The sequence below is a fragment of the Megalops cyprinoides genome, chromosome 22 (assembly GCF_013368585.1).
Source record: "Megalops cyprinoides isolate fMegCyp1 chromosome 22, fMegCyp1.pri, whole genome shotgun sequence".
NCBI lineage: Eukaryota > Metazoa > Chordata > Actinopteri > Elopiformes > Megalopidae > Megalops > Megalops cyprinoides.
Genome location: NC_050604.1, coordinates 25,573,236 through 25,852,336, shown reverse-complemented (window position 1 = coordinate 25,852,336; position 279,101 = coordinate 25,573,236). Strand labels below are relative to the sequence as shown.

Genomic DNA, 279,101 nt, shown 5'->3' with positions numbered 1-279,101 from the left:
GTTCCGACTACACCCTCTCGGGTGTACACCCAGAGCTCATTAGCTATCACAGTGTCATCTTTCACGGTTTGCCGCTTTTTGGCTGGGAGTGTAACTTGGAATTCCCCTGTTTTAAGCAGCATATCAAATAACCGAGTGACAACATGCCCTTACCTTTTGTTTCCACCCTTACGCTCTCCAGCCTGACCTGCAGCTTTCACCCATTTTACCAGAGCCATGACACACTATAGACTCACCTTAACATGCTTTATTCTTTGCCTTGAATTCAGAGCTGCTGAAAACAATCTTAAAAGTATCCCCACTATGAGCAATCCATCCATCAACATGTCTGTTGGTGATTGGCTGAGATAGTGAAGTGGGTATTACCCTGCAACTTGGGTAGATTCAGGAGGATGTGCTGTTTCAAGATGCTGTGATGTCACAGCTCAGGCATTCATAGCAGAACTCCACGACTGACCACTGTTCCAAACAGCATCACATGCTTCACCAGGAAATTCTATGGTTCAACATTCTATGGTTCAATCACAGGTTTCAGGTGTCTTACATTTCTGTTCTGCACATGCCACACTCAGCTCGCACGGCCCTTTCCGACAGCCTGTAGAATTACCAGTCTGTGCGAAGCTCTCTATATGAGTGCCTATTATCCATAGACCAGACAAAACATCTTACTTTCTGGGAGAGGGATTGGACTGAAATATTTATCATTTTTAAAAGATATTATTAGGGAATTCTGCAGAGGTTTTGTAATTTTTTTCTTTTGCTTTTCATGAACATATTGCTGCAATAATATCCATTATCCTTCCTCTTACCACTGGCTGGCAGATCATTTCACAATAGACCACTAATGGATCACTAAGGAAAGACAAACATCCCCAGCAATGGATATAAAAAAGAGATATCAGTTGCTATGGAAAGAGCTGTCAGGATGTTGCCTGGAATACAGGTACTCTGTGACACCATCAGACTAGTTTTTCTGCTCACTCCTCACTCTTTTTTCCAAAGCTGTGATTCTGTTTTCAAGTTCAAGTCATGCAAAGCCTCTTCAAGGTACACTTCATTTTAAGCATGAGTGCTTGGGGCATGTCTCTGCCTGTAGACTCACACTACTGTACCGTATTTAACATGAACAGTTGTGTCAATCTTCTCATTTGCTGTTTCCCCTTTGCCCTCCACTGCTGTACACCTTTTCTCTGAAATTAACGCCCCCATCCCTCGCTTCTGTCTGTATGTACTCCTCTGCGGTCAGGTCATGGGGGGGTCAAAGTGACCCGTTTAAGCTCTGCTCATTAAAACACCTGCGCGTCTGTCGGTCCGCTGCTGCCGTTTCCACTGTGGAACACCACACTCCTACTCCTCACCCCTGCGCAACGTGTGGGTTTAGTAAAACACACAGCAAGAGTCCATGCACAAACAAACAACACGCTTTCACAATAACCAAGAGCCCTACTCTGGTACAAACATCTGGTTAGCTACAACGCCTCCATCTATATGGCTAATGAGCACCCATCTTGCAGGCTAAAGAAACCCAGTGGCATCCCAGAACAATTAATTTAGAACAGAGACTTCTAACTGAGCAATCAACAATACTATAGAAAATACAGCATTCAATTCAGTTCAGTTATATTGGTTTAGGTGTTTCTTTTATCTGACAATTCTGGCAACAAATTATATATTTTTTGTAAAGAATGTTGCTAATTACTTTTTGAAAGGATCATGTTGAGGAGTCATTACACACTTAAAGTGTGCTCTGATTTCGAGGCACTTGGCTTTTGAATACATCCGCAAACCTGGCAACAATTGTATATTACCTATACAGAATTTAAAACACAGTGGGTATTAAAACAAAACAAAAAATGGCTACCTCCAAAGACAATAAAAAGTTGTACGTCCATCAGTTTACAAGAAAAGCGCTGTCCGGACTTACTGACTTCACATATTGATCATGATTTACAAGAAAACTCCTCTAAAACGTCATTCCTGATCCTGCTTTCGCGCGTTTATGAAGCTTTACCTCAAAAAAAAAAAAAGGAAATCGTACTTAGCACTGCAATGCTATTCTTCGTGACTCGTTACGACCTTCAATTGCGTGACGTAAAACGAATAATAAATTAAATTTAGGAAAACGATGACATGTGACCCTCTGTGTAGAAAAAAAGCTTCGTTTTAGACCTTTTCAAATACAAACCCTCCATATTTAAAGTCCTCTCCTGCGTTTCTGATATCACCATTGTATCTAAATATGCGCATGGAACTTCGTGGCATCGAGTGTCTTTATCTTTGTTTACCTCTTTATTTAAAAACAAATTTGCATGTATTCACAAAATGTATGTGTTTTCTGTTTTACGTACCATCGTATATTAAATTATGGGACCACTGGCTGCTACACAATGATAAACCCATGAGGATTATGAAGGCACGCCCTGGTAAAAGGGCAGTTTGGGTGACAGCAGCCCAAAAGGCTCGTTCTGTGCGCTGTTTTTACAGCAGTTGGCTTTGAATTGCAAATATAACCAATATTTGCATAGTGGATTTGCAAACGTACTTTTTATTTTGTCTAGGTTATTTCCCCTATAACATACATTAGATCCATTGAACACTTTATCATGACAGCTGGACAACTGACTATGCTCCGACTTTTCCCTTTTCAGCGACCTGTGTTCTTTTCTCGCACTGTGCAAGACCCCGTTTGAGCATTTTAAGGCTTCAGAAAGCGACATAACGGTTCAGGATGAGTATTCTAGCGTTTTAATGGACTTATACCAAAATACATTTACAAAATACATTGTTTCATTTCGTTGCTGCGGTGCGCTGTCATGACTGTAATGAAAGTTCCCATTTGAAACACAAGAAGCAAAATATGTTGCTCTTCGGTCACGAATAGTTCATTCTGTTCTTATTTAGTTGAGAACCTGATAATCTATTTCATTTCAGATTAGAGCATCTGAAAATTGGTAGCTATGTGCAAGTTTAGCATATAATACCCATAAAATTGCTAAATATTCAAAATAATTTCCTACTATTAATATAAATCTGGAGAGTAACAAAGATATTTTATTTGTAGCCAGTATAGCCCAGTAGGAGACACCAGAACACACACACACACACACACACACACACACACACAATGTGTTGAATATACATAAATACTACCACGCCTTATACAAACATTAACTCCTTGGCAGATTGCCGTTATTTCGAATAAACAAAAACATTTGCAACCTGAATGCTTTAAAATTTGTATGATTACAGAGCTACAATCAGGTTTTGAACAGTTTATGGAATTGTCTTGTTTTATATATAAAACTTGATGATATACTTACAGAAGCAAAACAGAAAGAGCCATGTTATTACATCCATCACTAGCCAATATTCTGTAATTTAAAAGCCGACAATCAAAAGAGAGCGCTTCTCATGAGTCTGGGGCATGTCTGGAAATTTGGTTAGGTCAGGCTGCCAAGGGGGGTTGGACCAACGGCTTTCTTTTTTCTATTCTCATTGTATGATCTCTCTCTGTTTATGTGGCATTATCTGATTGTGATAGGTACACATAATAATTAATACATTTCTGTGGCATAAATCGCAGAAGCGCTAAGATTCTACCTTTAACGTGGAGATATGATTAAAACAGAAAAAAAACAAGCAAGGGAAAAAACAAAACAAACAAACAAAAAAAAACGATCTCTTCGTTCTGGTTTTTCCCGTTTCCCTAGTCCCTACCAGTTTTTTTTCCTCTCGAATCTGTTCACTCTTGTTTACGTGGTCCATAGAAGACAGTCTGAGAGATGATAATTAAGACTTTTTCGGTGAGCATTCGTAACATTTAAAGGAGCGGTGTTGTGAGGAGAGAGTCCTCCAATAGTACTACTATTCTGGCCTGTTCGTCAGACACGTGTTGCTTCATTGTCGAATAAGAAAATGGGTAGCTATGTGCAAGTTCAGCATATAAAACCCATAAAAATGACTAAAAATTCAAAACGGTTTGCTACTATTAATATCAACCTGGAGTGTAACAAAGATATTTTACTTGTTGCCATTATAGCCCAGTAGGAGACACCAGAACACACACACACACACACACACACACACCCGTGTAGAAGCCCACAGTGTAGAATAATAAACTTCCTTATTAAACAGGTTTAAATCATTCGAGGGGTTTACTCCCCAGAGTGAAGCAGGCTCCTTGGACACTGAATTCTCTAGATCACCAGAATGAACCCATTTCCACAGTACAGCTCCCCACAGTCTAACTCTCCCTCCCCAGGGTCGGTAGCTCTACTACAGTCATGAGCACTGTTACAGGTGGTTCCCTGATAGAATGGGTGCAGTTGCATTAGAAATACAGGGCAACTGGTAACTTGTTTTCTTTCACACAAGACTCCTGGCTCTGTCTTTTTAATCACTCATTGAGTCCCAAGCAGTGTCAGTGAGTGAATACAGGTGTTAGTAATTAATCCTGTTATTAACTGCCTTATTTCCCGAGGGAGGAAGTGGTCACCTGCTTTCCCACACGTTCACAGTCACTGTCTGACAATCATATGAGGGCTTCTCTCTGTCTAAACTACTTTTCTTATCAGTATGTTGTGGTAAACAGTCTTAAATCAAGATATGTTATCTTTTTCTGAGTTGTACAGTTTGTCACCTTCCTGATATCTTCTCAAAACTGGGCAGGTTAGTTTAAATGTGAAAAAAAAGACAGAGCTAGTCACTGCCCATCAGCTGCGGTCTCCTCGGAAATGCACGTCTTGCTGTCCGTGTTTAAGGATTGCAGCCACTTTTCTCGAGCTAAAGAGATCTCAAACCACGACCCTTATTCACCTCATTCAAGTGTAGCTTGATGAACAGAATGTTGAGGGATCCTCTGTGACATCACAGTATGAATACATTAATACCATGGTCATTGTCTCCACCAGATGGCGTACATTAACAGTTGTGTACGCCTTAGGAGTTTGTGGAACTCATGTAAAATAATTTATTTTTCTGCTGCTGCTGACAAATTAGTGTCTCACTGCATGTACATAGAAATCAGCATTCTTACCATCACTTTTAAAGCAAGCTTGCAGTGGTCTGAATTTCTAGAGTATCATCTTTTTCAGCAGTTGCTAACACAAGAGATGAAACTTACAATGCTATGTACGACACATAGGGGAAGCACTGAAAAGATCAAAGATCAAAGCCATAGCTACTATTTACTACTATCAACTCAAAGACAGATCAATATGAGGTACTCAGTTATTGCTTTGGAGACAATGATAGCTGGATGTTCTCTCATGTGAAAAAATTCACAGCCCTGAAGCTCTCTAACTGCATATCCACAAGATGGCAGCATTATAAACCTTTTCACCAACTGACCTAAGGAGGGGGTGTAACTAATGGCTGATAAATGCAAATGTCCTTTGTACCGGGACAGATTAGACACATAGATTTAGCTAAAACAGATAAATAGATGAACAGAAAGAACACATTAACGTGGATAATTTATTGAATAATTTTAGAACTCAGATTTATTATTAATGACAAATTAATAGTTATTATATAATACGTTCATAGATAATTTGCTGTACAAAACGGACAACATAGAAGATATATTCATGTGCTACACAATACTTATATTAATTTGACTTGGCTTCGTGTGTTCATCTGGTCTTATTGCAGCATCTTGTTGTTCACACTGGCTTCTAACAGTTACCCCAATGTAACTGCATCCCACTTCATTCTCGCTCTTGTCCTCCCTCTTCTCAAACAATTCATTGGATGATTCTGTGAGAAAAGAAACATTTTCAAATTTATTCAATCAGATAGAGGACAGAGTGACAGACAAAGGAGGGGGAAGATGGAGGAATGACAGTGAAAGACGGGATGAAAAAGTGTCCTGAAACTAAAAAAAAGTTCAATGTGTCATAATTTGTCATGTTTTACATGAATTCAAGAGACAGTTCACTGAATCTTAAGCGGTTATGTCATTCAGTTGATCCATTTCAGCCCCTCAAAGGATCTCTCTCAGGCTACATGAGTGAGTGAATTAGGGCGGGTGTTACTATGGCATAACCAATGCTTCAGATTACATCCCACTTCTACACACAGATCAAGCTGTATTTGCACTGGTGACAGATTTTGTAAATTAAGAGCTGTCAGTGTTGATTTGATGTTAGTTTCCATGGCCTTATCAGTACATTTGAGAAACCATCAGTATGTCTATGAAAATGATAGTCCTTTTGAATACAGGAAGTGTGAGTGCACACACACGCACACACACACATCAGGACTGTGATACACACACACAGGAAAGTGTCACGCACACACTCACACATCAAAGACTGTGACACACACACGCAAGCACACAGCCATCCCCACCCCCAGAACTGCTACCACACAGACACAATTCTCTGCAACTCTGTGTATGTGTAAATTCTGCTGCTATTACTGCTGTCTTGCTGCTACTACTACTGTCTTACTGGCTCTGCTTTTATTTATTTATTTGTTGTATTTATTTGTTTATCTGTCTTATTTTACTACATTGGGAGAAGCCATGCGAAATTTCATTGTACCTGAGTATAATGACAATAAAGACCATTCTATTCTATTCTATTCTTTTGTATTTTTTGCTTTGTGTGACAGTATAATTTATTCTACAATATTTTCCCTCTTCACACAGAGGGGACACACAGGTGTGAATGTTATGTTGTACAAATTAGTTCAAAATTTTATTTCAAAGTTAAAATTAGTTCAAAGTTAAATTGTCTCTGACCTGTGAGGAGATGTAAGATTATAATAATTTCTGATCAGACATGGTTCAGAATCAGAGATCTTATTATCATAGTTACAAAGAAGCTCCACACCTCTGGCGCCACGTTACAGTTGGAGCTGAGAGCAACTGATTAAGGCAGGCAACAGCCATCAATTGTAGAATACAACCGGGAGTGGGCAATTGGCAACCACCACAGACAAAGGGACCTTTAGCATCAAAAGATTCTGATTTGCATTGGGAGCATAGGTTGATGTTGCAGCAGTGTAACCCTATTGTCTGTTGCCATTTGTTTCATGGTATAAAAGCCTGATCATGGTAACAATTCTCTGAGTTAAAGCTTTGCAGGCAGAAATGCTGCCGGATTCCATCTCCACCAAATAAAGCTTTTCTCCAAGCGTGCTTTTGGTCCGGTTTGTTTACTTTCAAAATTAGAAGAAAATCTAACAGAGAGAATTTGGGCGTTCGGTTGGCCGATTTACAGACGACAAAAGGGCTCTGCAAATATGGGAACACCATCTGAAAATGAGACACACTCACACGCATCACCATGATGAATTACACCCAATATATATTTTGCCATAAAGTCCTGATTGACCAATTACTAGGCACTAGACGAAATATTGCTATTTCGAATTTTGCGTAAATTGGAAGCTGACAAAATGTTCCGTGGCCCCGAGAACACACCAAAAAATCAAACTGTTATCTGACTTAAATGAAAGTCGGTGGGAATGTAATTTATATCTTTCCGAAAATACTGAATCAGAATGGAACTCGAATGTTTTTGGAATAGGATTTTTACTTGCTTTGCTTGTTCCGTTCATTGCTACTCAGCAGTGCTATAAAAAAATAAAATGTAATTTGTAAATTGATTAATTGCAAACCATTGTTCCTATTCTTTCACTGATATGCCATGGGTAAAAAGAATTTTCGTACATCGTTTTAATATTGTTGCATGTTGACAAACAAAAATATTGTAAATGTTCCATTCTACATCACTGAAAGCTTTCACATGGTCACTGAGGCTAGGTGTTAGATACTGTCTCCTGTCCTGATTGCCTGTTTCTGGTTTTGATCCTTGTTTTTCCCCTTGGACTGCCTACCTGCTATTTTGACCCTGCCTGTTTTTGGACTGCCGACTTGTTTGACGATTCTGCTTATAAACGCCTGGAATTGGAGCACTTGTGGTCCGCGTCTGAGTCCGTGCCTGAGTCCTGACAGATACAGAAGGGGTTAAAGCCAAACAGAAAGTGTCCTATCAGTATATCACTGACAAAATCTCATCTGTTTAATGAGGTTTTAATTTGTCTCTTTGTGCACAGGTATTTATGCATTCATGGAACTGTTTCCTTTACATAAAGAGCCATAAAAAGCACATTTGACAAAATGTGGTCAAATACAATCATTTGGATAAACAAAACAAAATAATGTTTGCTATAGGAAAAGCCAATAGTTGACAAAAATTTGCTTCATGCACACACTTTACATAAGTTAAATATTTAACTTGGGTAGAGAGGGAGGACCAGCTTACGTAAAAAGTTATACTGTGGTTAAAAGCACTTTAAAATATGAAAGTTTTACCTATAGACAGAGGATCGCCTCTGGAAGCAGTGGTGTACACACACACACACACACAGACATAAACCAACAGCATGAGATCTGACAGATTTTGTGATGCTGATCAACTTGTGTATTTGTAAACATATAGCCTTTCCCTGCTGGACAAAAAGACATATTGTCTCAGTTATGTCAGTTATGGTGAATGACACAAAGCAGTTGTACCTGTTGATGGTGTAAAATTTGGGCCATTTTGCTGCATCCTCCTCTTCCTCACACCTTTCCTCCTCCTCCTCCATATGAGACACACACAGCACAGCAGAAACACAGCCAGCGCCGCCCACAGAGCTAGTAGAGATTTATTGACTGGTGCTGGGGGTGTAGGAGCTGTGACAGACAGACAGACAGAGAAAGGCTGAACAGACTCTACATTGTCAGAAGTGCAAGAAGGGGTTTGCAAAGGTCTGCTTCTCTCTTTTTGGCGGGTGAAGTTCCTGAGTTTTCTGACAATGTTTTCTGCTGTAAATGGACTGTTCACTTTTCAACACTGTGTGAAGCAGAGAAATGCAGAACTAAGCATGCTGGGCAGCGAACTGACACCCACTGCTGTGGAACCCAAATTATCAGCTATTATCAGTTATCAGCACACAGTCAGTGTGTCATACTCACCTACATGAGGACAGAGTTCAGTCATGCTGAGTTTGGTTAATGAGTGATGGACTGGGTTTGCAGCCACACAGCTGTAGGTGGAGTTGTACTCTTCTATCTCCAGAGGGAGAGACAGGTTGGTGTTGAGATCAGGGCTGCTGGTGTGGTTCAGTGTCTCCCCCCCTCTCTGCCAGGACAGGGTGACCTCCCTCCCGTTCTCCACAGAGCACAGCACTGAGCAGCTCTTACTGACTGAGTGACTCTGAGTGATGTTGCTAATGACAGGTGTGGAGGCTGGAGCTGTGATTTAAGGAGGTTGGGACATTAAATCAGGATGGGTCAGACACTACAGAATTACAGTAAAATTCAACTTAAGAACAGACAGAATGAACTATTACATGTATAAAAGTGAAGGCTGTGCCTTTTATATGTGTTTTCAGATTCCTCATAGATTGTACACTGACAGGCAGACGCCATGTAAGAGCTTTGTGATATCTTGTGTTCCTACAGTAACTGTGAACACCACTATATACAGAGAGGGGCTCAGAAGACAAACAAGGATGGAGAGAGAAAAAACTGACAGATGAGAGAGGACAGTGGGGTAGAAAGGGATAGGACCAGATAAAGAGAAAGGTAAAGCAAAGTAAGTAATGATAACTTGATGAAAAAAGGACAATTTGGGAAAATTTTTAAGTACCTTAAGTAATTTACAAATATTAGTAATTTAAAACAATAAAACACAAATAACTCACTGTAGACTTTTAGCTGGACCAAGAACTTAGACAGAGTTCTATTGTAGTGCCTCATCAGTAGTTGGTAAACTCCAGAGTCGTTTGTGTTGAGGTTGCTGATGGTGAGAGATCCAGTCTGTCTGTCCACCTGCAGTCTGTCTTTGAATCTCTCAGTGTAGCCTGTTGTAATCTCTCCTCTAAAGTGCTGAGCTATTGGTGCAAATGAACTTCCAGTTTTAAATGTCCAAGATAATTCAGAGTTTGTCTGTAGTTCAGAAAGATGAGAGTGCAGAGTGACAGACTCTCCCTCGCTCCCTCTCACTGTCTTCACTTCAGTCTGTACAGGACTTGGCAGATTTGAAACACAGTAACACAGATAAATACATTTACACAGGAACACACACATTCAGTGACATATATTTACTGATATGCATACAGTAACTCAGACAATTACTGACACATTCACACAGTCTTTTACAGACTCATTCACAATTGAATGCAATTCACACATTTATAAAGTAACCCTACAGGTTAAAAATATGAATAAATTTTACTCAAAATTTGAGTGAGATCAAATTTGGTTACATTTTACAGTAACATGCTGTAGCGAAAGGCAAGAGCAGTCACCCCACCCGGACTCGAACCCGGGTCTACAGGGTACCAAACATGCGACTTTGACCACGACGCCAAAAAGCCTGGCTCGTTGGTATGGCAGTCAGAGCACATACTCAACCGTAGTGACAGCAGTCCATCACACTGCCCTCCCCTTCGAGAAGCACACCCATGCGCTTCACGCACCATGGCGTCCCTCACGCATTCTCTTACCATACTTCTCCCATCCTGGGGTGCCCCACTCACCAGTGCTTCACCCATCTCTGGGGTCCTTCACACCAGGGTCAACCTAACCTAGGGGTCCCTCATACGGATCACACACCGGGCACGCCTCCGATGGCCTCGTGGCAAGCCATCCCACTTCTGACACCATTTGTAGCGAAGGGCGAGAGCAGTCACCCCACCGGGTCTACGGGGTGCCAAACATGCGACTTTGACCGTGACGCCAAAGAGCCTGGCTCGTTGGTATGGCAGTCAGAGCACATACTCAACCGTAGTGACGGCACTCCGTCACACATGCATTTACAAAATGAATTGTGAAATAGATGTGGCTCCCTAGTAGTCAGAAAGTGCTGTAAAACTGGGGTCCCCCTGTGACTTCATAAATCTGAATACCTGTTCAGACTTAACCCTCTCAGGAACCAGTAACAGAATAATTTCCTGCCTAGACTTTATTAGCTATCAGTGTCATCTTATCATGGTTTGGCGCATTTTGGCTTGAGTGTAATGTAAATGAGTTATAACATGCCATTACCTTTAGTTTCCAATCCTTAAGCTCTCCAGCCTGACCTGCAGCTTTCACCCATTTTACCAGAGCCATGACACACTATAGACTCACCTTAACATGCTTTATTCTTTGCCTTGAATTCAGAGCTGCTGAAAACAATATTAAAAGTATCCCCACTATGAGTAATTCATTGATCAACATCTCTGTTGGTGATTGGCTGAGATAGAAAAATGGGCATTACCCTGCAACTTGTGTAGATTCAGGAGGATGTGCTGTTTCAAGATGCTGTGATGTCACAGCTCAGGCATTCATAGCAGAACTCCATGACTGACCACTGTTCCAAACAGCATCACATGCTTCACCAGGAGATTCTATGGTTCAACATTCTATGGTTCAATCACAGGTTTCAGGTGTCTTACATTTCTGTTCTGCACATGCCACACTCAGCTCGCATGGTCCTTTCCGACAGCCTGTAGAATTACCAGTCTGTGCGAAGCTCTCTATATGAGTGCCTATTATCTATAGACCACACAAAACATCTTTCTTTCTGGGAGAAGGATTGGACTGAAATATTTATCATTTTTAAAAGATATTATTAGGGAATTCTGCAGAGGTTTTGTAATTTTTTTCTTTTGCTTTCCATGAACATATTCCTACAATAATATCCATTATCCTTCCTCTTACCACTGGCTGGCAGATCATTTCACAATAGACCACTAATGGATCACTAAGGAAAGACAAACATCCCCAGCAATGGATATATAAAAGATATCAGTTGCTATGGAAAGAGCTGTCAGGATGTTGCCTGGAATACAGGTACTCTGTGACACCATCAGACTAGTTTTTCTGCTCACTCCTCACTCTTTTTTCCAAAGCTGTGATTGTGTTTTCAAGTTCAAGTCATGCAAAGCCTCTTCAAGGTACACTTCATTTTAAGCATGAGTGCTTGGGGCATGTCTCTGCCTGTAGACTCACACTACTGTACCGTATTTAACATGAACAGTTGTGTCAATCTTCTCATTTGCTGTTTCCCCTTTGCCCTCCACTGCTGTACACCTTTTCTCTGAAATTAACGCCCCCATCCCTCGCTTCTGTCTGTATGTACTCCTCTGCGGTCAGGTCATGGGGGGGTCAAAGTGACCCGTTTAAGCTCTGCTCATTAAAACACCTGCGCGTCTGTCGGTCCGCTGCTGCCGTTTCCACTGTGGAACACCACACTCCTACTCCTCACCCCTGCGCAACGTGTGGGTTTAGTAAAACACACAGCAAGAGTCCATGCACAAACAAACAACACGCTTTCACAATAACCAAGAGCCCTACTCTGGTACAAACATCTGGTTAGCTACAACGCCTCCATCTATATGGCTAATGAGCACCCATCTTGCAGGCTAAAGTGGCCAGTGGCATCCCAGAACAATTAATTTAGAACAGAGACTTCTAACTGAGCAATCAACAATACTATAGAAAATACAGCATTCAATTCAGTTCAGTTATATTGGTTTAGATGTTTCTTTTATCTGACAATTCTGGCAACAAATTATATATTTTTTGTAAAGAATGTTGCTAATTACTTTTTGAAAGCATCATGTTGAGGAGTCATTACACACTTAAGGTGTGCTCTGATTTCGAGGCACTCGGCTTTTGAACACATCCGCGAACCTGACAACAAATGTATATTACCTCTACAGAATTTAAAATATAGTGGGTATTAAAACAAAACAAAAAATGGCTACCTCCAAAGACAATAAAAAGTTGTACGTCCATCAGTTTACAAGAAAAGCGCTGACCGGATTTACTGACTTCACATATTGATCATGATTTACAAGAAAACTCCTCTAAAACGTCATTCCTGATCCTGCTTTCGCGCGTTTATGAAGCTTTACCTCAAAAAAAAAAAGGAAATCGTACTTAGCACTGCAATGTTATTCTTCGTGACTCGTTACGACCTTCAATTGCGTGACGTAAAACGAATAAAAAATTAAATTTAGGAAAACGATGACGTGTGACCCTCTGTGTAGAAAAAAAGCTTCGTTTTAGACCTTTTCAAATACAAACCCTCCATATTTAAAGTCCTCTCCTGCGTTTCTGATATCACCATTGTATCTAAATATGCGCATGGAACTTCGTGGCATCGAGTGTCTTTATCTTTGTTTACCTCTTTATTTAAAAACAAATTTGCATGTATTCACAAAATGTATGTGTTTTCTGTTTTACGTACCATCGTATATTAAATTATGGGACCACTGGCTGCTACACAATGATAACCCCATGAGGATTATGAAGGCACGCCCTGGTAAAAGGGCAGTTTGGGTGACAGCAGCCTTTTGTTCGTTCTGTGCGCTGTTTTTACAGCAGTTGGCTTTGAATTGCAAATATAACCAATATTTGCATACTGGATTTGCAAACGTACTTTTTATTTTGTCTAGGTTATTTCCCCTATAACATACATTAGATCCATTGAACACTTTATCATGACAGCTGGACAACTGACTATGCTCCGACTTTTCCCTTTTCAGCGACCTGTGTTCTTTTCTCGCACTGTGCAAGACCCCGTTTGAGCATTTTAAGGCTTCAGAAAGCGACATAACGGTTCAGGATGAGTATTCTAGCGTTTTAATGGACTTATACCAAAATACATTTACAAAATACATTATTTCATTTCGTTGCTGCGGTGCGCTGTCATGACTGTAATGAAAGTTCCCATTTGAAACACAAAAAGCAAAAGATGTTGCTCTTCGGTCACGAATAGTTCATTCTGTTCTTATTTAGTTGAGAACCTGATAATCTATTTCATTTCAGATTAGAGCATCTGAAAATGGGTAGCTATGTGCAAGTTTAGCATATAATACCCATAAAATTGCTAAATATTCAAAATAATTTCCTACTATTAATATAAATCTGGAGAGTAACAAAGATATTTTATTTGTAGCCAGTATAGCCCAGTAGGAGACACCAGAACACACACACACACACACACACAATGTGTTGAATATACATAAATACTACCACGCCTTATACAAACATTAACTCCTTGGCAGATTGCCGTTATTTCGAATAAACAAAAACATTTACAACCTGAATGCTTTAAAAATTGTATGATTACAGAGCTACAATCAGGTTTTGAACAGTTTATGGAATTATCTTGTTTTATATATAAAACTTGATGATATACTTACGGAAGCAAAACAGAAAGAGCCATGTTATTACATCCATCACTAGCCAATATTCTGTAATTTAAAAGCCGACAATCAAAAGAGAGCGCTTCTCATGAGTCTGGGGCATGTCTGGAAATTTGGTTAGGTCAGGCTGCCAAGGGGGGTTGGACCAACGGCTTTCTTTTTTCTATTCTCATTGTATGATCTCTCTCTGTTTATGTGGCATTATCTGATTGTGATAGGTACACATAATAATTAATACATTTCTGTGGCATAAATCGCAGAAGCGCTAAGATTCTACCTTTAACGTGGAGATATGATTAAAACAGAAAAAAACAAGCAAGGGAAAAAACAAAACAAACAAACAAACAAAAAAAACGATCTCTTCGTTCTGGTTTTTCCCGTTTCCCTAGTCCCTACCAGTTTTTTTTTCCTCGCGAATCTGTTCACTCTTGTTTACGTGGTCCATAGAAGACAGTCTGAGAGATGATATTTTAGACTTTTTCGGTGAGCATTCGTAACATTTAGAGGAGCGGTGTTGTGAGGAGAGAGTCCTCCAATAGTACTACTATTCTGGCCTGTTCGTCAGACACGTGTTGCTTCATTGTCGAATAAGAAAATGGGTAGCTATGTGCAAGTTCAGCATATAATACCCATAAAAATGGCTAAATATTCAAAATGGTTTGCTACTATTAATATCAATCTGGAGTGTAACAAAGATATTTTATTTGTTGCCAGTACACACACACACACACGCACACACACCCGTGTAGAAGCCCACGGTGTAGAATAATAAACTTCCTTATTAAACAGGCTTAAATCATTCGAGGGGTTTACTCCCCAGAGTGAAGCAGGCTCCTTTGACACTGAATTCTCTAGATCACCAGAATGAACCCATTTCCACAGTACAGCTCCCCACAGTCTAACTCTCCCTCCTCGGGGTCGGTAGCTCTACTACAGTCATGAGCACTGTTACAGGTGGCTCCCTGGTAGAATGGGTGCAGTTGCATTAGAAATACAGGGCAACTGGTAACTTGTTTTCTTTCACACAAGACTCCTGGCTCTGTCTTTTTAATCACTCATTCAGAGTTCCAAGCAGTGTCAGTGAGTGAATACAGGTGTAGGTAATTAATCCTGTTATTAACTGCCTTATTTCCCGAGGGAGGAAGTGGTCACCTGCTTTCCCACACGTTCACAGTCACTGTCCTTGAGAGTCTAATCTAACAATCATATGAGGGCTTCTCTCTGTCTAAACTACTTTTTTTTATCAGTATGTTGTGGTAAACAGTCTTAAATCAAGATATGTTATCTTTTTCTGAGTTGTACAGTTTGTCACCTTCCTGATATCTTCTCAAAACTGGACAGGTTAGTTTAAATGTGAAAAAAGACAGAGCTAGTTTGTAATCACATTGGCTGTCACTGCCCGTCAACAGCGGTCTCCTCGGAAATGCACGTTTTGCTGTCCGTGTTTAAGGATTGCAGCCACTTTTCTCGAGTTAAAAAGATAACCTCAAACCACGACCCTTATTCACCTTATTCATGTGTAGCTTTATGCACAGAATGTTGAGTGATCTGTGACATCACACTATGAATACATTAATACCATGGTCATTGTCTCCACCAGATGGTGTACGCTGACAGTTGTGTACACAACTGTTTTAGGAGGTTGTGAAACCCATGCAAAATCATTTATTTTTCTGCTTCTGCTGACAAAGTGGTGTCTCTCTGCATATGCGTAAAAATCAGCATTCTTGCTGTCACTTTCATAGCAAGCTTGCAGTGGTTTTAGTTCATAGAATATCACCTTTTTTCAGGAATCGCTGACACAAAATATGAAATCTACAATGCCATCTATGACATATAGGGGAAGCACTGAAATGATCAAAGATCAAAGTCACAGCAACACCATACTGAGGCCAAACTACTTCTTTTTCCCAAGTGTTCTTTGTGAACTAAAAGACAGATCAGTTTGAGGTACTTCACATTGGATAAAATGACACAAAGCTGGACGTTCTCTCGTATTAAAAAAATTCACACACCTTCCACAAGATGGCAGCATTACACACGTAATCACCCTCCACTTCACTTACTGATCCAAGGAGGTGTAACTAATGGATGCTCAATGCAAATTTCCTTTTCTCTGGGACAGATTAGACACATAGAAATAAATAAAACAGATGTATGAATCAATGGAAAGAACACAAAAATGCACAATGTATTAAATAATTTAAGATTCATATTTATTGTTACTGAAAAAAAAAACAAATTCATAGTTCATTTGCTGAACACAACTGAAAACCTAGAAGACATATTTATCTTTAACACAGTACTCATATTTATTTGCTTCATTTGTGCTTCTGGTCTTCTCTGTTCTTCTCTGCTCACACTGGCGTCTGGGGTTATATTCTGCACCCCAATTTATCTGCACCCCACTTCAGTCTCACTCTCATCCTCCTTCTTCTCAAAGAGTTTATTAAATAATTCATTTGCTGATTCTGTGAAAAAGAGAATAAATGCCCATTCATTCATCACAGACAGAAGACAGAGTGAGAGAAAGGTGGGAGTAGAGGGAAGATGAAGGGATGACAGAGAAAGAGAAGAGGAGGGCAAAGCCAGAGGTGTAGCATAAATGAGAGGATGGAAAAAAGACAATACTCTCCATAAACCTGCATGTGAGGGTGATTCAACAGTTGTTGAAGCAGCAGTGTGGCAGAATGGTTCAGTTTGAAGGTTGCTGGTTCAAATCCCCACCAGTGCACTGCTGTTGTACTTTTGGGCAAGGGATTCAAACTAAAGTTGCCTCAGTTAATGTCCAGTTATAAATATATATATAAAATATATAAATGGATAGAATTGTAAGTGGATTTCATGGATAAGAGCATCTGCTAAATGGCAATAATGTAATTCAGTTCAATCCACCTCAGCACCTCAACCATACAGGAGCTTTCACAGGTCACATGAGTGAGAATGTTGCTATGGCATGACCAGTGCTTCAGATTACATCCCACCTCTAGTCAGGCAGGAAGGGAGGAGCACATCCATGTGATTTACACAAAACTTGTGTTAAGTCATATAAAAAGAGACATGCAGAAAATGGTGTGATATATACCTCTGCTGATTTCTCTGTTTGATGAAGAAAACTGCAAAGATTGCTGGGTACACAAAAAGGGCTGCTCCAGGAATCACAGGAAAATACTTCACAGGGATCTCATCTATGTCTGAAAACACACACACACACACACACACACACACGCACACACACAAACACAGAGACTATGTATTGCACACCCAAACACCAACAGTTCATGTGAAATCAGTTCTATTTCTTAAAACGCATAAAGCTGTTATTTCTACATATCTAAGTTAATTGAAATATCAGTACCTAGATCAGGAACAACATAAATCATTTCTGCAGTGTAAACTGTGCAATATGTTCATGAATAAGTGAAACAAATTGAATGCTAATTTTTGGTGGACTTACTGAATCCTGATGTGGTTATTTAGTGTAATTTAGTGACATCATCTCTGTCAGCCTCCTGTACTATAAAGTTATGTGTTATCAAACAGGCCTGTAGTGCGCTATAGTTACACATGCAGAGTCTACGAGGGTGTAAAATATCAAACCTGAAGCAAGATATTAGATAGGCTGTACCTGGGCTCTCAGTGCAGTTTTCGGTTATGTCCAGCAGGTGGCGCTGTGAGCTGACTGGGTTCTTCACCTCACAGTAGTATGTATGTTTGGGACCTCCAATCTCCAGAGGGAGAGACAGGGGGGTGTTGAGATCAGGGCTGCTGGTGTGGTTCAGTGTCTCCCCCTCTCTCTGCCAGGACAGGGTGACCTCTCTCCCGTTCTCCACAGAGCACAGCACTGAGCAGTTCAGTCTCCTCACTGCTGTTACTGTCACTGTGGGAGTGGGCACTCGCTCTGAGAGGGAGAGAGTGAGAGAGAGAGAGAGAGAGAGAGAGAGAAAGAAACAGGACTGTCTGAATGCTGGACACACTTTTAAGCTGAACATCTGCACAAATACTGACACACAGACTCACAAACTCATAAACAGAACCTATTGTAGACGTCCAGATGGAATATTGAGTGTTTCTGTCCACCTCTATTCTCCACTTTATATTCCCCAGAATCCTCTGCTCTCAGACGTGTGATGGTGAAGAGTCCAGTCTCACTGTCCCACTGCAGTCTGCCTTTGAACTGCTCTATAAGCTCTGTGTCACTGCTTCCTTTTAACACCATGGCTACAGCTCCAAGATCTTTATGTAACAGGAAGCCAGTGCTGAACACCGGAGCAGGAAATGTGAACGATTTTCCCATAATGCCTTTCACCTGCTGTGTCTCTGCTGCAGTCTGGGCTGTAGATGGACAGAGTCCTGAAACGGAGGGAGGAGAAGAGAAGATTAAATACTGCAGTTTCCAGAGTGATGAAGATTAAGCCCAATCTCAGCCATTAGTTTCCGGTCCGAAATCACAAAGCATATAAAGCATATTTTTGATTTTGTGCAATAGTGGTAAAAAACAAATGAGAAACCAAATTAAATAATTCATCATATTTCCTACTTAGAATGTTCTGTTCAGATTTGTATTGTTTTCTTATGCATTGAAATAGGCAAAGACAAATGTCTTGAGTTAAAGAGTTGAGTTGTTAATGTCAAAAATCCATAAAAATATCAGTTATGATTGTCTTGATTGTATGCGTTGCCAAACACTTAAAATATATAATAACAGAATTTTACTTTTGTCACAAGGACATATTCCTGTCACTCAAGCTAACATTCAAAGTAAATATACATTTAAAATCAATTTAGAGTGAATATTATTTAGCTATGAAAAAGACAAGCACAGACACTCTAACAGACTACTGTACTATAAATGACATGAATGAAAATCCTTACCCATAAAGCACATCATCAGTAGAAGAGTTTTAAAGATCTGTTTGTTCATTGTAATGCATGTCGTTCTGTACAGAAGTGCAGTCTGGCATTAAAAGCATGTCAGGGCTGAGTGGAGAGAGAGGGACACACCAGAGACAGCGCTATGGTGGGGGCGGGGCATGGGTGACCCAGCAAAAAAACTTAGAACTAGGCTGTTAGTGTCAATTTGTGGGTGCACCTTCCTTTCTCATTTCTCGAAATTAGTAAAGGGAACTACACAAAGCGGAGAAGAGAAAAAACAGAAAAGGGACTGAAAGATGTTGCTTGTGATGCAGTGTTAGTAATGTAATTTAAGAAGTTCCAGGGTCTGTACTCACAGTTTTTTCAGAAGGTGAATGAGTCTCTGCCACCCGATTAAACTCAGATTACACAAGACACCAGGCACCAGGCATGTAAACCTGACAGTTCTTCCCATGATGCCTTTCACCTGTTTACGCTCACGCTGGACTTTGCATGTGCATGTGTGCTGTGATGAATCGAAGAAACAGCAATAGTGACAGCATTTAAGATGCATCATATTTCTTTCATCTACCCAGCTAAGCAATTCCAATATTGTGAGAGAAATATCCATTGTGAGAGAAATTGAGACAGGTTGGTTTCAAAGAAGAAGAGAGCTGATCCTGTCACTTAAAATTCTGTCTATATTTCCTGTGTAACAGAAAGAGTCTAACTGGTCACAAACCACACAAACTAACTATGCCCCTGTGGCTCTGGGCTGTTAGAGCCTGTGGCTTTTCAGGGGAAGTGAGTTACAGATATGTCATTGCTCTGTGTCTCTGTTGCTGTACATGTGTTCCTCACACTGGGGTATTAGTTTCTTTACTTTCATTAATTAATGATGCTCTTTGGTGTGTTTACCTCTTTGTTACAGCTTAATGATTACACACTAAATGTAATCTAAAAGGTGTTTTTTCACATTTGTGAGAAAGTAATCACACCTAAAGGCTTACTTCACTTGCAAATTCCAGACAGTAAGTTGCAGACTTTCTGACGAAGTGTTAAATGCGTAGTTAATACAAAGCAGGTCTGTAACAGAAACAGTAAAACAAATAAAAAAAAAAGTCAAACAACCACTGTATTCTGCTGCGTGAACGACTGAAAACCACATTTCCCTGTCGAACAGAAAGTTACATTTACACAACCATATAGCCGACTGTCATGGCCGTCAGTCACAGTCAAATGTAACTGTACATTTACATTTATTCATTTAGCAGACGCTTTTATCCAAAGCGACTTACATAGGCTACAGTTCTTTACAATATTATCCATTTATACAGCTGGATATTTACTGAGGCAATTGTGGGTTAAGTACCTTGCCCAAGGGTACAGCAGCAGTGTCCCAGCAGGGATCGAACCGGCAACCTTTCGGTTACGAGTCCTGCTCCTTAACCACTATGCTACACTGCCGCCCCGCTACACATCTACCTTCTTTCATTTGTTACGCTGATAAGCGTCCACTCTACAATGCACCTGTAAGCTTTATTCACATGTCACCCATGAAAAGGACTGTGCACACGTTCGATTTTGGGAGTTTTCCGAAGAAACAGGGAAATGCACGCAGAAAAAGCGGGATCATGCGCATCTCCTGTCCCGCTTCTGAAGCAGTTTCGGAGAGGTCCGGCGAAGATGCCGCCGGTGTTTTCTCCAGCGCGCACTTACTGGTCTAAACCAGGGCTTTCAGACTCCGCCTCAGGTCAACTACATCTGCCTTTACTCGCCGTTTAATGAAGCAAACCAGCCTTATACGATAACTTGAAGTAACCGTGGGGATTTAACCTAAGTATAAATATTCTTTAAAAGGTAAATGTTCTTTTAAAAGAGACCGTCAAAGTAAACAACCATGAAGGTATGGAACCTGTGGAGAATCTGGATGTTGCTCGTCTGTTTTTTGGCAGGTAAGTGCCTTCAAAAATTCAGCAAGTGAACAGGGATGTTAAAAGGGTGATAAACGCGTTAAAAAGAAAAAGTGTGAGAAAATGCATCCCATGTGCATTAAGTAAACAGGAGTGGAGTGAATAATGAACAGAAAGGTGGTGACGGTAAGTGTCGCTGAGAGTGGGAGAAACTGAGTGTGCATTTCACAGACGATGCTTTTGATTATGTTGATGGCTACATTCCTAATATTTCGGTAAGCGGGCAGAATATTGAAATGGCAGCCATGAAAACAATGTTTCGGCGGTGAGCACCTTAAAGGAGGCAGAACGGTAAATAAGAGCCGTGGCTGATTTCACCTGATTTTTAGTTTTTAGTTATAAATTGTAAATCTGTATTTTGGAAATTTTTTGAACATTCCTCATGTACAAATCAATTCAGGTGTTTACACAGAAATGAGAAAGGTAGGTAAGTGCAGAAATTACAGGGAAATCATTTTACTCATTCTGTTGTTTATTCCATAGCAATTAAGATGTTAACAGGAAACCCAAAACATGTGCCTTCTGTGTGAAATCTTTTGGCTGGTCATACCATTTGCAATTTGCACTCTACACTACTACAGTAATAATGCACCTGCTCATCCCTCTTTTGCATGATTTTAACCCCATGGTGGCTTCTCCTCCCTCTGTTTCAGGACTCTGTCCATCTACAGCCCAGACTGCAGCAGAGACACAGCAGGTGAAAGGCATTGTGGGAGAATCTGCCACATTTCCTGCTCCAGTGTTCAGCACTGGCTCCCTGTCATACAGGAACCTGTTGAATAAGGATGTTGGTAATATAGCCATGGTGGTTGAAGGAAGCAGTGACACAAAGCTTAAAGACCAGTTCAGAGGCAGACTGCAGTGGGACAGTGAGACTGGACTCTTCACCATCACACAGCTGAGAGCAGAGGATTCTGGGGAATATAAAGTGGACAGTAAAGATGGACAGAAGAAACTTGTTACATTCCAGCTGCAAGTCTATGGTAGGTTCTGTTTATGAGTTTGTGAGTCTGTGTGTCAGTATTTGTGCAGATGTTCAGCTTAAAAGTGTGTCCAGCATTCAGACAGTCCTCTCTTTCTCTCTCTCTCTTTCTCTCTCTCTCTCTCTGTCTCTCTCTTTCTCTCTCTCTCTCTCTTAGAGCGAGTGCCCACTCCCACAGTGACAGTAACAGCAGTGAGGAGACTCAACTGCTCAGTGCTGTGCTCTGTGGAGAACGGGAGAGGGGTCACCCTGTCCTGGCAGAGAGAGGGGGTGACACTGTCCCACACCAGCAGCCCTGATCTCAACACCCCCCTGTCTCTCCCTCTGGAGATAGGAGGTCCCAAACATACATACTACTGTGAGGTGAAGAACCCAGTCAGCTCACAGCACCACCTGCTGGACATACCAGAAAACTGCACTGAGAGCTCAGGTACAGTCTACAGTACCCAGTTAGAAAAGGGTCGAAACAGCAGTAGTAGAGTAGAGCAGAGGGGGCTTAGGAGAGCAGGCTTGGGTTCCTTTCATATTGTGGAATACAACTGTGTACTTGTCATGAATGCAAAGAATACATATACAGATCTCTTAAAGGGTAATGCTTGTTTTGTGAAATGCATAAATGTAGGTTTTCTTTCTGTTCTGGTCTAGAAAATAGGCAAGTGAAGCGTGAAGCAAAATAGTACTTCAGGGGTTTAGGAAAAAAAACAGCGCAGCCGTCAGAGAGTATATTTGGGGAGTTGTGGGGGAATGCATTTTATTTGTTAATTTTGAAGAAGCTGGTTGATGCTTTTCAAGTAAAAAATGGGGGGGGGGGGTGCAGTTTACAGGAAAAAAATGATGATGATGATGATGATGATATCAGTCATAACTAGACTTCCATTAGGAAGGTAGGGCTAATAGCTGTCAGCTGGTTAAACACAGACAATACAACCACAGACATTTAACCTGTTTGAAATGAGCTGATGGAATACTGATCTGTTTTAGAACATGGTAACTCGACACTGTTGTGTTGTGGATCCTCAATTAAACATCCAAGCATTTGACAAGAATACAGCACATTAATAAAAGATTTGTTCTGGGGTCAGGTGAGGCCTCTTCTTTGCATCCAGTAACTAACAAAATTCCATGAAATGTGTAATCACATTTTGACTTCGGTCTCCAGCCAGATTCCTGATGAAATGACAAGATGGGTATCATTTTTTCCTGACAACTGAAAACAATTTCAGCTCCACTGAGTTTAACTCACTGTAACTGTACCCTCCCTACTGATATAAGTAAATAATGTGTCTTAAAGGACCTTCACCTACAGTCAGAAACAGCAGTATCTGCACTGAGATGTCCTCTGAATACAGCATTGAGGAGTTCATTGCTGTATGGTTTAGCCCAGTGATAAATTGGTTGGGATGTCTTGTAGAAACTAAGACAACAAACTGGAAAATTTTGTGAAATGTTGAACACTTCTGTAAGAGACACAGGTGGCTGCCCAGTCCAGTCTCATTGGTGTCCTTTAACTTTCTTAATTCAAACAAAATGTATTATTTGTGTTATGGACACAGCATTTTCCAGTTAGGTTAGTAGCCACTGGACTCATAAGGTTATGTGAGCCAGAAAAACGGTCACAGTTTATATCGGGCATGGCTTTATAAGGGCTTCGTTTTTGAGGCTGGTCAGAATCTAACCCTAACCCTAATATTCATAGCCAGAATAAATGTTCACACCTTGAACTCTTTCAGCATGAGCAGAATCCTTCAGCTGGGGCAGGTGGGAACTGCCGAGTCCCCGATGTCACCTTCTGTCCCTCTTCCGCAGGTGAGACACAGGAGGACGACACTGCCAGACACAGGAGTTACATCATCCCTATAGCTGCAGGCTGCTCATTGGCTGCCATCTTAGCTGTGACTGGACTCACACTGTATGTGAAGAAAAGAATCCGAAATACAGAAGGCGAGTATTTGTCTATGTGCCTCTATGAAATGCTCCCAAATCATCCAACTTTATTTTGCTTTCCATTTCTGTGTTGCAGGGATGTTTTCCTATGATAATCAAACCAGGAGGAAATTAGCCTGCAGATTAACTGCTGACTCGTTTTTCTGATCCACTCTAACTTTCGTCTCTCTATAGAACCTCAGAGGCCACGTCCAAGCAGTAATGGAGAGGAAGAGGAGGAGGAAGAGTCCTGCTTTAAAGACAAACAGTTCACCACTGTCATCTTCAAGCTTAAGAGCTTATGAGCAATGTGCTAAAGAATGACACGTTTTATTACAGATAGTATCGAGATAGTAATAAAAATGTTTTCATATTGTGGATTTACTGAAATATTGAGGTGGAACTTAAAACAGAGGGGAATCTGCCATAGACTAAGTATTTGTTTTACAAACTGTGTTTAACTCAGAACAGTGTTGTTGTTAGTGTTAACTTGCAGAAGCTATGCGTTAGCACCACCCCATGCAAAGCCTGACTCAGATTCAGTCAGAGGGGGGGGAAGTTAAAGAAGAGACAGACAGCACATCAGAATCTGACTGATCTGAGGTCAGTTAGATACCTTAATGCCTTTATGTTTTATTTTATTACTTTCCTCCCTTCTTCATGCAAGAAAATGATCACTGCCGAGGTACCTCATGATCACTGCCGGGGTACCTCATGATCACTGCTGAGGCACCTCATGATCACTGCTGAGGCACCTCATGATCACTGCCGAGCTACCTCATAATCACTGGCGGAGTGATAAAGCTTTACCTGTACATAAAAAGGTGAAACAGTTGCACCTGAACAATTATGATATACATTTGAATGTCATAATACCCTTTAAATCTCTTTACATGTTATGTTGCTACTTCAATATTGTGCAATAAAATGGAATGGTTGCAATGTTGTGATTTATTTACAAGGGAACTTGCATTTGATACAATGTGTTCAAGACAATCCAGGATTTTTGTTATGTAGAATTTTTGAATTTGTCAGTGACAGTAAGTAAACAGGATTTCCCCCAAGTACCTTAAACTATTTTTTTGTTCAGTCACTGTAATGGCTTGAATATATAAGAGCTAAAATCATGGAAGGCAAATACATTACAGTGCTTACTGAGCTACAGCTGCCAGTATGGGTGTGGCATCTACCAAAGGTAGGTACATTGATGATGTCTGTCTTTTCTCTGGCATCTTAAATCCTACAGGGAGAGGACAGAGAGAGACTGACGTTAAAACACTCAGAGATCAGATACAGAGACTGGAGGAAGCAGCCCTGCAAGCAGAACTCACTGACCCTCCGACTCCCCCACTGAGAGAAGGGCTCCTGTAGTAACAACGTTTCACCACTAGAGGGACTAGAGGCTAAAAGGCCAGCATTGCCATTGCAATCATCTAACTTTGCATGATGTACATGCCTTACGTAAAAATGATCAAATTCACCCACGGCACATTCTCTTTATCCAATCAGTAAAACTCGGTGAGCGTGGCAGCCAACATGCCTTTCTGTTTATGGTCTCCGTATGTTAGGCTGCACCGTTTTAGGCTGATCTTCAGTGTTGGAATAAGTACATTGTTTTCTGTCTATATCTGCTCTATTGATGAGTCCTGACCTGTGAAAACACCAGTCTGATTCTGCTTCCCATTAGCATATCAGAGGAAGCGTCTGTATGTTTGAGGAGTTAGTACCCATTGAGATATTCTCTCAGAATATTAAAAAGGTGAAGTCTTGTTCTTCTGCTTTCTGCTGTCATTCTGCAGTATCATTGGTTGCGTGTTCCCACTTCTCTTTGCCCAGAGGGGAGAGACAGAGGCCCAGAGGCTTGTGAAAGTTGTGTTGCGGTTGAAAGCTGCTAAAATTAGGAAACTCTCTCTGACCTGTGTGTGATGGTCAAGAGTCCTTCTTACTTCTCCGCTGCAGTCTGCCTCTGAACTGCTCTATAAGGTCTTTGTAACTGCCTCATTTAAGTACTATAGCTACAGTCCTAGATCTTTATATGACAGGACAGCAGTGCTGAACACCGGAGCAGGAAATGTTACAGACTCTCCCACAATGCCTTTCACCTGCTGTGTCTGTTGGGCAATCTGGGCTGAGGACGGACAGAGTCCTGTAAAAGCTAAAGATCGCTTTGCAGATTGCTGGATTTTGACACGTTATTCTTAAGAGTGGTAAGTGGAACCGCTTGGGTCACCTGTGATTAAGACCAGAGTGCAACGAGGAGGCCAGGTGCAATCTCAGGTAGAATGTGGTGCTTTCATCCCTCTTAGCCGGTACAGGATTAACAGAGAGAGAAGCTTCTGTCTCTCTGATGTTGTTTCTAATTCCTGTGTCGGAGAGAGCGGTTCCCTCTTCACTGACCTCAGACACACCTCTGTTTCTGCTCAGGCGGCTGTGATGAGGAGGACTGTCTGCTATGTTGGGGCCTGTGGCTTCTCACAGGAAGTGACAGAAGCATCACTGCTCTTCCTGTGTACGGTAGCACACGCAGCATGTCCTTAATGCTCTGCTGGCCAGGCCTCTCGCTTTCATCAGTTATACTCCAGATGATTATATGAATTATAATGCCGTTTTTTTCCGTTTTTCACTTTTGGTTCCGTATCCTTGCCAGTCACGTGCTGACGCACCGAGAGTAGATAAAATAAAATGCTTCATAAATAATTAATTAGTTATTTCCAAGTGTTACTCTTAGCTCCTGCCATACGTTGAGAAAATGGCCGATAAATGCAGGCGATGAAAGCAGTAGTGTTATCATAGCGCTGTAATTTGATTCATTTATTAATATGAATTAGTACGGATGATTTCTAGTCTTTATGAACTTGGGAGCAATAAAAAAGAATGATCTGGCATACTTCGTTAACAATCGCAATAACAAAATAAGATGCAGCGCTATATTCTTTTATTTATTCATTATGGTTAATGTTGCGCTAATTCCAAATTTCCTCCAGATATGGGTGATGGAGGTGGGAAGTTTGAAATTAGGGAGTTTGCCTATTAATTGGGGGAAACTACACAGACCGTGACCGATCAATAAAGAAGATTTTTGCAATCCTCGATGCTGGTGAGAATTGACTGCTGCAACACACATATGATAACTACAAGTAACAACCAGGTTACTTTTAGAAACATTAATATTGTAGCGGGGGATCAGTATTCCGTGTCTTCAGCTTGTCTGTGTCGTTGCTTTTCCCTTATGAACCTTCCTACTGTGTCCTGGGGATTCTGGGTGTGTTCAAATACCTCCCCCTGTTAATAGGCGTGGCGTACATCACCCACCCCGTACAGAATATTACCCTACCACATCGTACCGCTCCTGTGGAGTTATGGTGGTGTTTTTATGGTGTAAAAAGTTACTGAAGATGCCGTACTCTGTGCTTTTTTGTTTGAGTCGTATATCTGTTGTATTGCCATACAATCAGTTAGTTGATTGTTAGGGTTTAATTGTGGGGATAAGCAGCCTGGAATGATGGATTTTGAAATACGAATTTAGTATTCCTAATTCTGTTGCAAGAGTAGCTTAGTTACGAGTTTGAGGTCGCGTTAAACACATCAACACAATCTTCTAATAGCTGCAGATACACTGCCCTGCTTTTACCCCAGTGATAGGTTTGAAAATGTTGCCTTTTATGTATGAACACGTTTCTGAGAGAATGCGATAACATGACAGCATGCGGCATGAAGAGATACTGGACATTCTTCCTTTGCTGTTTGGCAGGTAAGAGACTTTCTAAACACAGTAAGCCCTGAGGCAGGTATTCAAAAAGAGCCGGGGAAAGGTTGGACTGATAAAATAGGACACGAATCTCAAACAGGACAGTCGTTTGGCTTTTTATAAAGCTGGAGTGGGGAGGCAGGAGGAAGAACTGAAAGACAAAGCGATGAGTCTCAGAACAAAGGAGTTTCATACGCATGGCGCTGGAAGCTTCTCTTACATAGACTGTTGTGATAGTTATTGTTTTTTTTTTCCTTCTTGGAAATGTAATGGAAAGCAAATAATTCAGGTTACTTAAACAACCTTTATCATTAATATTTTACTCCTGAGTATTCCTTAGATTGTACAGGTTTGATCTCCACTTTATATACTAAATGTTTAAGGAAGTATTAAACTGTGGATATAAAAGTGGTGATCAGAAAATATTTTGATGGGCGAAAAAGTATCTGAAAGTTGTCAGAGATGAGCTGTAGGTGTGTGTGTGTGTGTGTGCGCGCGCGTGCGTATATGCGCGGGTAATGATGGCTTACCGTTAAAGATGAATGGGCGAAATCGATTGTGTGATGGGTCAGTCCAGGTAGAGTCTGAAGAGGTGCGTCTTCAGACCTCGTCTGAAGGAATGGGGTGGGGTCCGTAGGGACAGGGAGTTCGTTTCACCACTGGGGAACAATGTAGGTGAAACGCCGATGCCTAGCAGAACGAGTACCTCCTGCCTTGACCGTGCAAGGAGCGAGGCGTCCAGTTGCTGCTGAGTGCAGGGGTCGGGCTGGTGTGTCGGGTTGGAGGTAGGTAGGGGCTGTCCTGTTGATTGCAGAGAAGGCGAAGGTCAGGGTCTTGAATCTGACCCTGGCAGCGACAGGAAGCCATTGGAGGGATTTAAGCAGGGGAGTAACATGGGAGAATTTGGGGAGGTTGAAGATTAGTTGGGCAGCTGCGTTCTGGATGAGCTGCAGAGGCTGGGAGGCCTGCGAGGATTATGATGTTAAGAGGAAACTCAAAACATGTGCCTTCCGTGTGAAATATTTTGGCTGGTCATACCATTTGCAATTTGCACTCTGTTATCTAAAGCAATAATGCACCTGCTCATCCCTCTTTTGCATGATTTTAACCCCATGGTGGCTTCTCCTCCCTCTTTTTCAGGACTCTGTCCATCTCCAGCCCAGACTGCAGCAGAGACACAGCAGGTGAAAGGAATTGTGGGAGAATCTTTCACATTTCCTGCTCCGGTGTTCAGCACTGGGTCCCTGTTACGTAAGGATCTTGGAAATGTAGCCATGGTGGTTAAAGGAAGCAGTGACACAGAGCTTATAGAGCAGTTCAGAGGCAGACTGCAGTGGAACAGTACAGCTGGACTCTTCACCATCACACAACTGAGAGCAGAGGATTCTGGGGAATATAAAGTGAAGAATAAAGGTGGACAGAAACCCTCAATGTTCCATCTGGATGTCTACAGTAGGTTCTATTTATGAGTTTGTGAGTCTGTGAGCAGATGTACAGCTTAAAAGCGTCCCCTCTCTCTCTCTCTCTCTCTCTCTCTCTCTCTCTCATGAGTTTGTGAGCCTGTGTGTCAGTATTTGTGCAGATGTTCATCTTAAAAACGTGTCCAGCATTCAGACAGTCCTGTTTCTCTCTCTCTCTCAGAGCGAGTGCCCACTCCCACAGTGACAGTAACAGCAGTGAGGAGACTGAACTGCTCAGTGCTGTGCTCTGTGGAGAACGGGAGGGAGGTCACCCTGTCCTGGCAGAGAGAGGGGGTGACACTGAACCACACCAGCAGCCCTGATTCCAACACCAACCTGTCTCTCCCTCTGGTGATAGGAGAATATGACCATACCTTCTACTGTGAGGTGAAGAACCCAGTTAGTAACCAGAATCTGCAACTCAACACTGAGGAGCTCTGTTCAGGTAAATGGAAATCATCAAACTCTACACATCTGATACGAGACACTGTAAGTAAAGTGTCTTTGTGACCAAGTTTGGATTGAAACAGCACAACTGGATTACTAAACTAAGTAACTGACAAGAACCTCTGTTGTCTACCCACTTTCAGACCCACTTAATTTGAGTAATGCTAACTGCAGGTGTAGTTAAAGAATGTGTTTTAAGGGATCTGTACTTTCCTCTCTCTTCTGCAGGCCAGACACAGGAAGACAACACTACAAGAGACAAGAATTACACTATCCTCATAATTGTAGTGCTCCTGTGGACTGCCATTGTGGCTGTGTTTTTTTTAAAGATATTACATGGACAATGGACAAAATATACATTGACAAAAAATCTATGCATGTAAGTCTTGACAAAAATACACCGATAAACAGTCAATCACTATAAACAAAGGACCATATTTACTATAATCCACAATCATAAATACACACACACACTCACCCACACAAACAGACACTATACAGTCATATACACATACAGTCACTTATTCTTTGAAGTAAAAATTACAGACAGTGTGTGGATCTTTATGTGCCTGCTTTGATTGCCTGCTTGTGATCATATAATTTTCACAGTTTACAGACAAATATGTCCTACTCTCCTGCCAGAGCACGTCTCTCCACTACCTCTGGTCACTTTATTGTCCCCTCTTTGAAGGGTTGCTCATTATGTCTCCCTTGCCTCCCAAGTGGTGGAATGTGTTCCCCACTACTGTCAGAATTGCAAGGTCACTGGCAACTTTCCATTGCAGGCATAACCCCATCTATTCAGAACACACCTGGGCTTTTTTGTACCTCTTCCTCCTAATGCTAATGTATGCAATTAGCTGCAAAACTGATTGTGAAGAGCACAAAAGATAAAAGCCTGGTGGCACTTAAAACTTTTGCAGTGGCATAAGATCAGTTGTTAATACATTGTGATGATGCAAACCTGTGACATTTAAGGATGTATGAAATAAGTTTTAGGCTGCATGGTAAGGTTAAAGTTGTACTTCCTATTCCTATTTCCTTCCCATTGTGGCAGTAGCACTACATGACAAGGATGGCTCTAATGTCACTCTGGAGAAGAACATCTGCCAAATGACTAAATTTAATGTAAATGTATAGACAATGGAAGTGCTACAGAAACCAGGCAATTTTCAAATAATGTTACCTTTTCATCTGGATCAAATTCTTTCTTTTTCTGTTGTCCATTATTAAAACACAGAAGTGAACAGAGGGAACTATGAATCCAGATCAAGTCAGAAGGAAATGAATTTGGACATTTATTGTCTCATTTACTCTAATTTCCATTTCTTCTCAGAACCTCAGAGACCAGAAACAACCAGGGATGGACATAGAAAGAGACCTGCCTTAAAGATCAACCACATGTCTGCAATGGTAGCAGGGACTGCATTTACTTTGAATAACACTGACCTTAAACACATTTTCCTTATCTTCAGACCTTCTTTTGCACTACTATGACAGAATATGACATGTTATGTAATTCCTCCTGCTACTGGCACATACCACTGACACTTATGATTTGGTATCACCTCTGCTGCTAGCCTAACCTTCTTGTATGCACTTTTGTAAGCCGCCGTGGAGAAGAGCATCTGCTAAATGACATGTTGATATGTATGTAAAGGATATGTAAATGAAAGATGATTTTATTACTATTTAATGGCATATTTCTATTGCTAGCAATGACATTATGGTGAGAAGAAAGAGAGGAAGAGAGAGATTGAGAAGAATGACCACAATGTGGCCCTGGCTGTGGGGAGACCCAGGCAGAGCAGAGGAGTCAGCGAGGCTGGGTGATTCCCACTGTCAAGGGTTAGGGCCCTAGTTTTTTTGTTTTTTTCCTTTCTTTTTCTTTTCATGTGCCCTTTTAAATCAGAAAGATATCGATTACAGTATTGAACTTAAGAATGATTTTGTTACAAGCAATAAGAACATTGTGATCAAAATGTTTTTATAAAAGATGAATCCTGAGATAGAACACTGCCACCTGAAAGTATTCCAGCTGCCAAGTATTTGTTTTTCACAAGTTCTTTTTTATCAGATGCCTTGGGTTGACTACTTTAAATGGATTAAAAGACAGATTCTAACACAAACAAAATCATTTTAATGTGCAATGTTTTTAAGGACTCTTTTATGAAATAAAATAATAAAAGTATAACCTGCACGAATTATTTGAATGTCACCATATGGGCTACAACACCATGGGGCACTCAATGGTCCTTATTCATCAAAATGTTCGTAGACATGATCGTATTTTGTTTTTGGTAAGAGTGCATATGAAAAATTCACGTTGGATTCTTGAAACGTGCATAAACACCCAATTTTGTTCTTACTGTCGTATAATGATGAATTCCACCTGTTCTTAAATCAGATGTGTGTTGTCTCTGACTAGCAAATGTAAACACCCCTAAAATTCCATATTAGGACATTCTAACTTCTGAGTTGCGTGTATAGCAATGCTGTCGAAAGGAAAAGTAAAACATTTTCTTTGATTCGGAGTCATAAACAATTCCAACAGAGGTGATAGAGCAGTATGAGCAGTATGGTGTCCAGGACATCAGTAAATCACTGGTCGAAAATAAGCATGACTTCAAGGACTCCCAACATCTGAATCAATTTTAGATTAAAAAGTTTGTCCTTTCTTTGCCAAATTTGAATCTGACACATAGAAAGTATGTGAGAGTAGACTTTACAGATGTAACCCGGGGGTAAAAAGGTGCATATCTTTATTCGAAGACACTTAGTTATTTCAGTGCCAGTCTGAATAGCCCAGTTCTCTAGATTGATTCGGGCATAGGGTACTCTCTTTGCGGTTCATCTGATAGCGAACAAATGACATCTCTCATGGCTGTATTGTGATGGACACAGCAGGTCAGCGTCATCTTGCACATCCTCTCCATTGTGTAGAACAGAGTGCCTTCTGCTGTGTCTAATGCCTTTCGCCGATAGGGGGTTCCCTCACCGAGCGAATCTCATCCATCATCTTTGTGCTGGAAGTCACACTGGGTAAGATCGTCTGCTAAATCCAGGTAATGTAAAGAGCGAGTGTGTGCATACGGTTTCATGCAACCTCCCGTGGTGTCTGGTGGCCAGCAGTGTCACTGGTCTGGGTTTCAGCCCTTAACTGTGTAAATACAGAAAAGGTCTGATGAGGTTTACTTGTTTCTTTTGGTGAGATTTTCTTATTCCCAGATAATGATAGTGTGCGGGGTTTCTTTTATCTTAGTTTGCTTCCCTAAACTGACGCACCATGCTAAGTTCAGTATTCACTTATTGTTTCAGAGTCAACCTTGCAGCACATAGCTTCTGTCACAGTATATACAGATTTGTAGTTATAATATAGGCTGAGGGAGAACTCTTGAACCAGGGAGGACCCAGAGGGGATGTAAAGCATCTTAGTCTTAGCCAGCTTAAGCTTTAGGCAGTGGGCCACCATCTACTGTGAAATATCCTGAGAAATAAGCTGAAATGCACTGCTGAGATGCACACAGAGACTTGTGTGTCAAATGGTAGAAAAGACAGGAAATGTTGAACTTTGTCAGTATGATGCAAGCGATATGAAAAGGCATGGGAGGAGATGACAGAAGCAAGAGATTGTATGTACAGAGAGAACGAGAGGGGGCTGTGTACAGAGCCTTACACATACTACATCTGTAGACAGGCTGTGGAGTCAGTAATGGAGAATAGGTCAGTCTCTGTAGAATGACCAGCACTGAAGCCAGACTGAAAGGGGTCAAGAATATTATTCTTCTGGAAGAAAAGAGGACAGTTGATTAGCCACTGTATGTTCAAGTGTTTAGGAGAGGAAGTGAAAGAGAGAGACTGGTCAGTAGTTCTGCACAGCAGATGGGTCCAGAGTGCTTTTCTTCAGCAAGGGTGTGACTTGCACCTTTGTAAAGACTGCAGGCACACAGCCTTTGGAGAGTGACAAATTCGTCAGAGTGGAGATGAATGGTATAAGGCCGGGGCCAATGATCTGCAGGACAGGTGAAGGAATGTCATCCAGGGCACAGGTTGGTGTGATGTCAGGAGCTGAACAACATATCAGCATCTGAAAGTGTAGAGAATTAAGAGAGATGGGGAGGGAGGAAAGTAGAAAACAGGGTTAGGTACTGAGTTTTGAATTTTGGATTCATAAAATGAGACCTTAGTAGAAATCACGCTTGAAGAGAAGGCAGAGAGGAGTGATTGATTGTTCAGCAGATTGGTAGAGGAGCTGGATTTTCTTCATTTCTGTTTATTGGCATGAAGCTTGTCCCTGTTCTCACAGAGCCAATCCATGAGCCAAGGACAAGGCAGAGTGGGCCACATGGAGTAGGTTGCAGAGGCCTGGTAGAGCCTTAAGAATCAAAACCCTTCACTGGGCAAATTAATGTGTTTTTTTTACCACAAAAGGTCATGCATTTGGCTAAATTTTCATATTTTCAGATGAAATGCAGAGCCTCTGTGGTTATACATACTTTTTTTTCTCTCCTCATAGACAGCAGAGAAACAGGAGCATCACAGAATGTACTGTGCTCACAGTATATGATTGTATAACAGTTGCCTTCCTCAGTAGCATTAGTAAATCTGCTCAACAGCAGCTGAAAAAATTCATCATTCATTCAGAGGAGTGACAAAACCATTCCAGGAATGTGTATGAATTATGTATGAAATTATGAGCTGCACCTGTAACATGGTCTATTTCTGAACTATATGTCAGTGGCAATAATTAAGAGGCTTTTCCCCAAGTACTTTAAACTGTTTTTTTGTAGAGTCACTGTAGTGGCTTCTATATACAGCGGCTAAAATCACAGAAGGCAAATACATTACAGTGCTCACTGAGATGCAGCTGCTATGATGGGCATGACATCTACAAAAAGGTAGATATGATGATGCTCTCTCTCTTTTCTCTGGCATCTTAAATCCTACAGGGAGAGGACAGAGAGAGACTGACGTTAAAACGCTCAGAGATCAGATACAGAGAATGGAGGAAGCAGCCCTGCAAGCAGAACTCACTGACCCTCTGACTCCCCCACTGAGAGAAGGGCCCTGTAGTAACAGTGTTTCACCACTAGAGGGACTAGAGGCTAAAAGGCCAGCATTGCCATTGCAATCATCTAACTTTGCATGATGTACATGCCTTACGTAAAAATGATCAAATTCACCCACGTCACATTCTCTTTATCCAATCAGTAAAACTCGGTGAGCGTGGCACCCAACATGCCTTTCTGTTTATGGTCTCCGTATGTTAGGCTGCACCGTTTTAGGCTGATCTTCAGTGTTGGAATAAGTACATTGTTTTCTGTGTATATCTGCTCTATTGATGAGTCCTGACCTGACAAACACCAGTCTGATTCTGCTTCCCATTAGCATATCTGTATATCAGAGGAACCGTCTGTATGTTTGAGGAGTTATCTTAAGTACCCATTGAGATATTCTCTCAGAATATTAAAAAGGTGAAGTCTTGTTCTTCTGCTTTCTGCTGTCATTCTGCAGTGTCATTGGTTGCGTGTTCCCACTTCTCTTTGCCCAGAGGGGAGAGACAGAGGCCCAGAGGCTTGTGAAAGTTGCGTTGCGGTTGAAAGCTGCTAAAATTAAGAAACTCTCTCTGACCTGTGTGTGATGGTCAAGAGTCTAGTCTGACTTCTCCACTGCAATCTGCCTCTGAACTGCTCTATAAGGTCTTTGTAGCTGCCTCGTTTAAGTACTATAGCTACAGTCCTAGATCTTCATATGACAGGACAGCAGTGCTGAACACCGGAGCAGGAAATGTTACAGACTCTCCCACAATGCCTTTCACCTGCTGTGTCTGTTGTGCAATCTGGGCTGAGGACGGACAGTGTCCTGTAAAAGCTAAAGATTGCTTTGCAGATTGCTGGATTTTGACACGTTATTCTTAAGAGTGGTAAGTGGAACCGCTTGGGTCACCTGTGATTAAGACCACAGTACAACAAGGAGGACAGGTGCAATCTCAGGTAGGATGTGGTGCTTTCGTCCCTCTTAGCCGGTACAGGATTAACAGAGAGAGAAGCTTCTGTCTCTCTGATGCTGTTTCCAATTCCTGTGTCGGAGAGAGCGGTTCCCTCTTCACTGACCTCAGACACACCTCTGTTTCTGCTCAGGCGGCTGTGATGAGGAGGACTGTCTGCTATGTTGGGGCCTGTGGCTTCTCACAGGAAGTGACAGAAGCATCACTGCTCTTCCTGTGTACGGTAGCACACGCAGCATGTCCTTAATGCTCTGCTGGCCAGGCCTCTCGCTTTCATCAGTTATACTCCAGATGATTATATGAATTATAATGCTGTTTTTTCCGTTTTTCACCTTTGGTTCCATATCCTTGCCAGTCACGTGCTGACGCACTGAGAGTAGATAAAATACTGCTTCATGTATAATTAATTAGTTATTTCCAAGTGTTACTCTTAGCTCCTGCCATACGTTGAGAAAATGCCCGATAAATGCAGGCGATGAAAGCAGTAGTGTTATCATAGCGCTGTAATTTGATTCATTTATTAATATGAATTAGTACGGATGATTTCTAGTCTTTATGAATTTGGGAGCAATAAAAAAGAATGATCTGGCATACTTCCGTTAACAATCGCAATAACAAAATAAGCGCTATATTCTTTTATTTATTCATTATGGTTAATGTTGCGCTAATTCCAAATTTCCTCCAGATATGGGTGATGGAAGTGGGAAGTTTGAAACTAGGGAGTTTGCCTAATAATTGGGGGAAACTACACCTGACTGACCAATCAATAAAGAAGATGTTTGCAATCCTCGATGCTGGTGAGAATTGACTGCTGCAACACACATGTGATAATTACAAGTAACAGCCAGGTTACTTTTAGAAACGTTAATATTGTAGCGGGGGATCAGTATTCCGTGTCTTCAGCTTGTCTGTGTCGTTGCTTTCCCCCCATGAACCTTCCTACTGTGTCCTGGGGATTCTGGGTGTGTTTAAATACCTCCCCCTGTTAATAGGCGTGGCGTACACCATCCTGTGCTGGTCAAATCCCTTACAGATTTTTACTGTAACACGAAGTAACGCTCATTATGGTGGTGTCGACGAAGTTAGTGAAGATGCCGTACTCTGTGCTTTTTTGTTTGGGTCGTACATCTGTTGTATTGCCATACAATCAGTTAGCTGATTGTTAGGGTTTAATTGTGGGGATAAGCAGCCTGGAATGGAGGATTTTGAAATACGAATTTAGTAATCCTAATTCTGTTGCAAGAGTCGCTTCCTTCAGCCGCATCTTAGTTACGAGTTTGAGGTCGCGTCAACACAATCCTCTAATAACTGCGGATATACTACCCTGCTTTTACCCCAGTGATAGGTTTGAAAATGTTGCCTTTTATGTATGAACACGTTTCTGAGAGAATGCGATAACATGACAGCATGCGGCATGAAGAGATACTGGACATTCTTCCTTTGCTGTTTGGCAGGTAAGAGACTTTCTAAACACAGTAAGCCCTGAGGCAGGTATTCAAAAAGAGCCGGGGAAAGGTTGGACTGGTAAAATAGGACACGAATCTCAAACAGGACAGTCGTTTGGCTTTTTATAAAGCTGGAGTGGGGAGACAGGAGGAAGAACTGAAAGACAAAGCGATGAGTCTCAGAACAAAGGAGTTTCATACGCATGGCGCTGGAAGCTTCTCTTACATAGACTGTTCTGATAGTTATTGTTTTTTTCTTCTTCTTGGAAATGTAATGGAAAGCAAATAATTCAGTTTACTTAAACAACCTTTATCATTAATATTTTACTCCTGAGTATTCCTTAGATTGTACAGGCTTGATCTCCACTTTATATACTAAATGTTTAAGGAAGTATTAAACTGTGGATATAAAAGTGGTGATCAGAAAATATTTTGATGGGCGAAAAAGTACCTGAAAGTTGTCAGAGATGAGCTGTAGGTGTGTGTGTGTGTGTGTGTGTGTGTGTGCGCGCGCGCGCGCGTATATGCGCGGGTAATGAGGGCTTACCGTTAAAGATGAATGTTGATTTAAGATAATGTTGACGATGTTTATTATTTGGTTACTATGCAATGTAGTAACCAATAATGGTGTCATAGTTAATTTATTCTTTCACTCACACTCATCTGCAACAGAGGGAATTACAGTTATACCCGATGTTCCCCTCTCAAATATTAATAATTTCACATTCATGAGGTTGCAGTGTAGCCTTCCATGGTTCCATCTTATTCCACCCCCCACATTTTGTTTGAAGAAAACATGAAATATTGTTTTCACAGCACCATGCAAATAAGTTGCCATATGAATTTGACCTTGAGGAGGCAGAGACATTCACAGAAAGTCAGCAACTTTTACATCAAGATGAATTTTCATACTTATGGCTGTATCTATCTGTATATGGTTCGCTGGTTTGATTTAACAATTCATGAATATATTTATATATCTTTGCTTTCATGCACAAAGTTGCCTTGTCCCCAGTGTTACCTCTGTAACATGATGTGGATTGATGTATTTATAACAATTAATCTCAATGATGGTCAAGGGAATTAACATCAAGAAATGGAAGAGAAAGCCATGATAAAATTAAATGTTAATTTACAACAAAACCTCCCAAAACAAAGCAAATCCAAGGCCACAGAAAAAAGTTTTATTTAAAAATGCATGCTTGGTGTCTCATTTTAAGCTCTTAATATCGTAGTTATAGAAGAAAGAACATAAATACAAATGAGAGATACAAAATGGTGGCAGCGAAAGGAACACACTCTCAGAGAGGCGAAGGAGACTGATGGAAAATGGCACTGGAACATTTATCCTTACATGGACTGTCGGGGTGACAGTTCTGTTTTATTGGAACATAATGGAAAGCACTAGGGCTGCCCCCAACCAAAGACTTTCCTAGTCGAATAGTAGTAAGTCGACTAGTCAAGTACCCTTGGGCAAGGTACTTGACCCACAGTTGCCTTAGTAAATATCCAGCTGTATAAATGGATAACATTGTAAAGAACTGTAACATATATATAAGTCGCTTTGGATAAAAGCGTCTGCTAATGAATAAATGTAAATGTAAAATTAGTCGACTAGTCGTCGTACGTTTTACGATATTAATTTAATTATTTAAATATATATTTTTGGGGCATCAGAAAATTGTTTGAGTTCCAGGGCTGAGAAAGAATGTTATAAGTAGCATTGTTAACACTGTGCTACGTTACAGAGAAATACAAAATCGTAATAATGAGCCTTTAAAATATAAATTTTACAAGTGCACACACGAAGTGAGCCGCCTGTTAATGACAATGCTAACGGCAAAAGCGGTTGTGATTCTGAATGTGTCGGAACAACCAGCAAGGAGACTGAACATTTTGTTAATTTATTTCAACACAGTATAACATCACACAACTTATGAACTCGTAACACCAACATGATAACTTATAAAACAAATGATAAATAAAAAAACAGCCTTTTGTTAAAGTTTTAAGTGTTTGTTTAGTGTCGGCTGCGAAGATGTAGCGTGCGCGTTATGTTACATGGTTCGTTATCTTTTTATTAGCGTTATTAAGCTTCTCATAGTTTTCAGTTAGCATTTGCTATATTTTTAATTGTTAAATCACTGTTTCCTCAAAGCTAAAATTAGCAAGAATTTTTCCAATCTAGTGTTCTAATCGCCATGGTTTTAGCATATGCGCTAAACGACAAATCACACCAGTGTGACCGTACACACAAAAGGTTTTAAACATGCAGTGAGCGGGGTAATTTATGGAGTTTGAGTTTTTTTTTTTCCTGCGACTAACCTACCAATGAAAACTTGGTCGACTAAGACTCTTCTCGTCAGCTAACAGTTTGGTCGACTATTAGGGGGCAGCCCTAATTTAAAGCACTACATAAATTGTACTATAACCATTTGCATGTGGTTCAAATGTATTATATATTTCATACCTCAGTATTCATTGTTTTCAGATTTCTTCTCTACACTAACATTTCACAGTGAAGGAGTGAATAAAATGGCATATGGCCATTCTCAGTAATAAAAAAATCACATTTAAAGTACCTCCAGTCTCCTAGCAAGTTGCTACCAGCAACCCGCCCTGATGTAAGCAGCAGACAGTAGCCCACCTGCGCTTCATAATTACCTGCTTTCAAATCCAGATTAAGGACTTTCAGTTGGGCTTCCTGTCACTATTTTTAGGTTAAATTTTTTTAAAGACACTATTCAATTTATGTAGTCAGAGTAAAACACTCCCCCTGGCAGAAGTAGAGATGGAGGGGGGAGTAGGTGCAGAGAGAGGGAGGGAAAGATGGAGCAGTAGAGGGTATAAAGAAAGGGGGAAACAGTGATGAAATAGGTGTAGGGAGATGGAGGAGAGATGCTGTACTTTTGCATTCCGTGATGGTGAACAGTCCGTTTTCAGGCTACATTATTGTCGTTTAGCGGACGCTCTTATCTCTATGCCACACTGCTGCCCTATCACGCACACAGCCTATGCAGAGACTGAACGTCATCGTCGGGTACGGACCACATCACGGTCTCTCTCCATCACCTTAAATGGACTTGTTTTGCCAGCTGGTCTGAGCGCGATGATCCTCCCTCAGATGCATGTGATGTGACGTGATGAGGCCTGAAGCTCCACCCTGCAGGCTGACATGTAACACATGCTGAGCTGTATCCTGGTCCTCATCCTGTTAGATAAATATTTAGATTGAGGGAGAGAGACAGACGGAGCGGGAGGGGAAGGGCTGAGTTTTAATAAGCCCTGTTTTGCCATCGGATAAGGATAATCAAGCATCTTTGTTTATGCAATAATGGAGCCGTCACACCCTCTGCCTACGGATGGAATGTCTGCCGCCCCTCTAATGACCAGAGAGCGTGATCAATGGTATCAGAGCTCACTGAACCACTGTAGCCTCTCTGTCTGCACCATCTTTATCGAGGGCCTTTGACACCCACACCACATCCTGACACTGATATTCTTGTGTTTTTGGCTTTGGTGAGGGGCTTTTGCAGCCCTAGAACAAAGACAGAGAGAAGCAGGAAGAGTCATGGCCTGCTAGACAGATAAAATGTAAAATACAGAACCTGCACTGCCACAGGGAGTGGTTAGCCCATGAGTTCATCCCTGTGTTTGCTTAATATTTGTTTCTGATTTGGATACACAATAACGTACCTCACCTGATATTCTAGCCTCTTTACCTGCTCCTTTCAGTTCATATTTTATTAATATTCCCCCACATGCACACAAAGAAACACAGTCCTGGATCAGGAAGCCAGTCCTTTCCCTCCCTCTGCCATTCTCCGTGTACCCTTTATCTCTACAGACCTTCACTTCCTCTCATAATTCACATGCAGCTTGTCATAATGACAGTGTTCCTGTTTCTGTTGTATTTGATAACGAGCTGAATACTAAACGTTTCCCGCAAGGACACAGAATCTGTGAGCATTATGTGAACATATAGAGCTAATATAAGCTTCATGGACAGAGAGGCAGAATGATGATCCTGTGTACTATGCTGAGCTCATATGGAGAGAGTTTTCAGGTGCTGAGCTGCTTCTAGGCACTGCTGAAGCTGCAGGCAGCTAGGCTTTAATTCTTTGCAGTAAACAGGAAATCCTTGTGCGTCTCTCTCTCTCCCTCTCTCATGTGGTCAGGAGCAGTCTGTCACAAGGCGGTTATTCTGTCCACATGCAGAAACCGCGCTGCAGTGACACAGCTGTGGGTGAGAGCCATTTATCTGGGTCATTCCATTCTCAGTGTCATGTGACCTCATAGATTTTCCATCTCATATTTTTCCAAAAAAAGGGGCCTCCCAAGTTCAGAAATGCCAGCCGTTTATTTTTTTAAGGAATTCCCCTTCAAGCTGGAAGATGAGGCTGTTTGCCGGACTGAAATTTGCATGGCCTGGGGTCACACTCAACATTCTCCACCATTATGAAAATTGAGTTTTAGCGTTTATTAGCTGCCAAAATCGACAGAAATGGAAATATGAAGGGACTGAAGGAAAATGTAAAGCCCGTAGAGTTTTCGTGTGGCTTGATTGGTAGTAGTCACGGCTGATGATCCGGTACTTTCCCCATGCGTCAGGCCCTGTGGAGGTCATGTGAAGCTGAATAAAGGGAAGAGGATAAGTCATAAAAATGATGATGGTTCTTCTACCAAAAGCTCATCAATCCTTTTTAGACCCTGATTTCCCCTAGTTGCAGTTGCAAAAGAATAGGAAAGAATAAGAAACCTCAGATTAGATCATTTTGGAAAATTCTATGCCAAGGAAGATATTTATAAGCAAACCAGAAGCACCCATATACATGTTATCCTGGAATCCTCCAGCTAGGTCATTGTGTGTGCAGTTGACCCTCAGATTGTCTTTACAGTCGGTACATTGTCCTTCACTGTTGAGTGAAAGAAAAAAACGTGATGATCCTGACTGTTATTAATGCAAACACAAAACTGTTTAGGTCACCACAAAATACATGCATACCTGGGATTGCCAGCAACAGCAATTGTCAACACAGATGAGCATGCTGCAATAATGACCTTGAATTTTTGAAATCTCTTATATAAATATATATAAACGTCTAGTTTATTTGACAACGTGAGGTGGAGGACTGGAAATACAGAGAGTACAGAGAGGGAAGATCTCTCTCTGACATGATCATAACAAGCTCTTCCTAATGGATTTTGCTCAGATTTGCTAAATAATGTAACAGCATCATGTCTTTCACCTATTTTATCATTCCAACTTCTGTATTTTTCCAAAGGTAGTTATTTAAAAAACCTTTATTCAAATCCATTTAAAGATACTCTAAATCGTTAAACTGGTTCAAAACTTGAAACATGGAAAATTGTCTCTGAGTATTGAGTCCTCATTTTATGTTTGTATTAAGATCCAGAATATAGACACTCACAGTTACATAACCCCCCCCCCCCCAGTGCAGGCTGCCAGCTCTGTGTAAGGGAGAGGAGGAGGCTCATCCCGATGCTCCTCACTTTGCGCTCCTAATGGGTCCTGCAGGGTGTGTCAGGAAGTGCAGGCTGCAGGACTGTCTGCCCTCCAGTCCTCTGGGGGGCGCTGTGAGGCTGTGTTCAGCTTAACTCTGTGAGTCCAGTAGCAACTTAAACACCAGCTGAAGTGTGTTATAGCATTAGTCTCTGATGTGGGTTTCAATGAAACCCCAGGGGAATATTTTGCCTGTTTTTATCTGTTTCAATTTGAAAGAATTTTTGGAAATTACCAAGGCAACATACGCCTATGCAGTATGCTACATTGCTGGGAAGTTCTAAATATTTTTGTTTTTTAATGTCATTCTTGAGACTGGCCATGATGAAAACAAAAAAACATTAACTCTAAATTATAGTGTTAATGTACTTTCTCTTTTCCTTTCTCCTTTGCAGGACTCTGTCCATCTACAGCCCAGACTGCAGCAGATACACAGCAGGTGAAAGGCATTGTGGGAGAATCTGCCACATTTCCTGCTCCGGTGTTCAGCACTGGCTCCCTGTCATACAGGGACCTGTTGAATAAGGATTTTGGTAATATAGCCATGGTGGTTAAAGGAAGCAGTTACACAGAGCTTATAGATCAGTTCAGAGACAGACTGCAGTGGAACAGTACAACTGGACTCTTCACCATCACACAGCTGAGAGCAGAGGATTCTGGGGAATATAAAGTGGACAGTAAAGATGGACAGAAGAAACTTGTTACATTCCAGCTGCAAGTCTATGGTAGGTTATATATCTGTGTGTGTGTGTGTGTGTGTGTGTGTGTGTGTGTGTGTGTGCGTGTGTGCGTGTGTGTGTGTGTGTGTGCCTCATTTTTGTGGACAGAAACACTCAATATTCCATTTGGACGTCTACTGTAGGTTCTGTTTATGAGTTTGTGAGCATGTGTGTCAGTGTGTGTGCAGATGTACAGCTTAAAAGCGTGTCCAGCATTCAGACAGTCCTGATTCTCTCTCTCTCTCTCTCTCTCCCGCTCTCTCTCTCTCTCTCTCTCTCTCTCTCAGAGCGAGTGTCCACTCCCACAGTGACAGTAACAGCAGTGAGGAGACTGAACTGCTCAGTGCTGTGCTCTGTGGAGAACGGGAGAGAGGTCACCCTGTCCTGGCAGAGAGAGGGGGTGACACTGTCCCACACCAGCAGCCCTGATCTCAACACCAACCTGTCTCTCCCTCTGGAGATTGGAGGTCCCAAACATACATACTACTGTGAGGTGAAGAACCCAGTCAGCTCACAGCGCCACCTGCTGGACATACCAGAAAACTGCACTAGCTCAGGTACAGTCTACCTAATATCTTGCTTCAGTTTTGATATTTTACACATTTATACACAACAGTACACAAGAGAACTGCATTACATCATACTTTAAAAGCATACACACACACCCCTTCTCTCTCGCTTCACTCTCCCCATGTCTGGAGTGACACAGGGTTTGTGTGATGAGTCCTTTTGACTAAGTTTGGGTTGAAACAGCAGTGACTAAAAACAAGCTTTTGAGAACAGCCTTTGTTCTTCCCTACACTTCCTTCATATTTGGGTATACATCTGTGCTATTGAAGTGCAAAGGCAGGTCTTCTATGCCTCCAAGTTTGTGTTGTCAGGTCTCCTACAGGGTAATATTTGCATGATGAAATTTATTTTCTATTTTCTTTGGATGCTGTTCTCTTCCAGAAATTAGTTGAGTGATGCAAAATAATGCATTATGGGTGTTATAGAAAAACAGAGCAATGAAACATGTGGGTCATCATGTTTTCATTTCAGTCTCCAACCAGATATTCAATGAAGCTGCAAGATGATCCTCTGTTTCTCTGCCAGCTGAAAGCAGCCTCTGTAGGCAAGCCTGTGTCAGACCTAGTGAATTTAGTAACTGTAGGAGCGGTACTTTCCTGCAGTAAAGGATGAGATTTACTGGCACTGTCCTTCTGTCTCCTTTCCGCAGGTGAGACACAGGAGGACGACACTGCCAGACACAGGAGTTACATCATCCCTATAGCTGCAGGCTGCTCATTGGCCGGCATCTTGGCTGTGGCTGGACTCACACTGCATGTGAAGAGAGGAAGACGCCAACATACAGAAGGCAGGTATTTATCCATGTTTCTGTATGAAAGGCTAATATCAGTATATCAGTGTATTTGTATTCCAGTCCATCCGTTAGCATATTGCTTTGATAAATAAAAATAGTGTGAAGTCAGCAAGACCCAGTGTTCAGTTATAAACATACATGCACAGGTAGGTACACGCTTTCAACCCCACACACATAATCAAAGCCACTGTGTATCTCAGCACAGGGAAAATAAAAATACCACATACACAGACCACAAAGAGACTTATATGTTCATTAAGAGTAATTAGAGGTGTGAGTTGTGATCTCAGCAGTATGATTAGAGTAATCCGGTGTTATTAAGAGATCAGACAGGCAGTGAACAGGGTGGTATCATAACACCTTTCAAAATAATGCACAGAACACTCTTTCATAAAACGGTGGAAATGAGGCCAGGTGGTAAAGTAAAATCAATACCTGTAAAATGAACACTTAGGTCTTTGGTCAGAAGCCATGTGAACACCCACCTGTTCTGTCAACACACTGAAACCATTAACACTGTTCATTAACTCCAGTGTTACACACACAATAGACCTGTTGGTGGTAAAATGGAGCTTTTGGTGTGCCATTTGTACAACAGTCAAGTGACAAAGCAGAAGTGTCTGCAGTGAAATGGATTTGAATTAATCATTGCCATCAGGAGTTCGGTAGGCCAAACACCTGGAGAGCCATGCAAGATGTCCAGTGTTGCTTTGAGAGGCTACATGAAGCTACTCAGCCTTGAGTCTTTCCTTAATTTTGACTTAACATATTTAAATGGTAGTAAATGTTATTATACACATCTCAGCATATATGTTAGTAGTCACTGAAGTCATATTTTGTGAGTAAAATAAAAAAAATAAAAATTGTCATACTTTATATCAGGCATATCTTAAGACCTTCATAAGGCATATTAACTTTGTAAGTGTAGTATTTCTATTTCATAAAGATGTTATTAGCAGCTGTATATTCCACATGTCTTCATGTGTCGAGTTTAATGTTTTACACAAAGTGCTATAACACTGTGGCAGCCATCATAAAGTACTCCAGGTGTTTGTGAAAGCATCAGGTAGTCAGGCAATACCCATGAGGACACACACGGCAGAATGTACTGCAGGAAGAAGACATTCATACGTTTGTTACTTGTGTGACTGCATGAGTCGAAGTAAATAAGTGTGAGGGTGGCATAGCTCACCTACACAGCCGAAAACAATGGATACTAAACACAGATGATGGGTAACCACACAAGCTCAGAAAAACAGGTTACGTAGCTGTGGCATCGGATCACACAGAACCTGTAGACAATACACGGGAGTCCAGCCCCCCTAAACACACAGCCACGCAGATCAAAGATCACATCACAGTCGCAACCGTAACACTATATACAATGCCAGTGTCAGTTTAATGCATTTATTTTTATATGAAAGTAGTAATTCTGTCAGTTAATCTGTGTGTGTGTAACTTTGTATGTCAGTCACACACAGTGGTACTGACTCCATTCTGTCTGTTTCCATAGATACAGGCTCATCTGACGTTCAGTACGCAGTGATAAATCACAGTAACCAGACAGAGACACAGGTTAGTAATCGACTGATGGACAGACAGACACTCTTACTGACACACTGACAGTAAGCGCCACTGACATTAGCTCCCGGTATTGTATCGCGTTAGTTAGGCTTTTATATGAAGACACAGTGTTGGGAATCTGGAAAATAACACTCCAGCTGGTATTAATTTCAGATCTGCCGCTGATGTTACACGTTGAAGGTTGCAAACATGTTCATTTCAAACACTACACAGGCTCATTCTTTTTGCTAATGTGCGACTACAGAAATGGACAATAAGATACAAACATGACTGTAAATATTGTGAGAGTTCCGAGGCGGGATCACAGGCTGGCAATGTTTTCCTGGTGTGTAAAGCAGTTTCTCCTGTATTACAGATCTGCTGGGTACCCTGTATGTACAGCACACAGTCGGTTCTGTTCAGCCGTTTCTCTCCCCTGCAGCCAGTTAAAAGAATGCTTTAAAGAGGTTGCGTATAATAGGGCTATTTTTGCTCGAGATAAAGGCCCAGTGTTCAATTGCAGGAAGCAGCTCATTTCTCAAAGGGGAAGAGACTCTCATTACTGCCTCTGGGAAATTTACAGTATCTGTGAACAATCCTCACAACAGAAAAATGCAGTTGTTTGTCTTTCTCTTTCCCGCCCTCCCCTCCCCCTCCCTCCCTCCCTCGCTTGTTTTCCTCCCCTCTCCCTGACCCTAACCCTGAACCCCCCCCCTCTTCCTGCACCAACAGCAACGGAATCTACCAGAACTGGATACCAGTGCACAAAACTCAAAACTAACCACTGTGTATGACGAACTCCGACCCCGAGAGGAGACACCTGCGACTGGGCGGGGCTGAGAGAGAACAGAAAGAGAGAAAGAGAAAGAGAGAGCGATAGACCAGAGACTGAAGGACAGAAAGAGGGGAGCTATGTCCGCTGGTACAGGTCTCTGTTCATCCTGCGTTACAGGTGTGTGGGAGAACTCACCTGCAGCCCCAAGCCTCACTCTACAGGTCAAAGACACCAGCGTTCTCTCCTGAAAGAGGAACTGAAGGATTTAAATAACTCTCACATTGTGTTAACAAGGGACAAAATCTGTTGTGGAAACAGCCTATGGGACAGGTTAATTACCTTTGGGACTGATTTAGTGTGTGGCTTCATAGATACTGGACCTGTGGGAAATGTTTGAATAGAGCATGTAGGGAATAGGACCATAGGTGTTCACCTATTTCACCGTACAACACTTCAATCAAATATTTAAAACCTCTAAAACCAAAAATGTATGAAGTTTGTTCCATAAATTATTAAAATTTCAAGTGAAGGTTGTTCTATGTGAAGTAAACTGGTTGTATTTTGAATTTGGTCAGTTTTGCTTTGTCTTTTCTTAAAATAAACCGCACAGATATGCACTGCACTGTGTGAGCGGGAATGAAAAGTTCAGTCATTTACTGCCCACCCTGTTCGTACCCCGTGCTTTTCCCCGTTTCTCTCCCTGTTTGAAACGCCCAATTACGTCCTTACATGAGCAGCTCCTACTGTTGCCACAGCCCTCAATATCAGTGCAGGAGGGCACAGCCAATCACACGCTCTCCTCCCAGACATGTGATGCCATGCCTGCATCTTTACACACCGCGGTCCCCGTGCTAAGCTTGTGTAGGCATATGCAGGAGGAAGACAACTCAGGCTCAACCTTACACAGGCAGACCTGCAGCTCCCCCATTGACCAGAGGGGTCACCGATGAGCAATGATATACAGGATATACAGGAACATGGTACTGTAAATAATTAATTTGCATTCCTACTGCGATCTTTTGCTTATGAGGTAGTTAGCCAAACCTGATTGATGCACTAACTGTAAGTCACTTCTGCGAAATACCATATCCCTACATCCCTGACAAATCCAGGCTGATTTGTTCCAGTGCTACAGGCTCCCAGACATCACCAGCTGATGACACAGCTGGGATAAACCCTAGGCTATAGCGGTCAACCATGCACTTGAAACAGGATTTTACTGGTTGAGCCTCTTTGTAGCTCCCTGCTATACACCTTATTCTTAGTGAACATGCAGACTTGTCACAGTAATATAACACAGTAAAATGTATTTTATAAAAGCCTTCATATAGGAATTCCACAAACACATACATTACAACAGACACACAGAGGTTCTGCATAAACTGAATTCTGAATAAAATCAGGATAGAGGTCAGACAGAGGCCACTCAGGGTCACTCCAAATAATGACATCAAACAGACATGATACCTGGTCTGTACTCCAGTGGAGCATAAAATCTGTGTACTATGCCTTTAATTCTTAGAGCTGAAAGACAGGTGCATGTAGCACTGTGGTCGACAGGTGTTTGCCTTGTTATATTGCAGGTTTTGTTTGATGTAGACCATCTTTGTGAGCCAATTCACAACAGTATGTAACTCCGCCCCACCACCTGCTGCATATTATTTCAGGTAAACAACTGATAAAAGCCAACGTTTATTGAACCCTGTGAGTACAGGTGAGTGACGGTTACAGCAGGAAAAGGCTTCAACAGGAACATGTGACATGGAGCAAAATAGCAGTTATTGACTTAAGTTTAGAATTTGTACCCTTTAATACATTTTTCATGGTAACTCAGAGTGATGGGGACTAAAGCAATGGTGTTACAGTCGTAGTGACAAAGAGGGCTTTATTTGGGACACAGCAATAAGCTTTTTACGCCATCTAGTGGCTGCATCAGACAACCAGAGAGTGCTGTTAGAAGTTAACATTTTTGTTGAGGTATTTCCTGAGTGAAAACTTGCTGACAATATTTCTGCAAAACATTATCATCAATATTATCTGTTTCATATTTGTAAAGTATTTAGTGCAATGTTGCATAAACTCAAAACATGTCTCAATATCCTCCTGAATCACAATTTTGGAAGAGATAAAACAGGGCGATGTTTGGTGTGAAAAGTCTTTTTCCTAAAAGACGCAGAGGGCTTATCCCATGCTGCAAAGCGTCACGGAGCCGCTGGACTCCTGCACCCAGACCCCGGGGTGGAGAGGCCCGGTGAACGCAGCGTGGAAGGTGTGCAGGAGGGTGGCGGTACCGGAGGACACGCTGTAGAAGGACAGGGCGCCGGCTGGCCGGTCCAGGTACACCCCCACTCTGCGGATCCTGCGTGCGGGAGGCCGAATGACAGTCCTGATGTTGCTGTGCCAGGCCGAGCACTTCTCACCAATACTCAGACTCCAGGAGGCGCCGTTCCATCCCAGGACGCACTCCTCCCCCTGCCCCTTCCTGCTGATCTCCCTATAAGCCACGCCCACCTGGACCTCCGTCCCGCTCCACTCCACCTCCCAGTAGGAGCGTCCCCCCGACAGGCCCTCCCTGCACAGCACCTGCGGCCAATCGAATCGCTCCGGGTGATCGGGGTATGGCTGCTCCTGTTTCGATCGTGTCACCTTCCTGTCCCCCTCCAGCAGGCGCAGCTCCCTGGCGGCTGTGTTTGGGTCGAGGGTGAGGTGACAGGCATCTGTGGGGAAGAGGGAGGTGTGGCACTGAGGCTGGAACCCTGTGTGTGAGCCTTTTTTCCTCAAAGGGGAAGGACATTAATCAGTGCAACACAGCCAGTGCTGACAGCCTGACTGATGCAGGTGCTGATGGAACATTCTGCAATGACCCATCTCTTTTTATTCCTGATCTGCTCTCCTGCTCTTAAAGACATGGAAGAATAACCCAAATCACGCATACTCAGACACACACACACATTCACACACACTCATGTGTTGCACGCTTGAATAAAAACGATGACCTAAACAAGTTTCTTCCGTGACAGCATAGAAGTACACATCACGCCGACATTTCATCTCGCTCTGTTCTCTCCCTTACTTTCAGTTTCGTTTTCTACACGTCACAGTCTTTGCTAAAGCAGTGTTATCCATCCACTTCTACTGCCACCCAGTGCTAAACAAATGCAACAGCATGAATAATACTGCAAGACAAAGTCTACAAAATCCTGGAGGGGACACAAAAAGTACAATTATGGGGGGTGTACCACACATGCACAATGAAACATACACATTCACATATACTCAAAGACACACACATATACACTCACATACTGTGTACTGTACACACACGCACACACTCATACACAATAAAACATACACATTCATGCTCAAAGACTCACATTTCCACAGGCCTGGTCTGTTCCTGTCCTCTCCACAGTTCTCCACCCTGTAGGAAGAGCACAGGGACAGGCTGTGACTGAGTTCGTTCCGATGGGGACAGCTTCAGGGTGAGGTGTACGGCGTACAGGCAGTGGCAGAGCTGCCAGTAAATCAGTAATAGTTAGCAAACAACATGTCCAAGGACCAATTCAAGCACCTCTTTCCAGGACGACACAAAGAGATTTGTCACACGGCCCCTAGGTTCAGAGTCCACAGTTCTGACCACTACCCCACACGCTGCATCACTGACTCAATGATTGCTCTGTACTCACTGCAGTTTAAAGCTGCGGCCCTCCAGTCCAGCAGAGAGCGCTCTCTCTCCTGAGTCCCCTGGGTGATTGTAGCTCAGATCCAGCTCCCTCAGGTGAAAGGGGTTCAAGCGCAGAGCTGCAGCCAGAGAAGCACAGCCCTCCTCTGTGACTCGGCAGCCTGACAGCCTGTGGAGAGAGGGAGACATTTGAGGATATACTTTGAAAAACTGAGGAATGAGCTGTGTAGTGTTTTCCCTCAGAGAGAGATGAGCTCTGAAATGTTGAAGAAGGGAAGGGGCTACATAACCAGACAGGAAATACAACCGTGTTGTGTGTAAATTGATTTAGGCCTTTTGGTGTCGTTACTGTTATTTTACAGCTCCTCACCCCAGCCTCTGCAGTTTACAGCGCGGGTCCTCCAGTCCAGCAGAGAGCGCTCTCACTCCGCAGTCCTGCAGATCGTTGTCCCTCAGCTCCAGCTCCCTCAGGTCAGAGCTGGGTGAACGCAGGACTGAGGCCAGGTCAGCACAGCAGCCCTCTGTCAGGTCACACTCCCTCAGCCTGTGGAGAGAAGCAGAGACAGGATTTCTGCCAACTCTACACACACACACAGCCTTCTGTGAGCTTACACTCAGATCTCACTGTTCACACTCTCACCCTGGGAAAAAAGAATGACTGTGTGTGTGTGTAGACTGATTTCTTCACTCCAGTCTTTATACAGTATACACAGTATGACACAGTATATACAGGTCACATATCAGTATGTATCTACCCCAAACGTATGTAGAATACAGTTATAAAATCACAGGGCATAATATACTGTACTTACAAGTGCAATCAGAGATCAAAGACCCCCAACTGCCAAGTCAATATTGACCCCTAGTAGCCAAATGCTGTTACTGAACCTCATAATGATGATGGCCGAACAGAAAAACACCCATCAAAAGGCAATAACCCTCAGACTGAAAGCAAAAGGTAGAGCAGTGTTGGGTGTCAGGCTCACCCCAGCGTCTCCAGCTCAGAAAGCTGATTCAGGGCTCCGGCACAGAGCTGTTTCACTCCTGCATCTCCCAGGCTGTTGCAGCTGAGATCCAGCTCTTTCAGCCGAGCATCGGCAGACTGCAGAGCAGAGGCCAGCAGGTCACAGGTCAGCCCTGTCAGCTTACAGCAAACCAGTCTGCAGAGAAAACCGAGACCACACAAACACGGGCACTGCATGAGCCTGCTGTCCTACATGCTATTTTCACATATTAGCTGTTTGTAGCTATCCCTTATAAGGGGTTCTTTCTGTGGGTCTCCCTGGGATCTGCTCACCTCAGGGAGCGCAGTTTGTGCTGTGGCTTCTGCAGCTCCATGCAGAACAGCTTCACTCCAGAATCCTCCAGGTCATTGAAGCTGAGGTCCAGATCTCGCAGGTGAGAGTTTGGAGAATGGAGAGCCGAGAGAACAGGCCCGCAGGACTCTGCAGTGAGATTACAGCGGTACAGACTGCAGGAGGAGACAGAAGGCTTGTTACATTACATTTCACACATGTATGAACCTCCTGAACGGAAAAAGCTGAACGGAAACAGGCACTGATATCAGCCTATTCCCACCCAAGACATCACTGGTAACCCATTAACTCCATCAGCTGGACAGAATAAGTACTACAACATTAAAAACCTTTGCTCAAGGCTGCATTTTAATATTTCTCCTATAGATGTCACTGTGCCTGCTGCAGACCACTATGTCAACACTGATCTAGGTCTTAATGAAGTTCTATACCCAGCGCCTAGAATAACCTAAAATATTTTAGTATATGATGCTACATTAACAGACAGTAAAAACAAAGCTATGTAAAAATTATTTATGTAATTTGAACCTTTGTGATGGAGACTGGTAAAAGCATAAATAATTATGGTGTTGGCTTCAGTCTGTGTGATGCGAGCTCTCTCAGCTCATGATCAAACTCACTGCGCTTTCTCGCAGTATTTAACCACTGGCAGCAGCCTGTGGCGACCAGCTGGGGTGGTGTTATACATCTTCAAATCCAAAAGCTCCAGCTTCTCCTCTGACATAAGCAGCACATAGGCCAGCGCTGAGCACTGATCTGGGGTCAGCTTTTGCTCAGAGAGACTGTTTGATTCCAGGTATCTTTGGATATCCTCCACCAAAGAACGGTCTTGCAGCTCGCTAAGGCAGTGGAATAGATTGATAGTCCTCTCTGGTGAGGGGTTCTTCCTGATCTTATCCTTGATGTATCTGACCGTTTCCTTGATGCTCTGTGAGCTGCTTCCTGTCTGTGTCAGTAGCCCCTTCAGAAGATCTTGATTGGAGTCCAGAGAGATGCCGAGGAGGAAACGGAGAAAAAGGTCCAGGTGCCCAGTGTGACTCTGCAAGGCCTGGTCCACTGCACTCCTGTGCAGCTCAGCTAAGGGGGCGCTGGCCACCTCACCCGTCCACTCTTCCGTTTCCTCCACCTGCTCGTAACTTTGAGAGAAGTCCTCTTCTTCCTCTGATGAAGGCTCGTGTTCAGCCTGGTCCTCCTCCTGGTGCAGTGGGTTTACATTCTGTGCTGCACAGAGCTGAAATGCGTACAAAGCGGCAAAATATTCCTGAACGCTCAGGTGCACGAAGCAGTACATCCTCTTCTGACACAACCCAGAGTGCTCTTTGGGGATTTCTGTGCACACTCCAAAACACACCAGAGCTTCATGTATGTCAGCATCATTAATATCACATTTCCTCAGGTCATCCCAGTCAAATATCAGATTGTTCTTTTCCAGGTTTTGAAAAGCCAGCTTCCCTAATTTATGAATGATTTTCATATCCAAGTCAGAGATTTCTTTTGAATTCTTCTGAAACTTCTGGTCCCTTATATGTGTTTGAGTCAACAGAAAGTGGGTGTACATTTCGGTGAGAGTCTTAGGGATTTCTTTCTGCTCTGGTTTGCCCAACATTCTCTCAAGAACAGTGGCTGAAATCCAGCAGAAGACTGGTATGTGACACATGATGTAGAGACTCCTGGATGACTTCACGTGTGAGATAATTCTGTTGGCCAGTTTCTCATCACTGAATCTCTTCAGGAAGTACTCCTCCTTCTGTTGGTCTTTAAAACCCCGCACCTCTGTCATCCTGTGGATGCACTCAGGGGGGATCTGATTGGCTGCTGCTGGTCGGGTGGTGATCCAGAGGAGGGCAGAGGGAAGCAGATTCCCCTTGATGAGGTTTGTCAGCAACACGTCCACCGATGTTGACTCCGTTACATCATAGCAGCTCCCATTGCTTTGGAAGTCTAAGGGGAGTCGACACTCGTCCAGACCATCAAAGATGAACAGAACCGTCCTGTTGTTCAAGTCGATGCTCTCGCGGCCCTTCATCTCTGGGTGGTAGTGCTGAATGAGCCCCAGCAGGCTGAACCTCTCCTTCATCAGATTGAGCTCTCGGAACGGGAGAGGAAATATCAGGCTAATGTCCTCGTTCGCTTTACCTTCAGCCCAATCAAGAATGAACTTCTGCACAGAGACCGTTTTGCCAATGCCAGCAAATCCCTTCATCAGCACTGCTCTGACTCTCAGCTCCTGGCCTGGCAGGGCATTGAAAATGTCATTGTATCCAATCTCAGTCTCCTGCGTGGCTGATGTCTTTGATAAGGCCTCAATCTGTCTCACCTCGTGTTCAGTGTTGACCTCCTCACTCTCTCCCTCTGTGATGTAGATGTCTGTAAAGATGTGTGTTAGCTGAATTCGGTTCCCCCACCTGGCAATGCCCTCAGATATGCCTTCATATTTATTCTTGAACTTTGTTTGAAGGTCCTTTTTAGTTATCTGGAGGAGTTCATCTGGAATGCATAGACAAAATTTTAAATATTTAGTGGCAGGGATAGACAAAGACTCCTATCTTTGTAGATGACAAATGTATAGTATCTCTTGCAAGCATAAGGTGACTGTAACCCATGTAAGTCTCTCTGGATGGGAGTGTCTACTAAATGAGAATAATGTAACATAGGAGGACTCTTATTTCTCATGTGTTACGATATGATAGATGTCCTGTTTCCCCCTGTCTCCTGATCTGATGATGTGTGCCATGGTTTTTCCTTTTCCCTAATGCTAAACAAATGTTGTGTTGATCTTATCAGTCACACTGCCAAAGAAGGTCTTCATACCAATTTATGGCACTATACAGAGCATTTTGAACTTTTAGGAACATATATGGGGAGCCATGAGCCATGAATGAGGGGGATTAAGATCTTTTCGGGGACAGCTAGCAAAGACTTGTCTTCCATACTCTTTTTTTTTATTTTTACAGAAGTAGGGACACAGCACTATGTCACATGTTGTAAGTAACCTCTGTGTAACATGTGTATCTGGGTACTGATGCAGTACTAGTGTTTCTAACAGAATATACACACTTAACCAGTACTCTGTAACTATTCTGACATTCTGGTGACTGGTGACTACATTTTGCAAGTGTATTGCTGCTTGTTGCTGGTGATATAAGCATGCCTTTGAGAAATTTTAAGAATACACGCTGTTGGTACAAGGGAATGTGCATTTTGTAAGGTATGCAGCGCAGACAAAAAACACACAAAAACTGCTTATGTGCTTTTGAATACTGCATGTACTTAATGAACATTTTAACCTAACATAAACCTCACTGTGTGCCAATGAGGCGATTCTGTGCCATCTTACCAGCCACACTGCCCTCCCTGTCAGTGGTGTCCCCTCCAGATGGTCCAGCACGGCGTAGTTCACTGTCAGTGGTGTCCCCTCCAGATGGTCCAGCACGGTGTGGTTCCCTATCAGTGGTGCCCCCTTGGATTGGTCCTGCAGGAGGTGGGGGGGTCACTCTGGGCCTTGGACCCCCCATGGACAGTTCTACAGAGGGAGGGGACAACAAGAGCGTCAGGGGAGAGAGAAAAAAAAGCTGTCTGTCTGCAAGGGTCACATCCACCTACAGAATCGGAGAGACAGCCTTACCTCTCCCCACTCTCTCAGAGACAGAGAAACAGGCTTACTGCTCCTCACTCTCTCTCTCAGAGACAGAGAAACAGGCTTACCGCTCCTCACTCTCTCTCTCAGAGACAGAGAAACAGGCTTACTGCTCCCCACTCTCTCTCAGAGACAGAGACAGAGAGACAGCCTTACCTCTCCCCATTTTCCTGGCCAGTGTCAGAGCCTCATTGTTCAGGTTCATCTCCCTCAGGATGTGCAGTGTGACCGTCAGAGCACTGTCGGCAGGATAGTGCTCCAACATGGTGTTCACAGTGTCAGTCCTGTCTGCTCTTTCCAGGTGTTTCCATAGAATGGGCTTATATCCCGGCACACCTTGACGCAGGTGGGACTGGAACCGCTTCAGATCATTGCTGCTGATGTTGTCCAGACAGTCTAGGGGCAGAGAGGGGACATCTTTCCCCTGGGTCCCCTGGAAAATAACCACCCTGAGCTTAGAGTCCTTTCAGTTATACTTTCCCTATTAATGAATAAGCATTCCTATTTATACACATTGACCCATGAAAATATAATACACGTGTACACATGTTGACAGGTAGCCAACACATCAAAAGTTCTGGATTATGGTGGTATCATCTTGGAGCAGAATGACTAACTAAGGGTTCTCTGCTTCACGTAAAGGTTTTTCATTCAGAACAAAACTAAAAGTAGTTAAAAAAAAACCCTAAAATAGTGGGAAAATGGACAAGGCTGTAGTGGGGTCAACATTTACAGATGCACAAATGAAGATGTCAAACACTGTACACAGGAAACCATTCCATTAAAATACAACAGGGATGGCTCTTTGAGATGATAAAACTCCTTTTACAGACAAAACCCTCAATACAAAACATTTTAAAGACACATTGAACTGATTTCAAGTTCCCATGAGAGTTATACAAAAGGAAATAACTGTTAGGTCAACTGCTAATGATTTTTCAGAGGCCCTAGATGCAGATCCAGAGGCCAGTACAGACTGCACACAGCACAGTGTCCAGAAATGAGTGCATCCTTTTTGTAAAACTCTAAGGCTTGAATAGATCCCATCCAGACTACAGCTCTGCCCCACAAGTACCACTCAGGAGGAGCAAGCCACAGTGCAGAGGAAGTCTGGGGACCACAGGGAAGACCGGAGTCATTACTGATCACAGTGTTTGACAAACTGAAGTAAAAACCATGAAGTGCACCCACCTGCATCTGCTCGTGGTCTCTGTGGACTGGAGAGAGTAAGAGAGCCTGCACAGAGTGAAGGGAAAGAGTCATTCGACTGGGGCGCGTATTCCAGTTACATCATACCGCACCAGACCGCACTGAACAGGGAGCTGTGAGACCCGCAGACAGAGACTGATTAAGGTGAGAATGCTGCATGTTCACTTTGACTACATACCGGAGTACAGGAGAGGCTGAATGTGGAAAAAATGCATATGAGCTTTTCCACATTTTAGCTTTACCCTCTCCCTCATTCTATGATGTGTGTGGAAAGATGAGGAAGAAAAAAAACAGGCTCACCTGGTTCTCTTCTCCACCTCGATTATCTCTGAGATCTGGAGAAATCTCCTGCGCAGGGAGAGAGATGGTTTATGCCACATTTACATGTCAGTTCATATTCCGTTTGTGTGTCTGATCTTGCCAACCCAGGAAAATGTGTTTTAAACACAAATGAAACCCACATAGGAGGGACCATAACCTTATGAAACTGTGACTATTGAAAACAGACATGCTCACACACGTCAGGCAGTGTCCAGGACAGCCCTGCGCAGACTGAACCTATACCGACAGTGCAGTCCTGTTTTGTTGGTAAAACGGGTGTGGCAGGTGTCCTTAGCCACAACACTCACCCCGTCCCTCGGGAACAGGCACCCACAGCAACTCATCACCCTGCTTCTGGGACGCCCCTAAAAGCTGCTGGAGTGAGGAGACCACGGCCCCCTCAACATGCTGAAGAAACTGCAGAAAACCACAGGTCAAAGGTCACTGCCTCCCAAACGCAACATCGGGGCCACTACCCAGAGATATTTCACCACTCCTACCTGGTCTCGTTAAAGAGTACTGTTTTCTACTGGAGTTACTGAACTGAAACTTGCTGGTGGTAAGCAGAAGAATGCTGTGCATGAGCATTGTGGGTAATTTGTCCATGACCATGTTCTCAAACAAGATCCCTGTCTGTAATGGTCCCTCGGTGGTGGAAAACTCCCCACGGGCGTGAGGACAGCGGGATCACTGGCCATCTTCCGACGCAGACTGAAGACCCACCTCTTCAGACTGCATCTCGGTTCCACTTCTATCCCCACCCCGTAACACTGGCTACTTCTTGCATTTGATGTTAATTTTATGTGGAATATATGGTGTATTATGAATTTGTATTCTGGGGAGTGTTGTATCATACTACACTTGGTTTTTGTCAGTGTGCACAAATTAACTTTTGGCAGGACCTGAATAGTGATATAACATACATGGTATATTACACTTACTTGTTCTCCTTGTCTATCAGTGATGTCCATGTGCTTTTGTTTCCAGTCCCCATGTGTTCCAGCCCTGCCCTGCTCTCCGCCCTGTCCCCGCCCACCTGATTTCCAGATCACGTCCACCTGCCTGCCTGCCCACATGCATCCCATCTTCTCGGCAGCCCAGCCCTTTATATTCCCTGCTTGTCTCTGTCTTGTTGCCATTTCATCTCAGTGTTTTCTCTGTTACATACCTGCCTTGTTACCCGTATTATTGATCCTGTGTTGACTTCTGCCTGACTTCCTACCTCGTCCTTGCCTGCTGTCCTGCCCTGGTTGCCTGATCTGCCTGCCTGCCCGGTTTTGACCCAGCCTGCTCCTGTCTTTGATCCCTGCTCCTTGTTTGTTTCTGCCTCGGACTGCCTTCCTGGTTTTGACCCTGCCTGTTATGCCACCACGACCTTGCCCTGCGATTTACCTAATAAACCTCTTGGAACCTGTACTCTCCTGGTCTGTGTTTGAGTCCGTGCCTGTGTCTTGACATTCCCACTCCTGGTCCTGGATAGGCCATGTGTGTGCTGGGTGTCAGTCTAACTGAGCTCCACCCAGTAGCTGGATTAGTTATTTGATCTCATCTGAACATTTGTGCTTGACATTTACCCAGAGTCATCTTACAGGTTCCCAGTGACAAATATCTGAGGTATGTTTGTGCTTATAAAAAGATAAAAAGCAAAGTTTATCTTAAAGTAAAACACACACTTATATCTACTGCTGAACAGCTGCATCACTTGATTCTGCTTTTGTTTAACTTCTCTATAATCTCTGAGTTAAATGAAGTAATTTTGCTTATTTATTATTATATAATCTTTACCAACATAACAGTGTTGTATGTACCTAAATTTAAAGTCACCTATCACTTGTCTTCTTTAGTGTTCTCATACATACAGTTCTTGTTGAGAGCTGAGTCACTTGATTTGCCTATTGAACTGAAACCAAAACTAGAGCAGGTCCAACATATATAGCAAAGTATATAAAAGTTACATAACTTACAACAACCTGCATAACATACTCCTGTCCTTTAGTCTTTATTCAAACCAAAACTAACAAAACTGTACATTTGCTTGAGTGTCCACAGAGCATAGGCCCCTGCACTGCTCCAGTTAGACAGCCAGCAGAGTGAAAATGCCGATTCATCTTTTCTCAGAGGGTGAAGATTCTGGGTTTGCCTGGTTTTTCAAGCTGAGCTGGTTTAGTAGTTCAGTTTGTAGCTCTATTTCATTTTTATTTCCGGCAAAACTTACCAGATCTCTGACTTTCCTCCTCCGGTGCTGAGGTGCCTTCCAAGTAGGCAAACAGACTTTGAACGTAATATTTCTAATTTACACACACACCCGCGCAAGGAGTGGGTGGGGCCATGCCAAGGTAGGATGTACATTCTGAGGACTCTTAATCCGATGGGCCATTCAGCAGCCAATAAAGAGGAGCCCTCAGCACTGAGTAGAGGAAGCTTGTAATCAGCGTTTTTATTTCTCTTGTGACACCCCTCTGACATCACATGCCAGCTGGCATGACTCCTGTAAACCGCCATTCTCTGTTATCACCTGCACGAAACGGAACTAAGAAATGATGATGTCACATGGTTCTTACTTTCGGGGCATGTTTGTTAGACACTTGACTGAGTTCTTTAAAATGAATAAGAATCCAAGAACTTCTCTACTTCCTTTACTGCAATATCTGTCAATGGAGGACTCCCTTAGTGAAAAATAAAGCATGAATGCTTAAATCTGAGGGCGATATTCATTGTTGACTCCTGACCCCTGACCTCCAATCTGGAAAGTTAGGCCTGTTCAGCATGTTGTGCATACAGCTAGACTTGGCAGGATACAATGCTCATGGTTGAAACTAAATTGAAACTAAGTATTCAACTCGCTCACTATCTTGGGAAGTGCTGAAGTTCCTCTTAACTCCTTGCCTCTCCTACTGTAGCAGTTTAAAAACAACCAGGATTAATCTGAATGCTCAACATGCACTATATTAGTGCACTTAGATGGCATGAAATTAACCCTAACCCTAATTTTTTAATATACTTTTATATTTGCATGCATGACTCATTTGACCCTGCCTGGGTTCCCTTTATGAGTCAGAGATTAACCCTTTATACCTGCAGTAGTACGCTGCTGACGACAGTGAAAGTCAGGAAGTCACTACACGGTCTGACACAGAACACAGTCTAAACATATTACATCATTGCTCTTTTGCAGACACTCTTATCTAGAGCAACTTACATAGGTTACAATTTTTTTTTGTTATCCATTCATACACCTAGATCTTTATTGAGGGAATTCTAGATTAAGCGCTTTGCCCAACAACAGAAATTAACCAGCAACCTTTCAGTTACAAGCCCTGCTTGGTTTGTGGTGCGTGGTATGGTGTGTAAGTACCTGCAAGTTGGCTGTGCTCAGTCAATCCTTCTACGCGTACACAACAGTCCCAGACCAACTTGGCAGGGTGCTGCTGCACATTTCAGCAAGAAACTGAAATATCATGAGCCTCACATTGAAACGTTTACATCTGCAGCTGAGCTGTTATCAGCCCTGTGCAGAACACAGAGACACAGACACACACACATTAACTGTACTGGGCAAAGCACACACACACACACACACACACACACACACGTCACGGGTGGGATCTTGCGTTGTGTTCAATTAGATGTTACGGGGGTCAGCGAGCGAGCGAGTGTGGAACCTGGGTTCTCACTGCTCACTGCCGACCCCCTACGGCCAGCGTCGTTGCCAGCTGAGGTAAAGGCGAATTGCCCCCAGCCTATTAGCAACAACGCTAGTTAACCAGGTCTTCAGGGAGTGACACTACCGCTGCAACCGCTTGGCTACCAGCTATTTATTACCAGCTTGTTATTTTTAGTCAACTTAAAGATGACTAGTTATTCTGTTTGTTTTAAGTTTTTTTTGTTTGTTTCAATATATTTGTTTAACAATGTTTCATGTTTAATAAATACTATGACAAAAATGTCGTGTGTTCTCAAAATGTCATAATATCATATATTCTCGTTATTTGTGTTATTAATAATAGTGGTATTACCAATGCTGCATTACAGCAACTTTCACGAAACGCCATGTAACAGACGTTGAAAGGGTAATTGATCTGCGGTGAAGAGGAAACTGCATGGAGGAACAGTTTCTATTAATGTGAATCTTGAGTCTGTAATTGTTGAGTTGATTACTACAAATCAACAAATAATGTAATAGTATTTATGCACTGTATCAGCTGTATCATACATCTGTCATTCAACACATTTCACAACGTAAACGTCACAGAACAGAGTAGTGTTTATACAGAAAAGGGGGAAACATTTAAATCTTTAAAATCTTATTTAATCAAAATGTAATTTGTCTTATTTAATCAAAATGTAATTTGTGCACACTGACAACGGCACCATATACAAAGCATCACTTTAAGCACGCAGTTAGTCGGCTTGTTGGCTGATGATGTTTTAAAATGAAAGAAGTTGTAAGCACAATAGCGATGACAATAATAATAATGCAACAACACGATCTTACAAATGCATAAGGCAAGCAACATTGCTAGGCTACCGACTATGCTCATTTTCCCCAAATTAACCGATAGAAACAATGGAGACTATCCTTCATGTCTAGCCAGCAACTACATGACACATGACATGGATAGTCAAGCTATATATATAAAAAATAAGCACAAAAACTCTTCACCTCCGATTAAAAACATTGAAAATATGAGCTATTGCGAGACAAACCGACAGTCTCAAGCCTCAGAACACGGCTAACCAATAAAAAACACGGGAAATACACGTCATGATACGTCGCTTCCACCTCCACTGACAGGACATGTCTCACCAGTGGAGCCTGCACCCACACCCTTCTCACACGTCCTACCCTCCTCTGCTCCGTGGAGAAGAGGAAATCAGAAGACGGGAAGAGAGCAGCACCTCATGAGCAAGCCGGACCCCAAGACCCAGTCTGAGAGGCCCGGTGAGACCGCTTAACACACACACACACACACAACGCAGAGATATTTTGTGAAGATAGGAAGCCTGTGAGGATAGGAAGGAAGTTAGTAGCAACCAAGAGGCTCGAATTAGAGCGAGGTAGACCATCTGTCACTGTGGTTTTTGCAGTAATGTGAACATACAGTCTGTGTCTAGGATCTCTGTTCTGAAAGGAGACTGATATAAAGTACATAACTTCTAGTCTGATTAAAAAAGTTGTTTAAAAGTTTTTAAAAGTTTCGCATACTGGTCTTGACATGAGCAGTGCTAAGGTTCATGCAACGGAATGAACTCCGTTTTATTCATCACATAAACCTGTTCGTGCAGAAGCGCCCCCTAGCCCGTTCTGCGTGTACGAAATCTTCTTATTCTTAAAACACAATCCAAAACAGCAACTCAAATTTCTTAGAACTAGTATAACTATGTGCATACCAATTTTCAGCGGTCCACGTGCAACCGTTCGCCAGAAATCTCATACTGCTTACGCTGTCTTTCCCCAGTGTTTACAAGTGGAGCACGCCACCTCCGAATGATTAGCCATTTAAACATGTTTAGGATACAATATGATTTAGGATTTTGTCATAGAAAATTCATTTACCCTCAAAGCAGCTACACAACACCGTTGAACAGTTTCCCTTTTGTCAGTAAAGTTGTTTATTTGCTTGCTCACGACTTCGTGAAAAATATGCATTCATTTCCATCGTAACCGGAACGCAATATTCTCGACCTCTTAGCGACCACAAAATGTAAAGTTTTCAGATAACTAGTGTTATAGTGTAGTAGTACAAATCGTTTGAAAATGAACTTGAAGTTGGATCTGCACAAAGGGTTTGTTAAACATCACGTATCTTATTGTTTTAATTTAAAACTGTTTGCGTTTGCTTTCGCTAGAGACTGTACAATCTCTGGTTTGCTTGAAATGTGCCAGATTAACTGAAAAATTTGTAAAGCTTTCCACGTTCGTCACCATCGCAGGAAATGCAGCGTTTTATTCGTTGTTTGGAGTCGTGTTAGTTCTCCACCACATACTCAGTGTTCACAGTTAACAATACGTGCACGGCTTCCTCCGGTGACGAGCGGACGTCCTCGTGGCAGCCAGTCTGTCCCGGGTGCCTGCTGGTTCCCTCGGCCCCCACCAGAGGGACTCTCTTCTGTGTGCGTCGTTGCCTGATTGTTCACATCTGTTTGTAATTAGTCTTCGAGCGTTTGGTGTATTTAAACCCCCGTCTGTTGTATTGTTCCCTGCTCGGTCCTGAGCTTGCCTGCATGCTGTGCCTTCCTGTGCGAATGCCTTGCTTGTTCAGTAAAGCTTCTTTCTGTTTGCAAACCTTCTGTGTGTGGGTTTTTTTGTAATGACCTCTGCATCTGGGTCCCTCCCGCTCACCCGTTACGACTGGATATGAACGCTACAGCTAGCAGAAGAATGGCCGTACAGTGCAATGCAGCACGAACCGGTCCGCCGTTGAGCGGGAAAGACAGAAAATGACACTGCCTATTTAGCATAGTATGCGAGAACACGGACAGCGCTTAAATAAAATCAGTATTTTAATTATTTTGCTCTTTTCTGATGTTATAGTAGCTCTGTGTTGGACACACAGGTTAGCCGTAGGAAGCCGTCAGTGGGGGAAGAAGTAAACAAAAACAAAAGTGAACTAAGCCCGATAATTCCTAGTTCGACAACCATTCAATTAATTTTTTTACTAGTCGGATGTTGTTTTTTACTAGTTCTACGCTGTCTTGAACGCAGCATTACTTGCTAGCTTGCTAGTGGCATTCCAGCTAACATCACAGGCTTGCTCAGACAGCCTGGGACAGTGGCATCTTGTGGTTAGTCATATACGCAAGACTTCATTAGCGATAAATCAGGCTAGCTGCTTTTGTTCCTAAGGACAAAATTAATTTCTAACAGCCAAATTTAGGCGTTTTTATAGCGGTTAATCTTCATTGCTGTCAGCGAAATAGCTTGCGCCATCCTCTTGAGGATAACATTTTTGATGAATGAGTTTTCTATGTCTGTGGAGGGTCAGTTTAATTGTATGTATTTTTGTATTTTCAAATTACAAATTACTTGTATTTTAATTAAATACATTTTCTCACACCAGTATTTTGTATTTTATTTTGACACATTTGATGAGCAAGTATTTGTAATTTGTAACAAGATACTTGTTGATGTATTTGTGCCCATCTCAGCCTGACAGACACTGTACCTTCACTTCTCAGAGCCCTGTTCATCAGGACATGTTTCATGCAGAATATGCTCCACAGTTACCCAAAAGGAAGAGTTATGGGGCACACTTTGTATCATTCATTCATTCCTGGCATTTAGCAGACGCTCTTATCCAGAGCGACTTACATCAACGTTACTCATTTATACAGCTAGATATTTACTGAGGCAATTGTGGGTTGAATACCTTGCCTAAGGATACAACAGCAGTGCCCCAGCTGGGAATCAAACTAGCAACCTTTCGGTCACAAGTCCTGCTCCTCAACCACTATGCTACACTGCTGCCCTAGGAATTTGTAAATTCCTAATAATGTAGGAAGTGAATGTGGCTCGGTAATGTTTGATTGTTCATGTTAAAGTAACCCTGCCTGTAAGAGGACTTTCATCCAGTTTTCAATGAATACTTGTAGCGTTCTTTCCCTGTCTTTTTTTTTAAGTTGCACAGAATGCTTGACTACATCATCCATCTGTTCACCGACTTCAATTCATTAATTTCAGCAGTGAGCAGGAGGGAGTGTAGAGTGTGCAGTCTCCCTAGTGGTGAAATATCTCTGGGTAGTGGCCCCGATGTTGTGTTTGGGAGGCAGTGAGCTTTGACCTGTGGTTTTCTGCAGTTTCTTCAGCATGCTGAGGGGGCCGTGGTCTCCTCACTCCAGTGGCTTTTAGGGGCGTCCCAGAAGCAGGGCGATGAGTTGCTGTGGGTGCCTGTTCCCGAGGGACGGGGTAAGTGTTTCGGCTAAGGACAACTGCCACACCCGTTTAGCCGACAAAACAGGACTGTATAGTGCTCAGTCTGCACAGGGCTGTCTGACTAACCCATTCCCTCATGTCAACCTAGCAAGGAAGATGTAATACCCATTACTGATGCTAGTGATCACTGGCTCTTGGGCCAAAAGTAATGCTATAATGTTGGTCCATGGTGTAGCCCCGTCCTTAGGTAAAATGTCTGCATTACACTGAATGTTTGAAATATACAGAACACAATTTAGTGAGCATTTGGAAATACAGTTACATTATATGTATATATTGATTGTTTATAAATTATTCATGAATTTATTACAGTAAAATTCTGAATGTGAAACTTTGAATGTTACTTCTGTTCTGAACGTATTTCCTGTGTTTTTGCTCTTTGAGGCCTCAATAAAATGTGGAATTAAGAGCCATTAATGAACCCGACCCTCCTTCCCCTCCACAGCGAGATCTCCCAGATACTGAGGAATGCAGTGACGGAGTGGAGAAACAGGTGAGCTACTGCGTTATGTTTTTACTCTGTGGTGTAATCATGGGATAAACTGGAAAGATGGGAGATGCCTTTGAGGGAAATTTGCAGCCTTTGCACATGTTGCTACCTTAAGAATGATTTCACAAAACAGTAAAGAGCACAAAATGTACCCAGAATACTGTCTGAATGAAACTTCTCCCCCTTTTGCCAACAGACACACACACACACACACTACCACACACATTCACACTACCACACACACACTACCACACACACTCACTCACACACACACACACTACCACACACACACACACACACACACACACACACACACACTACCACACACACACACTACCACACACACAAACACACTACCACACACACACTCACACACACACACACACACACTCACATGCACTTTGTTAGGTATTGCTCTACCTACAATGAGAATACATACACTGTGTCCAGCTGCTGTTGGACTTTCATGAGATAGCCATAACGGGAACAAAATAAAATATACTCTGAAACATGTATGGGCCATAACCGTCTCTGCCCTTGCTCAACAGAATCTCTCAGGTCGCAAAGATCAAAGAGGTAGAGAAGAGAACCAGGTGAGCCTGTTTTTTTTCTTACCCATCCTTCCACATACATCATAGAATGAGGGACAGGGTAAAGCTAAAATGTGGAAAAGCCCATATGCATTTTTTCCACATTCAGCCTCTCCTGTACTCAGGTACGTAGTCAAAATGAACATGCAGCATTCTCACCTTAATCAGTCTCTGTCTGCGGGTCTCACAGCTCCCTGTTCAGTGCGGTCTGGTGTGGTATGATGTAACTGGAATACGCGCCCCAGTCGAATGACTCTTTCCCTTCACTCTGTGCAGGCTCTCTTACTCTCTCCAGTCCACAGAGACCAGGAGCAGATGCAGGTGGGTGCACTTCATGGTTTTTACTTCAGTTCGTCAAACACTGTGATCAGTAATGACTCCAGTCTTCCCTGTGGTCCCCAGACTTCCTCTGCACTGTGGCTTGCTCCTCCTGAGTGGTACTTGTGGGGCAGAGCTGTAGTCTGGATGGGATCTTTTCAAGGCTTAGAGTTTTCCAAAAAGGATGCACTCATTTCTGGACGCTGTGCTGTGTGCAGTCTGTACTGGCCTCTGGATCTGCATCTAGGGCCTCTGAAAAATCATCAGCAGTTGACCTAACAGTTATTTCCTTTTGTATAACTCTCATGGGAACTTGAAATCAGTTCAATTTGTCTTTAAAATGTTTTGTATTGAGGGTTTTGTCTGTAAAAGGAGTTTTATCATCTCAAAGAGCCATCCCTGTTGTATTTTAATGGGATGGTTTCCTGTGTACAGTGTTTGACATCTTCATTTGTGCATCTGTAAATGTTGACCCCACTACAGCCTTGTCCATTTTCCCACTATTTTAGGGTTTTTTTAACTACCTTTAGTTTTGTTCTGAATGAAAAACCTTTACGTGAAGCAGAGAACCCTTAGTTAGTCATTCTGCTCCAAGATGATACCACCATAATCCAGAACTTTTGATGTGTTGGCTACCTGTCAACATGTGTACACGTGTATTATATTTTCATGGGTCAACGTGTATAAATAGGAATGCTTATTCATTAATAGGGAAAGTATAACTGAAAGGACTCTAAGCTCAGGGTGGTTATTTTCCAGGGGACCCAGGGGAAAGATGTCCCCTCTCTGCCCTTGGACTGTCTGGACAACATCAGCAGCGATGATCTGAAGCGGTTCCAGTCCCACCTGCGTCAAGGTGTGCCGGGATATAAGCCCATTCTATGGAAACACCTGGAAAGAGCAGACAGGACTGACACTGTGAACGCCATGTTGGAACACTATCCTGCCGACAGTGCTCTGACGGTCACACTGCACATCCTGAGGGAGATGAGCCTGAACAATGAGGCTCTGACACTGGCTAGGAAAATGGGGAGAGGTAAGGCTGTCTTTCTGTCTCTGCCTCTGAGAGAGAGAGTGGGGAGACGTAAGGCTGTCTCTCTGTCTCTGAGAGAGAGAGAGTGGGGAGAGGTAAGGCTGTCTCTCTGTCTCTGTCCCTGAGAGAAAGAATGGTGTAAGAAAAAAATGAGGATGGGTAAGAAGAATTCGTGTTAATGTAAAAGTCTTTAATTCAATAAAAAGCAGTAGCAAAGCACGTGAAAAGCACTGACTTTGGGTTCAGCGGTGTTGGAGCGAACCCTGATCGTTCAAACCCATTCCAATATATACAGTTTCGGTTCTGCTCTTGATGTAAATGAGCTAGACCTGTCGCCTGTATGACAGTGATATCAGATTGCTGTGTTTGAGTAAGTCAGGATACCATTTGTTTGAGAAGGGTCTTGATTGCCCACTGCCGGTCCCATTCTATAACTGATTACAGTCTCGTTTGACCCCATTGTTAGGGTGTCAGCAGAGGTGTTGACCATCCTGTCAGTGTCTCCATGATAATCAAGTCATTTGGGGGGACATGGCTGTTCACGTTCTAGGGCAGAATTTCTTAAGAGGAGCGGTAAAGCTGTCTCTCCGATTCTGTAGGTGGATGTGACCCCTGCAGACAGACAGCTTTTTTTCTCTCTCCCCTGACGCTCTTGTTGTCCCCTCCCTCTGTAGAGCTGCCCATAGGGGGTCCAAGGCCCAGAGTGACCCCCCCACCTCCTGCAGGACCAATCCAAGGGGGCACCGCTGACATTAAACCACCCCCCGCAGGACCGACCCAAAGGGGCACCACTGACAGCAGACCACAGCCAATGGTGGCATGTAGTAGCCCTGGTGAGACTGAGACCACATAAATCACATGGCTATACAGAGGTTTTTACAAATTGCTTTGTCCAGTACTTGACTGTGTAGCACATTTATTTTGATTCATTGTGATACAGGAAACCAGCTCTAGACACATTTGTCCAGGACAACTTGAAAAGCCTCACACAGAACATAAACTGTACCCCTCATACAGCCACAGAATACAACTCCCATCAAGAGATGCAAATAGCCGGCAAGTCCACTCATACAATGTGACGTGCACTTTATGACATAGATACTTTGTTACACTAGTGAATTGTGATCCGTATATATTGTGTCATGCAGTCATTGTGACAGGTGTACATTGTGAGGTGCATGAATTGTGATACAAGAACATTGTGACATGGACACATTTTGACATGTCTACATTGTGAAACCAGCTGACTTGGACAAAAAATGTAAATGTAATGTTAATGTATCCTAGCTGCTTCAGAGTTGTGGAGTCATAGCTGGTTTTTGTTGTTGTTTCAGATGTGACAGCCAGGACAGTCCAGGAGAAAATTCGATCCAAGCTGAGGATGAGGTTCCAACGCATATTTGAAGGGATTCCTAAGAAGGGACAGTCGAATCTGCTCATCAAAGTGTACACAGAAGTCTTCATCACTGAGGGTGCAGGTGGACAGCTAAACGTTGAGCATGAGGTGTGGAACGTGGAGGCAGACTACATAAGAACAGACACGCAGGACATGCCTGTCAAATGCAATGACATTTTCAAGCTCTTACCTGGACGAGAGGACTCCATCCAATGTGTTTTGACTAAGGGGATAGCTGGCATTGGCAAAACAGTCTCTGTGCAGAAGTTCATTCTCGATTGGGCTGAAGGTAAAGCGAACGAGGACATTAGCCTGATATTTCCTCTCCCGTTCCGAGAGCTCAATCTGATGAAGGAGAGGTTCAGCCTGCTGGGGCTCATTCAGCACTACCACCCAGAGATGAAGGGCTGCGAGAGCATCGACTTGAACAACAGGACGGTTCTGTTCATCTTTGATGGTCTGGACGAGTGTCGACTCCCCTTAGACTTCCAAAGCAATGGGAGCTGCTATGATGTAACGGAATCAACATCAGTGGACGTGCTGCTGACAAACCTCATCAAGGGGAATCTGCTTCCCTCTGCCCTCCTCTGGATCACCACCCGACCAGCAGCAGCCAATAAGATCCCCCCTGAGTGCGTCCACAGGATGACAGAGGTGCGAGGTTTTAAAGACCAACAGAAGGAGGAGTACTTCCTGAAGAGATTCAGTGATGAGAAACTGGCCAACAGAATTATCTCACACGTGAAGTCATCCAGGAGTCTCTACATCATGTGTCACATACCAGTCTTCTGCTGGATTTCAGCCACTGTTCTTGAGAGAATGTTGGACAAACCAGAGCAGAAAGAAATCCCTAAGACTCTCACCGAAATGTACACCCACTTCCTGTTGATTCAGACAGCTATAAAGAACCAAAAGTACAAGGGAGATTATAATAAAAACCCAAAAGAAATTCGGCAGCAAGATAAAGAAATTATTGTTAACCTTGGGAAGCTGGCTTTTCAACAGCTACAAAAGAATAATCTCATATTTTATGAGGAAGACTTGAGCGAGGCTGGCATTGATGTCAGTAAAACGTCAGAGTACTCTGGGTTATGCACAGAAATCTTCAAAGAAGAGTTTGGAATGTACGAGGAGAAGATGTACTGCTTTGTGCACCTGACTATTCAGGAGTACCTGGCTGCTTTGTCTGTGCACCTCTTCTATACAAACAACCAGGAAAATCCATTAAATCTGGACACATCGGATGTGTCATTGATCAATGAAGATGGCAGCATAAAGTTATCTGTGGTGCACAGGAGTGCAGTGGACCAGGCCTTGCAGAGTCACACTGGGCACCTGGACCTTTTTCTCCGTTTCCTCCTCGGCATCTCTCTGGACTCCAATCAAGCTCTTCTTAAGGGGCTACTGACACAGACAGGAAACAGCTCACAGAACATCAAGGAAACGGTAAGATACATCAAGAATAAGATCAGTAAGAGTCCCTCACCAGAGAGGACCATCAATCTATTCCACTGTCTGAATGAACTGGATGACCACTCTCTGGTGGAGGATATCCAGAGCTACCTGGAGTCAAACAGTCTCTCTGAGCAAAAGCTGACTCCAGATCAGTGCTCAGCGCTGGCCTACGTGCTGCTTATGTCAGAGGAGGAGCTGAAAGTGCTTGATTTGAGGATGTACAACTCCACTTCTGCTGGATATCGCAGACTTCTTCCGGTTCTCAAGCACAGTAGGAAGGCACTGTAAGTACCGCTGCCCTCACTGCGTGGCTTAAACGATGTACACAAAGTCCATCGGGGTATGAAGGAGCTCTCTCACACCAACACACACCAACAACACACCACACGGCAAATACAGTATACGGCTTTGACATTTATATGCCTGTATTTCAGACCAAAAAAATGTCAATTTTAGCCGATCTATACGGTTGGAAAAAGCCCAGAAAGTCAATACAGGTATGAGTGTGACGGCCCCTGTCACCCGGCCGTTGTCATGACAGTGCTGTCCAACACAGAGATCTTTTCAGAATGATATTGTGCTGTGTGGTGTCATTCATGTCGTTCACTATTCAACAGGACAGTGGGGTGGGTTGCTGAGGACTCGGATGTTCGCAGATGTTTGCCTTGGCTTTGTCAATTCCTTACCCAAGCTTTGCATCTGGGTAGCTAACAATCATCCATCTGGTTTTAGCTAGCGACCTAAAACCTACCAGACATTGGGACTCCACTGGTCAAACAGATGGTTAGCTATATACAAACCACTGTATATCGATACAGTCATCTGTCTTTTGAAGAAAAAAAAAAAGTCCGTGGTTATCTACAGCAGACATAGCAAACTAAGTGAAATAGGAAGCCAAAAGTGTACAAAATTAGCATTTGTTTGGAAGTGTTAAAAAGAATTGGAGTCAATGGGGAAGTCCAGCTTGTGTTTTCAGTGGGCAAGCTTCTGTTATAAAAAAATATCACCTATTTTGTTTCTCTCAATGGGCAAAAGTCACCCCTCACTCCATCCCAGTGGGAATGTGGTGTGGTGTCACTGTTTGTGACTAACAGCTGTTGATTGGTGCCTCTTATTTGGTCACTTTTGACTGGTTACTAGCAACGGGGGTTTGTTTGTTGGTGACAGTTGATTGTCGACTGTTGATTTACCGGTTGTGATTGTTGACTGTTCGATTGGTCAGTTGTGACAGGTGACTGATGATGGGGGGATTGATGATTGGCTCGTAACAGATCTCTCGTCCACAGGCTGCAGTACTGTGACCTCACTCCAGCCATCTGTGACCTGGTTAGGTTGGTCTTGCAGTCTCCCAACTCCCTCCTGAGAGAGCTGGACCTCAGCTGTAACAGTAAGCTGGGGGACAAAGGTGCCAAGCTGCTCTGTGCTGGACTGCTGACTCCTCAGTGTAGGCTGCTCAATCTGGGGTAAGTCTATGGAGAGAAATGCTCTTTCTTTACTCTCTTTGTAAAGGCTCCAGGCTGATTTTGTCAGTTCTCCTATGATCTTGAGCTGCAGTGGTCTTGATTTTTGGTCTGCCTTTAACGTTTCTCAGTCCAGTCACACGCTTGTTGCGAGCTTGTAGGTGCTCTCGTTCCCTCCGCAGGCTCGGAGATTGCAACCTCACACAGAGCTGCTGTGCTGATCTGGCCTCAGTCCTGCGCTTGCCCCACTCAGAGCTGAGAGAGCTGGACCTGAGGGGAAATGACCTGCTGGACTCTGGAGTGAGAGCGCTCTCTGCTGGACTGGAGGACCCACGCTGTAAACTGCAGAGGCTGGGGTGAGCAATGACCAGTGGAGGAACAGCACAGGACTCACAATCATGTGACCTGTTTTGGTAATTTTGGTAGTCTTCTGTTTCTCTCTCCACAGTTAAAAACTTAATCAGACTGATATGTGCCAGCGCTTTACATGAAGATCAACACGACCGTAGCACATCACCTTGCAACACTATATATATCAAGACTACTTTTCCTTGGAGTTTTTGGCTGTTCCCTCAGAGTGATGAGATTGAGGAGAGCATGTTGCTTTTTCTCCACAGGCTGTCAGGCTGCCAAATCACAGAAGAAGGGTGTGACGTCCTGGCTTCCGCCCTGTGCTCAAACCCTTTGTTTCTGAGAGAGCTGGATCTGAGCTACAACCACCCGGGGGACAGAGGAGTGAGAGCGCTCTCTGCTGTACGGGAGGACCCCAGCTGTAAACTGGAGACGCTGAAGTGAGCAAATTACATGTGAATGTCAGTCATTACTCCCTCTGCTCCCCCTCTCTTCCTCTCCCTCTTCATCCTTCTCTCTCTCACTCTCTCTCTCCCTCTCTTCCTCTCTCTCTCTGTCTGTCTCTTCTCTCACTCTCCCTCTCTCCCTCTCTCTCTCTCTCTGTCTCTGTCTGTGTCTCTGTCACTCTCTCTATCTCTCTCTCTCTCTCTCTCTGTCTCTGTCTGTGTCTGTGTCTCTCTCTCTCTCTCTCTCCCTCTCCTCCCTTTCTCTCTCTTTCTGTCTCTGTGTCTCTGTCTATCTCTCTCTCTCTCTCTCTCGCTCTCTCTGTCTGTCTCTCTCTCTCTCGCTCTCTCTTTCTGTCTCTGTCTCTCTATCTCTATCTCTCTCTCTCTATCTCTATCTCTATCTCTATCTCTATCTCTCTCTCTCTCTCTCTCTCTCTCTATCTCTCTCTCTCTCTCTCTCTCTCTCTCAATACATATCTTGTATTTTGTCCCTCATCATTGTGTGCTGTGTTTTCCCCTGCAGTGTGGAGCATGGTGGAGAGTTCAGGCTTAAACCAGGGCTGCACAAATGTAAGTTTCCCGCTAAGATCAGACCTTGGAATTGTACACATCCTGTCCCCGTACTGTCGCTATACTTACTGTATGCACTTTTGTAAGTCACTTTGGATAAAAGCGTCTGCTAAATAAATAAATGTAAACGTAAGATTTGGGCCGATCCTGTCTGCAGCATGAAGAGTGTAACAGATGCCCGTCGCTCTGGGTGATATGCATTCTGGTGCTTCATCAGTTGCTGCCTTCGTCTCTGTCCTCTTACCTCCTCTTTTTCGTATGCGTGCTCTCCTCTCTTTCCCTCTCTCTGTCCTGCCCTCTCTTTCTTCTCTTTATTACATCACCCCATCTCTTTCTCTCCCTCCGTCTCTCTCACTTTCTCTATCCGGTGGATATTTAATGGGCGTGTTTTAGACTTTGCCTGTGGACACCTCTGTATGACGCGGCTGTTTCTGTCGGCTCTCCCTGCCCGCAGACGGCTGTCGGCCCACGCTGGACGCCGCGACCGCCAACCCGGGCGTTTCCGTCTCCGCCGACGGCGGGAGGATGTACCAGAAGGTGGCGCTGCAGAGGACCGGCGACCCGGCCAGGTTCGAGGACGCCGCTCAGGTGCTGTGCGCGGAGAGCGTGACCGGCCGCTGTTACTGGGAGGCGGAGTGGGAGGGGGGCTTTGCGGACGTGGGCGTGGCCTACAGCGGGATCCCCAGGAAGGGCATCGACAGCGGTCTCGGGCTCAACGACCAGTCCTGGAACCTGCGCTCCGACCCGCAGGTGTTTGTGGCCTGGCACAACGGCAAGAGCACCAGCATCGCCGTCCCGGCCTCCCGCCGCGTCGGGGCGTACCTGGACTGGCCGGCCGGCACTCTGGCCTTCTACAAGATCACCCCCAAAGGGCCTGTCCACCTGCACACCTTCCACACCACCTTCACCCGGCCGCTCTACCCGGCCTTCGGCGTCAGCCAGGACTTCCCCCTGTCATTGTGGCAGCTGCGCTAGCGGCCCGCGTCCACAGAGGAGGGGCTTACAGGATGCGCTCCCCCCCTCCTTCCGGTGCCAAAAGTCAAGTGGATGCACGTGATACTGATGAAGCGGGGAAATACAGCTTGCATTCGCATTCCGCGTTTGCTATTCAGGGCCGCCCCTGTTTTTGACCCGTGATTTTAGGGTGTCCTCCTCAGCTCAGTGATCAGCCAAAGGCAAGGGAAAACAGCAAAGAGATGCAGACACGTATGAGCTCACTACCAATATAAACCAATATGGAGAAAGGGCCTGGCCCTGAGCCATTTGCTTTAGGATCACCTGGCTGACTGATCAGCCCAGCAAAGATGGTGTGAAAGCGTTTTTTTAGGGTGAAGTGGCCCTGTGGAATAACTCTCATTCAGATCACCCCACTGTACTTTCCCCTCATGCATCTACGTCTATGATCGATCCTCGTCTCTTCCACTGACATACATCTTCAGTCTCTCAGTCTCTCAGGGCATGACAGCAGCAGGTCTTTGACATTGACAGTTGATGCTCTTAACAGAAGGTCAAGGACCTTCTCCTGATCACTCACAGTTCACAGTTTTGCCATCATTGCATTATGCATATCATCACATTGGAATAATTAGCATCTGCCAGTTTAAACATGCAACTGCTACAGTCATAGCAATGAGACAGAAACATGTAAAATGTTTTTCACCTCTTTAAAATGTTTTCATTTGTTTTTATTCATTTTTGAAGCCATATGGTTTATATGAACAAATAAAGACACATGAACCTTACATCCACGTGTGAGTTACGTTCACTGATAAATTTATAGGGCTTTGTGCCTTTTTTTCAGCTGCGGCCCCCAAACGTATCGAATGAAGGACACATTTTTGAATTTATCACTGAACCTCTGTAAGCCAGGTCTCCTACAGAGTATAAAAGGAATTAAAAACCTTCCATGTGAGTATTTTATCCACGCAGTAAAAAATAATCAACCAATGATCCTCTGAGAAGAAAATGTGAAGGAAATCATTTATGGTGATTTATGAGCATAATACTCTTGAAGTGAGTCACTTCTGAGTTTGTACTGCTGGTAATTTGTAAGGTAATATGTCATTGATGAGCCTTTGAATTTGCTGTGGCATTATGGGAACTGTAGTTCTAGCTTCAATGGGCATGTCTGAGTAGAGAATGTATGAGGCTGTTTTCAATGCAGTGCTGAATGTATGTAGCTAAAACACTTCCCTTGTTGCCTTGCAGTGCATTAGGACACATATTTCATATTCTGTTATTTATTTTCTTCTAAAAATTTTCTTTCCTTTGCACCCTGTAGAGACGTTCTTGTTTATCACTGAGAATTGCTTTGAATGTCATTTACCCTGTCGTTATCATGTGATTGCAGGTATGGTTGTTGTTGGTGATGTCACACATTAATCACTCTATTAAGAGAGATTCTTTATTCTTCTACATAGAAGTAATCTTTTGGGCTTCACTGTTGGTACATATTGTTTCATTATAAATGTATACAGAGCAAAATATTCTACAATTATGACTTTGGACTAAGAGGGATGCAGGCTTGCTTGCTTGCACTGAGGATGCCTTGAAATTCACTGTCAGTGTGAGATGACTGCAGAGTGTCCAGTGAAGTCCCCCGAAAGGTGTGTCTGGTATCGGTTTGTGGCACGGCCCTGTTTCCACTACACACGAGCAGAACCCTGGGACGGTTCTGAAGACCTGCAGAGAGAACGAGAGAGGCATCACATGTAGAGATCATCAGCAATCAATATCAAATGAATAATAAAAAATATATTTTTAAAAATATAAAAGAAAAATTATGGTATATTTCATGAAACTGATTCTCTTTGGTACAAGAAAGGAAAGATGACAAACGTTTTTACTACTAGTTCAGCCACTGCGGGTTAGTAATGGGAAGGTTTGTCATATGCGGCTTGTCTGGGGTAGGTGGCTTAGAGAGTGGGGGTGCTTGGTTTTGTTAGAACTGAGATGTTTTATGGAACCGACTGAAGGAGAAGTTTTGGGGGAGAAGTCTTAAGGTGGGGAGGGACTTTTCCTGGGGTGATGGTTTTGCTTTTTTCTTTGTCAAAGAAGGAGTCAGAAGGTGTTTTAGGAGTGTCAGTGTCTGGTGGAGGATGTTTTGAGTGAGCATAGGGGGAGGAAGAAGATGGGTGTGGTGTGTTTTTTTTTGCGCGGGGGTAGTGCGGAGTGACTTGCCCAGAGTAGAGCGCGCACTGCAGATTGCTGTAGGTTCCGATGGACTCCAGGTAGAAGCGCCTCTCTCTACCCACCCCCCTCACCGCCACCACCTTGAAGCTCTCGTAGGGCGGAACCAGGACGCGGCCTCTGCGCGAGCTGCAGGGCGTGAGCTCCACCCCGTGGCAGGTCCTGACAGTCAGGTCGAAGGTCCTGGAGGAGTACCTGGGGTAGCCCAGGAAAAAGCGGCCGATGCGGACCCGATCCCCCCGCCTGGGCTGCAGCTCCCAACCCCCCCTCCTGCCACTCACTGTGCGACAGACGGGACCCTGCTGCTCCCTCAGGACCCGCACCGCGTCCGTCAGCAGGAAGTGCAGCGACTTGTAGGGGAAGTACCTCCTGTAGACGGAGGGGTCGGGCCCCAGGGCCTGGGTGTCGGTGTCGAATGTGTTGGGGAAGGTCCGGTTCCAGCTCGTGTAGAGCGCTAGCGCTTTGCTGTGGTACTCGTTGAGGCCCGGGACGGTTTTATTGCAGCCCTCTGCCTGGGTCCAACTGTCCTGGAATGAGCCGTCAGCCTTCAGTTCGGCCCGCAAGAGACCGTCGGAACCAGTGACATCCCCCATTATTCGGTCTGTGCAGGACCGATATTGATCGTCCACAGCGCTGAAAGCCATGTCCACTTGTTTGTTGTCACCCAGGCACTGGCAGAGACAGCTATCAGTCACTATAATCATACAGGCACTGGCAGAGACAGCTATCAGTCACTATAATCATACAGGCACTGGCAGAGACAGCTATCAGTCACTATAATCATACAGGCACTGGCAGAAACAGCTATCAGTCACTATAATCAGACAAATTATTTACGAGATTTTCTCTCATTTTGAGGGAGAAAATATTATCATTAAACAGTAAATACATACAATGATAAAGATCAAGAAAGTTTTTGAAAACTAAACCAACTCACAGTATCAGCCATGGCTCCACTTATTGTAGCCACAAGCAGCAGGTCTATGATGAAGAATCCCATCCTGGCGGCAGGTGAGTTCTTTACCTTGAGTCCAAAACCATCAGAAATCCATCAACACAGGCACAGAAGAGACCAGATTGAAGAGCAAATGCGAGGATGTCATGTAGATAGCGTTGTGAATTTGTGTTTGTGTGTGTGCAGCAGTGTACCTTTAGAGGACAATGCCAAACCTGTGAAAATGATGTTTGTGTATATGTGTGTGCAAGGGCACAGGCATAGAGGTGAAAGCTGTAACCATAAATGATCTGTGTAATTCCCAATGAATTAATGTGAAGCAAAAGAGACGGATACAGTGCAGAAATGGGGCGAAGTGTTACCTCTTCTCTCCGAGTCTGTGGGCAGTGAGGGGCGAGGAGGTGACTCTGTTTGGGGTCACATGTCCACACAGGGCCCTTACCAGTCCCTCCCCCCTGTCCTCTCACTGACATCAGCATGTCCTTGCTCTCCAAAGAAAAATCGATCCCTGACAACGAGAAATGTGTGTGTGCGCGCGCATGTGTGTGTGTGTGTGTATATGTGTGCGCATATGTGTGTGTGTGTGTGTGTGTGTGTGTATGTGTGTATGTGTGTATGTGTGTGTGTGTGTGTGTGTGTGTGTGTGTGTGTGTGTGTGTATGTGTGTGTGTGTGTGTGTGTGTGTGTGGGTTCATCCTTGAACTCTGTCTCTTGCCCCAACAGAAAGGGCAGTGTCCTCAGGTTCAGCGGCGTGTGCAGCAGCGTTCAGCTGTGTGTTTGCGTGTTTGGGCACTACCGCTGTCCGTGGTTGCGTGTCTGTCGCCTGTACAGATCTTCCCGTACAAAAATGATATTGAATTCTATTCATAATATGTTGTTCAGCCAATCATATATTCCAAAAACATTTAGAATAAGGCAAAGCTGAAATATATTGCAATATACCAAAACAGCAATAATTTCCAATGCATTGATTGAGTTAAAAATGGATATTTGTGCATCTTTTATTTTTTAACATTCCCACTGCAAAGCACATAGTGTTCTTCCTGTCTGTGTATGATGAATTAAACATACCACTTTTGCTTCTTTCACAACATAAATCACCCAACAAATTACATAATACAGTAATGAACAGTAATCTGTACAATATAACTATTTATGCCTGTTTATCAAACAGGTGAATGGGACCTCTGAACCAAAACCAGCAATCCCAGCCCCAATCTCAACCCTAAGTTCAGCCTGAACCTACATCTTCATCTGACTCAAAACTCAGAAGGAACATCATAGCCTTCTGCCATACTGAAAGGACAGGTAGTGGAGCAGTCAGGCTTGGTTTTGGCTTTATTATTTTTCATGAATGATAAACCAAACCACACTGATGACAGATGCTCTTATCCAGGATGACTTATAGGTTATGATTTTATCCATTCATGCAGCCTGGTTTTTATTGAGGCAATGTTTGGGTTAAGTGTCTTGCCCAAGGGTACAGAAGCAGTGCCCCAACAGGGAATCAAACCAGCAACCACCCAGTTACAAACCCTGCTCTTTACCATTATGCCTTCCCCTGATCATCTAATACTGTTCATCACTGGATATACAGACAGTCCCAAAGCACTGAAGGTTTGCAATATATTAAGGTTTTTTGATCCTGCTGTAAGAGCAATAGCGATATAAATCTATAAGATTTCTTACACTTTCACAACAATTTCACCATCACAAGAAAAACAATCTTATGAAAGCAACAGTGCATTCATTAAACTACCTGGAGGCATGACTGCTGGATTAGATTGTTATAGAAGTATTCAATATGCAACCTTAAAAATGACATTACATTACAGCCATTTAGCAGATGCTTTTATCCAGAGCAACTTACACAGGTTACAATTTTTATATGTAATGCATCTATCCAGCTGGGTATTTACTGAGGCAATTGTAGGTTAAGTACTTTGCCCAGGGGTACCGCAGCAGTTCCCCAGCGGGGAATCGAACTGGCAACCTTTTGATTACAAGTCCTTAACTACTATGCTACACTGCCTCTGATTTATTTTAAATACTTTACACTTATGTATTTGAAATACTTTATTTTTTTACCATTAAAAGAAAGGATTTGACATAGTTTCCCGCCAGCCTTAAAGCTGTGTGAAAATGACATACAGGACTGCAATCAGACAGAGCAGAAGGATCACGCAGCCCAGGACGATGGCGTATCGCCTGAAGGGGGCGCTGTAGAAGCCGGTCTGCCTCAGGAACGCAGCCAGGTCTAGCTCCGGGTCTTTGATGTCGCTGACCAAGCTGGCCGTGACGCGGAAAGTGCGTTTGCGGTCAAACCCCTGCGAACGGTCCAGGTGCTCTGTGACGTAGATTTTACTGATGCCGTTACCGGGCAGCAGTGCGAGGATGATGCGGTCCTTGTTGGACGCGTGAGAGATCTGCGGCCGGTCGTAGTCCTCTCTCACGTAATCGGGCAGGTCCTGGGCCCCTGGGTGCTTCTCCGGGTTCAGGTTTCCCACCACGAAGTACTTCTGGCCCTCGCCGGGCAGCAGGGAGGGCAGGATTTTCTCAAAGTTGCCAAAATGGTGGAAACCGAAGTCCCCCCTCCTGGGCTCGCAGCCCGACACCATGTTGTCCTGCCGGTCCAACTCCACGCACTCGTTGGCCAACCAGAAGAGCAGCTTGAGGCCGTGCCTGGGACTGGGCTGGCCGAAGCCGGACTCCCTCAGATCCTGCACCGTGTTCAGTTTAGTTTTCCTGATCGAGTTCCCCATTATGAAGCTGGGAGACGGACAGACAGGCTGAGTTATGGGTTACACACTGGCAGAGTGTGTTACACATACCGTGTCCCCTGCTGTGGAAGATACACCTGTTTTTCACCTGAAATGACCCTGTCATATTCACCAACAGCATAATCACTGCAATGGTTGTTTATTAAGTTATTATTATTATTATTATTATTATTATTATTATTACAAAGCCTGTTTATTAAGTGCTCTTCCACCAGGAACAGGTGAAACCATTCGAAGAACAGCGTCAGCGTATTCTCAATAGTGCAGCCAGAACTGGTTTATTCTGTTTCTCCAGGAGTGAGAGACACCTGCAGGTTGTGCTGACTGCCAGTCTTTGTTCTACACTCCAGCCAGTGTTTATAAAAGGCAAGTACAGTATAACCCTGTAGTTAACTGAAACATCAGTTGAAACATACTCCTCTGCACATTGTGGGAAAAAAAAAAGTGCAATCTGAAAATAAACACAGGCTCTGGAATAACAGAGTTATCGCCACTGTTTGCATAGCTGGTTATAGCTATATGAGTCGGGCCTTCTGGGGGAGCAGAGAGAGGGGGAAAGACCAGAGGAAGGGGGAGGGACAGGGAGAGAGAAAAGGAATGACACGGATGGAAATGAACGAAAATGCGTCCTAGAGAAGCCCAAGACCCTGACTGAGTGAAATACCAGCACTTCAGAAAGCCGATGAGGAGGTACAGTTCTCTGTATTTTATAACAGTGAGATATTTTCTTGCCAGCTGAACTTCACACTTTCTGAACTTGTCTCGTCCGCTTTGTCTCCATGAGCTGGCATAGCTAGGTAGGGAGCGGCATTTTTACACGGACTCTATCAATTAACAAAGACCATGGAATATTAGGAAACATCTGCGATCCCCCAGTGTATAGACATTTACCTGCACTGGTCTATCATTGTATATAAGTGCAAATGCACCTACCTGCTCCCCGAATGTTGTACTCAAATGACAGCGTGCTGTGCAGATTAAGACTTCTACCAGGAAGTAGAGTGCAGATTTCATGATATCAGGTGGACTGGCCACAAGTGAGGTCCATATCAGCTGTTCTGTTGTACAGATAAGAGCACGCCCGGATCAAAGGTAACCCCTTTAGATGAACAATTGGGTCATAAAACCCTTTAGATAGTCCAAATATTAAGATTAAATGTGACGTGTGCATTTTAGTATTTACACTGAAACTCTTTTCATGATTTACCCTAAATGCCACAGGTACGCCTGCTGAAGGTCATTAGTTTCCCACAGCGCACACTACGCTACAGCTGTAAAAGTGGACTGCATTCTACCCCATCAGTGTGACCCTGAATATTCACAAAATGAGGGACAAGGAGTGACAGCTGATTTTAAAAAAGGAATCATGTGATTCTGCAGGAATCATGTGATTCTGCTGTGTTTACAATTAATGCAAAATAAGGGCCAAACACCAAAAATCCACCTGATATAAAGAGCATCCTCATATTTATGTGTGTGTGCGTGTGCGTCTGTATGATGAAAGAACTGTAGACAAAAACTGTAATTTTTTTTACCTTTCAGGTCCTGCTGCCTGCTGCTTCTCCAATCTTCCTCCAGAGGGCCCTTCTGCCTGTCTGTGCCTTGCCTAATTTAATTAAGCGTTTTCACCTGCGCGTAGTTAGTCTAGCCATGTGTTTTATATGAAACACAATATAAGCCCTGACTGTTTCTTTGCTCAGTCTTGAGCTGCCCTGCCTTGTGTGCTTTCCTTTGTGTGCTTGTGTGCACTAAGTTTGGCTGGTTCTGGTCATGAGTAAAGATTCTTTGTCTTTTATGACCGGTCTGTGTTTTCGTGTGATCTCTGCAACTGGACTCCTCCTGCTCAACTGTTAGATAAAGTTGCTCCCGTAAAGAGCTGTGCACATCATTGGTTGGAGGTCTTTGCTAAGGAATGGTCTGGTACGATGGCTGCTTGCTCTGTCTGAAATGCAAAAGCAGAACTCCAGACTGAGCCCTTAGAGTGCTCCTGCTGCCTGCTCAAACACAGAGTCCAGGTAGAGAGTGCCACCATGCAATTATTTACAAGCCAAGAAAGAGAGAAATCTCTTTTTAAAATGGAAAAAAAACATTTTATTTTGTGCCATTTTGAAAGTACGCTCTTGATAATGTTTGCGTTATTTTTACAGCGTTAGTTAGATATTCAAAATGTCATACCAGTACACCATTTCAACTTCACCTGAAAGGAAGAGAGGAAGAAGGAGAGCGAAAGACATCATATCTAAGTCCTGTATTCACATCTTATGAGTGTGTAACCTGTTAAATCACATGTTTTTTCTTTCAAATTGCCCCTTATTAAAACAGACACAGGAAAATATATAAAAGACAAATATTCAGTAATTAATTTCTAAGCAAATACTCCTTTTTATGAAATACACTTAACACCAACTAAATCGGGAAGGAAAGAAGATAGAAGCCCATCTCAAAGTCTAGCTGTAGGAGCAGGGGTAATAAGCCAAAGGTTTCTGGTTTGATCGACCAGGCAATGAATTACCACTGCTTACCTGTTCAGTGCTGCCAACCTTTCTGCCCAAAAATAGCAATGACAGCGAATGCAATGAGAGCAATGATAATAAAAGCGACACAGATCCCTAAAGTCTCACAGAAATCTCTCTCTTGTCGGGGCGGGACCGCTTGCCAGCCGCTGATATGGCCGCTCTGAAGCCTGACGTTGCTCCGGGCCCCGGGTTGAAAAGTGTCCAGGGTAACATCTGAGCTTTGCAAAGCTCGGATCAGATCAGGGCTGATGCGATAGGTGTGCTCCTGGCTGAAGTTCGGCGACCAGTGTTCGTGTTCGGTGATGTACACCTCCACAATGTCATTCGAGTTCCGCCTCATCCTGAGTATGATGCGGTCTGTGTTGGAGGCGTAGTGGGACCTGTCGTAATCCTGCCTCACGCTGTAGGGTAACTCTGTTGCCCTGGGATTGTTCAGATTCCCCACCTCATAGTATTCCTCATTGGTATGGCTTACGTCAGGAAGAATGCTCTCGAAGTTGCCATAGCGATGGAACCCATAGGAACTTCTGCTGAAACAGGCCCACATGTTTCCATTGTAATCAATGCCAATGCGGCTTTTGGCCAGCCAGAGGAGGAGCTTGAGGCCGTGCCTCGGGTTGGACTGGCCGTACTTGGTGCGCTTCAGGTCATCCACATTGTACAGAGTTTTAATTGAAAAGGCAGGTGCAAAGGAGAGCGCCAGAAGAAGGCAACAGGAGAGGACATGACTCACCATGGTGGCCCTGTGAACAGACATGGAGACCACTTTCACATTTATTCATTGATATTCCATGACAGCAATATCAATAATAGTAATGATAATAATAATAAGGGATAAAATAATGATTATGATGAAGAAGATCATTACGGTTATTCGATTTTTATTCATGTTAATATCCCCATTGCCATCATCATGATCATAGTCATTTTTGTTATTATTAGCAGTTGTAGTAGTTGTAGGAAAGTTTCTCCACCGAGGTCTCCATTCAGTCTCACTTTCAATATCGAATATGAGGACATTTTTTAAAAAAAGTATTTACATAGCGTAATGACTTGAGAAGGTAACACTTACTTGTCATGCAAAATGAAGGATAAAGCACATAGTTAGATTAAACCTTGCACTAAATTTAGATGCTACCACCACTCACACATGTCCCCAGCTGCACTGACACAGAAACGGAAACAGTTTAGAGACTTTTTTTTCAGTCATGTTGTCTTCGATATCCTCTCCATTCATTTACCCATTTTAAAATTTTTTTTGCCATACATTGTGACTATCATTACCTTCACCTAAAATAAATAGTTGTTAGATGTTTCTTAAAGGATTTAGAACATTTTTATAATGTGTTGCTTAATGTTAATGATACATTATACATTAATTTAATGATGTGTAATGATTGTATAATGTAATGTGACAACTAAGCTACCAAAAACCCAACCCTTTCGATAGTGGTCCCTCAAAGCCAAGGGGACAGAGCACCGTGGATCTTGAACAGATGATTTCCATTAGCAGCACTGTGAAATTTCATTTGTGTGACTCTAGATGGCGCTGTGACGTTAAATATGCAGATACCTCGCCGCAGTTGTGTCCTTTGACTATTGTAATTGAGTCTGTGTAACCTGAAACGTGACGCATGAAAGGTGAGGATGGAATTGTTTCATGGAGGTCTTGTTGTGTACACAAATCCAGGAAATAATAATTTACAAAAGTGTGCTAATGATTACTTATAAAAGAGTAATACTGATTGTAGATGGCCTTTTCTCTTCAGATATCAGCAAGACGTGGCTTTAAAACATATTTGTTTTTCTTTTTGAAAATGTGTCCTATATACGCCTATAGCTTCACATAACCTACATCTAACAGTAGCCTAAAGCCTACTGACTGCAAAACTTGGGCTTATATGTAGGCCTAAGCTAATTTACACCAATACCATGACTAAGGTTTCATACAATAAATATCCTGCACATCAATATCCTGCTTACATTTTACATGGTTAACAATTCTATTATCACCGGTTACCTGGATAATTCCTGCCTTTCTGAAACGCCTCTGCTAAAGAACTTTCCCTCAATGAAGTGGGGGTATCTGCCTGCATTTTCTCCACCTCTCGTCGTTTCTCCTGTAACTGGTCATGCTCTTTTGGGTGGCAATTTAAACGTTTCATGAGATTTGTGGTATTGCCACAATATCTGACCGTTTTGTCACATATGCTACATTTCGAATCATTGCTATTTACCATGTCAAAATAACTCCACACGAGGCTGCGTTTACATTCTGCAACCGGCACTGGGGCTGAGCGACTGGGTCTGTTTCTGTGTGTGCCTTATTACAGACGTTGTTGGGCGCTGAGTGAGAAAGCGGAAGGAAAGTAGTTGTTGAAAGTTGAAAGTAGTTCCTATCCAAACTAACCATTCAAAAAAATGAGCAAAAATACTATGAAATTAAATTAATGAAATCAGACGTTTAAAGCATTACCTGTAATTGATGAGGATCGATCCTTAAAACTGAAACATCAGGATCGAAATATCGATATTTTGGTATCGATCCGCCCATCCCTAACACACACACACACACACACATATTCCCTTTCAAGCATGCACAAACACCACCCTCAGCCCTCTCGTCGCCCCCTTGTATCTGCACGGACGCTGCTGCTTTCGGGTAAGGCGCGTGCTCTCCTTCCCCGGCTCTCACAGGTAAGGCGCGTGCTCTCTTTCCCCGGCTCTCACAGGTAAGGCGCGTGCTCTCCTTCCCCGGCTCTCACAGGTAAGGCGCGTGCTCTCCTTCCCCGGCTCTCACAGGTAAGGCGCGTGCTCTCCTTCCCCGGCTCTCACAGGTAAGGCGCGTGCTCTCCTTCCCCGGCTCTCACAGGTAAGGCGCGTGCTCTCCTTCCCCGGCTCTCACAGGTAAGGCGCGTGCTCTCCTTCCCCGGCTCTCACAGGTAAGGCGCGTGCTCTCTTTCCCCGGCTCTCACAGACAGTCTTGACCGTGTTTGAGCGAGTTTTTCTTTTCCAAGTAAACGAATCTTTGAGAGGGAAATCGAAACTGAAATTGTGGGAGAAATGTGCGCTCTCAGTCTTAGTGTTAGTCGGCTGATTACAGCACGCCGTAATCCCATAGTATCAGAGAGAGATGCTGAAGTTTCGAATACCGCGAAAACAAGAATACGTTACTTTTTCCTCAATGTAAAAAAAATGCAGTTTCACCCGCCAGGTTGTCCCTTTCATTTTGACACGGAATTAGCATTTTAACAGTGCTACTCGCTTTTTAAAAGGAGAGAGGCGCAGAAAACGGCCGAAGAAAAAAAACAGATGCAAAGAAGAGAGCGCGTGGCATGGGACGCTGCAATGCCTTCTCGTGGGTGACATTAGTGATAATAAGGTCCGCTGAAATATTCAAAACCGCAGAAACTGCGGCAATACTGTTTTATCAATACTGACTCACGAAAGAATTTAAAGTAAACATATAATATAACGGTAGAACTCATTTAAGCTTGATGTAAACTGCTGTGCTGCGTCTGACAGTATTAATTTACGTATTCCTCAACAGTCATATTAATGGAGCACATCAATAGACGCACGCACACACACGCATATATCAGTGCATACCTGTGTGAATTGAGCTGACTGTCCGTAGAAGTAGTTTGCACTGAGCTGTTCCTCTGTCTCTCAGTCGTGGAAGAACTTACACTGAACAAGGAAGGAAGAGGCTTTGGTTTAACTGCGTTGATTGAGTAACTGCACTGGAAAAGTTTGTCTAGCAAGTTTTGGTTTCTGTACTGCTCACTTAACCTGTGCCAGCTTAATGCGTAAACTAGCATAGATATCAATCTTAGTCATTGAGAGTGAACAGTTATACTTACCTTTATGTATAACCCTCACATGTATCCCACACATACAAGCTGTTTTTTTTTCTACTGTATATTTATCAGCAATTTGATTTGATATGATTAAAATCTCATATCCCAGGACAGTAAACAGAACATTGTCAGTATATATTGAACCTTGTCGTTGATATTGATTTGCCTCTATGAACTTGAATATGAACTTGAAACTCACTACAGAGAGTTTGAATGTCCCCGAGCTGTTGTGTTTTTGTTTTTCCCTGTCCATGTGCTTTTGTTTTCCTTGTACTCTAGCCCTGCCCCGCTCTCCGCCCACCTGATTGTCTCCACCTGCCTGCCTGCACTCCTGCTTCCCATCACCTAATCAGCCCAGCCCTATATCTACCCTGCTTGTCTCTGTGTTGTTTGCCAGGTTGTTTCAGTGTTTCTGCCTGTCTCGGTTCCCGCCTGTTTCCCTGTTTTGATTTTGCTGGTTTTTGCCTTGCCTGTTCCTCGACATCGTCTCTGCCTGCCCTTCTGTCCTGATTGCCTGATCTGCCTGCCTTCACGGTTTGACCCTGCCTGTTGCTGTTTTGATCCTTGGACTGCCTACCTGCTATTTTGACCCTGCCTGTTTTTGGACTGCCTGCTTGTTTGACGATTCTGTTAATAAACGCCTGGAATTGGAGCACTCGTGGTCCGCGTCTGAGTCCGTGCCCGAGTCCTGACATTGAAGTTCATATCGTAAATGTATTTGTGGTGTGTGTGTGTGTGTGTGTGTGTGTGTGTGTGTGTGTGTGTGTGTGTGTGTGTGTGTTCTGATGTGTCTCACTGGCATGGCTGAGTGAATGAAAGTGTGTGGCAGTGTAAAGCAGGAAGTCTATGTCGCAAAGATCCCACTTTATCCTTCTGTGGCATGGGGCTGGGTGTGGCCACAGTGCTGGGTAGCGGTTAGACGCTACCCCCACAAGAAAGGGCCGAAAACCGGCCAACCGCTGTTCTGTTCTCTTTCATAGAATGGAAAGGTTATGAAACCGAGAGCAAGGAAGAGACAAATCGGCAGATTTGAACAGAAAATATCCCAATCCTGGCCAACGGAAAGCAAGTCCTCCCACAGTGTACTGAAGGACGAGTCTCTAACTGACCTGGTCATCCGCTTGAGGCAGGAAAGCCCAACCAGCACCTGCATCCCTCTGAGCCACAGGAGAACCTGGGCTGATTAACCATGCCCCTCAGCTGTGCACACCTGCACCAGGTAACCCTAATCCATGAAACATTCCCTCACTATAATAACTAACCCACAGAGCTTTCCCTCACTATAATGCATGTGAATATCATATTCTGCATGATCTGATAAAAAATTACCTACTTGTCATTTATATTTTATGATTTAATCAGTTCTATTAACTCGGTCCACTTCACCAGATTAACATGAACAGCATTCAGGATAGGAGCCAAACGAATCTGTGACAGTGATGTTTAATGGTAATACATTATCAGCAAGCACATTTTCACACATACTCACAACTCTCAGGGTTTGTTTGATTGCATTACATACAGAATGCTAATTGTTATTAATCATTATCTAATCACTTTTTTTTCCCCACACACTCATGTCTTAAATGTTGAGAACCGGATACTTTGTGAACAATATTTTAAAAAGACAGAACTGAATGTGTTAAATAATACTGGAAGCATGAGTAATAATCATGTTGAAGAAAGAGGAAAAGTTCTTCCAAAATTTTCATGCAGTGAGGAGCACTAGTTACTACCTGTAGCCAGACGGTTGTGAGTCAAACTCCCAGGGAACAGAGAATAAGTGCCTTTCTGCTCAAGGACAGTGGCAGTACCTTGACCTGGGAATCAAACTAGCAACCTTCTGGTTGCAAGCTCGGCTCCTTAATGGTGCTCTGTAGCAAAAGGTATTGCCAGGGTAAGGTGGGGTCCCAGGTTTGAGCAGGTAGATGAACTAGGCGGCAGCTCGCTCACAGACCCAACTAATCTTGGTGGAGCAGGGCTGGTCATTCCAGCACCAGGAGTTATGGCGGTAGTAGTATTCACAGCTGCTGACCGCACAGTGCTCACGCCCCTGTGCGTTATTCGGTTCTCCTGGTTTCCAGAACCTGGAAGCAGAACCCATGAGAGGAGGATGAGACTGGCGTTTCATCTCACACCTGGCATTCAGAGGGGACACAGGAAGCATCTCTCACCCTGCCTGTAGGCTCCGGCCATCGACCCACTTCCACGTCCCCTCCTTCTCGTTGTCAGTCAGGCCAGTCCAAAAAGTCCTGCTCAAAGTTTTCAGGAACTCCTGAAATACAGCAAAAACAGGTCAAACGAGAGAAGACACAATTTCTGGTGAAGCTTTTGCTGTTCCACTCTGCGCTCTCTCTCTCTCTCTCTCTCTCTCTCTGTCTCTCTGTCTCTCTGTCTCTCTGTCTCTCTGTCTCTGTGTCTCTCTCTCTCTCTCTCTCTCTCACCTGTTCCTCTCTGCTCTCTATGATAACCAGGTCAGCCCCTCTGTTCTTGCAGTCTTGTCTGCCCTCATCCCAGGTTTTATGCTCATTGGAGATGTAATAACAATTACACCTGAACCCCTTCCAGTCCTGGGGGCAGGTCCCTAGAACACAGTGAAGAAAGCTTAGTTTTAGCACGCACACACACACACAAAGGAGAATGTACATATTTAAATAATAAAGACACACTTCCAAAAACACAAATGGACAAAGACTCTTCAGATCTGTGGCCAGTTCAGTCTTTGGTGTTCAGTGTTGTTTGATGTTTAGTGTTTATTTTTATGTAAAACCAAGGGGGAAGAGATGACAGTTCAACTCCTGGCTTCAGAGAACTGACTTGGAATAAAACGCAGTCTTACTGGTCTCAGCAAAACCAAACAGCATAACAAAACACCCGAGCACTCACGGTTGTAAGCCCCAGATAAATTCTGTATACCGATGTCCCCGTAAAGGGCAATTTCCACACTCTGAAACCAAACTGCTTCACAATAGGCACAATAATAGATACAACATTCTCCATCAAGTTAATTTTCCCCACTGTTGGTTTATATTTCCTCAAATTCAGTCCGTTTTATATCGAGCACAATTTGCGTTCCTCTCACAAGGTGATCTCCTTCGTACATCTGCAGATTACACAGATAATCCCCAGAACAGCAATATTGTCTCTGTCTGCAACCTGATTTTCTGTTTAGCCTACACATCTGGAACATCTGCCTATACGTCACATGCATTTGGTGATGGCATAGACAGAGGATAAGCTTTTGAGTAACTGTTGTTCAGTCTGTCCCGAAAAATTAGCCCTGTAACTCCAACAGCATGACTGGAACGTCATTCGTGGGTTGAATAGGTGATTGTAGGTTCCAACAACCTACAAATTACTTACCATTAATTAAATATGTTACCTTTGATTATTTGTTCGAAAGGCAATTAAAAGACGGGGCTAATGTCACAGGCAAGCAAACATGTGCATACAGACACGTACACACACACAGACCTAAATTCAGTATCATTCTGCAAATGATGCTACTCACCCAATTGTAGTTGCAGATTGTTTTTCTCTCTTTCTAACTGGTCTCTCTTTGCAGTGCAGGTGCTGTAGCTGGTCTCTAACTGGTATCTCTTTGTAGTGCAGGTGCTGTAGCTGGTCTCCAACTGGTCTCTCTTTGCAGTACAGTTGCTGAGTCTGGTCTCCAACTGGTCTCTCTCTTTGGTGCAGTTGGTCTGGAGAAGATAACTGTGTAGAGACAAACTGTTCCCTTTCTTCTCTAAATCTCCAATGACGTTGTTATCTGCAGAGTGGACAGAGATACAGCACTTTACTGAATCACACTCAGTGCAGCAATAATTATAACCCTGAAGTAAACTTTATCATTTCAATATGGGCATGAAAGGGCAACAATCTTGTTCATAGTCATCTTATGTGGACCTCACATCCATTCTGCTAACTTCTAATATCAATCACAATGCCTTACATTCTGAGCCACTGGCATAAACATCGACGGTGCAACCGGTGCAGCACCCCAGGGGCCCAGAAGCTGTCAGGGGCCCATGTAGGAAGGCAATTTTTGCTGCCTTAATATTGTAGATGGGCCCTCTCACGCACTGACCGTTTCACGCAGTCTTCAAAGTAACCATTCAACAATATCATTAAAATTACTTGTGATTGTATAGTAGCAATTGTCTGCTTTGCAATTGTCTGGAGTGGTTGTGTATCTGTGTGTGTGTGTGTGTGTGTGTGTGTGTGTGTCTGTGTGTGTGTGTGTGTGTGTGTGCGCACGAGTGTTTGCACCGGGGCCAATCACAGTTATGTTACGCTACAGACCAAGACCATCTACAGCCTAATGACTGGCATCTGTACAACCTGTCATAGAAGGATCTCTGAGAGCTTTAACATGGACAGGTGGCTTTCACCTGGATGGAACAGCAGGGGGTTTATAAATACAGTCACAGTGGGTGAGGACTGGGTGCCCTGTTTGGCCTGGAGTGAGTAATATGTGCCCAGGACAGGCGGGTCATGGGGTCAGAGCGTTTCTGTGAAGACTCTGATTTACCAGTGCACCCCTTTACCAGGACATGATAAACACGGGTTTATCCACAATGCATCTCTTCACACACACCATGCCATGCAGAGAAGCAATGGGTATTTTTTGCAAGCTTTAGAGCACCCATAACCGTATAGAAACAGGATGGGCTCAGTAATTAGAAGCTGAACCAGTTAGCCTGCAGACACAGATGAGCACCACAGCACTTTGGAGTAACAGTGTGAGGGAAAGTCAGGAGCTCGATGTCGTGTCTCATCCTAAAGACAAGACATAGGACTGTATTTTGATGTTTGACCAAAGAGAAGAGCGCCCCCTCTTGGTTGAGTAAGACCATTGGCGGTGGTAATCTGATTTTTCCATCTGAGGCCGTATTTTAGTGTCTCTCTCTTGCTTTAATGTGAGCTGGATGAGAGTAAAGCTATTGACTAACACACTCACAGTGGACGCACAGGGCTATGATGGCAGTCAGCAGGAGAGCAGACAGCAGCCCCAGAACCACTGCAGCGCGTCTGTGGAAACCTGGGTTTCTGCCTGCTGATCTCATATCTGTGGGGGAGAAGAAGAGGTGCAAGTGAAAGCACTCACACACACACACACACACACACACACACACACACGCGCACACACACACACATGCACGCACGCACACACACAGTAATGGGTTTGTGAAAGAAAGAGTAGGGTGTTCCCTAAAGGCTAAAAATGAAATTAATCGCATTACCTTTGGTTACCACTCTAAGCTTAACATTTTACCACTCAACAGTTAACATTTTTACAAACAAATATGATGAGAAACACTAGAGAAGACTTAATATTTCCCCTTTTAAGCAGGTTTGGTAACCATATTTGATATATGCTATTCACTCGTACAATTCCAATTTACACATTTTATAATCTTGTAATTACACTGTAATAGAAATGCCATTCCAAAGCATGTGCATTTTGTACCTAATATAAAACACAATAAAAAGAAACTAATATAAAACAAAAAAATTACTAACTAAATTACTAATTACATATAAAACATTAGTTTGTGATTCATGAAACTACTCAGATATTACGAATAATCCAAGTCCATCTCCATAAATTGCCCGTAACTGAAGCTATACCCCAACCTCAAACTTAAACTCACACTCCAGCTCTGATATTGAACTAACCAATAACTTCAGCTTTACCAAGTCTTTAGCACTTTATGTTATGACATGTGGAAATAGGTAAGCTTGTCTCTGATGAAAACTGGTACTTGTTAGAAATACTTCTCCCTGGAAACACAACATGCTTTTGATAAGTTCTGTTTATTTTTACTTCACAAAATGGCCTCCTGGCGTGATCTCCCTGAGGAAGAAACATTTATTATACATGCTCTATAATTTCACTCGCAAATTTCTCTTTAAAATCTCTGTTCTGCCTTTTCCTCTTTCCATCAGCTGTCTCATCCCTCCCTCTTTCTCCCTCCCCTTCCTCTCTCGCTGTGACTCTGTGCCCTCCAGGTCTCCGCAGACCCCCTGAGGAACTGATACGATCTCCCACAACCACATGGAAACAGAAACAGCAGCCATTTCGGCTCTCCGTGAGCCCACTTCTGCTCTGTGACTGTGAGTGAACACACAGATGCCGAAAATCCATGGCAAACGATGTTAAATGCAAACCCTTTCATGTTTGAACAGCCCACTCATGAAATTAAAGCCTCTGTGCTCATTTGGATGTCTTTACTGTGAATTGTGGTGCATAAGTTGCTCCCCAGGATGAGTTTCTCTTCCTCTAATTTGAGGCCACAATTTCAGCGTGCAACGCCACCTGGATGAAGTCTGGCATAAAGTTCTGGATTTGCAGTGATTCACGGGAGTCTGATCCCTTTAGGGGTGGTGTTCGTCTTCACTGAGTGAGTTGACAGTAATCGAAATCCATGAGGTGGAAGATCTGGGGAGAGACCACCCAAATCTGTGCACTCCCTGCCCCCAATCTCAGCCTCACCCCCATCCTGCATTCATATAGTAATAAAGGAGAGGCCATGCCTAGCAATGACACAGCAGCACATCCAATACATAAAAACACAAATAATATATAAATACATCATTTTACATTTGGAAAAGCACATTTAGGCAACTTTTTTAAATGCACATGCTCTCAATGATTAGAATAACTCTGAGATGTTTGAATTGATGAAATACTGTTTATACTGTTTAAAATCGGTTAGTCAACATATCACTGCTTATTTGTTTAGCTGTACATTGCTTTAAAAGTTAACTTATTATAGACAGGTTGGAAATGAAAAACATTCACATTCATTGCCTTAGTAAAACAATTTTTTTATTTAACAAAACATGGAGTTCAGAATTGGTATTTTCTCCTGGTTTACAAAATTATGTGTTAAAAGTGAATCATGCATTATGAAAGAGCAACAGTTTAACATTATAAGGTAATAAAAATGTGTGACACCAAAAAGCATACAATTACCCTCTGAAAAATCATTTACACTAACAAAAAATCCTTTCAATAGCAATTTAAAGCCATTTAAATACAACTTTGAACAGGTATTAGCATTTCTTAAATCACGATCTTTCTGTATTAGCAACTCAGTGTTTCATCATCAGAATCAGAAGAGTAATATATGAAATAACTAAAAAACCCAGAACTGTAAACTCAGATTAACAGCATGTAAGAGAAGCAGGATATCAGATATATTGCAGGAGCAGTAAGAAGAAGCCTGAGGAATATCAGAATACAGCTCAGCTGAATACGATACGCCGTGTTTGTGGGCTGATAGCACATTGTTTGAGTGAAATGGTGTTCAAGTAAACAGATTGAGTCAGGCGCACATTTGCCATCTGTGAAGAAGCTGGCCAATGTTTTTCACATGAAAAGGTTTTCTTTTAAAAACACAAGAAAGGACACAGTACAGAAAGGTGCCTAATTTACAACAGGACAGGAAAAATGTCAGTAGGGAGGATTGCGTCTTTGCAGTACCTCTATACACATCCTCACCTTTGTGCGTTTTTACTCGAGTGAGGTCGGCAAGCACACCTGGGCGTGTGTGTGATTGATCTCCTACCTGTGTGTAATGCTGCTGGACTCTGGTGTTGGGTGTGGTGAGCCAGGCTGGGCTTGCTGCCTTTGATGGTGTCCACATTGTCATAGATGTGCTCTGACTCCATTCTGTCCTAACCTGTCTGTGACAGACTGCTACAGTCTCCCAGCTGCGTGGTGCTATAAGCACATCGGCTCAGTCATTAGCGCTCTGCGGTAGAAACCAAAAGTGTGTTCATGTGTGTGTATGTGTGAGTGCAGTAAAAAGAGGAAGAAAGAAAGAGAGAGAGAGAGAGAGAGTTACTGACAGGTTGTGGTTTCACAGATCCAGTTTTGCATGTTGTTGCATGGGAGGTCGTTCCAGGCATTCATCTGGTTGTCTTTACTCTCAAGACAAGCGCAGTCTTCTCCAGAGTTAGCATTATTAGGCTCGCCAGATTTCCAGAACCTAGAGAAACAGTCAGAGATTCAAACTGCACACAGCGTGCACACACATGCACAGAACTGAACACACTGCCGCATCGTGGGCACAGTTAGCAAACAAGTGAAAAACAGAGAGAGAAGTAGTCAAATGATGAAGTTTCACAATGAGAATCTTTTTAATGCTACACATACACACATATGGCCTGATGAACTCTGAAGCTAGGTGCTGTATGGGTTACAGATAGTGTGCTTTGATTTTGGAGAGCTAGTGGTGAACATATGTGCAGGTCATTGTGTTTTTTTTTTTTTCTTTTTTTTCACTTTCTTCTGCACACCAAATTGTATGTGACAGCTTATGGCCGCTGTTGTACAAGTTATAAAAATCTCTCACTTGCTGCCCCCTACTCTCTATCCTTTTCATTCTCCCTTCTCTGTGAGCTAGCTTGGTGAGAGCAGGTACCATTTTCCCTCTTTTTGCAATGCAAACACCAACTGAACATCAGTCTTGCCCCGGCGTAATAACTTCTCCACACCACACATGCTCAAGCCAATGAGACTACTTTTCTCACTACAACTCCCATGGTGCACCAGGAGGCAGGCACCGAATGGAGGATAACTGACATGCTCACACTCTCTCACCCCGCGCTCAGCGTTGCGCCGTCCACCCATTTCCAGGTCCTCTCTGTCTCTGCGTCAGTCAGCCCAATCCAGAACTTTCTCTTAAAAGCTTCCAGAAACTCCTGAAACACAGCAAACGTGCTTCACGCAAAGCAGAAGCCCTCTTCTCTTTCTTCCTCTCTCTCTCTCACACACACTTAATCCTCTGCCTGTATTTTAAGTACAGCTCAATTCAATTTGATTTATTGGCAAGATATACATACAGATATATAATATATGTGTTAAATAATATATAAAATAGTATATATTATATATTCATATGCTGTATATAATGCAAATAATACACATTGGCAAAGCATGTGTTGACATTACAAATAAATGGGATGATAAAATGACACAAATGAAGACAATGAATGCTTACATTAGAATTACTGCCAGTAAAAATGATAATGGTGCATAATAATATCCATGGTTGAATGAATTGATCTTTATTTTGTTACCTGTTCCTCTTTGGTCTCTATGATAACCAGGTCAGCCCCTCTGTCTCGGCAGTATTGTTGGCTCTCGGTCCAGTTTTTCTGCTCTCTGGAAATGTAGTAACATTTGAAGCTGAAATTCATCCACCCTGGAGGGCAGGTTTTCCCTACAACATAGATAGTAGCAGCTTAGTCTTAGTATTGGCACACACAGACGCACACACACACAAACACTGAAACATGCACACAAATACACACATGCAACATAACCATACACACATACATACAGGCACACATGCACACACACACACACACACACAGATGTAAAGTCAGTAAATCATTCTGAAAGGGATACTGCTCACCCAACTGGAGCTGCAGACTGTTTTTCTCTTTTTCTAACTGGTCTCTCTGTGCAGTACAGTTGCTGAGTCTGGTCTCTAACTGGTCTCTCTCTTTGGTGCAGTTAGTCTGGAGAAGATAACTGTGTAGAGACAAACTTTTCCCATTCTTCTCTAAATCTCCAATGATGTTGTTATCTGCAGAGTGGACAGAGATACAGCACTTTACTGAATCACACTCGGTGCAGCAATAATTATAATCCTGAAGTAAATTTTAACATTTCAGTTTAGTGATAATATTTAAGAAGGCAACATTCATGTTTAGAATGGTCTTATTTACAGCTGATAACCAGTTTGCTAATTGCTGATATCTGTCACAATGCCTTACATTCTGAGCTGTTGGTGCCCCAAGACCATGACAGCACCAGTCATAGAAGGATCTCTGAAAGCTTTAACATGGACAGGTAGCTTTCACCTGGATGGAACAGCAGGGGGTTTATAAACAGTCACAGTGGGTGAGGACTGGGTGCCCTGTTTGGCCTGGAGTGAGTAATATGTGCCCAGGACAGGCGGGTCACGGGGTCAGAGCGTTTCTGTGAAGACTCTGATTTACAAGTGCACCCCTTTGTCAGGACACCGCTCTATTGCAGGGTTCATACCCACAAGCAAAGCCAACCAAAGAAACACTGGACATTTCCTCTAGCATTAGTATGTTTTTGGCCTGGGCTTTGAATCCATACCCTTCTGGGAGCAGGGGTAGAACAGTTGGGAGTTGGGAGTTTCCACCATTTCACTGAGTCTGCTCTAAAACAGGGTAAAAGTAGTGACTAACACACTCACAGTGGACGCACAGGGCTATGATGGCAGTCAGCAGGAGAGCAGACAGCAGCCCCAGAACCACTGCAGCGCGTCTGTGGAAACCAGGGTTTCTGCCTGCTGAAGGAGAGGTGCAAGTAAAACACACACACACCCTGAAGGAGGGAGAGAGATGCAGGGATGGAAAAGTGGGTTTCCTCTGAAAGCACACACAGAGGGTCATGAGGAAATGCAACCCAGTGGCTCAAACCCATTGGGAAGCGAAAGAGCCGTAGCCTTCTCTCCCTCTTCTCTCTTCTCTCACACACCTGGGAGCACCACAGTCGGCCAGACGCAGCTTTCTCCATCCAGTCTCACCATCACCATCATTTACTATAAACAACAATGCTTACAACCAATAAACACCCCCGCAATATAGGTCAATATTTTCCATTGTATACATATGTCATTTATATATGCCTAAGTATGTGTGCCTGTATGTACATCTGCAACTATAGTATATACTGCATTCCTGTGTTGGCAGGGATTGATCTGGAAGCCGTTTCAGGCCGTATGAACACTCACAAACAGTGAAGACGCACACACAAGCAAAGCATATCACTCGCAAAAAATGAAATTTATTCCAAGAAACACAAGGGTCATAATATATAATAATAACATATAATAACATAAATATATACATGCATCAGGCTTTTTCCAGAAAAAAAAAAAATTAAAATACGGCTGATTGAGAAGTGCAATGACAGAAAGGACTGAAGCTTTTTGAGAGTTGTGTGCTTGAACTCCTACCTGTGTGTAACGCTGTTGGACTCTGGTGCTGGGAGTGGTGAGCCAGGCTGCGCTCGCCGCCTTTGATGGTGTCCACGTTGGCGTAGATGTGCTCTGGCTCCATGGCTGTGAGAAAGGTGTGCAGACGTGATCAGGCTGTATGTGTCTCTGTTTCTGGTCCTCTGTGCTGTGTCTTTTATTTATGTCAGTTTTCGTGGTTGTGGTTGACATATATACGTGTGTGTGTGTGTTTGTGTGATAGTGGGAGGGAGCAAGTGAGCACATGGAGAAACTGCAGAAATGATGGCTCTGTTGAATTCCGAGATTTTCATGTATAAAATCTAACCCTTTAATGTCACTGCAGAGCACTTTTTAAAAAATCCAGTGGTTGAGTGAAGTGGAAGGTGGTTGAAGAATCCAGCGCAGTGATTGTGCCCTCGGAGTTCATTTGCTGGCAGGACCCAGTGATCGGTTAGCAAGTGTGTGAAGCTGCCACCCTGCACCTACAGATTCCGGAATATCCCCGTCATTGTGACAGGGGTTCCATTCTGGAACCTTCTCCACTCACCCTCAGAGTGTGAATCCTACATGTTTTTAGTCAGCATTTCAAGTCTCCCACAGAAGATCCCTATATCCCTAAAAAAGTTTCAAGCTCCTCCTGGGATGTCCACCTTCCCAGGGTGCAGTGCGTGCCCGTTCCTCAGAGTAGCCCCGACTGACAAAGAATCGGGCCTGAACCCCGGGAGCAATGTGCTCCCCACCAAACCGACAGACGTACACATCGAACCCGGCTACTTCCTGTCCATCTGGGCGTGTCTCTTTAGTGAAGCTCACAGCCCATTGGTAGGTTTTGTACTTCGTGGCATCGCTGCTCTCTGAGGCATACAGCCCCACCCATGAATAATAGAAGCTGCTCCTCCAATCAGTGAATGACTTCCTGATGTGGAGGCGAGCGTGGGCGTGGCCATCTTGAGTGTACAGCTGGAGAGCAGCTGGAAATCCCGCGATGCTCGTGGGCCTTATCCCACAGGTGGCGTCGAACTCCGGGCCTCTCCAGACAGAATGTCCCAGGGACTGAGTGAAGAGACGTACCTGCAGGCCGTGGTTCAGGGGCTCAGAGGTCTCGTGTGACCCGTAGGTTCTGCCACCCAACCTGATCCTCACCAGACAGCTCTCGTCAGGCTCTGTATCCACGCGGAAAAGCCCCACCCAGGCGTCGTGCGCCACGCGCTCATGCACGCCCCACCAGGTGACCAGGGCTCGTCCACCTCTTCCTGTCTGTACCTCCAGCCGAGGGGCTGTCAGAAAGAGCACAGTCTGAAGCCATGTCGAATAGAACATCATTTTCATTAACAGCTCTATCAATACTACGACCACTGTTATTAAAGTGAGCACACAGGCCAGAACCAAGTTAGGTATTCTGTTCGGATGTGCGTCATGAATTCTGATGTTTCTCATTGGAACTAGAGCTAGGTCTGCACCGGGTTCTGGGTGGAGTTCTTGGTGCTGAAGTACTAGGTCTGCACCGGGTTCTGGGTGAAGTTCTTGGTGCTGAAGTACTAGGTCTGCACCGGGTTCTGGGTGGAGTTCTTGGTGCTGAAGTACTAGGTCTGCACCGGGTTCTGGGTGGAGTTCTTGGTGCTGAAGTACTAGGTCTGCACCGGGTTCTGGGTGGAGTTCTTGGTGCTGATGCATCACGTTGCTGGCCTGTGGGTGTGGTGGCTGGAAGTGAAGGCATTTGAAGACGGGCAGAATGATGGAGGTGGAGTCTAGTTCGGAAGGGGTTTCCTCTTGTTGCTCAGAGCGGACACTGGATACTCCTCTGACTGACTCCTCCCACATGCCAGAGACGCTGCCCTCCTCATCAGTCTGGTCACTCTGCTCAGAGCTGTTGGATGACAGGGAACTTTCTCCGTCAGAATCCACCAGGCTCATGACGAGCGCAAACCCGGCGCGCTGCAGGAAATCTATCAGCTGCATGTTCCCCACGTCTCTGATGATGTCGGAGCTGAGGAGGTAGGTCCCGTCCGGGTTGAAATCTCCCAAGCCGCTCTGGTGCTCTGTGATGTAGACCTCCTCTATCAGCTTTGCACTTCTGTGCAGGCTGATGATAATGCGGTCCTTATTTCGCTCATAGAAATTCCACCGGTTGTTGTAGGCCTCTCGCACGTAGTCGGGCAGGTCCAGAGCTCCCGGGTGGGTGTCAGCGTTGAGATTGCCCACCTCAAGGTACACGTAATCGTAGCAATTGAACAGGGTGGGAAGGAGGCCCTCGTAGTTTCCGTAGTGATGGAAGCCGTAGTCTCCGTCGTCCGGGTCGCACTGCAGCTCCATGCCTCCGTCGTCGTCAAAGGCGACGCATTCGGAGGAGAACCAGTGCAGGAGCTTGAGGCCGTGTCGGGGGGGCCGGTGGCCGAAGCTGACCCCTCTCAGGTCCCTCACTGTCCTCAGCATGGGAATAACGGCCATCATTTTCCTCACAACTACGGAGCCGAGGACCACGGGTTTGAATTTCCTGGCAGGACTCCTCTGTTACGTCACAGTGACTGACCCTGCCAGTTCCTAACTCCAGTCAGCTCCAGGGCCTTGGAATTTCTGCCAAGAGAAGAGGTCATATAATGCGATTCATTTTTTTCATAGTAATATAATATTGTGCTGCCTGTCTGGCATACTGCAGACCTGCCTCCCAGGGGAAAATACCGCCGCCCTTTAGGCCACAACTGATAGGTAAATCTGCAGATCATTAGAGGTGTGGGTTGTGAAGCTGCACGAAAGTTGCACAGAACTGCCTTGTGGAAATTTTTATGAATGGTTGAAGGTTGTTGGTGCTATTACCTGCCTTTAGCCAATGCCCTCTCTGCTTTATGCTTCCAGCTGTCCTCCTCGGTCCCATAGGAGTGGCACTGTCAGGGCTCCGCCCCCCTAGCTGTGGTGTTTTTGTTTTTTCCCTGTCCATGTGCTTTTTGTTTTTCCTTGTGTTCCAGCCCCGCCCCGCTCCCCGCCTGGTCCCCGCCCTCCTGATTGCCCCATTACCTTCACCTGCCTGCCTGCCCACCTGCATCCCATCTCCTCATCAGCCCAGCCCTATTTCTACCCTGCTTGTTCCTGTCTTGTTTGCCAGTTCGTCTCAGCGTTTCCGTACCTGTTTCGTTCCCGCAGTTTTTTTTGGATTTCAGTATTCTCCGTGCCTGCCCTTCGTCTTTGTTTTCTGCCTGCCGTTTTGTCCCTTTGCCTGATCGTTTGCCTGCCCGGTTCCTGATCCTGCCTGCTTCTGTTATTGACCCTGTTTTTGTCCACGGACTGCCTTCCGGTTTTCGACCCTGCCTGCTTTTGGTTTCGCTACGTTCCTGCCGTCATTAATAACCCCGCCTCAACCTGAAGCTCTCTTGGTCTGCGACTGAGTCCCTGCCTGAGCCCTTACAGGCTCAGGGGCATTAAGGGCCTTGTGAGAATTCCTGCTTTGCTCTCTAAAGTACATCACGCCCATGGCGACACCATGCAAACATCCTACAGTCACAACATTTCTGCTTTTTTTTTGCCTGGCAGGTGACCTTAACTGGACTGATAAGGGGCAAGGGAAGCCTGTCTGACTTACCCCCCCTGATGCTGCTGAGGGCTCTGGTGAGACAGTTGACGCAGGGCTGAGGTTGATCTGGAGACCAGCTTGACAGTTGTTTTTAAATCATGTAAAGTGTTTGTGAGATCAAGTAAAACGCATGAAAAATAGAACTAGCACTGGCCTGACCTGTTTCTGCTCTGGCCACTGTCATAAGCCCTATCTTCAGTCCCTGTCCAATAAGGCTTGCATGTGATCAGCCATAATGTCGTGGAGACTAAAGATCCCAGCATGTTTGTTTCCTCGCCCAATCAAAGCGACTTCATCCCAACGTAAACCAGACAGCCTGCATTTTCTGGACCTGGAGATTAAACTAGAGTTAACGCTCAGTTCTTTTCCTCATTCTTAATGACATGGTTAAACCGAGGGCTGTTCTGTATGGGTGTGCTTCCTGCAGGTGCTTTAGCTAAATTTCGTGGGCATACACTTACACAATTACTTATCCAGAGTTTGGACGGTACGTACTGTATGTCCATACAGTGGCAGCTGTTAATGAGTAGAAATGGCAACTGCTTTGAACAAATACTGGTACCATTGCTATGGGTATCTATAACAACGCTGTTTGGCTGGCTGACGCATGGATGACGCTGTGTATACAGATATACAAGCACACACACACTCACACACACACAAACACACACACACACACACACACACAAACACACACACGCGCACACACACACACACACACACACACACACACCGGCATTAATGAGGGCGCTGTCCTACCTGTTAGGCAGCAGTTTGCGGGGTCTCTGAGAAGTTTTCTCTCTGCTTCCAAGTTGCAATGTTTAAGACTGTGTTGCCGTGAACTCCTCTTTTCTCTCTGCCCCCCTCTCTTTCTCCTCCTCCACCCCACGCTCTCTCTCTCTCTCACTCCCTCTGCCTCCGCCTCTCTGCTGATGGAGCTGCACAGAGCTGTAAGATCAGAACAGCAGAAAGGGGAGGTACTGGTATTCACAAAAACAGTGCAGTCACAAGGTTTCATTCCACTGCCTGGGTTTGCCAGAGTAAGTAATAAGACCATTGATGGTGACTGCACAGGCTGCTTGTAAGCAGGGCTGTGGCGATCAGGTGTGTAACTCTTTCTGTGACTGGGAAACGTCTTTTGCCGGAGGCAGAACACAGCAAAACACTGGAAGCAAAACACGGCCCTGTAAAAGCCACTCCTGCAGCTTGTACCATCACATGTCAGGTTATGACGCTTCAGTCCCAAGGAGTGTCGCATGTGTGGCCCCAACATGGGGTGTTTCACAAGCCCCACCCACAGAGGTAAAAGAATGAACTCTCCCTCATTTCTGTAGAGCTAATTAGCATTTCAGAAGCACGGAGATTTAAGAGGAATTATGAGGAAACATGTCCCTGTTTGCCTCTTCTTCCTTCTTGTATGAGAGTGTGGGTGTACAACTCAGCATCCGGATGCATCTATTTATAAATCTGTTTTGTTTTTCAGGTTCATAAATAGATTCACATATCTGGGAGGAGGCTATTCCACACTGAATGCAGGTGATCTGTCTCTTTTCTAGTTTGTTTCCAAGGAAAGCAAACCACAGCATTCCTTTGACATCCAGGCCCATGGGGCAGTGTGTGAATGCAAGAGACAGGTGAGGCGTGTCTGATCTAGCCCACGCCATATCTGTGGTGCTACTGTGATGTCATTTTATGCTGTGGAATCCTAGTGGCCATGCATTCATAATCTCTTTGTGCAGTTGTGCCTCTTTAATGTGGTTCCAGACTGGTTCCTCTACATTATCAGCTGCTCGATCTTGTTAATCAATCATTAAACTCATTGAACAAGAGTAGTAAGACAGAGTTAATACTCAGTAATATTTATTTAGCGGTGGTGTGAACACTGCAAGATCCATAATTATGTAATTTAAATTTATAGCAATTACTAATTCTAATTCTTACATCAATATACTGGAAGTGTGATTAAAAGATATGTTTACACAGTAGTGATGTTAAACCTAACAAAAAGTAGTGCAACCTGCATATTATGAGAAAATACATATCATAAGTATCAGAAAACACAAAGGGGAAAGTAACCACAATAAAAAATAAAAAAGACTTCTCCTGGGGTGCATAGCAGTGGTTTATGTTTAATCTCCTTCATGCATGCACATTCCACCACAATAAAACCTTTTTCATAAATGTATCAGCCGCATATTTCAGCAACTTCGGCCTGAACCCTGGAATTAAGTTAAATTGTTTTGCTTTTTTGTTTGATTTTGGAACATGTCGGTGGGAGCATTTGCATTTTGCATTTAATCCCATCTCCGTGCTGTTGCTCATCACAAACATCACATGGAAATTAAGCACAATAAATCCTCTCGGGAGCAGCAAGATCTCTGCTGGGGTTCTTGAATTCTGCTCATAAAGCATTTGCATGCCGTGCCTCTCTTTTCCTTTAGGGGGCAGTAACTGGACACTCGCACTCTGACTCCCAGTTTTTGTAATGCTCTCAGTATCATCCCCCGCGCCATGGTTAGATGGCAGTCTCAGACCAACTGATCCAACTGATCCATTTATATTTCAATGGGGACGTTATAAGATGAGATAAGATAAGATAAGACTTCATTGATCCCGAAGGAAATTATTGTGCCAGAGATTGCTCACATTACAGTATAGGAAACAATGACGATAAAAATAAAGTAGGCAAGCATACAATAGATAAAATACAAATGTGTAAAAAGAATATATAAATAAGTAAGAATAGCGCAGTAAATGCAGAATGAAATATTCAAGCAGCAGGTAGGGTATTGCACAACCATTAAGTGTTTTACTCAGATATTGCACAGTACACGTTTCTATTGAGGTTATATTGTAAGATCTCAGCTGAAATAGACAGCGATTGCTATAATATTGCTGCCCTTTCCCTATAGTTCCCAGCAGGCATAGTGAGGCTGTTGGAGTCTCTGTTCCCATGCAAAATACTGTGTAATAAAAGCAATGTAAGTGCGTAAATTAATATGAATTTCATAAGGTGAGAACCAGCACATGCACAACACATAAACTGTGATTGAATTATACTTTCACAGTCATCATCACAACAACTTATATGACATTAATAAAATATGTGACCATAATACACATACACACACATAACACATACACAAACTCTCACACATATGCACACATGGACACACTCTCCCTCACTCAAAAAAACATAAAAACACACACACACACACACACCCACACACACACACATTCATAACCAGTCACAAAATTGTTGAGGTTGTACATCCCTGTAATGAAGACATTTTTGCTCCTTTCGATACTTTTTTCATGCTTGTTTTTGGTATGTTTTCTTTTCCTCTTTTTCATGGTCTCCTGTGACTTCACGATCACGGTCTCGTGTGACTTCATATTCATGGTCTCCTGTGACTTCACGATCACGGTCTCGTGTGACTTCATATTCATGGTCTCCTGTGACTTCACGGTCACGGTCCCGTGTGACTTCATAGTCTCTTGTGACTTCACGGTCATGGTCTTGTATGACTTTATGTCTGTGGTGTTGTGGCACTCAATGTCCAGACTCAGCAATGCGAACAGAATGAAGCCAACGAGTTCAAACCTAAACGCCAGCATCAGAACAATGATCACTGAGATGACTGTGAGCGCTATAACGTTCTCTTCATCAGCACAGTGCTGTGAGTTCTCCTCCTCTTCCTCCTCTCTGTGAGCTGGGTCTCTGTGATACTTTGCCACAGCGGCAGACTCAGCCCAGTACCCCGGGTTCTGTGGTTCTGGTCCAAGAGTTTTCAGCGAGTGGAAGGGCTGGTTCTGATGGCTTGGATCTGTATCGGACTGCTCGGAGCAGGGGCTGAGTTGTGGACCTACACCGGAGTGTTGGCAGAAGAACAGGTTAAGAAGCTGCGGGGCAGGTCCAGGATGGTGGCTGGGAGGCTCTTGGTTAGCACCAGACTGCTGGTAGGATGGTGTATCTGAGGTGTGCAGTAGGCCAGGGGGGTTGACATGATCTGAATTTTCTCTCCAGGATGTGGGTGATTGATCAGAAAGAGTTTCTCTAGGACTGGATCTTGCACCTAACGACTCCTCTGAACCCCCTCTCTCTGGCCCCTCCCACTCCCCAGAACCCTCAATTTCTGACCCCTCCCACTCCCCAGAACCCTCAATTTCTGGCCCCTCCCACACCTCAGAACCCTCAATTTCTGGCCCCTCCTGCACCTCAGAACCCTCTCTCTCTGGCCCCTCCCGCACCTCAGAACCCTCAATTTCTGGCCCCTCCCACACCTCAGAACCCTCTCTCTCTGGCCCCTCCCGCACCTCAGAACCCTCAATTTCTGGCCCCTCCCACACCTCAGAACACTCACTCTCTGACTCCTCCCACATGCCAGAGACGCTGCCCTCCTCATCAGTCTGGTCACGCTGCTCGGAGCTGTTGGATGACAGGGAACTTTCTCCGTCAGAATCCACCAGGCTCATGACGAGCGCAAACCCGGCGCGCTGCAGGAAATCTATCATCTGCATGTTCCCCACGTCTCTAATGATGTCGGAGCTGAGGAGGTAGGTCCCGTCCGGGTTGAAATCTCCCGAGCCGCTCTGGTGCTCTGTGATGTAGACCTGCTCTATCAGCTTTGCGCTTCTGTGCAGGCTGATGATAATGCGGTCCTTATTTCGCTCATAGAAATTCCACCGGTTGTCGTAGGCCTCTCGCACGTAGTCGGGCAGGTCCAGAGCTCCCGGGTGGGTGTCAGCGTTGAGATTGCCCACCTCAAAGTACACGTAACCGTAGCAATTGAACAGGGTGGGAAGGAGGCCCTCGTAGTTTCCATAGTGATGGAAGCCGTAGTCTCCGTCGTCCGGGTCGCACTGCAGCTCCATGTCTCCGTCGTCGTCAAAGGCGACGCATTCGGAGGAGAACCAGTGCAGGAGCTTGAGGCCGTGTCGGGGGGGCCAGTGGCCGAAGCTGACCCCTCTCAGGTCCCTCACTGTCCTCAGCACGGGAATAACGGACGTCATTTTCCTCACAACTCTGGAGCCGAGGACCACGGGTTCGAATTTCCTGGCAGTTGCGTCCCAAATGCTACCAGAACATCCCATGCAAGAGCATCTGCCGAGAGATGGCACAAAGCATTAAGGAGTCCGTCTTTAAGGTACACTTGTGTACAATTGCTGTATGTCTGAACCTCTATCCTCTTCAAGTGGAAAAAGGCTCACTTTACTCCCCACCCTCTCTGAACAAAGATCTGTGGAAGGTCTGGTTTAGGGTGCCTCACCCTCTGTGGTGGAAGTGGAGTGATTTCTGGGGAACTGCTCTGTCGTCCACAGTCAAACTGGTTTTACAACATTCCCAAGCAGGTACAGGATCAGGGAAAATTAAGCTGCTCTCTTCCTCCATTCCATTAAAATAAGGAGGAAAGAGGGGTGTGGAATGTGCATATATGTGTACATATAAAAATTCCAATATTAGGCATCACAGGCTGGTCAGGCTGATGGTACGTTGCTACATAAAGACACAGACATGCATACTTCAGTCATGGTGTCATGGCCTCAACTGTTTCTACATCCTTAAATACTCACTCACACTCTAGTACACACACTCACACACACACATACACACACACTTACCAAGATGTTCACACACACACTCTCGTGCACACACACACGTGCATACACCCAAAAATAGATAGACACACACGCTCACACACACAGACACACACACACACGCATATAACATGTTCACATACACACACACTCTTGTGTACACACACACAGACACACACACACACACAAACACGCATACCCCCAAAAAACACACACACACGCTCACACACCCACATGTTCATACACACACGCTGGCTCTCTCTCACACACAGATGCTGTACCTTTGCTTGGTAGATGGGTTCTCACCTGATGGGGTCTTGTCTTCAGGTCTTTAGAGCCTTGTTGTTTTTGTGGTGCTGGTGGTGGTGTTGCTTTTGCGGTGTTGGTCCGTTGCTCTGTGCCTCTGTCTCAGCCCTGAGGAAGCACTCACAACACGCCAGTCATGTGGCAGGATGCTTCTGTATGCTGCCCAAGGGTGTGCAGGCAGGTGGAAACCATTTGTATCTAGCACACCCACCCACAGGGAGAGGCTATGAGCCAGTCAGACCCAAGATCACAAGTGACATCAACTGCGAGGAGGAGCACCTTTGAAACTCTGTTTTGTTTCTTATTTTCTGCAGCATGAGAATGAGATTCACAGAGACTTCAGATTTTTTACATGTGGTGGTGTCTAGCGAAAGAGTGTCTCTGGTGGAGTGTTTGCCTATGGTGGTGTTTAGTGAAGGAGAGTATCTCTGGTGGAGTGGAATTATTAGTATTACATATTAATATTTTTTGTAACATCCAAAATATGGCAACAAGCAGGCCCTTTCCCATTGTACTTCTGAGAATGAACAAAAGTTGAAATGTCAGGCTTAACCAAACAATGGCTTCACTGAAACCTTAATAATCCTTACCAGCATTGAGATATTGCTAAACAATATGTGCTTGACATATTGAGCATTCTTACAGCCCTCAGTCACTGACGTTCCTGTCGCTGGAATTTAAGTCTCATAGTCTCTGGATCCAGGGATGAGGGCCCAACCTGATAAACCACGACTCTGGTGACAAAAAAAAAACAAACAAAAACACAGAGTGTGGTTTCTGCCTTACGTAGGCCAGATGCCAAAAAACGCCCAAATTCACTGCTGCTGTCACACAGCCTTTTATTTTTGCCATGCCCAAATTCAAATGACATTGGTGATGTCACTTAGTGAATGAGCACTGACTGCTGGATACTGTTGACTGTGGGACTTAAATCATCAATGTGTGAGTTCATGACACTTTTTAATTGCCACTGAAAAAAGCACATGCAATATAACAAATAAGGAAGTACAAGGGTGAGAGGGAAAGGGGGTGGTGTCCCTGCCAACCTGAGTTAAATCGAATATGGGTTCATATTGGTTACTGTGCGATGCCATTACAACTATTGTAAACATTTTATAGCATGGTTATAACAGGGTTGTATTCTATCCAATCCTGTTGTGTTCCCATCAGTGCTGCTTAGAAAAACTTTTTAGTATCTATGCAAAATGGAAACCTTGAATTTTTGGTTTTCTTCAACAACCTGGTTGCTACTTCTGTATTATTGCATTTCGTGTAGGTCTAACGAGGTGATATTTCTAGATATCATCCACACATCTCCAGATCTTATAAAAATAATGGACGGAGGAGTCAATGAATGGAGAAAGGGGTGAGCATATGAATGAGTGAATGAAAGATGCTAATTAATGAAATGAAATAGGGCGCTAGTGCAGTGATGTTTGTCCATGGCTGGAAGATATTAAAATATAAAGTGTAAATCATATGTATTAACAATTTGCTTTGAATTTCAGTGTCAAGCGAAGTAATAAAATCAACCTACCAGTGAGAGTGTCTGTGACATTAAGTGCATCTAACGAAATCTACATTACCAGCTTGTTTCAGAAAGTGTCCCAAAGCCAAAGTTGCAATATGCATGTTCACAGGAATGTTTGAAAAGTGTGCTTACCAGTACTGACATCCGATCCACGGGGGGAGTGCGTTACACACAGCTGGCTCAGGCTGGTACACCATCCTCACATCGCTCTTCCTTTTTGCGCTAATCTTGGATGTCTGCTGCTTTTTTCACCAGCCAAACACCAAAGTGGCCTGTAGCTACGAGGTCATTCGTAGTTGAACGTTGAGGCAGTGACAGGAAACCACGGTACATTCCCTTCCCTTACAAGCATATTAGTCATATCCCCATATTAGTCGAAACGGCAGCACCATTGTCACAAGCTCAGGTTGATGCTTTTCACAGCATTTCCGTCTGAGCTTGCTTGGCCAGTGGGTTTGTGTCGAGGGGCAGTCTTGGCACGCTTGGCTCCTAATTGCACTGGGCCATTGATAAGATTATGAGGGATGCCAGAAAACATCGCCCGCCCCACGATATCAAAAGGCAGCAGGTCCCCATGGCACCATGCAACAGATCTGTGCATGAATTTCATGAAAAATAAGGGTTATATAACATATACGGTCTTACGTATGTTGGGTGTTGTTTGGAATCTGTTGTGCAGCGTGACATTGCTGTCGTAACACAGAGCCCTGTCCCCCGTTGCTTGTGGCGTGTTTGTTTGTGTGATGGCTTTATCATGGTGTCCACACCCGGTTCCCCGAGCCCTGGCCAATGTGTGCGAGGCTACACTGCACTCTCTCCCATTAAAACTTTGCCAAACTTTTCCCACACGGACCATTTCTGCCCCCCCCCCCCCCCCCCTTTCCTTTTGCGGTCTCCTGAGTCCTGTTTCTGAGGCAGTTGTCATTATCTCTGTTGTTCCCAACCCCCTTTCCTGTGAAAAACAGCTACAGAAGCATGAAGTGTGCACAAGTGAAATTACCTGTGTGTTGTTTTGGGAAAAACAGGAGAGAGTCTTACTTGCACAAAGCTATTTGTAATGAAACAGACGGGGATCCAGATGCGGTTACGGGGTTTTTAATGACAAGAATCCACGAACGTGGTTTGGGGAGAAAACAGGTCAGCAACAGGAATCAGAAGCACACCAGTCCAGAATCCAAAAGAAACACAAGCAAGGTCCAGTGAACAGGCAAGAGGTCAGAACACAGGAATAGCATGAACAAATGGCAGAGAGCAGGCTCAGTAAAGTCACAAGCAAACAATACCTCACAAGGAGGCAAACTGAACTGAGTCCTTAAATAGCCAGGGCTTGATGATGAATGGGTTACAGGTGTGCTTGAGTGGGAGTGGTTGAGCCAGGTTGAGCTGGGCGTGGCTGAGCTGGCTGACGGGGAGCAGGTGTGGCACTATTGTTAAACGCCCAGTAAAAAGTCTAATTTAACATTTTTATGAAAGCACTTTCTTTGATAGGGCATATTACATTACATTACATTACATTCATTTAGCAGACGCTCTTATCCAGAGCGACTTCCAGCACAAGAGAACGCAGGTGTATCCATTCAAGCTGAATGAGCAGCAGTGTCAGACCAGGCTAACACACTCCTAGACCTGTGAGTGTGAGCATAACACTATTCAAGCCCAAACACAAGTTAACTTGTGCTAACCTGAAACAGTGGAATTGTCAAGCATCCCGAGATTCCACCAGGAATTATGCAGATTTGCTGGGAATTGGGTAGCAGTGTAACATATTGGTTAAGCAGGAGGACTCGTAACTTAAAGGTTGCCGGTTTGATTCCCTGCTGGTGCACTGCTGCCGTTCCCTTGGGCAAGGTCCTTAACCGAGAATTGCCTCGTAAATATCCAGCTGTATAAATGGATATCATGTAACCTACAAGAAATATGTAGCCTAAGTCACTCTGGATAAGAGTGTCTGTTAAATGACAATAATGTGATGTAATGAATTGCATGGCTCCGCAGTTTGTCTTACTGTGCTGAAACTGAGATGAGGAGGGCCACCGCAGAGGGCCGGGTTGTGAGAGTAGCCCTTTACCTCAGGGTCACAGCGCAAGCGCTCCTGCTTGTGCCATCGATGACTGTTTGCTCCTGCTCCGGAAAAATAAGGCTGAATGCAGAGGTGGGAAACCCCGGCTTCAGAAAGTAAAAGTCCTGCCACGTATTTGTTCCACCCATGCCCTACACCTGCTGAATTTAATTAACACAACTCTTCAGCCAGGTAGAGGAGCTGATTAGTGAAATCACCTTGTTTAGTGAATGGCTAGAACAAATACATGGTAGGACTTTTACTTTTCTGAAGCCGGGGTTTTTCTACCTCAGACTGAATGGCTTCCAGAGCAATTCAGAGCAAAGTGTACTAATGACATAGAGCAACTGTAAAGGGTGCAATGATTTATCATGTGCAGCCCCATGACCAGTCCACGCCTGGAGCAGATTCAGCAAACTGGGACGCATCTCCCGTGAGCAAAGTGCTGAAGACAGCATGCAGGGTGGCATGCAATTAGCCCACCACTCCCCCTCAGTAAGATATGGTGCTGAGGGGGAACTGTATTTTCAATTTCGTACTATTACACTCAAACCAAGGCAATCTCAGACAGATTTTTAGCAATGAAAGTGTTCACATCCTGATTGGTGCCACACGCAAGCGCTTCTGCTGCCGTTTACAGGGGTACCAAATTTGCGTGTGCGCTAGCGCCACCCACCGAACCGAGTGCGACAAACGCATTTTCTGAATAACTGCGCTTCGTGGCACGTACGCGTGCGTCCGGCCTCGCCCTCAGATTACGTGCGCGTCCACGTCGGCAGGCGCGCTCACACCGCGACAGCCTCACCGCTGCGTAATTGGCGCGGCGCTGCGCTGCTCTGCTGCTCCAGAAAACCTCGTTAGCTAGACTCCTATCCCGGACACAACATACATGTTCCGTTTTCAGGTAACGCCGCTTTTTAAATATCTGCTCCCGTTTGTAGCTGTGTTTAAGGACGCGTTAGACTCAGCACCGTGTTTACTGGGGATAATTTGGACATTGTATAACTGAAACATCTTTTTGTTTACGTTCATGGCTAATAGAAATTCTTCCGTGCGGCCTAAAAGCACCGGCGTTTCCTACTCCGCCTCACCCGCGCGAATGCAGTGGTACCCGGGGGTTCAGTCACCTCGGTCACGGCGCTGCGAATGTGAACGTTAGCATTTGGTTTCGTTTTGACGATGTGCGCTGTCAGTTAGCGATAATCGAAATGTATTTTCCCCTATCACCCAACTCAGTGGAAACGCGGATGTGTGTGGATATTAGAATTACGGACAGTTTTGACGCGAAATGCGTCCGCCGGTTTGGTAACGTTAGCTAACACGGCTAGCTCGCTAAAAGCGCGGTTTGTGTAACGTTAAATTTCCCATCCTTCCTCCATCCTTGTCCCAGCCGTGATCACGTTTTCAGAGTAAGAGAGATGATGGCGAAACAAAGGATATTTGTGATATATTTATGATGGGTAGTGTTCGGTATTATTGTATCAATATCAAGTCTTGCCAGTTACCAGTGGAGCTTAGTAATACAGCTTAGTTTGCTAACTGAAGTTGGAGAAATATATAACTGCATGATGATCAGGGACTTTCCTGACCTGCGTATTTTGTTTTTAAATCTTTTTTGGTTTAGCTAGCTAGCTGACGTTATATAAACTGGTTAGGAATGTTGTCTTATGAAGCCATCTTTAAGGAATGGAAGGAAAGCTAGTGTGGTCTGAGTACCGTTTGCCAGCTGAAGGTTGTTATGAAAAGTTGTTATCTAACAATAGGTTTTTTAAACGTGGCCGGCGGCCAGTGAGTGTGAGAGGGACGGTGAAGGTGTGGAGTGTTGCTGGGACAGGCTGTGCTCGTATCCGCGCTGCGATGCGCCCTGTGACAGCGTGACACGGATGGAGCACATGTCAAGGTTGCATCCCGGTCTCTGTAGACTAGAGCTCTGAGGCTTCATTTGGGAGGGGGTTGGTGGGGGGGGGGGTCGGGTTAGCATTGAAGGATCGCCGCTCCTTCGGCAGAAGCTCTCGAAGCGCTTATCCGAGGAGCGACAGACCGTGCCTCCGGGCAGGGCAGGCCGCCCTGAAAATCAAATAAAACCATGACGTCCGTGATCTGGCAGCTTTGCGAGGGATCTGTTGGCATTTTTTAACTTTTATTATATCCTCTCTGATAAATCAAATAAAAGATAAGAACAGTCTCTCAGTCTTTCAAAACTCTGTCCTCCCGCTTCTCCGACCCCATCGCGCTCGTGCCTCCAGTCCCTGGACGATGACTGCACTCTGGAGGAAGAGGAGGGCCTGGTCGAGGAGGAAGATGAGATCGACCAGTTCAACGATGACACTTTTGGGGCGGGAGCGATAGGTGGGTCTCTCTCGCCCTCCGCAACCCCGGCCGGTCCACGCTGGGAATTCTCCGAATGAAGTGCGTGTCGCTAACGCTTTGTATCGCAGAGTTAAGCCTGCAGGGTGCTTATTTAAAAATATTCTGTTGCTTTGCAGTCTTTATAATCTGTGCGGATGCGAAAACTGACGATGGTGTAGATCAGTTAAATATCATAAATAATACAGTTGTTGAAAGCTGAGAATTATGCGACCATAACTCTTTGATAATTGGCCATCACGTAAGATGTGATGGGGACGCGATCAGCCTCCTCTGCTGTGTCCGTCCCGTGCGGATGAATTTTCCCGAAGGGCAGCAGTGCATGCCGGGTTTTTCTCCATTTCTCTGCTCTCCCTGACGCTGTTCAGCGGTGCTCATACCCCATTTTGGCATTTCTGTGACTGATACGTCACTGCTGAGTGATGAACTCAGGTCCTGTTCTCTTGAAATGTTAATGGTCTTCATTTTAAGAAGAGTCATGAGTCCCACATGTTGACTGTAAAGAGTAAAATGAATGTACTGTGAAAAATTACATACCATTTCACTGTTCCTGGGGCAAATTGAGGAATATGATGTTTTTTTTTCATTTTTGAACACGTCACTTTCATGTCCAGTAGTCCTGAGAGGTCTTTCTCTGGGTCAGGCTGTTAGTCGCGGTGGGAGTGCGGATCAGCCAGGATTAGTACCCACAGACTGTTTTTCCTCATATTTAGCCCTGCACACATTAGGTAGTTTTCTGTGGCCATACGGTACAGTTTGAGTTTTACTCGAGGCAAAATTTGGTTTTCCTCCCATGATTAATTATTTTTGAATAATAGGTGTGAGCACATACTGTCAGCTAAGTTTTAATGAAGGGGTTGAATGTGAAGATTGTTTTCTTAATTGCATTATGATACCTTATTGTCATGGAGGAGACGCTCTTATCCAGAGGACTTTACATAGATCAGTTTTATACAGCTGGATATTTACTGAGGCAGTTGTGGGCTAAGTACCTTGCCCGTACGTAGAGCAGCAGTGCCCCAGCAGAGAGTCGAACCAGAAACCTTCCGGTTACAAGCCCTGCGCTTTACTGCCACAGTACACTGCCTTCCCTGGTGTTGTACCATTCGGTTGTCTGAAGCACCACACCTAGCTGACTGTAACTGGCTGCATTTTCCACAATGTTGGCTCCCCATGTGAGGTGTTGCCCCTTACCCTGAGCTCTGACTTTATTTTTTATGGAAGAGCATTAATTGGGTCCTGTCCAGATTTGCTCTCAGGGCCCGGGTCGGGCAGAACCGCGCCACAGGTGTGTGGTTCTGCCGTGAGCCCGGCTCTGTGGGTTTAATGTCTCTGTCATGCAGAGTGAGCCCCGGGGCAGCAGACTGCTCTAACGCTCTCCCCCTCTTTTCCTCTTGCCGTCTGCCTCGCTCACTCCCTCTCTACCTCTCTACCTCCACATCTCTCTCCCCCTCCACACCTCTCTGTCTGCTTCCTTTTGTCTTTGTCTTTCACTCCCCGTCTGCCTCTCACACACTGCTCTGGTCATTCCTTCTCTCTCTTCCGTTCTGTCTCATCCCTTTCTCTCTCTCTCTTGTTCTGCCTTATCCCTTTCTTTCTCTTTCTCACCACCTCGTTCTGTTCCCTCTCTCTGCCTCACTCCCTCTCTCTGCCTCACTCCCTCTCTCTGCCTCATTCCCTCTCTCTGCCTCATCCCCTCTCTCTGCCTCATCCCCTCTCTCTGCCTCACTCCCTCTCTCTGCCTCATCCCCTCTCTCTGCCTCATCCCTTTCTGTCTCCCTTTCATTTCTCTTTCTGCCCCTCCTGTGGTGTTCATACTCCCTCTCTCCCTGCCCATCTTATCCTCTCTCTCTCCCCACCCTCTGTCTGCCTCTGTCCCTCTCTCCCTCTCCTCCCTCTCTCTTGCTCTCTCCCTCCCTTTCTCTCCCCCTTTGTCCCCCCTCCCTCCCCCTCTCCTTCTCTTTACCTTTCTCTCCCTCTCTCCCTTTCTCTCTCTCCTTCTCTCTCTCTCCCTCTCCCCCCCTCTCCCTCTCTCCCTCTCCTCTCTCTCTTTCCTGCTCCCTCCCTCTCCCCTTCTTTCTCTCTCCCTCCCTCTCCCCTTCCCCCCCCATCTCTCCATCTCTCCCTCTCTCTCTCTCAGATGATGACTGGCAGGAGGAGCATGCACGTCTGGCAGAGCTGGATGAGCGCGTGCGGGACGGCGGGGGCGGAGACTCCTCCAGCGCCTCCCTCCCTCCCCCCGCGGGGCACCTCCCCCCGCCCACCTCGCTGCCCCCTCCCGGGCTGGAGGAGAGGGGGGGCGGGGACCTGGCCGAATCGCTGGCCAGACTCATCCTGGGGGCCGATCCCGCCATCGCGGGCGTGGGGGCGGCGGGCCCGGACCAGTCCCGCCTGCCCCCTCCCCCCCACCCCCAGCCCCCTCCCTCCAGCCTGCCCGGCCCGTCCCACCCGCTGCTGGGCTACCAGCAGCATCAGCACCTGCTGCGCCGCGGAACAGCGCCCCTGCAGGTGAGGCGCAGCAATGACACCGGACTGACCGAAGCCCTTTCCCATTGTACAGCACGTTCATCACTGCTCCTCTGCAGAGCGGGAAGCTGCCTCACTCTGCACAGTCAGCTGGTTCCAGCTCTACAGCAGAAATGGGTTATTATATTTATGTGCACTTTTCTGTAGAAAATTATTTCAGGTCATTTTCACGGGTGCCGTTAACCAGTTTAAGCGGTACTGAAGCTAGGGGAAATGGGCTTATAATTCTACTTGAATCCTTCTGCAGGCTGTATGTGTTGTTAAAAATGCTGGTAATACCCTGTCCAGAAACACAGTTCGTCAGAATCGGACCCTGTCCATCTCCCTGCTTCCTCACCGTGTCTCTCTCTTTCTCTCTCTCTCCTTTCTCTCTCTCTCTCCTTTCTCTCTCTCTCTCTCTCTCCCCCTTTCTCTCTCTCTCTCCCTCTCTCTCTCTCCCCCTTTCTCTCCCCCCCCCCCCCCCCCCCTCTTTCTCTCTCGCAGATGAACTCTCACAGTATTTGGGAGAACAGTATGGGCTTTGGACCCGTTAGTGTCACCCCTGCACTCGGCACTCACATGGAGGTAACTCAGCGGTCCGACTCTCCCTCAACACTCCTTCCTTTCCAATGTCTCAGAAGCCTTTTCGGTTTCCTGCCTCTGAAGCATAATCAGCGCCTGTGTTAACCGGCACAAACAGCTGAGTAAGAATGGAAAGCTTTTCCCTCCTGCAGCTGATCTCATTCGCCTCCCACCTCTAGGACAGCCCTCTCATGTCCATCATCAAAGAGGTGGGCCTGCCCAAGCGCCCTCCTCCAATCAGAACCGACGAAGGTCGGGACCTGTCGGAAAGAGTCCCGCCCCCTCGCTCATCCTCGCCTGTGATTGGCAGCCCTCCTGTGAGGGCGGTGCCCATTGGAACTCCCCCAAAGCAGCCGATGAGCCATGCACTCAACCAGCAGGTCGGTGCCGATCTTGTCGTCCTCCCATTCACTGAGAAATGAGAACTTGAGCCCTGTACGTCTGAATTAGTAACGGGAGAGGGATTAAGCTTAATTATTGGCTAAATTATTGATGAATGTCTCAGCTGAAGCAGGGGAGCGAGGCTGAGCTGCTGAGCGGTGTTCGTAATATGGGTGGGTCAGAACAGGTGCTTTGACTTCAATCCCAACATACCATGGCATAGTGCAAGATGGAGCTGTTAGTCACACCCTCAACCCCACCTACTTACATACGCACAAGCACACATTCTCTGCACCTCACAGGCACAACTCTCTCTCTCTCTGCTTGTATCTGTGTGTTAGTTTATAGTACAGGGCGTACTCTCTGTGTGTAGTCACTCACTGTAGCTGTAGGTACTGAGTGTGTCCCCTGTAGGGGTAGGTTAGTGCTGAATGCTCTCTGTGTGTAGTCACTCACTGTAGCTGTAGGTACTGAGTGTGTCCCCTGTAGGGGTAGGTTAGTGCTGAATGCTCTCTGTGTGCTGTGGTATCAGTGTGTCTCTACCCTTCTGTTCTGTTTCAGCTCCACTGCCCCACCGCCGTACATGTAAGAGCCCCGGTCCAGCACAGATACCCCCCTCCCTTCCCCGAGCGCCTGTCCCCCAACACCCTGCTCAATATCGCTGTGAGTGCCTCCTCCTCTCCCCCTCTCCTGCCCTCTGTCCTCCCCTCTCCGCCCGTATCTGATTGGACGAGAGCGGCGTGCCCGGTGCGAGCTGTCAGCCTCTCCTAAGACCGCAGTGTGTGTGCTGCCGTGTAGCAGAGCCAGTGCACCCCCTGTATCTGCATTATTGTCATTTACCAGTTGCTCTTATCTAGAGCGACTTACAGTTTTATCCACTTATACAGCTGGATATTTACTGAGGCGATTCTGGGTTAAGTACCTTGCCCAAGTGTCCAGCAGCAGTGCCCCTGCAGGGGATCGAACCAGTAACCTTCCGGTTACGAGCCCTGCTCTTTACCACTACACCACACTGCTCCCTGTACTGGCCGACACACTGTAACGTAACCGGGCCCTGCAGTCAGTGTGCCGGTAAGGCCTCGCTTCCCCTCAGGCAAACGCTGTGTCTTCTGCTTACTCCCTAAGGAACAACTTTCCTTCATTTATGTGACCATCAAGCGTAATTCTCTAAGAAACTTTTAAAAACTATATGGAACGGCTCTGTCAGGCTTTTTGCCTGTTGGCCTCTCGGCTCGATGTTTATTTTCTTAAGTAATTTAAGGGATTTCTGTAAAGGACAGCTCTTAATTGAGCATGAAATCCCCCCCCTGGAGGGTGAGCTGTTCACATTTTCCATGACGTACAGGCAGAAGTAGGCGATGCCTGAGTGATGGCTCTGCTGGTTTGGCGTGTGTGATGTCATCACTGTGAGCCGCCTGCAGGGCTGGGCATGCAAACAGTGCACTGCTTTATTTGGCAGGCAAACGCGGTCCTCTAAATCATCTCCGGGCCGCGGGCCTCTCCCCTTGGCCGTGTCAGTTTCTGCCCGGCCTCGGAAGCTGAGAAATGAGTGCACTCTACATTTCTCTGCGCCTAGCCGGTATGAGTGACTGTCAGAGTGACAGGCATTCCTGACAAAAGTTGACAGTGTTACTACGCAAAGTCATTGTAGACCCAAACTGTGGCTGTCCCATTTTTGTTTTATGTTTTGCATTGTTGTAAAATGTTACAAAAAGTGTTTTACCCTGTCCTGGTGTGTAGTTAATGTGGTAAATTTAAAATGGTGTCATAGACTGCATGGAGTACACCTGGGCCAGCTTCCTTAATCTCAGTTTCCAGGGATGCCTGCTTGTCTTGGCCAGGGTCCTTCCCTTCGGTCGGTTCTGACTGACTTGTCTGGACTCTGTCTCTGCCTCTCCCAGAACTCCCCGCTGTGCAGGCCCCCGTTCCCGGCCGGAGTGGGTCCAGTTCTGTCCCAGATCCAGCGAGCCCAGCTGCTCAACTCTCAGGTAGGAGCTTAATCATATACCTGTGTGCCTCATTGACACCCACTCACGCACTCACTCACTCACTCACTCACTCACTCACTCACTCACTCACTCACTCACGCACGCACTCACTCACTCACTCACTCACTCACTCACTCACTCACTCACGCACTCACTCACTCACTCACGCACTCACGCACTCACTCACTCACTCACTCACTCACTCACTCACTCACTCACTCACTCACTCACTCACGCACTCACTCACTCACTCACTCACGCACTCACTCACTCACTCACTCACGCACTCACTCACTCACTCACTCACGCACTCACTCACTCACTCACTCACTCACTCACTCACTCACTCACTCACTCACTCACTCATTCACTCATTTACACATTCAGCCACTCATTGCCACAGATACAGGTGCACATTCTCATGCGGTGGTGACCCCCAGAGCATCACTTTCACTAATTAAAACACTGGACCGTAAATTCCAAGTCTTTTCGTTTTGTGTAATTGCATGTGAGCCATTTGTTAGTATCAGAAAGTCTGGTTTCTTTGAAAGGCAGTCATTTCTTGTTGTCCTATGTAAAGTGTCATTTCCCCTGCCCTCCTCCCTCCCTGGCTTCCTCTCAGCAAAGTGAGCTGTGCAGGGTATGAAGTGCTTTCTCTCTCTCTGTGGTTGGTAGGTGTTTAGGTGTAACGGACCTGAGCTGTACTTATTTGCAGGTATACAGTGTTTGTCTAATATGTCTCCCTCTCTCTCTCTCTCTCTCTCTCTCTCTCTCTCTCAGGTGGGGGCGTTCCCAAGGGGCGGTCCTGCTCCACCTCTCTTACCTGGCGGGGCTGGGGGCTTCAGGCCGTATTTTGGGCAGCCCCCTCCCAGGGTGGGACCCCATGTCCCTCCAAACCACAACTCCATTCGCCATAACACCACCCACCTCCACCCTCAGCACCGGAGAATGCTGACCCAGAGACTGCAGAGCAGAGGGTCAGTGTTTGTGGGTCCGCGCGTGTGTGTGTGTGTGTGTGTGTGTGTGTGTGTGTGCGTGTGTGAGAGAGACTTTGATTTGTTTTAAACAGTGTATGTGTAGTAAGCTTCTCAAGCAGTCTGTGAGCATGTCATTACCAAGACAACAATGACGTCACAGAGGAACCCAACATGAATATTTCTCTTTATGAATATAATGTAATGTTTGCTTTGAGCTGTGTGACAGCTCAGATTATTAAAAAAATTGTCTTCCCCTCTCCCCCGTCTTCTCCCTCTTCTTTCTCCTCCTTCCCTCCTCCCTCTCTCCTCCCTCTCTCTCCTCCCGCATTCCCCCCCCCCCCCCTTTCTGTCTCTCTCTCGCAGTGACAGAGGGGGCCGGGGCGGGGACCGGCGGATGCGGGACCCCTACAGTAACCTGATGACGCAGCGGGAGAAGGACTGGGTGGCCCGTATCCAGATGATGCAGCTGCAGAGCACTGACCCCTACCTGGACGACTACTACTACCAGGTGCGGCTGCGCTCAGAGGCTTTAGTGAGGGCTCGCCACTAAAGTACAGCTACTGCAGCCACTGCCCCAAACAACCGTGTCTTTCCTGAGGGCTCGCCACTAAAGTACAGATACTGCAGCTATTACGAGCTCATCAGTGCTCAGTTAGCAGATTAAAGGAAGTAGAAAAGTGCAAGCTGCCTGATTTCCTGTCAGCTGGCCGGTCTTTTTTGGGAAGGGGGGTGACGTCATGAAGAAATTAACTGAAGGGACGGGTCAGGAAGCTGAAACATATGACAGGAACCGGCTCCTGCCAGCGATGGTTTCCGAAAATGCTAGTGGTTTCGTTCTACTTCCAGTTCTTTTTTTTTTTTTTCTTTTAACAGTTTACATACATTTATGTGTAGATGACAACTTCTGCCGTAAGAAGAAGCTGGCATCGGACAGGCCGTTTTGCTGATGTGGTGCTTGTGTAACTGATGTAAACTGGTGTTGTGCGCGAACAGAATTACTATGAGAAGATGGAGAAGCGGCAGGAGCGTGACCGAGACAGCAGTAAGAAGGAGCACACTACCAAACTCATCACCCCACAGGTGGCCAAGCTGGAGCACACCTACAGGCCAGGTACACCCCTGCCCACCTCGCATCAGCGCTAACCAGTAGGGCTCCTCGGAACGGGTCAGGTGATCTGTGACTGGCCGCCAGCGCGCAGGTGGTGTGTGCATGTTAGACACAAGGGTGGAATAATACCACACAAATCATTTTGCGTGCGTGCGTGCGTGCACGTGTGTTTGTGCGTGTGCATGCGTGTGAGGCAGAGGGAGGGAGAGTAGCACATGCAGTCTTTTGTAACAGCTGTCTCTCTGTGCTTGCCACTGTCCCACAGTGCAGTTCGCCGGATCCCTGGGGAAGCTGACTCTCTCCAGCGTGAACAATCCCAGAAAAATGATCGACGCAGTAGTGACCAGTCGCACTGATGATGAGGTACATTTTAGCCCCTCCCCCTGCACCTCTTTCTGTCTCCGCAGAGGCCTGGACTCTCACTCTCTCACCCCCAGCCTGTCCCTTCATCCGGGCTGTCTGCCTGGCTCCGCTCACTCCCGCCGTTTCTCATTATCTGTACTTTCATTGGTCGCTCTGTGTCTGACGGGCCCCTCTGTTTCCCCAGGAGAAGAGGGAGAAGCAGGTGTGGAACAAGCGGAGGCAGATCCTCTACACCGTGGAGAAGGTGAGAGAGGCTGGCTGCGGGGGAAGGGAGGACTGACCCGGGATCCTGGGGATTCTCCGTTTAATCTTCTCGTCTTTCTCAAAAAAAAGAGACAAACCAGTCATTTTATTCTTTATTCATGGTGATAATGCTCTACAGTTGTTTTTCACTGCGTATCAAATTTTAATACCTGTTTCGGTCAATGTCTTTTTTTATTAGCATTCGCTGGAACCCGCATTTCAAATTACATGAAGTAAAATTTCAGTACCTTTTCCACACTCCTCTTTGTACTTGTCTACATTTGTCTCTTATGTGTGTACAGTTGTTAAAAAGAGACTAAACATATACCCCATGTCTTTGGAGGCCGGGGGCTTGCACTGTTTGTGGGAAGTGCATTTCCAAAATAGACAAAATGAATGAGGAATGGGGACAGTGTGACGCAGAGAATGGTATTCTTTGGGTGTTCATAGGTATATATCTGTGTGGTATATTGAGGTATATTGAGTCTGTGTGTAGAGGTACAAGTAGGTTATTTTTCATGGAAACATAGTAATCTATGCAAAACACTCCCTCTGTCCCCTCAGATGTACAGCCTGCTGCTAGAGGTGCAGGACTTTGAGAAGAAGTTCATCCAGACGCCTGAGGAGCAGAGAGAAGCTCTGCTGGAGCAGCACAAGAACCACACTGTCCAGCTGTACAACACCCTGAGAGAGAGGGAGTGGGATGACAGGTGAGAGAAACCCTCCAGCTGTACAACACCCTGAGAGAGAGGGAGTGGGATGACAGGTGAGAGAAACCCTCCAGCTGTACAACACCCTGAGAGAGAGGGAGTGGGATGACAGGTGAAAACCCTGGCTCAGTGCTCTGTACTGCCATGTTGGTTTTTGTTTTTTCATTCCTGTGCTTTTTCTCCTCCCCCAGAGTGAGCGATGAACAGTGTCTGATGATCATGTCTGTGAGGAAAGGAAAGAGGCTCATTTCCCGGCTCCTCCCCTTCCTGCCTGCACCACAGGCTGCTGCTGTCGTCATGGCAATCGCCCGGAACTTGCCAGCATTAGCTAAAAAAGACAAACAAGACCAGGTACATGCAAGCTGAGAGTGAATGAATCAGATGGCTGGAGTTCATGTATTAGTGGTTTCTCTGTGTCTGGCGCAGGTGCTTGTGTCAGTATTTCTCAAACAGGTGTGTCTCCCCCTCTCCCAGGTGCTGTGTTGGCTGGTGGAACCAGTTGCCGTGGTGATCCAGTCTCTGTCTAGCTCTGCTCTCACAGACCTGCTGCAGGAGCTCCAGGGCAGTGAGGGCCAGCTTCCCCGTGTGCTGCAAAACAAGGTGTGCTTACATGCGCAGCAAAACTACATTACCCACAGTGCACTACAGTTACACTACCAACAGTGCACTACCCAACTACATTACCCATAATGCAGGGCACTACATTGTTGTCATTGCAGTACTCAGCTCTACTGCCCACAAAGCACCACACAACCTCAATGATCATAATACACTGCGTCTACGATAGGAACTTTTTCAGCAGCTACTCTACCCATAACACACGACAGAGCCGCAGTGCAAGCGCAGAACTGCTCAGTATGCATGATATTTCCCATGATGCTCTGCAAACATACTGCACAGCACGTCTACCTGTGACCGAGCGGGAAAGATGCAGCCCAAAGGCTGTCCCTCCCTGTCAGTCAGAGTGTTCCTCTCTCTCGCCCCTCAGTTCGGAGTGACACTGCTCTACCTGATAAGGCTGTCCCTCCCTGTCAGTCAGAGTGTTCCTCTCTCTCGCCCCTCAGTTCGGAGTGACACTGCTCTACCTGATAAGGCTGTCCCTCCCTGTCAGTCAGTGTTCCTCTCTCTCGCCCCTCAGTTCGGAGTGACACTGCTCTACCTGATAAGGCTGTCCCTCCCTGTCAGTCAGTGTTCCTCTCTCTCGCCCCTCAGTTCGGAGTGACACTGCTCTACCTGATAAGGCTGTCCCTCCCTGTCAGTCAGTGTTCCTCTCTCTCGCCCCTCAGTTCGGAGTGACACTGCTCTACCTGATTCTGAGTGAAGGCGAGAGGATGCAGAGCTCCGACCCCAACTGCCAGCTCATGGACGACAATCGCTGGTAAATTCAGGCGTAACCTCGAGTCAGACGCCAACATCTGTCCCACTTTGCTGTTCTCAAACCAAGAGTGTAGACTGTAAAGCTGCTGGTTACAGGAGCAGGTTTCACGGTGCTGAGCTTGTTTTGACACCACTCTGCCTCTGTACTGCCCGTGCATGGTGCTGTCACAGTATGGATTTGTTAATGATCATGTCAGTAAGAACAGAGTCGTTGTGTTTTCCCATCGGTAGAATGAGGCCTCTCTCTTTCAGGACGGAGCTGGTGTTCTCTGTGACCAGGGAGTTGCTGAAGGTCCCTACCTCCTCCCTTTCCCCTCCTCTCTTCACCCCCCCAAACCTGCTCTCTCTCTTCTCTCGCTACGTGGACCGACAGCACTTGGAACTGCTCCAGGAGAAACTACAGTGAGTCGCTCGCACAAATGATTATGCACGCACACGCGTACACACACACACACACACACGCTCCTCTCTGTCATTTATATCAGAGCCTCTCCCTGATTCTCAGGGATGTATTCTTGGTCCCTGCAAAGGGAGAGATTGATGAATGCTGTGTTGTGCTGACTTAATATGCTGTAATAATGCACCAAACATAATTAAAATGTGTGCTTAGGTCGTAAATGCCATAAACTTGTCAAATGAAAGGGTAGAGGTGTTGGCTCAGTGGGCTGGGAGGAGGGAGGGATGCCAGGCACCAGTATGCTCTGTATTAACCTTACCCCTCTCTCGCCCTCTTTGTCTCTCAGGATCTCCGCACTGTCTAGGTAGAAGTGGCTTCAAACATGAACAAGAACACCCCAATAGAGAGTGACTGGTTGTGTTTCTGTGTTTGTCCGAGTGTGTGAGGGAGGGCGGAGCTTTGAAGAGTGACTGGTTGCGTGTGTGTTTGTCCGAGCACGTGAGGGAGTGCTGAGCTTTGAAGAGTGACTAATTGTGTATTTGCGTGTGTGTGTGTGTGTGTGTGTGTGTGTGTCTGAGCATGTGAGGGAGTGCACAGCTTTTGGGTTCATACAGATTTTAATTCAGCAGAAATGTCTGTCCCTTTTTTCCCCTTATGTTTATGTGCGTGTATGTGCGCATGTGCGTGTCTGCGCGTGTGCGCGTGTCCGTGCATATGTGTGTCTGTGCGTGTGTGTGTGCGTGTATGTGCGTATCTGCGCGTGTCCGTGCATATGTGTGTCTGTGCGTGTGTGTGTGCGTGTATGTGCGTATCTGCGCGTGTGCGCGTGTCCGTGCATATGTGTGTCTGTGCGTGTGTGTGTGCGTGTATGTGCGTATCTGCGCGTGTGCGCGTGTCCGTGCATATGTGTGTCTGTGCGTGTGTGTGTGCGTGTATGTGCGTATCTGCGCGTGTGCGCGTGTCCGTGCATATGTGTGTCTGTGCGTGTGTGTGTTGTGTTTGTGTGTGAGCGCATGCTCTCACACCAGCCTGTGAGAGAGGGTGATGAATAAATTGAAGTGGAGCGAAGAAATTCATTTTTAAATATCTTGTTAACACGATGCCCGTGATAAAACATGGAATTAAAATTATTTCTATTGTATAAAGTTGAATGGTATGTCTTTGAGTATGTCCTCATTCTGAATGCCTGCTTTTTACACCTGCACATGCTCCTGTAAGCGGGCGACCATGCAGCCGCTTCACTCCTGATGCGAGAACACGGTCATTACAAAGCAGACATTTCGGTGGGAGTACACAGCAGTGAGCACAAGTTTAACAGTGTTGGCTGTCATCTGACGTAAACCAGCAAAACCTGTCCATCCCTGACAATATAGAGGTGACGTGAAGCTGCACATGCGTGCTCTGCATATGAAGAATCTGTCCATTTATTACAGTTAAACTTGACACAACTCTTGGTACAAAGCTTAATACTCTCCAGACTGGACTGTGTAAACTACTCTTCCGGCTGGCCTCACAAGCCCACATGGATGGCCCTCGAGTGCTATCAGACCCCTCCAGCTGATCCAGAATGCAGCTGGTTGTCTGATCTACAACCTGCCAAAATACTCTCATCTTACACCTGTCCTCCTCCCTTTCCACACTTGCTACCGGTTATGGCTCAGAGTTAAAAACTGTTTGTACCCTACTGAGCTGTAACAAGAACTGCACGCCCATACTTCTCACATCATGCCCTGTTCTCCTGCCAGACCGCTTTGTTCCACTACCCCTGGATGGCTCACTGTCCCCCCTGGAGGGGTCAGTCATCATGTTCTCAGCCCTCCTCTGGCCTCCATGTGATGGAATGAGGTCCCCGGTACTGTCAGAACTGCAGAATCACTGTCCATTTTTCATTACAGGCTAAAACCCCACTTATTCAGAACACACCCGGGTTTTATGTACTCTACCAGCTTTCCCTGCTGGCTTTAATGCATGCAGGCGGCTGTAAGAGTGATGGCGATTTAACCCTAAAGGATGGAAGCCTGATGAACACCTCAAGCTTTTGCACTGGTACAAACCCAGCTGTAAACGTGCCGTGAGGATACAAACCTGTAGCATTGAAGGTTGTACGGTTGAAGTTTAATGTGCAGCAGTAGTAGTGAAGGGTTGTGCACACTTCAACACCACCCACTCCCACTGTGGCAATGTTTCCCACACTGACACATTTCATGGATTCGTGTTTTAGTGTCTGTGCAGCTAGTAGCGTAACCCTACTTAACGCATTTTTGTAATTCGATCTGATCTGGATGAGACAGTCTGTCGAATGTCGAACCGAGACAGCGGCAACCCAGGAGAATGGATGACTCGTTGAAATATAAAATACGATACAGAATAATGTGTTCGTTGCTTGTGTATGTATACGATGCTTGAATATTACGGAGCCAGCGGAGCGACCCTAGCAAATTAAAAAGGAAAAACTAAAACAATAATGACTTTATTTTGAATAAATTCAGTAATTATGGAATACCTACGCTCGCAAATAATTGCAGAAAGAACAGGGCTGAATATAACGTGGGAGAAAAAAATATATAACCCCAACATAATTCGCGACAACGCACGGGGTCAGTATTCCGCGCATAAACTGCACGCGCACGTCAACTGTGCCCCGAGGCGCGAGCTCAGCGCCCCCGCGCGCGGAGGATGGGGGGATGAGAGACTGTCCCGTTGCGTTTCTGTTATTCATACCCAGAACCGACGCCCGTACCTGGAGTGGAAGCACCGCGTTTCATCGCCTCTGCACAGGTAACCCATTGCGTGATACTGAGTGGAAGGTATTCGGATGACGTTAATAAAACGATCCGCCCGAACAGGGACTTGAACCCTGGACCCTCAGATTAAAAGTCTGATGCTCTACCGACTGAGCTATCCGGGCTCGTGCTAAGCGTACCTCATTCAACGCTATGGATTTGGTTTTGGATACCAACTTCAACGGTAATTTTAATGTGATGTTTGGCAATAATTTGACATTAACGTTAAAATTTAACCGTTACATACTTCTACAACTTCGAACTTCACATAACTTCATGTGTAAGTTACTTAAGAGAACTGAGTATGCTACAAAACTTTAAAAAAAAACAACTTAATATGTTTATGTCTATTATTATTCGGTTTGCAATGGCATTTACGGCTGGTTTCGTTGAAGTTTGATGAAAAGCTCGCAAGCTGACTAATAATAGCAATTTTATCTGTCTAGCTAACTATCAGAATACCTGTGGGAGCTAGCCAGGGAGGGTTTCTAAAACTTAACTAACTCGCGGGTACGTAGTCTTTTCGCAAATATAGCTTTATGTCGCCGTCTTGTAATGATTGTTTAAGAGATAAATTGGGAAACATTTTAGCTCAGCTATAACACAAGATTTGCCCTAAGTTTTTTTTTTTTACAGAATGTTGTAGATTCCGTGAGACCACGATATAATAGTCACATTACTGTATCGCTTTGTAATTAATGTATATTTTTGACATTTTTTTCTGCGGGTTCCCGTATTTAACCTTGTTTTCCTCCAAAGATATTTTCTGTGGGTAGGCTGGAGAGATATACTATATACTGACTGGTCTTCTCATCTGAGCTCGGTTACCAGCTGGCTGCCCGGTGAGACCTGTTGTGTCCTTCTCTCCGTATGCCGTCACCTCCACGACCTAACGTAACATGGATCATAGATATCGAAACGTTGCTGTATCTATGTACTGGATACCCAGTACCCAGGAAAAAAAAATGACACCCGTTTGCTACTTTTCATGCATGGAAAAGTCAAAGAAAAGCTGCTTCCCTCATATGCAAACATCAGCTGACACTGTAGAGCTGTCGTCATTTAGGAAGAATCCTAATTGTTTTAACCAACAGAATAAATGGATTCAGGTACATGAATTTAGTTCTCGGAAGTCTCATCGTCAGCACAAATGAACAAGAACGTGACTGTGAAATAACGTGCTTACAGGCAATCAGTTCGTTGTAAGCATTTAAATCAATGCTTAATAAAAGCGCTAAATAAACATTTTCACGTTACAATGTTCAGTGCAGGGCTTGCGATATTTTAAGGTGATATTAACATGGTTCACATCGTAATTACACATATCGTCTATTTTCTGAAGAGCTATTTCCATTTGACAGTTCCTGCTCAAAATATGTTTATTTAGAAACGTGTAGCCTACCGATAATTGCTGTTTATGAGGAAAGGGGGGAAAATCAATAAGACCAAGAAGCTAAACTGCCTCCGTTAATGTTACGTTTTTATTTTCCAAGTGACGCTGCGGCATTGTGTACTTACGTATATAAGCACAAAGGCAAAAGCTAAGTTAATAAGTAAAGTTAATAAGTAATTATTTTACGTTCCCACAAACATAGTAAGTGGATAGTGCGGCCCTACTGGACATGTAGGCACTTTCACCCCCATATCAACAGGTGGCTCCGTGGCGCAATGGATAGCGCATTGGACTTCTAGTCAAGCACTTGAGAGGTGATTCAAAGGTTGTGGGTTCGAGTCCCACCGGAGTCGCATTTTTATAATTGTTGAAGTGTTTATGAGCCATTTTGGAAAAAATGAAGAAAAAAAAACCATAGCTCATGAAACAGTTGACAGTAGACCGAGTTGCAAAAAAAAAAAAAAAAAAACATTCACGACTGTTGTCCAATAGGCTGAAACCTATTGTTATGACGTAATATAAATAATACAAATTCCTTGAATTAACTCTGAACCAAGTAAACGTGTTTTTAATGATTATTTTTAGTCATATAAGAAGAAGAATGCAATACGTACACTGTAAATAAGACCCACATACATCCCTTTCAACATCTGTAATACCTGTGCTGTATTACAATGTGCAAGAAGTTATTTCAGGCCTGCATTTTGTGTCAGTGCAATTGTTAAAAAAAAAAAGACAAAAACAAACTCATTTCCGTTATGTGTATGCTATGAAATGAGATTACGTTGCTTTTGCTTTCAATGAAGTTGAAAGCATTTATCGGCTGTTTTATATCTATTTGCACTGTTTTTTTTCCTTTGGACGCCTAATCACCGATGGGCAGTTATTCCGTACCAATGCCCTTGTTCTTGCGAAATGCGGTATGTCTCTTATCATAAGGACCTCTGGATAAGTGTCTTGCTTGTAAATTGTAAGACATAATAAAGCATACAGAGCCTACGCCCGGATCGGTCTGACTCGAGAGTGGATCACAACATAACCAAGTCCAATACAGACGCCACGTAAGGCTCACCGGACGTATAGGACTATGTAAAGCAACGTAGCAAACGGACATCGGGGCTACTAGAAACTGAAAAGCAGACTTTTTAAACTGCTGGAAATTCTGCAGGTAACGCTGAAATACCAGGCATCATGAGTTGTGAATGTCTTACACCACTAATTCAAGGTAGCGAACTAAACGAATTATCGCTACACTGTTGGTTATTCGAATGTATTAGATGTAATCAATGTCAGCTTTCATTTAAGTAACATTCAAATACAGCATATATTAAAAATGCCCCTCTAACCAACTCCCCCCCCCTTTCAGATAGCCACCTAGCGAGCTAACTTCCTTGTTGAAGGGGGAGAGTCGGAGAGTCGGAGAGGTAGGCGGAGGTGCGATTCGCTTAGCTATGTTAGGGGTTACATACATTTTAAAGCTTATATTGGTTATCTAATTATATCACATAATTAAGGATAGACCCGGCGTTTCCGATTATGCTGTGTTGACATACTGTATGAACATGCACTGTGGATTTCACATCGGATGTTTTCGAAGTGTACACTGGCAGCTAGTTAGCCAACGTTTAAAATGACAGTCGGAAAGTACTGGGAGTTTTTGGGGCTTTGCTGTTTGAAATCACGTCATTTTCCTGTGTCGCAGTAAGGTCAGGTAACGGAGGACAAATGTATTAAATCGTTTAAAAAACATAAAAAAAGACTCAATATGGGTCCCCTCTACGTGTGTGACTGGGAAGCCCGGCTGTCATTGCTGTGAATCCGGCCGGATCCAATACTCAAATCCCAGGCTTGAGCACGTACGATACTGTATAGCTAGGCCGCAGCTGTTGCGACGGTGTTTGTGTTTCTTTTCCCTTAAATTGTAAATACGGATTTAATGTGTCGCTATATTTTCTGCAATTGTTGATGCGTATGCATCTTGTTTATATGTTTGAATTATTACAGATGTTGTAGCTATATAGTTAGCCAGCTAGATAACTACTAGCAAGATATCTGGAAGTAGCTTGCGTGTTTGGCCACGTAGTCATTTAGCTGCCTAACTCACTGAATGACAGCCTAGCAAGCTAACTTAAAATCGGCATTTTCCATTGCTTAATTAACAAGCTCTAGATAACTAGACTGTTCACAGAGTTGCTATGGAAATTAATTGTAGTTCCGTTCTTACAAGGTTAAATCACAGAAATTACGCATACGCAAATTACATGGCTAGTCTAATATTTAACTAGCTAACAGGGCGATGACAGCATTTATAATTGTGTCAGCAGCAACTAACGAGGAAGACCACCGAGATGGCGCATCAAATAATGTCATGAATGCGTATCATGTAGTTTACTTGTCGTTTTTTTAACGCCTCCTATTTGTTTGGTCACTGTTTTAGGCCCCGAGTTTGAAGTGTGAAGCCAGGGGCTATAGTTATGTCGGAGCCGAAGGCCCCCACTCCGACACAGGGAGACACGTACAAAGGATGGCTCTTTAAATGGACTAATTACATCAAGGGCTACCAGCGACGATGGTTCGTCCTGAGCAACGGTCTGCTGTCCTACTACAGGTAAGAACATGATTTAAAAATCACGTTAAAAGATCTTATCTTAAACGGATAAGAATGAAAGACAGCCTTTGGTTGTTTCTGGACTTGTGTATTTCAGCGTGCCATTCTGTGCTGTATTATCTTTAGGTCACATTCGCCGTTCTCCTTTTTCTGACAGTTTGGTAATGACCATGTCATTGTAACGATCCCATTACCGGTTTGACATCCGAGTGCTGTGTCAGGATTTTTGGCAAACCCTGAAAAGCTTGAGGGTACTGTTTTTTTCACTCCTCAGGAATGAGTTGCAATTTTTTGCAGTCAGCTCCCTCCCCCTACCCAAGCGTGATCTTCCGTTACCCTTATGTGCAAGTTCCACTGGGTTATGTGCAATTATTTATGTGAGGGTTTACCTCAGGGTATGTGCTTTGTATTTTGGAATGGTAGTCCCTTTGTTGTGTGAATTGCGGTGTGCTTACATGTTAATGTAGACACGCACTCCACATCTCAGCACTAGGTTTGGCACAGATGCTTTTTATAGGTGATTAGTGATGTCCTTTATGTGCGTCTTTTCATGCCACTTTATTAGATGCAACCTGTAAGTCGCCTGCTAAATGACAATAACATAAATTTCAAGTTAATCCGTGTGAAGATCTATCAGAAAATACAAGCAAGCTGTAGCGAGACAAGGTGAATTGAAGGAAATCACGAATAAAGGAAGATAATAATACAAACTAATGGAAATCTCTTATGAGGCATTCGTTTTATTGCTGCGTGTTTGCATTACACAGCACCGTGGCTGCGGAAAACTCGGCCGCAGTGGCCGCTTTTGTGGTGCGGCAGTGGAAGTGGATTGTAGATGTTGCGGACGATACGTTGAAGTGGGTGTGAAATGCGACTCCGCGGGTGTTGTTCCGACACGCAGGCGTAGCGCCTAAAGTGAAACTGTGCTGTTCAGCTGTCTGTCTGTCTGTCTGCCGTCAATTATTAATGCGCGCTTCAGTTCCCCACATGCGCGGGTGCCCGTGAGAGTACAGCTCTGTGCAGCTCTGAGTTATCACTGTGCAGCTACTTCATCACAAGTTACACCTGTGGCCTTTTTGGGAGGCAGTGGTAGCCACCCTGTGAAATTGCCAGGGCAGCAGTCACCAGATGTACCTTGTCTGATAGGCTGTCTCTCTGCATCCCTCTCCATACTTCTGTCTATCTCCTTCTCCCCTTCTACCTCTTCTTTCTCACACTTTCAATCCTTCTTCTCATTCCCTTTTTTCCCTCTCTTCCTCCTGTCTCTTACCTCATCCTCCCATATCTCATATGCTCTCTCTGTCTTCTCCCTCTCTCTCTCTCCCTCTCTCTTTCTCACTCTCTCTCCCTCTCTCTTTCTCACTCCCTCTCCCTCTCTCTCTCCCTCTCTCTCTCCCTCTCTCTCCCTCTCTCTCTCCCTCTCTCTCTCTCCCACTCCCTCAGGACCCAGGCAGAGATGGGGCACACATGCCGAGGCACCATCAACCTGGCGACGGCGAACATCGCGGTGGAGGACTCGTGCAACTTCGTCATCTCCAACGGCGGTGCGCAGACGTACCACCTGAAGGCCAGCTCGGAGGTGGAGCGGCAGCGCTGGATCACCGCCCTGGAGCTGGCCAAGGCTAAGGCCGTGCGCATGCAGGCCGAGTCAGGTAGGTGGGTGGGTGGGTGGGGTCATGGTGGGCGGAGTCACACAGGATGGGCGGAGTCACACGGGATGGGCAGGGTCAGGTGTGTGGGCTGAGTCAGGTGGGCGGGGTCACTGAGAATAGGTAGGGTCAGGTGGGTGGGCAGAGTAGTCATATGCCTAAGTTTGGTATGACTGAGTATGTGACACATGACTAAGTAAGTGTGTGTGTGTGTGTGTGTATGTGTACATATAAGATATATAATATATGCAGCGCCAAGTGATTCCTGTGTGAGCTGTTCTTAAATGGACTTGTGACTATTGCTGATTTGAATTATTACCAAAATATTTACATTTGGCATCAGTGTGGCATGGTGGTTGGGAGGAGGTCTCATAACCAAAAGGTTGCTGGTTCGATTCCCAGCTGGTGCACTGCTGTTGTACCCTTGTACTTAACCCAGAGTTGCCTCAGCAAATATCCAGCAGTTTAAATGAATGAAAGTGTAAGTCTGCTAAATGACAGTAAGGTAGTGTAATATTTTACCGTGCCTCTCGTGACCTTCTGCCCCTCCCTGCAGATGATTCAGGGGACGACTGCTCCACTTCCTCTTCCCCTCCCGCGGGACAGGGTGGGAGTAACCGAAATTCGGAGGTGCAGTCCACCCTGCGCACCCTGGGCAGCAAGGTGGAAGACCTGAGCACCTGCAACGACCTGATCGCTAAGCATGGCTCCGCCCTGCAGAGGTGAGCCCCATCTCTCCCTCGCCTTCCCAGCATGCACCTTTCTGTCTGGGTTGAGCAGTAAACACAAACACCCTTTTTTTTCCCCACAGCTGTGTCTGTGTGTAATGACCACAGCACTCAGGTGTGAAACCAGTGAAACTGACACAGACAACACTCAGGGGTTTGGCTTTGTGAAGCCGTCAGAGAAGGCTTTCGGTTTCTGAAAATGACTTCATTTTCAAGTGCAGAGTTTTTTTTTTTTTCATCTGGCTGTTTTTTTTTCTAGCTGCTGCTTCACCAAGATGCTGTTCTGTACTGACAGCAGTGTCAGATCCATACATGCTTTTAGGGGGAAACAGGTTCACTCAAATTTGAACCATATGCAAGAGTATACAGAAGGAGCAAAAGGCATGAAAAAGTGTTCAGTTTTAAATGCAGGGTCATAGGAGGTGTTTCTCTCCTTCACTGTCTCTTCGTTTTCTCCTGTGCATTTTTGGATCAATGCTTTCTCAGGTATGGACAGTTTATTGTTTGATTAAAAATGATAGTTTTGGTTCTTGGGGGTGTTAATGATTGAATAGACAGCTGAGTGAACGTCAGAGGACTTGCATGGTACTCACAATCGTTTGCTCAGGCCTGGAGGGCAGGCTGTGTGAAAAAAATGTAATCGATTGCTCAGGTCTCTGTCGGAGCTGGAGGGAGTGCGGCTCGGGGGCGAGACAGGGGACAAGATTCGGCAGGTGACGGAGAGGGCCACACTGTTCCGCATCACCTCCAACGCCATGATCAACGTGAGTCCGTCTCCCGCTCCCTCACACACGTCCCGGGTCCTTTCCGTGTGTCTGTGTGTCTCTCTCCGACAGACTCCTGTGTCGATCTCTGTCCACAGGCTGTGTCCACGTGTCTCACTCTCACTCTCACTCCCTCTCAGCACGGTCTCTCTCTCTTTCCTAGCTCTGTGTGTCTGTTTGTGTCTCACTCTCACTCTCAGCATGGTCTCAGTCCTGGCTCAGTGCCTCTCTCCTCTTTGACATGTCTGACTCTTTCCTGCTGAATGTGTCTTCTTGTGTTTGTGTGCCCTGGAGGCTCTGTGTAAAATTCAAATTCAAATTCAAATCAGCTTGACTGGCATGACAAACACAACCTATTGTGTTGCTTCAGCACATACATAATGGAAAAAGGGAAATAAACAGCTGTGGAACAATGATATTGTTCACGGTAAGAGGAATGGTAATGGCAGCAGTCATGACTAATTTATGTACGCTGCCCCAGCGACTCGGTCCCTCAGGCTACGACACGCTGCCACACACCCAGCAATCAGCGATGCTGTCTGTCCTTCCCCCTGTCAGACCAGCTGGTTCTCTTTCTCTGTCATTTCTTTGAATTAGTGGAGCATTCACTCAAATTCGGTTGGAGGCTTCACTGAAATTCAGCCAGAGGCTTCACTGAAATTTAGCAAGTGACATCACTGAAATTCAGCCGGAGGCTTCACTGAAATTTAGCAAGTGACATCACTGAAATTCAGCCGGAGGTATCACTGAAATTCAGCCGGAGGCTTCACTGAAATTTAGCAAGTGACATCACTGAAATTCAGTGGGAGGCAGTGCATCTCTTTTTCCAAATCTGATGCAGTGTGACCACAGAGCCTCTTCTGCTTTGGTAGCCATGACTCCTGTAGCGGTCTTTCTCAGTGGTCAGCCTGTGGTCACTGAGCCTGCACTTGGTCAGGCTGTGGTCATTGAAACTGTGCTTGGTCAGGCTGTGGTCATTGAAACTGTGCTTGGTCAGGCTGTGGTCACTGAAACTGTGCTTGGTCAGGCTGTGGTCATTGAAACTGTGCTTGGTCAGGATCTGTCTCAGCTCTGTATCTCTGATAATTTGTCCTATGACTTAGTGCCCTGTAGAGATCAGGTTTGCGCAGTGTTTTTTTAGGTGAGCAGGAGTTACCTGCTTAGTCAGGCTGAAGCTCTCTGTCTTGGCTGTCTGTCTCCTGGCTTAGTCTGCACCTCTCCTGTGTCTCTCTTTCACTCTCACTCTCAGCCTCAGTACGTATCTGAGTGTCTCCTGTCTCTGTATGCCTGTCCTGGCTCAGTGTGTGTGTCTGATGTGTTTCTCAAGTGTCTGTGTCCTCTCTGCCTCTCTCCTGGCTGTGTATCTCTGACGTGTCTCTCCTGGCTATGTGTCTCCGTGCGTTTCTCTCCTGGCCGTCTCTGACTCCCGGCTGCGTGTCTCTGACTCCCGGCTGCGTGTCCCTGACTCCCGGCTGCGTGACTCTGACTCCCGGCTGCGTGTCTCTGACTCCCGGCTGCGTGTCTCTGACTCCCGGCTGCGTGTCTCTGACTCCCGGCTGCGTGTCTCTGACTCCCGGCTGCGTGTCCCTGACTCCCGGCTGCGTGTCTCTGACTCCCGGCTGCGTGTCTCTGACTCCCGGCTGCGTGTCCCTGACTCCCGGCTGCGTGTTTCTGACTCCCGGCTGCGTGTCTCTGACTCCCGGCTGCGTGTCTCTGACTCCCGGCTGCGTGTCTCTGACTCCCGGCTGCGTGTCCCTGACTCCCGGCTGCGTGTCTCTGACTCCCGGCTGCGTGTCCCTGACTCCCGGCTGCGTGTCTCTGACTCCCGGCTGTGTCTCTCTCAGGCGTGTCGGGACTTCCTGGCTCTGGCCCAGGCGCACAGTAAGCGCTGGCAGAAGGCCCTGCAGGCGGAGCGGGAGCAGAGGGTGCGGCTGGAGGAGACGCTGGAGCAGCTGGCCAAGCAGCACAACCACCTGGAGCGGGCCTTCAGGGGGGCCACCGTGCTGCCCGCCTCGCAGACCAGCCCCAGCCGGGAGAGCAAGGGTGCGAGAGCCACGCCCCCCTGTCACATCCGCACTCCCATCCATGCCCACACTCACTCAGTCACACTCACACGTGCTCCCTCACACTCACCCACTCGCACTCTCCATCAGCAAGGATGCGAAAGCCTCCCCTCCCCCACACTCACACTCACATCCACGTTGAAATGTGCTTCATTCGCACGGCCCACAAAAACACAGAAATGGAAGTGGAAACCACAACAGCAGCAAGGCTTTTGGCGCTGAAAGAGATTATGCACTAAGAATGAAACCTTTAATTCTGTCCCTTTCATTTCTGAGTCCCTTTAATTTCTGTACACAAACAGCAAGCCTGTTCATGCAGAATATCGACTCCCTGTCCCTGTGCTGCAGGCAGAAACGCGCCGGGTCTCTGACACTGGGATCTGCTGCTTCTCTTCCAGCAGGACAGCGCTTTGTGTCCGTCTGGGGCAGTGTTAAATCAGAGTGTTATGCTCACAGATTGATTTCAGTTTTCTGCATGTCTTTATATTTTGAGCAGGAATACAGGAAGTGCATCTCAGGTGTCAGCTACCTGCGTCTAACAGCCCCCTCCCCCCCCCTCCCTGTTTCAGGCTCAGTGTCGGGGAAAGGGGACCTGAGTGATGAGGATGATGAAATCGAGTTTTTCGATGCCATGGAGGATGTGGCTGAGTTTATCACTGTACCCGCAGACCCCAAGTACCACAAGTGAGCACCCTGATTCTCTCTCTCTCTCTCTCTCTCCTCTCTCTCCTCTCTCTCCTCTCTCTCTCTCTCTCTCTCTCTCTCTCTCTCTCTCTCTCTCTCTCTCTCTCTCTCTCTCGGTTCAGTTCCAGTCTTGTCTAGTCCACTTCACTTTGATTTACTGCTATTAAATACATTCTTAAGCATTGCCAGAGCACAGTGTATAGCGCAAGACGAAATAAATGTATAAGCAAATAGGTAAAGGTGTTTCACTTTGACATCTACTGAGCATCTCCTGCTTTTGATTCATTCCAATTTTCTCCCTCTCTCTCCCCCTCCCAGGAGATCAGGCAGCAATATCAGTGGTATCAGCAGTGAGATTGGAATGGACGACCAGTCGGTGAGTCTGTCTGTCTGTCCAGCCCTCTCTTCCTGTGGAGAGTCATGAGAATTTGCATGAAAGGCGACACCAGCTCACCCTCTCCATTCTCCTCTTGGCCACAACCAGCTTGACGAGCAGTCCCTGGCATCCAATCCGGAGTCTCCCCAGCCTCAGGAGGTGGAGCCTGTGAGGAAGAGGCGGACCCGCATACCCGATAAGCCCAACTATTCGCTGAATCTGTGGAGCATCATGAAGAACTGCATCGGCAAAGAGCTCTCCAAGATCCCCATGCCTGTGAGCGTCTCTCCCCTCCCTCTGAACAGACCCCATTTTCAGCTCAAACTGGCATCGTTACCATGACAGAAAAACATATTGCCTTGCTAAATCATTTTAAAAACAGTGCAAAGCAGAAGTGGTGAAACCTGCACTAGGACGTAGTCATTGTGCTTTTAGAATTTAAACGTGGGCTGGGTTCAGTCTCAGCCGTGTCATCAGCTGACAATCCGTCGGTTGGATTCCATACTGATGGAATAAATTGGCTTAATTCCACTGAGGGAAATAGGGGAGGGTGGGTTGGCCAGGGGTCTGCTGCATTGCACATTAGCGACCCCTGCTGGCCAGTCAGCCACCTGCCGCTCTCCCTGCATAAAGCTGCATATGAAGTGTCCTCCTCTGACTCAAGTCTGCAGCAGCTTAGCCTGGGAGCTGCAGTGTGCAACGATGCCGAGGCTGACATCACGTGTTCAGAGGAGAGCGTGTGTTTGTCTGCACCCTCCCGCACTGGCAGTAGGGGCTGCAGCAATAGGGGCAGCATTTGAGGGCAGAATTGGGCATTCCAAATTGCATGAAAAAGGGGAAAAAGCTTTTGACATTCCAGATTTTAAAAAAGAATTGAAATGTCCTGTTCTCTCTTTCTCTTTCTCCTTCCCTCTATCTCTCTCTCTGTGTAGGTGTGCGTGCTTTGTGCTAACCCCCTCTCCCTCTGTCCTGCAGGTGAACTTTAACGAGCCCCTGTCCATGCTGCAGCGGCTGTCTGAGGACCTGGAGTACTCCGAGCTGCTGGACAAGGCGGCCAAGTGCCAGAGCTCCCTGGAGCAGCTGTGCTACGTGGCGGCCTTCACCGTGTCGTCCTACTCAACCACTGTGCACCGCACCGGCAAGCCCTTCAACCCCCTGCTGGGGGAGACCTTTGAGCTGGACCGCCTGAGAGAGAGCGGCTACCGCTCCCTCTGCGAGCAGGTGAGAGAGAGAGAGAGAGACAGGTCTCTGTGTGAGCAGGTGAGAGAGAGAGAGAGAGACAGGTCTCTGTGTGAGCAGGTGAGAGAGAGAGAGAGAGAGACCGGTCTCTGTGTGAGCAGGTGAGAGAGAGAGACCGGTCTCTGTGTGAGCAGGTAAGAGAGAGAGACATGGGACTTACAAGCTGCTTCAAGCCAGCCAACCCCCCATATGCACACCAGTGACAGAGCTGAGGGTCAGGGTCAGGCCCTGGTTTAAAGAGTGCAGAATCTGCACTGGATTTTGTGTAACATGAGGAAACAGCCACTGATGAAGAATGGTTTAATGCAAGGAGCTGTCCAGGGAGAGAGGTGCTGAAACTGCCTAACACAGGTGCTGGCCTCTGGGGAACACTACCATCTAGAGGCAGAAATGTGCAATTGCAGGATAACTCCAGTGTATGCTCTTGGGAATAGAAGTAACAGGATTACAGTTGTGAAATACCATGTAACCAGCATTTACCTTCCGTACTTAAATACTCATTAGTTAATAGTAAATAGATGTTTGGTTGTTTGATAAATGCATGATTAGGTACTCTGTGATCCATTGGAGGGGTCTGATTAGCAACCCCTTTTTAAATTCTGGTGTTGTTGCTGTAGAGAACACGGACTGTCCTGTGACAGGCAGGTGTAGATGTAGCTGTCGATGTTTATGTGAAGCTGCATTTTGTTTTTAACCATCACCCCCCTCCCCCAGGTGAGCCACCACCCCCCCGCGGCCGCGCATCATGCGATCTCCGAGAGAGGCTGGACCCTGAGGCAGGAGATCGCCCTTGCCAGCAAATTCAGGGGCAAATACCTGTCCATCATGCCCCTGGGTGAGCCAGGGGGAGGGGTTATACCTGTCAGTCATGTCTCTGAGGGGCAGAGGGGAGGGGTTATACCTGTCAGTCATGTCTCTGAGGGGCAGAGGGGGAGGGGTTTTACCTGTCAGTCATGTCTCTGAGGGGCAGAGGGGGAGGGGTTATACCTGTCAGTCATGTCTCTGAGGGGCAGAGGGGGAGGGGTTTTACCTGTAGGTTGGGGAAGTGCTGTATTATATTGTGCTTTGTTTTGCAGGCACATGCATCTGTGTGTTGAACTCCTCTCTTTAACTTCACAGGTTCAATCCACTGTATATTTGAGAAGAGTAACAATCACTACTCCTGGAAGAAAGTCACCACCACTGTTCACAACATCATTGTGGGGAAACTCTGGATTGACCAGGTGAGGGAGAGAAGGACAAGATCACCTCCTAAAGTTTTTAATGCCAGAGGCTGAAAATACCAGCATCACTCACAGTGAAGAATTCTTTTCTGTCTGGTCATGACTGTAATTCATTGACTTGCCTGTGACATACCTATCATATTTAAAGATACTTATACCTACATCAATTTAGGATGCCTGTTTTACTGGTTTTACCTGCCAGTAGAGCGGATCCTTGTCTCATCTGGCTGTGTGCCTCTCTCTCCTGCTGTCAGTCCGGGGAGATCGACGTGGTGAATCACCGCACCGGGGACCGCTGTCACCTCAAGTTCGCCCCCTACAGCTACTTCTCCAGAGACGTGGCCAGGAAGGTTGGATTTGCTTTTGTGTGTTGAGCCGCTGTGTATCCGCTGAGAGGGTGTGGCAGAAGTGCTTCTGTACTGCTCTGTTTATGTGCTGCAGCGCTGTTTCTCTGTTTTCCTGTGTGTGTGTGTGTGTGTGTGTGTGTGTGTGTGTGTGTGTGTGTGTGTGTGTGTGTGTGTGTGTGTGTGTGTGTGTGACGGCTGTGTGTGTGTGTGTGACGGCTGTGTGTGTGTGTGTGTGTGTGTGTGTGTGTGTGTGTGTGTGTGTGCGCGCGTGTCCGTGTGTGTGTGTGTGTGTGTGTGTGTGTGTGTGTGTGCGCGTGTCCGTGTGTGACGGCTGTGTGTGTGTGTGTGTGTGTGTGTGCGCGCGTGTCCGTGTATGATGGCTGTGTGTGTGTGTGTGTGTGTGTGTGTGTGTGTGTGTGTGTGTGTGTGTGTGTGTGTGTGACGGCTGTGTGTGTGTGTGTGACGGCTGTGTGTGTGTGTGTGTGTGTGTGTGTGTGTGTGTGTGCGCGCGTGTCCGTGTGTGTGTGTGTGTGTGTGTGTGCGCGTGTCCGTGTGTGACGGCTGTGTGTGTGTGTGTGTGTGTGTGTGCGCGCGTGTCCGTGTATGATGGCTGTGTGTGTGTGTGTGTGTGTGTGTGTGTGTGTGTGTGTGTGTGTGTGTGTGTGGGCTCTGTGAGAGTGTGTGCGTGTGGGCTCTGTGAGAGCGTGTGTGTGTGGGCTCTGTGAGAGCGGGTGTGTGTGTGTGTGTGTGGGCTCTGTGAGAGTGTGTGTGTGTGTGCGTGTGGGCTCTGTGAGAGTGTGTGTGTGTGTGTGTGTGTGCGTGTGGGCTCTGTGAGAGAGTGTGTGTGTGTGTGCGTGTGGGCTCTGTGAGAGAGTGTGTGTGTGTGTGTGGGCTCTGTGAGAGCGTGTGCGTGTGGGCTCTGTGAGAGCGTGTGTGATGGCTCTGCGTCTCCGCGCAGGTGACAGGCGTGGTGACGGATAAGGACGGGAAGGCGCACTTCGTGCTGTCGGGGACGTGGGACGAGAGGATGGAGTTCTCCCGCGTGATGCAAAGCAGCCGGGGGGGGGAGAACGGCACCGAGGGCAAACAGAAGACTGTGTACCAGACACTGCGGGCCAGGGAGCTGTGGAAGAAGAACCCGCTCCCGTGAGTGTGTGTGTGAACAAGTGTGTGTGTGTGTGTGTGTGTGCGCGTGCGTGTGTCTGCGTATGTGTGTCTGTCTGTGTGTGTGTGTGTGTCTGTGTGTGCGCGTGCGTGTGTCTGCGTATGTGTGTGTGTGTGTGTGTGTGTGTGTGTGCGCGTGCGTGTGTCTGCGTATGTGTGTCTGTGTGCCTGCGTGTGTGTGTGTGCGCGCAAGCTTGTGGGTGTGTGCATATACAGATACAGATACTTCTGTATATATTCATATATAACGGACGCGCTCCTCTGTCTGTGTTCGTCAGAGAGGGCGCTGAGAACATGTACTACTTCTCCTCTCTGGCCCTGACGCTGAACGAGTCGGAGGAGGGCGTGGCTCCCACCGACAGCCGGTGGCGGCCGGACCAGCGTCTGATGGAGGAGGGCCGCTGGGAGGAGGCCAACGCCGAGAAGCAGCGGCTGGAGGAGAAACAGCGCAGCGCCCGCCGAGAGCGGGAGAGGGAGGCGGCCCGCACCGCCAACTCCGCCGACGAGGGTGAGAGCGCGCTTCCGGTGCCCGGAGGGAAGGAGGGAGAGGGGACTGAACCTCTGCTCCTCTGCGTCCTTTTCCCTCCTTTTCTCTCCTCTGTCTGTGTGTCTGTTCCCCCTGTGGGTGTGGCCATCGTTCATTCGTCTGTCTCTGTCTCTCCCTCAAGCTGTCATTGAGGACTCCATTACTGACTCTCCTCTGAAAAGCAAGTACTCCCCTATCTCTGTTCCTCTCACTGTCTCTGGCCTAAACTCTGCCCCACACACACACACACACACACACACACACGCACACTCACACACACACACACACACGCGCGCGCACGCACACGCACACACTCAAGCGTGTGGCCACACACCAGTGCACAGAGGTAAGCATACACACACGCACACACAGATCCACGCATGCACACACACACACGCAGACGCATGGTGATTTCCTGCAGCAATGAGGTTTGTGTTTGTGTCAGGATCTTCTCTCCTCCTCCTGTTCGTTCTTCCTTCCTTTCCCCGGTCTCCCCAGCACATACCATTCCATCTCACTGTGGGTTTATTCTTCATTCCCTTTCTCTGCATATTTACGTTTGATTTGTTTCATCCATATTTTTTGCTTTTCTGTCCGCTCTCTGTCTCTCAGCCGACCAGGGGGAAGTTCCACTCGATTCTCCTGTCAAAAGCAAGTAGCGTTTTCACTGTCTCTCTGTCCCCTCTCTGTCCTCCTCTCTCCCCATCCTCACAGACCTCATTTCATTTTGGCCGGCAGACACTTTTCTCCAGAGTAACTTACATAGCTTACATTTCTCCATGTTATCCACGTACAGCTGGACATTTGCTGAGGCAGTTTGGGTACCTTGCTTAAGGGTGTAACAGTAGTATCTCAACTTGGAATCAGACTGGCAGCCTCAGGGTTGCAAAGCCTGCTCCTCACCACTGAACCACACTGCTGCCCAAAATCTGCATTTCCATTTAGTCATTTAGCAGGTGCTCTTACACAGAACGAATCTGCGGCCTGTCCCCCTCTCTCTGTCCCATCTGTCCCGTTTTCATACACCACAGCTCTCTCTTCCCCCTCGTTGCCTCACCTTTTCTCTCTCTCTGTCGATTCACCTGTCCGTCCGTCTGTCCCGGCATCCCTGTCCCTCTGCCCGCAGACTCCCCGGGGCTCGTTCATGTCCACTTCAGAGGCTCCAGTACCGCCTTCATCCTTCCCCCGCTCCTCCTCGCCATCTCTTTCTGTCTGTCCAATCGCTTCTTTTTGTTTTTCTTTTTTTTCTTTTTTCTGACAGTCAATTCCATGGAAGGGCCTCATGAGACCACAGTCAAAAGCAAGTAACACCCCCCCCCCTTTCTCCCTCTCCTTCCCTCCCTCTTTTCTCCCTCTCCTTCCCTCCCTCTTTCCCCTACACCTCTGCCTCCCCTCGTCCCGCCCTTCCCTCTCTGTGGAGTGTATTAGCCAGTAGAGCGGTGTTTAGCCTCACTCCCTTTGTTTATGGCCTGCCAGCACACCCTGTGACAGCCGTGCTCTAGTGTGTGATAATGTATGCGCACAGCCGAGCAATCACGAGCAGCGTGCGTTTCACCCGCCCAGTCAGCACCCAGCAGGTGGTGAGGTGAGCTGTGTGTGCTTATCTTAGTGAAGGGCGTGGTTTTCACATGGGAATGTGAGGCAGGCTGAAGAGTGTGAGGGATAAAGAATGTAGGTGTGTGAAGGAGGTGCCCTTATGGAAGAGTGATGTCTGCCAAAAATCTATATATGTATCTGATCCAAAATTTACAGAAAGTGAAACTAGTGATTATTTTAGAAATGTCACATGCTGCCTCTTTCTTTTTATAAACTGCGTGCTACTATGCTCTGAATCTACATTGACTGCACAGTTATTGCTGCAATATAAATGTGAAATTGTGTGTTTGGCAGTGGCAGTACTTGATATATTTTGTCATATATTTTGACAAATGTGTTATTATCCAGATTTCACATTTCAGTTGGTGTATGTCACTGTTCCATATGGGCTGAACGCTGCAGTGGTGATAGAAGCATTAACTGTCACAGTTGGCGAGTGCTGTGGGCGGGACACTGGCGAGTGCTGTGGGCGGGGCACTGTTCCCCATCTTCTTCGTTGGGGGGTGATGACGTGGGTAACAAGGTTGTGTGTTCGATTTCTGTTCAGGCACCCACCAGGACAACTACAAGGCGCTGTGGTTCGACCGCTTCGAGGACCCTGTCACCGGCGAGGTCACGCACATCTACAGGGGAGGATACTGGGAGGCCAAGGAGCAGGGCAGCTGGGATGCCTGCCCCGACATATTCTGAGCCCGTCGGCCTGCCCGCGGACGGAAGCACCCCAGACGAGCCGCTAGCTGCCGTCGCCGTGAAGGGGCCGTGCGACAGGGCGACTGTCCCCTCGTATTCTCACTAATCACCCCCCTTTCAGCATCCTGCTGCCCTCCTCTTCCAGCTGTGTGGCTGAGGGTGGGTGCAACCAACTGAGAAAGGGGGCGGGGGGGGGTCTTCCTTAAAGCGTTCATCCATTTTTAGACAGCGTCTCATCCCCCCCCGCCTCTCCTTGATTAATAACCCGGTCCCAGCAGTTCTCTCTCCCCCTGCTTTCCTCTGTACTGGGTTTAGTTAAGTCAGATTAAGCCTGATTATGAAATACTAGCAATTTAACACTGTTTGAACAGAGAGGTTTGACGTGATTGCTCTCGTACCCCCCCCACCCCCCCCTATCACACTAACCCCTGTGGGGTGCCCCTGGCCCCTGCACACCCCTCTCCCTCTTCCGTGGGGTGGCCTGGGGGTTCACATTAAGGGAAAAGGGGGCACAGTGATAACCAGGGGAGGGAAGGGTAAGCTTTTACTGTTTCACAGATGCTGTGCTGGAATGAGTGTGTGAGTGCTCTCTGTCTGTCTGTCTCTGTCTGTCTGTCTGATGACCCCCATAATGCACCACATACAGTTTTAGCAGGTATTTAGAACATGTAGAGTTTTTTTTCTTATTACATGGTTCTAGGATATGCAAAGATTTTTTTTTTTACATATTATTGCTTGGTTCTAGAACATGCACAAATCCAGATGATCTTGACATCCTGTTCTAGAGTGAGCACAGTTCTACAGCTTCTTGCAGTTCTGTTCTAGAACATGCACACTTCTGGCAGATATTAACATGTGGTTCTAGTGGAGCTGCTAGCCAGCTTCAGGCAGTATCAGCGTAAGTGTTACCGCCAGGTCCCTGGTCCTGGGTGTGCTCTGGGTGTGTTCCTCAGGGAGCCACTCCAGAGCCCGGTGGCTGAGGCCCAGGCCGTAGTGGGGTACTCAGCACTTTGAAGTGGCATTCTCACCTCAGACGCAGTATTCCGCTCAGGAGTGAGTCTCGGAACGGTTGGCGTGGCGACCGTGGATATGCACCTTCCGAACCAGGTCGGGATAAGTGACCTGAAATCTTTTCACTTGCAGTCATGCACAAGGCATGCCTTTTGGGAGGGGGAACTATTAACAGCAAATACATTCTCCACGTCTGCCTGGCTGTCAGGTCGCTAAAACGGCTGGCTTTCAGTCTGATTGGTCAGTGACTGGTGATTTCTAGATGGCACATTTTCAGTGCACACCAGAACAGCACATATGAGCCAGCAACTCTGCATCTCTGCAGCTTGGGGATTATGGCTGACTCATACAAAAGGGGTCCAGCTCTTAAGCTCATCCGCGCACGTTTGGACCCCAGTTATTTGGGCGCTATATCAGTATGTCTCCATCAGGAGTGGGTCTGTTTCCAGGACAACGCTGTTGTTCCTTCCCAGAATCTCACAGCGCAGCGGCATCAGTGGGTCACTGCAGTGCTGAGTGGTGTGTTCACTGAGGGCCTTTGGGTTTCTCTGTCATCAGTCTGTGATCGGTCTCCAGTCTTTTCTTTCTCCAATTTTTTTTTTTTTGGAGTTACATGAAGGGTCTTTTTTTGTCTGTTAGCCTGTCCCATATGTTTTATGTGCCGTACCTGATCACTGTCTAAAATGAAGGATTTGTCACAGAAATGTATGATGTAACAAAAGAGTATTAGCAATTGGGTATAGTGTAATATATTTTTGTCACTTTGAGTTTGGTAGGCTTTGCCTTGTATTGAAGGCATTGATGTGCACATGAGCTCAAGTGTTGCAGACGTCTTGCTGATAATATGGTGCAGTAACACCGACCCACCACCTAGGGGCAGTACAGTAACTGACGCACAGAAAACGGACTTGAAGGATTACACTGTAGTTTGTTTTTGTCTGTCGTAGTATTTTTAAGTAGGAACGATGCAGGTAGCTCCTGTCCTTGGTACTGATCCTGGATCAGTTTCCACTTTTTTCTCAAAATGGTTAGGATTAGGGATGGGTACTCTAATACTGGCTCATCTGCTGGGGCTTAGAGTACCTGTGTAGGCTAAAATGTAAGTTTTCCATTTATACGAGCATATGCAAGTGTGTGTTTGTGTGTTTGTGTGTGTGTGTGTTTGTGTGTGTGTTTGTGTGTGTGTTTGTGTGTTTGTGTGTGTGTGTGGTGGGGGGGTGACAGAGCAACTTCAAAAAAATTGAAGAGAAACATGGGGTGCATTGTGTGTGTGCTCTAAAAAATACATTTCATTTTCAAGTGTACTTAAATTGAGTAAAAAAAATATTGCAAATATTTCTGTGTATATATCAAATAAGTAATAATTATAATGATAATAGTTAGTCATAATAATGATAAGTTTGGGAAGGTCATAGTGATTTTTTTTTCCATTCTTTCCATTTTTCTGTTTGCGTTGTTCGCCCTCTTTTTTTTTTAAGAGAAAAAGTGGAATGATTTTGTATTTTTACAGAAAACTAGGGGGAACAGGGAACCCTCCCCCACTCAGAATTGAACTGTTGCTCATGGACTTTCAGTAGATAAATTAATACAAATTTGTTTGTCCTTTCTAATGATGCACCTCCTGTTCTCTTAGTTGACATTATGGCAGTAAAAATGACGTGATTTCATTGCTGTTGTGCTGTCACTAACTTTTTTCCTGAGTTTATATGTTGATTCTTTTTCTTTTATTCATTTTGATTTTCACTCTTTTTTTAAGCATTTTAGTTTCTTCTGTCAGAACAAGGGATTTGCTGGTTTCTGTCACTGATTCTGTCTCTAAATCTTTTCCTGGCGACCCCAGCCCCCCAGCCCCTGCCCCTTGGTCCCCTCTCTAACTTCTGTGACAGTGCAGGTTGCTCTGAGTGTATTACATCACAAAGACGGACAGATGGCGGAATAAAAGATGAAAGGAAGAAAGTGTCATATTCTGAGTCTGTTCCTTGTTCCTACATAGGAAACAGTATACAGGGGTTTAATTAGTTTCAATTAGTTCAGTGAATTTAGTGAAGAGTATGAAGTATGAAGAATTTGCTCTGGGTTTTGGCATTTCATCACACCGGGGTTCCCCTCATCTCTGTAAAACACTTTGGGATCCAGCGAAGGGGGTGGAGATACTCTATGCGCGCACTCGTACACCCATTCATACTGGAATATCCCTTGCGCTGTTCGCTGCGTTTAATTTCCTGCACACTTTCATTTTCGATTTTCTTCTCAAAGACGCAATTTCACGACTAGTCCTGCCCCTTTTTTATCAAAAACTATTGGTCTAAAATACAGTGAAGACTGTTGTATGTCTACGAGAAACGGCGTGACACTTTATCTGAAGGTACTGTAGCGCCTGTATGAGCCGGAGGGGGGTCTGTGCATACAAGAGGGAGGGGGAGCGCTTGAGTGAGAATTTCTATGTAAATATGAATAGTCACATATCTGTTGTGACTGCGTTTTATTATGCGTCTTAACTGTAATTGCTAACTGAAAAATAAGTTTGAATGTGTCCGTTTTGACAAACCAAACAAGCTCTCGTACAGACACGCATAATTCAGTAACTCCAGAACGGAGCGCGTAGATGTCAGTACATAGTAACGTCTACCACGATATTACACGTCTCACAAAACTGTGTCTGAAACTTCCGTGTCTTGGGTGTCTGAAGCAACGGTTCAAGCGGTAAAAACAGTAATTTGGTAGTTCTTTCTTGACTGTACTGTAGGCTACATCAAAATTCACAAAGACATAGAGAGAAAAGTCAATCCTGAATACTTTGATATCCATGCAAGAGTTAAGTCCAAAAAGACTGTGGAAATGGTTTACATTTTGTCAGTTCCAAACGGATAATCCAAGGCGGTTAAGGTAAACAAGTAACACATCAACATAACTGGTCGTTTCATTTCTAATTTCTATGACGATGGGTATTCTTTTCATTATTAATATTGTTTGTTATAGTGGTAATATTATTATTATTATTATTTTATTATTATTTTATTATTATTATTATTATTAATAATAACAATAGCGCATAAAACTGAGAAGTTGTACATGTAACTTATTTACGTGTGTTTACACTATTTTAAGTTAATAAACGTCTAGTGACGTACTCAGACATTTACACCAATTTATTTATTTTTATGTGAGGCTCAAGAGTTTGGTGCAGCTTGTGAAAAGCATTCGGAAGCACACCTAGATAACGCGTTTTTCATAGTAGAGCCTGTAGGACTATCCGTATGATTACTGCCTCTTTAGCCGAGTTCTGAAAACGCCTGTTCTTTACATTGAGTAAAGAAGAACGTGGTGTTCCAGCTGAATTACACTTTTTCCTTAAGCGATTTGGCTCTATTTTCTCAAAACAGTTAACACAACTGTCTAAACTGATGCCCAACTTTGCAAACCGGCCAAATTCCACTGCTGTTTACATTTCTGGTAATACCTCCTGATAATACCGTTTTGTAGTTTTCTATCTGCAAAGTCCTTAGCAGGCGTCTGTCTACCTGCTTTGTGCTAAAGGGGTATGTTTTCCACATGTGAATGTCCAAAATACCTTTTTTTCCACAGAGAGTTTCTAGTGAATTTCTCGTTTCGGTGTCGTGCATTGACCAGCCCAGTGTGGGTGATGACTGTTTCGGTAGGCATTCAGACATGCAGCATACCTGCAGGTGTGTTCCTGACACACCCACTCACCATCAGTCATTTCAGAGGCTGTTCCCTCCTAAAGCCTATGGAACGAATGATTCATAATTTGCGTAAAATTCCGCTGAAGAGCCAAAGAATATCCACCGTAGACAAACCAGTTTGGCGCTGGATGGGGGAGCGGTGACAGCAGCAGAAACAGACGGTGTAACTCCAGCCTCCACCGCCTGACACCTTGCACACTTTTACAGCGCGCCATCAGACGCTTCAGCTTGTGAATGAGGAGGGATGGGGAGTGCGAGTCCTTGGTAGAACCTGTCTGTATTTCTGTTTGCAGGACGGCCGTTTTACTTAGACTTCAATTAATTCCACATGAGCGCCAAACCCCTCTGAGACAAGTTTATCCGCCCCACCCTGAATGAGTCAGTCCAGCCTCCTTTATCAGAACGAGGAAGTAAAACAGAATTAGGAACAGAGCCTGCAGGAAGCTGGTCCGGCTTTGGCCACAGCAGCGATCCGTTCCTATGGAGAAGAAGGAGGCAACAGGAGAGGAGATGCAGCGTCGATAATCAAGGCGCAGCAGTGTGGTGTTTATCATTAGGGGCCCGTCTAGCGTCACCTCAGTGACAGTTACCGGCAAAAGCGTCTGACTTTTCTGTCTTAGAAAACATGCATTTGCAATCCCTGAAAAAACGATGATCATTAAAAAAAGGATGAAGTAAAACTGAGCTTGTTTCCTTTTTGATTGGGTAAGCATTATAGAGGCATGATGCTGGACTTCCCACCAGCACCTCTTAGGAAATGTTTATGACCTTTCCCCACTGGGGTCACCCCAGGTTATATTTGCGCGCTCTTTAGCTTTGTAATCAGAGAAGTGTTGAGGAAGATCCTGCCAATGTGAGCAAGTGCTCATTTATGCCCTCTGTGTATCTTCTTCTCTCTTCTCTTCCTCTCTCCCTCCATCTCTCTCCCTTCTCCATTTTTCTGTCTCCTCTCTCCATCTCTCACTCACTGCCTCTCATCTCACCTGTTTCTCTTCACCTGTTCTTGACTCTGTCCTTCCTTGCAATTTAAACGGGGATTTAAAAAATTTATAAAGTCTCTCTATCTGACCCCCTGCAGCTTCCGTCTGTTTCTCCTTCCCACAAAGGGTCCCTCTTTACACCCCCACCATGGGCTCCAACCCTGAAACCCTGAACGAAATGGAACACCTGAAACGCGCAGGCTTTGGCCGACCGCGCCCCCGGCACGGCCTGAGGCTACTGTACTGGCTCGCCCACGACTGCATCGCTCTCGACAACAACCGCAGGACAGCCACCCTCCTCTGCGACCCCTGCCAAGGAGATTATGGGTTCCATTACTTTAAGAACCGAGAGAACGATGGAAGCCAGCTTCTCCCTCCGCTGGGGGACTTATACTCCTACTATGTGGTGGGCAACCTAAACTTGCCAGGGGCCCAAGGCCTGCCTCACTATGTCCGGAAAAAATACACCAGGAACGTGCTGGCCAGTAACAGTGACCGCGTCATCGTCAGTCTCGGCCCAGGGAGTCAGATCAACAGGATCTATGTCACTGAACACCAGGGTCGCGGGAGCTTCGACCAACAGTGCACCTACCGCATCAGCAAGGGTCTAATTGCAGTCATCCAACGCCTGGAACTGGAGGAGTTTCTGAGTCAGGCTGGGGGCTCAAACAACACTGCCCCTGCTCGTTCCTACGCAATCCCAATGCCTGATCCGCCCTGCGCAATCCCAATGCCTGCTCCAGTTTCAGAGTCCAGCCGCCCACCTGCCCGAAGCAGAGGATTCTGGGACACTTATTGCACTATATTGTGAGACACCTGATGGTTTATGTCATCGCAAAGACATGCCCCCACCTCCACATGTGATTCCAGATTACCTGGCAGACTGTGAGCTGCATAAAACCCTTGAAGGACTATTTTAATCGTTATGTTGTGCTGGAATTCGCTCTGGGTAAGAGCGTCTGCTAAATTAATTTTTATTTTTTTAATTTATTTTTAAATGTTCAATTGTGTGAAACATGATATATGTTAAAATAAAGGCTGTTTTTAATTGTAATAAAAATCTATGAAAACCGACCAACCTGAACATATATAAATAACCTTGCCAACCCAAGTACGTAAACACATACAAACAAAAAAAAATACACTATTACAAACAAACCTACCAACCAGCACACACATAAACAAACACACACATACACATTCAATTAGACCCATCAGCCTGCACAGATAAACCTGTTCTTGACTACTTTCGGTTTCGAATTCCCCGTGTAAAAGCTTCCCTTCCCATATTAGTCCAGCCCACATTTTTAACAGAAATATCAGAGTGAGACACACGTCGATGAAACACACAACAGACGGAACACACTGACATAGCGTACCATCCAAACGCAGGTACTGTAAACTGTGTGTGTGTGTGTGTGTGTGTGTATGTGTGTGCGTGTGTGTGTGCGCGTGCGTGTGTGTGTGTGTGTGTGTGCGCGTGTGTGTGCGCGTGCGTGTGTGTGTGTGCGTGTGCGTGTGTGTGTAAATGCTTATCAGAGGGTTAGAAAAAGTGCATTATGTGATAGTGGAGTGATCATCAGAAGGTTGTAGGTTTGAGTACCAAGCTAGACAGAGCTCTGGTGCCTGTGAAAGATTTTCTTAACCCGCCTCTCCAATGAATGTGAAACAGAATGTGTGGGATGTGTTGCTGATTGAAATGCTAAATTGTGGGAAGCAGCCCTGGACAAAATTCCCATAATTTATCAGGACGTAACTTTAATGTCAGCATAAGTTCGCATAAAAAAAAAAACTGTTCTAGAGACCAGTGCAAAGACTTGCCGTTCCATACTGGAATTTCTTGGAGTGAATGTTCAATGTGGTCAAAAGAGAAGTCCGCATACGCGTGAACATGTGTATCGATTTCCTTCTGAAATTCAGCACTGTGTGCGGAGCCACTGTGCTGGCACTGCTGAAAACATTTGCACCAGCATCTGCCAGTACTATCACTGCAACATACTGGCACTGATGTGGTACAGGAAGCACTGGCACTGATGTGGTACAGGAAGCACTGACACTGATGTGGTACAGGAAGCACTGACACTGATGTGGTACAGGAAGCACTGACACTGATGTGGTACAGGAAGCACTGGCACTGATGTGGTACAGGAAGCACTGGCACTGGTGTTTGTGGTACTGTCATGGCGCTTTATCGTCGTGGTTACCCATGTCTCCAAAACAAACCGTGAGGAGGACCCACTGAAGCACCTCTCTCACCTCTGTCTTGCATGCTGCTTTCCTCAATATAAGGAATGAAATGAATGAATCACTGTGTGCAGCTTAATTCTTTAACGGGAAAGAGAATGTGGCAGAACCAGTTTGGTCGCAGTTTGAAGAGCTGTGAGGGTTAGACAAAAACGACAGAAATTAGTTCCCCTTCTATGAGCTCATTCAGCAGAAGACTCTTGAGATTAGCTGTCCTAAACAGGAAGAAACTCTTATAAAAGCTAAAACTGGGTCCGTGACAACTTGAAATACCACCTAAATTTCGATCTTGCTGACACCCTGCCAGAAAGCCTTTATATCAGTGCAGTAAGTACACTTCAACAGGAACAACAGCTCCTGACTGTTGTGACCAGGCTGACAATCAGGTGTGTTAATGACACTGAGTCGATTTCCCGCTGAGTCACCGCTGCTGTACCCTTGAGCAAAGTACTTAACCCACGATTGTCTTAATAAATATGCAGCTGTATATGTGGATAACATTGTAAAAAAAAAAAAAAAAGAAAAAGTAACTGATGTAAGTCGCTCAGGATAAGAGCGTCTGCTTAATGCCAGTGATGTAATGTAATGAGGAAAATATATTGCTACCCAAAATGAATGGCAAAGGCCATGGAGGGTAGATTGGACCCTAACCAATTCTCTCTGTCCTTCCTTCCTTCCTGCATGTCCCTTCCCCTCCCCCTGCCTCCTCCTCCTCCCCTCAGGTCTGCTATGGGGAGTTACAGTCAAAACTCTAAGGTCCGGACACTGACCAACGTTGAAGAGCTAAGTGATGTGAATTTTGGCCACCGGTTTCCTCGGCACGGGCTGAAGCTGCTGCACTGGCTGGCAGAGGATGTGGTCAGCTTTGACAACCAGGGAAGAATGCTGGCGGACCATGATCCCCGTGCTGGCAAGTTTGGGTTTCACCCCTTTCACAATAACGAAAACATACTGCCCCCACTGCAGGGCCAGTGCAAATACTTCGAGGTGGGGAACTTCCACTCTTCTGGGGCTGAGGCACTGCCGTTCAAAGAGGTCCGGGGGGAAGGTGGCAAGAACAACACTGACCGCATCATCATCAGGCTGGGCCCTGGTCTGGTGATCGGAGAGGTCTACATCACTGAGCACATTCCACATCTCTCGAGTTTCAGCGCCAGAGATACCTATCGCCTCAGCAAGGACCTAATCCAGGCCATAAAAGGCATGAGTATAGTGAAATTCCTGCAGCAGGCCAGGTACATCAAGGGCCCACAGGAGGATTTAACTGACCCTGTCGTACTGCATCTGAAGGAGACGGCTGCACCCAAAAAGAACAGAGTGACAGTTGTGGATATGCCAGACTATCCAAGACCCAGCTACAAGAAGGACAATGTGTGCAGCTGCATTATACTGTAAATGACACCTGTATAGATACTGAGCTGGGACAATAGAGAATATTCAGCGAAGATGTCAGGTTTTTGATAATGTATTTTTGTAGAGGTAATTTTGTTTGGTAATTTGCTTCTCAAACTTGAATGAACAAAAAGATAATGAATGATTCCTTTAACGGTGGTACTAATTCATAATTGATCATTAGTAGGAGGTGAGCCGGTAGAAATTTGATTTCATACTTCAAAATAAAAGTGGAATTAATATATCGTAAAAAGTCATAATAAAAAGCATTATTCTGTGGGTTTCATGCGTGGATGAAAAAAAAACAAAACTTCTTATTCTTACTGGGCGAGTGCATATCTGCCTTGTGTGGCGCTGTAGATGCCCTTAGAAAATCCCAAAATGCGGGAGGGGTGTCAATTCCTCCACTAGGGGTCGCTGATCCCCTGCTTTTCCGACACGTCGAAAGAAACACTGAATGAACTGAACAAGATTCACTGAACGAGATGTATTAAAAGAAATGAATGAACCAGAAGAGCTGAAAGAGTCAGCAGTGAGTTGGTGAACTGCATCAAACCCAGAGGTATGTGGTTACAGTCTACAGAGAACACAATAAAAGACACAATAAGAGAGAGAAAGAGAAGCGATCAACACTTCTGTAATGTGCTAAAGCACCCGTGTGCCTGGATGCCACGGCAGTGCCTGGAAGTGAGTGAGTGGCTGTGGGTTTCTGTACCCGGTACCTACATCTGTCCCCAAAATATCTGAAAATAATTTCAGAATCCCACAAAGAAAGGAAAGCAAAGGCTGGCGCTGGTGTTAACAGCAATGTAGTGTGAATAACATCGAGCATGTTGGCTGACAGATATACTGGTACAGTCTCATCAGCAAAACACCATGGTGCTGAAACAGTCTCCTACTGCATTAAGATCAGATTTCACATATCTTCAGCTCCTGGCAAAGACGTTGTTGCGAAAGATGAGGAGGGGAGTAAATTCTCAGGTATAGATTTCCGAGTGACCTGGGATGTAAAAACAGGACAGGGTTTTTTTTCGGTAAATGGGTGTGTATTGTGTGTAGCTGGGTCATTCCCTGAAAGTTTATTGACAACGTGCTGCCAAAATCTCCTGAAGCAGAAACAAGCTGTGTGTGTGTGTGTGTGTGTGTGTGTGTGTGTGTGTTACCTTCACTCTCCCAGGCTTCCAGAACATCACACTCTAAATGAACCGCGTGATCGGACTGCTGGTCACTGCTGTCATGAAGGCTGTGAGTGTTGCGTATGCACTTTTGTTTTCGTTTGCATGGCTTGGTTTAAAAATAGGCTGAAACGTCGCGTGAATATACGATACTAATGGGATTTTCTAAAGCAGCATTTCATTTTCACTGTGTAAGCACGGACACGACAGAATAGGAAACCTCGTATCTATTAAAAAATTAGAATGGGAAATCTTTGACAGCAATGAACATGCTGCTATTGATGTTGTAAAACAGTCATAATGAAAGCAATCTTTTATTTATAGGCCTACATTGTTTCATTTACTGATTTAGGTTTATGGAAAAGTGGAACGTAATTATTACGATTAATTAATACATTGGAGCAAAGGGAAAAGAACTGATCCTTCTTTCTCATATGATATCAGCGATATGAATCTGAATTTTTTCGATGATCGACATCTAAACCGCGGAGGCGAGATGCGCAGGCGGGGTCTGGCGCCAGGGGGATTTACAGAGACGGAGCTGCGGATTGAGATTGAGTTCGCGTCCGCTTGGGAAAAAGAGAAGGCATGTGCGGCGGCAGTCCCGGGAGTGACGCCAGAACACGACATAGCTATCGCTGCATAAACAAACAACCATGTTTTATTAGTCGGTTTCAACGGCGCGGTTGCGTCTCTGGGAACCAATGCGACCGTCTGCATCAGCAGCTTCAAGTTCGAGTCTTCGTTTCCAGCAGACTGAGACAGCGCACCTGCGGAGTGAGGGACCGAAGTGTTATAACGTAGACAGCGGCATTCACCCCAGCCTCAGTGAGACGCAGACCAATTCCTCAGTACGACTGGGAAACTTTTCCCGGGGCGGTCGGTCTCTGCACGGCGTTTCAAATAAGGACCTGCCGCGGTGTCAGTATCAGAGACTTCTCATGTTTCGGAGACACATGGCATGCGATTCTTTTTTTTTGAAGTGAGGGCAGTGGGGAGAATTGAAAATGGGAGAAGGAGCTTATCCCGTGACTCCGTCAGGACGTAGGCTACACATGGCACGAATGCTCCTTCATGCCGAGGTGCCGAAAGACTTTCTTCACTGTATTTCAGGTGATCAAAATACGAAAGACGCGTGGGTCCTACAGCTCTCCCAAACGAGCGGGCGCAAACCCAAACGCGCTCAGACAGGTAGGGAGCTGGGAAAAGCTGCAGCAATCTGCGCTCCTTTGGTTAGTAGTTTTCAGTCTGGCAGGATAGCTCGCGCGATGATTCTGTTTGCTCCTCTCTCTGCAGGTCTTTGCAGTTCTCCTCCGGACAAACTGAGTTTTGGTGCTGCTGACCGCTTCTCTTTTCTTTCTTTATCTCTCTCTCTCTCTCTCTCTCTCTCTCTCTCTCTCTCTCTCTCTCTCTCTCTCCTTTAGCATGAGGTATGGAACACGTACTGACGGGTCGTCCGCAGAGGGAGAGTCACTCCGCCACTAACAAGGTAGCACATGGTAACACATGGTACCAAAGGTTAATTCAGTACCGTTGGCTGAACTGAATGATGGATGACCCATAGCTGTTGTTTGCTCGAAAAGCGACGTCCGATTACTGGCAAAACCCCGCCCCAGTAGAAAATTCGAGAAAATATTGATCTGGTTTTGACATAGCCTGCCACGTTGATGTCTGGTGTTTTTAAACACCTCGAAGTTGCGCCCAGCTGTAGCCTCATTGCGGCTGATTTACCTCTAGTTACTAGTTTAACGAGACGTGGAGGTTTTTTCTCTCTCGGGTTCAGACCAGCATGCGCAAACTTGCGTATGAGTAAAACTTTAGCGCGGGACGCGCTCCCACCTGCGCGCGCGCGTGTGTGGGTTTACAGCAGCTCATTTACTGACCTGTGCGTGATATAAATTTGTCTCGTTCTCTCTTTTCCAGTCGTGTTCGGTTTTAGCTGTAATGGAATTACAACGGAGAATATACGGACAAGATGGAGAAAGGCCAATACCGAGTCTCTTAGCTCCTTTGAAAGCGGAACTTTTGTGGGTTAAGTACATTGCCCAAGGGTAGGGTAGCAGTGCCCCAGCAGGGAATCAAACCAGAAACATTTTAGTTAAGAGCCCAGCCTCTTACCACCATGCCACACTGATGCCTAACATAAATATTTTGGCAACAATTCAAATCAACAATCCTCACAAGTTCAGTTGTGAATCCACACTGCGAAATGGAAAACTGTGACCACAGCCAAAATAAGCAAACTAAAAAAAATCCACTAAAATGCCATTACGCTGGTAGCTCCATGGCGACGCTGGGCTGTAACCATGGGTAACTCCCTGCTCTCCCTCGCTAGGCGTGCTGGCGGAGATGGCGTGTCTGTGGGGCCGTTCGTGTGACCTCCGCATGTGACCTCCACGTGTGACCGTATAAGTGTGTGCCGCTCCACTGTGCCGAGCCCGGATATTCACTGGATGTCCGGAACGAGCCTCTCTCAGTGACTCTCCTGCCACTTCCCCTGCAGAAGGGAAGGAAAAAGTGAAGGCTCCAGATAAGGGCCGAGATTTCCTGAGACGGGCGGTCCCCAGGGGAGCTGAGAGGAAGTGTTTTCGTGGGATGATGGGAGTGAACGCCCAGTATTTTCTAATTTTCTCTCTGTCGGTTGTCTGGATCCCGAGCAGCTCTGACGGTAAGACAAGCTCTCCTTCTTTATACTACTTTTTTCATCAGCTTTACAGGGATCCTTATCCCAAAGCATATTGTTACAGATGCTGGCACATTTAAGTAGCTGGATTTTACCTGGGGCACCTGAGGTGCAGAGCTGTAGCCGCTGTTCTGTGCTGTCCCTTCCCTCTGTGCTCCTCTATCCTCCCGGGAAAACCCTCTGAAACAGTCTTGACGTGACATGTCATTAACATGTAACTGACAAGATGTGTGTTTGTGGTAGATGTACAGAATTGCTGTCTAGAGATCCAGAGTCTTACTGTGTGTCAAAAGGCTGTCAGAAGTTCACCAGCACTGAAAGAGAAGAAAGTGCAGCATTTTTTTTTCTCTGCAGTTTAGGCTGGAGGTGTTTCTTTGCTGTTGTCAAACAGACACAGACACGTTGCATGTTGCTTGGTTTCTCCCAGAGTCAGCATGCTCAAACCTGAGAAGGGCATGTGACCAGATCTGAGACAGAGACTGTCTCTTATTCTCTCTCTCTTTCTTACTCACACACATACACACACACACACACACATACACACGCTTATATACACGATTGTGCCTGGATGCTGTTACAGAGCCTGTAAGTGGGTAGGTGTGTGTGTGTGTGTGTGTACGCAGTCATTATTTGGTTCAATGAGCAGATGATTGCAGTTTCTCCTTTGAAAATTAATAGCTACTTGAAACTAAAGATGAGTGTTCCTGATCAGCTCCCTTTTTTCACAGCTAACTTCAGTGGCAGTTTAGACAGCTTTTCCTCATGCTGGTGTCCTAGCACAGTTCTAAATGACCTCTTTCCTCAGAGTTTAACACCTTACAGTCTAACATAGGACTTATGTATAATTCTGTACATGTGTCTGTTTATTTTTTCTCTTTAGTTTCGAAAATTATCCACTGACCTCCAGGACAGCAGAGGGCGACATTACAGAGATGATGGGAGGCCAGAGAGAGAGACTCTTCACACTGCTGCTCATTGCAGCTGTCTCACACATTGTAAGTTCATTACTATTATCGATCTATTCATCTAACTGTATCTATTTGAGTGTATGTCTTTTGATCTGTGTAGCTGTCAGTCAATCTGATATGTAGATTGTGTAGTAATATCTTGGTATTTGAGTCTCTGTCTGTCCAGCTGTCAGGCTTGCTTGTCTGTTTGTCTTTAGGTATTTATGTTTCTCTGTGTCTGTCTGTACACACTGGGTGTGCTCTCCTCTCTGTACTGCAGGTGACTTCAGAGGAGATGCAGATGAGCATGTCTCCCAGTGCAGTGGATGATCAGTTCTCAGGGTGTCGGGCAGAGATGCGGGAGAAGGTCATGGGGAAGGGGGGGCTGCTGGAGCAGGAGCTGCAGAGCAACAGCTCGTTTCAGGAAGAGTGGAGCGCAGCAAGTTGCAGCAAACCCATCCCAGGTGGCAGGCTGGAGCACGCTCTGGCCATGGAGGTGTACAGTCGTGCAAGCAGTAGATTCCGCAAACACTTCAATACAGCGGTCGAGTCCCAAGGTGGGAGCAGCAGCGTCTACAGCAGCAGCTTCCCCTTCAAGTCCCTCCACTTCCTGCTGACGGAGGCGCTGCAGCTGCTGAAGCCGAATCAGAGTGTCACCACGTACCGCGGTTCACAGCACCAATACAAAGCGGAGGTGGGAACCGAGGTGCGATTTGGGCGGTTCACCTCCACCAGAGAAGAACGAAGCCATGCTGAAGAAGATGCAGATTCTGGGACCCTGTTCGTCATCACCAGCCAAGCTGCAGTGAGTCTGGAGAAACAACCCTGCACCACCAAGGACATCGAGTTCCTGATCCCCCCTTTCGAGGTGTTTAAAGTGGAGAGTGTGGAGATCAAAGAGGATTACACAGAGATCACTCTGAACCACACACGCTTTCACAGCTACCACGACTGTTACCTCTTCCCCAGGTAAGTCTGGCCAACTGCACCCTGTGTGCAAGTTACTCGTCATAAGTGTCATCCTGGACTCCATTACAGGGAGAGCAGCATCTGCGCTGTCTGATGATGTCAGCGCATCTCTGCGCTCTCTGATGACCTCATTGTTATTCATTATTATTTATCTGGGATACACCATTATCCAGGGTAACATACACCATAAGACAATTAAAGTGCAAAGAACACAACATTTTGATCAAGTGAAAACTTTTGTATAAAGTCCGTAAATATGTTACTAAAAGTACACCTGTTACCTTAAAGGTAAACGAATCATAAAGGGGGGCAGAGAGCTTACATTTATTAGATAAGTACCCTGAACAAGTTAATTTCAGTCGCTTTGATCAACATGCCAATAATATCATTATTGAGGTTGATCGTTTTTACTTGGTTGGGTCTGTGAAACAGCAGAATTTTCACATCTGACATGAAATCATTTTGTTTCCAAAATGGCTGAATGCTAAAACCAGAAACAGATCTTTTTGTCATGAATGAAAGTGTAAAACGTAGCATAATGACTTTGTAATAAATAAAGCTATTGCAATGCGAAATAGGCCAATGTGTTGTAATGGCACAACAATGGCAAACAAACTTATTGACTGGCGACGACTGGTAGGCTAATTTATTTACAAGAAGCAAATAAAATTCTCCTCCTCGTCTAATTACACGTGTTACAGCGGCAGTGCCAGCACAGTACATGTGACTCAGTGAAAGGGAATCGGCAGCAGATTTTACCCAGTAAAATCATCAAAAGCCGGTTCACATCAGTATCAGTTTAAAGGTGATTTTTTTTTACCCTCCCTGCATTTCAGTCTCGCCCGCCAGCACTGTCCTCTAAGCTCTCCTCAGCCTCCTTAAGCTCCCTGAGAGGAAATTCAGCACCCGCCTCTCTGCTCCTGCACACTCCACTGTGGAAGGAGATGGCCTGGCTTTGGCCACAGAGAGGTTCCTGCAAAAGTTAATCACTCCAAGATCATGTAAACATCCCACTTTTGTTGGTCTCACCTCAGAATTTCCTAGTTACAAACACAAAACAAAAAAACTACTCTCCATGAAGACAAAAACAAGAGCTCAATGAGCATAGTTCAATGGAGACACCAAGGTATAGAAATTAGTCGGTGTGGTAGTTCCCTGATTACCTGACTGACAGCCAAACTGTGCTCCTTTTGGTCGAGTCACCGTTCACTTTTGTACATGACAGACACAGAGCCAATCGGAGACGAGTATGAGCATACTGTGTAAAGATGAATGCAAACAGTGCAAAGTACAGAGAATTCAAACATAAGAGAAAAACAAAGGTTTACAGACATGTTGTGTAATGATGACACAATGACGAGCACTAACCCAGGGGGTTTAATTTAAGTCGTAAACCTTTGTTTTTCTTTTATGTAAATTCATGTTTTGATATTAAAATATTGTTTCAGATGTACACACACAGAAACTCAGAAATTTGGCTAGCCAAATCAATAGCTACAGTATATCTTTGATGGCTAGCTAGTGACTGTAGTTGGAAACGCATCTAGGTGGCTAGTTACTTATTTTCCATTTACCCATCTATGTGGTAAGCAAGGTAGCAAAACGGCTAGCTAGTTATCCTGCATTACAGTACATATCTACATCTCCACACTGTATGCTTAATCAGCCTAATTTTGACCAATGTGCTGACTCGCCAAACTCAGTGATGGTTGCAACAAACATCGTTAAAAGTTCATTACTGAATGGTCTTTGCATTGTGTTAGGTATTCCACACTTTGGAAAGCCTTCAGTGAAGACAGGAGAAAGGAATGAATGAGTGTTGTTCTGTGGCAGCCTCTGGCAGGAAGAGTTAGTCAGAGAGGTGCATTATGAGGGTCACCACCATTTCCTCTAATTGCAGCCCAAAATGTGCACTTACATTTTTTTTTACCACATCACACTGCCTGACTCAAGGCTGTGCAAGGCTAAGATTAAACATATGTCAGTTTTGAAATTTTTAACCATAAAAAATACCATGTCATTTTTTTGTTTTTAGTTCTATTGTATCAGGGATACAACTCAGTGATAGAAGGGAGTTTCCTTGGGGTCATTAACTGCAGGGTTTAAGCTAAATACACAAATCATTTGTCACCCCTCTTATGAAGTGTTGTTTTTCAGCCTGAGTGATTGATGGTTTTATATCTTATATGTGTTTATCAGGGCCCAGGTATGACAGCATTACTCCAGCAGACACAGGAAGTGCCTGCTTTGTAGGTAACGGCAGATCTCAGTCATCAGCTATGAGCAAGGATTTTATTTCCTCTCCCTCGGGAGAGACCAGAGTCTGTGGACTGTTGCAGAACATCAGCCAACTGGTTGATGTACGTATTACATAACATTATTGTCATTTATGAGATAATTTTATCCAAGGCAACTAGGTTACAGTTTCACATGTGAAACTTTTATACAGCTGGACATTTTACTGAGGCAGTTAAGTGAGTACAGGGGTTAGGTTCAGGTGTACAGCAGCAGTGCCCCAGCAGCGGATCGAGCCAGCAACCTTTCGGTTACAAGCCCTGCTCCTTACCATTATGCCACACTGCCCCCCCCCCCCCCCCCCCCCCCCCCCCCCCCACCTCACACAGTCTCCACTCTGTATGTATTACTCGTGGTTATAATTCTCTCTCTGTCTCTTTCTGTCCCTCAGGGGTGGTGGTTCCGACTCCTCCAGTGACTCTGTGAGCTCCAGTATGCTGCTGTTGTTGGTTGCTGTTCTGTGTCTCGGTCCCTATTTTCTCTATTAGTGCACTGTATACACACACACACACACACACACACACACACACACACACACACACACTGTGGCCGTCTAGGCTGGTTTCCTGGCCTCATGGTTGGAACGCAAATGCACTACCAATCTGATTCACAGTGCAAAGTAATTTTCTGTATTAATTAAGAATGCTCAGAGATTGTAACTCTCTGTAAAGCAGTTTGATCATTTCACAGGATTTTTTTTTTTTTTGTAGTGAAATTGTTTGCATGTCACTGCAGTGTTTTATACTTGTCCCAAACATGGAGTTCAGTAGGAGCTTTTTATGGCATTAAAAAACTCCATCAATGCAATGTATCTACCATATTGTCCAACAATGCAATCATTTCAAATGAGGGTTCCTCTTCCTGAATTGAATAAAATGGAGACTTGGTTACAATTATACGTGTCCTACTTTAAATTTGAACCACATTGTTGTACTAATTTTACGATCAGAAACACTAGCACTGTAAAGCTGCAGTCAGTATTTAGATTACTGTCCTCTTCATTGGATAATATATTGATAGGTGTCTAATTAGACAAATTCACACTCCTGCCAACACTAAGGTAAAAAATGAAACAAGAAACTTTAATACCACCAGGAGTGGAGAATACTCTTTCACCGAGCACCTCAACATGGTGAGCGATCCCAGAGAGAGACTGCTGTGTGGTATTATGGATTATGAATTTGTGTTCTAGGGACTGTTGTATCATACTACACTAGGCTTTTGCCAAAATGCACAAGTTAACTTGTGGTGGGGCTTGAATAGTGTTAGGTTCACACTCACTGGTCTGGGAGTGTTGTGACCCTGGTCTGACACTGTTACTCATTGAAATCGAATGGATACACTCCTGTTCTATTGTGATGGAAGTCGCTCTGGATAAAAGTGTCTACAAAATGCATGTAATGTAAATGTAGTGATGTCAACTACCTACAGAAACGGCGATCACGGTTCTACCATCAAAAATGGCCACCTCAAAAAACCTCCCGGCGAGCCAGTGAGAACAGGCTATGCACCCACTGGGAGAGGTGGAGACGGATGGGGCATTTCCTTTGTTCCCGCCCCAGTTATTTACCCCCCACAGGTCCCACTCCGCTGTAGCGCACCACGTGACTTGTGATATGAAACTGGCTGTGTGTGGCGAGTGTATCGTTGCAGTGAGACGAGGGGAGTGAGTATCGAGGGGTTGTTGTAGTAAGACGAGACAAGTATGCAATTTACCATCAATGCCAACATGGGGTTGCGTGGAAGGGGTTAAACCGCAGACGCCGCAGACCCATGCCACATGTGCAGAGGCAATTTTGATGATGAAAGAGCCGAACTGCACAGCGGCCAAATGTCAATGCCGCTTTGAGCTCTTGCTCTCAGTCTTCCTTTGATTCTGCGAATCACTTCCTGCGAAGACTGAGAGAAAGGAAGGCTGAGATGAGGTGTGAAAATGTGCTTTAACCAGTGATGACAGGAAGTTGTCAAGACACGCTGAGAGAAATCTCTCAGCCACTCTGCAAGCCCATTTCTCCTCTGCAGGTCATTTACAGACGGGACGGCACAGCAGGTAGGACAGACTCTCATTCCTCTTATTCAACTCATGTGCTCAGCTGATATAGCTGATTTAAATATCCTGCAGTACTTCTGTAAGGAATAAATTTCACACAAGCACAAGGTGTTCACATGACTACAGCTCATGTAGAATTATGCTCGCTCCAGATATTGTAACGAATCAAGCATGTGCTTTACTGGATGGCAATAGTTAAAAATGTGATTTTTCTTAATAGAAAGGGAAATCTGCAAAACAAGAAAGCTTCAGCAGCAGTAGCTGTGTTTCTTGAAGAGAAAAATGGGATTACGCAATTCAGGTTTTGCTAGTAATCAAAATGGTTCATTTGTTGTGGCCAGCAACTGTATAACTGTATCTCGTCTGCAGCTGTTTGGGCACAGTGATATGTTGTTTATTTAAGGATGTCTCTTCTTTTCATGTGATAAATTTAGTTTTCTTTATATTAACTCTTCAACTATTGTGTTGAATGCTATGTCCACATCTCCACATAACTTTCTTAAAATAGTTAATAAACTGACAAAAAAGGGAACTAGAAGGACAGAAACCTGTTATTTTTGAGGCTGTGAGTGTGTGTGTGTGTGTGTGTGTGTGTGTGGGTGGGTGTGTGTGTGTGTGGGTGTCTGTGCATACTGCTGCCTGAAGTTACCAGGGTTCAGACAGGAAATTCACAGTCTCGTTCGTCCTTGTGATCATCAGAATGAAATAGAGTAATGACTGGAGCCTGACTCAACCTGTGAAGCAGAGGCCGTTGCTCAAGATCAGCCTCCTTTCTACACAGCCAGTTTCAGCTGAAGTTTACTACACAAGCAAAAAGCCAGATAAGGAGTCAACAGTATTAGAAGTGCTGCATGGCCAGCTAGCCGGCAGACACACCAGTGTATTCAAGTGCTGCATGGCCAGCTAGCCGGCAGACACACCAGTGCATTCAAGTGCTGCATGGCCAGCTAGCTGGCAGAGACACCAGTGCATTCAAGCGCTGCATGACCAGCTAGCCGGCAGAGACACCAGTGCATTCAAGCGCTGCATGACCAGCTAGCGGGCAGAGACACCAGTGTATTCAAGTGCTGCATGGCCAGCTAGCCGGCAGACACACCAGTGCATTCAAGCGCTGCATGACCAGCTAGCCGGCAGAGACACCAGTGCATTCAAGCGCTGCATGACCAGCTAGCCGGCAGAGACACCAGTGTATTCAAGTGCTGCATGACCAGCTAGCCGGCAGAGACACCAGTGCATACTCACTGTTTGTTTTTCCATCCCCTTTGTTTCTTTGCCTGCCTCTGACCTGCATTAGAGCAGAGGTGATGGGAGGCCAAAGAGAGACACTCTTCACACTGCTGCTCATTACAGCTGTCACACGCACTGTAAGTTCATTATCTATCTATCTATCTATCTATCTATCTATCTATCTATCTATCTGTCTGTCTGTCTGTCTGTCTGTTTGCCTTACTGTCTGAGTTTCTAACCATCTAACTGTCTTGTTGTCTGCTTGTCTGTTTGCACATCTGAATAGCAATCAGTCAATTTCTCTTGCTAATTCAGTGTCTATCTGTCTAGCTTGCTTGTCTGTTTTTGAATATTTCTGTCTGTACACACTGGGTGTGCTCTCCTCTCTGTCCTGCAGGTGACTTCAGAGGAGAGGCAGATGAGCATGTCTCCCAGTGCAGTGGATGATCGGTTCTCAGGGTGTCGGGCAGAGATGTGGGAGAAGGTCATGGGGAAGGGGGGGCTGCTGGAGCAGGAGCTGAAGAGCAACAGCTCGTTTCAGATGGTGTGGAGCGCAGCAAGTTGCAGCGAAACCATCCCAGGTGGCAGGCTGGAGCATGCTCGGGCAATAGAGGTGTACAGCCACGTGGATAGCGGATTCCGCAAAGAATTCAATTCAGCGGTCAAGTCCCAAGGTGGGAACAGCAGCGTCTACAGCAGCAGCTTCCCCTACAAGTCCCTCCACTTCCTGCTGACGGAGGCGCTGCAGCTGCTGAAGCCGAATCAGAGTCGCACCACGTACCGTGGCTCACGGCACCAATACAAAGCGGAAGTGGGAACCGAGGTGCGATTTGGTGGTTTCACCTCCACCAGAGAAGAACGAAGCCAAACTGTGAAAGATGCAACCTTAAGAACCCTGTTCGTCATCACCAGCCGAGCTGCAGTTAGTGTGGAGAAACAACCCTGCACCACCAAGGACATCGAGTTCCTGATCCCCCCTTTCGAGGTGTTTAAAGTGGAGGGTGTGAAGATCAAAGACGGTTACACAGAGATCACTCTGAACCACACACGCTTTCACAGCTACCACGACTGTTACCTCTTCCCCAGGTAAGTCTGCCCGACTTCACCCTGTGTACACTCAAGTGTGACCCTGGATTCCATTACAGGGAGAGCAGCATCTGCGCTGTCAGTGCATCTCTGCGCTCTGTGATGACCTCATCACTTAATCATTATTGAATTGGGGGACATTATTATCCAGGGCACCATAAATAGTGTGAGAAAATTAAAGTGCTCAGAGTAAAAACATTATGATCTAATGAACAGTTTTGTATTTCCAGTAAATTTATATCTCTCTTTCTCTCTCCCTTTCTCTCACAGGTCTCTTACTCTAAATTCCAGTGATTCTGTTCACTCCCATAGCCTGGTGTTACTGGTGGCCTTTCTGTGTCTCTGTCTCCCTGTCCTGGGACAAATACTGTGAAATTATACACACACAAAAACACACACACACACACACACACACACACACAGTGGGCAAAAAGAAACTCCCTAACTGCCTAATGAAATTACAAGCTATGTATTGTGCTAGCTAGCTAGTCTGCAACATGTCAAGCTGACTAGTAGCTTAGTTTTTCCTATAAGCTTTGAAACCACATCTTGAATATTATCATTTGACTCTTTGTCACAGAAGCTTTCAGTTTTCCAATAATACCCTGTGGGCAAGACAGCATTTTGGGCACAAGGGGTAGAACATTTATTTGGGCCCTTCCACTTCAATCTCCAGCACGTTGAGAAATTTTACATCATACGAGGTAGCATTCATTCTGCTGATGTAAAATAATACCACAACAGCAACTATTTTAATCGCCTTTTAAAAACATTGTTGAATGTTATGAGCTTTTGTTGGGACTACTTAACTGTCAAATAACTCCCAAGGTCTTCAGGGTTGCTAGCTAATGCACACAGATAACATTAGCTAACAGGTGAGGTTCATCTGCCAATTTAACTGGCTACATCCAGTGCAGCGTTACTGATAAATCAGCAAACATAGCTAGCTAGCATCTAAGACGTTATGACTTGCTAAATTGATTTGAATAAGAAGGACCAGAGTATTTTTTTACCCTGAGTGAACTTTATCTTTATACCAGAGAAATGACAACAAAAATGTAATAAAAAGGAAGGAGACAGACAGGAAACAGGAAGCACAAATGGAAGAGACAGAGAGGACAGGAAACAGGAAGTCTAGATGGAAGAGACAGACAGAACAGGAAACAGAAAGGGAAAGGGAATACTTTTTAACTCAGGAGTTTTGTTAGCAAGAATGTGGCTTCATATTTTACTTTTTTATTATTTGTGCATATAGTACTAATATATGAAGACAGTGTTTTCAGATATTTTCTGATTTGCTTTGGTGTGTTGTTGCAGGATAAGAATGTTTTACGTATTTCTAAACCAAACAACTGTGTATGAATAATTTGTTTTAATATTTGTTAAAGCTATGAAAGCAGTCTGGGAAAGCCACAGTAACAAAACATCCTAAGTTATACTTCTTGTTATTAATATAGTTTTTCTCCGTGTCAAAACTTTTTTGGTTTCCTGTCATGAAGTTGATAATATGAACACATTTTGAAGCGCTTTAGTTGTTTTGTTTGGTTTAATTGTATTTAAAAGCTTTTTCATACCTTTTCATACTTGTGGTTTTCCCTTGTAGTTATTTGGTCCCCCCCCCCCCCCCCCCCCCATTTCATTTTGATGTTTGTTGTTCATTCTAAACCTGGGGTTAGCCTCTGAGACAGACTCTCTCCCACTGGAGGCAATTGGCAGCCAGAAAGAGAGGCAGATATCACCGGCATGCGTTTGCCTTTTATGATTATCCTGGATTAACAAGAGTGGAATTACATCACATATGAATACATTATTTACTTAATTACATATTATTAACCCTTGGGGTTGATCAATTTGGGATCAGTTACACCCGGAATGTAAATGTTTGCTTAAACAGCATGACAACTCTAGGTTGCCCTTAGATAGTGATCACAGTGTCATGTACCTGTGTTGTCATTATTAATATTGCTGTCGCAGATGCAACAGGCTTCTCACATAGTTTATATTCTTGGTACCAACAGGTTATGAAATCAGCTGCTTAGACGCTGCACCATTCTGCATGTATTGCACATCTTGAATAAAAATATTTTGAATTAAATTTCTTGATTGGCTGAGTGATTGCAGCATTGCATAATTACATCATTTACTGAATTTACTGTCTCCCCTCTCTCTCTCTCTCTTTCTCTCTCTCTCTCTCCCTCTCCCTCTCTCTCTCTCTCTCTCTCTTTTCCCTCCTCTCAGTCTCTCCCTTTTTTCCTCCTCTCAGTCTCTCTTCACACGCAGTGGAGGAATCTCCACTCTCTTCCTGCGGGCGAGTGTGAGAGCGGTACCCTTCTCGTAGTACGCGCTCTCGTTCACAAACAGCGCGTAGAGAGGCTCCTCTCCCCCGTACCTCTCCGTCTCTCCAGAGAACAACAGGAACAGGGGATCACCTGGGTGCAGGAGGCAGAAGTCACGGTCCTGAGAGAAAGAGAGAGAGGAGGGGGAGAGAGAGAGAGAGAGGAAGGGTGGTGCTGCTTCAATGCATTCATATTTCTCCTTTTTATCCTAATCTGTCTTTCATGCCAAGAGTGTTCAACAAAATGTTGCTATTCTCCTGTGTAGGTGACGACACAAAACTATTATTTGAGGTGTCAGAGCGAGGACGTGAGAGACATGTGAAACAGGGAGAGACAGCATACAAGAGGGAGAGGCTGAATGAGAGAGAAAGAGACAGAGAGAGAGAGGGAGAACTGGTTGGTATAAAGTAGGGATAATTGTTTGTACCTGAAGCTGAGGATGAATGACACCTGTGATGTCATGGGTCTCTGAGTCTCTTGGATAATCAATATTCTGCACAGCGGTGTACACCTCCACCACTCCTCCCTCAAACTCTGTACCTGAGAGACTCAGAGAGACACAGCACTGTCACCAGGTGAACACAACTCTGTAGGTCACCAAAAGAGAGGCTTTCTTAAAAGCATGAAATGCAAGGCTAGTTCTCTAACATAAACCAACAGACAAAACTGGAATTGTTACAACCAAGTAGTAAAGCAGCAATAAAGTGTTATGAATCTAAATTCTGGGAGAAGCAGTTCAGGTACCTGAGTTGAAGAGCTGGATCCATTCCAGCATCAGCTGGACTCCCTCCTTCATGGCACTCAAGATGTCAGCTCTGACCAGACCGTGAGGCTGTGGGCCAATCTCTATGGCTACACAAATCACACGCACCAACTCACCAAAGTGTCTGATCAGTGCATTATGCATAACAATTCCACATACACACATAGAAGGCAACAAAGACAACACACACACACGCACACGCACACACACACACACACACACACACACAAATGCAGACCGCTTACACAGGCTGTGTTTACCCACAGATGCCAGGAAGTAGGTCTCCTCAGGAGGGACATTAAGGTTGAGGAGCCTCACAGGAACTGAGGAAGTCTTCATCTAAGAGCACAACAATGTCCAACAATTTTTCTCCTGGTAGCAATGGCAGTGTGACTCCGGAAAAAGCACGTTAATGTGGATAGTGGCATTTAAATTACTTTCTCCCTCATGTTATCGACTTAGCTATTTAATGAGCTGATGGAAAAGCATTTCTAACTAAAAGATTAAACTGTCAAAACAAGATGAAGGATTCAGAAAACCACATCACTAGGAACCATGTTTTACAAGTAACCATAATGCGGCCAGAATATGACAGAACTGAGAATGTGACATGACCACATTACCAGAACTTTTTCAGAATGCAATATTCCAAATAAGGCAGAGAGGTTGTGTGTTCACACAGCTCTGAATACAAAGCCGAACACAATTACACATCAGGCACATCCAAAGCAAGCAAAGATGATGGGTTTTCACAGACACGCTACATTTTTGAAAACTCACAGCCAATAAAAGCAAACATTTCTGAGCTGAAGCTGGATTCTCTAGTTTGTTGATGTAAGTTCTCATGTTTCCCTGCGCTAAGGGAAAAGAAGCAAACAGCAGCAGACCCCTTATGGGACACAGCACGGAGAAATGCCTGAGGTGAAGCTGTGTGGGGATCGTCTGCTCTTGCCTGGAGGTACTTGTAGATGTGCAGGCAGATCCAATCGCAGTCCGAGTTGGAGATGAGGCACAGGCCCATGTTGGCCGTGGTGTTGTGGAGATCACAGATCAAGTCCATCGCCCCATCGCTGCCCTTCGGCCCCAGAAGGGCGTTCAGCTCCTGCGCCCGAACAACTTCGTAAGGCGTCTCACCCGAAACTGGGGTGCTGAGAGAGAGAGAGGGAAGGAGAGAAAGGGGAGAGGAGAAGACAAAAGAAAGAGGATTTCACATTCTCAGCTGGAGCAGGCCCTACCAATATGACCAAGTTACCCAAAACCCCTAAAAAAGTGCTTGGAATACAGGTAAAGTGACACTCAGGGCACACAGTCACTCAGCATTGTAGGATTATAGTTCTGTTTCTCTAGTGTAATTTTACTCTGTGACTGTGCAAGAAAAATATTCTCATTGACATTGTGTGCCAATTACTCCAGTCAATATCAATTAGTTCTGCAGCTTGAGCTGTATACCAGGAAATATTTCTAGTTATTATTGCACTTATTATATTTTGCACTAAAATGCCTAATTTGGGCATCCCACATCTTATGCCACACTTCTTCCATCATGTCACAGTCCAAATAGAAACATCTTTGTATTGATTTTGCCCCAGCAGTGAGCTCCTCATACACAGACAGGAATCATCTGTAGCACTGCCAGGCAAGCACCTGTTAGTCTTCTGTTTCCTCTGGTTAAGGAGCAGGAATTGAAACCGAAAGGTTGCCGGTTTGATTCCCCACAGGGGCACTGCTGCTGTACCCTTGGGCAAGGTACTTAACCCACAGTTGCCTCAGTAAATATCCAGCTGTATAAATGGATAATATCATAAAAAAAAACTGTAATTGATGTAAGTCACTCTGGATAAGAGTCTGCTAAATGCCAGTAATGTAATGGCCAGGCTGAAGCTATTCTGACCTCCCTCTGTCTCCACACACATTTATTCACCGTGAATGATGTGTGTGGGTACGTTGCAATCTAGCCAATGCTGTTGGGGCAATTACACCATTAACCATATTATTCACCAACAGCATCCCTGTTATCTCAGTTCATCAGTTTTCCCTGGTCATCAGCAGCGGCGGTACCCCGTCTCACCTGAGGGTGGCGGTAGTGAAGCAGCGGTTGAGGTCCTTCTCTACGTATCTCCTGCACTGCTGCACTGCGCGCGGGTTTGACATCACGGTCGTCACGGCGACAGACTCCGCCTCCAGCTTCTTCTTCTTCTGCCACTGTCGCACCAGGTAAACTCCAGACAGCTCGTTGCCATGGGTACCGCCACAGAAGGCCACCCGGGGCAAGGCTGGAAGACTGACTGGCTCCATCTAGTGGACAGGGAGGGGTGTTGATCATGACAGGGCTGTGTGCGTGTGTGTGTGTGTGTGTGTGTGTGTGTGTGTGTGTGTGTGTGTGTGCGTTCTCTTTGGCAGAGGCTCTGATGTCGGCCAACAGACAGAGTTTCTGTCCTCACAGTAGAGTGAGCAGGGCAGTCTTTGGTGCAATCCGCCTCGTAACAAATACAGCATGCAGGACAAATTGGAAAATATGCAGAGATATATGAATATATTTTGTGAATATACAAGTGCAAGTAGATTAATGTGAATGCTCTTGCACAGTCACATATTCCACATTTGTTAAGGTGAGTTGGGAGAGGGGATTGGGGTGGGGGTTAGGAATGTGGGGGCCATGAAGATGCAGGGTAACCAAGCAACAGTCAGAAAGTTGCAGACCATCCACACTACCCCACCGAGGTGCACACCTTCTGTGTATCTACACAAACAAGGTGCTGTTTTGTCTGGAATGCCTTTAAGAAAAAGTTTTATTTATTATGTGGTGTAAGTGTAGGTAACAAGGTAAAGCTTTGCATGGTTTGCCTTCAGGAAACAGGATCTTTTTTTGTTCAGTGTGAAACCTCTGCCCACCTCTGACCACCATAAAGGTTCAATTGCACGCTCCTGCCCTCTGAACCTTGACCTTTTCAGTATGTTCCTGGGCGCCTCATTGGCTTCAGCTGATTTAGTGCAAATATGATGACATGAGTTGTTTTTTTAGCATGATGTACTACTGCATCATAAACTGTATGTTGTATTATATTTTTCCAGGGAATCTGATCATGCTGTTTTCTTGTCCTGGGTGAGGATGTTAGCTACAGTGACAAACACAGACCCTGTTTAACTGACTGTCTTGTGCTGTCACTCAGTACTGCTTTCGGTGCTTAGTATTCAGTGTTGGGCGTAGACTGCCACGCTTTCCCACAGGAGGACCTTTACTGCAGCTGTGGAGCTATGCCTCAGGGTCTCTGCTACAGCAGGACTCAAACCCACAACCCCCCCCACCACCCCTCAAGGTCCAAAGTACACTTTTTAAGGTCACGTGTTGGATTCCTGTCATTCATTCATTGTCATTCATTCAGCCACCTGGTTACCGTCTGGTCACACACAAAGGGGACGCTTGTGGAAGCTGACCGATTACAGACAGTTTTAAAGCGCTGACAGCCGTGATGTGTTAGATAAGAGGGCAGGGAGTAAGAGTGGGTCAGGGGAGAGAAGAGGCACAGCAACAACTGGGGCTTTCTTTCTCTCTCTCTCTCTCTCTCTCTCTCTCTGTCTCTCTCTCTCTCTCTCTCTGTCTCCCACCTCTCTCTCTCTCTCTCACACACACACACACACACATTCCCATATATCAGGGTAGACAGTTACACACACACACACACACACACAAAATTGCTGTGACACTGTTGCCTCAGCGTTGCTGACATGTTGTGGGAATGTTTGCTGTTGATTGGGTGCTCGCTGCTGTGACAGTTTCCTCTCTCCAAGAGGCAGAGGAGCTCCAGTGAAAAAAAGCTTTCACCCACAGCTCAGATCTGTATACTGGTGAGTATGGGGGAAAATAATTGATCAAAATCAACGTTTTGTTGCCAATATTGCAGGTATTTTGATAATATCAGATATAGTTAATTATGTCACATGCATAATAGAAATGGAGAGCCATGATGGTTTCAATTGCCTTATCAAAAATATACTCTGCCATGAGAAAGCAGATACCTCACAAACAACCCCTGTATTACCAGCAGTTGTGCTATATAATTAAATGTGGCAAAGGGCCACAAAACTGAATGAAACATATAGCAGAAATAGTGAAGAAAATGCACAGCTTGTGTTGTCTTACCTTGCAGTTGAGGTGAACGCCAGGTTCTTCCCTTCCCTCGCTCTCTCCCCCCTCTCTCACACTCTCTCACACACTTTTTCTGTTGTTCCTCTATCTGGTTCCTGCTTGCTACGACCTTTGGAACTGAACTTTGGCAGAAAGAAGGCCCTGTAATTAGCACTTGCAGTCCACCACCTCCAACCACAACTTAGAAGAAACTATACCCAAATAAGGAAGTAAGTAGGAAGTGTAACCCCCCCCCCTTTTTCACTTCTTCCCTCCCCCTTTCTCTCTCTGTCTCTTTCTCTTCTTCATTGTCTCAGGCCTCCTTCCACTCACAGGAAACAGGTGCTTCAGTTACTGTAGACTCTTAATCTTGTTTGGTCCGATTTGGATGCACAGCTCAGAGACATATGACTCAGGGATTTACACACACACACACACACACACACACACACACACACACACATACATACCACGCACGCACACACACACACACACACACACACACACACACACACACACACACACACACACACACACACACACATTCATAGACCTGTCCTGGTGGAAGTCTCCTAGATGGACTCTTTGAGGAAGTACATCAACAAACTCTTCCATTCGTCTATGCCAGCAGAGCAGTGTGTGGCTTAACACCTGACCCTGATATCCTATGCACCTGAGGGACTGAACAACGGCCCCACCTGGCTGTACCTGAGTGATATCTGTATTCTAATCAAAATAAGCCAGGAGATGAATGCCATTTATCAATATGATGTCAATCATCATATACCACAGAGAGATCATGTTAATGATTTATGTTTTATTATGTAATATTGTTGGTTAACTTTACATTGTTATACAATAGTGGTGCACATTCACTGTAACTAACAATTACAATGTAATTACTGTGTAATGGCATGTAGTTACACTCAACACTACCAAAGTGGTTGTACAATGAAATATCCAATTTATTATTAATGATTTAAATTTAATGAAAAAGACATGTTAGATAAATATTTACAGCATGTAATTATCTTGTTGAACCCTATAAATAGCAGTACAATTACAATGTTGTTAATGGGTAATGGCATAAAGTTACATTCCTGTTACCAAATCAGTTACAATGTAACTACAGTGGTATACATGCAAGTTAATGTAGAGTGGATTGGTAGACTTATTCAAGTGTTAGTATGGGAGTCGTTCTGTCCCAGTTTTTCACAATGCATGACTCATTCCTACACCAATAATTTTATGAAAGAAGTGCACAACATTTTGAGCAAATGCTTATGAATGCTTTATTTGCAGTTGGGATGGATGGAAGGAGTTACATTTTGCAGTTATAGATATGCATTATGCATTAAAGATAATGTCATACTGAAACTCGGCAGGAGCTGCCTACCAAGTTATTGAATAAACAATAACATTTTTTTAATAATTAAATATAGTGACTTATAAAGCTAATCATTTTCTGTTTTTCAGATTTTGGTGAATACAGCATACCACTTTACAGAGGCTCTTTTAACATTTGTGGTTTGTGTGTGTGTGTGTGTGTGTGTGTGTGTGTATTGTAATATTACAGCGTGTGTCCCAGGACATAGGGACAGAGACACAGAGAAGCGGCCAGCAGCACCAACATACTGGAGCCCACAGAGTCACCAGAACTGGGGGCAGGAGAGAGAGGGAGAGAGAAGGAGAGACAAAGAAAGTGAACATATGTGTTAGTACGTTAATTTAGTTATTGATATAAAACAAACAAAAACAATTTAAATGGTTAACTTCGCTTTCTAATGTCCCATACCTGTCTTTCAGTAATTAACTCGCTGACCAACTAAAACACGCGCTCACATACTGCTCACAGATGCATTCCTGCTGTCTTCCAGCTCAGTGGAAGCACATGGGTGTGATTTTTACATTCAGATGATTTTTGTGCATGAAACACACACACACAAAGTCAGATCTAATTACTCCCAAAATTCATGATGCACTTTCCTGACAGGTCATTTACAGGAAACAAAATGCATTATTTGCAAACAATAACTTTGCTCTGTAGAATGCAATTACGATTAAAGTATACTGTTAAAAAAACCAATGCATATATTTTTTTTCTCTTAAAAAATGGTATATGTATGTATGACAGTGTATGGTATATTTATTTGGTCATTATGTATGGCTTTGAGCAGCACAGCTGAACTTGTTATTTTTGAAGTAAAAACAATGAATTGTTTATTACTAGCTACACAGTATTTTCCCCCATAGTCTGTCAGCACACATTATGTACAAGTTGTAAGACTGTGTCAGGGAACTAAACCAGCAACCTTTTGGTTACAAGCACTGCTCCTTACCACTTTGCCACACTGCTTTGCTATGATGGATAATATAGCAAGGTATGCATTTTATACCCATGTACCCCCTAGACCTCTTGCCCTTTATCAACAGGCGAATTCATCATCAAAGCCTGAGCTCCACAGGGTGTGTTGCTCCCGGTGTGTGGTTTGGGACAGTGCCTCTGCTATGATTTCCTGGTGAGGAAGTAGAAACTTCGATAAGGCTTCCGTTCTGCCGATTTGTGGCATTTCACTCCTGTTCCACCACAAGTGAAGTTACGTGAATGACAACAATGGGCTGGCGCGGCGTTTCCTGTCTTTGTGGAGAGGCCGTCGTTGACAAAAGATTTCTCAACAGTGCTGCTAAATAAAGTGACCCGTTTGATCGTAACGTGAACGCTCTGGTTCGTTTGGTAAACCAACACCTTGGAAATGTACAAGACCAAAGAGGCATTTCATGCAGAGAGACTTCCCCCTTGTTTGGGGATTCTCTACACATTTGAAGGGTCTCAGTCTGTAGGGCAAATGCTTTGGGCTCATCAGCTTCACTTTGTTGATGTGAAGTCTGCACGTTTGGAGACTGGCTGGAACGGGGCAGTTTTAGGGTCCAACAAGCGGCCTCCCGTCACATGGATTAGACTTTTACAGACTTACCTGGGGAACAGGTAACAGTCGTGGTAGCTGTGAAAGCGCGTGTGGTTTAGAGTGATCTCTGTGTAATTGTCAGAGGTCTTCACATCCTCCACCATAAACACCTCGAAAGGAGGGACCAGGAGTTCAGTTTCATTGATACTGCAGGCGCGGTTCGCCTTGACGACCGCTCTGGCCACCTTGACCGCGGCGCAGCTGGTGATGTGAAAAAGGGTTCCTGCTGCATGGCTTTCCCCCGTCATCGTGGAAACGAACCGGCCGAACCGAACCTCCTCCCCGACCCGGGCCCCGTAGCGATGCTCTGAGCTGTGGCTCACTGTGTGGCACTGACTCGTCTGCAGCAGCTGCAGCGCCTCCGTCAGCAGGAAGTGGAGGGACTTGTAGGGGAAGCTGCTGCTGTCGACGCCGTTGTTCGCGCCGCGGGACTCGACCGCTGAATCAAAGTCGCTGAGGAATTTTTTGCTCGCGTGGGTGTACACCTGCATTGCCAGCGTGTGCTCCTGCCTGCCACCTGGGATGGTTTTGCCACATTTTATTGATCTCCACACCTCCCTGAATGCAACGTTACTCTTCAGCTCCTGCTCCAGCAGCCCCCCCTTCCCCATGACCTTCTCCCGCATCTCTGCCCGACACCCTGAGAACTGATCATCCACTGCACTGGGAGACATGCTCATCTGCCTCTCCTCTGAAGTCACCTGCAGTACAGAGAGGAGAGAACACCCAGTGTGTACAGACAAACACAGAGAAACATAAATACCTAAAGACAAACAGACAAGCAAGCCTGACAGCTGGACAGACAGAGACTCAAATACCAAGATATTACTACACAATCTACATATCAGATTGACTGACAGCCACACAGAGAGCACACCCAGTGTGTACAGACATTCAGATGGCCAGACAGACAAACTAACAGACAGACAGACAGACAGACTCACAGACATTTAGGTAGATGGATGGATACTGACATGAATATGTAGACTGACTCACTGTCAGATAGGTAGACAGTGATACAGACAGATACACTGATAGATAGATAGATACATACATAGATAGAGACATAGATAGATAATGAACTTACAGTGCGTGTGACAGCTGTAATGAGCAGCAGTGTGAAGAGTGTCTCTCTTTGGCCTCCCATCACCTCTGCAATGTCGCCCCCTGCTGTAGTGGAGGTGAAAGGAAAACAGACAGAGAAGGAAAGACAGACAGACAGAAAGAAACTGAGCGAGAATGCATGAAGTGAGAAATATAAAACGGACAGCGGGAATGAAAGAAACCAGACAAAATACCGATTGAGAATTAATAAATGAGGGATTGATAACCTTTCATGTTATAATCAATATAACTCCTGTTTGTCTATTTTGATTACTGATAATTCAACTGTGGGAAACCAGCAAGTGTCTAAACTGCACCTGAAACTAGTGATGTGGAGAGACAACTGATTAGAAACAGTGCCCATCTTATTCTCTTCATATGGTTCAGGTTCTTTAATGATTGTTATTCTGTTTTGATTTTGAAAACTGCAAAGACAAAGGAGACACTGGGAATTTGCGCTGTCCCAAACAATAATAACTTTGGTGCAGACAGACAGACAGATTCTTGCACAAACACTCTAGTGGCGCTCTAGTTCTCAGGATGGTTATTCTGTATCGTTACTATGTCCTTATGTCACAAAACCATATCCTTCCATTTATTAAACTTTACAAGAATGTTATTAGAAGGTATTACAATGATGATAGGTGTCCATCACAGCGGACTGAGAAGAGCATAGAGGACAGTTACTTTGCAGAACAGTGGCTACAGCTTTGGACTTCAGTGCTCCAGGTAAAATCCAGCTACTTAAATGCGTCAGAATCTGTAACTATAAGCTTTGACTATGGTCAGTTGTCCTGAGCAAGGATCCCTGCCAAGGTCATGAGAAAAGCAATGTAAAGAAGAGGAGCTTGTCTTACCGTCAGAGCTGCTCGATATCCAGAGACAAAATCTGTTTTCCAGTTAAAGGGGCGTTCATTCCCAATGCTCCACAATAACACTTCCGCTTCACCTCCCTGGGTACCGCTGACTCCAGGAAATTTCGTTGCTTATCTTATTTTCACATTTTCCTTCCTTTCGGCTAAGGAGGTGTCAGAAGAAGCACTGAATCACCGAGTGAAGCTTAGTCAGAGGTCTAGGAAAGAGTATTACGGTACAATCAAAGTGGTCTAGGTTTTTCTAAACCTAAATCTGGCCATGAAACCTAAAGCAACGATAATTAACTGAGTTACAAAGTGAGTGCACTACAAAGTGGGATGCATCAAACAGGAGAAAATGCCATTGAAATTTCAATTCAATATGGAATATTGATGTTGAAGCCATCTTTAAAATATAGCATTGATTAATAACTGGCAACTTGGCTAGTCAGCAACTTCACTTGCTCGTTTGCTTTTTTGTAAGTTATCTGACTTTATCATTTGTTTTTATCCGATAAGCTGATAGACAGCACTGAATAAGGCTTGGCTAGCCACTTGATTGCTCGCTTTTTATCTAGCCAACTAACGTTAGCTCCTTAGTTACCTGGCAACAATATGCTCATTGGCCAAATTTATTCACTGATTCATGCACGTCATAATCTTTCCTGAATTTCTATTGTCAGTGTCACACTGTAGATCAGGGGCCATTTGGCAAGGTAATGTGGGGGGGGGGGGGGGGGGGGGGCTAATGGATTCACTCTATTAGCACAATAAATAATTAATATTACAATGTGATATTAATTAATCAACTCGTCAGTAATCAAGGGAACTAATTTGATGTCATGTCCGGCTAAAATTTGTTACTCTCACTCATAAAATTAAACAGGCAGAAAGATGTGGCTATGCTTGTGAGTGGGCTACTTTTTCCCTGTTGCCGGCTGTCTCAGTGTGGCAACAGAACTAATATCACTGCAAGAGGACACGTGAGGGTCAGTAAGTAATGTTTATCTCAATGGATTCAACAATGTGTGTGAAGACTACTCAAATGTTTTCTTATTTGTTCCTTGGTTCAATGTCCCAGGTATATATAGAAGTATCGAAATAATTAGCTTGATACAACTCTACTGTGGCTAAAGACGTACCATTAGTTACCTCCAATGACCATTAGTAAGCTAGTTAGCCTAAACTAAAGATTTTAATCCAAAAGCACCAAAAAAACTCAGCATCGTCTTCCACAAGAAAATACGTGACAGCATGTTATAAAAGTGAAATGATCAAAAAGGTTTAAAACATGCAGAATTCCTATTCCATTCAGCAGCACAGCATGCCACCATACAACCACCAGCGGTGTTTGCCCGCGCATGCGCCGTGCAGACTTTGTAAAGCACTTCCTGTGAAGCCCGGCCGCGGTCAATGTGTAGATGGCATTTTCCAGGCAGAGGTGTAGGACTCAACTGAAAGTTCAGGTGTCCGAATTCTCTCTCAGTTGAGGTGAGACGCCAGGAAAGCAATAAACCAAAATATTATATTAATAAGCAATAATAATGATGTTTTGTTTGCTGAGGGAGTTTGCCAGCGAAACTGTGAGCGCTAGCAGCTCCCTAAACGCGCTGTGAATTGAGTCTGCTTTGGATTCACAGCGGGCTGCAGACGCGTCGCTTTCCCTTAATAAAAGTTAATAACTGAATTTTATTCAGCGCTGGAAATGACTAGGTCATAGTCTTTGCCGGAGGCGTGCTGAAAATGTACATGAAATGCCCCCGTATTTTCTAAAAGACCCAAAGAGAGATTGTATTCAAGGGAAATAAAGTGAGAGAGACAGGTAGCTGACCTGGTTGCAAGGTAAGATGGCGTAAGTTGTGCATTACTATTCTTTTACCTTATTTCATTCTTCATACTCATTTAGCTGTCGTGTCTCTGTGATAATTCAGCTTTTAGTTTTTGTTGTAATCTGTTTTCTCACGGAAGTGTATGTCTGTCCCGAAACAATAACGCAGTCACATTAAAAACTTCATCAGCCGTGATCAGATTTTTCTAAGAACATAAGAACCGAGGGGAGCTGCAGAGCTTTCGGCTTCTCTTTTTGCTAATATGTCATGCAGTGACGCTAGATTTTATTAAAACATTAGATTCTATCAAGGTGTTTTGGATTAAAAACATTGGAAAAGAATAGGGGCGATAAAAAAGACAAGAGTAAGTACATAAAAACGTAAAAATACGCCAGGATAACAATAAAAAGATACAACAAATACTTAAATGATTATAAATCATAACTCAATCATATGAAATATAGTAGTTTCTTGTGTACAATGTGTACTGTATTCACAAATTGCAAATTAAAATGTTAAGGTTAAATTCAAAAAGTTTCAAATGAAAAGGTAAAAAAAGCCTTTGCTTGTTGAGTGAACATGGAAATGTGGAAAGTGCATGTATTCAGAGCACCCCTGTCTTTAACATTGCTGTTGCAGGCATTTGCATGTTATAAACTCATCTCTTCAGACTGCGTCTTGACTCCCCTACCTAACAACAGGGCTCGAATCTGTCCCTCTCATTTGTATTACTGTAGGGCATTACTGTTTTTTTTTAATTTATTGTTGTAGTACTTCTGTTACAACACTGTTTGACCTGCTGATGTGCAGTTGTGTTCTGTTGTTTTTGGTTATTGTACTGTTGTTCATGAGAGTTAATTATTACACTCTTATGTGGTATTACTTCGTAAGTCTCCCTGGATAGGAGCGTTTTCCAAGTGTAAACATGGGGAAGCAGTGTGGCTGAGTGGTTAGGGCTTGGCCTCGTAACCTCAAGCTCTGCTAAACTCTAGGGCGGGCTTCTGCTTGGGTTGTCTGCCAAGTTCACACCCAGTGGGGAAACCCATACATGCCGATTCCACAGAAAGAGATTTCCAGAAATAGAATGCACAATGTTTCGTAAGTGACTGATGCATATGAGGGGTAGCAGTGTAAGGCAGGCCTGAAAGCAGGGTTTCCGGCCGCACCCCCGTCAGCTTCAGAGTCAGAAATCACAGATAGCGGCGGCAGGGACACAGAGGAGCAAAGGCTCTAAAACAGATGACACGAGAGGATTTTTGCAGCTGGCATACTTGCATTTGCAGATACTGCTCTGGCATAAGACGTGGTCTGTACGTGCCATTTTTACATCTGTAGAGATCGGTCCAGCCAGTTTGGAGCGTTTACATATATCTGAAACCCCCGACTCTCTCTGGGAAAACGAAACAATTGTTACACAGTGCTAGCTGTATTGCCTCAAAAGCAGACCGGTGAGTTGCACACCCGCTCGCCTGAAGGCCTTAACTGTTCAGGGCATTCACATTTATTCAGTGCTAGCCTGTTGTTACCAGAATAATTCTTCTGACCTTCAGCTTCACAAACCCATGTGATTCTTTTTTTTTTTTTTGTTAATGTGCCACGGGAGAGTGTGGTGGCGGGAATGGTGATTGGTACAGGCAGGAATTGATCACTGAAAAAGAGGTCAATGAAGGTGTCTGTTTTTCGAAACTCGCCCATCTCTCTCTGCACCCTTTGTGTTAGTGCAGGTCACCTGCTTCCCCCTCATGCCTTTCTGTTCCTGCACCTGTGTCCTGTGTTGGCTATGACACTCGCACGCCTCTGCCAAAATATAGTAAAAAAGAAAAAAACTGAAAAACGGCGGCTCTTGGCTCCAACCCTGTCATGATTAACACCCCTCCCTGTCCACTAGATGGAGCCAGTCAGTCTTCCAGCCTTGCCCCGGGTGGCCTTCTGTGGCGGTACCCATGGCAATGAGCTGTCTGGAGTTTACCTGGTGCGACAGTGGCAGAAGAAGAAGAAGCTGGAGGCGGAGTCTGTCGGCGTGACGACCGTGATGTCAAACCTGCGAGCAGTGCAGCAGTGCAGGAGATACGTAGAGAAGGACCTCAACCGCTGCTTCACTACCGCCACCCTCAGGTGAGACGGGGTACTGCCGCTGCTGATGACCAGGGCTGTGATGTTGGTGTGAGAGATCATAGATCATTTTGACGAGTAGTATGGTGTATGATGAAATCATCCATATAAGCATGGGTAGATGCTAATGAGCTTAACATAGCCATAAATATAATTGCTTGTGAATAGTTGCATGCTGGTACTGCTGTAGCTCCAGCCCTTTCTTTGGAGCGACTGGGTCGTATATGGACAGGCACTACTGAGGATGATGATGAGGAAGAGCGTAGGAGCTTCAGTCGGCTATCATATGGCAACGTGTGAAATTTTCCCTTGCGGTCTGCTGCTTTCCTTTTCATTCCCCCAATTCGCTCTCTCTCCTCCTCTCACTTTATGCTCTTCCTCACCCCCCCCCTCTCTCGCTCTGTCTCTCCTCCTCTCACCTTATGCTCTTCCTCACTCCCCCCTCTCTCGCTCTGTCTCTGTCTTTCTCCCCCTTTTTGTTCTTTTTTTGTCTCCCTCTCCGTCTTAGCACCCCAGTTTCGGGTGAGACGCCTTACGAGGTTGTCCGGGCGCAGGAGCTGAACGCCCTTCTGGGGCCGAAGGGCAGCGATGGGGCGATGGACTTGATCTGTGATCTCCACAACACCACGGCCAACACGGGCCTGTGCCTCATCTCCAATTCGGGCAGCGATTGGATCTGCCTGCACATCTACAAGTACCTCCAGGCAAGAGCAGACGGTCCCTGCAAAGCTGTGGATAAAAAATTCCTCCACTACACAGTTTTTCACCAGCAAGGGGAAAAAATGTGTTTCATCATTGGAGAAATTCACAAATAAGACTTGCAAGTAGGCATAGCGCTTATGTTAATATATTAAGGTTGGCTTAGCCCCATAACGTTTACATATTTCATTGACCACATTTTCACTGGCAACGACCAGAATATGTAGGAATAATGGATTTGTGAATTCCAGGTGGGAGATCTCACTACATTCATGGACACTCAGTTTAATAATGCACTAATTTTGAGACATGTGTAGCTCTGCTCCTGGAGGTTGATGGGGTCTGTGAGCGGGCTTTGCTACAGGGTGCCTATGGCCATCTTCCACAAGCAGACATTTCTTACAGAGTGTTCATATAGAGAGCACAGAACTGCTGCATCATGTGTGACCTGAGGGTAGAATCTCTCTCCATTGTGAGACCTGAGGGTAGAATCTCTCTCCATTGTGAGACCTGAGGGTAGAACAGTCCAGTATGTTTGCTTGATAGACACTTCCGAGATGCAGAACCATGTTTAGCTTTGTAAACAGTTACACAACCACTTAACTGCACATCGGGTTGCTTATTCTCATAAAGTAGAAAATTTTGAAATTGATATTGCATATTAATGGAATATTTGTTTATTATCTGGAATAGTAATGCAATATCCGGTCTCTGTCTCTATGAATTGTTCTGTTTGTAGGAATGCCTTATTTGTAATATTGTATTCAAAATAATTGGTTAACATGGTGATACGATTCTTTAATATCCTGGTTATTAATTGAACCTTAGAGTGCATGTAAAACATGGTTCCTGGTGATTTTTGAATCTGTTTGTTTTACTCCCTCACCATGTTTCCTTGGTTTGCACTTTTAGTTGTACTTTTTAGAAATGTTTTTCCCATCAGCTTGTTGAATAGCAGGTTGATAAAGAGAGAGAAAGTGATTTAAACATCCATATCCGCATTAATGTGCTATTTTGCTGATTTGATGTATGCCAGTGCTACCAGGAGACTAATGGGACATTATTGTGCTCTTAGATGAAGATGTCTTCAGTTCCTGTGAGGTTCCTCAGTACCAGTGTCCCTTCTCCAGAGGCCTACACCCTTGCATCTGTGGGCAAACACAGCCTGAGTGAGTTCCTGTGTGTCTGCGTGTGTTTGACTGTGTTTGTGTCTGTGTGTCTGTGTGTGTTTGACTGTGTTTGTGTCTGTGTGTGTTTGATTGTGTTTGTGTCTGTGTGTCTGTGTGTGTTTGACTGTGTTTGTGTCTGTGTGTCTGTGTGTGTTTGACTGTGTTTGTGTCTGTGTGTCTGTGTGTGTTTGACTGTGTTTGTGTCTGTGTGTGTTTGACTGTGTTTGTGTCTGTGTGTCTGTGTGTGTGTTTGACTGTGTTTGTGTCTGTGTGTCTGTGTGTGTTTGACTGTGTTTGTGTCTGTGTGTCTGTGTGTGTTTGACTGTGTTTGTGTCTGTATGTCTGTGTGTGTTTGACTGTGTTTGTGTCTGTGTGTCTGTGTGTGTTTGACTGTGTTTGTGTCTGTGTGTCTGTGTGTGTTTGACTGTGTTTATGTCTGTGTGTCTGTGTGTGTTTGACTGTGTTTGTGTCTGTGTGTCTGTGTGTGTTTGACTGTGTTTGTGTCTGTGTGCCTGTGTGTGTTTGACTGTGTTTGTTCCTGTGTGTGTCAACTTCACAAGACATACAATGTTTTTATTTAGTTTAGCACTTTCCCCCTTTTTTCACCAAACTTAGGTAGTCAGCAGTTGTATAATTTAACAACGACAACCACTGCATCCATGCAGGTGTACAGCATGAGGTGTGTGCAATCCTCCAAACCTCCAATCCTCCTATTTTTCCACGCTACAAAGTCCCACAGTGCATCAGGAAGTCATCAGTGCAACAGACACATCCTCCTTACACTGTCTGAGACGCCCGTGCGAATCCCAGCATGCCGAGCGTAGAGCAGTGCGAGGACCTTGGCCGATCCTTCCCACCCCGTTTGTTCCTCAGGTCATTGTTGACAGGGCTGCTTTCGAACCCTGGCCTTAGTGCTGATCCTGCATTTGAAACGAGACCCTTAGCTGTCTGAGCCCCTCAGAAGTTTTGGTGAGTCGGTTCGTGTGATTTGTGCAGTGATGGAAATTGGCCCACAGCCTCACGGTCTGGTCAGAGCTGACATCTTGAGTGCCATGGAGGAGGGAGTCCAGCTGATGCTGGAATGGATCCAGCTCTTCAACTCAGGTACCTGAACTGCTTCTCTCAGAATTTAAATTCATAACACTTTATTGCTGCTTTACTACTTGGCTGTAACAATTCCAGTTTTGTGTGTTGGTTTATGTTAGAGAACTAGCATTGCATTTCATGCTTTCAAGAAAGCCTCTCTTTTGGTGACCTACAGAGTTGGGTTCACCTGGTGACAGTGCTGTGTCTCTCTGAGTCTCTCAGGTACAGAGTTTGAGGGAGGAGTGGTGGAGGTGCACACCTTTGTGCGGAATATTGATTATCCAAGAGACTCAGAGACCCATGACATCACAGGTGTCATTCATCCTCAGCTTCAGGTACAAACAATTATTCCTACCCTACTCTACACCAACCAGTTCTCCCTCTCTATCTCCCTCTCTGTCTCTTTCTCTCTCATTCAGCCTCTCCCTCTTGTATGCTGTCTCTCCCTGTTTCACATCTCTCTCACGTCCTCTCTCTGACACCTCAAGTCAAATAATAATTTTGTCACCTACATAGTGGAATAGTGTTATTTTACCAAATACTCTTGGCATGGAAGACCGGTTAGGATAAAAAAGGTAAATATGAATGCATTGAATCAGCACCACCCTTCCTCTCTCTCTCTCCCCCTCTCCCTCTCTCTCTCCCTCTCTCTCTCTCTCTCTCTCTCTCTCTCTCTCTCTCTCTCAGGACCGTGACTTCTGCCTCCTGCACCCAGGTGATCCCCTGTTCCTGTTGTTCTCTGGAGAGACGGAGAGGTACGGGGGAGAGGAGCCTCTCTACGCGCTGTTTGTGAACGAGAGCGCATACTACGAGAAGGGTACCGCTCTCACACTCGCCCGCAGGAAGAGAGTGGAGATTCCTCCACTGCGTGTGAAGAGAGACTGAGAGGAGGAAAAAAGAGAGAGAGAGGGAGAGAGAGAGAGACGGGGGGGGGGACAGTAAATTCAGTAAATGAAGTAATTATGCAATGCTGCAATCACTCAGCCAATCAAGAAATTTAATTCAAAATATTTTTATTCAAGATGTGCTATACATGCAGAATGGTGCAGCGTCTAAGCAGCTGATTTCATAACCTGTTGGTAACAAGAATATAAACTATGTAAGAAGCCTGTAACAACTGCTGCAAAGAAGGAGAGCCTTCATTTAACAATATTAGTAATTAAGACATGGGTACGAGTCACTGTGATCACTATGTAAGGGCATACTAGAGCTGTCATGCTGTTTAAGCAAACATTTACATTCCGGGTGTAACTGATCCCAAATTGATCAACCCCAAGGGTTAATAATATGCAGAATGAATGCTACCTCGTATGATGTAAAATTTCTCAACGTGCTGGAGATTGAAGTGGAAGGGCCCAAATAAATGTTCTACCCCTTGTGCCCAAAATGCTGTCTTGCCCACAGGGTATTATTGGAAAACTGAAAGCTTCCGTGACAAAGAGTCAAATGATAATATTCAAGATGGCGTTGCAAAGCTTATAGGAAAAACTAAGCTGTCAGTCAGCTTGACATGTAGCAGACTAGCTAGCTAGCACGATACATAGCTTGCAATTTCATCAGTCAGTTAGGGAGTTTTTTTCTGCCCGCTCTGTGTGTGTGTGTGTGTGTGTGTGTGTGTGTTTTTTTTGTGTGTGTGTGTTTTTGTGTGTGTATAATATCACAGTATTTGTCCCAGGACAGGGAGACAGAGACACAGAAAGGCCACCAGTAACACCAGGCTATGGGAGTGAACAGAATCACTGGAATTTAGAGTAAGAGACCTGTGAGAGAGAGGGAGAGAGAAAGAGAAATATAAATTTACTGGAAATACAAAACTGTTCATTAGATCATAATGTTTTTACTCTGAGCACTTTAATTTTCTCACACTATTTATGGTGCCCTGGATAATAATGTCTCCCAATTCAATAATGATTAAGTGATGAGGTCATCAGAGAGCGCAGAGATGCGCTGACATCATCAGACAGCGCAGATGCTGCTCTCCCTGTAATGGAGTCCAGGGTCACACTTGAGTGTACACAGGGTGAAGTTGGCCAGACTTACCTGGGGAAGAGGTAACAGTCGTGGTAGCTGTGAAAGCGTGTGTGGTTCAGAGTGATCTCTGTGTAATCCTCTTTGATCTCCACACTCTCCACTTTAAACACCTCGAAAGGGGGGATCAGGAACTTGATGTCCTTGGTGGTGCAGGGTTGTTTCTCCACACACACTGCAGCTCGGCTGGTGATGACGAACAGGGTCCCAGAATCTGCATCTTCTTCAGCATGGCTTCGTTCTTCTCTGGTGGAGGTGAACCGCCCAAATCGCACCTCGGTTCCCACCTCCGCTTTGTATTGGTGCTGTGAACCGCGGTACGTGGTGACACTCTGATTCGGCTTCAGCAGCTGCAGCGCCTCCGTCAGCAGGAAGTGGAGGGACTTGAAGGGGAAGCTGCTGCTGTAGACGCTGCTGTTCCCACCTTGGGACTCGACCTCTGAATTGAATTCTTTGCGGAATGTACTGCTTGCACAACTGTACACCTCGATTGCCCGAGCGTGCTCCAGCCTGCCACCTGGGATGGGTTTGCTGCAACTTGCTGCGCTCCACACCTTCTGAAACGAGCTGTTGCCCTGCAGCTCCTGCTCCAGCAGCCCCCGCCTCCCCATGACCTTCTCCCGCATCTCTGCCCGACACCCTGAGAACCGATCATCCACTGCACTGGGAGACATGCTCATCTGCCTCTCCTCTGAAGTCACCTGCAGGACAGAGAGGAGAGCAAACTGCCCAATATTTTTTTGTTCTCTTTTGCTCCAGTAATTGTAAGTGCTGTCTACTCATTCCAGTGTAGTCAGACTAGTGCTGTTGCTAGCAAGGAGTTTTATTGTGTTACTAGGTCCGGTACTATGTAGACATTGGCATATAAGGAGACAACTGGAGGTGCACTGAGGGCAGTCTGGGGATGCCCACCCCTAAGCACCCCTGTAATGCTGGGCCTGTGTGTTACCAGCATAAAGCTTATGCTGGGATCAAACCCATGCCATAGAGCTGAGCGGGTGCTCAAAGCTAACATTGTGCCCACTGATCTTCTCTGGAATCTGAGATAGCTTGCACTGAGCATTTGCAGACTAATGGACAGACACCGAGATAAATATGTAGGCCTAATGCCTATCAGGTAGGTATGTGGTGAAACAGAGCAATGGCCGGATGGAGAGACAGAAAGCGTTACAGTGATAAACTTACAGTGTGTGCGATGGCCGCGACTAGCAGTAGCGTGAAGCGTCTCGCTCTCTGGTCCCTCATTGCCTCTGCAATATCGCCCTCTGCTGTTCAAAGGAAGACTGCCTGGAAAAAAAAGAGTGGCAAAAACAGACTGGGGGTAATTTTATAAAACAAACAAAAAAAAGAAAGAAAAACCTTTAAATCACTCCTGCAGCTAGGCTGCTGATGAAAAAGTAAGGCCAGGAGGTGAGAAGCTAAGAGCCAATGGAAACCAGCTGCTATACAAATAGTCACGGAGTAGAGACGGAAATGTGCTTGAAGTGTGAATACTTGTGGTTCTTAGAACACAGGTGTAGAACAGCATCAGAGATGGCGATTTTTTATGAGTCAAAATTGCCTTTGATTACTTTGGGCACTGAATTGTTACATTTACTCTGTAGCTGCTGTTACCTGGAATAAAGACAAGAGAAAAGCAATCCTTTTTTCCTTAGTTACAATAAGATCATGAATCATTCATTCGCCGCATGGAATTTGAAGTTTGCACTCCTGGTTCCCCACAAACCATTGTTCTCAAAATCTAGGAGCACAGTGAAACCACAAGTAGTTCTTAAGTCAACAAAAATTACAACCCAAACCTTCAACATAAGACTTGGGTTAAAAGAGCGGGACCCACCCTGATGTCTGCATTGGTTGGTTAATGAAATCTGGCAATATGTAAAACAAAGGTCTTTTTTTTTTTTTTCTAATTTTATACCACGAAATGTACAGTTACCACCTCCCACCTGACATAGGTGTAATAAGCTAGAATTCCTGGCTCTGAAAAGTTGGTGTGCTGTCTCTGTTATGCTACTAAATGCTTTTGTCTCTCAAAATTATAAACAGCACTTGAAAATGGGAAGCCTTTTTGTGGGAGAGGATTTAAAAAAAATTAAAAAATGTTAAAATCTCCATTTACAGATGCATTGAGCACTAAGTAGTAGTTTAAGTAGTTTAAAGGGTAGTCAATGAGTTCACTTTAAGTTTTACACATACAGGTGTCCTACTTAGTTATCAGTCTGTTGGGATAACTGGCTCAAATTAAATCAGCTGGCTAGCCATCTGGATAGGTAGTAAGTTAGCCACCAAAACAATGAGCTAGCTTGCAGGTGGTCTATGTGGCTTGTGAGCAACCCGCAGTCTAGCTAGCTGGCAAGTTGGCAAGTTGTCAGGCCAATCAGTTAGCTAGAAAACTCACATCCTGAACATAGAATTAGTTAGCCAGCTAACAATGAAAGTGGCATCTGAATTGGCTTGCTGGCTAGCATCCCACTGGCTTAAAAAAAAATAATTAAAAATTCTGTTTAAATGAGGTTAAATGCTGCAGAAGGACACATCTGAAATGTAATAGACATCAAAGTCATTGTAGTTAATTCTGTGAAACGCTATAATGGCCCTAACTGTCAGTGCTGTGTAGTTATAGGGTGTAACCCACCAACTCATAACTCGGTGGATAACATACCTCCTACACCACTAGTCTTGCTTGTTCACATAACACTGAGCATGCCGTGATATGCAGTGTAACTGTTGAAATTTGTTAGCTCTGGTTTGTATTTTTGCTGAGTTTTTTTGAAACAGTCCATAACTTCTGACCAATAAGAGCTGAATATATTGAATCTGGCTCCTAGTATGGACATAAAATTAATGAAGTTTGTGAATCAAGTACAAACTCCAATCTTGTCCTCTGATTCTGAATTTGTGCCAAATTATGAACATGTTTTACCCCATTTGGTTCTCATTTGGAATACTGCATTTAGTTGAACATTCTGAACATCTACACGTGTTCAGATCACACAAACCCCTTTCTCAGCAGGATGACATCACCTTGTATTTGTGTGAAATTCATGCCTCACCAAAGCACTTTAATGTATTTAAATACATGAATCAGCTGAGCACATGAGTTGAATAAGAGGAATGAGAGTCTGTCCTACCTGCTGTACCGTCCTGTCTGTAAATGACCACCTGCAGAGGAGAAATGGGCTTGCAGAGTGGCTGAGAGATTTCTCGTGTCTTAAGAAGACTTCCTGTTATCACTGGTTAAAGCACATTTTCACACCTCACCTCAGCCTTCCTTTCTCTCTGTCCTTGTAGTAAATGATTCACAGAATCAATGGAAGACAGAGCAAGAGCTCCAAGTGGCATTTGGTCCCTGTGCAGTTCAGTTTTTTCATCGTCAAAACTCTCTCTGCACATGTGCCATGGATCTGCATCTTTTTATTTATTAATTCATTCGCTTTTTCCCCTTCATGCAGACCCATTTTCTAATCGCCAGTTGCGTACTTGGCTTGTCTCACCACGCCCTCTGCATTCATGGATGAGTGTTGAAGCGAAGCAGATACGGTTCTCTGATGTACTCTCACACAGCCAACGGCTGTTTTCTGCATCACAAGTCACATGACGCACTGAACTGTGTAAGTGATCCCCAGAGGAGACATGCTTGCAGGGTAACAAGGCGTTTTCTCTCACCACATTGTAAATACGTTTCCTGTCACCATCTGAATGCGTTGATTTGTGCGCCTCCTCTCAGCTTCGATTTCTCTCCTTTGCAGGAGATTCGAGTCAAAGAAGACTGACAACAGGAGCCCCAGACCATGCCTACCACTGGGCTTTATGCAGAGTGGACTCACAGTGAGGTCTCCCATAGGAAATGCATCTTCTCCAATATTGTGGTCAGTGGGATACTCTCTAGATTTGTCCACAGTAAAAAAAAAAAACTGGTTCACATGGTAAAACCTTGGAACGTATTTTGACCAAGTGACCAATTGAGCTGGAAATTTTGGAAACTTTGGCAGTTGGTCATCTCCAGTTTCAGAGTCGAACCTGCTCTGCACAGGTGCACTTCGGGAGAATCTCTGCTGTCTCCCCATTAGAAACTATCCCTGTGCATCTGCCACAGGTCCCTCCGCCATGTTTGCAGACTCTGAAAACATACTCCTTTGCTACATTGGGAATCCTGGCTTTCTGCCGTGTAATCTTTGTCACAGGTTAGCACAGAGAGGACGTGATGTGACCCCGCTACAGATGGCAGAGGCATGTGGCACATGTTCAGAGATAGCTTTCATGAGGAAAAGACAGCAGAGGGGCCTCTTGTTTCCTTCAACGTGCAAATTTGAAAATTTCACGAAACGAAAAGTAACGCTGCATTGCTTCTCGTTTCTCTCAGCACATCACTGGGTTGTGCAGTTCCTGAACGAGCTGAAATAAAGTTTTTGTTCAAACACCTGTGTGCATTCACGCAGGTGAATGAGTGCACACAGTCACGGTCATGCACATACTGGCAAACTCTCGTGCTCCATTTTTTTGCTAAAGATTGTAACTGTTGCCCTTTTTACCTTGTCTCTTGAAATCCATACAATCGCAAGTGTTCTTTTCACCTCGAATCATGTCAACTAACTTTGTCTGCTGGAGGAGTCCGTTTCTGTCAAAGAGGAGGCATTGACCCCATATTGTGTTGGTTTTACATTCTCATCAGAAGACTGAAGCTTTGAAACATCAAAGTGCCCAAAGCGTGGCAAATGAAGAGAGAGAATCCATGATAGCAATGCAAGTTGCAAGTTAAAGTTCTGATGTTCAGATTCTTCTTTTTTTCTTGAAGACAGAGAGGGACTCAGAAAAATGGATGAGGTGTTGAAGTTAGTTCTACCATCAGGGGACAATGGGGGGTGGGGTACTAGAGACTGATTTTGTGCCATGATGTGACAGGACCAGCAGATACCGTTCAGTAGCAGAGTAGTGGTCAGGAGAGAACATAGACTTGCAGTATTGAGTTCAGGAAGGTAGGTGCAGTTTTGTTTGATGTTGTGAACGCAAGCATCAAGGCCTTGAACTTAATGCAGGCAGCTACAGGGAGCCAGTGGAGTGAGACAAAGAGAGGTGTAACGTGGGCCCTATGGCTAATCTATGTCTCCTCCTCTAAATGTTTTTCATATGGTTTTCTATAAAGGCCTATGTCGTGCCTCTCTTCACACGCAGAGAATTTTAATGCCCGTTGATGCTTCTGTAGACTATGTGTGAAAACCTCACACTGGTGAGGTGTTAACCACAATGCAACCAGCAATGGCTAAACAACCACACTGTGAGAACTGATAGCCATACTGTTACAGAGCAGATGTGTTATTATAACACATGTTGGGGTATAGACAGGTGCACTGTGGTACAGAGCATATGAATAGCCATACCATGTTAGACTGTAGGTAGATACACTGTGGAAGCACTCAGACATACTCACACACATAAGTATCATGATACTGTTCTTTCAGCATTGCTGATATGTTGTGAGAATGTTATATATTGGCTCTGTGCCCACACTTTCACCACTTCCCTCTCTCAGGGTTTCTGGATTTTCAGTCTAATTTTCTACAGTCTCTCCTGTAAAATGCCCCCCAGCAAAAACCACAGCTGAGCTCTGAAAAGTTGTGATGGGAAACAGAATTATGGTCCATGTATAAAAGCATGCAAAATAAAGTCAGAGCCAGGTTGCCTATAAAAATAAAAGTAATGCAGATCATGTCTCTATATTTCTTATATTAAACTAATCTCCATCACAAAAATGATGAATTCTCACCGATTTATCAGTCACAATTACTATGAAATTTTATCTTCTTTGGTTGCTCAAAGACCAAAGTTTTGTCTGTCTTTCAAAACATCCAGCAGGAAGTGCTTACAGAACACCATTAATAACGGAACAAAACGCAGTCTGAAATTTCAAAAACAAGTATATGCAAAGATAATTATGTATTGTTTATAATAATGTATTTTTCAGATTTGTAGGTAAAAGTGTCACTGAGCTTAATGAGTCAATAGCTCAAGAGCTTTTAATGGGGTGCCCCATTGGCCAACGTTTACCTCGTCAAAAATACACTCTACCGCAAGAAAGCAGATATCTCACTAAAGGACTGGCAAAATCCCAGCAGTTATGCGACCTAATTAAATACAGCACAGGGCCATAAAACTGAATGAAACATACAACAGAAATAGTGAAGAAAATGCACAGCTTGCGTTGTTTTACCTTGCAGTGGGGCGAACGTCACCTTCTCACCTTCCTTCACTGTCGTGTTCTCTCCTTTCTGTTGTCCTTCTATCACCTCTTCTGCGTCAGTTAAATTTTAGTTTCAATTTCAGGTTCCTTGAAATTTTGCTTCCTGGCAGGGCAGGGGACAGCAGGATAACACCAATAAACTGGCCAGAAAATGGCCAAATGAAACTGTTGCCATTACAATAGTGTGAACAATCAAACAGTGATGGTAATAGTAAAAACTAATATATAATGGAGTGAAACATATTTTTGTACATATATATGCAGTGGTGACTATTTAACTGCTCTGTATGAATGGTAGGTGGGGACACGTCTGTAGAACTGTGGATCATTCCCCTAACAGAAATCTTTCAGCCTGCAAGTGAAGGATAAATAAAACAGAGAGAGGAAACAGGAGAGAGAGGACTGGGGAAAGACAGGGAGTGAAGGAAAGAGTGCAAAAGTTCATCACAGACTTCAACACTCCTTTAAACTTAAGCCTCTTTTCAAAAGATCACCTTAGCAATGGGAGTAACTGCAATACTGGACTCAAAACATCAGTAATCGAAACCTGATACAATATGATCTTTATTTAGTTTAAAATGGGTTGCTCTGGTGGTCTTAACATTGCACACATGAGATGAATGTTTTTCTACTTGCAAGTTCTTCCTTAGCTCCACATTGTAGTCTTTACAAATTTTTTTCTCGACAGGTCCATGATACATAACCGTTCACAGTTACCCACTACACTATACAAAGCATTCAGCATGGTACAGCAGTTAAGAATCTAGGTTCATAACCTGTACATCACAGGCTTCAGTCCTTGGTAGCGGCACTTAAATACTTACATACTGAATCAAGACACAGTGGTCTCCATAGTTATCTTTACACCTGATTAAATATGACAAAAACATTATATAAAAGAAAATGTGCATATTGGATTAAAAATGGACTTTTTTTATAGAAAAATCTCAATTTGCTGTGTGCAGTGATTTTAAGGTAATATCTCCAGATATTTTTACTCATTTTTTCTGGTGAAATTCTGGCCTTTCTCCGATACCACAACAGGATTGCCACATGTTCACCACTAACTTCTACAGAGCAGTTTGCAGAGGACGTGAAAACATATCAGACTGATTTAAACACAGGTAAACAGTAGCATTACATCACAGTTAACATTATAACACATTATAACAGCAGTGACATTCATCTACACAAGCCAAGTTTTAGGTGGATTAAATAGCTGGATAGATATATATATATATTTTTTAAGAAAAAAACAAAAGCCTTTTAAAGAAATAGTACTGCCACGCAAGAGTGTGGCTAACCTTCCATAAAAAGTGTATTATCAGTAGAACTGGAACCGAAGAAGTTATGTTGCTATGACCTTGACTGTTTCACAGATATGGGTACAACAAAAAAAAAGACAGATGAGTTGCCACATTAGCTTCTGATCAAATATGGTCAAATATACAATGTGGACATGAAGTTTGCTCTTGTTGCACAGGATATAGTTTGCTAGCTGCACTGTTTACTACATAGATCAGTAGATGGCCAGATAAGTAATTTGCCAACTAGATATATTCAAACTCGATACATAGCTAGGAACGTCACTAGCCAGGCACTGTGTGTGTACACTGTAATATCAGTATATTAGTATTTGTCCCAGGACAGAGAGACAGAGACACAGAGAGGGGGCCGGTAACACCAGGCTATGGGAGTGCACGGAGTCACTGGAACCGTGGGTAAGAGACCTGTGAGAGGGAGGGAGAGAGAGATGAGATGGAGAGAGAGCTTTAACCTTTCACAGAAAGAACTAAATAATGATAGCTAGCTAATGAAGACTGCTACTTAACATCTGATGAGTTTTACATCATAATATTACAACTTGAATTTGATCACAATATTTTGCTAGATGGCTACCAAACATCATACTACAGGATTAGAATTTGAACTGATAAAAAATGGAGGTTGCATGAAAAATGTTAAAGAGAATTTGAGGTTTGAGCTGAAGGGGCCATACAGTGGAATTTCTTGCCATTAAAACCATCCATTTTATCTAAAACGCATCAGTTATGTTTTTTTTTTTTTTTAAAGAAAATCTTCATTTTATTTATTTATTTTTTTTGTGATTTTTTCCCCAGTGCTTCTCTCTGTTCTAAAAATGGGCAGGCTGTTTTCAGTGGGAGTAGCAATTTGATTATTCATATTGAGCATGACCATGCTGCCTTGTTCAGAATCTTGCAATCCTGCAGTTCTGAGATCAGTGGAACAGAAAGATGGTGAGTCAGGCTCAATATCCACGTGCAAATGAACTATCATAACATGCAGGACAATGAGCTTGATCAAATGGCAGAATTTTCAGGGCACGACAGTAGGGTTCATTATGAATATTAACAACTGTTGAAGAATACACTGTAGCTGGTGAAGACATTAGTTAGTTAAGTGTTCAATGCTCTTCACCATAGTGCAAAATGCAGCATCAGCAGATACAAATTTATCAGTAAACTCCTGAATCTGATGTATGCCTTTGTTTCTCAGAATTGCTGAACCCGGTGTGGTTCTCAGTGATTGCCACCCTGTCACTACAAAGACAGGCCAATTACAGAATTCCAAACCGAGTGGAGACACATTTTCCTACCAAATAGTGAAGATGCAAGTAAGTGTAACCCTGCGCTCACACCGGCAGCGACCACGAGAGACAAAGCGGCCGGAAGTCATCCATTTCCAATGGTCGCTGGGCGACGTTGAGTGACAGTCGCCACGTCGCTCGGTTATCTGTTATCTTTCAGTTTTCAACCACTTTGGAATGAAAATGGTTAAAAGGAATGTCCATTTATGATGGGTGGATACAGGGTGTAGCTGGCCAGACGTACCTGGGGAAGAGGTAACAGTCGTGGTAGCTGTGAAAGCGTGTGTGGTTCAGAGTGATCTCTGTGTAATCCTCTTTGATCTCCACACTCTCCACTTTAAACACCTCGAAAGGGGGGATCAGGAACTCGATATCCTTGGTGGCACAGGGTGGTTTCTCCACACTCACTGCAGCTCGGCTGGTGATGACGAACAGGGTCCCAGAATCTGCATCTTCTTCAGCATGGCTTCGTTCTTCTCTGGTGGAGGTGAACCGCCCAAATCGCACCTCGGTTCCCACCTCCGCTTTGTATTGGTGCTGTGAACCGCGGTACGTGGTGAGACTCTGATTCGGCTTCAGCAGCTGCAGCGCCTCCGTCAGCAGGAAGTGGAGGGACTTGAAGGGGAAGCTGCTTCTGTAGACGCTGCTGTTCGCGCCGCGGGACTCGACCGCTGAATTGAATTCTTTGCGGAATGTACTGCTTGCGCGACTGTACACCTCCATGGCCAGAGTGTGCTCCAGCCTGCCACCTGGGATGGTTTCGCTGCAACTTGCTGCGCTCCACACCTTCTGAAACACACTGCTGCCCTGTAGCTCCTGCTCCAGCAGCCCCCCCTTCCCCATGACCTTCTCCCACATCTCTGCCCGACACCCTGAGAACTGATCATCCACTGCACTGGGAGACATGCTCATCTGCCTCTCCTCTGAAGTCACCTGCAGTACAGAGAGGAGAGCACACCCAGTGTGTACAGACAGAAATATACAGTCAGCTGTGCAGATAAGGAGAGGCAGGTATACACTAAGAGAGCAGTGTGTACAGACAGAAATATACAGTCAGCTGTGCAGATAAGGAGAGACAGGTATACACTAAGAGAGCAGGACAGTTGGATGGACAGAAGGCAAACAGACAGGCAGACAGAAAGACGTTCAATTGGCTAGATAGACAGGCATACAGATACACAGACAGATGGACAGGCAGATACACAGACAGATGGACAGGCAGATACACAGACAGATGGACAGACAGATACACAGACAGACAGACACTGAGATATGTCGGTAGAATGAATGTAGAGCATGTAAAGTACCAGTCAAAAGTTCAGACACAATTTTGCTCTTTATTTTTACAATTTTCCATGTTTTAGAAAAATAATAAATACATAAAAGCTATAAGACAAATGGAATTGTGCAGTGTTACACACCTCAAAACTGTCTTATATTTTAGATTCTTCAAAGTAGCTGAAAAATATTTTTATTTATTTATTTATTTTGAAAAAAAAAATCATACATAGACATCAACTTCACCATTTATATTTGTCTAAGAAACAAATTTCAAGCATTTAAACATAATTCTTTACATCATACTGTCCTTGAATGCATGTTTATCTTAATCAGGTGTGTCCAAACTTTTGACTAGTACTGTAGAACAGCTGACTCGGTTAGACAGACAGACATGCAGAGATGACAAACTTACAGCGTGCGGGATGACTGCAGTGAGCAGCAGCGTGAAGAGTCTCTCCCTCTGACCTCTCATTGCTTCTGCAATGCCGCCCCCTGCTGAAGTGAAGCTGAACGGACCACAGTAAAAGAAGGAAAGAATGACGAGTTTTAAGAAAGAAAGGAGTGGCAGGAAGCGGTGAAAAAAATCACACCTACAGGGAGGTTAGGGACAGAGTCAGTGAAGCCCGAAAGCGAGAGTCTGAGAACTGATGAAAAATTAACTGATAATGTTTGTAAATAACGAAAAGTCTCACAGTAAGGGCAGGAACTTGTTTGAAGTATAATTACTTGCTTATCTTAAAGACAGTTTGTAATATTATGAGACGTGTAGATTTTTGAGGTTTTATTCAGACAAACTTGCTGAATCCAGAGTGCTTGTCGTGCTGTTGGTTGCAATACTAAATCATTGCATTTTCTCAGCTGTTACTTGGAATAAAGTTGCATTCAGCAATATCGGATGCGTCATGCATTTGATGTTGTCACCCCTTGCTCCCCGGATGCACAGGCAGCCACGCTGTTTCAGAGGACAGCGCCGAGCGCAGGAGCTACAGGTGCGGCGCAGGTGTGTGGAATGACATTGATCGCGCACCAAGCCGAATGCGCTCCACCTATTGGAGGAGGGGGAGCCAGTTTTTAAAAATGGGTGGGTTTTCACCAGAGCGACAATGATTTTTGCCGTTCGACTTCTCGGCTGAGGATATTATCGGGAGGTCGTGTAGTACTGGACTCCGTGTTGTGGACTGTTACGCGTGGTTGTATGATGGTTGTGGCACTGGGGATATAGGACGCCTGGACCATACTTGCGGTCGTGACCGTTGCATGAACCCGGGTGGTTGTGGTGCTCCGCTGAGGACGGCACGCTGACCAGCGGAATTCCTCTCCTCGCTTGGATCAGGTCAGTCTGCTCTGTTGTATACCCTACCTGGACTTGGGTAGCGACTCTTCATTGCTGTGGCGTTAAAGCATGTTTTAATCTGATAATTACCATGAATAGCATGCGCTATTGACTTATGCCCAAAAAATACCGTTTCAACAACACCGAATATTTACTTTCTCTTTGTATCCGGATTACATAAATAGTGCTTGGTAATTCAACTTTGGCTAACCAGAGCCAAAGGTTTTATATATATATATATATATATATATAAAGGGCACATGCAATAAAAGAAAGGGGGTATTTTCATGTTAAGACAAGCCTATTGCAGGGGCCTTGTACTCTATTGGTGCTAGGGTTACGGGTTCTCTGTGTCAGCCTGGGTAACTTTGGAGGTCCCACGTGTTGTGCAGTATTTTTGGGACACTGAAAATTTAAGGTCTGTGCACCGTGTTGGAGTCCATGGCCCGTTACATTATAGGATACATTTTATAATTACTATATTGTTAATTACTGCTGTCTATCAAACTCAAATGTCTTAACGTACATTGTACAACTTTAAGTCTCCCTCTAATTCTGTCTGCCCAGTGCGGGCCAGAAGCAGATGGGCTCCCCCTCTGAGCTGGGTTCTGCTCAAGGTTTCTTCCTGTGAATTGGGGAGTTTTTCCTTGCCACTGTTGCCTTAGGCTTGCTCTCAGGGGGTCTCAGGCCAGGGAACAATGTAAAGCTGCTTAGTGACAACTTGTATTCTTGTAAGCGCTATACAAATAAAATTGAATTGAATTGAATTATTTGTCGAGCATCTCAGAATTACCCTTTAGACTGCTCCTAAAACATCTTCTGAGTAAAAAAAATCCTACTTCAGAGCTGCCAGTGGGAGCGATTTATGAGGATTAACTCCTGTTAACTGTTTATTCAAAATAATACATTTCTGTCAATGCCATATTTGTTATATCCAATGCGTTTTATTTATTCATTACGGTTAATATTGTCTAAATACCAGATTTCCTGAGGATAATAAACTAGGAAATCCAACTTGCCAACGCGAGTTCGACGCTTGTTTATAATGTGCACAATTTCGCTCTTTTTATTCGGCTAACTTCTTCGAGGCTGTTGGCGGAATTACTTCTGGAAGCGGTGAAATAGTTTCCAAATACCTTTCCCGTCGCTAAGAAAGAAAAATTAAATTACTTTATAAAAGTAAAGCGGTGGCGTTCTTCTCACAAAAAGGAGTGACAACGTCTCTGACGAGGTCGGTGACAAATTAAATACCCTCATTAGATACCCCCTTAAACACCTTGTCTGCCATATATATATTTAACAGCTCCCTTTTATGAAATGTACGTAAAACGCAGCCTAATTGCTCTCCGAGAAAAATGCGCGCCTGCAGCCTTGGTGTCGCAGCCCATGAGGACTCATAAATACCTGCCGAGGCGCTAATGGGGAGGAGTGGGAAGGAAAAGGGATCGTAACCGAAGTTTTGCTGGTTGTGTTGACTGCAGTGTAAAAGGATAACAGATGAAACTGTAACCTGTGTCAGTCGCTCTGTAAAAGCGGAACAATAATTGAATGAAATGAGGTGTTAGGTTTTTGAGGTATGAAGCATCTTGATAAATAAGCGTATAGCTTATACGAGTAGGACCAAACTGGTGTCTCTCTCAGGTCGAATGTCCTATAGAGACGCTTGGTGGATACCGGCCCAAATGTGATTCGCTTATGATGGGCGTGAAATTAATTTTTAAATCTTAACAAAAAGTTCTGTCCGTTTAAGATTTGTGATAAATGCTTCTGTATCTGATCAAAGACTTACGCAAGCCGTGTAGATTTCTGAGAAGGGTGCTTATTTCCTGTAGATTTGTTGATATTTTGGCATGCACGTGTCAGCCCGTGTGGGCCAATTTGGAGTTACAATGATGACATTCACAACTATCTGTGTATGCCTCATTTGAATGTTTTGCAACTCGATTTAACAGGCTCATGGATTTAGCCATTTCACTTCCCCGCCCTCAGCACCAGTAGCGCGGAGCTGGCGAGTGTTAACCAGCTGAAAGAAACCCAGTCACCGTGTCTGGAATTGTGCCCGTTTTTCACTGTGTGGCATGAAGCGCAGAATTAGGCGTTGGCTGCGCGCGCGTGTGTGTGTGGTGTGGTTTGAGAGTGTATGTGTGTGTGAGAGAGAGAGAGAGAGAGGATGGCACACTTCTCCATTCAGCGCTCCCGCACAAATGTAGAGGTTGCAGAGGTGAGAAACAAACTGTCTTCTGTACAGTTGGCGAGAAAAAAACAAATTTACCCGCAAAACACTAAAAGGGGGGTAAGAATGGCATGAACGTAATGCGGTTCATGTATGCATGTGCTGTGTATTGCCTAACAAGCTCCGTTACAGAAATGAGCTCTAATTATACTGCCCGCTGAAAAAATATGCTTGCTTTGGTCTGTCTTTCAACATAGCCATGTCAGCACTTCCTGGCGGATATCAGTAACAAAAAGTCAGATTATCATAAAGTCAACAATAACATTTCAAGAACAAGATTCAGCATGTGCCAAGATAATAAAACAAGAAATATACTGTTCTTTCCTTTAAAAAATACAACTGCGGTTAAAACTATCAATGGACTTAATGAGTCAGTGGCTCAGTATGTACACTATTTATTAATCAGAAATATAAGCTGTTTCTGATATGTAGAGAATCATATAGTGAATTGAATTGTCATATCCACAGAGGACAGCTTTTAAAGGGGAACCATGATGGCCTGAAATTGCCTTGCTAAAAATACTCTGCATTTCAAAAGCACAAAATGACCCCTGAATTACCTGCTTTGAATTACCTGCTTTGCTATATAATTAAATATTATCTAAACGTAACTGATCGAAAAACATTACAGAAAAACAAGAAAATGCAGAGTCTGCACAGTCTTACCTTGTAGCTGAGGTGAATGCCTGCTTATATTTCCTCACACTCTGGCTCTATTCTAATCTTCATTCTCTCTTCCTCCCTCCCTCTCTCTCTCTCTCTCTCTCTCTCTCTCTCATGCTGGGAGTTGAACTTCAACTTCCCCTTTTTATCTTGCTTGTATTCTTATGGAGGTGGGAGCCTCTCATCTTGGGCTCATTAGTGGTGTATTAAGTTTTTCTGTTGGTAGTAAGGTGACGAGTCGGGCATGTCGTCCTTCTGCCTTGCATCCCAGGTCCCGAGGCTACAGGTAAAGATGTTCTATAGGTCACTGCACCTGAGACCACTGACTCTTCAGGCCTCAAAGGCACATCCTCACAAAATGAGGAGGAATTTGACAGTGCGTTATGAGGAAGTGGGAACGCTCCTCAGCTTTAACACAGCACAGCTCTGTGTTTTTAGGTGTTTTAGTGCAGGGAAAAAATCGCCCTGTGAACAGTTTGTGTGAAGGTGATGAACTTGCATGCATTACAAGGGCTGGGAGAGTCCAAGTTGCAGGGGGGTTTTAGTGTCAGGTTTGTTCTTGAGAGGTGGGGGGAGGGGGTCCGTATGTAACAGCCCCATTAACAAAAGGGGGGGATCTTAGGCATGGGTTAATGGCACACCCGGATCCAGGGTTGGAGGTAGAGTGGCGATTTTTCAGATCAGAGAAACACTATACCACCTGTTGTGTGTAGCATAGTGGTAAGGAGCAGAGCTCGTAACTCGGAGGTTGCCGGTTCGATTCCCCACTGGGGCACTGCTGCTGTGCAGTGTAACCCACAATTGCCTCAGTAAATATCCTGCTCCTTACCGCTATGCTACACTGCAGCGTTAACGATTTCTTCTTTAGTCGCATTTCTGCGTGTATTGCATTATGCCTTTTGTTTCTAGTTTATTATAATCTTTAGATTTTTTTTTTTTTTCCTTTGGAGCCATCTGTGGAGCTTATTTTGTTTCTCCAAATCAGTGAGGCTTGCAAGTAGTCTCTTAAATTAGACAATTCATGTAAATTGATTGTCAATTTAATACATTTTAACCATGAAATGTACTTGGGCATTGTGGGATAAATTTGTTGAAATGATTGAAGGCCTTCAGGCTTCTACTTGCTTTTGTTTGTGTGCCGGGGGAAAGGGGTCACCTGTCATAATTCTGTGGAATTACATCACCCAGTTATTGTGTTATAGAGGAGTAAGAGCCAGGAGAAATGACAGATGATTGGAAAAAGGTGGTGTGAAACCAGAGAGCTGGATCAAACGATCACCTCAGCAGTGGACGTAATCCTGCAATCAGTACATCAATCACTGAAACCTGATACAATAAGATCTTTATTCAATTTAAGATACATAGTTCTGGTGGTCTTTACATTGCACACACAAAACGAAATTGTATTACACAAATTGATGCTCCTCTCCATCGTCCATGGCTATCCACAGTTATCCACTATGGTATGCAAGGCATTCTTCACGGCACAGCAGTTAAGAAGCTGGATTCAGAACCTGTACATCACAGGCTCCGTTCCTGGGTAGGGGCACTTAAATACTTATACATCAAAGCAAGACGCAGTGGCCTCCGTAGTTATCCATACCCCTGATTACATAGTGACAAAACATGATGTGAATGAATACATTCCTCTTGGATCATTTTTCCGGCTTTGTTCTTGAAAAAAAAACTAACTTAACGTGCAATGATTTTGAGATTGAAATATGACTACTTTAAGGAGAAATATGGTCCACACTTTTCTTTCATAACATGTTATTTTTTTTTCCTGTTTATTAAGGGGTATGGATACATGGGAAGAGCACCTTACTTAACCTAAACTACTTCAGTCAGTAGCCAGAAATATAAATTGAAAATACGGCTGAGCCACATAAGAAGCTTTAGAAGGGGGGGACTGCTGTGATGAAACTGAGTGTTGCATCATTTAACTAGTGGTTAAGACATACGCATCACAGTGATTGCTACTGATTGGCCACAACGCACAGGTTTTTATACACAGTGCACTCGTCTGTGATTGGCCCAGCCCTGTCACATGGGGTGCAAAGGTGAATCAGAAGTGCGAGAGCACTGTGTGGGGGGGAAAAAGGGGACATGGCTGTCAGCCCTGCAGAAAAACGGATGAGACTGGGTTACAGTGCTGTGTGCTCTAACCCTCAGAGTGCTTCAAAAACAAACGCTTTTAGGCTATCCAATCAGGGCACGACTGGATAGTAGCAGGGTGACTGAATTTCTGCAGATATTTTATGCTTAGTTTTTCTGGCAAAACGCAGGTCTCTCTAATACCACAACAGGATTGGCACATGTGCATTATTCACTTCTACAGAGCAGTTTATAGTGGATGTGAAAAGATATCAGACTGATTAAAACACAGGTTAACAGGAGTAGCGTTACATCACAGTTAATGCTGAAGAAATCGTAGAACAGAAGGCACAGCAATGTCATCTCTGTCTTAATGGCTGCAGAAGCCACTGGGTTGGAGTAAGTCTCCAACCCCCAGGTTAATAATAAAAAAACACCAAAATTAAACAGAAAAAAAACATTACAACCAACTACAAAACCACAAAAGTATAAAAACACAAAAATAGCATTTCGAAACATCTGCACTCACTTCATGCAAAAAAAAAAAAAAACAATCAAATACACACTGGAGTATTTGCCATGCAATGATGCAGTTAGGCTTTGTTAAAATGGAGAAGCACTATATTCACAGAAGTAGAACTCTTACTGTGACTTTTACTGGACTGCTCTTAGTTTTTGACAATACTACAAGAAATTATTTACGGTTTAATAAAATTACAAGGAAACATTCTTATTCCTCTGAAATGGCAAACCAGAAAAACACATGATACCTGAAATAAATGTAAACACAGGTTTAAAAAATAACTGTACAACATACACTAGTACAATTCATAAAACAATATGAAGCCACAGTAAAGCATGTGAGAGTCTGGAAAGTTTCCCTTCCTGTTTCCTGTCCTGTTTTATCCCTCCTTACTTCCTGTTTCCTGTGCTTACAAGCTTCTTCCTCCTCTGCCTCAAAGCTTTACCTATTCATCTAAAGCCTGTTGTGCTCACGCAGACCATAGGTCTTATCTATTGGATCAATGTGGGACTGACTGACTGAGCTTTAAATCATCTGGATTGCTGTTCCTACTAGCTGAGCCCTCCCTATCAGCCAGTACACATATGTTAAAGATCAGTGCAGCACTGATCCACAAAGAAGAAAGCGACAACAACGACAACAAAACAAGTTCCTATGCATTTCAGCTGCAGCGTTGGGTAGTGTTAACTTGGCCCGGGTGGGGCAGGGCGCGGCAGGTTCTTCCTGCCCGCCTACGCCACGCGGTAAGCGGTCATGCGGTGGTAGTTCTGCCGGTGGCTCCTGGCGGCCCACAGCAGCAGGGCGGCGGCCATCATGTGCAGGGGGGAGGAGATGAGAGCCAGGTAGAGGGACCAGCCCAGCGAGGCGTCCACGCCATCCGGCGTCTCCGACACACGGTGCAGCAGATCCATCCCGGCCAGGAAGCAGCACACGGTGGCCAGCGTGCACAGACCTGCGGGGGGCGGGACGGGACGGGGCAGGGCAGGGGTGGGGCGGGACGGGGCAGGACAGGGGTGGGTGGGGCGGGACGGGGCAGGACAGGGGTGGGCGGGGCACAGCAGGTCAGCATTACACACCTCCCGCAGCAGCACCTGCACTCCGTCACAGCGGTAAGAGTAACAGAGTTTCTGGCACCTTCTGCCACAGGCTAAAGAGCCACCTCTTCACACTCCATCTGCACTCCCTACCCAACCTTTACGCATCTCTCGCATATCTGTGTAAGGTCTTCATAATACCACAGGGTATGTTGGATTGCTGTACTACGCATTGATATTTATACACTCAGGTACTACTCTTATAAACCTATTGCAGCAACCATGTGTATATTCCTGCAACTTTATATTATATAATTTGTACTTTTTTTTTTTTTTTTTTATGAGTGACTATAAGAGTGTCAGCTGAATGACTAATGGTAACTGTAGCATCCAGCGACTAGGTGCTTTTGGTTGGGCCTCCAGGCTGCCTGGGCTGTCACTCAATGCCTTTTTCCCTTCCTGTGTAGCCACCTGGTTTAGGGTGATATGTCCTGTTTTTGCCCACTGAACACTGAATACCACCCTCAATAGGAAATCCTGGACAACACTGATTCTCTACATTCTGAACTAAAACGATCAGGGCAGGACATTCTAGACCCAAATCAAGTCAAGAACAGTCCAGTCTACTTCAGTCCAAAACTGCCATCCAGGCCACATACTCAAAGAAGCGCTTTCAACAAGACGTGTGATTGGGTAACTCCCGTATCTATCATAAAACACCAGGGGTGGCCAACCTGGGCAGGACAATATTGTCAAAAGGCAGTAGCAAACATGTCTTTAGTTTTTGTACCAGATTCATTTCTTAAATAGTGAGTGGTCAATATTACTGAAGAATACACTCATTTATATGCAAAATCTGTTTTATGTACAGTGCAGTTTCTCCTAGTTCTAATTTCCTCTTGTGAAACGACATGGATCAGCTGAATACTCCTTACTCGAGTACCTTCACGTTTGCCTGCAGTGTCATAACATGTAGTAAAATTTCATTTCAGATGACCCAAAAACCTTTTCAATCATGGAAATGATCCAGTTTCTAACAGCTGTGGGGTGTTTTTCCCCTTCAAAGGCCACTCATGAAACTCTAAAGGGCTTTAGGCCTTGCGACCCCTGGCAGATACAACCTTTCTCAGGAGACAGCAGCCGGGTGCAGTTCTCTGACCTGCCAGTAGATGGAGCACTCCAATGCCCAGTGTGGGGGTAAGGCTGCGACAGAGGCAAGCGCAGAGTCCAATCAGTGCGCCCAGAAACACCAGCCCCAGGGAAACAAGCGGCAGCAGGAACTGACATCTCCACAGATCTGCACACACAGACACGCACTACATCAGCAGAGGCATCTCTCACAGCAAGGGCCAGGCCTACTGCTGTCCAGCTTATAAAGACTTTGAAATGCAGACCCGCTGTAAAGGAAACGCCCAGACTTACAGGTACGAAGCAGGTCCTCCCCACTGTTGTGGTTGCCGGGATGCCTGTACTTGGGCTGGAACTGCTGTTGCAGGGTGAAGCTCACACAGTCTGTCACCATCTTTGGATCTGAGTGAGACAGTGACAGTTCACAAAGAACAGAAGCCATGCAGTCCAAATTCTTTGAAATAAACTTGCCCTTGCCCAAAGGCCAAATTATGCTTGTGTCAGTGTAAATATGTGCATATATGTGTGTCTCTGGCTCAGAGAGCAGTTCTTTCCAGTCGTACCATACATTTTTAACATTAATGGTCTGGCACCAGGACAGCTCTGGTTTTTTGAGTGCGTGTGTGTGTGTGTGTGTGTGTGTGTGTGGGGCTAATACTGCGGGCGGTTCCGCTCTCTCGCGCCCTACCTGGCTCTTTAAACCAGTGCGAGTGTGCGGGCACCTGGATGCAGCGCCACCACAGGCCCAGGGTTCCGTTGAGGCGGAAGAGCGTGTCGCTGTAGGCCTTCTCGTCGACCTCGCCGTGTTTGAATTCCTCACGCATGGCGCTGAGGTCGGAGGCGTTGGCCCCGCCGCCGCCGGCCGCCGGCGGGCTGATGTACTGGTACCAGTGCTGGGTGCCGACCGCCACGGACAGGTACACGGTCGCCAGCAGGCTCAGCACCGAGCCGATCACCAGCGCCGTGGCGTAGCGGTTATCCACCATCGCGAAGGCTGAGACGTTTCTAATCAGGGTTAGACTACCTCTTTACCTCTCCGCTGCGGTTCTGTGAGTAGATCAAAAGTGTGCGCTCTCCGACTGTCTCGGGATGGAGTGTTAAAGAACAGGAAGGGGAGTTGTACGGCGAGCTGTTTTGTCCAGTGGTATATATTATCTTATTTATTTCCATTCATCGGCTTATTCACCAAAGGAGAGCGGACGACGGTAGAGCGTGGTAGATGGGCATGTTCTCTCGTGTGTGCTTCTCCGGCGATCTCCTTCTGAAGTGCCATAAAAACGATCGTGCTGTGTAGTTTCACCCGTCACCTCTCGCCTTCCTCACTCAGGTGAGAGCGCCGTGTGAAGTCCCCTCCATTTCAGCGCTGCACCAGCAACGGACACCGGCGACAGAAGGAAAAAACAGGACACGACACATCAGTCAATTACGACATACTTTTATCTAAAAAACGTTAAGATAACATCTTTCATGCCACTACATCTGACACTAAAGGGATTGAAACTGATATTTTAACAGCCGCCCCCAGTTACTCTGAAAGTGTTTTCCGAAATGGTCATCCTCTCCTGTCTACAGGAGAGGATACCGGATTTTCGAGCAGTCTACCTATTTCATACCTAGCTTTCAAATGATGCGTAAGAGGGTCTGAAAACAACCAGGACAGACTCTGGGAGATACCTAGCTTCTTCTAAGAAGTTTAATAACACTTTTTCACAACGTAATAATACCGTTGTAAATACTGATATCTCATTCTACATTACGCTATTGATCAAAGTACAGTATTAGCTAGATGTGTCACAAGAAAAATGAACCTTGCAGGCTAGCTGGCAAACGCCTTAGTAGAAGCTGCATCGAAAATTTAAAAATGAAACAGACTAAGCTGACTAGTCAGGAATGCACTTTTAGGATAGGCTAACTGGTCTAGCCAGTTAACTAGTCCGCAGTTTATATTGCTAGCCTAGCTATGGCATAGGGCTAAAAAGTAGCAAGAGTCTACGCAGCAAGCTGGCTGGTATGATGACTAGCCAACTGTTTAGCCACGAGAAGGCTAAGCTATATAAAGTTAAACGTTTAAAAATGTTTAAAAATGTAACTGCTAATATATCAAATATTACCTAAGTTGTTATTTTTACTCACACTGAGACGAAGCGAAAGCCTTTTGCTGTCTGTTTCCGGGTTACGGTGACGCACGCAGGACAGCACTTCTGGTGACCGATAGGTGTGAACGTTATAATTGCCCGAATGCTAAGTAAAGGATTTTGGTCTTTCGGTGTGCTATATCAGGTCATTGAACAAATGAACAAGATTAAGGTGAATGCTGTCCAAATTCAACAAATAAATGAATAAATACAAGTACTGTTAAATGTCGAAATAAGAAACGAAATAATGACATTAATACACAATCAAATGCGTTACCATTTATTATATTAGTGATCAATATTTACTTCGCTTGTCTGAATATGACATTTTCAGCAAGATGTCATTAGCGGAATTCGTTCTCTTCGGGCCAGTTGCAATGAACATAACATTGTATACTGCTGTAGAAAGAAACATTTGACGTTGAGGATTTTTCTCAATGGGTAGACCAAGGCTGCATCTATTTATGCAGCTATCTCGCACATTTTCTTGATTGCCCTGCCATTTATTTTTAACGAGGTTAACAGTTTCTGTCAAACAAAGCATTGAAATGACAGCTGTAGACCCCACAGAGCGGGGATGTATGAATTATTTATGTTAACGGATAATTAAACTGACTACAGCGTATGGCTTTACCAACTCGCACGCAAGTTGAAGGTGGCGGCTGTACACATTTGCATTGACACATGCTAACCGACAGGTGTCAGCACTGCATACAGCAGAGCGTTCCCCCCAGACACTCTATGGTAGCGAACGTGAGCTGACTTCTATGGTAACAGTAAGGAAGTTACACGCACACGTGTCTCCGCAGGACTGTGAAGTCCTGTATCTTAACAGTACTTGCAGGCGAACTATGCGTTGCTGTGTTTGATACGGTTTAACTTTTGCTCTTTTAAGTAACCATGTCCAGGCGCCGACTTACGACAGACGAAGGCGCTTCTGCACTCTCGCCACCAGAAGACGAGCACAGCCCCGAACACGAGTTGCCTCCCCCCGTAGTCACACGAACACGCAGCGGCAGAAGGGTCCGGACGCCAGCCGCTCTCCTCGACTCGGCATTGCCAAGTGTCGTGAAATCTCCCCTTCGTCGGACGAGGAAGTCCGTTATTCAAGAGGAAAACACAGGTAATGTCGTGTCTGGGACAGAGGGAGGTGAGCTGGCGCAACAGGAACTGGCATCGACTGTGTTATTTCATGTAAGTTCAGACAGCACAGGCCTGGACCTCGGACTGGAGTCAGAAGCGAAGAAACCCAAAATCGACGCGAATAACTCATCTGAAATCAAGCTAGCGCATCCGCGCGTTACTAAACAGAACGTCTCAGAGCCCGTTGGATCCACTCAGTCCGCCGTGAAAGGTGGGGAGTCGCTCAGTCCGGACATTAGGTTGGGAACAGAGGGAAGCGGAGAGAAGGAAAACCACGTGTGTTCGGAGGCTGAAACTGGGTCGGGATGCGCGGAAAAATCTGTCACAAAGAGCAGTCAGCCAAAGTCCAACGTGAAACGGGACCAGATGATACCCCTGGGAAAACCCAAATCCGGACGGGTGTGGAAAGACCGTAACAAACAGAGGTAAGCTGCACTAATTGTTAGCTGGCCAGAAAGCTGCATAACGCCACAGAGTAGTTAAGTCTGTACGAAACAAACCCTCGGGTTGTTAACTCGTAATAGACAGACGTTGGCTTTGTGTGGTATTCTGCGTTACTCTTCTACTGCTGCCATCTTCTACATAAAATACCCTGACATAACAGCAGACACTGTGTTGGAAATGTCTGCATAACTGTTTCTTGGAGTAAACGACAAATTCTGCAATAGCCAAACTCCAACACCAGAGGGAGACTCCCCATCACACAACAGTTTTTCATGTTTATGTTTCATGATTCATTTCATTTCACATTACGTTACATTCATTTAGCCGAATCTTGCTTATCCATAGCGACTTCCAGCGAAAGAGAACAGAAGTTCGTTCAAGTTCAATGAGCAACAATGTCAGATCAGGCTAACGCTGCCAGACTGGAGCACAACAGCAATCAAGCATCACCACAAGTTAACTTGTGCTAACCTGAAACCATTCTTCCGTACCACTCTACCTTACCACTACAGTGTGTAGCATACTGACTCATAGCCGGGTGGCAGTACGAGCCTTTGTCTGCGGCAGAACCTTGCTGCCTGTTATGACCACACTCATCGGGACAGTGTTTCCCACAATAGCGCTATATTATCAGTATGACCCTAATGATTCAGTATCTGTGCGTCAGCAATCCTATATCCATTGAATGGATTTTTGTAAGTTAGTCTGAACAAGAGCATCTGCTAAATGAATAAATGACAAACAAATGCTATACATTTAATTTTCTTAAACAGAAACGTTTTAAATAACCAAAAATTGGAAAATATTTTACATAAATATCGTGTGAATCGACGTGTGAAGCCAGTATCCTCTATCGAACCGAACTGTGAGCTGAGTGTATCTTTGCACCCCTACCAAATATGAAAAGATGTTTCATAAATTCACTTTAATGCCAGTTTCATAATTGGCAGGCATTTCATTGTTTTCCACTGTACTTTGGCAGTATTGCTTACGGTGCGGGAGTTCTGATTGGCCGGTGTGTTTTCCAGGTTCTCTGCTCTGCTGCGGGACAAGCCGCTCCGCTCCTCATGGGAGAAAAAGATGGAGGCAAAAAGGGAGAAGGAGCTGGTGAAGAGATTCGCCCTGCAGCTTAAGGAGGAGAAGGCTAGAGAAAAAGAGGTAATCTGAGAGAGAGAGAGAGAGAGAGGGAGAGAGGGAGAGAGGGAGAGAGGGAGAGAGGGAGAGAGGGAGAGGGGGGGAGAGGGGGAGAGAGGGAGAGGGGGGGAGAGGGAGAGGGGGGGAGAGGGAGAGGGGGGGAGAGGGGGAGAGGGGGAGAGGGAGAGGGGGAGAGGGAGAGGGGGGGAGAGGAGAGGGAGAGGGGGGGAGAGGGAGAGAGGGAGAGAGGGGGAGAGGGGGAGAGGGAGAGAGGGGGAGGGAGCGAACGAGAACTTTGTAAGCACATGAGATGTCTGTTTGATAATGAGCTGCGCAGTTGTATTTCCATTCAGTACCATGAATGCAGATGAGTCCATCTAAACGGTGTAGCAGGGGTGGCAGTGTAGCATAGCGGTAAAGAGCAGAGCTTGTAACCAAAAGGTTGCTGGTTCGATTTCCCGCTGGGGCACTGCTGCTGTACCCTTAGGTAAGGTACTTAACCCAGAATTGCCTCAGTAAATATCCAGCTGTATAAATGGGTTGCAGTTTTTACATGCTATCCATGTAAGTTGCTCTGGATAAGAGCATCTGCTATATGACAGTAATGTAAAGTGAAGTAAATAACTGCAGTTAGTTGGTAAAGCCAGCAGTGAGGGGCCCCATGTAGTTTGCAATTGGTACTCAAACACAATTCGGTATCATAAACATCAAAAGTATGTGATGCAAGTGGTGAGAGAACAGAGTGGCCACACATCCCACACTAGTGACGGAAACAAACTCTTTCCTGACGTGGGTACACATTTCGATGGGGTCAAATGATCTTAAGTACAGATTTTTCTGCTTTGTTCCAGTGTTCAGTCTCTTGGACCGTAAGGTATTTTCCACCTGTAAGCTCAGTTTTATATTAATGTGCTGTGCTTGTACAAGCCAAAAGACAGTGAACCGCAGGACTCTGGAGGCAGCTCAAGAAGTACATCAAAAGTGTGCATGGATGCTGTCGCCACATATTTGCTCTTAAATTAATCAAAGGTTTATTGACAGAAGTCTTCCCCATTACTGCTTAGTGCTTTGCCAGCTTGTGTGTGTTGTATAGAAGCCAAAAACCACAGCTGCATAGAACAAACACCGTTGTGGTATTTTGCTAAAGGTAAATACCCTTATGTGGTGCCACAGCTGATGTCTCCGGACAGGCGGCGTTAATGAACCTACATGTTTTAATTCTTTAAGGTTTTGCTTTGGGCACACCACAGGATAAGAATACCGGGCTAGAAGCCTGGTGCGCAAAAATTTCAAGCCACTAAGCCCTATCAGCCGGTGCCTGATGTAAATGCCGTCCCTGGTACGGGAGTGTTAGTTGCGTGTCTGTCTGTCTGTCTGCATGTTGCCGTCGGTGTCTGTTTGCCCAGGCGCTCACCCTCTGCCTCCCTCCTTTACCCAGGAGAAGAGGAAACGGCGGGAAGAGAATCTGAAAAGACGAGCGGAGAACGAGCGGAAGGCGGAGATCGTGCAAGTGGTGAGCGATCGGAGCGGCCACCTGTTCCCGAGCGCACACGGCGTTACTGAACCGATTAAACCTCACCCTTTTCTCTCACCCTTTTCTCTCACCCCCTCTTTCTCTCCTTCTTTTCTCTCTCCCTGTCTTCGTGCTATTGTCTTTAATGCTTGTTTGTTTCCCCCCCCCCCCCCCCAGATCCGAAATCCGTCTAAGATTAAGAGGATGAAGAAGAAACAGCTGAGAAAGATTGAGAAGAGAGACACCCTCGCTCTGCTGCAGAAATCACAGCCCCGGAACCAAAGTGCTGCTGGGAAGGGTGGCAAGGGGGCCCAGTAAAGGGGGTGCGCTGGTTCTGATGCAATACTGCTGATCCATGTATCATCAGAGGGGAAGTCATGAGTAAAACTTTACTCATGTACATACTGAGTACCGTTATGTAAGCATTTTAACTACCAGGGGCAGTTTGCTGTGTTTGTAAAGAGTAGTAGGTTTTGTGTGTTAATGTTTTGTAACAATAACCATGACACTTACTGAAAATAAACAGAAAGTGAATCTGCGGGAGGTTCTCATTCTTGGAAACGGGAGTGATCTCCAGAGAGCGTGATCTTGGGGATCTGAGAAGAATCACTTATGAATGCTTTTGACATTACTTTCCCCCAAAGAACATCAGTGAAGAAAACGAACTCTTTCCTGATGTGGGTATACACATTCGATGGGGTCAAATGACCTTAAGCACAGACTTTTTTTCTATGTCCCTGTGTTCAGTCTCTCGGACCATCAGGTATTTTCCACCTGTAAACAGTTGTATATTAATGTGCTCTGCTTGTGTAAGCCAATCAAATGACAGTAAAGCAGTAAAGTAAACTCTGGAGTCAGCTGGTTTTGCTGCCAGTGACCTCGGCCTTTGCTCTGCTTTGGCAGGGTTTCTTCGGGCTGTGGGATGCCTTTTTTGGTTTGTTTATTGCCGGGGGTGGGGTGGGGGTGGGGGAACAGTGCTGTGAAAAGTACCGACATCATGGCACAGGAATTTCAGCGTTTTCTTTCACTTTTGTATTGTTTTGTACCAAAAAGCATTTACTTTGTACATTGTTCCATTGCTCATATACAAACCACAGTAATGTGTAAATTGTGTCAGTGGAGAGTTAATGTACTATAGTGTCCAGTCAGTCACTGTGTCTGTACTGTGCTGTATCACCCTCTCTCTCAGTGCAGTGTTAATGTACTGTACTGTATTACCCCTCTCTCTCAGTGCAGTGTTAATGTAGTGTATTGTATCACCTCTCTCTCAGTGCAGTGTTAATGTAGTGTACTGTTTTAAATAAGTAAATGGCAGACTCATGTGGATCAGAGTAACAGCTGCATTTATGATGTAGTTTCGTCACTCAGTATCAAATCCTACTGTGTTAAAAAAACAATAATGGTAACCCACGTGATTACAGAGAAGAGAGGGTTAGTCTGGTGGTTTCCTCTCCTGATGCGGTGTTTACTGTGGTGTCCTCATGCCTCCGTGTCTCCTCCTTCCCCTGATTCCCACCTGACTTCTGCCTACCCAGTATCACTACAGCAAGGGTATGTGAGCTTTTCTCACGATCTGTTTCCTCCTGCCAACAGTCGCAGTAGACGTCCTGAGCACCCCTTCCTTCCCTCTCTCCTCTCCTCTTCTCGCTCACAGACTGGCTTGCATGACGCGAGTTATCCAGCATTGCATAGCATTTTAGGGCAAGAACATCAACCATCCATTCCCTCTCCCTTTCACAAAAAAAAAAATTAAAAAAATAAAAACAGGACAGTGTGAACATTTCAAAATACTTTTGAAAAGATAATTATATCTGTTCTGCTCTTGCTTCCCCCCTGCCTTCTTTCACTTTCTATATCTGATGGGCAAGAGCTCAATTTGTCAGTCGTCCCAGTAACGCTCCCTTCCTGTAAGTCGTTGCTCTGCACAGAAACAAGTCGATGAACTGCAGTGCATTGGGAGGGCGGCGAAACGCTGGTGGTTTCCTTATCTATTAGCAGGTACTTTCCATCAGATACGTATAAAAGGAGCGTAAAGCAAGAGCCGCAGGTTTAAACTTACAAAGAGAAGACGAGGGAAGATTCCAGAATCATGGCCACAACGGTATGGTGTGATATTTTGCTATTTGATACCATTTCTTTTACAAATTTTGTAGAGAATATAGAAAAATTTTTTGTTTAGCTTTAACCTTAGTAAATTGTAGTCGAAAATAGTGTCGAATAGTAGTCGAATTATTGAATGCTACTTTTCTCTCTTCCTGTCACATTCTTGCTGGCTCTTATTTTTAATCTCTGATCTGTGAGAGATGAGGATTTGCTATTGGTTCGGGTGTCGTTTTAACTTGTATCTAATTGAAACTATGGAATGATTCATGCCAACAAAACCATGTTAAAATTTTTTTCTGTTTATCCAACTCTCTCAAACTCTGTGGCCCGTCCCGCTCTCTCCCTTAGATGGAAACCCAAATGCAGACGTGGATGCAGGCATTTACCTCTGGGCAGGTGCAGTGTGCGGCGAGGGGAGACCCTCCGGCCCCCGTCACACAGCCGTACCACTCTGTCTTTACGAGCAGCACTCACGCCTCTCTGCTCCCTGTGACTGAGGCCTGCACCCCCCCTGGGCCAATCCCTGTCCATGTGTTGGATGCATCCAGCGGCAGAAGGGTCAGCATGTCTCTGGAAAGGAGCGACACCATCGGGAAACTGAGGGAGATGTTCCTCCAGGAGCGGCCTGACCTGAAGGGCAGCCTGAATCTCGCCTGCAACGGGAAGCCTGTTTTGGAGCATCAGACCCTGGCTCAGCTGCGGGTGAAGGAGGGCGTCACCTTTGTTACCTACCGGAAGTGCATCGGAGGGTAGACAGACAGGAAAAACTGACTGTGGACTTCAACAGATCACTGATTACAATATCTCCACCATCTCCACCCGTACAAACAGAATCTGGCGAAACTGTATGCTGTATTTTCTTGCTTAAAGTTTTTTGTAAAACATAAATCAGGTCTTTTCTTGTTTTTACATGATTTTAATCTGTGGGATATTATGAATATAGATCGTAAATGCTGTAATTTCCGTTCAAACACTAAGGTGTTCTTTCACAAATGGCACTTCCGTCAGCTTTATTCTGTCAAAATGCTCTTTACCTTTTGTTCAGTTGATATTTTTAAGGAACTATGATGTAAACTTGAGGTATTGCTCTGTGGATTAAAAAAAACTTTCCGAACTGTTTTATGATTTACTGTTAAATATGTAACATCAATAAAAAGAAACATGACCCATACATCAGCTGTTTGTTTTTTCCTTATCTAGATAATGTGCTAAAAACACCTGCCCCGTCCTGCAGTTTAACTCCTCCTTCTCAGCCAGCTGGTGCAAAAATCACCAACAAACAGACACTCAGTTCTCATGGCATATCATATGGTGTTGTGATTAGGGCTGAAATCATGGGTGTATATTTTGGAAAGGCAGTAGAAGAAGCTCATTCTATACCCTGTAGGCCTGGAGGACGTCCAAAAATGGCAGACAAAAAAATCAGTCTTCAAGCTTGTTATTTGTCACACTGTTTGCTTCTCAGAGGGAAACCACCTTTGTATGCGCTGGGTGCCTTTGTGTTCCAGTAAATATCAGATACCTGCTTCTCAGGTAAACTGAACATTGCTGTATAAATTCCAGAATTCAAGATGTGTTTAGTAGTTGTACATGCGAATATGACGCACTTTAAGCACACGGGCGAGTGCTGTTGTTTACATGTGAAATGTATTTGCCCCTCCCCCAGTGTCTGAGAGTGGAAGAGAAACCGGGGCTAGCTGAAGAATGTGTGAGCTACTGTGCTGAGATAGAGACTGCTGGTGTGAAATTAATGCCCTTAAAGACTGGCCAGTACAGTGAAATCATCATGTGAGAGAGACAGGGAGAGGTTTGGCTTGAAATGAGTTGTGAAGTTATGCAATAAACCCTCATATGTCGCTGTAGATAAGACAATCTGCTAAATGACAAAATGTAAATGTAAAGTGAAAATGAAGTGGCTTATGTTTACGTGACGGTGAACCCATAGGTGATTTCCGTCAGAATTTTAGTCATGTGACTCAAAGCTTTCCTCCCAGATATGAGGTTCATACGCGAAGCCTCTGAGAGACAGAGAGCAAAGATCATCAACCAGCAAAGACCATGTCAGCCGCAGTTGCACCATTTCTGGTAAGATACAAAGCACTGAAGTACTATACTTTTCTTGTCCTGCTTTAAATCATTCTATGGGAAATTAATGGAAAATATTCAGATATGACAAATATTCTCTAACCTAATTATTATATTACAAATAGTGTACACTATTAAATAAAAAAAGAAAAACAATGGTCATGTTCATGAGTGGTTAGAGGAGCATTGTAGGATCAGGCTTATTCTGTCATTGTCCAATAGAAATATATATTCTATTTATAACACCTGTCTTTCCTTCTGTTTCTCTACTTCCTCTCTACAACTGTCTCTCTCTCTCGTAATGTTTTTCAGAAGATAGGTAACATGTCTGAGTTTAAAGGCAACGTTTTCTAAGGATTCAGAAACAATGTCCAGTGTACTGTGTCTCATGTCTGTGTATTCTGTGAGTTCGGTGGTCTTGTAAATAATCCTGCTCTTTGTTTATAGTTTCAGATAAAACCTCATTTTTTAGTCAAAGCTCCCCCCCCCTCACCCTGTCCCCCTCTGTCTCAGGTGTATGCCCCGCACCAGGTGCAGTGTCCTGTGAGGGGGGACCCTCCGGCCCCTGTCCCACAGCCGTTCCATGCAGATTTTAAGAGCAGCACCCACGCCTCTCTGCTCCCTGTGACTGAGACCTGCACCCCCCCTGGGCCAATCACTGTCCACGTGTTGGATGCGTCCAGCGGCAGAAAGGTCAGCATGGCTCTGAAGAGGAGCGACACCATCGGGAAACTGAGGGAGATGTTCCTCCAGGAGCGGCCTGACCTGGCCGGAAGCCTGAATCTCGCCTGCAACGCGAAGCCTGTTTTGGAGCACCAAACCCTGGCTGAGCTGCGGGTGAAGGAGGGTGTCACCTTTATTACCTACCAGAAGTGCGTCGGAGGGTAGACAGAAATTTGATTTCAATCTGAAAGCGAAAGCATAATGTTGTCGAACCTGTGTGTTCCAACTTTGCCTAGTAACAAATGATGTTAGTGTCACATACCAATTAATGAAGTGAAACAAGAATCCTTCATATGAATTCTGTGTGTGCTCACAATAAATACAATTTTGCACTGCTCTAGTATCCTGTTATAGTCCTTTACCTTGCTTCACTAAGTTTCCAGAGGATATGAGCGCTTCCAGGGTCAGCTCGGGAGTAAAAGGACCTACCACTTCTTCTGGGAGGTTTTCACATTTCCATTCCATGGGCGGCAGTGTTGCATAGTGGAAAGGAACAACGTTCGTAACTGAAAGGTTGCTAGTTTGATCCCCCCCTCGGGCACTGATGTTGTAACAGTGGGCAAGTACTTAACTCACAACTGCCTGAGTACATGTATGGATAACATATAAAAACTGTACGTAAGTTGCTCTGGGTACGAGCGTCTGCTGTATGAATATAATGTAATGTCATTAATGACAACACTGTAAGATGGCTGAAATGCTTGGTTGGGGTGAGGGGAAAGATTAGGTGAGTCTGGCCAGAGCTCCCTGCAGAATCTTGCTTAGGTGCTGTGTGAATCAGCTTGAATCAGTAAAGAACTCTTCAATAAACATGTGATTTTGTTCAGGTAAGGAGATCTCCCCAAAGTTTTCCCCTAGGTGAGTGCAAACAGTCAGGTGTGAATCAGCCTCTCAGGAAATCCACCTCCTCTATTTGTGTTGGATTCATGTGAAATTTGTGGAAATTTGCAGCATGCTATGTAGTTTAAAACTGTTCACACAGAAAACAGCTTGATATCTGAAAGACAATGAAACCACTTAAAACAGCATTCTTAAAACAATCCATTCTGATAAGAAGCATATACATATAAAATAATCAATTTTGATAACAAGCAGTGTATCAATGTTAACTAAATGCCAGAAGAAGCTCTTATTCAACACTGACATCGCCTATTTGTGCACTGAACTGATGCTTAATCAACAACAGGAAGAAAACTGCACCTGCACCGAAGGTGCTAGGCACATATTGTAATTGTTAGAATTTTTCACTATTATAATTTCTCCTCTGGGAGTCTATGGCAGCCCATAGAACCCCTTGGTAGATTTTTATGAAATTTGGCACATTGATAGAGGACAGTCCAAAGTATCCAGGCCTCAAATTTGGGGTCAATCCATCCATCTCTGTAACGCAACAGGCTTCAAGGCTTCAGGCTTCACTTCAAGGTACATTTTTGCTTATAACTTTTGAAACGTTTATCCTAGAGTTGTGATCTTTTTTCCCCTGAATCCTTGGGTCATGCCGATTCGAATGCACCCATTGCCGTTAAAGTCCGCCATATTGGATTTTCCTCCATTTTGAATTTTTTGAAAAACCTACTTTTGCTAGTCCTAGGCCGTTGATCCTATCACCACCAAATTTAGTCTGTATCATCTACAGGGGGTTCTGACCAAAAGTTATTCAAAGAATTTTGCTAGGGCAAACGATACGGCCGCTGTCGCCCAATGAAATTCCATGGTGAAGACACTAAAACAGGAAGTGAGTCATATCTCAGCAATGCTTTGTTGGAGTGATGCCAAACTTGGTAGACTTTGTTGGTATTAGCAACACTGGGTATGCACCAAGTTTCATGAAATTTGGCCACTTGGGGGCACTATACCATTAAAATCATTAAAATACCCATTACTCTGGCAGAAAAGCAGATATCTCAACTAAATTTCTTGTGCTTCGTCAAAATTAAGGATCCTATCTGGGAACTTACGAAACCTCCACATCAGTCAGTTTGTGTTTCATCCATCTTTGATTTTGTCAAAAACACATTTAACCACCTCCTCCTAGAGTTATGGCACAATGAGGTTTTGTGTATTACCTCTTTGGACCATTGTCTTTAACAGGTTGACCCTGGCTGAGCTGCAGGTGAAGGAGGGCGTCACCTTTGTTACCTACCAGAAGTGTGTCGGAGGGTAGGCAGAACTGATTTCAATCTGAAAGCAGAAATATTTACAGCGCTGAAGTAAAACCTTTCTGCTCTTACTTTACCTGGCAACAGATGACGTCAATGACGTCAGCTTCCTACTTCTGCATTCATAATTTTTCCAGCTTTACACTAAGGGCATGGCAGTGTTGACATTTACCTTGAATTTAACATTATTGATAATTATTGATTTGTCATGACATCATTTACAGCTCCAAACAGCTAATGAATTAGCGCAGAAATACTATAGATGAATATTGCCTATTATATAACCTGCTCTGGTATTGTGATATTGTGATATTGTAAAAAATGAAAAAAAGTGTTGAATTAACAGCATGATTAAGCGTATTTATAAAGCCAAGCTATACTCTGGAATATTCAAAACATAGCATGCATGCACATTCAACCACAATTACATCAAACAATACAATTCAATACCAATACAGCACGATAAACAACCATGTAGTTGAATTATCCAAAACAATATGAAAGGATCTTAAATTGATATGCTTGTACAAATGTCTACGTTAGTTCAGCATTGTGTTTTCAAACATTTGCAACGCTGAAAGTCATTCAAATATCAATGATGATCAATGAAGATCAATGATGATTAAGAAGTTTATTGTGTCTCACTTCAAATATAACTTTGGAGGGTGTTTTCAAAGCAAGACTGAGGAGGTAACTGGAATAACTGGAAGCTGTGTCTCCAAGTGGTGATGCCAGGTACCGGCCAGGCTCACCCAGCTGTCTGTCAGTGGAGAGTGATGACTCAATGGAGCAAGCAGCCAGCTTCAGTGGGGAGCACACAGGTGATTCCAAGGTAATATAAATAGGTTTATTATGACTCTTTAATTATTTCACAAAATGAGTTGTCTTGTTGTTAATTGGATCTTTCAGTCAAGTATCATAATTCATTCAGTGTTTGCTTAACATGACAATAATCAGTAAGTATCTGTAGTTTAAAGTTTTTGTATGCCTATACAGCAAGTGTGTAAAGAAGGTTTGAGGTTTTCCTCCCAGTAGAATTTAAAGACTGATCCATGTCCTCTCTTATCATCAGTGGGTCCTCAGTATTACTGAAGAGAACTGGACTCATGGTGCTGGGATTGAATGTGATCTGTTTCTCCTGTTTGTCTGGCTCATACTCACATCTTTTTACCTCTGGAAAGTCTGTTTTTAATGTATGGAGGGGATTCACATCATGTCATATGTATGTTCAGAATGTAAAAATCCTTCTCTCTCAAAGCGCAAACTCAACAGAACTTAACCATATGCACCCTGTGCTGTGAGTTAGAGCTGCAGTACGAGGATGAGGTTAACTGGAAGCTGTGTCTCTGTGCTGTGAGTTAGAGCTGCAGTAGGAGGATGAGGTTAACTGGAAGCTGTGTCTCTGTGCTGTGAGTGTTAGCCGCAGTAGGAGGATGAGGTTAACTGGAAGCTGTGTCTCTGTGCTGTGAGTTAGAGCTGCAGTAGGAGGATGCGGTTAACTGGAAGCTGTGTCTCTGTGCTGTGAGTTAGAGCTGCAGTAGGAGGATGAGGTTAACTGGAAGCCGTGTCTCTGTGCTGTGAGTTAGAGCTGCAGTAGGAGGATGAGGCTAACTGGAAGCTGTGTCTCTGTGCTGTGAGTGTTAGCCGCAGTAGGAGGATGAGGTTAACTGGAAGCTGTGTTTCTGTGCTGTGAGTGTTAGCCGCAGTAGGAGGATGAGGCTAACTGGAAGCTGTGTCTTTGTGCTGTGAGTTAGAGCTGCAGTAGGAGGATGAGGTTAACTGGAAGCTGTGTCTCTGTGCTGTGAGTTAGAACTGCAGTAGGAGGATGAGGTTAACTGGAAGCTGTGTCTCTGTGCTGTGAGTTAGCCGCAGTAGGAGGATGAGGTTAACTGGAAGCTGTGTCTTTGTGCTGTGAGTTAGAGCTGCAGTAGGAGGATGAGGTTAACTGGAAGCTGTGTCTCTGTGCTGTGAGTTAGAGCTGCAGTAAGAATATGAGGTTAACTGGAAGCTCTGTCTCCATGTGCTGTGAATTAGAGCTTGTTACGAGGGGGTAGTGTCTCACTCACACACACCAACACACATACTTTTTTTTTTTTGGCACCTGCTGCTACGTTATTGCGCAGCTTACAGTCCCTCGAGGGGTGGGGCTACCTCTGGTTGCCTTCATAGGAGCTCCAGGTGATCAAAAGTGTGGTGGAGTTTGGCGTGGGAATGGTGGTAAGTTTGAAACGAGCATGTGGTTTGCCTCCAAGGAAAAGGAGGGTCCGACTTGATCAACTCGTGGGCACAAAGCCGAATCAGTATGTGAGCTAGCGACAAAAGTAATTATAGTATATGCGCATTTTGGTTGATGAAATAAAAATAATGATGGCCCGTCAGTGAACCACGTTCCTCCACGGGCTGAAGGATTTCTTTTTGCATTTCTGCACGGTGGGTGCTAACACTTTTAGGAAAAAAGAAAACAAATAAATAAAAAGAAAATAATAAAAAAACTTGCATACGACTGCGGAGCTGGCGGCCACCGCGGGGCAAGACCGAGCTGGCTCAGACTGACACGAAGAAGACGGATCCGAAGGCAACAGGTAGGCTCCAGCCCTTCCGGGGGCCGTCCGATGCCAGTTTTATTTTGAATTTGTTTTGCTTTCTTTTGTACATTTACACTCGCGTCAGGTTGCAGCCCTACATCTCTTACACACTACATAACAACGAGCCGGGGAAGTAGAGAGTCTGTAACAAGCTGCAGTAAGAGGATGAGGTTAACTGGGGGCTCTGTCTCCATGTGCTGCGAGTTAGAGCTGCAGTAGGAGGATGAGGTTAACTGGAAGCTATGTCTTCATGTGGAGTTCACAGTACCCCCAGATCAGACTCACCCAGCTGTCTGTCAGTGGAGAGTGATGACTCAATGAAGGAACCAGTCAGCTTCAGTGGGGAGCACACAGGTGATTCCAAGGTAATATAAATAGGTTTATTATGACTCTTTAATTATTTCAGAAGCTGAGTTGTCTTGTTGTTAATTGGATCTTTCAGTCAAGTATCATAATTCATTCAGTGTTTTCTTAACGTGACAATAATCAGTAAGTATCTGTAGTTTACAGTTTAAACCTGAATAACTGCCAGTTGTATATTTCCAGTTGAATGCATTTAAAGTGAAATACATTTTACATCTACATAAACAGTACACATGTGATAGTGGGAATACATAAACATGAACACGTGATAGTGGGAATAAATGAAACATGAACGTTAAATCAAAATATATGAAAAGTATAGTTCTCATTATTTAAAACATAACACATGTTCATAAATGGTCACACAATTGTGGCTTCCAACTTACTCAATCTTTGTCCAGTGGAAATATACTCTCTCTGTTTCCTGTTTCTCCACTTTCCACAACTGTCACTGTTTCTCTCTCTCTTACTGTTTCTCTCTTGACAAATTTGTCAAAAGATGAGTAACAGAAAGGTATTTGTTATGTGGGAGAAGAGGAGTTGCTGATATTGACATGTCTGATCGAAAAGGCAGTATTCTCTAAATTTCCAGAAAAGTCCAGTGTGTTGTTTGTCATGCCTATATATTCTGAGTTTGGTGTTCTTGTAAATAATCCTGCTCTTCATTTATAGCTTCAAGCAATGTATATTTTTTTAATTGAAGTCTCTGTCCCCCCTTTTCAACTCTGCCCTCCTCTGTCCCTCTGTATATTCGAAACCAACAGTAGCAGGCTGGGAAGGTTGACCTCCTGGTTCCGCACCACGTGCAGTATCCTGTGAGGGGGGACCCTCCTGCCCCTGTCCCACAGCTGCTCCATGCTGATTTTAAGACCAGCACTCACGCCTCTCTGCTCCCCGTGACTGAAGCCTGCATCCCCACGCATTCCATTTGGCTTCTGTCACATTGCACAAGCTATCTTGTTGTTTGAATAGTATAGGGCTTAATAGTATAGGGCTTAATAGTATAGGGCTTAATAATATAGGGCTTAATAATATAGGGCTTAATAATATAGGGCTTAATAGTATAGGGCTTAATAATATAGGGCTTAATAATATAATATAAGGCTTGAATGGTGTTATGCTCATGCTCACACTCACTGAATGGATACACTTAACATCTGTTGTGCTGGAAGTGACTGTGGATAAAAGCGTCTGCTAAATGCATGTAATGTAATGTCTCTACAATTTCCTTGTAGAGTCTTTTTTAATAATCCTGCTCTTTGTTTATTGTTTCAGAGAAAGTGTTATTTTTTAAGTCAAAGTCTCTCTCTCTTTGCCTAGTAACAAATGATGTTAGTGTCACGTACCAGTTAATGAAATAATTCTGTGTGTGCTTACAATAAATGCAATCTTTGTACTGCTCTAGTATCCTGTTATAGTCCTTTACCTTGCTTCAGTAAGTTTCCAGAGGATATGAGTGCTTCCAGGGTCAGCTCGGGAGTAAAAGGATCTACCGCTTCGTCTGGGGGGTTTTCACATATCCATTCCATGGGCGGCAGTGTTGCATAGTGGAAAGGAACAACGTTCGTAACTGAAAGGTTGCTAGTTTGATTCCCTGCTTGGGCACTGATATTGTACCAGTGGGCAAATACTTAACTCACAGCTGCCTAAGTAAATGTATGGATAACATCTAAAAACTGTACGTAAGTTGCTCTGGGTATGTATGAGTGTCTGCTGCGTGACTGTAATGTAATGTAGTTAATGACAACATTGTGAGATGGCTGAAATGCTTGGTTTGGGTGAGGGGAAAGATTAGGTGAGTGTGGCCAGAGCTCCCTGCAGAATCTTGCTTAGGTGCTGTGCGAATCAACTTGAATCAGTAAAAAACTCTTGAATAAATATGTGATTTTGTTCAGACGTGAATAATTTTAACAGCATTGGCATTCTAAAACCATCCCAATGCCAGACAGAGGTAAGGAGACTTACCCAAAGTTTTCCCCCGGGTCAGTGCAAACAGTCAGGTGTGAATCATCCTCTCAGGTGATCCACCTCCTCTGTTTGTGTTGGATTCCTATGAAATTTGTGGAAATTTGCAGCATTGTACCCGGTGTAAAGCTGTTCATATAGAAAACAGCTTTAAAAATCAATGTTAACTAAATGTCAGAAGAAGCTCTTTTTCAACACTGAGATCACCTATTTGTGTACTAAATTGATAACAGGAAGAAAACTACAAAGATTGAATCCATGGTGATGGTTCTGTGGATTTTTCAACAGATTTAATATTGAGTCAGTCTGTTTATTAATATTGTGTTTTCAAACATTTCCAATGCTGAAAGTCATTCAAAGATCAATGATGATTAAGAAGTCTGTTGTGTCTTGGTTCAATCATAAATTTGGAGGGTGTTTTCGAAGCGAGATTCAGGAGGTCGCCAGAGATTTTTGTAAATATTTAGGAATAATTCAGACTTTCCTTTCTACAAACACACTTTATATGTCCAACCAGGAATATTACCATGGCAAAACATTTCAGCATTTAAGTAGCAGAATTCAATCTTCATCCATTTTACAGCTTTGAAACGTGATTTAGTACATAGTAAAAAGTAATTTAACTTGGAATTCCCCGGTGTTGTTCCATGAGGGTCAGTGCACCCACAGGTTCACTACACCTGTGTGCCAACTGCTCAGGCTCGAAAGGTTCAGTGCCAGTAGCACTACACCTGTGTGCCAACTGCTCGGGCTCGAAAGGTTCAGTGCCAGTAGCATATAAATTGAACGTGAGCGCCATCTACCCTTACAACTTAACGTTTCACTATTTTTCAGTTTTCCCTTGTATATCAATGACAACAAAAGCAACAATACCACCGCCACTGCCGATAAGAATCTCTACTATACGGTCCATCAAAACTGTATCCTTCAAGACTCACAAAAAATGTCTCAAGGGTGAACACCAAAGTTAAGATCTGTGGAAAAGTACCCCAGTGACTACAGGTTGGCTACCGTAACCAGTCCAGGTGTATATTTGGTAAAAGACAGTAGAGGAAGCTCATTCCATGCCCTGTAGGCCTGGCGGAAGTCCAAAACTGGAAAAAAATCAGTCTTGGAGCGTGTTGTTTGCCATACCGTTTGCTTCCCAAAGGAAAACCACAGACAGAGCTGCATAAACTGATCCACTTTGTGTCCCACTCGCCAAAGGAAATATCAGATACCTGCCTCTCAGGTAAGCTGGACATTGCTGTATAAATTCCAGAGTTCAAGCTGCTTTCAATCGTTGCATATCCGAATATGACCCACTTTAGCGCACAGGCGAGTGCTGTTGTTTACATGTGAAATGCGGTAACTGCTCCCCCAGTGTCTGAGTGTAGAAAAGACACCATGGCTGACTGAAAAATATGTGAGACATTGTGCTGAGAAAGAGAGATTGCTGGTATGAAATCAGTGCCCTTAAAGACTGGCCAGTATATTAAAATAGACAAGAGACAAGGAGAGGTTTGGCTTAAAATGCGTTGTGAACTTATACAAAAACTATGTACGTTACTCTGGATAAAAGTATCTGCTAAGTGACAAAAGATAAATGTGAAAGCGAAAATAAAACAGTTTGTGTTTACGTGACAGTGGAAACACAAGACTTCCTCCAGAGATTTGGTCATGTGACTTGGGGCTTCCCTCCAAACTGTTAAGGTCCATATGCTAAGCCTCTTAGAGGCAGAGAGCAAAGACCATCATCCAGCAAAGACCATGTCCACCGAGGTTGCTCAGTCTCCGGTAAGATATAAAGCACTGAAGTACTATACGTTTCTTGTTCTGCTTTAAATCATTCTATGGGAAATTAATGGAAAACATTCAGAAATGACAAATATTCTCTAACTTGAATATATTATAAATAGTGTAAGTGTAAATAAAAAAGGGAAAACAATGGTCAAAGTTTAGAAAGTGGATATTTTTGAGATTGTACAGTTCTCGATTTCAATCAAATTTAAAACATTCAGTGGAATCTCACCTGGGAGTTATTCCTGTACTTTCTCACAATATTCAGTCAGTTTCTCATGGTGTTTTGTGAAACTGACTGAATAAAAAAGATGGGTAACATGGCTGAGTTTAAAGGAAATGTTCTGTAACGATTCGGAAACGATGTCCGGTGTCCTGTTTGTCATGTCTATTTATTCTGTGTTTAGTGGGGTTGTAAATAATCCCACTCTTTAGTTATAGTATATTTATAGTAATCAAGTATAAAGTGTTTTTTAAGTCAAAGCCCTCTCTCTCTCTCTCCACCCTCTCTCTGCCTCACCCTGTACCCCTCTGTCTCGGGTGTATGTCCCGTACCAGGTGCGGTGTCCAGTGAGGGGGGACCCTCCGGCTCCTGTCCCACAGCCGTTCCATGCTGATTTTAAGAGCAGCACCCACGCCTCTCTGCTCCCTGTGACTGAGGCCTGCACCCCCCCCGGGCCAATCACTGTCCACGTGTTTGACACGTCCAACGACAGAAAGGTCAGCTTGTCTCTGAAGAGGAGCGACACCGTCGGGAAGCTGAGGGAGATGTTCCTCCAGGAGTGGCCTGACCTGAAGGGCAGCCTGAATCTCGCCTGCAACGGGAAGCCTGTTTTGGAGCACCAGACCCTGGCTGAGCTGCGGGTGAAGGAGGGTGTCACCTTCTTTACCTACCTGAAGAGCCACGGAGGGTAGATAGAAATTCAATTTCAATCTGAAAGTGAAACTGAAGTAAAACCTTTTTGCTCCTACTTTACCTGGCAACAAATGATGTCAGTGACGTCAGCTTCCTATTTCTGCATTCATAATTTTTCCAGTTTTAAACTCAGGGCATGGAAGTGTCAACATTTATCTTGAATTTGAGATTATTGATAATGATTGCTTTTTCAAGACAGTGTTTTGTTAACATTTACAACTCTAAACAGCTAATGAATTAGCACACAAATACTGCAGATAAATGTTGCCTATAATGTTGTAATGCCTATAATACCACCTGTGACTATAATAAATACAATATTCACTTTGCTCTGGTATTGTGTTATCGTGCTTCATCTTGCTTCAGTGAACTTCATAAAGTAGAGACTGATGATAGGGAGAAAAGGAAGACATGAGTGCTTCCAGAAGCCGTTCAGCCTGGGGGGGGGGGGGGGGGGGGGGGTCGTTGGTGTGTTTCTATTCCACTCAGAGGGTCATCATGTTCACATTGTGAGTTGGCTGAAATGGGCAAGGTAGATGGCTTGGTGGGGCAAGGTGAAATATTAGGTGGGTCCGGCCTGCTCAGAACCCCCTGCACAACCGGGCCTGGGTGCTGTGTGAGGGAGCTTCGACCCAGTTGTGCATTGAGATTAACTCTTAAATAAACATGTGATTTTGTCAGAGCATGTGAATAACTTGAACAGCATGGTGACGCATTCTAAAACCATCCCTATGCCAGACAGAGGTAAGGGGACTTCCCCAAAGTTTTCCCCTGGGTCAGTGCAAACAGTCAGGTATGAATCAGTCACTCAGGAAATCCACCTCCTCTGTTTGTCTTGGGTTTAGATGAAATTTGAAAGATTTGAAACAGCGTACTGTCCAGTTTAAAGCTGTTCACACAGAAAACAGCTTGACATTCAAAAGTAAATGAAAACACTTAAACAGAACAGCTTTCTTGAAATAATCAACTCTGACAGCAAGCAGTGTATCAATGTTAACTAAATGCCAGAAGAAGCTCTTATTCACCACTGAGATCACCTATTTGTGCACTGAACTGACGCTGAATCAACAACAAGAAGAAAACTGCAAAGATTGAATCCATTAGAACATAAGAACATATGATGACGAGAACAGGCCATTCGGCCCAACTAAGCTCGCCATTTCTTAATTAAAGAGTATCCAAAACTGCGTCAAGTCTAGACTTGAACACAGCAAGGGTCTCTGCCTCAGCTACATGACCTGGCAACCTATTCCATGTATTGATAACTCTTTGTGTAAAATAATATTTCCTTATATCAGTGCGGAACTTACTCTTAATTAGTTTCGATGTCCTCTTGTTTTACAGACTGAAATCACCCTAAAAAATCTAGTATAGTTAACCTTATTGATTCCTTTTATAAATTTGAATACCTCAATTTAATCACCCCTAAGCCTCCTCTCGCTTAGTCTAAATAGGTTAAGTAACTTGAGTCTTTCCTCGTAGCTTTTATATTTCATGCCAGGAACTTATTTAGTTGCCCTTCTTTGAACCTTTTCAAGAACTTCACACACATACTTATGAAATGTTCGTACAGATACACATGGAAACACGTGCATTCATACATAAACACGCCTATAGACTTGTACAAAACATACAGAATTTATCACACACAGTTAAAGTGTCATGCTGAAGCATATATGTGAGTGTGCAGTGTTACAAAAGTGTTTCACACGCGTCTGTATGAGCATTTCATATGTATGTGTGAGCTCGTTTCACCTGTATGTGTGTGTGTTTCATACAAATCTATGGGGCGCCAAATGTAACAGACCTTTTTTACGTGGACAGAATGCCTTCTGTGCTACGAAACGCATAAATTCATTACGAAACCATATAACACCGTGACACCTTTTGTCCACGAAAAACACAAACGCGTCAGCATTGTGTCCACGAATTATTGAAGAGAGCATGTATTTTCGTGCACAGAAAACAAAACGGATGATTCCTTTCGTGCACTGAATTGACCGTTGTGCTTTTCATTTTGTGGACAAAAGGCGGAATGCACTTCGCACTAAGTGGACAAAAGAAACTCATTTTGTAGACAAAAGTAATTCTGTCCACGTAACAGAAATAGTTAATCTCAATGTCCCCGGTGCTTATCTGCTGATATTATACTTTGCTGTCCAACCATGTGTTTATTTCAACCTTCTGAAAATTTCCATACATGAATCCATAGTAAGAATGTGTTAGCTCCACTGTTTGTGAAGTAGTGGAATCACTGCTGGGCAAACATTCTAGCACATTTATTTGCAGTTAAATCTCCCCATATAAATTGAACCTTTAAATTAGGGGTCTGTGATTAATTTCTATAGTGGCCTACTTTTCAAAAACAAAGCAAAACCATGGGCCAGTGCCAGTCTCCAGCTCCTTTGCTTGACCAACGTATATATAGCTTCTTTTTAGTCAAGCCTATTGTATAGCACTGTTCTAATATTACTGTAACAGTCAGTTGCTGATATTCATAACTTAAGTTATACCTTCAAAACACATTCAATCTATTTCTTTTACCATGAATTATTTCACAGTGAAAGCACTGGTCATGGGGCTTGTTGGAATTCTGATTTATTACTTGGCTTTTGATTACATTCAATGCTTGAGAATAATTACTCACAAATGTAAGTGAAACAGTGCGAATGTTGTCAGCCTTGCTAATGACTATCCATTGCTTTTAGATTTACAATTCCCAGATTATGAACATTTTTCCCCTTTCATTGTAAGACTCCACTGTGAAGAGTCATATTGTATTGTGCATTTATATATATATATCTGATAACTGCTATCTGATTACTTTGAACAGCATTTTACTACAAATGACAATCCCCTAAATACCCACCCTTATTTATTTATTTTCATAAGAGACATATGTTTAAACAGGATGTCTTGTTGAAGTGTAGGTCTTTGTTGTAAAATCCCAATTTTGATCTGTGTTACTTGATTTTTCTCCTGGGGCTGTTTCCAGTGTGCTTCTGTTGCCCGTGGGTTTATGTACAGTGTAGTTTTGTGGTGCTTTGGGCTATGTACAGCACAATTCTGTGATACTGGGAATATATACAGTATAGTGATATGGTACTGGGACTATTTATTCTTTAGTTGTATAGTACTTGGTTTATCTACAGTGTAGGTCTGTGGTACCAGTTATGTACAGTGTAGTTCTGTGGTATTACAGGTACATAACTTATAGTTCTAGGGTGCAGGGGTCATTTGATTTAGGGGTTACAAAGAATGTAGATTTTTTTTGTCCCTGGGGTTATGCATGGTGTAGTTCTCTGTTTAGGTGAAGCCCTGGTTTTGATGACTGACCTTCTTACTCCACTGCAGAGCCGTCTGCTCCAGGGAGGGTGAGGGTGGAGGAGGTGAGGGGCAGATCAGTGAGGCTGCGCTGGGACACGCCCACTGAGATGGAGGAAGTCTCTTACACATTCAGCATCAGCTACAGCTGTGATGGAGAGGAACCCAAAGAAGTGACGACTGGATCCAACAGCAACACAGCAGTCCTGTCCGATCTGAGACCAGGGGTGGAGTACAGCTTCAGCGTCTCCACAGTGCTTCCTAACGGCAGCAGGAGCAGGCCCAGTTCAGCACAAACACACACAAGTAAGTGGAAGATGATGAGAATCCAGAGAGTTACATTTATTTACAAGCCTTTAACCGCAATCTCTTAATCTCTGCTACACGCTGATTTCACAGATGCTGACAGCAACATGTAGAGGGTTAAATCCATTTGTAGTGAATGTTGTTAAATGCTATTGCACCTGTAATTGGAAAAACTGGAATGTTAATCATAACTGCAGTACTTGTAGATAAAGTCCTTATAGTGTCTGAATCTCATCCTCCAGTCTTATTGAACACCCACCCATGTGTGAGAGAGACACCTGCATCACTCAATATTTCTGTCCTGCAGAGCCCTCCCCACGAGGGAAGCTGAACATCTCCTCTGTAAAGGAAACATCAGTCTTTCTGTCCTGGGACAGACCCACAGGCATGGAGGGAGGGCAAAGAGGGTCCTTCACTACAAAGAAGAATCTCAGTCGTGTCCCAGCTGAGACCTGGGACTGAGTACGGCATCTCAGTCTGCACCGTACTGCAGAGCAACAGTCTGCAGAGTGACCCTGTCTGCACAACTGTCCACACAGGTGAGACCCCAACTGATAGTCTATACCAGTAACATCCCACTTATTTGTATGTACAGGTAAGTACTTTCGCTCCTAATTACATATATAGGAATATGTTATACATATGTTGGAAACATTCCTTTGAGATTCTGGTCCATGTTGACAAGATTGCAATCGCACATTTCATTGCAATCGAACATTGAACTCGTTGTCATGTTCATGAAACCATTCTGAGACGACTTTTGATTTGTGACATGGTGCATTATCATGCTGGAAGTAAACATTAGAAGATGGGTAAATTGTGGCCATGAAGGGATGCACATGGTCAGCAACAATACTCAAATAGGCTGTGGCATTCAAGTGATGATTGGTTGGTATTAATGGGCCCAAAGTGTGCCAAGAAAATATTCCCCACACCATTACACCACCGCCACCAGCCTGGACTGTTGACACAAGGCAGATTGGGTCCATGGATTCATGCTGCTGGTGCCAAATTCTGACCCTACCAGAAATTGAGATTCATCAGACCAGGCTACGTTTTTTCAGCTTTCTGTTCTTGGCTGACAGACGTGTCACCCGATGTGGTCTTCTGCTGTTGTAGCCCATCCACCTCAAGGTTCGACATGTTGTGCATTCGGAGATGCTTTGCTCACCACAATTGTACAGAGTGGTTATCTGAGTCACTGTAGCCTTTCTGTCAGCTCAAACCAGTCTGGCCATTCTCCATTGACCTCTCTCATCAACAAGGCATTTCCGTCCGCAGAACTGCCGCTCACTGGATGTTTTTTGTGTTTGGCACCATTCTAAGTAAACTCTAAAAACTGTTGAGCGTAAAAATCACAGGAGATCACCAGTTACAGAAATACTCAAACCAGCTCGTGTCAGTGCTCCCGCCCCCTAGCTGTTGTGTTTTTGTTTTTCCCTGTCCATGTGCTTTTGTTTTCCTTGTGTTCTAGCCCTGCCCTGCTCTCCGCCCTGTCTCCGCCCACCTGATCATCTCCACCTGCCTGCCTGCACACCTGCTTCCCATCACCTTATCAGCCCAGCCCTATATCTACCCTGCTTGTCTCTGTCTTGTTGCCAGTTAGGTACAAACACACTGCAACAGTCTCGTGCCTGCCGTGGGTTCTGCCTGATCGCTGTTCCCTGAATTGACCCTGCCTGTGTTTTGACCTTGATCCTGCCTGCTGCCCTGCCTTGTTCACCTGATCTACCTGACTACCTGGTTTGACCCTGCCTGTCCCCGGCTTTGAGTCCTGACTGCGTTCGGACTGCCTGCCTGGTCTCTACTCTGCCTGTTTTGTGGTTACGATTCTGCCCTGCGTCCTTAAGAAACCCACTCGGAATCTGGATATTTATAGTGTATAAGTATGAAGCATTTTAAGTTGTTTCTCTCCCCATCTCTTCTCCCCTCTCTCTGCCTCACCCTGTCCCCCTCTGTCTCGGGTGTATGTCCCGCACCAGGTGCAGTGTCCTGTGAGGGGGGGACCCTACGGCTCCTGTCCCACAGCCGTTCCATGATTTTAAGAGCAGCACCCACGCCTCTCTGCTCCCTGTGACTGAGGCCTGCACCCCCCCTGGGCCAATCACTGTCCACGTGTTTGACGCATCCAGCGGCAGAAAGGTCAGCTTGTCTCTGAAGAGGAGCGACACCATCGGGAAGCTGAGGGAGATGTTCCTCCAGGAGTGGCCTGACCTGAAGGGCAGCCTGAATCTCGCCTGCAACGGGAAGCCTGTTTTGGAGCACCAAACCCTGGCTGAGCTGCGGGTGAAGGAGGGTGTCACCTTCTTTACCTACCTGAAGTGTATTGGGTATGCGTATACTGTATATCGCAACTACAGACTTGTTTCGAACACCCATCAACACATGAAAATGGAGTCCTACCAAACTCCATTTATTTAATCACTGAAACTGTATGCTTTTGTAAAATCTTTCTTTCACGACTTTAATTTGTGGGGTATTATGAATACGGATAATCAATACTGTAACTTCCTTTCAGACTCCAAGATATGGTTCCATGAACAGCACTTCCATCAAGCTTGATTCTGTCTGAGTGGTCTTTACCTTTTGTTCAACTGATATTTTTAGGAGCTATTATGTAGACTTGAGGTATTGCTCTTTGGATTAAAAAAATTCTGAAATGTTTCATTGTTAAATTTGTAACACCAATAAAAATGAGTCATTCATCAGTTGGTTACTTTTTCCTTATCTATTTGGCCAGTTAGATAATGTCCTCCTTTCCATCCAGTTGCTGGTGCAACAATCAGTAGGTCAGTTCTCATAGAATATCATATGGTGTTGTGGTTAGGGCTGAAATCACGGGTATGTATATTTTGGAAAAGGCATAGAGGAAACTCATTCTATACCCTGTAGGCCTGGTGGAAGTTCAAGAATGGCATACGAAAAAGTCTGTCTTCAAGCATGTTATTTGTCACGCTTGTTTGCTCCTTAGAGGAAACTACCATTATGTGAGCTGGGTCCCTTTGTGTCCCACTCGCCAAAGAAAATATCAGATACCTGCCTCTCAGGTGAGCTGGACATTGCTGTATAAATTCCAGAGTTCAAGATGCTTTCAGTCTTTGCACATCTGAAAACGATTCACTTTAAGCAGTGTCATACTGGCGAGTGCTGTTATTTACATGTGAAATGCGTTAACTGCACTCCACTGAGTGTGGAAGAGAAACTGGGGCTAGCTGAAGAATGTGTTAGGTACTGTGCTGAGAAAGAGACTGCTGGTGTGAAATTAATGCCCTTAAAGACTGGCCAGTACAGTGAAATCTTCATGTGAGAGAGACAGGGAGAGGTTTGGCTTGAAATGAGTTGTGAACTTATACTAAAAATTATGTACGTTACTCTGGATAAAAGCATCTGCTAAGTGACAAAAGATAAATGTAAAAGTGAAAATAAAGTGGTTTGTGTTTACGTGACAGTGGACCTGTAAGTGATTTCCTCCAGAGATTTGGTCATGTGACTTGGGGCTTCCCTCCAAACTGTTAAGGTTCGAATGCGAAGCCTCTGAGAGACAGAGAGCAAAGACCATCATCCAGCAAAGACCATGTCCTCTGCGGTTGCTCAATCTCTGGTAAGATATAAAGCACTGAAGTACTATACTTTTCTTGTTCTGCTTTAAATCATTCTATGGGAAATTAATGGAAAACATTCAGAAATGACAAATATTCTCTAACTTGAATATATTATAAATAGTGTAAGTGTAAATAAAAAAGGGAAAACAATGGTTTAGAAAGTGGATATTTTTGAGATTGTACAGTTCTCGATTTCAATCAAATTTAAAACATTCAGTGGAATCTCACCTGGGAGTTATTCCTGTACTTTCTCACAATATTCAGTCAGTTTCTCATGGTGTTTTGTGAAACTGACTGAATAAAAAAGATGGGTAACATGGCTGAGTTTAAAGGAAATGTTCTGTAACGATTCGGAAACGATGTCCAATGTGCGGTGTCCTGTTTGTTTTGTCTATTTATTCTGAGTATAGTGGTGTTGTAAATAATCCCACTCTTTATTTATAGTATATTTATAGTATATAAGTATGAAGCGTTTTTTTTTATTTGAAGTTTCTCTCCCTGTCTCTTCTCCCCTCTCTCTGCCTCACCCTGTCCCCCTCTGTCTCAGGTTTATGCCCCGCACCAGGTGCAGTGTCCAGTGAGGGGGGACCCTACGGCTCCTGTCCCACAGCCGTTCCATGCTGATTTTAAGAGCAGCACCCACGCCTCTCTGCTCCCTGTGACTGAGGCCTGCACCCCCCCTGGGCCAATCACTGTCCACGTGTTTGACGCATCCAGCGGCAGAAAGGTCAGCTTGTCTCTGGAGAGGAGCGACACCATCAGGAAGCTGACGGAGATGTTCCTCCAGGAGTGGCCTGACATGAAGGGCAGCCTGAATCTCGTCTGCAACGGGAAGGCTGTTTTGGAGCACCAAACCCTGGCTGAGCTGCGGGTGAAGGAGGATGTCACCTTCTTTACCTACCAGAAGTGCCACGGAGGGTAGACAGAAATTCAATTTCAATCTGAAAGTGAAACTGAAGTAAAACCTTTTTGCTCCTACTTTACCTGGCAACAAATGATGTCAGTGACGTCAGCTTCCTATTTCTGCATTCATAATTTTTCCAGTTTTAAACTCAGGGCATGGAAGTGTCAACATTTAGCTTGAATTTAAAATTATTGAAAATTATTGATTTGTCATGACAGTGTTTTGTTAGCATTTACAACTCTTTGTTAGCATTTACAAACAGCTAATGAATTAGCACACAAATACTGCAGATAAATGTTGCCTATAATGTTGTAATGCCTATAATACCACTTGTGACTATAATAAATACAATATCTGCTCTGCTCTGGTATTGCGTTATATAGTCCTTCATCTTGCTTCAGTGAACTTCATAAAGTAGAGACTGATGATAGGGAGAAAAGCAAGACATGAGTGCTTCCAGGAGCTGTTCAGCCTGGGGGTTCACTCAGAGGGTCATCATATTGTCTGAAATGGGCAAGGTGGATGGCTTGGAGGGGCAAGGTGAAATATTAGGTGGGTCTGGCCTGCTCAGAACCCCCTGCAGAACCGGGCCTGGGTGCTATGTGAGGGAGCTTCGACCCAGATGTGCATCGAGATTAACTCTTGAGTAAACATGTGATTTTGTCAGAACATGTGAATAACTTGAACAGCATGGTGACGCACTCTCATCCCTTTGCCAGACAGAGGTAAGGGGACTTCCCCAAAGTTTTCCCCTGGGTCAGTGCAATTAGTCAGGTATGAATCAGTCACTCAGGAAATCCACCTCCTCTGTTTGTCTTGGGTTTAGATGAAATTTGAAACATTTGAAACAGCGTACTATCCAGTTGAAAGCTGTTCACACAGAAAACAGCTTGACATTCAAAAGAAAATGAAAACACTTAAACAAAACAGCTTTCTTAAAATTATTATTATTATTATTATTGACATTTAGCAGACGCTCTTACCCAGAGCGACTTACATCAGTTACATTGTTTCCCATTTATATATTTATACATATAAAATAATCAACTCTGACAGCAAGCAGTGTATCAAAGTTAACTAAATGCCAAAAGAAGCTCTTATTCAACACTGACATCACCTATTTGTGCACTGAACTGATGCTAAATCAACAACAAGAAGAAAACTGCAAAGATTGAATCCATGGTGATGGTTCTGTGGATTTTTACAGATTTAACGTTGATTCAATGTGCTCTTCATTATTGAGCCTGATGTTGCATCAGATCTTAAAAAGTATGTCAGTATTAAATCCGCATTGATTAAACTGAAGTGAGAAGCACAAAATCAGGTTTTGATTTCATTGGGGTGCCAGAATCATTCTGTGCTTTAAAAATAAAATGTAAAAAAAAGTGATGTATTAACGACATGGGTTCATGTATTCATAAAGCCGAGCTATACTCAAGATTCCGACATGTACATCGCATGCGCACTCAATCACACTTTATACGTCAGACAATATGGTTCAGTAACGAAAAGGCAATATAAACAACCATGCAGTAATCCAATTCACTACGAAAGGATGTTAAATTGATAAGCTTGTACATATATCTATGTTAGTTCAATACTGTGTTTTCAAACATTTCCAATGCTGAAAGTCATTCAAAGATCAATGATGATAAATGATCATTAAAAAGACTGTTGTGTGTTCCTTCAAATATAAATTTGAAGGGTGTTGTCAAAACGACATTAAGGGGTTAGAGACATTTTTGTAAATGTTGAAGAACAATTCAGGCCTTCCCATTTCTATAAACGCACTTTATATGTCTCGCTAGGACAAAATATTTTAGCATTTAACTAGCGGAATTCAAGCTTGGTCTATTTTACAGCTTTGAAACGTAATTTAGTGCTTAGTAAATAGTAATTTACTGTCTTAACTTAAGAGTCCCCCACTGCCGTTCTATAAGGACCGGTACACCTGCTGGTATAACTGCGCAGGATCGAAAGATTCAGTGCTATTAGTACATAAATTAATCGTGAGCGCCATCTATCCTCACAGCTTAATGTCTCACTAATTTTTCCCGTCACATTTTCTTTGTATATCAATGACAACAAAAGGAACAACACGGCTACCACTGAAAATAAGAATCGCTAGTATACGGTCCATCAAAACTGTATCCTTAAAGAGTCACAAAAATGGCTCAGAGTTAAGATCTGTGAAAATTCCGGAGACTTGGCCACCGTAATCAGTCGAGGTGCCTCCTGACCATGCGTGTTAGCACCGTTAGCTATGTAGCCTACCGTAGCACCGCTAGATGTCACCGTTCTATCAGACAGCGCACTTAAAAAAAAATCCAAGATGTTTATTTTACCCGTGCAACTGACGTATTTATAGCAGAGCCGCCACCATAGGTACGACCAGTATAACCAGCCTCATACCAATTTTCAAGTAGGCATCATGGGCACATCACTTTTAGCTGGAAAGTAATATCAGCAATCCACAAAAATTATGAGGTTTGCAGTAACGTGACAACAATGTGCGTGCGCACATGAGTGAGTGTGAGCGCTGCATGCGGCCTTTCAGGTTTGCGTGGGACAATTTAATGAAAACAGATGAGGAAGTCTAAATTTTAGCGTCTGATGTGATGTGAACGGTCCCTGTATCCATCTATGTCTTTGGTAAGTTACATTTTGTTGTGTGGCAGACGCTCTTATCCTGAGCGACATACGAGACGGGTAGCCTACATATTACATTACTTGTGCATCGTTGACGTCCAGTGGTTGCTCTTAACCAAAGAAACTCCGGAAGTCAAGCACAAAGACCATCCAGCCAAACGACACAAAATATTTACACAAACAATGAAACAATCATCCACACGAATAAGAGCCAGTGCCAAACACAAAAGGCAGAGGCCACTAATTCCCACCTTGCACAACACTCAGGTGTAACAGTATACCGCACAGGAGTGTAACCATTCCTATGCAATACCAACACATACCCAGTGCATTCATGGGTTAATGTTAGTGTAATGGAGTGATAATAAACGGTAAAATACTCCACCGGTGCACTCCTACAGATAAGACACATTTGTCTTTGCCGTTCGCTCGCTTCACAACGAGAGTAATCTGATTGTCTGACACCGTGGTTGTAGTCTCTGTGACTTAACTGTGATATTTTCTTGTGCATATCTGATAATGATACAATGTAAGCTCACTGCCAAGGTTAGCTGGCAGTTAGCAAATAGCATATAGCAAATACTTCCCTTACTAGTAGCTCGCAGGTAGCAGTAGCTAATTAACAATGCTAGCTAGCAATCGAACAGTGTCTATGCAGTGTTTCACCAAAACTGGTGAGATGATTAACGTTAGCTCGCGAGCTAATTTGGCCACTAGCTTCGTGGCAAGCTGTTTACTATTAAATTAGGCTGATCATACACGAGGGGTGTGCGTTATTGCGATTATTTGCTAATACCGCAAATAATTTTTTTTTTAAATTGTCATGAGATGCTTAAATGTCATGTTTGTAGTGTTGATCTGTGATTTGGGCTGTTTCATTTACTGTACCTATGTTTGCCAGCCAAGTTAGCAGCTGGACAGCCATTAAGTGACGTTACAGATGGGGCGTCTAAAACGAGCATCAGTATTGCTCGCATGGTAATTTAAGTTAAATGCAGTTTCCTAAACGCTCGATATTTTGTCCTTTGAGACGACAGGCGAAAGGACACTTAGGGAATAGTTCGGATCGGTCGAGATCAAATGAGTTGAATAATAGCCTACCTAACTACTGTCAGTGTCACAGCAAGATTACAATATTGGTAAACACGAAAGAAACGTACATGTACGGGCATGTCAATGTCATTTCCAAGTGCGCTCCGCTGATCAGAGGCAGAGAATGGAAACTTTTATGATTCCAATAAGCGAGCGACGCGCCTGCCGAGTTCACCTTAATACAGTGCGCAGATGCTGATGTTTGCTCCCGGTGTGTCCACTAGGGGTCACAAGAGAGCAGGGCCTACATATATGTTTCAGACAGATAATGATAAATAAATAAATAAAAAATTAAGGAGAGAGTTAGCTGGATCAACAAGACTAGGGGTTTTGCCTTAAAACAGTAACAATACTGGAGATGCAGTGGATGGTTACTTGTGAAGAGCTTCCCCAGGGAACATACTACGTATGCCTACAGTTTAGTCTGATAAATAGAACATGTGAGGTAATCATCAAGTAAGGGACTTTGAATTAATGGAAGAATTATAAAAGCTAAAGACAAATAGGTCAGCAGGCCCTGGCGGTATATACCCAAGAATAATTCAACAACTAGTTTAATTGTTAACCCACAAATTAGACAAATAGAGCATTCAAGACCAGGCTTGACACAGTCCCAAATAAACTTTCAGCTAAAATTACAAGACTAGCTTTTCTGAAAGGCCTCGTTAAACTTATTATGTTCTTTCATTCTTATGATCAAAAGTGTGGGAAGTACTGTGGTGTAGCATGCTACCCGATTTATTGTATGTTTGTGGTAGACATGCCCTGAACCCCCACACCTTTATGGCCTCTAGCGCATGACACACCTTGAACTATGCAAGTTTATAGGCAATTAGTTGTTCAGCTATGTTTACATGCAAGTAAGGCTTCTGGTGACATTTCTGCTGCTGTGTCATCCTGCCACTCATACCTCCAGTGAACTCTGGGTGGCTCCTCATCTGAGGTTTTTTTTTTTTTTAAGAATCATTCTCCTACTGTAATTAAGATTTTAGTGTTTATATGTGCAGTTCCTAAGGCTCACTTGCTTTTGGTTTTAAAGGAAAAGTAGTCAGGCTAAAGCAGTTCTAACCGGCCAAACACTCATTGCCGTGCTGCAGACAGACACTCAGTATGTGGGTCAGTTTCACCGCAGATTGACTTCAAATTGCAACGCGGCAGGAGACGGCGAGTGGTCGGTTGGTGAAGGTTGACTGGCAGGGCTGTCAGAAATGAGTAACGGGCCAGGGGAGGTGAGGGAGAGGTTGGGGACCGTGATTGACAGGCAGGGGAGATATTTGACGAGATGAGGGGATGAGTCTCTCTCTCTGTGTCACAGCTTGAGGGGAGATGGAGAGTGCAGCCCTGTTCTCAGTGTGGGTGTTCTGGAGTGATGGCTTATTGCTCCCATTATGTCATCATTATCACCATTATTATGTCACGCCTCACCCCACCAAAGGAACAGAGAGGCAAGAAAGAGTCTCTCCATCCAGCTGCCCAGGATCTCTGCTTGATGAGTTTGGATTATATCTATCTATCCGTTTAGGGAAATTTAGGGATCGTTACTGTATTTTATCAGATGTGCTGCTATCAAGTTTATATGTTGGCTGTGTATGTTTGTTATGCAGCCATTTAAAAAGAGTAGCAGGAAGACTGAGAGAGAGAGACAGAAATCGCACATGCAGCGCAAGAGCACTAGTGTTACAGCCGTCCCTTATGGGTATCTACAAATAGAATTAATATTATGTTATGCAGAAATCAGTGTTGCCAAATATGTTATGATAAAATAAGATATATGATACGATATATGATCTTATATACACTATAATATATTTTACTGTACACACATGATGGTAAACGATACTGATAATTACCAGATTGTACCAGTTGTTTGACATTCCTGTGTATCACTAAAGAAGCAAGGGTTAGCGAGAATGAGGAAGAAGTGTACCATTATGACCTGCAGGGAGGAGTAGGGGACAGGGGAAGGGTGGGGTTGGGGGGGAGATGGGGGGGGGGGGTGTTTGGGCTGGGCCATTTATAATTAAACAGCTTAGCTGCGTACAATGCATTTTAATGTCACTGTATCATGCTGTACTCCCCACCAAGGATTCCTCAGGCTTGCCACACATAGGGCTGTTTGTGTGAGGTTAAGCAGCAACAACCAACACGACAGGAAAAACAAGACCTCGGAGTGAGGGAGGAAGAGGGAGGTAGAGGAGGAGGAGAGGGGGTGAGGGAGAGAGAGATAGAAAGAAGGGGGAGAGGAGTGAGGGGGCTGGGTGTGAGAGGGAGATGGGGGGGGGGGGGGGGGGGGGCGGTGAGGTGGAGGCAGAGGGGGATAAACTTTGTCTTAATTCACAGGAAGGTTGTGATAATCCAGAATGTTTAAGAGATTTTTTTTTTTAGGTGAGACAAGCAAAAGGGGACCAGTGATGCATACAGCTTTAGGGAAGGGAATGCTGTCTGTGTTTTACGTAATAATTTTAGCAGTTGGGCATGACAAAATTGGAACTGTAACAACAGCAACATCAGATTATTCTCAAAACATCAAGTACTGATTATGTTATATCTTTTGTATGTTATTTTTTAATATACACAGAAGGTCCAGGTGGGGGGGAAAGTTCTATGTGTGCAGACGGTACCTGCTTTATGATAATCCGATGTGCACCATTAATTCTTTTTCGGCACAAAAGCTTTACAGTAAAGGAGGAGGTGGAGTGATTCTGAGGAAAGGTCAGGGGAGTTTTTGAGTTAGTTGGTATGAGCCTGTGGGATTCTGAGGAAGGCTGTGTCACCGCATTAGCTGCCTGGCACACCCTCTCAGGTGCCAGAACAGACCGTGCTTTGCATCTGGCTGAATTCCATGTGCTCTCATATTTCGTGTGTATATCAATAGTGAAAATTAATATTTTATATGAATAAGAACGGGTAAATATACAAATATTGAAATAATATCAGTCTGATAAATATTTGAATTAATCCCATATTCATCCTGACCTGATGACGTGATGTCCTGTACTTTGCTTTGCACCCTCCTTTTGTACCCTGTAGGTGCAAGTGTATGGTTTCTGTCAGTGATTAGTCAAAGGAATTGCACCGTGTGTTTGTAGTCCTGAAATAGACTCATTGACTGACTGGGGTCATTTGTGGCTACCCTGTTTATATTAGTGCATTTTTCATGTGAGTATGTAGTGACTAAGATCCTATTTGGATGTAACTGTTAGCTTTTTTTTAGGCATAAGTGTGCAAAAGACATTTATGTTGCTTTCTCAGAGAATGAGGGAGGGGTAGCTGAGGGGAGATGGAGACGGTTGGGATCATGAACAGAACAAACTACATGATGATCTGTCCTGCGCTGCTTATTACAAAATAGGAAAGGCCTACATGCCTGTCACAGAGTGCCTGTGGATTAACGGTTAGGCATGTAGTGGCTTTTTGGACTCGCTTTGACATGTCTGCCCATCCTTCTGTTAATCTGTCATTGATATTATCCGTTAAGCTTCCTTATTTTTATGATAGTCAGCCACTGGGTTGCGGGCTGCAGATTTCAGACAGACAGATTTACGAATGATTACAGACGTCAATTAAGTGCCACTTACTCTCAGGAGACTGCACAGATTCTTTCCAGTGGAACTGAGCGGCAGTGAGCTGGCACTTAGATGGAGTGAAGATGAGGAATTATTTAGGCAGTACTCAGATATTGAAGACTGAATATAAGTGAGGAGACCAAAAAGTACTTTGGTTATTCAGTTAGCATAATGCATGAATATCCAGTGTCTCCCTTACTTCTATTTATATTAAACAAAAAAGTGTAATTTATCAAGTTTGATAACAACAAGCGAAAAGTATGGCTTGCGTGTATTTGATATAATTTAGTATTGAATCTATAATTTAGCTTCCTCTCTGTGAGGGAGTGTCTGTACAGGTGCATAATTTCAGGTACTTGCGTCTGCTGCATTTTTTTTGGATTAAGACGAGGAAAAACAATGTAATGAAATGTAATGAAAACAAGGATAAAATTTAAGTAGTTGCTGTGGTTACCAGCAACACAACTTTGATTGTACTGTGTGTGTGTGTTCCTGTGTGCGCAAATTGATCATGTGAGATTTTGACAAGTGCACTTGATTTACCAGTGTGTGGGATTTTTGAAAAAAATGTTTGTTTTCTTTTCACCTTTGCGGAAGGCGTCTTGGTATTTGAGTCATGCCTGTAGAGGTCTGGAAAACCTGTTCAGCGACATCATGTGGATCACCTCAAAGTGCCAAGACCTTGGCAGGGATCCGAGTTATCAGGTGCTTTACACCTTGAGCATGCAAGGTACAACATTTGCGGAGATTCCAACTTGCAAGAGGGTTACGAGGCAACAAAAAGGAATTAAAATAAGGTGTGAATAAAATCTCTTTGATTCTTTCTAAAATGGATCAGGAAAGGTTGTGGGAGTTCACTTAGAAAATCCCCCAATCTGTGGGATATCCCTACACCAGGGCTCAGAATGAACATGACTGGGGCAGCTGAAACTCCAAGTCAACTGATTTGCCACATTCATATTGATGAGGGAAACAGGAGGCAAATAGTCAGGATGTAAATGTATTCTTGCCCCAACGTAGACTGAGGATCTAACAGCCTGTGTTCCCTCCCGACCGCTATGCTTTGCTACCGAACGGTGTCTGATGGCCCTGTTGCATCGTGGCGCAAAATGACTGTCCAGAACTTTCTCTGCCGTTGTTACTCGATGGTGGAATGAACTTCCACACTTCATCCGTTCTGCCGAGACCCTCTCTGTCTTCAAGAAGCAGCTGAAGACACAGCTCTTCCACTGTCACCTGAGCACCTGAAACACTACCCCCTAAAGGAATTTCTCTTTTCTCAAAACTGTTTCCTACTAAACCATAAAAATGTAATCTAATGGTTTAATACACTTGTTATCTCTACCACTCTACCAACTAGCTTGAACCTTGTCTGGCCAACCATTGAAACTTGGACATTCGGTGCTTCTAATATTGTTGACTCCTTCTGTTTTTTTTTTTTTTAATTGTACTCTGCGTCACTTGTAAGTCACTTTGGGTAAAAGAATTTCCCAAATGAATAAATGTAAATGTAATGTAAATCTAACATGATGGTTGAATGAATGTAATGTAATGGTTGGGGAGATTGGATTAACTGGGATCAGTGTTCAGGGCACCCTTTGCCAAATAGTTGTTGGGTCTGTAAGGGTTCAGAGTGTCAGGTTTGTCATGCATTTTCTCTTTAGCCACATATGGTCCAATTTCTACTTTTAGAAAATGGCAAAAAAAGCATTGCTAACCATTGATTGTATTATTTTCGCAAGAAGCAATCAGATTTAAAGCAGGTAGTAAATAACAATAAAATAATGATATTTATTGTCAACTGCTATTTATCCAGCTCCTGACAAAAGAAGTATACTACATGAATGACCAAAGCTGTAGTCTCATTACATATTTGGCATAGGCTTACTGTCTGTGAATGTCTGTCCAGCTCTGGTCTCAGTGAAGTAGTAGGAGTTACTGTTTGGGATGAGGCCTAAGTTTTTGGTATGAAGGTTGAAAGGCATCTCTGAAATCTTGAGGACCAGAAGCTGAAAAGACTGATTGATGGCGTACCTTTATTTATAAACCAGTGTCTGTTTTCCTGTTTGTCTTGGTCATATGTCAACAAGGTAGAACTGAACTGATTGAATAGGCGTGAACACACAAAACATGCTCCGAAACTCTCATTACAGCCTGTTGATCAGTGACAAGAATGGTGCTCCCATCCTTCCAATATATGATCAAACCTTACTCTGCTGCCAGGCTGCTCCGCTCCACTTCTGCCTGTCACCGAGTTATCCCTTCCTGGAATGCTTGCTCATCTCCAAAAAGTCCCTTCGCTACCCTTGCCCCCAGATGGTAGAAGGACATCCCCATAACAGCAGGGTCACTGTCCTTCTTTGGGTGCAGAGCCAAATCCTGTCTACTCAGACCACATCTTGGCTCCCCTGAGTTATGCAGTTGCAAAAGCTCAGTGGTGAATACTTTGTGCTGAAACCAGATCTTAGCAGTACAAGTCTGATAGCTGGAAGCTGGCAGCTGGAATTTATAGTCATGCACCTTCTGACAGTATATTTTCACTGTGTCAATGTTTCCCATAATGACAGTGTTTATACTTGGTACTAATGATTCAGTGTGCATATGGCTACTTGCCAAACCTTAAAACTGAAATCAGTTTCAGTAATTCACTCTCAAAAAGAGTGTCGACCAAATGAATAAATTTTTGTGCATGTGTGTGTGCGTGCATGTGAGTGTGTGTGTCTGTGTGAGTGTGTCTGAGAGAATGTCTGTCAATAAGTGTATGTGTGTGACATGCAAGACACTTTTTTGTGGTTAATTTGGACATTTTACATAACAACATTCATGTGAGTTTTGTCTTGGTTGAATTTTATTTCTAAAGTAAATAAATACATTGTATAACAATAGGAATTTTTTGGTCATATTTGAAGAAAAAAATTAAAAGTGATTATAAATACAAAGAGTTTTGTTGGTTATGTACTTTTCCTCATTATAACAGCCAGCTGTGTATAAATGTGACAATACTTAACTTCTGTTTCAGGAAGGAGTTTGATGTCACTTCCCCTAAGATCAATTTAGCTCACTTTACACTGAGCTGTTCCATACTTCTTTCCAGGAAGTATTTATAAAAATTAGCAAAAAGTAATAAATATGCTTCTTTACCTCTATGGTCAGTTGTATGTACATTCAGTATGGCAATTAAGACAATCCTCATCCATATCCATAACATTATTATGAAAATAATTTAATAATTATGTTATGGAAATTGATGAATCTTAATTGACATATTGAATGTATATACATTCAATATGTATCTGTACAGGAGCTTGACATCAATCATAAGTTTACTGGAATTGATGTACATTTGGAAAGAAGAACAGGAAAAATTAAAGTGCAAAGAATACTCAAGTTTACTGCATTTAAGTGGTTTGAATTTCCAGAGAAATCACTCCTAAGTTCTGTAAGCAGGAAAATAGCCCTGAGTCTCATTCCTGGCCGTGCGATGCTCTGAGCTGATGTGATCCTGCAGAAATCCCCCAGAAATGCAGTTTGTTCTGGTTTCATCTCACTTTGCTGGACTAGTCAGTCAGCTTCGTCACAAAGCACCTCACTGAAATATTAAATCAGTTCTTTGGGTTTTGGCCAGTTGTCATGGCAATGTTTGTCGTTGTCCACATCCGCCCTACTATTGGTTGATGGGGCCTTCAGGAGACGTGTGAGCGATTCATCAACATCTACCACATGTAGCTGAGCAGCAGGGATATCACAACTAGACAGGCAGCAGTGAGGACGCTCGTGTGGCTGCGGACTCCACCGTTGGCTGTAGTCAGAGTTGTTGTGGGGGCTGTAGGGGGGGTTGTCGATACAACTGGAGAGAGAGATACATCATCGTTAGCATTACCACTGAATGTCAGTTTCTTCCATTCCAGAATTTCACTGCTGATTGATGATATTTACGGTGCTGTGTTGCATGCCAGAATACAATTTCAAATGCGTATTTGAAAGAGAAAGGGAGAAATTGAGAGATGGAAAGAGGGAGAGACTGAGAAACAAAGCGTTCAGATTATTTCCCTTTACTACTTTAACACTGTATGCCAGTTTGTTTCAAAAGAGTGAGGGGAACTGTGGTCAGACAATACAGAAGGGGACAAAAACCTTCTGTATTCAAGCAGAGGAGATGGTGACACAATTCTGTACTATATATCTTTTCCAGAATGTGTGTTTTCACCTCTCAGCTACGATGAAAAAAAGACATGCTGTTTATCACCTACCGGTATCATTGGATGAGATGGAGGTGGCATCAATGTTGAGCAGCGGGACCTCTTGCACGTTATTTGATAGTGTGAGGACAATCTCCTGATTGCTGGGCTGTGATGCTGAGGCATTGAAAACCAGCGTTCCTTCTGTAATGATGGACCCATTGCTAAAGAAGAACACACGCACAGATGTGAGTGGAAATGTCCATGCATTCTCGCACACGGACGCGCGCGCACACACACACACACACACACACACACACACACACATACACCCATACACACACACACACACACACACACACACACACACACACACAAACATACACATATGGTTGATGTTATATTCACCTGAATCGTATCACAATCAGAGTGATGAAGGAAAAAGGAAATTGCCTCCTGTAGAGTGGTTCAACCTGAAAACAAACAAATATGATTATTATAAATACCATCTCCAAACCAGAAAAAAGATCAGTAAAACAGGTTGTGACCAACGGAGACACAAGTTTGCACATATCAACAGGCTAACAAGTTTGTAGGAATTATGCATGTGTATCAAGGTTGCATTATTTTAAAAACAAGTTTTTTCAGATAATGAGGCACCTGAAATGCTATTCATTTAATATGCCGTGTAATTACTGACATCAGTCATGGCACATGCTCACCTGTTGTTTGGTTAGCTGTGCTCTTGCCTGAAAGGCTTGGGATTGAGGATTTGCAAGATCAGGGGTGAAGGTTTCCAGGGATCTGAACCTCAGGGCATAAAAAGTCTCAGGGACTGCTGTGGTAGTGGTGGTGGTTGTAGTTGTAGTGGGGGCTGCAGTTGTAGTTGTAGTTGTAGTGGGGGCTGCAGTTGTAGTTGTCGTGGGGGCTGTAGTTGTAGTTGTAGTAGGGGCTGCAGTTGTAGTTGTAGTGGGGGCTGTAGTTGTAGTTGTAGAAGGGGCTGCAGTTGTAGTTGTAGTGGGGGCTGCAGTTGTAGTTGTAGTGGGGGCTGCAGTTGTAGTCGAGGCTGCAGTTACAGTTGTAGTGGGGGCTGCAGTTACAGTTGTAGTGGAGGCTGCGGTTACAGTTGTAGTAGGGGCTGCAGTTGTAGTCGAGGCTGCAGTCTCAGTTGTAGTGGAGGCTGCAGTCTCAGTTGTAGTGGGGGCTGTAGTTGTAGTGGGGGCTGTAGTTACAGTTGTAGTGGAGACTGCGGTTACAGTTGTAGTAGGGGCTGCAGTTGTAGTGGGGGCTGTAGTTACAGTTGTAGTGGAGGCTGCAGTCTCAGTTGTAGTGGGGGCTGCACTTGTAGTCGAGGCTGCAGTCTCAGTTGTAGTGGGGGCTGCAGTTGTAGTTGAGGCTGCAGTTACAGTTGTAGTGGGGGCTGCACTTGTAGTCGAGGCTGCAGTCTCAGTTGTAGTGGGGGCTGCAGTCTCAGTTGTAGTGGGGGCTGCAGTTGTAGTTGAGGCTGCAGTTACAGTTGTAGTGGGGGCTGCAGTCTCAGTTGTAGTGGGGGCTGCAGTCTCAGTTGTAGTGGGGGCTGCAGTTGTAGTCGAGGCTGCAGTCTCAGTTGTAGTGGGGGCTGCAGTTGTAGTTGAGGCTGCAGTCTCAGTTGTAGTGCGGGCTGCAGTTGTAGTTGAGGCTGCAGTCTCAGTTGTAGTGGGGGCTGCAGTTGTAGTTGAGGCTGCAGTTGTAGTTGTAGTGGGAGCTGCAGTTTCAGTTGTAGTGGGGGCTGCAGTTGTAGTCGAGGCTGCAGTCTCAGTTGTAGTGGGGGCTGCACTTGTAGTCGAGGCTGCAGTCTCAGTTGTAGTCGAGGCTGCAGTTTCAGTTGTAGTGGGGGCTGCACTTGTAGTCGAGGCTGCAGTCTCAGTTGTAGTGGGGGCTGCACTTGTAGTCGAGGCTGCAGTCTCAGTTGTAGTGGGGGCTGCAGTTGTAGTGGAGGCTGCAGTCTCAGTTGTAGTGGAGGCTGCACTTGTAGTCGAGGCTGCAGTCTCAGTTGTAGTGGGGGCTGCAGTTGTAGTTGAGGCTGCAGTTGTTGTAGTGGGGGCTGCAGTTTCAGTTGTAGTGGGGGCTGCAGTTGTAGTGGAGGCTGCAGTCTCAGTTGTAGTGGAGGCTGCACTTGTAGTCGAGGCTGCAGTCTCAGTTGTAGTCGAGGCTGCAGTCTCAGTTGTAGTGGAGGCTGCACTTGTAGTCGAGGCTGCAGTCTCAGTTGTAGTCGAGGCTGCAGTCTCAGTTGTAGTCGAGGCTGCAGTCTCAGTTGTAGTGGGGGCTGCACTTGTAGTCGAGGCTGCAGTCTCAGTTGTAGTGGGGGCTGCAGTTGTAGTCGAGGCTGCAGTCTCAGTTGTAGTGGGGGCTGCACTTGTAGTCGAGGCTGCAGTCTCAGTTGTAGTGGGGGCTGCACTTGTAGTCGAGGCTGCAGTTTCAGTTGTAGTGGGGGCTGCAGTTGTAGTGGGGGCTGCAGTTGTAGTTGAGGCTGCAGTCTCAGTTGTAGTGGGGGCTGCACTTGTAGTCGAGGCTGCAGTCTCAGTTGTAGTGGGGGCTGCACTTGTAGTCGAGGCTGCAGTCTCAGTTGTAGTGGGGGCTGCAGTTGTAGTGGGGGCTGCACTTGTAGTCAAGGCTGCAGTCTCAGTTGTAGTGGGGGCTGCAGTTGTAGTCGAGGCTGCAGTCTCAGTTGTAGTGGGGGCTGCAGTTGTAGACGAGGCTGCAGTTACAGTTGTAGTGGGGGCTGCAGTCTCAGTTGTAGTGGGGGCTGCAGTTGTAGTTGAGACTGCAGTTTCAGTTGTAGTGGGGGCTGCAGTTGTAGTTGAGACTGCAGTTTCAGTTGTAGTCGAGGCTGCAGTTACAGTTGTAGTCGAGGCTGCAGTCTCAGTTGTAGTGGGGGCTGCAGTCTCAGTTGTAGTGGGGGCTGCAGTTGTAGTCGAGGCTGCAGTTACAGTTGTAGTGGGGGCTGCAGTCTCAGTTGTAGTGGGGGCTGCAGTTTCAGTTGTAGTCGAGGCTGCAGTCTCAGTTGTAGTGGGGGCTGCACTTGTAGTCAAGGCTGCAGTCTCAGTTGTAGTGGGGGCTGCACTTGTAGTGGAGGCTGCAGTCTCAATTGTAGTGGAGGCTGCAGTTTCAGTTGTAGTGGGGGCTGCAGTCTCAGTTGTAGTGGGGACTGCAGTTTCAGTTGTGGTGGGGGCTGCAGTTGTAGTTGGGGCTGCAGTCTCAGTTGTAGTGGGGGCTGTAGTTACAGTTGTAGTAGGGGCTGCAGTCTCAGTTGTGGTGGGGGCTGCAGTTTCAGTTGTAGTGGGGGCTGCAGTTTCAGTTGTAGTGGGGGCTGGAGTTACAGTTGTAGTGGAGGCTGCAGTCTCAGTTGTAGTGGAGGCTGCAGTCTCAGTTGTAGTTGAGGCTGTAGTTTCAGTTGTAGTGGGGGCTGTAGTTACAGTTGTAGTGGGGGCTGTAGTTACAGTTGTAGTGGGCGCTGCAGTCTCAGTTGTAGTGGGGGCTGCAGTCTCAGTTGTAGTGGGGGCTGTAGTTTCAGTTGTAGTGGGGGCTGGAGTTACAGTTGTAGTGGGGGCTGCAGTTACAGTTGTAGTGGGGGCTGTAGTTTCAGTTGTAGTGGGGGCTGTAGTTTCAGTTGTAGTGGGGGCTGGAGTTACAGTTGTAGTGGGGGCTGGAGTTACAGTTGTAGTGGGGGCTGTAGTTTCAGTTGTAGTGGGGGCTGCAGTTTCAGTTGTAGTGGGGGCTGTAGTTTCAGTTGTAGTGGGGGCTGGAGTTACAGTTGTAGTGGGGGCTGCAGTTACAGTTGTAGTGGGGGCTGTAGTTTCAGTTGTAGTGGGGGCTGGAGTTACAGTTGTAGTGGGGGCTGGAGTTACAGTTGTAGTGGGGGCTGGAGTTTCAGTTGTAGTTGAGGCTGCAGTTGTAGTGGGGGCTGGAGTTACAGTTGTAGTGGGGGCTGGAGTTACAGTTGTAGTGGGGGCTGCAGTTACAGTTGTAGTGGGGGCTGTAGTTTCAGTTGTAGTGGGGGCTGGAGTTACAGTTGTAGTGGGGGCTGGAGTTTCAGTTGTAGTTGAGGCTGCAGTTGTAGTGGGGGCTGGAGTTACAGTTGTAGTGGGGGCTGCAGTTACAGTTGTAGTGGGGGCTGGAGTTACAGTTGTAGTGGGGGCTGTAGTTTCAGTTGTAGTGGGGGCTGGAGTTACAGTTGTAGTGGGGGCTGGAGTTACAGTTGTAGTGGGGGCTGGATTTTCAGTTGTAGTTGAGGCTGCAGTTGTAGTGGGGGCTGGAGTTACAGTTGTAGTGGGGGCTGGAGTTACAGTTGTAGTGGGGGCTGTAGTTTCAGTTGTAGTGGGGGCTGGAGTTACAGTTGTAGTGGGGGCTGCAGTTACAGTTGTAGTGGGGGCTGTAGTTTCAGTTGTAGTGGGGGCTGGAGTTACAGTTGTAGTGGGGGCTGGAGTTACAGTTGTAGTGGGGGCTGGAGTTACAGTTGTAGTGGGGGCTGGATTTTCAGTTGTAGTTGAGGCTGCAGTTGTAGTGGGGGCTGGAGTTACAGTTGTAGTGGGGGCTGGAGTTACAGTTGTAGTGGGGGCTGTAGTTTCAGTTGTAGTGGGGGCTGGAGTTACAGTTGTAGTGGGGGCTGCAGTTACAGTTGTAGTGGGGGCTGTAGTTTCAGTTGTAGTGGGGGCTGGAGTTACAGTTGTAGTGGGGGCTGGAGTTACAGTTGTAGTGGGGGCTGTAGTTTCAGTTGTAGTGGGGGCTGGAGTTACAGTTGTAGTGGGGGCTGGAGTTTCAGTTGTAGTTGAGGCTGCAGTTGTAGTGGGGGCTGCAGTTACAGTTGTAGTGGGGGCTGCAGTCTCAGTTGTAATAGAAGTTTCAATGTTAATTGTGGTGGGGACCACAGTTGTAGTCATGGCTGCACTCGGAGTTGTAGCTGAAGCTGCAGTTGTGGTTGTTGTCGGGGCTTCTGTACCACTTGTTGTGGCAGTTTCAGTTGTAGAAGAGATTGCAGATACAGTTGTTGTAGGTGCACTTGTACTTTCAGTGATACTCAGTACTATAGGAATAATGAAAACAACAATGGCCAAATAAGTATGTTTAAATCATTTTTAATACCTTTCATTTCACCATTTTTAAATGTATGTAAAAATGAACTTACCAATAAAAATCAGAAATTCAGCCAAGATTTTTTTCTTCTCCATCTTGAATGGATTTATGAAAATTGATACAGATAGCCTAGAAAAAAATAGAATGTAATAGTCAATTCAAGAGGACATCAGTGTGATTTACGCATTGATGATGTCCAGGAGAGAGAACAAGAAAGACACACAGTTAACAGTCTGCAAACAGTTTTGCCTGAAAATGTGGTGGTGACGTCACCACTTACAGTAAAATGCATTTAATATTATATCATGAAGAACAGTACTTTTTTTAAAAGAAGCAATATATGGTATATTTGTTTGTAACTGATGCTTAAAATGTTACATCTGAAGAAAAAAAACAAAGAGATAAGAAAGATAAATGATGAAACTGTCACTTGAGTGAACAGATCTTTCATCCCATTTCTCATTGTTGAATGTATGTAACACTGCGACAGGACTGGTCTTTAACATTTCAGCCATCTCTGCTTCCACCGAGTCTCAGGTTGCATTCCACACATCAATAGCACTGACAAATGCATGCATATATGTACATATATATATATATAAAGCAGTGTAAAAATTCCCATATTTTCTGCTCACAGAAATTCCTCATCCTAAATTCATTTCTGATTTGTGTAATCCAGTTTACTAATTCATTATAATCTAACCCAAACCCTAACCTCCACTCCAACCCAAACCCGAGGCAAGTATGCTTTAGCTGGGATTTAAGAGATGAGGTGTCTTCATCCTCTTGTTCCAACTCGTTCATTTGATACTAGTCTTGTTGCCTTTCTGTGTGCATTTTCTAGAGCTTCTATGTCCCTCTAGTGTAGCTGATTATAGGCACATACAAACACCAACACAGTAAAACCAGGCTTCAGGATCGAGGCTGACATTAATGAACCTATCCACGAGGTTATATAATCATGTTTCAATTTAATGTGTACGTATCTGAGGTTGAGGGTAGTACTGTGCAGAACTCAGTACAGTGAAGACATAAATAGCTGAGCCGAAATTATTTCATGCATTTGTTAAAATCAGTTACAGCCACAACTACTTTCTGAGCCTGACACATGAGCCTGGCTCATCATATACAGATTGTTTTAGCCGATCTGCAATGATTTGCATCAAAGTCAACAGGCTGGATATGAATTAGATGCTAATTGTCTACTTAATACTGTCCGGTTATTATACATGTGGTATTCATGGATTGTTTTTTTTTATATATATATTTCATGCTAAACAATGCGATAAAAAAACACAAACTATTGTTGCACCTTATGCGACAAAGTTCCACAAGTGTATACATTCACAGGAAACCATTGAACATATTCAACAGCCATGACCAGCAATACGGCAAAGACCCAGACCACACCTCATAATAGGTGCAACAGAGGCAGTTTGGCCAGATACAGATCAGCGTTACTGGGGAGAAGCTCCTCAGTGGTCCATCCCTCCACCAGTACAGCAGAGGCTCCTACAATAAACCCCTCGCTCATCTGACTGTTGAGAGCATAGCTTCACTTTTAATCCTTAAATTCAAGTTTAACTCTCTGTGCGGAGCTACACTACACCCCCCTGTTTTTAACATGGAGCTTTAGTTGGTCCACATGTCAGTGGAAGAAGAAAAACATCTCAGACAATAGAAGAAAGAAAAAAATGGAGCAAAAGGAATTGTTGCAGCAAAATTTAAGCATTGCATTTAACCTGACATTTAAAATTTAAAACAAACAATTATACAATTATTATTCATAAATATCGTTTGTCATTAAACCTACCTTGCTCTTGAGATAAATCAATCACTATTTTTTCACTTGTATAAATCTTCTGTGGTTGTCCAGGTGTAATCTTTTGGACTGAAGTTATGGTTAGGTTGGTGAGTGGGTGAGTTCTTAAGTGTCCTAATATTCCACCCCTAGACATGTAATCCTTCCTTCAGTGCTACTACATTTATAACAGTGGAGATGACGTCAAAAGGTTGACAAAAAACATTTCAACATACATGAACAGACAGAATATTTTTGGACGTCCTTCTTGCTGTTTTCCTCACCACACCCTTGCTACAGGAATGTCTTTGTTCTCTGCTTGCATAGGTGTGTTTTTCCCTGATGCTGTCTTATCACATAGATTGTGAAATATCAAGATAGTAATTGAATGAAAGGCCAGCTACACCTGCCTGTCCCTCAGTTTGAGACAGCCTCCCTGCAATTTATTTAAGAATACATTGTTACATTTTTGTAATGATACCTGTGTTATGTTGAGCCACAGACATTCTTCCCCCTTGACCAATTAAGTCCAGTTCTCCAGTCCTGTGATTGGGACACTGTGCTGCAGGAGGACCTTTCTGTCTGATCACGTGTTTTGTTTTTGACTTACCATCTTCAGCAAAGGTCTGGGGGCACATTTTTTGAAAAAGTAGGGGTGTTAACCCTGCCCCTGGTCTCCTGGTCTTATTTCCCGAAACTGGCTCTTCTGATCATCCCCGTTGCAGTTGGATCAGCTGCACAGTCCCACACGTTTCCACCTTTCTTCCTCATCTCTTCACTGTGAAAGAGAGCTGAGGTCTCACTTCACCGTCCTGTTAATATAAAAATAACTCTACAAATGGTCATTTTGGAGTTAATCCCACCAAAATAAAACAGCCAAAACAAGAGGAAAAACAACTGAATTTCCAAATGAGGAGGTAAGGGGAGAATTTTCAAATCATCCTCACACAGTTAATCAAATCAAAGCAAACCTGTTCCATTCAGGACTGTAAAAATCCCACTAATCCCTTCTTTTCCACTTCAGCTGCTCCCTGCACCACATCCACCCCCTTTCCCCCCTGTTTATGGTGTCAAAAACGTGGGTCAGCAAACTAGACGATCCCTTCATCAATACTCAGATTACCCTTTGCCATTATGAAGAATGAAAATGTTGTTGAGATCTACCAGCACATTTCAAATGTATCAGTAAATGATCTTTACAAAGATTAATGCTGGAATTCCAATTTTTATTTCATACAGTGCTCTTCATAAAAGTATTGTCAAAAATGTCATCGGATCAGCCATCTCTTAAAGAAGGAAGGAAGTACCATAATTAAGTCTTTCAGAGTTGATTTATTTTTGTGCCCTTGCATTAGTCTGAGATCAGAGTGTCCGTCTGACGCGCTTTGAGTGACTAAAATAGATGCAGACATGTTGGATGTTCTACACGCAAAGCATGCGCTCTCCCAGTGTCCTCTACGTCAGGGGATGCTGCACGACATCGGTCTGCAACCGTGACAAATGCAACAGGAATCCAAACAAATTACAGGACACATTCCACAAAGAAGCCCTTTCATACAGCTGCAGTTCATAGATTTTTCTAAGAGGGTGAACCTGTAATTATTTTACCATAAAATCACCCAAAAATTATTACCAACCACCTGTGTTATCTTCTCTTTTCATTCCGTTCTTACTAAGACAAACGCAATTGATGAAGTCCTAAACAACATGTGTCAACTGCACTGAGGGCAATATAGTTTTGCTCACAGCTGTTCTCTGTGATAACGTGTCCGTATGCTAGATGACATATTTGATGTTAATATTATAAAACATCTCATACAACACAGCATTTTGGAGCAGGTGTTGTGTTTGTATTGTATCATACTGTTTTAGGTATTAATGTTGCATGGGGGCGTGGTGCATGAATGCTTTGTGACCGTGTGTAAGATAGACAAGTGCTCATTGCACACAGCCTCCTCTGCCAAAAAAGTTACCGCTTTAGCAGCATTTGGGGTGACCCGGATAAGCTGGGGGAATTCCTACGTTTGGGTGGTGGAGGATATCGATGCCCCTTTATTCCCGAAAGCAGTCACGTTTCATCAGCCTGGAGGTGCCTCAGTTCAGCACCATGTTCTGGAAGTTTGGCTGTGTGGATTCTTTAAGTTCTTGCAATAGCGTGAAGGGAGGCACAAATTATTTTTCTACTTCCTTGTGAACTATCCTCTCATTCTTTGTATAAAACCAACGCGTAGATGTATTTCTAATGTAGAAATGCAAATTCAAAATAGTATTTTGCTTGTGTTATTTTCCTCATCATAACAGAGAGCTGTGTTTTTTAAATGCTTTTTCTACTCCGTGCAACCCTGTTTTTGTGACTTAGCAATTGTGCTTTGGGTTTGTCTCAATGCAAATGCGCTGAAACACCGTTGGGAAACGTTTTCTCAGCTCTCAGATACACCCGCGCACAGCCGATGGCACAACAGTGAAGTTGGTATTCATTGGAGCGTATGAACTGTGCCACCCATGTCATCCTAGCGACATGCAGGCGCCTGCCAAATCCTACGGTGCCTGACAGCACTGAGACAAATTTTACTACATTTTTTACAGATTTTACTACATTTCACTGGTAGTGCCAATGATTCAGTGTGCATATGTTTACTTCTATAAATATATTGAATGCAGTTGTAAGTCCCTATGAGTAAGACCATCTGTCAAATGAATACATTGTCATATGCATGGATGCGTTTGTGTGGGTACGATTGTGTGTGGGCATGCATGTACGGACCCGTGTGTATGTAAGAGCACGTGCGTGCAGGGGTCTGTGTGCGTGTGTGTGAGGGCAATCATATGTGTGGTGTGTGCCAGTTTTCTATTTCTCATGAAAGCAGTCACATGTCTGTGTCATCTGAACTTACAGCTGTGTCACAGCTGTGCTTGTACTTTTAGCAGTACTCAATACTGGAAACATAGTAATCAGATAGTAATCAAAGTAATCAAATCTCAATAATTAAAAGATTTGAGAGTTCTATCTCTAATAAGGTCAGATACCTTAATGTTTAATTTTTTAAAATATTTTCATTTTCCAGATTTTTAAAATTTTTATATATGTACAGACGAACTCACCAATAAAAAATTATACACTCAATGAAAGACCTTCAAGTTTTTTCACTTCCCATATTGAATGGGTAACAATTAGTGACCCCTCTGTTCTGACCATTGGACAGGTCATTCCTCCACCTGGGGGCAAAGTCCAAGAGAGGATGTGAGTGAGACGAACCAAGCCTCCAGGAAGGCACTAAGAGGTCACCTAAAGTATCAGAGCAGAGTGGTTTGGCATTAGTGTAAGGTGTGGAAATAGATTGTAAGTATAGGTTTTTTGTTACTTTTTTGTTACTGCACTGTAGGCTAGACCCAGAGTTTTCTAGCAAACTCTTGGTTCCAGCTTAGTGAGCCGTGACAAACACGACACCCATATACTTGTGATTTATTATGATGGCATACACTCCTGCCAACCCACTCCCTGCATTCTTACCAGACCGATCTGCAGAACAAACCAAACCAATCCAAAACAAACAAACAGAAATCACTGCTGGCACATGGGGTACAGCAGAAACTTTGTCTTAAAAATTTGATTGTTTGCTAAATGAATAAATGTAAAATGTAAATATATATAAAAAATTCAAGAGTCAATTTACAACCACATTTCTGAAACCAAAATTCACCTAAATCTAGAAATGCAGACAATTCCAGAGTTTATTTCATTTAAAAATCAAAGACCCTGACATATATGGAGGGAGATGTAGGAGCTATTTATACAATTTCTAAAAATGTTGTTTGATGCTGAACGTTTATTAAAAGTATTGACAAATAATAGTGAATAAAAAGTCTGTCTCTGAAAGAGAGGAGAATTTGCCCGTATCTTTTTACTCTTGATCGTAAGATTATGTAAAGCTGTCAGACTTGGTCTATCTTTAAGCCATAGCATTATTCTCTGAATGGATTATCCATTTGACGTGTTTTGAGTGACTAAAATAGAAAGCATGGCCCATGTGACATGCCGCATATTTTACGCGCAAAGCTTGCGCTCTCTGTGTGATCTACGTCACTGCATGCATCGCATGAAGTCCTGCAGCCGTGACAGAAACGACAACAATATCGTCACACCGCCAACAGGGAGCATTCCACAAAGCGACCTTTGATGTCACACATTTTTAGACAGAACTGCGGGTTTCATGAAGCTTTAGCGGGAATGGCGGTGTAGCATAGTGGTAACTGAAAGGTTGTAATGAATGAAATGAAACAGATGCGGGATGAGTGGTAGAGATGCACAAAATGGGGGCTTATTCATGGCACACTGCCTTCTCTGTTTTAAATCAGGTGGTGCTTGATGAATGTTTGATGAGACACGTTTTAGTTGAGTAAATTCTTCCTTTCGAGCGGTTGAAGATATTGTGGCCATTCTTTTTCTCAGGTCACATTTGGTCAGCTGTAAGACAGCTCAGTTAAACACCATGTGTGAAGTCTGGCGGTTTTGGCGTGTGAATTCCGCAAGCTCTTTCGACATCCTGATGAGTGACACACCGTTTTTTTCTTACTTCCCTATTTGATTTCCAAGACAACACCCTTTCATCGGTGATAAATATCTAACCATAGACACAATAAATCCAGTCATCAGAGACTTGCTGCTATTGCGTGGGAACCTGTGTTTTCTTTCCGTGTGGTTTTATGACTGTGGGCAATACAAGCTTCGTATCGCAGTTTGTCAAGTTTCTTCTCATCAATTCTCACCTAAATCCGCTGTTCACGATTCAAAGCATTCCCATAAATCAGCATTCAGAAGAAACGCTCGATGTGGAGATGGCCGCACACCCCAGTTTCGCCTTTTGAGGGTGTGGCGCCTTGCGGTAAGAGAGCTGTTTCAGGCGTCAAAGAGATGATGTGCAGGAGGGTAAAATCGGGGGGGGGGGGGGGGAATAAAAAAAAAGAGGAGTGGTGAGCAGAGGTGCCAAAAAACCGGGGGGTGGGGTGTGGCTGCGGTGATGCGCAACCCAATGCACTTATTTATACAACCCAAACAGGGACATGGCAAACGAAGACAAAAACAAAACGAGTGCCAAGAAAAAAAAAACAACTTCAAAGAGAACATGGAGCAGAAAAATATATAAAAAAAACTAGGGCCTGGTTATGAAAAATATGTTAGGCTCTTTCTGTCTGGCATCCCTCGCTGTCTTTGGTGCCACACCTTGTTTGTACCAGCCTGTTTGGTTAGGAAATGCAGTAGCTCTGCTGACTGTGGGTTTGGGGCAGGTGCTGTGGACAGCATCCCACTGGACCTCCTCTGTCCCTGGTCCTGGAGTGCTCTGTGCTCCTGAGAGCCCCCAGGCTGCTGTGCAGTGTACACTAGCACACTGTGTAGCATGCCTAGCAATTATGCTTGGCTGTCGGGTGCATTCACACCTAATAGTACAGACAGGGTGTATGATAGATTCACCAAAAAAAACATACTTTCAGTCCACAGCTGGAGTCTTGAAGTTAATAACAATTTTTTAGCTAAAACAACAAATGGCTATCATCATCATAAAGTGGATTATAGTGGAGGGGGAGGTGTCTACATGGTAGGAAACTTAATAGTGCATAAACAAAGAAGAAAAATAGCTGAACAGTACAGTTATCAGATTAATGGGTCTATACAGTAACTTTAATGTGTACAGGCTACTGGCCATAGCCTGTATGTAGAATAGATAACCCATAGTATCCAAACGATGAAGGCAACTTAAATGCCAGCGATGTGTATAAATGCGTGAATGTTCAATGATACGACCCTTGTACATAAAAGAATGGTAATTATGTCCTTTGCTACTGAACTAAAGGGGTTGATCTTTCACCTAAAAGAAATGTCACCAACCTTCCTTCAGGTATGTGTTACAGGATAGCTGGTTTGCCTTGTGTGAGGGAAAACTGACAAGAGACATGCGACTAATCAGATGTCCTCAATATGAATCGTCAGCTTCACTTGTCACCGGCAATGATATATAACCCTTCCAATAGGGCTCGTGTAGCGTAGAGATCATGCCTATCAGAGACAACATTGCTGGTGAGAGTTTGTATGAGCACATTCCCATTCTGTTACAGCTGCCCTCATTTAAGCCATGTGGTTACGTTAATGTGTTTTTCATATACTTTACTCTCGAGTATATACTTGGCGGCAATCTCTTCTGTTTTTGCTGACCATCTACGCTCCCGTGACGTTTGGACAAGTTTCTGTTTCAGACATTGATTTCAGTTAATGTATGAAGCACGTTGTGGATATATACTTTTGGATGTAGGAGCGTTTTCAAAACACGTGGAAAAGGTTAATAAGAAAATGTCACACACACGTTGTGTCACGAGTAACAAAGAACGTTCCCTTAAGGTTGTCGTTTGTTGAGTGCAAGCCTGGAATCAATCGGTGGTGTTCCCTAAACGTTGGTTTTATTTTGTAATTCAGAAACATTTAAAATGCTTCTGCCTGGAAAAAAAGTTTGGGTAGCTCCCAGCACGCAGTTACCTGCCAAATACATTCAACGTCTTACTGCTAACAAAGTAAAACGCTTCAAAAAAGACGGTGTAAGCTGCATTTAAAACAGGATCATGGGAACCAAACAAACGTCACTTTGGTTTAAGCAAAATAACATTACCACAAAGTGTTAAATGAAAAGTTTGTAGCAACACGATTAACTAGTCAACAGAAACAGGAACTACCAGTGAGACGAACCTGTGCGAACGCAAAACTACGATGGTAGCGCTGAGGCGCTATCCTGTTTACACTTCTTTGATGGCCGTTAGTTTATTTCCACATGGGAAGGTGTGGAAATTGTAGCTACTAATAATGTTAGTATCTGGTTGTTAATTTTTAGATAATTGGACAAATTCTCATTGTGCGAAAGGTGGTCAGTGCTCACTTCAGAACAGGCTTGAAAGTTACAGAGTATGTACAAAATAATTAATAACATTTTGCAAAATTAATAGCAGACAATAAACAGGCTGGATTCATACATATAAAATCAAAAACCACAAATGTAATGTGTAAATGTAATGTAATTCACTCAAAATCTGACTAAAATGGTAATAACAATTCATATATAATCCTTATGTATAGTGTAATGTTCTTTGTTATGCCTTAATTTCTGTTTTGGTTGTCTTAATTCTGTTACGAGAGCAACAAAAACATTTCCTTTTGATAAGCTGTGACAATGATTATTTACAGATTTTATCTGTTGTTTGTGTTAGCACCAAATATTTACAGTTTTATATGTAATTGTAAAGTTTTGCATTAGATCATCTGCAGACCACCCTGTCTTACATGTCTGTAAAACATGCTTGCTTATAATCCTGTTGCTCATTTGATTTTTCATAAATGCTAGTCATCATAATAGCTAGTCCATGCATTTTAATGTTGTATCTCATAACTGGAATAGTTATGACAGTAACAGTACTCTGAAAATTCCTTTAAAAATGACACACTAAGAAAAATTCAGCTCAAGGATGGATTATTCTCTATTAGTGATTTCATTAAAACAGTTGAAGACTTCCTTCATCTTTGTGAGAAAACCTCATCAAAATGTGATGTTGTCTGGACTCAAGAAACAGCTTCAAGCAAATGATATGTAAATATTGCATTGATTTATTTATATATTAAGAAACATCTTTAGCAATATATTACTTTCATATATATTATTTATAGGCATTTAGTAAATTACAGTACATCCTAAAAAACAATCACTGTTTTGGCACAGCCATTCTTATTTGTCTGGAATAATGAATACACAGATTAAAGGATTTAAGGTTTGTGTTTTGTACACTGTACCGTAGTTAATTTTAATAACAATCATTTCTATAAACATATGTAGTTCATTTTAATGACAAACATTTCTATAAATATGATAGAGGTATAAGTTTAAAAGAACAGATATTATTATGGGTTATACTTGAAGCTAAAGATTGAAAATTATAGATATTCTAAAATAAACCACACAGCTGAACATGTCTCTTTACATCCAGTCATTCACCGTTATAAATGAGGTAGGTAGTTACAGTGACAGAAAACTAGTACAGTAAAATCAACCAAACATTATAAATGAAACGTTCTATGATCTATTTTGTCATTGGCTGTCAGAAGCGTGAAGGTTAGAGTTTCTGGTTAAGACCACGGCAGCTTTAGCTCTGTGAACAGGAGGAGCAGTGTAAGAGGAAGGAGCAAAGTCAGGGCTAGCTGGGGTCTGCTTGTTGCCACGGCACTGCCGTGTGCCGTCGTGGCAGCTTGGGTGGTTGTTGTGGTGGTTGTTGTGGTTGTGGAGGTCGAGGAGGCTGTGGTGTTTGGGGAGGCTGTGGTGACCACTGCCGGCTCTGTAAAAAGGACATTTCAATAGTAAGCATCGATTGGAAAATAATTAGAGTTCGATGAAACAAAGTGAGCATCTGAGGAAATAATCCATGTACCAGCAATAAGACACCATATCTCATACACTACATTACATTTATCAGGTGCTCTTATCCAGAGCGACTTTTGTCGGATAAAATTTTTACACGCTATCCATTTATACAACTGGATATTAACTGAGGAAATTCTGGTCCAAGTAACTTGCCCAATAACAGTGCCCAACCTTTTGGTTACGAGGCCTGCTCCTTACCACTATGCTATACTGCGGCCTTCTACCTAAGATATGTGACCAATGTGGCATACAGAGGTTTTTACTTATACTTAAGTAGATTTCTACAGTGACGTGGCAGGGATTGCATCCTCGCTGTCTAGGGTCAGCGCGGACTTTCAACCATAAAAAAAAAAGAAGGAAAAATATGATCATTGCTACCTACAGTGACACTATTTCTCCTTAAAGAAACCTTTTTTTTTTAAAAAAAAATACCAGGGAGCTAATGCTTAGGTTGTTGTAAATTTCCTTAAAGCTGTTGCCAGTGGATTTAAAGTTCTTTTTAAAAATGTTTAAAACCCTCATGGATGAGGGGCAGAGCTGTGAATATAATGGACAGATAGAGCTCGGGAGCAGAGACTGCAGTGAACTTTGAGTGAAGCAGAACACTTACCTGCACTAATGCTGGTTGTGATGATGTTCAGAAAGACATGTGATTGATTAAGGGCCTCCTTAAGTGATTCCTCTGCACTGGTGATGTTGGGAACAACAGTCTCGTTCTTGAAGATCAAGTTCGAGTTCACTGCGACAGATCCCTTGCTGTTGAGAGACATGGGAGAGAGGAATTTGGTGCGTTTATCCGATGAAATATTTTCTTACATTTGTTTACATCCAAATGTTGGTGCCTTTTTGGTTTGAACTTGACATTGTCTGAAAATTCTGAACAGCAGTTGTGGTATTGTTCTCCATCACCATAACGACAGCTACATTCTACAGAAAGAGTTGCTGCTCTTACCTGAATCCTATGATGATACATCTGAGGAAGGTCAGAGGGTACATTATCTTGTACCCACGATTCAACTGTGAAAAAATGATCAGAACACAGTCTAATTAGTTTAACTAGTCAAAAACATTAATAATATAATATCCAGAGATAACCGTTAAGTCTTAAAGTAGGTATAGAAATTTTAAAATAAATTTCAATCAGAAAATATCAGTGCAAATCCAGCTTATCTTACTGTATATCTGTACTCTTAAAGAGCAAGACAGCTCTGTTTTTACAATGGATTTTATTTGTTGCTTTGGTTACTGAAAAAATGCCAAGGACATTTGTGGTTATTCTGTCTCTAAGATCTGGGATGGTTTACATGAAAATTCTGAGGAAAACACTTGAATGTTCAACTAAATCCTCACACAGTAGCTAAAACATTACCTACAAGCTGGCTGCATGGAGAACATCCTTAAAATGTGCATTGAGGAAAGAGCAAGTACATAACTGAAAATGAACCTCTGTAGTAATGAACTGTTAACAAAAAAGTTCAAATCCTTTACAAGCAGCCAGTTGAAAGTGCTGCATTTTTTTGGTATATTGTCTTTGCTTTGTTCAAGAGTATGAATATTTTAGCTGCCCATCTTATATTATCTGATATTATACGGTTAATGTCATCCATATTAACCATATCAAACGACAAGATGGTATATAATTGTCACTCGTTTGCACCTTCACGTACTGTAATACATAAAACTCTCATTCCTCAAATTCCTCTTCCTCAAACCCTTCAGTGATGGATGTGCCATCGTTTCACAGAAAGAGGGCCCAACTACACCCAAGTGCCTGATTCATTGGAGATGGAGCAATAAGAACCTGCAAAGGGTAAATTTTGTCTGAAGCACCCCAGTCAGGAGGAGAGACCAGCATGGTGGGAGATGGCTAATGGCATCAATGCTGTTGTGCCCTGTCTCAGAGGGACAGGGGGAATTGGTGGTACATAGGTACAAATGCACAGCAGGCTGTCTCTGCCCTCAAAGAAGCAATCTGTGGCACTAAGCAAGAAAATTTTTTTGTGCTTTGCACTTACTTCAATGCACGTGAACGATACTATTGGGCGCTGCGTTACAATACTGTACATAAAATTGCTGCTGAATGTTCCCCAAAAGTAAAGTCAAAAACCAGCACATTTTCAAGGTACAATCGAGACAGTCTTTTCGGTGCCTCTTCATTGCAAAAATGACACCATTCTTTCTTATCCATAAACCTTCTACGGGATACTCTTAACCTGATGGGACATCTCTTGAGTACCTCCAAATACCGGATGAGTTTGGAGTCCTCCTGACACTATTTTATGACTGCATTTTATTCTTACTCTCAGGTATGACACAGATCGGAGCTCACTCTGAGCTGGAAAGGGTATAAAAGCAAATGCGGACATGAAGTCAGGATCGAGAGTTTACCTCAATAGTGACGTTAAGGGCCAGGGCCTTGTACTCGGCTGAGTTTTTGTCTAAGTATGCGTCCACAAAAGTTCTCACAATCCTGAACTTCAGGACTAAGACGCCTTCGTCTGGTCGGGGGGGATCCGTCGGAGGTGCAGTTGTAGTAGTAGGGGTGGTTGAATGTGTGGTGAGTTCAGTAGTAGTAGTAGTAGTAGTAGTAGTAGTTGTAGTTGTTGTTGTTGTAGTTGTTGTAGTTGTAGTTGTAGTTGTAGTTGGAGTAGTGGCGGGTGGAGCAGGAGGGATTGTGGCAGCTGCAGAGGTTGCTGGTTTTGGAGTAGTTGTTGTGGTAGCATTCGTTGTAGTAGCAGCAACAGTGTTTGGGGCTGTGGTTGTTTTGGGGGCTGCAGTGGTTGCTGAACTTGCAGCAGTTGTGGATGCTGTAGTATTGCTTGCTGATGCAGAAGTGGTTAGCACTGCAAAAGTAGTGGGAGCTGCAGTAGTTGTTAGTCTTGTAGTAGTATGAATCACAGTAGTTGCAGGGGTATCCAAAGTTGTGGTGGCTACAGTGGTGATCAGAATTTCAGAAGTTGTTGTGGCAACAGTTGTGGGTGCAGCCTCTGTAGTTGTTGGGGCTGCAGTTGTAGTTGGAACCTTGGTAGTTGTTGGGGCTGCAGTTGTGGTTGGGGTTACAGTAGTGGTGGGGGCTTCAGTTGTTGTTGTAGGTGTAGGTGTTGTGGGGGCTTCAGTAGTAGTTGGAGCTGCAGTAGTTGTAGGCATCATAGTTGTAGTCGGCACTGATGTAGTTGTTGTGGGGACCTCAGTCGTGGTTGGAGGGACAGTAGTTGTTATAGCTGGAGTAGTGGTTGGAGCTGCAGTAGTGGTAGCAGCTGCAGTAGTTGTAGGCGTCATAGTTATAGTCGGCACTGATGTAGTTGTTGTGGGGACCTCAGTCGTGGTTGGAGGTACAGTAGTTGTTACAGCTGGAGTAGTAGTTGGAGCTGCAGTTGTGGTTGGAGCTGCTGTAGTTGTGGGGGCTGTAGTAGTGGTTGTTGGAGGTGTAGTTGTTGTGGGGGCTTCAGTAGTAGTTGGAGCTGCAGTAGTGGTAGGCGCCATAGTCGTAGTCGTCACTGATGTAGTTGTTGTGGGGACCTCAGTTGTGGTTGCAGACACAGTTGTGCTTAGAACTGCAGTTGTTGAAGGGGCTGCAGCTGTAGTTGATGTCACTGCTGTTGGATCCACTGTATTAAGAAGAATAAAGTAATAAATCATGTAAGGTGACATATAAGAGCTGGGGTGAAGGAAAAGTTTAACATGGAACCAACTTCAAAGCACATTTAAGTTACATTTGCATTTCTGAGATATGAAGGAGCCTGCTTTTCTGTTTGCAAATTATTGAAATAATGTGCACTAACATGATTGATTGTGAGAGTATTGGTGGATCAGAATTAGACATTTGTTTGCCATTGTTATATTGTCCTATACTTTATTTAGAAAGAAATGAAAATCATGGACTACAGTGATGGCAGAGGCTTCAGGAACGGAAAAATAGGTGGAGCTCTCATGGGTTTTAATTTTTTTTTTTACTGTAGGGAGAATCAGTGATTAACATTTTACTGTAGCTCAGCTATTATTAGGCTCCTGAATCTTGACTCTTTCTTCAGTAATGACAGGGGTGATAGGTCCCCAGAATTGTACGTAGACAAGACCTCTGGAAGCTGACTTCGAAGTATAAGTGTAATTAAAAATATAACATTTCTGTTTGTCGTGACAACTATAGAATTGAAATACTGCAGTTTTAATTGAAATACAAGGTGGTAGAGGGCATGTAATGATCTCTGAGTGAAGCAGAATACACACCTGCTTGAATGGTGGATTGATCGATCCCTAGGTTGATTGCGAAGGTATCAAGACCTTTCTTAAGATTCATCTCTGCCTCTGTGGTGGTGGGGACTGAGGTCTGGTTTATGAAGATCAAGTTTGTTTCCACTGCAATTGATCCAGGACTGATGTGAGAGAAAGAGAGTGAGAGATGAGATGGGAAAGGGTACAGACTGACAGTGATAATGAGCAAACTTCAACAACACTTAAGAGGTGGAGAGTACAGTATTGACTCTATTAGGTGAATTAAAATTACCATCCACACGATGCTGAGGCTATTTTCCCAAGTGAAGGTAAAGATGATTGTTATTACAAAAACATTTAAGCTGGTAGTCCTCCCTTTAACTCCCATTTCCTTAAGCAAGTCTCAAACATGTATCATCAAAATGCAGAAAGCAGCACTCATGGCACCATCTGGTATGGAGACAACAGTTACAGTTGCAGTTGCAAGTACAACCATCACCATAGTGACAGAAGATGCTAGTGTTCTTACCTGAATCGTTTGACAATACACCTGAGGAAAGTGTTCTTGTAAAAACTTCTGTATCCACGATTCAGCTGTCAAAATGAATCAGAATATACAAGTGTCATAAGTTGATTCAATCTAATATTGCATGTTTATGAAAATTAGTCCAAAAGAGTAGAGACAGGGTCTGAGTGATAAACACGATAATTTACACTTTACAGTAAATACAAGAAAAACAAAAAATATTTAGTATATTTTTGAAGCTGGCAGAAATAAATATGTTTGTGAAGAATTATATAAGTGCTTGCTTCAATTTGTAGATAACATCCTGTGAGTTGTCATGATAGGCTAGGAGCATAAACTTATTGCAATAAATGCAGAGAAAGAAAATTATATTATTTATTGAGAGAAATGTACTTGCAATGAATGTGACTGTTTTGGTTAATGAACCAGAAACAACCACATAACCATATTTTTCTCTGATTGGCTAAAATATCATACATGACTCTAGGTTTGTTATTTCTACTGTATTGATATTTATGAATATGTTTTAGGAAAACAGGGACACTTAACAGAGAAAACATTAATTAAGAGAAGTTGATTGCAATGTCAACACAACAAGAAATAAAAATGAACATGAAGTATCTAAAAATAATATTACCTCAGTTGTAATGTTAAGTTCCCGTTTGATGTACTCATACGAGCTTGGATTGTTGAGTGCTTCAACAAAACCACCTACAATTTTGAACGTGAGGATTAAATACCCTTCGTTTCCTGTAGGTGGATCTCTGTTAGCTATCATTAGAGCTGTAGTAGTGGTTGGAGCTGCAGTAGTTGTGGGAACTTCTGTAGTTGCTGGGGCTGCAGTTGTGGGTAGAGCCTCTGTAGTTGTTGGAGCTGCAGTTGTGGTTGGAGATGCAGTTGTGGTTGACAGTACAGTAGTTGTAGTTGTGAGAACCTCTATAGTTTTCGGAGGTAACATAGTTGTTGGAGCTGCAGTTGTAGTTGGAGCCTCTGTAGTTGTTGGAGTTGCAGTAGTTGTGGGATTCTCTGTTGTTGTGGCAGTTGTTGTGGTAGGAGATGCAGTAGTTGTTTTTTCAGATGGAGTAGTGGTTGAAGACTCTGTAGTTGTTGGAGCTGCAGTAGTTGTGGGAATCTCTGTTGTTCTGGGTATTGTAGTAGTGGTTGGAGGTAAGGTAGTTGATGGAGCTGCAGTTGTTGTTGGAGCTGCAGTAGTTCTGGGAACCTCTGTAGATGTGGCTGCTGTTGTGGTTGGAGGTGCAGAAGTTGTTTTTTCAGATGGAATAGTGGTTGGAGCCTCTGTAGTTGTTGTGGCCATGGTTGTTGTTGGAGGTAAGGTAGTTGTTAGAGCTGCAGTTGTGGTTAGAGCTAAAGCAGTAGTTGGAGCTGGAGTTGTGATTGAAGCTGCAGTAGTTGTGGGAACCTCTGTAGTTGTGGCTGCTGTCGTGGTTGGAGCTGCAGTAGTTGTGGGAACCTCTGTAGTTGTTGTGGCTACAGTCATGGTTGGAGGTAAGGTAGTTGTTGGAGCTGCAGTTGTGGTTGGAGCTGCAGTAGTTGTGGGAACCTCTGTCGTTGTGGCTACAGTCGTGGTTGGAGGTAAGGTAGTTGTTGGAGCTGCAGTTGTGGTTGGAGCTGCAGTAGTTGTGGGAACCTCTGTAGTTGTTGTGGCCACAGTCGTGGTTGGAGGTAAGGTAGTTGTTGGAGCTGCAGTTATGGTTGGAGTTTCAGTAGTGGTTGGAGCTGCAGTAGTTGTGGGAACCTCTGTAGATATTGGAGCTGCAGTTGTGTTTGGAGCTGAAGTAGTGGTTGGAGCTGCAGTAGTTGTGGGAACCTCTGTCGTTGTTGTGGCTACAGTCGTGCTTGGAGGTAAGGTAGTTGTTAGAGCTGCAGTTGTGGTTGGAGCTCCAGTAGTTGTGGAAACCTCTGTCGTTGTGGCTACAGTCATGGTTGGAGGTAAGGTAGTTGTTGGAGCTGCAGTTGTGGTTGGAGTTTCAGTAGTGGTTGGAGCTGCAGTAGTTGTGGGAACCTCTGTTGTTGTCGTGGACACAGTCGTGGTTGGAGGTAAGGTAGTTGTTGGAGCTGCAGTTGTGGTTGGAGTTTCAGTAGTGGTTGGAGCTGCAGTAGTTGTGGGAACCTCTGTAGATGTTGGAGCTGCAGTTGTTGTTGGAACTGCAGTAGTTGTGGGAACCTCTGTTGTTGTTGTGGCTACAGTCGTGGTTGGAGGTAAGGTAGTTGTTAGAGCTGCAGTTGTGGTTGGAGCTGCAGTAGTTGTGGGAACCTCTGTAGATGTTGGAGCTGCAGTTGTGGTTGGAGCTGAAGTAGTTGTGGGAACCTCTGTTGTCGTTGTGGCTACAGTCGTGGTTGGAGGTAAGGTAGATGTTGGAGCTGCAGTTGTGGTTGGAGTTTCAGTAGTGGTTGGAGCTGCAGTAGTTGTGGGAACCTCTGTAGATGTTGGAGCTGCAGTTGTGGTTGGAGCTACAGTAGTCGTTGGAGCTGCAGTAGTTGTGGGAGCCTCTGTAGATGTTAGAGCTGCAGTTGTGGTTGGAGCTGCAGTAGTTGTGGGAACCTGTGTTGTTGTTGGGGCCACAGTCGTGGTTGGAGGTAAGGTAGTTGTTAGAGCTGCAGTTGTGGTTGGAGCTGCAGTAGTTGTGGGAACCTGTGTTGTTGTTGGGGCCACAGTCGTGGTTGGAGGTAAGGTAGATGTTGGAGCTGCAGTTGTGGTTGGAGCTGAAGTAGTTGTGGGAACCTCTGTTGTCGTTGTGGCTACAGTCGTGGTTGGAGGTAAGGTAGATGTTGGAGCTGCAGTTGTGGTTGGAGTTTCAGTAGTGGTTGGAGCTGCAGTAGTTGTGGGAACCTCTGTAGATGTTAGAGCTGCAGTTGTGGTTGGAGCTGAAGTAGTTGTGGGAACCTCTGTTGTCGTTGTGGCTACAGTCGTGGTTGGAGGTAAGGTAGTTGTTGGAGCTGCAGTTGTGGTTGGAGTTTCAGTAGTGGTTGGAGCTGCAGTAGTTGTGGGAACCTCTGTAGATGTTAGAGCTGCAGTAGTGGTTGGAGCTGCAGTAGTTGTGGGAACCTCTGTAGTTGCTGGAGCTGCAGTTGTGGTTGGAGCTGCAGTAGTTGTGGGAGCCTCTGTAGATGTTGTGTCCACAGTCGTGGTTGGAGGTAAGGTAGTTGTTGGAGCTGCAGTTGTGGTTGGAGTTTCAGTAGTGGTTGGAGCTGCAGTAGTTGTGGGAACCTCTGTAGTTGTTAGAGCTGCAGTTGTGGCTGGAGCTGAAGTAGTTGTGGGAACCTCTGTTGTCGTTGTGGCTACAGTCGTGGTTGGAGGTAAGGTAGATGTTGGAGCTGCAGTTGTGGTTGGAGTTTCAGTAGTGGTTGGAGCTGCAGTAGTTGTGGGAACCTCTGTAGATGTTAGAGCTGCAGTTGTGGTTGGAGCTGAAGTAGTTGTGGGAACCTCTGTTGTCGTTGTGGCTACAGTCGTGGTTGGAGGTAAGGTAGATGTTGGAGCTGCAGTTGTGGTTGGAGCTACAGTAGTCGTTGGAGCTGCAGTAGTTGTGGGAGCCTCTGTAGATGTTAGAGCTGCAGTTGTGGTTGGAGCTGCAGTAGTTGTGGGAACCTCTGTAGTTGTTAGAGCTGCAGTTGTGGTTGGAGCTGCAGTAGTTGTGGGAACCTCTGTAGATGTTGTGGCTACAGTCGTGGTTGGAGGTAAGTTAGTTGTTAGAGCTGCAGTAGTGGTTGGAGCTGCAGTAGTTGTGGGAACCTCTGTAGATGTTGGAGCTGCAGTTGTGGTTGGAGCTGAAGTAGTTGTGGGAGCCTCTGTTGTCGTTGTGGCTACAGTCGTGGTTGGAGGTAAGGTAGTTGTTGGAGCTGCAGTTGTGGTTGGAGTTTCAGTAGTGGTTGGAGCTGCAGTAGTTGTGGGAACCTCTGTAGATGTTAGAGCTGCAGTAGTGGTTGGAGCTGCAGTAGTTGTGGGAACCTCTGTAGTTGCTGGAGCTGCAGTTGTGGTTGGAGCTGCAGTAGTTGTGGGAGCCTCTGTAGATGTTGTGGCCACAGTCGTGGTTGGAGGTAAGGTAGTTGTTGGAGCTGCAGTTGTGGTTGGAGTTTCAGTAGTGGTTGGAGCTGCAGTAGTTGTGGGAACCTCTGTAGTTGTTAGAGCTGCAGTTGTGGTTGGAGCTGCAGTAGTTGTGGGAACCTCTGCTGTTGTTGTGGCTACAGTCGTGGTTGGAGGTAAGTTAGTTGTTAGAGCTGCAGTTGTGGTTGGAGCTGCAGTAGTTGTGGGAACCTCTGTAGATGTTGGAGCTGCAGTTGTGGTTGGAGCTGAAGTAGTTGTGGGAGCCTCTGTTGTCGTTGTGGCTACAGTCGTGGTTGGAGGTAAGGTAGTTGTTAGAGCTGCAGTTGTGGTTGGAGTTTCAGTAGTGGTTGGAGCTGCAGTAGTTGTGGGAACCTCTGTAGATGTTAGAGCTGCAGTAGTGGTTGGAGCTGCAGTAGTTGTGGGAACCTCTGTAGTTGTTGGAGCTGCAGTTGTGGTTGGAGCTGCAGTAGTTGTGGGAACCTCTGTTGTTGTTGTGGCTACAGTCGTGGTTGGAGGTAAGTTAGTTGTTAGACCTGCAGTTGTGGTTGGAGCTGAAGTAGTGGTTGGAGCTGCAGTAGTTGTGGGAACCTCTGTTGTTGTTGAAGCTGTAGTTGTTGGAAGTAAAGAGGTTGTTGGAGCTGCAGTTGTGGTTGGAGCTAAAGTAGTAGTTGGAGCTGGAGTTGTGGTTGGAGCTGCAGTAGTTGTGGGAACCTCTGTAGTTGTTGGAGCTGCAGTTGTGGTTGGAGCTGCAGTAGTTGTGGGAACCTCTGTAGATGTTGGAGCTGCAGTTGTGGTTGGAGCTACAGTAGTGGTTGGAGCTGCAGTAGTTGTGGGAATCTCTGTAGTTGTTGGGGCCACAGTCGTGGTTGGAGGTAAGGTAGTTGTTGGAGCTGCAGTTGTGGTTGGAGTTTCAGTAGTGGTTGGAGCTGCAGTAGTTGTGGGAACCTCTGTAGATGTTGGAGCTGCAGTTGTGGTTGGAGCTTCAGTAGTTGTGGGAACCTCTGTTGATGTTGTGGCCACAGTTGTGGTTGGAGGTAAGGTAGTTGTTAGAGCTGCAGTTGTGGTTGGAGCTGCAGTAGTTGTGGGAACCTCTGTAGATGTTGGAGCTGCAGTTGTGGTTGGAGCTGAAGTAGTTGTGGGAACCTCTGTTGTTGTTGTGGCTACAGTCGTGGTTGGAGGTAAGTTAGTTGTTAGAGCTGCAGTTGTGGTTGGAGCTGCAGTAGTTGTGGGAACCTCTGTAGATGTTGGAGCTGCAGTTGTGGTTGGAGCTGAAATAGTTGTGGGAGCCTCTGTTGTCGTTGTGGCTACAGTCGTGGTTGGAGGTAAGGTAGTTGTTGGAGCTGCAGTTGTGGTTGGAGTTTCAGTAGTGGTTGGAGCTGCAGTAGTTGTGGGAACCTCTGTAGATGTTGGAGCTGCAGTTGTGGTTGGAGCTGAAGTAGTTGTGGGAACCTCTGTTGTCGTTGTGGCTACAGTCGTGGTTGGAGGTAAGGTAGTTGTTGGAGCTGCAGTTGTGGTTGGAGTTTCAGTAGTGGTTGGAGCTGCAGTAGTTGTGGGAACCTCTTTAGATGTTAGAGCTGCAGTAGTGGTTGGAGCTGCAGTAGTTGTGGGAACCTCTGTAGTAGTTGGAGCTGCAGTTGTGGTTGGAGCTACAGTAGTTGTGGGAACCTCTGTAGTTGTTAGAGCTGCAGTAGTGGTTGGAGCTGCAGTAGTTGTGGGAACCTCTGTAGTTGTTGGAGCTGCAGTTGTGGTTGGAGCTGCAGTAGTTGTGGGAGCCTCTGTAGATGTTGGAGCTGCAGTTGTGGTTGGAGCTGAAGTAGTTGTGGGAACCTCTGTTGTCGTTGTGGCTACAGTCGTGGTTGGAGGTAAGGTAGTTGTTGGAGCTGCAGTTGTGGTTGGAGTTTCAGTAGTGGTTGGAGCTGCAGTAGTTGTGGGAACCTCTGTAGATGTTGGAGCTGCAGTTGTGGTTGGAGTTTCAGTAGTGGTTGGAGCTGCAGTAGTTGTGGGAACCTCTGTAGATGTTGGAGCTGCAGTTGTGGTTGGAGTTTCAGTAGTGGTTGGAGCTGCAGTAGTTGTGGGAACCTCTGTAGATGTTGGAGCTGCAGTTGTGGTTGGAGCTGAAGTAGTTGTGGGAACCTCTGTTGTTGTTGTGGCCACAGTCGTGGTTGGAACTAAGGTAGTTGTTAGAGCTGCAGTTGTGGTTGGAGCTGCAGTAGTTGTGGGAACCTCTGTAGTTGTTGGAGCTGCAGTTGTGGTTGGAGCTGCAGTAGTTGTGGGAACCTCTGTAGATGTTGGAGCTGCAGTTGTGGTTGGAGCTACAGTAGTGGTTGGAGCTGCAGTAGTTGTGGGAATCTCTGTAGTTGTTGGGGCCACAGTCGTGGTTGGAGGTAAGGTAGTTGTTGGAGCTGCAGTTGTGGTTGGAGCTGAAGTAGTTGATGGAGCTGCAGTAGTTGTGGGAACCATTGTAGTTGCGACTACAGTAGTGGTTGGAGCCTCTGTAGTTGTTGGAGCTGCAGTTGTGGTTGGAGCTGCAGTAGTTGTGGGAACCTCTGTTGTTGTTGAAGCTGTAGTTGTTGGAAGTAAGGAGGTTGTTGGTGCTGCAGTTGTGGTTGGAGCTAAAGTAGTAGTTGGAGCTGGAGTTGTGGTTGGAGCTGCAGTAGTTGTGGGAACCTCTGTAATTGTTGGAGCTGCAGTTGTGGTTGGAGCTGCCATAGTGGTTGGATTTGCAGTAGTTGTGGGAACATCTGTTGTTGTTGTGGCCACAGTCGTGGTTGGAGGTAAGGTAGTTGTTGGAGCTGCAGTTATGGTTGGAATTTCAGTAGTGGTTGGAGCTGCAGTAGTTGTGGGAACCTCTGTAGATGTTGGAGCTGCAGTTGTGGTTGGAGCTGCAGTAGTTGTGGGAACCTCTGCTGTTGTTGTGGCTACAGTCGTGGTTGGAGGTAAGGTAGTTGTTAGAGCTGCAGTTGTGGTTGGAGCTGCAGTAGTTGTGGGAACCTCTGTAGATGTTGGAGCTGCAGTTGTGGTTGGAGCTGCAGTAGTTGTGGGAACCTCTGTAGATGTTGGAGCTGCAGTTGTGGTTGGAGCTGCAGTAGTTGTGGGAACCTCTGTAGTTGTTGAAGCTGTAGTTGTTGGAAGTAAGGAGGTTGTTGGAGCTGCAGTTGTGGTTGGAGCTAAAGTAGTAGTTAGAGCTGGAGTTGTGGTTGGAGCTGCAGTAGTTGTGGGAAACTGTGTAGTTGTTGTGGCTACAGTCGTGGTTGGAGGTAAGGTAGTTGTTGGAGCTGCAGTTGTGGTTGGAGTTTCAGTAGTAGTTGGAACTGCAGTAGTTGTGGGAACCTCTGTAGTTGTTGGAGCTGGAGTTGTGGTTGGAGCTGCAGTAGTTGTGGGAACTTCTGTAGTTGTTGGAGCTGCAGTAGTTGTGGGAACCTCTGTTGTTGTTGTGGCTGCTGTCGTGGTTGGAGGTGCAGTAGTTGTTTTTTCAGATGGAGTAGTGGTTGGAGCCTCTGTAGTTGTTGTGGCTACAGTCGTGGTTGGAGGTAAGGTAGTTGTTGGAGCTGGAGTTGTGGTTGGAGCTGCAGTAGTTGTGGGGATCTCTGTAGTTGTTGGAGCTGCAGTTGTGGTTGGAGCTGAAGTAGTTGTTGGAGCTGCGGTAGTTGTTGGAACCTCTGTAGTTGTTGGAACCTCTGTAGTTGTTGGAGCCTCTGTAGTTGTTGGAGCTGCAGTTGTGGTTGGAGCTGCAGTAGTTGTGGGAACCTCTGTAGTTGTTGGAGCTGCAGTAGTTGTGGGAACCTCTGTAGTTGTGGCTGCTGTTGTGGTAGGAGGTACAGTAGTGATTGCAGACCCTGTAGTTGGAGGTACAGTTGTTGCAGTTGGAGTAGTGGTTGGAGTTGCAGTTGTGGGGGCCACGGTTGTGGTTGGAGATACAGTAGTGGTAGCAGCTGAAGTAGTTGTAACAGCTGCAGGAGTTGTAGGCGTCATAGTTGGCACTGATGTAGTTGTTGTGCGGACCTCAGTTGCGGTTGCAGATGCAGTTGTGCTTAGAACTGCAGTTGTTGAAGGGGCTGCAGCTGTAGTTGATGTTACTGCTGTTGGATCCACTGTATTAAGAAGAATTAAAGTAATAAATCATGTAAGGTGACATGTAAGAGCTGGAGTGAAGGAAAAGTTTAACATGGAACCAACTTCAAAGCACATTTTCTTTTGTGGGGAATGAATCGATATGTTGTGGCTTCAGGTCACAGTTTGTGCCAGAGGAGATAGAATTGATTACTGAGAGCACCGATCATCTGTATTCAGAAAGTTACATTTCCAAGATATGAAGCAGTCTGCTTTTGAATATGTAAAATATTGAAATAATATGCATTCACATGCTTAATTGAAAGGGTATTGGTGGATCAGAATTTTTGAGATTTTGTGCCTTCACAGTTAAAATTTGTTTGCCATCGTTTATATTGTGCTATACTTTATTTAGAAAGAAATGAAAATCATGGACTACAGTGATGGCAGAGGCTTGAGGAATGGAAAAATAGGTGGAGCTGTCATGGGTTTTAATTTTTTTTTTACTGTAGGGAGAATCAGTGATTCACATTGAACTGTAGCTCAGCTATTATTATGCTCCTGAATCTTGACTCTTTCTTCAGTAATGACAGGGGTGATAGGTCCCCAGAATTGTACGTAGACAAGACCTCGGGAAGCTGAGTTCGAAGTATAAGTGTAATTAAAAATGTAACATTTCTGTTTGTCGTGACAGCTATAGAATTGAAGTACTGCAGTCTTAATTGAAATACAAGGTGGTAGAGAGCATGTAATGATCTCTGAGTGAAGCAGAATACACACCTGCTTGAATGGTGGATTGATCGATCCCTAGGTTGATTGCGAAGGTATCAAGACCTTTCTTAAGATTCATCTCTGCCTCTGTGGTGGTGGGGACTGAGGTCTGGTTTATGAAGATCAAGTTTGTTTCCACTGCAATTGATCCAGGACTGATGTGAGAGAAAGAGAGTGAGAGATGAGATGGGAAAGGGTACAGACTGACAGTGATAATGAGCAAACGTCAACAATACTTAAGAGGTGGAGAGTACAGTATTGACTCTATTAGGTGAATTAAAATTACCATCCACACAATGCTGAGGCTATTTTCCCAAGTGAAGGTAAAGATGATTGTTATTACAAAAACATTTAAGCTGGTAGTCCTCCCTTTAACTCCCATTTCCTTAAGCAAGTCTCAAACATGTATCATCAAAATGCAGAAAGCAGCACTCATGGCACCATCTGGTATGGAGACAACAGTTACAGTTGCAGTTGCAAGTACAACCATCACCATAGTGACAGAAGATGCTAGTGTTCTTACCTGAATCGTTTGACAATACACCTGAGGAAAGTGTTCTTGTAAAAACTTCTGTATCCACGATTCAGCTGTCAAAATGAATCAGAATATACAAGTGTCATAAGTTGATTCAATCTAATATTGCATGTTTATGAAAATTAGTCCAAAAGAGTAGAGACAGGGTCTGAGTGATAAACATAAATAAATAGCATAAATAATACACTTGTGGCAGAAATAAATATGTTTGTGAGGAATTGTACAAGCACCTGCTTCAATTTTGACATAACATCTTGTGAGTTTTCATTATAGGCTAGGAGCATAAACATGTTGAAATAAATGCAAAAAATCAAAATTAAGTATATAATATATATGGACAGAAATGTTCTTGCAATGAATTTGACTGTTTTCATTAATGAGCCATACATAGGGATGTTTGTTTCTCTGACTGGGTAAAATAGTTGCTTTGTGTAGCAAAGTGTAGCTTTGTTTTTTGTGCTGTATAGTTAATTTATGAAAATATTTAGATTTAAGAAAACAAGGACACTGCAAATGGAAAAAACCAAGTTCATTGGGAGAAACTGATTTCAATGTCAAAAAATGAGCATGAAGTATCTAAAAATAATATTACCTCAGTTGTAATGTTAAGTTCCCATTTGATGTACTCATACGAGCTTGGATTGTTGAGTGCTTCAACAAAACCACCTACAATTTTGAACGTGAGGATTAAATACCCTTCGTTTCCCGTAGGTGGATCTCTGTTAGCTATTATTAGAGCTGTAGTGGTGGCTGGAGCTGCAGTAGATGTTGGAGCCTCTGTAGTTGTAGTTGTTACAGCTGGTGTAGTCGTTGGAGGTACAGTAGTGGTTGGCGCTTCTGTAGTTGTTGGGATTATAGAAGTGGTTGTAGCTGCAGTAGTTGTGGGAACCTCGATAGTTGTTGTGGCTACAGACGTGGTTGGAAATACAGTTGTCATTACAGCTGGAAGAGTGGTTGGAGCTGCAGTGGTTGGAACCTCTGTAGTTGTTGAGGCTACAGTTGTGGTTGGAGGTACAGTAGTGGTTGGAGCCTCTGGAGTTGTTGGGGATGCAGTTGTGCTTGGAGGTACAGTAGTGGTTGGAGTTTCAGTTGTGATTGGAGGTGCAGCTGTGGCTGGAGGTGCAGTTGTGCTGGGGGCTTCAGTAGTGGTTGGACTTGCAGTTGTGGTTGGAGCCTCTGTAGTTTTTGGGACTGTAGTTGTAGGCACAGTTGTTACAGCTGAAGTAATTGTTGGAGCTGTAGTTGTGGTTGGGGCCTCTGTAGTGGTTGGAGTCGCTGTACTTGTAGTGGCTGCAGTTGTGGTTTGAGTCTCTGTAGTAGTTGGGGCTAAGGTCGTAGTTGGAGGTACAGTTGTGGTTGGAGGTGCAGTTGTGGTGGGGGCTTCAGTAGTTGTTGGAGCTGCAGTTGTGGTTGGAGCTTGTGTAGTTGCTGGAGCTGCTGTACTTGTGGGAGCCCCTGTAGTTGTTGTGGGTACCGTTGTGGTTGGAGGTACAGTTGTTGTTACAGCTGGAGTAGTGGATGGAGCTGCAGTAGTGGTTGCAGACTCTGTAGTTGTTGGTGCTGCAGTTGTGGTTGGAGCCTCTGTAGTTGTTGGGACTGTTGTAGTGGTTGCAGGTACAGTAGTTGTTACAGCTGGAGTAGTTGTTGGAGCTGCAGTTGTGGTTGTAGCCTCTGTAGTGGTGGGAGTCGCTGTACTTGTAATGGCTGCAGTTGTGGTTTGAGCCTCTGTAGTGGTTGGGGCTAAGGTCGTAGTTGGAGGTACAGTTGTAGTTGGAAGCATAGTTGTGGTTGGAGCTGCAGTTGTGGTGGAGGCTTCAGTAGTGGTTGGAGCTGCAGTTGTGGTTGGAGCTGTTGTAGTTGCTGGAGCTGCTGTAGTTGTGGGAGCCCCTGTAGTTGTTGTGGGTACCGTTGTGGTTGGAGGTACAGTTGTTGTTACAGCTGGAGTAGTGGATGGAGCTGCAGTAGTGGTTGCAGACTCTGCAGTTGTGGTTGGTGCTGCAGTTGTGGTTGGAACCTCTGTAGTTGTTGGGACAGTTGTAGTGGTTGCAGGTACAGTAGTTGTTACAGCTGGAGTAGTTGTTGGTGCTGCAGTGGTGGTGGGGGCTTCAGTCGTGGTTGGAGCTGCAGTAGTGGTTGGAGGTGCAGTTGTGGTTGGAGGTGCAGTAGTGGATGGAGGTGTACTAGCAGTTGGAGTTGCAGTTGTAGTTGGAAGTGTAGTTGTGGTTGGAGCTGCAGTTGTGGTGGGGGCTTCAGTTGTGCTTGGAGCTGCAGTAGTGGTTGGAGGTGCAGTAGTGGTTGGAGGTGCAGTTGTGGTTGGAGGTGCAGTAGTGGATGGAGGTGTACTAGCAGTTGGAGTTGCAGTTGTAGTTGGAAGTGTAGTTGTGGTTGGAGCTGCAGTTCTGGATGGAGGTGTACTAGCAGTTGTTGTTGGTGTTGCAGTTGTGGTTGGCGCCTCTGTAGTTTTTGGGGCTGTTGTAGTTGTTGCAGGTACAGTAGTTGTTACAGCTGAAGTAGTTGTTGGAGCTGTAGTTGTGGTTGGGGCCTCTGTAGTGGTTGGAGTCACTGTACTTGTAGTGGCTGCAGTTGTGGCTTGAGCCTCTGTAGTAGTTGGGGCTAAGGTTGTAGTTGGAGCTGCAGTAGTGGTTGGAGCTGCAGTTGTTGTTGGAGGTGCAGTTGTGGTTGGAAGTGCAGTTGTGGTTGGAGCCTCTGTAGTTGTTGGGACTGTGGTAGTGGTTGCAGGTACAGTTGCTGTTACAGCTGGAGTACTGCTTGGAGCTGCAGTTGTGGTTGGAGCTTCTGTAGTGGTTGGAGTCGCTGTACTTGTAATGGCTGCAGTTGTGGTTTGAGCCTCTGTAGTGGTTGGGGCTAAGGTCGTAGTTGGAGGTACAGTTGTAGTTGGAAGCATAGTTGTGGTTGGAGATGCAGTTGTGGTTGGAGCTGCAGTTGTGGTTGGAGCTGTTGTAGTTGCTGGAGCTGCTGTAGTTGTGGGAGCCCCTGTAGTTGTTGTGGGTACCGTTGTGGTTGGAGGTACAGTTGTTGTTACAGCTGGAGTAGTGGATGGAGCTGCAGTATTGGTTGCAGACTCTGTAGTTGTTGGTGCTGCAGTTGTGGTTGGAGCCTCTGTAGTTGTTGGGACTGTTGTAGTGGTTGCAGATACAGTAGTTGTTACAGCTGGAGTAGTTGTTGGTGCTGCAGTGGTGGTGGGGGCTTCAGTCGTGGTTGGAGCTGCAGTAGTGGTTGGAGGTGCAGTTGTGGTTGGAGGTGCAGTAGTGGATGGAGGTGTACTAGCAGTTGGAGTTGCAGTTGTAGTTGGAAGTGTATTTGTGGTTGGAGCTTCAGTTGTGGTGGGGGCTTCAGTCGTGGTTGGAGCTGCAGTAGTGGTTGGAGGTGCAGTTGTGGTTGGAGGTGCAGAAGTGGATGGAGGTGTACTAGCAGTTGTTGTTGGCACCTCTGTAGTTTTTGGGGCTGTTGTAGTTGTTGCAGGTACAGTAGTTGTTACAGTTGAAGTAGTTGTTGGAGCTGTAGTTGTGGTTGGGGCCTCTGTAGTGGTTGGAGTCA

The 279,101-nt window shown here is 44.5% G+C and overlaps 22 protein-coding genes, 1 long non-coding RNA gene and 2 other non-coding genes across 30 annotated transcripts in view; 9 read left to right on the top strand and 16 right to left on the bottom strand.

The window, feature by feature from the left end:
• LOC118769518 (hepatocyte cell adhesion molecule-like) overlaps positions 1–3,406 on the bottom strand; it is a 5,263-nt gene extending 1,857 nt beyond the window's left edge. The window contains exon 1 of the mRNA XM_036516648.1: positions 3,321–3,406. Within this exon, the coding sequence (XP_036372541.1) occupies positions 3,321–3,357 (37 nt within the window). The 5' untranslated portion in view covers positions 3,358–3,406. The remainder of the gene's footprint in view (positions 1–3,320) is intronic.
• Positions 3,407–8,647: 5,241 nt separating this feature from the next.
• LOC118769517 (SLAM family member 5-like) lies at positions 8,648–12,781 on the bottom strand. The gene is made up of 5 exons (XM_036516647.1): positions 12,776–12,781; positions 12,229–12,338; positions 9,700–9,989; positions 8,973–9,247; positions 8,648–8,686 (listed from the first exon to the last, which is right to left on the bottom strand). Exons 1-5 carry the CDS (start codon positions 12,779–12,781, stop codon positions 8,648–8,650), a joined length of 720 nt encoding a protein of 239 aa, XP_036372540.1.
• Positions 12,782–43,103: 30,322 nt separating this feature from the next.
• Positions 43,104–47,489, top strand: LOC118769516 (signaling lymphocytic activation molecule-like). Its single transcript, XM_036516646.1, has 5 exons — positions 43,104–43,284; positions 43,566–43,835; positions 44,498–44,635; positions 46,155–46,216; positions 46,937–47,489. Exons 1-5 carry the CDS (start codon positions 43,104–43,106, stop codon positions 47,042–47,044), a joined length of 759 nt encoding a protein of 252 aa, XP_036372539.1. The 3' UTR covers positions 47,045–47,489.
• A 1,630-nt stretch (positions 47,490–49,119) lies between these two features.
• LOC118769634 (NACHT, LRR and PYD domains-containing protein 3-like) lies at positions 49,120–56,847 on the bottom strand. The gene is made up of 10 exons (XM_036516842.1): positions 56,806–56,847; positions 55,771–56,047; positions 55,315–55,500; positions 52,598–54,464; positions 51,959–52,132; positions 51,648–51,821; positions 51,032–51,205; positions 50,666–50,830; positions 50,354–50,400; positions 49,120–49,696 (listed from the first exon to the last, which is right to left on the bottom strand). The coding sequence occupies exons 1-10, from the start codon at positions 56,809–56,811 to the stop codon at positions 49,161–49,163; spliced, it is 3,606 nt and encodes a 1,201-aa protein (XP_036372735.1). The 5' UTR covers positions 56,812–56,847; the 3' UTR covers positions 49,120–49,160.
• Positions 56,848–67,237: 10,390 nt separating this feature from the next.
• Positions 67,238–75,308, top strand: LOC118769635 (NACHT, LRR and PYD domains-containing protein 12-like). Its single transcript, XM_036516843.1, has 8 exons — positions 67,238–67,511; positions 68,183–68,341; positions 68,843–70,643; positions 71,646–71,822; positions 72,002–72,175; positions 72,437–72,610; positions 73,140–73,186; positions 73,641–75,308. The coding sequence occupies exons 1-8, from the start codon at positions 67,403–67,405 to the stop codon at positions 74,159–74,161; spliced, it is 3,162 nt and encodes a 1,053-aa protein (XP_036372736.1). The 5' UTR covers positions 67,238–67,402; the 3' UTR covers positions 74,162–75,308.
• A 19-nt stretch (positions 75,309–75,327) lies between these two features.
• On the bottom strand, positions 75,328–77,741 carry LOC118769649 (GPI-linked NAD(P)(+)--arginine ADP-ribosyltransferase 1-like). Its single transcript, XM_036516864.1, has 4 exons — positions 77,693–77,741; positions 77,313–77,399; positions 76,367–77,046; positions 75,328–75,868 (listed from the first exon to the last, which is right to left on the bottom strand). Exons 2-4 carry the CDS (start codon positions 77,373–77,375, stop codon positions 75,832–75,834), a joined length of 780 nt encoding a protein of 259 aa, XP_036372757.1. The 5' UTR covers positions 77,376–77,399; positions 77,693–77,741; the 3' UTR covers positions 75,328–75,831.
• Positions 77,742–79,456: 1,715 nt separating this feature from the next.
• On the bottom strand, positions 79,457–81,079 carry LOC118769515. The gene is made up of 2 exons (XM_036516644.1): positions 81,044–81,079; positions 79,457–80,099 (listed from the first exon to the last, which is right to left on the bottom strand). The coding sequence occupies exon 2, from the start codon at positions 80,090–80,092 to the stop codon at positions 79,457–79,459; it is 636 nt and encodes a 211-aa protein (XP_036372537.1). The 5' UTR covers positions 80,093–80,099; positions 81,044–81,079.
• A 13,256-nt stretch (positions 81,080–94,335) lies between these two features.
• Positions 94,336–95,696, bottom strand: LOC118769514 (C-type lectin domain family 4 member E-like). Its single transcript, XM_036516643.1, has 3 exons — positions 95,577–95,696; positions 95,098–95,198; positions 94,336–94,483 (listed from the first exon to the last, which is right to left on the bottom strand). The coding sequence occupies exons 1-3, from the start codon at positions 95,694–95,696 to the stop codon at positions 94,336–94,338; spliced, it is 369 nt and encodes a 122-aa protein (XP_036372536.1).
• Positions 95,697–111,338: 15,642 nt separating this feature from the next.
• Positions 111,339–124,231, top strand: patl1 (PAT1 homolog 1, processing body mRNA decay factor). The gene is made up of 18 exons (XM_036516848.1): positions 111,339–111,458; positions 112,801–112,903; positions 115,062–115,429; positions 115,931–116,011; positions 116,188–116,388; positions 116,951–117,052; positions 118,291–118,377; positions 119,158–119,354; positions 119,718–119,862; positions 120,348–120,465; positions 120,728–120,825; positions 121,010–121,069; positions 121,633–121,778; positions 121,970–122,129; positions 122,253–122,378; positions 123,065–123,156; positions 123,408–123,557; positions 123,899–124,231. Exons 1-18 carry the CDS (start codon positions 111,444–111,446, stop codon positions 123,918–123,920), a joined length of 2,271 nt encoding a protein of 756 aa, XP_036372741.1. The 5' UTR covers positions 111,339–111,443; the 3' UTR covers positions 123,921–124,231.
• A 2,156-nt stretch (positions 124,232–126,387) lies between these two features.
• Positions 126,388–126,460, bottom strand: trnak-uuu. Its single transcript has one exon. It is a non-coding gene; the product is annotated as a tRNA-Lys (tRNA).
• A 1,529-nt stretch (positions 126,461–127,989) lies between these two features.
• On the top strand, positions 127,990–128,081 carry trnar-ucu. Its single transcript is given in 2 exon segments — positions 127,990–128,026; positions 128,046–128,081. It is a non-coding gene; the product is annotated as a tRNA-Arg (tRNA).
• A 1,062-nt stretch (positions 128,082–129,143) lies between these two features.
• On the top strand, positions 129,144–144,570 carry LOC118769636 (oxysterol binding protein). Of its 3 annotated transcripts, none has more exons than XM_036516846.1 (16): positions 129,144–129,439; positions 130,166–130,336; positions 131,780–131,988; positions 132,542–132,707; positions 133,366–133,477; positions 135,322–135,520; positions 136,110–136,224; positions 136,543–136,600; positions 136,709–136,876; positions 137,576–137,821; positions 138,554–138,674; positions 138,959–139,062; positions 139,317–139,412; positions 140,368–140,555; positions 140,852–141,081; positions 143,243–144,570. In XM_036516846.1, the coding sequence occupies exons 2-16, from the start codon at positions 130,203–130,205 to the stop codon at positions 143,383–143,385; spliced, it is 2,289 nt and encodes a 762-aa protein (XP_036372739.1). In that variant the 5' UTR covers positions 129,144–129,439; positions 130,166–130,202; the 3' UTR covers positions 143,386–144,570. The 3 variants fall into 3 exon arrangements, with proteins under 3 accessions (XP_036372739.1, XP_036372737.1, XP_036372738.1); XM_036516844.1 differs by lacking the exon at positions 143,243–144,570 and adding an exon at positions 141,242–141,830; XM_036516845.1 differs by lacking the exons at positions 129,144–129,439; positions 143,243–144,570 and adding exons at positions 129,446–129,584; positions 141,242–141,830.
• A 9,353-nt stretch (positions 144,571–153,923) lies between these two features.
• Positions 153,924–161,636, top strand: LOC118769646 (ecto-ADP-ribosyltransferase 5-like). The gene is made up of 6 exons (XM_036516860.1): positions 153,924–153,961; positions 155,316–155,380; positions 156,395–156,559; positions 157,455–157,569; positions 157,802–158,490; positions 161,177–161,636. Exons 4-6 carry the CDS (start codon positions 157,507–157,509, stop codon positions 161,271–161,273), a joined length of 849 nt encoding a protein of 282 aa, XP_036372753.1. The 5' UTR covers positions 153,924–153,961; positions 155,316–155,380; positions 156,395–156,559; positions 157,455–157,506; the 3' UTR covers positions 161,274–161,636.
• Positions 161,637–162,771: 1,135 nt separating this feature from the next.
• On the top strand, positions 162,772–165,544 carry LOC118769650 (ecto-ADP-ribosyltransferase 5-like). The gene is made up of 3 exons (XM_036516865.1): positions 162,772–162,835; positions 164,460–165,148; positions 165,419–165,544. The coding sequence occupies exons 2-3, from the start codon at positions 164,481–164,483 to the stop codon at positions 165,519–165,521; spliced, it is 771 nt and encodes a 256-aa protein (XP_036372758.1). The 5' UTR covers positions 162,772–162,835; positions 164,460–164,480; the 3' UTR covers positions 165,522–165,544.
• A 1,863-nt stretch (positions 165,545–167,407) lies between these two features.
• Positions 167,408–170,542, bottom strand: LOC118769648 (N-acyl-aromatic-L-amino acid amidohydrolase (carboxylate-forming) B-like). Its single transcript, XM_036516863.1, has 6 exons — positions 170,316–170,542; positions 169,200–169,395; positions 168,493–168,586; positions 168,229–168,336; positions 167,912–168,024; positions 167,408–167,605 (listed from the first exon to the last, which is right to left on the bottom strand). The coding sequence occupies exons 1-6, from the start codon at positions 170,540–170,542 to the stop codon at positions 167,408–167,410; spliced, it is 936 nt and encodes a 311-aa protein (XP_036372756.1).
• Positions 170,543–173,455: 2,913 nt separating this feature from the next.
• LOC118769647 (ecto-ADP-ribosyltransferase 5-like) lies at positions 173,456–177,323 on the bottom strand. 2 transcript variants are annotated; one of them, XM_036516861.1, is made up of 4 exons: positions 177,301–177,323; positions 176,427–176,568; positions 175,349–176,040; positions 173,456–174,031 (listed from the first exon to the last, which is right to left on the bottom strand). In XM_036516861.1, the coding sequence occupies exons 2-4, from the start codon at positions 176,484–176,486 to the stop codon at positions 173,944–173,946; spliced, it is 840 nt and encodes a 279-aa protein (XP_036372754.1). In that variant the 5' UTR covers positions 176,487–176,568; positions 177,301–177,323; the 3' UTR covers positions 173,456–173,943. The 2 variants fall into 2 exon arrangements, with proteins under 2 accessions (XP_036372754.1, XP_036372755.1); XM_036516862.1 differs by having other exon boundaries at positions 176,427–176,509; positions 177,301–177,315.
• Positions 177,324–178,720: 1,397 nt separating this feature from the next.
• On the top strand, positions 178,721–185,077 carry LOC118769645 (N-acyl-aromatic-L-amino acid amidohydrolase (carboxylate-forming) B-like). The gene is made up of 7 exons (XM_036516858.1): positions 178,721–178,788; positions 181,015–181,241; positions 181,747–181,942; positions 183,013–183,106; positions 184,103–184,210; positions 184,415–184,527; positions 184,880–185,077. Exons 2-7 carry the CDS (start codon positions 181,015–181,017, stop codon positions 185,075–185,077), a joined length of 936 nt encoding a protein of 311 aa, XP_036372751.1. The 5' UTR covers positions 178,721–178,788.
• Positions 185,078–186,347: 1,270 nt separating this feature from the next.
• Positions 186,348–197,583, bottom strand: LOC118769513 (erythroblast NAD(P)(+)--arginine ADP-ribosyltransferase-like). The gene is made up of 5 exons (XM_036516642.1): positions 197,508–197,583; positions 195,311–196,055; positions 189,352–189,382; positions 186,534–186,921; positions 186,348–186,466 (listed from the first exon to the last, which is right to left on the bottom strand). Exons 1-5 carry the CDS (start codon positions 197,581–197,583, stop codon positions 186,348–186,350), a joined length of 1,359 nt encoding a protein of 452 aa, XP_036372535.1.
• Positions 197,584–203,229: 5,646 nt separating this feature from the next.
• Positions 203,230–207,559, bottom strand: cldnd1b (claudin domain containing 1b). Of its 3 annotated transcripts, none has more exons than XM_036516866.1 (5): positions 207,489–207,559; positions 206,044–206,718; positions 205,650–205,757; positions 205,387–205,524; positions 203,230–204,145 (listed from the first exon to the last, which is right to left on the bottom strand). In XM_036516866.1, exons 2-5 carry the CDS (start codon positions 206,339–206,341, stop codon positions 203,925–203,927), a joined length of 765 nt encoding a protein of 254 aa, XP_036372759.1. In that variant the 5' UTR covers positions 206,342–206,718; positions 207,489–207,559; the 3' UTR covers positions 203,230–203,924. The 3 variants fall into 3 exon arrangements, with proteins under 3 accessions (XP_036372759.1, XP_036372761.1, XP_036372762.1); XM_036516868.1 differs by having other exon boundaries at positions 207,467–207,527; XM_036516869.1 differs by lacking the exon at positions 207,489–207,559 and adding an exon at positions 206,969–206,988.
• Positions 207,560–208,243: 684 nt separating this feature from the next.
• On the top strand, positions 208,244–212,078 carry ccdc86 (coiled-coil domain containing 86). Its single transcript, XM_036516855.1, has 4 exons — positions 208,244–209,058; positions 210,106–210,235; positions 211,650–211,724; positions 211,902–212,078. Exons 1-4 carry the CDS (start codon positions 208,391–208,393, stop codon positions 212,040–212,042), a joined length of 1,014 nt encoding a protein of 337 aa, XP_036372748.1. The 5' UTR covers positions 208,244–208,390; the 3' UTR covers positions 212,043–212,078.
• A 32,593-nt stretch (positions 212,079–244,671) lies between these two features.
• LOC118769652 (mucin-5AC-like) lies at positions 244,672–247,717 on the bottom strand (the record flags this gene model as incomplete). Its single annotated transcript, XM_036516870.1, has 4 exons — positions 244,672–245,692; positions 246,096–246,247; positions 246,432–246,496; positions 246,746–247,717. Coding segments are annotated over 4 exons (1,323 nt in total), but the record flags the coding sequence as incomplete, so codon positions are not given.
• Positions 247,718–248,948: 1,231 nt separating this feature from the next.
• LOC118769512 (proteoglycan 4-like) lies at positions 248,949–250,471 on the bottom strand (the record flags this gene model as incomplete). Its single annotated transcript, XM_036516641.1, has 2 exons — positions 248,949–249,013; positions 249,862–250,471. Coding segments are annotated over 2 exons (675 nt in total), but the record flags the coding sequence as incomplete, so codon positions are not given.
• A 286-nt stretch (positions 250,472–250,757) lies between these two features.
• On the bottom strand, positions 250,758–253,077 carry LOC118769653. The gene is made up of 3 exons (XR_005004505.1): positions 252,949–253,077; positions 251,188–251,264; positions 250,758–251,085 (listed from the first exon to the last, which is right to left on the bottom strand). It is a non-coding gene; the product is annotated as an uncharacterized LOC118769653 (long non-coding RNA).
• Positions 253,078–262,334: 9,257 nt separating this feature from the next.
• Positions 262,335–268,066, bottom strand: LOC118769511 (mucin-2-like). The gene is made up of 7 exons (XM_036516640.1): positions 268,061–268,066; positions 267,953–267,969; positions 266,762–267,881; positions 266,128–266,192; positions 265,614–265,759; positions 263,775–264,994; positions 262,335–262,403 (listed from the first exon to the last, which is right to left on the bottom strand). The coding sequence occupies exons 1-7, from the start codon at positions 268,064–268,066 to the stop codon at positions 262,335–262,337; spliced, it is 2,643 nt and encodes an 880-aa protein (XP_036372533.1).
• A 2,198-nt stretch (positions 268,067–270,264) lies between these two features.
• On the bottom strand, positions 270,265–275,087 carry LOC118769510 (uncharacterized protein PB18E9.04c-like). Its single transcript, XM_036516639.1, has 5 exons — positions 275,018–275,087; positions 273,971–274,189; positions 273,287–273,409; positions 270,971–271,761; positions 270,265–270,324 (listed from the first exon to the last, which is right to left on the bottom strand). Exons 1-5 carry the CDS (start codon positions 275,085–275,087, stop codon positions 270,265–270,267), a joined length of 1,263 nt encoding a protein of 420 aa, XP_036372532.1.
• Between the last annotated feature and the right edge of the window lie 4,014 nt (positions 275,088–279,101).

What these genes read in the sequence shown, in the direction of transcription:
- LOC118769517 (XM_036516647.1), bottom strand. An exon ending in GTGAGGAGTAGGAGTGTGGT is followed by an intron (nt 9,990 to 12,228) that starts GTTCCACAGTGG and finishes AGTGAGAGGGAG; the next exon opens with CGAGGGAGAGTCTGTCACTC. An exon ending in TGACTGAACTCTGTCCTCAT is followed by an intron (nt 8,687 to 8,972) that starts GTAGGTGAGTAT and finishes TGTCTGTCACAG; the next exon opens with CTCCTACACCCCCAGCACCA.
- LOC118769516 (XM_036516646.1), top strand. Translation starts at nt 43,104, where the DNA reads ATGGTGGTTAAAGGAAGCAGTTACACAGAGCTTATAGATCAGTTCAGA. An exon ending in AGAAAACTGCACTAGCTCAG is followed by an intron (nt 43,836 to 44,497) that starts GTACAGTCTACC and finishes TCCTTTCCGCAG; the next exon opens with GTGAGACACAGGAGGACGAC. An exon ending in AAGACGCCAACATACAGAAG is followed by an intron (nt 44,636 to 46,154) that starts GCAGGTATTTAT and finishes CTGTTTCCATAG; the next exon opens with ATACAGGCTCATCTGACGTT.
- LOC118769634 (XM_036516842.1), bottom strand. An exon ending in AAATACTGCGAGAAAGCGCA is followed by an intron (nt 52,133 to 52,597) that starts GTGAGTTTGATC and finishes CTCCTCCTGCAG; the next exon opens with TCTGTACCGCTGTAATCTCA. An exon ending in TGTAAACTGCAGAGGCTGGG is followed by an intron (nt 50,831 to 51,031) that starts GTGAGGAGCTGT and finishes CTCTCTCCACAG; the next exon opens with GCTGTCAGGCTGCCGAGTCA.
- LOC118769635 (XM_036516843.1), top strand. Translation starts at nt 67,403, where the DNA reads ATGTTGGAACACTATCCTGCCGACAGTGCTCTGACGGTCACACTGCAC. An exon ending in GGCTAGGAAAATGGGGAGAG is followed by an intron (nt 67,512 to 68,182) that starts GTAAGGCTGTCT and finishes CTCCCTCTGTAG; the next exon opens with AGCTGCCCATAGGGGGTCCA. An exon ending in GGTGGCATGTAGTAGCCCTG is followed by an intron (nt 68,342 to 68,842) that starts GTGAGACTGAGA and finishes TTGTTGTTTCAG; the next exon opens with ATGTGACAGCCAGGACAGTC.
- LOC118769649 (XM_036516864.1), bottom strand. Translation starts at nt 77,375, where the DNA reads ATGGGATTCTTCATCATAGACCTGCTGCTTGTGGCTACAATAAGTGGA. An exon ending in GTGGAGCCATGGCTGATACT is followed by an intron (nt 77,047 to 77,312) that starts GTGAGTTGGTTT and finishes TGTCTCTGCCAG; the next exon opens with TGCCTGGGTGACAACAAACA. An exon ending in CAGTGCGCGCTCTACTCTGG is followed by an intron (nt 75,869 to 76,366) that starts GCAAGTCACTCC and finishes TTCTCTCTGCAG; the next exon opens with GTCTTCAGAACCGTCCCAGG.
- LOC118769515 (XM_036516644.1), bottom strand. Translation starts at nt 80,092, where the DNA reads ATGGGGAACTCGATCAGGAAAACTAAACTGAACACGGTGCAGGATCTG.
- LOC118769514 (XM_036516643.1), bottom strand. Translation starts at nt 95,696, where the DNA reads ATGAATTTCAGCTTCAAATGTTACTACATTTCCAGAGAGCAGAAAAAC. An exon ending in TAGAGACCAAAGAGGAACAG is followed by an intron (nt 95,199 to 95,576) that starts GTAACAAAATAA and finishes GCTGTGTTTCAG; the next exon opens with GAGTTTCTGGAAGCTTTTAA. An exon ending in GGCGCAACGCTGAGCGCGGG is followed by an intron (nt 94,484 to 95,097) that starts GTGAGAGAGTGT and finishes CTGTTTCTCTAG; the next exon opens with GTTCTGGAAATCTGGCGAGC.
- patl1 (XM_036516848.1), top strand. An exon ending in ACACCCTGCTCAATATCGCT is followed by an intron (nt 117,053 to 118,290) that starts GTGAGTGCCTCC and finishes TGCCTCTCCCAG; the next exon opens with AACTCCCCGCTGTGCAGGCC. An exon ending in TGGACGACTACTACTACCAG is followed by an intron (nt 119,863 to 120,347) that starts GTGCGGCTGCGC and finishes GTGCGCGAACAG; the next exon opens with AATTACTATGAGAAGATGGA.
- LOC118769636 (XM_036516844.1), top strand. Translation starts at nt 130,203, where the DNA reads ATGTCGGAGCCGAAGGCCCCCACTCCGACACAGGGAGACACGTACAAA. An exon ending in GGAAACTCTGGATTGACCAG is followed by an intron (nt 139,063 to 139,316) that starts GTGAGGGAGAGA and finishes TCCTGCTGTCAG; the next exon opens with TCCGGGGAGATCGACGTGGT. An exon ending in TGGAAGAAGAACCCGCTCCC is followed by an intron (nt 140,556 to 140,851) that starts GTGAGTGTGTGT and finishes TGTGTTCGTCAG; the next exon opens with AGAGGGCGCTGAGAACATGT.
- LOC118769646 (XM_036516860.1), top strand. Translation starts at nt 157,507, where the DNA reads ATGATGGGAGGCCAGAGAGAGAGACTCTTCACACTGCTGCTCATTGCA. An exon ending in TTGCAGCTGTCTCACACATT is followed by an intron (nt 157,570 to 157,801) that starts GTAAGTTCATTA and finishes TCTGTACTGCAG; the next exon opens with GTGACTTCAGAGGAGATGCA. An exon ending in GACTGTTACCTCTTCCCCAG is followed by an intron (nt 158,491 to 161,176) that starts GTAAGTCTGGCC and finishes TCTGTCCCTCAG; the next exon opens with GGGTGGTGGTTCCGACTCCT.
- LOC118769650 (XM_036516865.1), top strand. Translation starts at nt 164,481, where the DNA reads ATGAGCATGTCTCCCAGTGCAGTGGATGATCGGTTCTCAGGGTGTCGG. An exon ending in GACTGTTACCTCTTCCCCAG is followed by an intron (nt 165,149 to 165,418) that starts GTAAGTCTGCCC and finishes TTTCTCTCACAG; the next exon opens with GTCTCTTACTCTAAATTCCA.
- LOC118769648 (XM_036516863.1), bottom strand. Translation starts at nt 170,542, where the DNA reads ATGGAGCCAGTCAGTCTTCCAGCCTTGCCCCGGGTGGCCTTCTGTGGC. An exon ending in ACATCTACAAGTACCTCCAG is followed by an intron (nt 168,587 to 169,199) that starts GCAAGAGCAGAC and finishes TTGTGCTCTTAG; the next exon opens with ATGAAGACTTCCTCAGTTCC. An exon ending in GATCCAGCTCTTCAACTCAG is followed by an intron (nt 168,025 to 168,228) that starts GTACCTGAACTG and finishes TGAGTCTCTCAG; the next exon opens with GTACAGAGTTTGAGGGAGGA.
- LOC118769647 (XM_036516861.1), bottom strand. Translation starts at nt 176,486, where the DNA reads ATGGGAGGCCAAAGAGAGACACTCTTCACACTGCTGCTCATTACAGCT. An exon ending in TTACAGCTGTCACACGCACT is followed by an intron (nt 176,041 to 176,426) that starts GTAAGTTCATTA and finishes TCTGTACTGCAG; the next exon opens with GTGACTTCAGAGGAGAGGCA. An exon ending in GACTGTTACCTGTTCCCCAG is followed by an intron (nt 174,032 to 175,348) that starts GTAAGTCTGTAA and finishes TCCTGCCCCCAG; the next exon opens with TTCTGGTGACTCTGTGGGCT.
- LOC118769645 (XM_036516858.1), top strand. Translation starts at nt 181,015, where the DNA reads ATGGAGCCAGTCAGTCTTCCAGCCTTGCCCCGGGTGGCCTTCTGTGGC. An exon ending in TGTGGGCAAACACAGCCTGA is followed by an intron (nt 183,107 to 184,102) that starts GTGAGTTCCTGT and finishes TGATTTGTGCAG; the next exon opens with TGATGGAAATTGGCCCACAG. An exon ending in GATCCAGCTCTTCAACTCAG is followed by an intron (nt 184,211 to 184,414) that starts GTACCTGAACTG and finishes TGAGTCTCTCAG; the next exon opens with GTACAGAGTTTGAGGGAGGA.
- LOC118769513 (XM_036516642.1), bottom strand. Translation starts at nt 197,583, where the DNA reads ATGGTCCAGGCGTCCTATATCCCCAGTGCCACAACCATCATACAACCA. An exon ending in AGTCCACAACACGGAGTCCA is followed by an intron (nt 196,056 to 197,507) that starts GTACTACACGAC and finishes TTATCTGCACAG; the next exon opens with CTGACTGTATATTTCTGTCT. An exon ending in GAGTGTCACCACGTACCGCG is followed by an intron (nt 186,467 to 186,533) that starts GTTCACAGCACC and finishes CACCTCCACCAG; the next exon opens with AGAAGAACGAAGCCATGCTG.
- cldnd1b (XM_036516866.1), bottom strand. Translation starts at nt 206,341, where the DNA reads ATGGTGGATAACCGCTACGCCACGGCGCTGGTGATCGGCTCGGTGCTG. An exon ending in GCACTGGTTTAAAGAGCCAG is followed by an intron (nt 205,758 to 206,043) that starts GTAGGGCGCGAG and finishes TGTCTCACTCAG; the next exon opens with ATCCAAAGATGGTGACAGAC. An exon ending in AGTGCTCCATCTACTGGCAG is followed by an intron (nt 204,146 to 205,386) that starts GTCAGAGAACTG and finishes CGCCCCCCGCAG; the next exon opens with GTCTGTGCACGCTGGCCACC.
- ccdc86 (XM_036516855.1), top strand. Translation starts at nt 208,391, where the DNA reads ATGTCCAGGCGCCGACTTACGACAGACGAAGGCGCTTCTGCACTCTCG. An exon ending in AAAGACCGTAACAAACAGAG is followed by an intron (nt 209,059 to 210,105) that starts GTAAGCTGCACT and finishes TGTGTTTTCCAG; the next exon opens with GTTCTCTGCTCTGCTGCGGG. An exon ending in AGAAGGCTAGAGAAAAAGAG is followed by an intron (nt 210,236 to 211,649) that starts GTAATCTGAGAG and finishes TCCTTTACCCAG; the next exon opens with GAGAAGAGGAAACGGCGGGA.
- LOC118769511 (XM_036516640.1), bottom strand. An exon ending in TCAATCCACCATTCAAGCAG is followed by an intron (nt 264,995 to 265,613) that starts GTGTGTATTCTG and finishes TTCTTAATACAG; the next exon opens with TGGATCCAACAGCAGTGACA. An exon ending in CCCTTAACGTCACTATTGAG is followed by an intron (nt 262,404 to 263,774) that starts GTAAACTCTCGA and finishes ATTTTTTCACAG; the next exon opens with TTGAATCGTGGGTACAAGAT.
- LOC118769510 (XM_036516639.1), bottom strand. Translation starts at nt 275,087, where the DNA reads ATGAATCTTAAGAAAGGTCTTGATACCTTCGCAATCAACCTAGGGATC. An exon ending in CAGCAGCCACAACTACAGAG is followed by an intron (nt 273,410 to 273,970) that starts GTTCCCACAACT and finishes ACAACTACACAG; the next exon opens with TTTCCCACAACTACTGCAGC. An exon ending in TAGCTCCAACCACAACTGCA is followed by an intron (nt 270,325 to 270,970) that starts GCTCCAACATCT and finishes CCACGACTGTAG; the next exon opens with CCACAACAACAGCAGAGGTT.